General features: G+C 42.8%; 2 protein-coding genes, 1 non-coding gene and 1 pseudogene across 8 annotated transcripts; 3 read left to right on the top strand and 1 right to left on the bottom strand.

Annotated features, from left to right (window-relative positions):
* The first annotated feature begins 45,083 nt into the window (after positions 1–45,083).
* On the top strand, positions 45,084–45,695 carry LOC128575610 (histone chaperone ASF1-like; annotated as a pseudogene).
* Positions 45,696–98,435: 52,740 nt separating this feature from the next.
* Positions 98,436–254,644, top strand: USP24 (ubiquitin specific peptidase 24). Of its 4 annotated transcripts, none has more exons than XM_053575344.1 (68): positions 98,436–98,881; positions 133,790–133,952; positions 136,054–136,121; positions 139,389–139,532; positions 140,233–140,355; positions 146,562–146,597; positions 146,948–147,013; positions 154,282–154,347; positions 156,917–156,991; positions 157,644–157,802; positions 159,023–159,137; positions 159,473–159,576; positions 161,564–161,671; positions 161,859–161,954; positions 162,047–162,208; positions 162,406–162,453; positions 168,003–168,110; positions 168,748–168,897; positions 169,490–169,621; positions 170,656–170,767; positions 173,328–173,404; positions 174,390–174,530; positions 174,715–174,768; positions 176,044–176,159; positions 179,261–179,327; positions 179,836–179,946; positions 180,568–180,666; positions 180,784–180,957; positions 184,251–184,336; positions 185,060–185,153; positions 186,228–186,383; positions 189,886–189,983; positions 192,619–192,714; positions 192,830–193,058; positions 194,035–194,194; positions 194,992–195,147; positions 197,266–197,336; positions 198,006–198,166; positions 202,181–202,242; positions 205,159–205,350; positions 206,800–206,917; positions 209,282–209,426; positions 212,611–212,730; positions 213,631–213,756; positions 214,383–214,481; positions 215,630–215,712; positions 216,578–216,719; positions 216,932–217,051; positions 217,486–217,706; positions 218,042–218,166; positions 219,533–219,674; positions 220,663–220,813; positions 221,723–221,818; positions 222,783–222,886; positions 224,357–224,470; positions 228,620–228,716; positions 230,962–231,078; positions 231,477–231,569; positions 233,090–233,192; positions 234,594–234,715; positions 235,590–235,703; positions 242,973–243,038; positions 244,549–244,615; positions 245,752–245,830; positions 248,619–248,694; positions 249,046–249,132; positions 249,522–249,632; positions 252,051–254,644. In XM_053575344.1, the coding sequence occupies exons 1-68, from the start codon at positions 98,552–98,554 to the stop codon at positions 252,111–252,113; spliced, it is 7,866 nt and encodes a 2,621-aa protein (XP_053431319.1). In that variant the 5' UTR covers positions 98,436–98,551; the 3' UTR covers positions 252,114–254,644. The 4 variants fall into 4 exon arrangements, with proteins under 4 accessions (XP_053431319.1, XP_053431318.1, XP_053431322.1 ...); XM_053575343.1 differs by having other exon boundaries at positions 133,787–133,952; XM_053575347.1 differs by lacking the exon at positions 98,436–98,881 and adding an exon at positions 99,258–99,566.
* LOC128575621 (U6 spliceosomal RNA) lies at positions 111,342–111,448 on the top strand. The gene has a single exon (XR_008377048.1). It is a non-coding gene; the product is annotated as a U6 spliceosomal RNA (small nuclear RNA).
* Positions 254,645–255,173: 529 nt separating the features above from the next.
* On the bottom strand, positions 255,174–275,599 carry PCSK9 (proprotein convertase subtilisin/kexin type 9). Of its 3 annotated transcripts, XM_053575348.1 has the most exons (12): positions 275,090–275,597; positions 271,661–271,852; positions 269,217–269,340; positions 266,769–266,902; positions 266,422–266,563; positions 263,558–263,754; positions 262,634–262,817; positions 261,935–262,108; positions 261,289–261,437; positions 260,354–260,531; positions 258,602–258,783; positions 255,174–256,792 (listed from the first exon to the last, which is right to left on the bottom strand). In XM_053575348.1, exons 1-12 carry the CDS (start codon positions 275,294–275,296, stop codon positions 256,577–256,579), a joined length of 2,079 nt encoding a protein of 692 aa, XP_053431323.1. In that variant the 5' UTR covers positions 275,297–275,597; the 3' UTR covers positions 255,174–256,576. The 3 variants fall into 3 exon arrangements, with proteins under 3 accessions (XP_053431323.1, XP_053431324.1, XP_053431325.1); XM_053575349.1 differs by lacking the exon at positions 261,935–262,108 and having other exon boundaries at positions 275,090–275,599; XM_053575350.1 differs by lacking the exons at positions 266,422–266,563; positions 266,769–266,902 and having other exon boundaries at positions 275,090–275,599.
* Between the last annotated feature and the right edge of the window lie 12,759 nt (positions 275,600–288,358).

Below are 288,358 nucleotides of genomic sequence, written 5' to 3'. Positions count from 1 at the left end.
GCAGGTCTGTTTAATTCGTGTCTTTGTCTCAATCCTCAACCCGGAGCCTGGGGTATTCAATAAATATTTGTTGATTTAGTGATTCTTTAGAGGAAATTGAGTGGCTTTTAAAAGAGTAATTGGGGACATACTTTGGAAGGTGAAATATGGGATGCATTGGGCTAACCCAGAGGTCCTCAAACTTTTTAAACAGGGGGCCAGTTCACTGTCCCTCAGACAGTTGGAGGGCCGGACTATAGTTTTAAAAAAAACACTATGAACAAATTCCTGTGCACACTGCACGTATCTTATTTTGAAGTAAAAAAACAAAACGGGAACAAATACAATCACACTGCCTCCTGTGGCCCACGGGCTGTAATTTGAGGACCCCGGGCTAACCCAACAGTGGTTTCAAATCCTAACAGAGGATGGTTGAGAGTGTGATACATGGACTTCTACCTCATGGCCCCAGAATGGCTGCTGGAGCTCTAGACATTACTCTCTACAACTACATGTCCAACGTAAGAAAGCAGAGGGATGATAAAGGCAAGGGGAGAAGAGCTCTTTCATGGAGTACTTTCCTCCTTTTATTCGGCGGGGAGCATCTTTTCCCCAGCTGATTTTTCCTGATGCCTCATTGGGGCACATGGTCATCCCTGTGTGTACGAGAGGCTAGAACTGTGAGCACTTGGGAAGAAGGTGAGGAAGGAAAGGATTAGGAATAGCCCTTAGACAGCCAACTAGTAGTATCTGTTTCAGATGTTTCTCATGTATTTGTTTCCTATTGCTGCCATAAACTTAGTGTCTTAAAACAAGACAAACATATCATCTTACTACTATGGAGGTACAAAGTCCAAAATGGTTGCACTGGGCTAAAATCAAGGTGTCAGCAGGGCCTCCTTCCAGGGCGGCCTTCATTCTGTGCCATGTGGCCCCTTCCTCCGTGTTCATGGCCAGCGGGGCGGCATTTTCAGCCATGTCTGACTCTGACTCCTGCTTCCATGCTCACATCTTCTTCTCTCACCCTAACCTTCCCCCTCTCCCTTCCGGCTTTTAATGACCCTTGCGATTACCTGCAGTCAACCAGGATAATCTCCTTATCACAAGATCCTTAATATAGTCACATCTGCAAGGTTCTTCTTGCAATATAATGCAACATAGTCACAGATTCCAGGGACTTGAACATCTTTGGGGGTTCATTATTCAGCCTCTCACAGCTCACCCATTCCCTGTAAACGTCTTCCTCTTAAACAAAAACAAAATGCTGCTGAAGGAAGGCTGAAAAAGAAACAAAACTGCAGGGTCACTGAAAACTTCATACTACATCTGCCCGCTTATCCGCCAATGGTTAACATTCGCAATTGCACCACAAGAGGTCCAGGGTGGGCCTGTCCCATCTCATCAACTCTCCATCACCATCTTGAGGGAAAATACACAAGACACATTTGAAAACAAAACGAAATACCAAACCTGAGTAGGAAAACACTACTTTTTAGACTATCCAACAGTGCCCCCTAGTGTCAGGAAGCAGGAAGAGGGAAGAAGAGCTAGAGGTTCTCCATTAGACACGCAGGGCACAGGGTGCAGGTGATCTGAGGCTGGGCCCAGGCATGAGCCATTCTTTAAACTTGCAGAGCGATTCCATAGTCTGCTAAAACCACTCAGATTAGCACAGCAGTCCAAGCAGTGTGAGAGCCTTCTAGGCCCTGAGAATTCAAAAATAAATATGATAAGGCCCCTCCTCTCAAAGATCTCCCAGTCTAGATGGACTTAAAGAGCAGGAAAAGACAATGGTCATGACTGACTATGTGATAGAAGAAGGATCAATTAACTGCTCTGTACCAGATTCCTTATGTTTAAAATGTGGATAATAGTCACATTGCCTGTTTTATAAGGTTTGTCGTAAAAACAGTTAAATTATATACGTTTGATTCACATAAAACACTTAATATGGTGGGGCCAGGTGTGCTGGTTCACATCTGTAATCCTAGCACTCTAAGAGGCAGAGGAGGGTGGATCACCTGAGCTCAGGAGTTTGAGACCAGCCTGAGCAAGAGCGAGACCTGTCTTTACTAAAAACAGAAAAATTAGCCAGGTGCTGTGACAGGCACCTGTAGACCCAGCTCCTCAGGAGGCAGAGGCAGAAGGATGGCTTGAGCCCAGGAGTCTGAGGTTGCTGTGAGGTAGGCTGACACCACAACACTCGAGGTTGGGCAAAAGAGTGGGACTCTGTCTCAAAAAAAAAATTAAATTATATACATGTGGTTCACGTAAATCACTTAATTTGGTGTCTGGTACAAAATAAGCACACAGCAAGCATTAGGGGCCAGCTGGTGGTCCAGAGATGAGCAATTCATGGTCCAAATGCCCTTACTCCCCTGTCAGTCACTGCTGACCCCACTGAGCAATCAGGATGCTCTTCCCTACTGAATCTGAACAAAGCTTCTGCACTGCTCTCAATCTAGTTCTCCACTGATGGTGTTGGGGGACGGGGATCCGATTTGCCTTACAAATTCCCTCTGCATTTTTTCCTTAAGAAAATTGAAACCCAGGAAGACCAAGTTCACTGATGAACCCATGCAGAGAGGGAGGGGTTGGCAGAGGTTAAGTCTTCTGGGACAGAGGCTCTGTACATGTAGCTTCTGAGTAACCGCCAGCTTGTTGAGCTCCGTCTTGACCATGGCGTGCTGTGTCCATGGGCTCCTTCTAGAAAGGATTCCTGCATGTCTTGCCCTCCCCTTTCTCCTCTTGCTGCCAACTGGGTGTTCTGCAGCAGCAACAGAAGGCCCTCAGAGTCCCTCAGTGGGCCAGGTTCCTGGCGTGACATTGTAAGAACACATAACATTCCCACTGATGGAGCCCCGACATCTGCCAATGTACTAATCACTTGACGTACATTATCTCAGATAACTTCACATGAACCATACAAGGCAGAGATTTTTAACCAAGCATATAGATGAGAAAATAGAGACACTGAGACTTAAAGAAGTTTAATATCTTGCCCAAAGAAAAACAATCATTAAGAGACGGGGGGGGGGTGGAGACAAGATGGCTGACTGAAGCCAGCTTTCCACAGAGGCTCCCGTCCAGAAGGAGAGTTAAAGGACAGAAATTTAGCAAGTAACCTGGCGGATTAGAGCTGAGCCACGAGAGAAGGTTGAAGAACACACATCAACCCTGCTGAGGCAAGCTGTGACTCAAGGATACAAACAAAAGGTACAAAATCCATCACTAAGAGGATGGGAGTCACCTCTCCCATGAGAACGGCTCAGAGTACCCCATAAACAAATGAGCAGAGTTCAAAAGTCCTCCCTTTATATCCCACAGGAGAGACCCTCTAAAAACTGGACCTACCTCCCCTACTAGGGTGCCATGGTGCTCTCCTGCCAGGCATAAAACTGTATAAAACTGTATATATTCTCTACCTGCAATTCTGAGCTCTCAGCACTCCCATCCACTCTCACTCTGAGATCTGGAAGCCTGTCCACTGGAGTCCAGATTCTTGGGTATTTTCTTGAAAGGTGTGGACAGGGCCTGGACTGCAGCTGGTCAGTGCTGATTCTATGGCACAGGACTGAGGAGAGGACAGTCGGCTGAGAGGAAACCATCTAGGAGAAGTGGTGCCCCAAGGCACAGGGCAGCAGCCACAGCAGCAACAAAAGGGCTCACCCCGGATATTCCAGAGTCACACCCCCTGTCTCTCTGGGCAACCAGAGGAGGCTGGGCATCTTCTCAGATGGCAATCACCGGCAGAACAGATCTGGGATGGAAATGCAGGCCCGATGAGTAAAGGGTTTGCCTGAGGTGGTACCTGCCTGGGTGGATCACAGAGACTAGAAAACGCAAGCACAGAGCCAGCAGATTCCCAGGGCAGGGCTGACCCAGAAGACTGCTTTACTGAGCCTAAGACGCACCCAGCCCTCAGGGGATCATCAGCCTAGACAAAGGAGGGCAAGCAGAGGCTGGAACTGACAGGTAACTGTGCTGCGAATACAAACTACAGCTGAGATGGGAAAGTAGCACAGACAGGGCCTGAGGCACAGGTTCTGTGAATTCAAAACAGCTTCTCTTCTGCAGGGGAATTTAGCCAGGACAGAAACAAATTCCGCAAAGGTTTTCTGTTCTGTCAGTACACCAATCAGGGGCAGGGCTGGAACTGAGTGAACAGCCCCAGCCTCCATTAAGCACCTGAGATTGTCAGGCCTCACCTCCTCCTGCCAGATAGTGGCAGAGAGCAGCAGCCTGGCTGAGGAGACACAGATCTCCTTGTGATTCAGGCAGGTGCAAACCCCTGGAGTATCTGCTCATTGGAGGCAACCGGGTCACAGCCCTGCGGGGCTATCAGTGACTGGGTGTGACAAAGGTACAAGGTGGGGAAGGAGGCATTAACTTTCCCAGACTAATCTATTTGCTGGGTGGGTCCTCCTGACCTCACGGAGCACCAGAGCAAGTCATATCTGAGTTGTCAGCAGATTCCTACCATCTAATTGCCAGTGACCTTTTAAACTCTCCCACCTGAGACAGGTGCTGAGACAATGGATTTGGACCTTTTGAACTGAACCAATCACCCAAGGATTATCCAAGTGTTACCCTGGGTGTGTGGTTATAGGAAGGTTTGATTTTCCTTTTCCAATTGTTGCCTGTGGGGGGGGGGCAGGGTGACTTAATTGCTGGTATTTCTCCACAGCTGAAACTTCAACCCAAAGTAACTGTTTCACTAGGGTCAGACAGACACCAGCTAAAAACAAGACAGAGCCACTTAGCCCCACCACACCAAGCAGGTCCCCAGTTTCTCAGGCCGTAGCACTATACGGGTTCTCAGCAAACCTCCAGCTCCAAGGTACAGACACCAGTCCCAGCTTTTGGGCAAAGGGCTGGTTAATCACTACTCCTGGAGCCATGAACTCAACTTTTCTTTATCCACTCATCTACTCAAATGGTGTAAAATAATCATGGGGTGGAATCAGCGGAAAAACTCTGGTAACAAGAATAACCACAGTAGACCAACATCCCCCCACCAAGGAAAGATATGGCAGACGTAACTGAAGATCCCATTCATAAACAGATGGCCAAGATGTCGGAAATCAAATTCAGAATTTGGATTGCAAACAAGATTAATAGAATGGAGGAAAAGTTGGAATTAGAAATTCGAGGAGCAATTCAAAAGTAGTCTTAAGAATTCAACGAATGCAAAGACAAAACCACCAAAGATTTTGACACATTGAAGCAACAATTTGCAGCCCTCAAAGATCTGAACAATACAGTAGAATCCCTCAGTAATGGAGCGGAGCAAGCAGAAGAAAGGATTTCTGACATTGAAGACAAAGCTTTTGAACGCTCCCAAATGCTCAGAGAGGAAGAGAAATGGAGAGCAAAAATGGATCATTCTCTCAGAGAGCTCTGGGATAATTCGAAGAAGGCTAATATCCGCCTATTTGGAATCCCTGAAAGTGATGAAGTGGCATCACAAGGCACAGAGGCCCTTCTCCATGAAATTATGAAAGAGAATTTTCCAGACATGCCAAGAGATTCTGAAATTCAGATAGCAGACAGTTTCAGAACCCCAGCATGACTCAATCAAATAAGATATCCCCTAGGCATATCATAATTAACTTTACTAAAGTTAATATGAAGGAGAAAATTCTCAAAGCAGCCAGACGTAAGAAATCCATTACCTATAAAGAAAAGAACATTAGAATGACTGCAGATCTCTCTGCTGAAACTTTTCAAGCCAGAAGAGGGTAGTCATCGACTTTTAATCTCCTAAAGCAAAACCACTTTCAACCCCAGATCCTGTATCCAGCTAAACTGAGTTTCATTTATGATGGAGAAATTAAATACTTTAATGACATTCATATGTTGAAGAAATTTGCCATAACCAAACCAGCTCTTCAGGATATTCTCAGACCTATCCTCCATAATGACCAGCCCAATCCTCTACCACAAAAGTAAACTCACTCAGAAACTTTTGATCAAACTCCAACTTCCACAGTGGTGAAAGGATTAAAAATGTCCACTGGACTTTCGAAAAACTCGATACTCAAAATTTTACCAGACTTATCAAAATTCTCCATTAATGCGAACGGCATAAACTATCCTCTAAAGAGGCACAGGTTAGCTGACTGGATACAAAAACTCAGGCCAGATATTTGCTGCATACAAGAGTCACATCTTACCTTAAAAGATAAATATAGACTCAGGGTGAAAGGATGGTCATCCATATTTCAGGCAAATGGTAATCAGAAAAAAGCAGGTGTTGCAATTTTATTTGCAGATACAATAGGCTTTCAACCAACCAAAGTAAGGAAGGATAAGAATGATCACTTCATATTTGTTAAGGGTAATACTCAATATGATGAGATTTCGATTATTAATATTTATGCACCCAACCAGAATGCGCCTCAATTTATAAGAGAAACTCTAACAGACATGAGTAACTTGAGTTCCTCCATATAGTTGGAGATTTCAACACTCCTTTGGCAGTGTTGGATCGATCCTCCAATAAGAAGCTGAGCAAAGAAATTTTAGATTTAAACCTAACCATCCAACATTTGGATTTAGCAGACATCTACAGAACATTTAATCCCAACAAAACTGAATACAAATACTTCTCATCAGCCCACGGAACATACTCCAAAATCGATCACATCTTAGGTCACAAGTCTAACTTCAGTAAATTTAAAGGAATAGAAATTATTCCATGCATCTTCTCAGACCATCACTGAATAAAAGTTGAACTCAGTAACAACAGGAATCTGCATACTCATACAAAAACATGGAAGTTAAATAACCTTATGCTGAATGATAGCTGGGTCAGAGAAGAGATTAAGAAGGATATTGCCAAATTTTTGGAACAAAATGATAATGAAGACATGAATTATCAGAACCTCTGGGATACCACAAAGGCAGTTCTAAGAGGGAAATTTATAGCACTGCAAGCCATCCTCAAGAGAATGGAAAGAGAGGAACTTAACAACTTAATGGGACATCTCAAGCAACTGGAAAAGGAAGAACATTCCAACCCCAAACCCAGTAGAAGAAAAGAAAAAATCAAAATTAGAGCAGAATTAAATGAAATTGAAAATAAAAGAATTATACAACAGATCAATAAATCAAAAAGTTGGGTTTTTGAAAAGGTGAATAAAATAGATAAACCTTTGGCTAACCTAACCAGGAAAAAAAGAGTAAAATCTCTAATCTCATCAATCAGAAATGACAAAGATGAAATAACAACAGAGGAGGCGGAGCATGATGGCGGACAGGATGGACGTGTAGCCCACCTCTCCCAAGCCACCAGGTGAGAGGAAAGGCGGTCTGGACCTTCCCTGTGTGTGGATTATTGGAGTGGACAGACAGCTGGAGACGCCCAGCGAACTGGCGGTTTGCTATATATGAGGGGCAATTTAAAATCACGGAATCTGTTGTAGAGATTCTTCCCTGCTCAGCCGTGCTGGCCAGCAGGCCCCTCCCCTACGGAGGTCAGCAGCTTGTAAATGCTGACAAAACCTAATTGACAAATATTTATTCCTGAACTGAGGGAGGCATCCAAAAGGAGAGCCATTCAAAACCACAGGGAGCTGGGCAAACTGTTGGACAATTGAAGGGAAGGGATCCTGCCCGGGAAACAGACATTTTGAACTACCTAAAAGGGCGGGCACCTTTCCCCCAGGTGTTGGAGGGGGCTGGCGGTTCAGGCTGCGCAGCGAACTGGTGAGCGCCCATCCAAAAGGGAAACTCTGAACCATAAAACTCAGAATAAGTCCCCCAAGCGCTCCAACCACGGGAACAAGTTTGAAGCCTAGGACCTGGCTTTGGCTTCTGGAGCCGCGAAGCTACTGAAGCCACAGACTGGCTTTGGCTGCTGAAGCCTCGGGAACCAGCTACAGGAGATAGAGCCGCGAGGCCAACGACTGCGCAAACTCAGCACCCACCCCTTATGGCCAATTGCAGTTGCCAGTTTGCGGGGGAACCTGGGAACAGAGTGGAGGGACTTAGGAAGCGTGGACACCTGCACTGAGTGGGAAGGTCGGTTGCAAGTGCTGTCTGGAAAAGAACAGCCGAGGTTGCACAATTCTTAGGTGACAAACTTTTACAGAAACTTCAAAATGGCGATCGGCCATGGAAGGTGGTTACCATGATAACGGTATAAACTGTAAATCAGGTATAAGTCTCGGAACCACTCACAGCACCACCTGGTGTCCAGAAAGGATATTCCAGTATGAATATATTCCTATGAAAGTTGATCCCTACAGCAGACATATAGATATTTATAGGTATATTTCTACACACAAGAATATTATTGTAGTTGGTGCCTTTTTGTTTTGTTTTGTTTTGGTTTGGTTTGGTTTGGTTTTCGTGGGCGTTTTTTGTTGTTGTTGTTTTGTTTTTGTCTGTTTTTTCCTTACCACTTTCTTAGAGGAGATTTCAATAATTTTTTATTATTACTTTTTATATAGATATATTTTTTATTTCTATGTCTTCTAATTTTAATTTCTTCTTTCTTCTCATTTAACATTCCTTCTAACACCACTTTTCTCTCTCTTTTTTTTTCCTCTCTTTCAATTATTTTACGATTATCACTATTTTTATTGCAGTTGTTCTTATATTGCTGTTGTCGTGGCTGTTGCCTATATGTCTATGTGTCTCCGTCTGTCTCTGTATCTATGGGCCCGTGTGCCTGGTAACCTTTGTATCTGTTTATTTGTTCATGTGGTCTCAATGAGCTTGGTGTTACGACCTGCAACCCTGAGCTCCTAACACTCCCCTCCACTCTCACTCTGTGATCTGGAGACCTGCCCCCCCAGGAGTCCAGATTCTTGGGTGAACTCTCGAGAGGCGTAGACAGGACCTGGACTGCAGCTGGCCAGTGCTGACTCTGTAGCAAAGGAGCGAGAAGACGACAGTTGGCTGAGAGGGAATTACACTGGAGCGGTGGTGCCCCGAGGTGCAGAGCAACAGCCGTCTTCAGCAATAACAAGGCCCACCCCCAGATATCCCATAGCCTCTCCTCCTGTCTTCCTGGGCAACCAGATGAGGCCGAGCATCTTCTCAGATGGCAACCACCATGGAACAGACCTGGGACTGAAACATAGGCCCCGTGAGTAAACGGTTTTCCTGAGACGGTACCGACCTGGGTGGAACACGGGGACTAGAAAACACACCCGCAGAGCTGGGAAACTCCCAGGGTGGGGCTGATCCAGAGGACCACTCTACTGAGCCTAAGACGCAACTGGCCCTTAGGGGATCACCAGCCTATAGACAAAGGAGGCCAAGAGGCTACAGCCAACAACTGATTGTGCTGCGAATACAAACCCGCAGGACTAAAGATAGGGCCTGAGGCACAGGTTCTGGGAACTCAAATCAGCCACTCCTCTGCAGAGGAATCTGGCAAGGTCAGAAACAAACTCCCACGGGGTTGTTCCCTTCACCCAGTAACATAAACTAAGGGTGGGGCTGGAACTGAGTGAACACCTCCAGCCTCCATCAAGTGCCCGAGGTTGACAGGCCACACCACCCCCTGCTGGATAAAGACAGAGAATAGTGGCCTAGTAGAGCAGACACAGACTACCCTGTGACTTAGGCAGGTGCAAACCCCAGGAGTATCTGCTTACTGCAGACAACTGACTGGGTCACAGCCCTGTGGGGCTAGCAGCGACTGCGTGTGACAGAGCTGCAAGGTGGGGAAGGAGGCATCAATCTTCCCAGACTGATCTATTTACTGGTGCCTCTTCCTGACTCCACACAGTACTGGAGCAAGCCATTTTAGAGCAGTCACCAGACCCCTGTGATCTTGTTCCCAGGGACCTCTTGAACTCTCCCACCCAAGGCAGCTGCTTACTGAGACAATTGACTTGGACCTTTTGAACTGAGTCACTCACCTGGGGACTATCCAGGTGGTGCCCTGGGTGTGTGGTTGTAGGAAGGTTTGATTTTCCTTTTCCATTTGTTGCCTGTGGTGGGTGGGGTGACTTAATTGCTGGTATTTCTCCACAGCTGAGACTTCAACCCAGAGTAACTGTTTCACTAGGGTCACATAGAAACCAGCTGAAAACAAGACAGAACCACTTAGCCCCTCTACACCAAACAGAGCCCCAGTTTCTCAGGCCACAGCACTGTATGGGTCCTCAACAAAACACCAGAGGAAAATCAAAGGGAGTAAAACAACCATGGGGCGGAATCAGCGGAAAAACTCTGGTAACATGAATAACCAGAATAGATCAACCCCCCCAAGGAAAGATATGGCAAATGTAATTGAAGATCCCATTCACAAACAACTGGCTGAGATGTCAGAAATCGAATTCAGAATTTGGATGGCAAACAAGATTAATAAAATGGAATTAGGAATTCGTGGAGAAATTCAAAAGCCGTCTCAAGAATTTAACGAATTTAAAGACAAAACCACCAAAGACTTAGACACACTGAAACAAGAATTTGTAGCCCTCAAAGATATGAAAAATACAGTAGAATCCCTTAGCAACAGAATGGACCAAGCAGAAGAAAGGATCTCCGACATCGAAGATAAAGCCTTTGAACACTCCCAAACTCTCAAAAAGGAAGAGAAATGGAGAGCGAAAATGGATCACTCACTCAGAGAGCTCTGGGATAACTCAAAGAAGGCAAATATCCGACCCATAGGAATTCCTGAAACAGATGAAGTGGCCTCACTGGGCACAGAGGCCCTTCTGCATGAAATTATGAAAGAGAATTTTCCAGACATGCCTATAGAACCTGAAATTCAGATAGCAGATAGCTTCAGAACCCCAGCACGACTCAACCCCAATAAGATATCCCCCAGGCATATCATAATTAACTTCACTAAAGTTAACATGAAGGAGAAAATTCTCAAAGTGGCCAGGCGAAAGAAATCTATTACCTTCAAAGGGAAGAACATTAGAATGACTGCAGATCTCTCTGCTGAAACTTTTCAAGCCAGAAGAGGGTGGTCATCAAAGTTTAATCTCCTCAAGCAAAATAACTTTCAACCCCAGATTTTGTACCCAGCTAAACTGAGTTTCATTTATGACGGAGAAATTAAATACTTTAATGACATACATATGCTAAAGAAATTTGCCATAACCAAACCAGCTCTTCAGGATATTCTCAGACCTATCCTCCATAATAACCAACCCAATACTCTACTACAAAAGTAAACTCACTCAGAAACTTCTGATCAAACTCCAACTTCCACAATGGCAAAAGGATTAAAAATGCCCACTGGACTTTCGAAAAACTCAATACCCCAAATTTCACCAAACTTATCAATACTCTCCATTAATGTGAATGGCTTAAACTGCCCTCTAAAGAGACACAGGTTAACTCACTGGATACAAAAACTCAGGCCAGACATTTGTTACATACAAGAGTCACATCTTAACTTAAAAGACAAATACAGACTCAGGGTGAAAGGATGGTCATCCATATTTCAGGCAAATGGTAACCAGAAGAAAACAGGTGTTGCAATTTTATTTGCGGATACAATAGGCTTTAACCCAACAAAAGTAAGGAAGGACAAAAATGGTCACTTCATATTTGTTAAGGGTAAGACTCAATATGATGAGATTTCAATTATTAATATCTATGCACCCAACCAGAATGCACCTCAATTTATAAGAGAAACTCACAGACATGAGCAACTTGATTTCCTCCAACTCTATAATAGTCAGAGATTTTAACACTCCTTTGGCAGTGAAGGATCGATCCTCCAATAAGAAGCTGAGCAAAGAAATTCTAGATTTAAATCTAACCATCCAGCATTTAGATTTAGCAGACATCTACAGAACATTTCATCCCAACAAAACTGAATACACATACTTCTCATCAGCCCACAGAACTTACTCCAGAATCGATCACATCTTAGGTCACAAGTCTAACCTCAGTAAATTTAAAGGAATAGAAATTATTCCATGCATCTTCTCGGACCATCATGGAATAAAACTTGAGATGAGTAACAACAGGAATCTGCATACTCATACAAAAACATAGAAGTTAAATAACCTTATGCTGAATGATAGCTGGGTCAGAGATGAGATCAAGAAGGAAATTGCCAAATTTCTGGAACAAAATGACAATGAAGACACGAACTATCAGAACCTCTGGGACACTGCAAAGGCAGTTCTAAGAGGGAAATTTATAGCACTGCAAGCCTTCCTCAGGAGAACGGAAAGAGAGGAAGTAAGCAACCTAATGGGACATCTCAAGAGACTGGAAATGGAAGAACACTCCCCAACCCCAAATCCAGTAGAAGAAAAGAAATAACCAAAATCAGAGCAGAACTAAATGAAATTGAAAACAAAAGAATAATACAACAGATCAATAAATCAAAAAGCTGGTTTTTTGAAAAGGTCAACAAAATAGATAAACCTTTGGCCAACCTAATCAGGAAAAAAAGAGTAAAATCTCTAATCTCATCAATCAGAAATAACAAAGACGAAATAACAACAGACTCCTCAGAAATCCAAAAAATCCTTAATGAATATTACAAGAAACTTTACTCTCAGAAATACGAAAATCTGAAGGAAATTGACCTTGAAAGCATGTCACCTTCCAAGACTTAACCAAATTAAGTGGAAATGTTGAACAGGCCCATATCAAGTTCGGAAATAACATCAACCATACAAAATCTCCCCAAAAAGAAAAGCCCAGGACCAGATGGTTTTACGTCAGAATTCTACCAAACCTTTAAAGAGGAACTAGTACCTATATTACTCAACCTGTTCCAAAATGTAGAAAAATAAGGAAGACTACCCAACACGTTCTATGAAGCAAACATCACCCCAATCCCCAAACCAGGAAAAGACCCAACAAGAAAAGAAAATTATACACCAATATCACTAATGAATATAGATGCAAAAATATTCAACAAGATTCTAACAAACAGAATCCAGCAACATATCAAACAAATCATACATCTCGACCAAGTCGGTTTTATCCCAGGGTCTCAAGGCTCGTTCAATATACATAAATCTATAAATGTAATTCAGCACATAAACAAATTAAAAAACAAAGACCATATGATCATCTCAATCGATGCAGAAAAAGCTTTTGATAACATCCAACATCCCTTCATGATCAGAACACGTAAGAAAATTGGTATAGAAAGGACATTTCTTAAGCTGATAGAGACCATCAACAGCAAACCCACAGCCAATATCATATTGAATGGAGTTAAATTGGAATCATTTCCACTCAGATCAGGAACCAAACAAGGCTGCCCATTGTCTCCATTGCTCTTTAACATTGTAAAGGAAGTTTTAGGCACTGCAATTAGGGAAGAAAAGGCGATCAAATGTATCCACATAGGGTCAGAAGAGATCAAACTTTCGCTCCTCGCAGATGGTATGATTGTATATCTGGAAAATACTAGGGACTCTACTACAAAACTCTTAGAAGTGATCAAGGAATACAGCAGCGTCCTAGGTTACAAAATCAACATTCATAAATCGGTAGACTTTATATATACCAAAAATAGTCAAGTTGAAAAAACAATTAAGGACTCTATCCCATTCACAGTAGCGCCAAAGAAGATGAAATACTTGGGAGTTTATCTAACAAAGGACGTGAAAGATCTATATAAAGAGAACTATGAAACTCTAAGAAAAGAGATAGCTGAGAATGTTAACAAATGGAAAAATATACCATGCTCATGGTTGGGAAGAATCAACATTGTTAAAATGTTCATACTACCCAAAGCAATATATAATTTCAACTCAATCCCCATTAAAGCTCCACTGTCATACTTTAAAGATCTTGAAAAACAATACTTCGTTTTATATGGAATCAGAAAAAAACTTGAATAGCCAAGACATTACTTAAAAATAAAAACAAAGCAGGAGGAATTACGCTACCAGACCTCAGACTGTACTACAAATCGATAGTGATCAAAACAGCATGGTACTGGCACAAAAACAGAGAAGTAGATGTCTGGAACAGAATAGAGAACCAAGAGATGAATCCAGCTAATTACCATTATTTGATCTTTGACAAGCCAATTAAAAACATTCAGTGGGGAAAAGATTCCCTATTTAACAAATGGTGCTGGGTGAACTGGCTGGCAACCTGTAGAAGACTGAAACTGGACCCACACCTTTCACCATTAACCAAGATAGACTCTCACTGGATTAAAGATTTAAACCTAAGACATGAAACTATAAAAATACTAGAAGAGAGTGCAGGGAAAACCCTTGAAGAAATTGGGTTGGGAGAGTTTTTTATGAGAAGGACCCCCTGGGCAATTGAAGCTGCTTCAAAAATACACTATTGGGACTTGATCAAACTAAAAAGCTTCTGCACAGCCAAGAACACAGTAAGTAAAGCAAGCAAACAGCCCTCAGAATGGGAGAAGATATTTGCAGGTTATGTCTCTGACAAAGGTTTAATAACCAGAATCCACAGAAAACTCAAACGCATTAGCAAGAAAAGAACAAGGGAATCCCATCGCAGGCTGGGCAAGGGACTTGAAGAGAAACTTCTCTGAAGAAGACAGGCGCACGGCCTTCAGACATATGAAAAAATGCTCATCATCTTTAATCATCAGAGAAATGCAAATCAAAACTACTTTGAGATATCATCTAACTCCAGTGAAACTAGCCTGTATCACAAAATCCCAAGACCAGAGATGTTGGCGTGGATGTGGAGAAAAGGGAACACTTTTGCACTGCTGGTGGGAATGCAAATTAATACATTCCTTTTGGAAAGAGATACAGAGAACACTTAGAGATCTAAAAAATAGATCTGCCATTCAATCCTGTAATCCCTCTACTGGGCATATACCCAGAAGACCAAAAATCACACCATAACAAAGATATTTGTATCAGAATATTTATTGCAGCCGTATTCATAATTGCTAAGTCATGGAAAAAGCCCAAGTACCCATCGATCCACGAATGGATTAATAAATTGTGGTATATGTACACCATGGAATATTATGCAGCCTTAAAAAAAGATGGAGACTTTACCTCTTTCATGTTTACATAGATGGAGCTGGAACATATTCTTCTTAGTAAAGTGTCTCAAGAATGGAAGAAAAAGTACCCAATGTACTCACTCTTATTATGAAACTAATGTAGACTAATGTAGGACCTTCACATGAAAGCTATAACCCAGTTACAACCTAAGAATAGGGAGAAGGGGGAAAGGGAGGGGAGGGAGGGGGGAAGGAGGTAGAGGGAGGGGGATTAATGGGATTACACCTGCGGTGCATTTTACAAGGGTATATGTGAATCCTAGTAAATGTGGAATGTAAAGGTCTTAGCAAAATAACTAAGAAAATGCTACGAAAGCTATGTTAACTAGTGTGATGAAAATGTGTCAAATGATCTATGAACCAAGTGTATGGTGCCCCATGATCATACTAATGTACACAGCTATGATTTAATAAAAATAGATAAATAAATAACAGACTCCTCAGAAATTCAAAAACTCGTTAATGAATATGATGAGAAACTTTATTCTCAGAAATATGACAATATGAAGAAAAATGACCAATATTTGGAAGCATGTCACCTTCCAAGACTTAGCCAGAATCAAGTGGAAATGTTGAACAGGCCCATATCAAGTTCTGAAATAGCACCAACCATACAAAATCTCACTAAAAAGAAAAGCCCGGGACCAGATGGCTTCACGTCAGAATTCTACCAAACCTTTAAAGAGGAACTAGTACCTATATTACTCAACCTGTTCCAAAATGTAGAAAAATAAGGAAGACTACCCAACACGTTCTATGAAGCAAACATCACCCCGATCCCCAAACCAGGAAAAGACCCAACAAGAAAAGAAAATTATACACCAATAGCACTAATAAATATAGATGTAAAAATATTCAACAAGATCCTAACAAACAGAATCCAGCAACACATCAAACAAATTATACATCATGACCAAGTTGGTTTTATCCCAGGGTCTCAAGGCTGGTTCAATATACGTAAATCTATAAGTATAATTCAGCACATAAACAAATTAAAAAGCAAAGACCATATGATTCTCTCAATTGATGCAGAAAAAGCTTTTGATAATATCCAGCATCCTTTCATGATCAGAACACTTAAGAAAATTGGTATAGAAGGAACATCTCTTAAACTGATAGAGGCCATCTACAGCAAACCCACAGCCAATATCATATTGAATGGAGTTAAATTGAAATCATTTCCACTCAGATCAGGAACTAGACAAGGCTGCCCATTGTCTCCATTGCTTTTCAACATTGTAATGGAAGTTTTAGCCATCACAATTAGGGAATAAAAGGTGATCAAGGGTATCCATATAGGGTCAGAAGAGATCAAACTCTCACTCTTCATAGATGTTACGATTGTATATCTGGAAAACACTAGGGATTCTACTACAAAACTCTTAGAAGTGATCAAGGAATACAGCAGCATCTCAGGTTACAAAATCAACATTCATAAATTGGTAGCCTTTATATATACCAACAATAGTCAAGCTGAAAAAACAGTTAAGGACTCTATTCCATTTACAGTAGTGCCAAAGAAGATGAAATATTTGGGAGTTTATCTAACAAAGGACGTGAAACATCTCTATAAAGAGAACTATGAAACTTTAAGAAAAGAAATAGCTGAAAATGTTAACAAATGGAAAAACATACCATGCCCATGACTGGGAAGAATCAACATTGTTTAAATGTCCATACTACCCAAAGCAATATACAATTTTAATGCAATCCCTATTAAAGCTCCACTGTCATACTTTAAAGATCTTGAAAAAATAATACTTTGTTTTATATGGAATCAGAAAAAACCTCGAATAGCCAAGACATTACTCAGAAATAAAAACAAAGCAGGAGGAATCATGCTACCAGACCTCAGACTATACTATAAATCGATAGTGATCAAAACAGCATGGTACTGGCACAAAAACAAAGAATTAGATGTCTGGAACAGAATAGAGAACCAAGAGATGAATCCAGCTACTTACCATTATTTGATCTTTGACAATCCAATTAAAAATATTCAGTGGGGAAAAGATTCCCTATTTAACAAATGGTGCTGGGAGAACTGGCTGGCAACCTGTAGAAGACTGAAACTGGACCCACACCTTTCACCAGTAACTAAGATAGACTCTACTGGATTAAATATTTAAACTTAAGACATGAAACTATAAAAATACTAGAAGAGAGTGCAGAGAAAACCCTTGAAGAAATCGGTCTGGGCGAGTATTTTATGAGGAAAGACCCCCCAGGCAATTGAAGCAGCTTCAAAAATACACTACTGGGACCTGATCAAACTAAAAAGCTTCTGCACAACCAAGAACACAGTAAGTAAAGCAAGCAGAGAGCCCTCAGAATGGGAGAAGATATTTGCAGGTTATGTCTCCAACAAAGGTTTAATAACTAGAATCCACAAAGAACTCAAATGTATTAGCAAGAAAAGAACAAGTGATCCCATTCATGCTGGGCAAGGGACTTGAAGAGACACTTCTCTGCAGAAGACAGGTGCACGGCCTACAGACATATGAAAAAATGCTCATCATCCTTAATCACCAGAGAAATGCAAATGAAAACTACTTTGAGATATCATCTAACTCCAGTAAGATTAGCCCATATCACAAAATCCCAAGACTGGAGATGTTGGCGAGGATGTGGAGAAAAGGGAACACTTCTACACTGCTGGTGGGAATGCAAACTAATACATTCCTTTTGGAAAGATGTTTGGAGAACATTTAGAAATCTAAAAATAGACCTGCCATTCGAGCCTACAATTCCTCTACTAGGTGCATACCCAGAAGACCAAAAATCACATTATAACAAAGGTATTTGTACCAGAATGTTTATTGAAGCCCAATTCATAATTGCTAAATCATGGAAGAAGCCCAAGTGCCCATCGACCCAAAAATGGATTAATAAACTGTGGTATATGTACACCATGGAATATTATGCAGCCTTAAAGAAAGATGGAAACTTTACCTCTTTCGTGTTTACATGGATGGGGCTGGAACATATTCTTCTTAGCAAAGTATCTCAAGAATGGAAGAAAGAGTATCCAATGTACTCAGCCCTACTACCCTGTTTCCCCGAAAATAAGACAGTGTCTTATTTTAAGGTGTGCTACCAAAGATGCACTAGGTCTTATTTTCAGGGGACGTCTTATCTTTCCTGCAAGTAGGTCTTATTTTCGGAGAGTGTCTTATTTTCGGGGAAACAGGGTATGAAACTAATTTATGGCTTTCACATGAAAGCTATAACCCAGTTATAACCTAAGAAAAGGGGGAAGGGGGAAAGGGAGGGGAGGGAGAGGAGAGGTGGGCAGAGGGAAGGTGATTGGTGGGATTACACCTGCAGTGCATCTTACAAGGGTATATGTGAAACTTAGTAAGTGTAGAATATAAACGTCTTAACACAATAACTAAGAAAATGCCAGGAAGGCTATGTTACCCAGTGTGATGAAAATGTGTCAAACGGTCTATAAAACCAGTGTATGGTGCCCCATGATCGCATTAATGTACATAGCAGTGATTTAATAATAAAAAAAAAGAAAGAAAGAAAAAGAGGCAAAAGAGGATTCAAATCTAGGTCTGATATCAACAAGCTTAACCCCCAGGGCATACTGTTCAGCTTTGTATGCCCATAACTTTATGAAACAGATTTGTTAAGCTTTGCTGAGCCTCCAAAATTCCCAAGCTTCCTTCTATCATAACATTTACCAAGTTACACTGAAATGATCCGGTCTGCTTATGGGCCTCCCCCAGCAGACAGAGCTCCCTCGGCCACTACACTGGCCAAAACACACACACATACATACATACACACCTTCTCTGGTAGAATATTCTTCTCATCCTTCAGTTTTATGCTTATAAATCACTCTTCCAGGCAGCCTGCCTAAACTGATAGTATCAACCTGCGTTTCCCCTGCTTCAGCACTTGTCAGACTATCTGCAATATGCTCCATCTTACAATGTAATTAATCCAGAAGTCCACATAATGTGTGAAAATTAAGAAACACTAAAACATGCTTTGTAATAATAGTACTATTTATTGAGCTTTATTCCAGGCCCTATACTACACATAACATACATACATACGTGTGTGTGTGTATACACAAATACAATCTCATTTATCACTTTCTTTGTTCTATAGAAGATAGAGGCAGGGACAGGCAGAGAATGAGCCTTGGAGAAGTTAAAAGATTTTCTGCAACCCATGCAGACATCCAGATCTGATAATTAAGTTCATGAACTTTCCACCATGCACTCACATTGACAACACTGTACAAACAACTCAGTAAGATTTCAGAATCTTGCTTTATCAGTGTCTCACCACTGTGCTTGTGTCCACGTGTAGCAGTGTATTGCCATGAAGAAAACAGCAGTGTGCAAAAGGATTAAATGGTTTTCTGAGGGAGGAGAAAGCATTGCTGATGAAGAAAGGTCAGGGCAGCCAGTAATAAGCAGAACTGATGGAAACATCGCAAAAATTCATTGAATTATGTGTCAAAATTGTCAGCCAACTGTGAGAAGCATAGCAGACCAAGTAAACATTGAGAGAAAAACAGTTAGGAAAACGTTAACTTAAAATCTTGACATGAGGCTTGGCGCCTGTAGCTCAGCAGCTAGGTCACCAGCCACATATACTGGAGCTGGAGGGTTCGAACCCAGCCCAGGTCTGCCAAACAACAATGACAACTACAACCAAAAAACAGCCAGGCATTGTGGCAGGCACCTGTAGTCACAGCTACCTGAGAGACTGAAGAAAGAGAATTGCTTAAGCCCAAGAGTTTGAGGTTGCTGTCAACTGTGACACCATGACACTCCACGGAGGGTGACAAAGTGAGACTCTAAAAAAAAAAAAATCTTGGCATGAGAAAGATGTGTGCAAAAATGGTCCCAAAGGAGCTCACTGATGAATAAAAGCAAAGGAGAGTCAAAGTTTGCCAAGACCTTTTGAGGAGGCAAAACAATGTTTCGAGCCATATTATCACTGGTGATGAAACATGTGTACCAATACAACCCTGAAACAACGCAGCAAAGTGCACAATGGAAGTCAGCTGATTCTCCACAACCAAACATGCCATCAGTCCAAATCAAGACTCAAAATAATGTTACTAATCTTTTTGATATCAGAAGGATTATTCATTATGAATTTGTGTCAGCTGGATAAATAGTTAACCAAGTCTATTATTTGGAAGTGCTGAAAAGGCTGCATGAAAAAGTTATATGAAAATGACCTGAACTTTTTCTCCAACAGCTCATGGCTCTTGCATCACAACAATGCACCAGCTCACACACTGTCTGTGAGGCAGCATTTAGCCAGTAAACAAATAACCATACTGGAATACCCTTTCTACTTACCTGATCTGATCCCCCAGTGACTTTTTTCTTTACTTGAAGATAAAAGAAATACTGAAAGGAAGACATTTTGATATTGAAAACATCAAGAGTAATATGATGATGACTCTGATAGCCCTTCAAGCAAGGGTGAACAAAGTGATGGCATTGATGCATAGCTTCCCAAGGGGAATATTCAAAGGTGACTGTAGCGATATTCAGGAATGAGGTATGTAGCACTTTTTCTAAGGTAAGTTCATAAACTTAATTGTCAGACCTCAAATATACGTGTGTGTGTGTATATGTATACTAGAATTTGAACCCATATCTGTGAGTCTGCAGCACCCAAACTGTGGCCCGCCATGCTATACTGCCTCAATACTGCACGGGTTACGCTGACACATTTGTACAAGAACCATGGGCCCTATGAGAACAATTCAACCCTGGAAAGTAGCATCACTTTCCTCCTCTTCATACTATGACTTCAACTACAGGGATACCTTGGAGATACTGAAGATAGTTCCAGACCATTGCAATTATATGAATATCACAACAAAATGAGTCATAGGAATTTTTTGTATATAAAAGTTATGTTGGGGTGGCGCCTGTGGCTCAGTGAGTAGGGTCCCGGCCCTATATACCAAGGGCGGCGGGTTCAAACCCAGCCCCGGCCAAACTGCAACCAAAAAATAGCCGGGCATTGTGGCGGGCGCCTGTAGTCCCAGCTACTCGGGAGGTTGAGTCAAGAGAATCGCTTAAGCCCAAGGATTTGGAGGTTGCTGTGAGCTGTGTGAGGCCACAGCACTCTACCGAGGGCCATAAAGTGAGACTCTGTCTCTACAAAAAAAAAAAAGTTATGTTTATACTACACTGTAATCTATTAAATAGGCAATAGTATTCCACCAAAAAAAAAGTACATACCTTAATTAACTACTTTATTGCTAAAAAATACTATGATCATCTGAGTCTTCAGCAAGTTGTAATCTTTTTGCTGGTGGAGTCTTGCTTGGGTTGTGATGGCTGTTCTGCTGACTGATCAGGATGGTGCATGCTGAGGACTGGAGTAGCTGTGGAAATTTCTTTTTCTTTTTTTTCTTTTTCTCTTTTTTTTTTTCTCTCTTTATTTCTGAGACAAAAATCTCACTTTTTCACCCAATCATGAAGATGCAGTGGCATCATCATAGCTCACTATAGGTTCAAACTCCTAGGCTCAAGAGATCCTCCTGCCTCCTGCCTCCTGAGTAGCTGGGACTGTAGGCACTTACCCCCAACTGACTGTGGCAATTTCTAAAAAAAAAGACAACAATGAGTTTGTGGCATCAATTGATGCTCTCTTTCCCAAAAGATTTCTCTGTATTTGTGGTACTATTAGAGTCAAGGACCAAGCACAGTGGCTCACACCCATAATCCCAGCACTTTGGAAGGCTGAAACAAGAGGATCACTTGAGGCCAGGAGTTTGAGGTCAAACTGGGTAATACATCAAGACCTAACACTACAAAATAAAAAAATCTAAAAATAGAATCGATTCTCTCAACCTTGTTATGGCTTTATCAGCTAAGTTAAAGTAATACTTTAAATCCTTTCTTATCATTTCAATAATTTTCACAGCATCATCACCAGAAATAGATGCATCTTAAGAAACCAATTTCTTTGTTCTTCCATAAAAAGCAGCTCTTCATTCATCCAAGTTTTATCATGAGATTGCAGCAATTCAGTCCCATCTTCAGTCTCCACTTCTAATTCTAATTATCATGCTGTCTCCATAATATCTGTAGCTCCTTTCTCCACTAAATTCTTGAACCTCTCAAAGTCATCCATGACTTCCAAACTTCTGGTAAGCTTGATATTTTAACTTTCTCTCATGAATCATGGATGTTCTTAATGGCATCTGGAACAGTGAATCCTTTCCAGAAGGTTTTTAATTTACTTTGTCCAGATCCATCAAAGGAATAACCACCTAGCACCTCTTTAGCTGCATGAAATGGATTTCTTAAATAGTAAGACTTGAAAGTTGACATTATTCCTTGACCCATGGGCTGCAGAATGGATGTTATGTTGGCAGACATGACAGCATCAATCAGTTCTGGGATAATCTTGTGTTTTGTTCATGAGCAGTAATTTTTTTTTTTTTTTAGTAGGGTAGAGTCTCATGGCATCCTAGCTCACAGCAACCTCAAACTCTTGGGCTCAAGCAATACTCTTGCCTCAGCCTCCCAAGTACCCTATTTTCCCGAAAATAAGACATCCCCCGAAAATAAGACCTACTTACAGGAAAGATAAGACGTCCCCTGAAAATAAGACCTAGCACATCTTTGGGAGCACACCTTAAAATAAGACCTGTCTTATTTTCAGGAAAAAGGGTAGCTGGAACTACAGGAACCCAGAGATGGGGTCTCATTCTTGCTTAGGCTGGTCTCAAACTCCTGAGCTCCAGCAATCCACCTGCCTTGGCCTCCCAGAGTGCTAGGATTACAGGCATGAGTCACTTTGCCCAGCCAGCAGTAATATTTTAAAATAAATCTTTGTTTCTGAGCAGTAGGTCTCAAAGATGGGTTTAAAATACCCAGTGAACCATGCTGTACAAAGATGTGCTGGCATCCAGGCTTTGTTTTCTATTAGCTGAGTATAGGCAGAGCAGATTCAACATAAGGGCCCTAGGATTTTAAGAACGATAAATGAGTGTTGGCTTCAACTTAAAGTCACTAGTTGTGTTAGCCCCTAACAAGAGAGTCAGCCTGTACTTAGAAACTTTGAAGTCAGGTGCTGACTTCCCCTCTCCAGCTATGAAAGTCCTAGATGGCATCGTCCTCCTAGCCTGGGAAGAAGCCTAGAAGGCTATTTCGTCTACATGGAAAATCTGTTGTTTGGTGTAGCCACCGTCACCTTGGCCGAAGCATCTACTGCGGCGTCTACATGAGTACTTGCCGCTTCACCTTGACCTTCTGTGTTATGGAGAAGACAGCTTCTTTCCTTAAGCCTCATGAACCAACCTCTACTAGCTCTTCTGCAGCTTCCTCACCCCTCTCAGCCTTCACAGGACTGAAGGGAGTTAGGGCCTTGCTTGGAATTAGGCTTTGTAGCTGACTTGATCTTCTTTTTAGACCATTTGAACTTTGTCCATATCAGCAGTAAGGCTTCACTTTCTCATCACTCACATTTACTAGAGTAGCATTTTTCATTTCTTTTAAGAAGTTCTCCTTTGCATTCACAGCTTGGCTAACCAGTTAACCCTAGACCAGTTTTCAACATTTTTTTATCTCAACGGCAGACTTAAACCTGTAGTTAAACTTCCATGACACACTTAAATTATATTGATTAAAAAAAAAAAAAGAGTAAAGAAAAGAATATGCGCCTGGGTGCCCACAGCATAGTGGTTACGGCGCCAGCCACATACACTGAAGGTGGTGTGTTCGAACCCAGCCCGGGCCAGCTAAACAGCAATGACAACTGCAACAAAAAAATAGCCGGGTGTTGTTGTGGGAGGCTGTAGTCCCAGCTACTTGAGAGGCAAGAGAATCTCTTAAGCCCAAGAGTTGGAGGTTGCTGTGAACTGTGACACTACGGCACTCTACTGAGGGCGACATAGTGAGACTGTGTCTCAAAAAACAAAAAAGAAAGAAAAGAATATATGTACTGTGCTTTGAACTTCTTTCGAAAATAATTTAATTAATGATCTTTGAAAACTTTTGCAGCTCACCTAAGAGACCTTCTCATGGCACACCAGTGTGCCATGGCACAACGGTTAAAAATCACCGCCCTAGAGGCCTAACTTTCCACATATGTTAGCTTCCAACATGCCTTTCTCTCTCTTTTTTTTTTTTTCTTTTCTTGTGAGACAGAGTCTCAAGCTGTCACCCTGGGTAGAGTGCCGTGTTATCACAGCTCACAGCAACGTCAAACTCTTGGGCTTAAGCGACACTCTTGCCTCAGCCTCCTGACTAGCTGGGACTACAGGCACTCACCACAATGCCCAGCTATTTTTTTGTTGCTGTTATCATTGTTGCTTGGTAGATCCAGGCCGGCTCGAACCCACCACCCTAGGGATGTATGTGGCTGGCGCCCTTGCCGACTGATTCTTCCTTTTACTTAAACACTTAGAAGCCCTGTAATTAATCAGCCTAATTTCAATATTGTTGTGTCTTGGGGGATAAGGAGGCCTGAGAAGAGGGAAAGAAATGGGGAATAGTCAATCGAGTAGTCAGAACACACACACTTATCAATAAAGTTCACCATCTTATGTGGGCGTGGTTCGTGGCACCCCCAAAACAATTACAATAGTAACGTCAAAGATTGCTGCTCCCAGATCATCATAATAGACTAAAGTTGGAAATTTTGCAAGAATTACCAAAAGGTGGCACAGAAACACAAGATGACCTCATGGTGTTGGAAAAATAGAACCAATAGGTGGGTTACCACAAACCTTCAATTTGTAAAAAAATAATAATAAAAAATAAAAAAGCAATATTTGCAAATCACAGTAAAGTGAAACAAAATAAGAGTTTGTATACCTGTATTAGAAACGTGACCAGATTGTAAATAGTCTATTGAACTCAGTCATCAGAAGGTGCCAGGAAATAGCAAAGTAGTCCCAGAAATTGATGAGAAAGGGACCATATGTTGGCCATGATGAAAGGAAAGGAACTTAGCGGCTTGTTCCTATTTCCAAAGCCTGAGAAGGAGCTGTTGCAGCAAATAAAGATCCATCCCCTCCGACTACATCACATTCACCTCTCATCAGAACCTGAGCTTTATGAGAAAAGAGGCGATTTCCTTCCCTGCTATGTCCTCAGAACCCAGAACAGTGCCAGGCACAAAGTGGCTGCCCAGGAAAAAACACTATTGAATGAGAGAATGGACTCAAATGCTCACCCATAGGTTGGTAGCACAGGTGATGACAGGGATTGTGGGTAACCCAAAATCACATTTAAAACTTGTCCACAAAGAGCTGGCTCATGCCTGTTATCCTAGCACTCTAGGAAGCCGAGGCAGGTGGATTGCTTGAACTCAGGAGTTTGAGACCAGCTTGGGGAATAAGGAGGCCCAAGGAGAGGGAAAGAAACGGGGGGATTTCTTTCCCATCTCTACTAAAAATAGAAAAACTAGCCAGGGGTTGTGGCAGGTGCCTATAGTGCCAGCTAGTTGGGAGACTGAGGCCAGAGGATCACTTGAGCCCAAGAATTTGAGGTGCTGTGAACTGTAATGACACCATGGCTTTCTACCCAGGGTGACAGAGTGAGACTCTGTCTCAAAAAAAAAAAAAAAAAAAAAGTTGTCCACATAGAGCACAAAAATTTGTTTTGTATAAATTTAAATGTTCAGAATTAAACCTAATTATTTATATGTATCCTTTTTCTTGTATCTTTCCTAATAAAAATTATATAACACAAAGTATACCGATAATATTCAATGCCCTTCTTCTTACGTCATCACTAGCAATAATAATATGTATAAAGTACCCTAATAATCAATGCACATTATATTACATTATATCGCTGTTACCATCTTTTTTGTGAGTGGGCCAGTAAAAGTCTGTTGAATGAAAGGGACCCAGGAGAAGGTATGGAGTGTGAACTAAAAAGAGGCTCAAAAATGCAGCAAGAGCCAGGAATGGATTGACAAGCTGTGGTATATGTATACCATGGAATACTATTCAGCTATTAAAAAAAATGGAGACTTTACATCCTTCGTATTAACCTGGATGGAAGTGGAAGACACTGTTCTTAGTAAAGCATCACAAGAATGGAGAAGCATGAATCCTATGTACTCAATTCTGATATGAGGACAATTAATGAAAATTAAGGTTATTGGGGGGGGAAGCAGAAAGAGGGACGGAGGGCGGGGGGTGGGGCCTTGGTGTGTGCCATACTTTATGGGGGCAAGACATGATTGCAAGAGGGACTTTACCTAACAATTGCAATCAGTGTAACCTGGCTTATTGTACCCTCAATGAATCCCCAACAATAAAAAAAAAAAAAAAAAAAAAATGCAGCAAGAGGAGGCTGAAGGGAAGGCAGGGAATCTGAAGACCCGGCAGGTGAGAAGAGGTTCCAGAGGCAGCACCTGGGAGTGGGGAGAGGGACGTCCTCAGCAGCTCCCCCAGCCCCCGGATTCTTCACTTTCTCCTAAATGCTCCTCCTTATTTTTAATCAAGGTTATTCTCCAAAGCACTTAATCCACTTTATTCCCTCATCATGGAAAACTCATTCTAAACAAATTATCCAACTCTTAAAATAAGAACGCGCAGGAGGAAGTCTTCACTAAAGGCTGTTATGTAAGGGAGGCAAATATCCCTGGGAGTGGCTAATGGCCCCTTTCCTACCTTGCCCTAATTGCCCCCTTGAAGCCCTGCTCAGCCCTGACTGAAGAGACAAGAATGTCCACCCCTCTCGGCTGCGGTCTCGTCCACAAGAGGGCAGCCGTGCAGCGGTCAGGACCCACATTTTACCCCTGCCTCAGCGCTGGGATCAGAACTAGGGGCCCAGAGTCAGAGAGGAAAGGGCCATGAGACACACACACACACACACACACACACTCTCTCTCTCTCTCTCTCTCTACACATGGACACTAAGCCCCAAGGAGAAGGACTCACCCACAGTCTCACAGAGACAAGCTACAGAACCAGACCTCCCTCCTTCCATCAGTGTCTCCCTGAGGAGTTCCTGGTAATGGACTTGCTAGGGCCACCTCTACCCAGGGAGTCAAAATCTCCAGGTGGGGCTCCGGACTCGGTGGTTCCGAAAGCTTCCCAGGGGTAAGAAGCCCTGCCATACCCTCTGCTGCTCCTCAGCACAAGGGGGGCAAGAGGAAGGGGTCTTATTTAATAGGGTTACAACACTCCATGGAAATAAGGTGATAAAATAGGCACTACTTTGACAGAGGACATGTATGGAACAGCGTGTGAGTCAGAGTCCTACCAACAGATGTCCTACTCAGATCGGATAACTTGGGAAGACTCAGCTATGGAATTCCAGCTGTGTGGTCAGGATGTAGAGGAACCACAAGGATCAGAACCTGCAGAGACGGTGACCCCCAGGCCAAAGCTCAAGGAGGGAGTGGTTATGGGAACCTAGAGGCAAGGCAGTTGGGTGGGAGGGTTACCCAGCAAGAGCTATGATTGTCAGTCAAGGGAGGCAGCCAAGGGAATACACACCCAAACTCACAGTCCTCCACACTTGGCATTCTGCCAGCGCTGCTGAGCCGGCCAAACTCAACTGGAAGCCATAGGGCAAAGCAGCTATTGAGGGCGGCCCTAGTGCTCAGCCTCCTAGGGCACAGGATGGGGGGCAAAGGACAGAGAGTGGACCCGGAGGTGCAAGCAACCACTTTCAAGCAATTGTCCCTTCCACAAAAGTTGAATGGGCAATACCATAAACCAGGAGTGTCCAACCATGGCCCACAGGCCACATGCAGCCCGGGATGGCTATGAAAACAGCCCAACTAACAATTATAAACTTACTTAAAACATGACAAGTTTTTTTGTGATTGTTTTGGAACTCAATCACACAGTTCTTGAGTATGAACTTTGTAGACCATGACATTGATCACAATGTCACTTAAAATAAACACACACACACTTTTGCTATTGGTATGCATGTGTGACTTCAGTTTTATGGCAGTGAGTGTCAAATTTGAAAACAAATTTCAAGATTTCCAAAAAAATAATTGATATGTTGGTGCATTTGTGATTCCATCTTCAGTCTACGTAATAGTTACCTGCCAGTTTTCAATTGGAAGGTAGAGGGCTGCAGTGTGACATTCGACTCTGAGAAAACTGTGCTCATGTCTCTTTACTGGACTTTTATAGGTCTTATCTTCCCAGGGACAAATATCCCTCACTTCCCAATCATTCCTTATTCACGTCAACACATCTTGGCAGCACCCACATTTATGAGCAACTATTTTCAATAACAAAGCACATTAAGAATAAAATTAGAACCAAAATATCTGATGAGCACCTGGGGAACTCATTGAGCATTGCAGCTATTTCCACCAAACCATATACCGATGTATTAGTTTCTCAAATACAATGTCAAATATCCCCCTAGTTTTATGTTGCCCACTTGTCTTCTATTTTTATAATTTAAAAAATCCAAAAACCCCAGAGAGGTTTTATTATTTAGTTAGATATGTACATTTTCTATATTAGTGATCACAAACCTGGGACCTGCTTGATGATTTTAAAATGGGCTGTTGCAGAATTAGGATTATTATGTGAAGATTTTTTTGCTTATCTGAAATGGAGGATATTATAAAAAATATGCACAGACTTTTTTTTTTTGCTCATCAGCTTTTTGTGTATTTAATGTGTGGTCAAGACAACTCTTTTTCTTTTTCTTTCAATGTGTCCAGAGAAGCCAAAAGGTTGGACACCCCTGCAGTGTAAACAGACATCACTACATGTAAAACAACTTCCCTTTAAGCCTCCATGGAAGAGGAACAGCCAGTTTTGCTGGTTTGAACACAAATTCCAAAAAAAAAAACATAGTAGAGGTTTAGTTAGAAAAAGAGTAATTCCTAAGCAATGCTACTTCTTGAGTTTGTTTTAACAGTGAACAACTTTCTCTAGAATTGGACACTGGAAAAAAATTTATTAAGTAACAATACAATAGTGTGGTGCCCGTGGCTCAGTGTGTAGGGTGCTGGCCCCATATACCGAGGGTGGCAGGTTCAACCCGCCCTGGCCAAGCTGCAACAGCAACAAAAAAGTAACAATACAATAAATAGGTTTGGTAACTTCTTGGTTGGAATTATAGAATCTTCTCTCTGAGGCTTAGAAAAAAGAAATATGTTTCTCCCAGCTATTCGGGAGGCTGAGGCAAGAGAATTGCTTAAGCCCAAGAGTTTGAAATTGCTGTGAGTTATGATGTCACAGCACTCAATCAAGGACAACACAGTAAGACTTTGTCTCAAAAAAATAAAATAAAATAAAATAAATATGTTCCTTATATTTATCATACATTGCCTGTTTTTTCAAAGACGTTTCATATATATTTCATATACATTATCTTGCCCCTAAGTCCCTTGTTTGGGGGCATTGATGTGACCCTGCAGGTAGAGTCAGGAGGTTACAGTTAAGAACGCAGAAAAACCGAGTCCCAGCCCTACCTTGACCTTACTGGATGACCTCGGCCCAGGCATTTCCCTTCTCTGAGCTGCTGCTTTCTCGATCATAACATGAGAGAGCTGGACTAGACTTGTAGGTTTCAAATATTTTTAGCAGAACTTTTACCAACAAAGTCTCACATGTCAACCAACACTAGAGCAGACTTCTAGCTCTGTGCTTATTGAAGCAGGCCTGCGGGTACCCTGTAGCTGAAACACCTGAGGAAGTTCTAGAGGATGTTTCAAATTCCTTCCACGACTATGTTCTATGAAATATTAGTTCCATGACATAGTATAAGCCTTTGGGAGAGGGCAATGCTGGTTTCAAGGCCATCAACAAAGATTTTCTCTACTGCAGATATTCGGGGGACTTTAATACACTAACATGTTTTGCTAATCTCCAAGATGGTGAATTAATATGTAGTTGAGGAGACAAGTTTCTTTGCAATTTTTTTTACCGCACTCCACAACCAGAAATATAACTTATATCATGCATGACCCAATGTGCATGTGTGCACACACAAAGTGTCACAAAACATAATTTATCATCACAGCACTCCGATACTGTCTAGTCTATTTTGTTTCATTTTTTAAATGTTGAAGTTGTGTGTGTGCGCGTGTGTAGGTGCCACTGAGTCATGATGCAAAGTTTATTTCTCACTCCAGGCTGCAGTCAGGAAGGTGTGAAAGCTGCTATCTCGGCGCCTCTCAGCTCGGAGACTCCACCCTGCAGGCTGTGGGCTGCTCCTGGGTCTCTGAGCCACAAATTAACTGATGCCTTCTAGGGCTTCCCACATGGGAGCCTCCGTGCCTGTCCTCACAGCTGAGATGGGGCAAAGAATGTGGGCAGACTGGAGTGGAGAAAGCTGGCGCTGCCCTGGTCTGGGAGGTACAGCCAGGGACAAAGAGAGAGTTTGTCTCAAGGGCTGCCAATCCCGCCTCATTCACAGGCACTAAATTCATTCAGCTTGGCAGCCCCCCAGGCGGCCCCCCTCACCCCAGGGGCCTGCCAGCCCCTTCCACAAGGGGTTAGTGTCAGATCTGGGCAGCTCTCCCTGCTCGATGTGATGGGCATTCAGGTCGCCTGTGAGAATCGGAAACGGAGTCGCTCTTGTCAGTTGAAAAACAACATCCTTCCCCCACACCCCACGTGCTCCCTGCTCCCACCGCCCTCCCCCAGGAGGACCCGGGAGACAAACATGTCTTGAGGTGTGCGTCCGTCAGCCATGGGCAGGGGCTAGCTGGCCTGGCTGCTGTGTGCAGGTCCCTGGTGACTGTCCTGCTCCACCCTCCTTTCCTCACCTCTCTCCTCACTTCACATGGGGACATCTGCAGGGATCCCCTCAGTAGAGTCAATCTCGGGAGGGGGCAGGGGAAGGCAAGCCAACTGCTCTGTGCCTGGTGCCACCCTGAGCACCTTACACAGAGTCTGGGGCATTCTCCTTTTTGTGCAGATAAGGGGAATGACACTTAGAGAGGTAGTCACTCAAGTCTATCTGGTTCCAAGTTCAAGAACTTCTAAGCTATGGGAAAGAAGGAGGTAGAGGGGATGGTAGCTCAGACTTGGGTAAGTCTGGGGCAGCCTCGGGCTTAGGGAAAATGACCCATGTCCCTCAGAATGGGCAGCTGATACAGCACAGCCAGAGTCGTGAGTTGGAGACACGCCCGTGTACAGTGTGTAAGACACACATCTCACCATCACACAGACCCAGGTGCTGTTGTTTTAATTAACAGGTTTTAAATTTTTCTAGAGGGGTTTTAGGTTTACAGCAGAAGTAAGCAGAAAGTACAGAGTCCCCAGTACCCCGGCCTCTGCCCCCCCACACAGCCTACCCCACCTCAACCTCTCCCACATAGACACATCATGATAACCCGTCGTGTGTTGTTTAAATTAGGTCCACCCTTTGTAGTGCGCATTTGCCAGGTCTGTACAAATATATGTGTCCACCTTTATAGTATCGTACGGAATTGTTTCCCTAAAACTCGCCTGTGCTCCCGCGTGCACCCACCTTCCCCTCAACCCCTAGAAACCACTGATGTTTTTACTATCTCCAAATTCTTCTTTTCCAGAATGTCATATAGTTGAAATCATTCAGTAACGCAGATTGCTCAGAGCCAGTGTTTTAACCTTCATAAAAAGAAGTTCACTTCTGGGAAGATGAAGTAGACATACTTTTATTTATTCCTCCCACCAAGTACAACTAAAAACCCTGACATTATGTGTGTGTGTAAAACAAACATAAGAAGACTCTGAAAGGAGGACAGAAGAAGACAGACCAGCCAGGGACCTCGGGACCCAGGGAATAACACGGCTGTGTTTTCTTGTTGCCTCATGTATCCCAGACTTGGAGCTGAAGAAGCTTTGACCTGAAAACATCCAAGGATGCAGACCAAAAAAAATCCCCAACCAAAAGCCTGCCCTCTCTATCCAAAGGACCAGGAAAGGGACAGCCTAGAAAGACAGAAAACGTTTAAATGAAAGCCACTCTACTATTGCCAAACACCACAGAAAAATACTGTGATCCTACCGCCACAAAGGCAGAATGGGAGCCTAGATTTCCGCCTTTGCTGACCTGTAATGAGGCACCCCAAGCCCCCACTGGGGTGGTCTGGAAGACAAGACCAAGTAAGGCACTGGGACTTCCATCCCTTCCAGAAGGTACAAGCACTCCTGACACCAGGGTATCAGCAGAGATCACAAGGAGCCTGGAGTTCAAATGCCACCCAGAGGGAAGAAGGCACCCCTTCCTTCCTCCATCAGTGGAGGCCTAGCAGAGTCCCCACCTCCCAGTGGTAACACATCTCCTCCCTGTGTCACATGGGAGCACTGACCAGCCAGGGAAGTCTCCACAGAGGCCTCGTGGGCAGCCAGAACTCAGCCCAGCTCAGCCCACAATAACACAAAGCCTCCCACCTAGCGCTGACAGAGGCTGAGTGGGCGACCTTGACCTCTGCCACCCTCCTGGCAGTAACCAGGCAGCACTCCTCATTTCTCAGCCAGACCAGTATCAAAGGAAGCCAGACAAAACACAAAGTTTAAATAAGATCCAGAATCCATAGTACCCAAAACGTCAGGTTTCAATTGAAAACCACTCATCTTACCAAAAATGAAAAGATCTCAAATGGAATGAAAAAAGGCACTCAGGAAATGCCAACATCAAGATGTCAGAGATGTTAGGATTATCTGCCAACGATTTAAAGGCACCGTCCTAAAAATGCTTCAACAAGCAATCGAAGCAAATGAAAACAGAAAATCTCAACAAAAAAATTGAAAGACTCCCAGAGAAAGAAAAGTATAAAGAAGAGCCATAAGGAAATTTTAGAGCTAGGAAAAAAAAAAAAAGAAAAAGAAAAAGCACAGAAAGCACAGCAGTCGTGAACCCTCGTGTAAATGTTGGACTTTGAGTAATAATGATCCTTCGCTGTAGCTTCCCTGGGGCAGATGTAGCGGTGTGGGTGCAGGTTGGCGGCAGTGGGGGAGGCCCTGAGTGTGTGGGGGTGGGGAGTGTACAGTAACTCTCAGTTCTGCTGTGAATCGACAGCTGTTCTAAAACAGAGTTTATTTTTAAAAAATATATAGGAACCAAAATCATAACTATCAACCAATGGATGTAACAGTATAATGATGGGCACGGCAGAAAGAATCAGTAAAGTATAAACTGAGACACAGAACACTAGAAATTATACAGTCTGGACAATAGAGAAAAGAATAGACCAAAAAACAGGAAGGACAGCCACAGGACTGTCTTAGTCCATTAAGGCGACTGTACCAAAATACCCCATACTGTGTGGCTTATAACAACAAAACTTTACTTCTCACGGTTCTAGAGGCTACAAAGTGCAAGCTCAAGGTACCAACATACTCAGCACTGGTGAGAGCCCACTTTCTGGTTCACAGAACAGCCCCTTCTCACTGGGTCCTCTCAGGGTAGCAGAGACAAGTAGCCTTCTGGGATCCCTTTCTCATTCCAGTCAGGATGGCTCTGTTCTCATGATCTAATCACCTCCCAAAGGCCCACCTCCTAATACCATCACCTTGGGGTTTAATATTTCAACCGATGAATTTTGAATAGACAGAAACATTCAGTTCATAGCAAGGACATTTGGGACTATGATAAAAGATCTGATATTCATGTCACCAGAGTTCGATAAGAAAGTGAAAGGGGACAGGAATGAAGAGAAATAATGAATGAAAACTTGCCAAATTTGGCAAAAGAAAAAAAAATAAACCTATAGATTCAAAGACCTGATTAATTCCAAACAGAATAAACCTAAATAAATTCATACCAATTTACATCATACTCAAACTTCCAAAAACTAAGGGTAAAAATGTTTTGAAACCATCAAGAAAGTAATGACAACTTCCTATAGAGGAAGAACAATTCAATGACAGTAAATTTCTTATCAGCTACTTTGGAGGCCAGAAGAAAGTAGCATCACATTTTCCAAGTGCTGAAACTCAGAGCCTTGTATCTGCAAAAATATCCTTCATTCAAATGGAAGAAAAAAAAAAAACTTAAGAATTTGTTTTCACACTTAATAAAAAAAAAAAAAGCCAGGAAGGCTATGTTAACCAGTATGATGAAAATATGTCAAATGGTCTATAAAACCAGTGTATGGTGCCCCATGATTGCATTAATGTACACAGCTATGATTTAATAATAAATAAATTAATTTAAAAAAAAGAATTTGTCTTCACCAGACATCTCCTAAAAGAATAGCTTATGAAGTCCTCTAAACAGAAAAGAAAAGGTGAAAGAGTAAATCTGGAAATGTGAGAAAGGAAGAAAGAATACAATAAATAAAAATATGGGTAAATACAATATACTTTTCTTCTCTTGCGTTTTCTGGTTTTAGGGGTTTTTTTGGCCGGGGCTGGGTTTGAACCCACCACCTTTGGCATATGGGGCCAGTGCCCTACTCCTTTGAGTCACAGGCGCCACTTCCTCTTTTGAGTTTCCTAAAGTATGTTTGATGGTTGAGGCAAAAATTATTTCATTGATGTAGTTTTCAAAGTATAATAAAGAAAACACTTAACACTTAAGACTCCATGATGTGGTTAAAGGGATATAAAGATAGGTAAGATAAAAATCCTTCACTCACATTGGTAAAATGTTTACACCAGTAGACTGTGATAAGTTATGTACGTATAATACAATACCTAGAACAACCATTGAAAAGACATACAAAAAGGTATAATCAGACTGAGCGTGGTGGCTCACACCTGCAATCCCAGCACTCCAGATGGCCAAGGCAGCAACAGCGAGACCCTGTCTCTAAAAACTAGCTGGGCATTGTGGCAGGTTCCTGTAGTCCCAGCTACTCAGGAGGCTGAAACAAGAGGATCACTGAAGCCCTAGAGTTTGAGATTGCCGTGAGCTGTGATGCCACTGACCTCTACCCAGGGCAACAAAGTGAGACTCTGTCTCAAAAATAAAAAATAAAAAACCAAAAAGATATATCCAAAAGCATTATAAATAAATCAAAATGAAGTCTAAAAATAAGTTCAAGTAATCCAGAGCAAGAAAATTAAAATAAAACAGACACACCAAAAAAAAACCAAACAAAACACATACAAAAAAACCAAAAAATAAAATGGTAGACTTACCCCCTCAGTAATTACATTAAATGCAAATGGTCTGAGCACCCAATTGAAGGACAGAGATTGACAGAGTGGATTAAAAAACATGAGCCAGGGCAGCGCCTGTGGCTTAGTCGGTAGGGCGCCGGCCCCATATACCGAGGGTGGCGGGTTCAAGCCCGGCCCCGGCTGAACTGCAAACCAAAAAATGGCTGGGCGTTGTGGCGGGCGCCTGTAGTCCCAGCTACTCGGGAGGCTGAGGCAGGAGAATCGCTTGAGCCCAGGAGTTGGAGGTTGCTGTGAGCTGTGTGAGGCCACAGCACTCTACCGAGGGTGATAAAGTGAGACTCTGTCTCTACAAAAAAAAAAAAAAAAACATGAGCCAACTCCATGCTGTCAACAAAAAACTCACATGGAATATAACGCTATAGACAGATTAAAAGTAAAATAATGGGAAGAAATGTGTCGTGCAAACATTAATCAAAGGACGGTAGATACGGCTCTATTTATATCAGGTAGCATAAACTTTAGAGCAAAGAAAACTACCAGAGGCAGAAAGGGACGGTCTAGAACATGTAAAGAGTCTGTCCACTGTGAAGACATAGCAATCCTAATTGTGTATTACCAAACAATAGAGTTGCAAAATACATTAAGCAAAAATCGGTAGAACTGCAAAAAGGAATAGACAAATCCCCAATTTTAGCTGGAGACTCTAACACCGTTCTCAACAACTGATAGAACACCTAGACAGGCGCCTGTGGCTCAGTGAGTAGGGCGCCGGCCCCATATGCCGAGGGTGGCCGGTTCAAACCCAGCCCCGGCCAAACTGCAACAAAAAATAGCCGGGCGTCGTGGCGGGCACCTGTAGTCCCAGCTGCTCGGGAGGCTGAGGCAAGAGAATCGCGTAAGCCCAAGAGTTAGAGGTTGCTGTGAGCCGTGTGACGCCATAGCACTCTACCTGAGGGCGCTACAGTGAGACTCTGTCTCTACCAAAAAAAAAAAAAAAGAAAGTCATGGAGGATATAAAACTCAACAAAACTAAGTAGCAACAGAATAGTTGCTACAACATAGAGAGACACTCCCCGACAACAGCTGCCAAATACACACTCCTGTCAAGAGTCCACGGAACCTAATACCAAGATAGACCAGATCCTAGCCCATATATTAAAGAAAAAAAAACTCACCAAATTTAAAAGAATTGAAAATCATACAGATTATGTTCTCCAACCATATGGAATCAAGCTAGAAATCAATAACAGGAAAGATAAGAGAAAAATTCCATATAATTAGAAAATAAAATAATCTATAGGTCAAAAAAGACATGTCAAAGAAAATTTTTAAAGTATTAAACTGTAAGAAAGTGAAAATATACAGAAATGTATGGAACATGTCTATAGCAGTACTGACAGAAAATTTGTAGCACTAAATTCATACTTAGAAAAGAGAATAAGTTTCAAATCAATAATCTAATCTCCTACCTCAAGAATCTAGAAAAAGAAGAGCAAACTAAACCCAAAGCAATTGAAGGAAGAATATAAATAAAAGCAGAAATCAGTGAAAGTGAAACATAAAAACAACAGAGAAAGCCATTCAAACAAAGGACGGGTTTTTGACAGTTTGCAGGGAGGATTATTTTCTTTTGTTTCATTTTAGACTAGAGCCTTGCCCTGTCACCCCAGCTGAGTACAGTGGTGGGGTCCTAATTCACTGCAAACTTAAACTTCCAGGCTCAAATGATCCCCCTGCCTCAGTCTCTTGAGTATCTGCGACTCCAGAAGCTAGCCACCACACCCCACAAATTGTTTCTGTTTTTAGTAGAGAGGTGGTCTCTCTCTTGCTCAAGCTGGTCTCCAACTCCTGACCTCAAGCAATCCTCCTACCTTGGCCTCCTAATGTGCTGGGATTACAGGCATGAGCTACCCTACCATGGCCATACACATTCTTTGAAAAGAGTCTCTTTTCATAAATTACCAATATTGAGACTGAAATAGGAGATGTCACTACAAATTCTGTGGCTATCAAGCAATTATAGAGAATACTATAAACTACATACATAAAGTTGACAACTGTGATTGAACCATCTATACCTCGAAAAGTACAAACTACCTCATCTTACCCAGTAGGAAATAATCATTTGACTAGCCCTATAATTTAATTCATTTTATTATTTTTATATAATTTAATTAATCTTTTTTTTGTTTATTTATTTGCTTTCATTGTTGCCCAGGCTGGAGTCCAGCAGCATCACCATAGCTCACTGCAGCCTCGAACTCCTGGCTCAAGTGATCCTCCTGCCTCAGCCTTCCAAATAGCAGGGACTATAGGTGTGTGCCACGGAACCCAGCTAATTTTCCTTATTTTTTGTATACACAGGGACTCACTATGTTGCCCAGGGTTTTCTTGAACTTCTGAGCTCAAGAAATCCTCCTACCTTGGCCTTCCAAAGTGTTGGAATTACAGGAGTGAGCCACCATGCCCAGCTAATTCATCATTTTAAAATTCTTCAGAAAGAAATTTCCAGCCTCTTATGGTTTCATCGGATAATTCCACTAGATGTTTAAAGAAGGATTAACACTAGTTCTACACAATCTATTTCAGAAAAATAGAAGAGAAGGGAATACTTCAGAGTTCATTTTATAAAATTAATATTACCCTGATAGCAAAACCAAAGATAACACAAAGAAATGAAATCCACAGACCGATATCCTTCATTAATGAAACTTAACAAAATATTAGCAAATAGAATTCAACAACACTTAAAAAATAATATATACCATGACCAAGTGAGATTTATTCCAGGGAGACAAGACTGGTTCAATCGTCAAATAATAGGTTAAAGAAGAAAAATCACATGATTATATCAATCTATGAAAAAAAATGTTTTGACATGAATCTTTTGATATGCACTCATAAAAAATAAACTCTCAGAAAAATAGGAATAGAGAGAAAACTCTCAATTTGAAAAAAAGGGAGGGGGGATCTACAAAAAGCCTCCAGTTCACATTATACTTAATGGTGAAATACTGAACGCATTCTCCCTAAGGTCAGAATCCAGGCAAGGATGGCATCCTCTCGTATACTTTTACCACTTTTATTGGACATAGTGCTGGAAGTTATAGCAAGTGTCGTAAGTCAAGAAAACAAAATAATAGGCATACAGATAGAAAAGGAAGAAGGAAAACCATACCTATTTGCAGATGACATATTCATCTATGTAGACAATCCCAAGGAAATCTACCAAAAAAAAAAAAAGTAAAAAACTTCTAGAATGAATAAGTGAGCTAAGAAAAATCATATGATATAAACATATGGCAATCAATCATTTGTATAAACTATAAATTAAAAACAAAATACCATTTACAATCACTCAAGAAAATGAACTGTTTGGGTGAAAAATCTAGCAAAATATGAATGAAACTTGTATGCTAAAAACCACAAAATGCCAATAAAAGAAACCAAAAAAGCTCACTTTCAAGCAAGTGTGGCATATATGGTGTTCATGGGCTGAAAGACTCAATGGAATAGTGTCAATTCTCCCCAAGTTGATCTAAAGGGTTAATGTGATTCTTATCTAAATTTTGGGAAATGTTTCTGTGAATACAAAGAAGCTTATTCTAAAATGTATATGCAAAAGCAAAAGAACTACAAGAGTTAAAAAAAATTGAAAAGGAAGAATTAAAAGGGAAGAATCAAACTCTCTGCTACATCAATTGAGACTGTGGTACCGGCTCGGCATCTATCCTCAGTGGCTGGAGCACCAGCCACTTACACCAAGGCTGGCAGGTTGGAACCCAACCTGGGCCTGACAAACAATAATGACAGCTACAACAACAACAACAACAAAAAATAGCCAGGTGTTGTGGTGGGCACCTGTAGTTCCAGCTACTCAGGAGGCTGAGGCAAGAAAATCACTTAAGCTCAAGAGTTTGAGGCTATTGTGAGCTATGACGCTACAGCACTCGACCAAGGATGACATAGTGAGACTCTGTCTCAAAAAAAAAAAGACTGTGGTATCAGCAGAAGGACAGACACATAGATCAATGGAACAAAATAGAGAACTTGGAAATACGCATGTACAAATATCCCCAAATGCAAAAACCATCCACTGGACGGGAAAAAATAGCCTTTTCAACAAATGGTGGTGAGATAATTGAGGGGGGAATGGACTGGAGTAAACCCAAGTCTCACATCTTCTATAAAAGTCAACTTGAAATGGATTATGAACTGTAATGTAAAACTATAACACTTTCAGGGAGGAAAAAAGAGAAAATCTTTAAAAACTATAAAAGAAAAAATGAACTTCACCAATATAAAAAAATGTTTGCTCTGTGAACAGCCCTGTTAAGAGGAGAAAAGACCAGCTACAAACTGGGAAAAAATATTTATGTACCACATTTGGAACAAAAGGTGAAATACATAACCATCACCAGAAATTTAACAGTCAAAAAACCCCAGACAACCCAAGTACAAACTGGGAAAAAGACAGGGAGAGACATTTTAACGAAGCGGGTATACAGATGTCAAGCAAGCACGTAAGATGGTGAACGTTGTCAGCCATGAGGGAGGTGCAAATTACAACCACAATGAGGTATCACGGCACATCGATCCCCGTGTCTAAATTAAAACCAGTGACAACACTGAATGCCACTGAGGGGTCAAAGAAACGGAATCACTCACACACTGCTGATCAGAATGAAAAACAGTCCATCCACTCTGGAAAACAGATCGGCACATTCTTTAAAAATTAAACAGACAGCTACCATACAAACCAGCAAAGTAGAATTCCTGGGCATTGATTTCAGAGAGATAGAAATTTAACTTCATGTAAAAACCTGTACACAAATACACACACAGTAGCTATATTTGTCATAGTCAAAAACCAGAAACAACCCATCTGTCCATCAGCACAAAAAACAAAAACCAATAATGCCACTGTAATCATTATCATTCTTGTGACATGCCTTTGTGTTCACATGTGAGAGTTTGGAAAACACTGCTGAATGCCTACCTTTCATCATCCATTTCTCATCTTTTATTTAAATAAACGAGACGGGCATGATCTCTGCAAGACAGCTCACAGTTGGGGGGAAGAGATACAGACAGGAAGCAAGTATATCCACCGATTGTTTCATTAATGGGTTATCGTTTTCAACCCCTGTCAATTACTGCTAACCTAACCCGAAAAGTTGCCAAACACAGCCGCTGACTTCATACGTTTTCACAGAGGAGCCTAGAACTGTTTTATATTTTCATGTCAAACTCATCACAAAACTTTCCAAAGGACTGGGTGAAACCCCTAGGAATCCTAATTAAATCTGGCTGACTTAATTAGAAATACAAACGCTGCTGAGGCTCTCTAATCAATGGAGCAAGAAACAGTTTGCCCGGTCTAATTACTTTGCAAAAAGGTTCATTTTCTCCCTTTTCTTGGACCCACATAGTAATGAGCCCATAGAGTAAGTAAAGGTGTTAAAGACACACATAGCAGAGTCTGATAACCCCAGCTTCCTCCCTTCTTCACAATATAACCTTTACTTCACTCCCTTAAGCTTTGGTTTTCTCTCCTAGTAAAAAAAAAAAATAAAGACTTCATGAAAATACCCTTTTCATAAGCAACTGAATACAATAAAATAATGCATGTTAATCTCAATCCCATTATACGGTGATAGTGAAGCATTTGTATTATTTTCTTAAGATGGATTCCTGGGATGGAGTAAAAGTATAAATCAGGGAGTTTAAAGATTTTTTAGTCTTGTGAACATACTATACAATTATTTTCTAAGACGATTTAGACCATCCCGTATTCCCCAAAACTGCGTAGAAAGCACCCATCTCTCCTCACTTTTGCCAATTTGAGTGTTCTCATTTTAAAGCATTTATAATTTGATAGCTAAAAATAAATATATTCCTTCCTTTATGTTTCTTTGATTATGAGCAAGCTTGAAGGACTTTTTTTTTTTTTTGAGACAGAGTCTCAAGCTGTCGCCCTGGGTAGAGTGATATGGCATCACAGCTCACAGCAACCTCCAACTCTTGGGCTTAAGCAATTCTCTTGCCTCAGCCTCCCAAGTAGCTGGGACTACAGGCGCCTGCCACAACGCCTGGTTATTTTTTGGTTGCAGTTTTCATTGTTATTTTAGCTGGCCCAGGCCGGGTTCGAACCCACTAGCCTTGGTGTATGTGGCCGGCGCCCTACCCACTGAGCTACAGGCACCCCCTTAAAGGACTTTTTTAAAAGTCTGTTAGCTATTCGTATTTTCTCCTTGGTGGATTATTGGTTAATGTCTTTTTCCTACATAAATATCAGGATCTTCATTTTTATCAATTTGTAGGAATTTTATATACATATTAAGGATATTAATTCTTTGTCAGCAGTGTGAAATTTCAAAAATATGTGTAGAAGGGGTAAGAACAGTTCTACTGTTTGTCACTGGGGTAATGAGTGATGTTTATGGGCTGATCATTTATGAACTTCAAATAGCTTTTAAGTCTGCGTGAATCGCAGGACCACCATTTCCTTTAGTTATTTTCTTGTTTTGTTTTTTTCCATCTGCCTATATGTCATTTCCCAGCCACTAACAGAACTAAAGATAAAACTTCCGTTTGTTATTTGTAGGGTGGCAGTAGTGGATGCCGTTGGTGGCACTTTTTCCCAACCAGCAGATGTAAGCATTGCTGATAAAACTCTGTGGCCCTCTTTGGCACAGAATTTCCCTGGGCCAAATAAGAGTACCCTCACCAGAAAGGTTCCACTCCTTCCTCCCCTCCACTTCACCTGTCCGCAGCCCTCTTCCATGACTGGTTGACATCTGGGTATGAATGGCTCACCCCCTGGCTCGGCGCCTGAAGCTCAAGCAGCTACGACATCAGCCACATACACCAGAGCTGGTGGGTTTGATCCAGCCTAGGCCTACCAAACAACAATGGCGGCTGCAACCAAAAAAAATAGCTGGGCGTTGTGGCAGGCGCCTGTAGTCCCAGCTACTTGGGAGGCGGAGGCAGGAGAATCGCTTGAGCCCAGGAGTTGGAGGTTGCTGTGAGGTGTGATGCCATGGCACTCTACCCAGAGCGACAGCTTGAGGCTCTGTCTCAAAAAAAAAAAATGGTCGCCCCCTTACCCTGGGTGAGACTAACTCTGCATGTCTGCACTCCAGAGTTTCACGGGAGCAGACCACCCTCTTACTTTGCATTTCTCCTCTGCCTGTGCCTCTTTCCTTTTACCCCTTCTGGGAGACTTCTCCCGATGAGTATCTTGGACAGCAATTCGTATCTCAGTCTCTGCTTCTAGGGAACCCAACCTAAGGCCGTGGCATTTCCAAGAATTAACATTTCTTTTTTTTCTTTTGGCTGGGGCTGGGTTTGAACCCATCACCTGTGGTATATGGGGCCAGCGCCTTACTCCTTGAGCCACAGGTGCTGCCCCAAGAATTAACATTTCTGTTTACAGCCTTCTTCGTACAACTATTCTGAGTCACACTGCTACCTGGCCACACTCAGCATGTAACCACTTGCTTTTCTTGGTCAAGTGAACTAAGTGATGAATTATTTCAGCAGCCTGTCCAAGGTCACCGGTGTGTTGGTTAATATTTACTGAGACCCCTGAGGCAAAGCAACCTGAATGTCAACTTTTGGCCAATGGTAGTTGAAACTATCGCTTGGCATCTGGCCCTGATAACTGAAATCTCAGATCTTGTTTCCCAGGGTTGGCTTCTTCTGAGCAGAAAATGACTCACCGTGGCTCAGAAGCTACAGAATAGAAGGTTCCGAAAGGGCCCAGAGGCCCGAGAGGGTTGGATATGCTGATTTGCACAATCCTTTATGGTTACATCTGGAGAACACCATAGAGATTACATGGTCTTACAGATGGGGAGACTGAGGCCTGGAGAGGTAAAACTACTGATTCAAATCCAAGCAGCACAGTAGTACAGCCCCTGCAGGCTATTCTGGCACAGGGGAAAATATGGGTCTACCCGTAATTTCCTTTGCCTTTAATTCCCCCATTATCTGGCAATCCAGCAACCCCCTCTCTGTCCCCACCTTCCTGCCCAAGCTCAGCACAGTGGTTGGGTGGCCTGAGAGATACTCTCCTTCCCCTCCTCTCCAACCCTGCATTCCTGCTTCACCAGCCTCAGCTGGTCTTTCTCCCTGCACCCAGTTCACCAAGTGCTGCTGGAGAAAAGGGCACAGGGCAGACGGGTTCATGGCCACCGCAGCCCCCACCCCAGACCCAGGCTCTGATAGCCGTTTGCTCACTCCTGGCTGGCTCTGCTCCCATCCCCATCATTGCCCACCCCAGAACACACACCCTCTGAACAACTTCCTTAAAGAAACAGAAACAACATATGTAGCCCCTAACTTTTCCTCCTGCTGCAAGAGAATTTATATCTGTACCCAGATGCTGCATCTTTCCTCTGGCCTTCGAATTGTCACCCCATAAACGTCTGCTCCCTAGAACCCAGCTCCTTCAAATATAACCTCTGCTCTCCAGCGTTTAACCCTATTGTCTCCTCTCTACCTTAAATGAGCCTGTGAACTTGCTCAAGTTCCTAAAACCAAACCGAACAAATCTCCCTGACCCTGCCTGGCCCCCCAACCAACATCCCCTGTGTCTCTTTCCCTTCTTGAGAAGGTGTCAGCCTGCCCCACTTCCTCCCCCTTCTCTGCCCTCTTTCTTCAACTCTTGCAGTCTGGCCTCTGCCTTCACCTCTCCCTGCAACAGCCCCGGCCACAGCTGTCGAAGCTCCCCAAGTGTCCACTCCCATGGCTGTTTTTCAGTGCTCAGCTACACTCCCTATTGCACTTAGCTCTGCAACACTCCTGACTCTAGGGTGACCAACCCCAACCCCTCCAGTTTGCTGGGGGCTGGCAGGGTTCGTGGGTCAGGGAACTTTCAGCACTCAAACTGGGACAGTCCTGGTCAATCAGGATGATTGCTCACCCTTAACTGGCTTCGTGAAATTCTACCTCCAATCTCTCCTGGCTCATCTTCTGTCTCCGAAAGCATTCCTTCTCAGTTTCTAGCATATATTCATTTTTATTTTTATTAATCATTATTATTATATCCCAGCAGGCATTTCTTCAAAAGTTGATGCTCAGAACAATGTTCTTTCCTTGGGGGTTATCCCTGGGCAATGTCACCTGTTCTCAACCCTTGTAAACTGATAACTTTCAGTTCTATACATTCCTCCTAAATCTTTTATAAACTCTCCAAAAGCCTATATTGCATGTCCATATGAAAAATGAAACGCAGCCAGTTCTCCACAGACGCCATCATCCATCTGCCTTTCTTGGTTACTGGTGTAAATGGCAGAAGCAGTTGCGGTGAGGCTGACAAATGTCACGACATCCCAGATGTGATGGCTCTTGCCCATCCAGCATCCATCACCCTTGTCTGCTAATAAGCGCACTTGATGTCCTTCGGGGGACACATCCGTCTCTAACATTCAGTTCACTGTGCTTTGTGTGGGCAAATCCAACCAAGGTCAACTAGACTCTTAGGTGAAGGATTAAGAAGGCATGACACAGGGGTGCAGGCCATCCTGACACTGACCGTTACTTCCTACACCTGAATTCCGGAGCGCCCCATTTCAGTATCCTCTGAGGCCTGACTAATGAGCTTTTCCTTAGATTCTGAGAGCTCGGCCATTTGTTTCCGCGAACTTTACTTTTTGTTGAGATTAGCCAGAATCGTTTCTCTCTCACTGATAACCGAAGAACAGGAGCAGAGTCTGCTGAGACATCCTCCTCCTGTCCCTCACTCCGTGTGTCACAACCGCCCCACTGAAGAGTCTGCAGAATTTCTGCCACGCTTCCTCTTAAATCCAACCCCTTATGCCTCTCTGTTCTACCACTTAATTCCAGCATCCTCCTCTCCCGCCTGAACTATAGCAATGAGTCCCCTTTTCAAAGCACTTAACAATTATTCTTTCCAAATACTTCAAAATAGATTTCGTGGGAAATAGGAAAGCTGCAAACCACTGTGCACTGCTCTGGGGTAAATAAAAAGAGGGAGGGAAGGTTTCTCACGTCGCGGCAGCAGGGCGTCGGCCAACTGCGAGGGCGGGGTCCGCGCTGGAGTTCAAGGTGCTGCAACAAGCCTCACTTCCCATTTTTTTTTTGTATTTTGTTTTTGTTTTTTTTTTTCAAAATATGGCAAAGGTTCAGATGCATGATGTAGGGGTGCTGGATAACCCTTCCCCTTTCGACAACCATTCCAGTTCGAGATCACCTTCAAATGCATTGAGGGCCTGTCTGAAGACTTGAAGTAGAAGATTATCTTACGTGGGCTCTGCAGAAAGTGGAGAATATGCTCAAGGGTTAGATTCCATGTTAAGGGCCCGTACCTGCAGGAAGGCACGTGTTTGCATTTCAGGCTGATGCACCTGACCCAGGACTCCTTACAGAAGCAGGTACCGCAAGTATAAGAGTTGTACTAATTTCCTGCACCTATCAGGGTCAAGAATTTAATAGAGTTGGCTATTACATAAATAATGAGCACACTGAGACAGAATTAAGAGAAAATCTACCAGTAAAGCCAGACTTTTTTAAGCTTCAAAGGAACACTTTTTTCCATCTAACCCCAGGGTCATAAGATTCCACATTAACTGGGAAGATAACACAGGAAAACTGGAAGACGCAGAGAGCAGTGGTCCAACCCTAGTCACTTCTTTCAATAGCTGCGTTACCTTCAGCGCCAAAGGGATGGCCACACCAGAAAACTCACTGAATGTCTCGCTAGGATCCCACATGGACTGCGTGTGACCACCTGCCATCCCTCTAGTTAAAATTAAGTTATTAAAAACCCACAGAAGCATTACCCTCAAATTCTGTAAGTACAGTCAAGACACAATGTGAAGAATTTGTTTAACAACATACTATAGAAAGATTGTAAGAAAATCAGTATTTGAACAAATTGTGGAATATAAGTGGAATTATTTTTAAGTAAATATATATATATATAGAGAGAGAGAGAGAGAGAGACTTTGTGAACTCCTTTTTATTGACAAGGAAATGGAAGCTCAGATGTGTTGAGCTGCCCAAGGAAACGATGGGCAAGCCAGAACTCGCTTTCTCACCACCACGTCACAGAGGCTCCCCAGGTGGTTTCCAGGGCGCTCCTTCCTCCCCACACTGGCCTCCAGGGTGGTTTATTTAAAAGTAAGTCTGTAAATGTCTTAGCACAATAACTAAGAAAATGCCAGGAAGGCTATGTTAACCAGTGTGATGAAAATGTGTCAGTCTATGAAACTAGTGTATGGTGCCCCATGATCACATTAATGTACACAGCTATGATTTAATAAAAAAAAATAAATAAAAAATAAAAGTAAGTCTGACTAATCGCACCCTTGCTTAAAAGCCCTCCTGGGGCACTGCTGGCCCGAGGATATCAGCCAAGGTTCCGGGTGTGGCCCTTCCTCCCCAGCCCAGGGGCTCCCTCCCTGCCTTGGGCTTGCTCTTCTGGTCACGCTGACCTGCTCGTCATTCCCGGTACACAGGAGGCTCCTTCCCGCCTCACCATCTTTGCCCATACAGGTTCCTTTCTCTGGAAGATCTTCCCCTCCCCGCCCACCCACTTCCCTCAAGACATAGGTCAGCTGTTCTTTCCAGGAAGGTTTGTCTGACAACATAACCCCTCTGCTACCAAGCTAAGTGGAGCTCCTCCTTGCCTATCCACCCTTCTGTGTAGACCAGCACTCAGCCACCTACATTATAGTGAAACTGTTACATCTGTCTCCAAGACTAAGCTTGAAGCTCCCAGCAGCCCAGGGCTGTGGCTTATCCCTGTTTAAACAGCATTCCAGCACCTGATGACTCCCTTGCCCTTCCTGTTTAGGAGATTTCTGGGACCCCCTCTGCCTAGCTGCTGCATTGTCCCCAATGCTGTGAAAATGTTGTGGTGATACAAGTAAAATCTGTACCCCAACCCCTCCCAAAGTGCTGCCTCTGTCGCAGAAACCAAGCCCAGCAACCAGAAAGTGACTGCTGAAGAGCTCAAGCCCTTCATTTGCATCTCCTGACATTGTGAAGGGGATTCATGCAATAACAATGTGTCTTTTTTTTCTTTTTTTGAGAGAGAGTCTCACTCTGTGACCCTGAGGAGAGTGCCCTGGAGTCATTGTAGCTCACAGCAACCTCAAACTCTTGGGGCTCAAGTGATCTCTTGCCTCAGGCTCCTGAGTAACTGGGACTACAGGCACCTGCCATGACACCCGGCTAGTTTTTCTTTTCTGTTTTTTTTTGTAGAGACAGAGTCTCACTTTACTGCCTCGGTAGAGTGCCGTGGCGTCACGCGGCTCACAGCAACCTCCAGCTCTTGGGCTTATGTGATTCTCTTGCCTCAGCCTCCCGAGCAGCTGGGACTACAGGCGCCCACCACAACGCCCGGCTATTTTTTTGTTGTTGCAGTTTGGCCGAGGCTGGGTTTGAACCCACCACCCTCCGTATATGGGGCCGGCGCCCTATTCACTGAGCCACAGGTGCCACCCCCGACTAGTTTTTCTTTTAGCAGGAACAAGTCTTCTCTTGCTCAGTGGGTCTCAAACTCCCGAGCTCATGCGATCCACCCACCTCAGCCTCCCAGAGTGCTAGGTACAAGTGTCAGCCCCCCCCACCCCACCCCCACCAGCCAACAATATGTCTTTTAAAGTTTCCCTTCTTCTGAGGCCAGGCACGGTAGCTCACACCTGTAATCCCAGCCCTCTGAAAGACTGAAGCCAGTGAATTGCTTGAGCTCAGGAGTTCAAGACCAGCCTGAGCAAGAGCACCAGAATGTTATTGCAGCCCAATTCATAATTGCCAAGTCGTGGAAGCAGCCCAAATGCCCATCAACCCATGAATGGATTAACAAATTGTGGTATATGTACACCATGGAATACTATTCAGCCATAAGAAATATGGAGACTTTACATCTTTTATGTTTACCTGGATGGATTTGGAACATATTCTTCTTAGTAAAGTATCTCAAGAATGGAAAAAAAGAGTACCCAATGTACTCAATACTACTATGAAACCAATGCATAACCACCTACATACTCATATGAATGATAAAACACAAATATAGTCCAGCATAAAAGAGGGGAGAGGAGGGGGGAGGCTGGGTAGAGGGAGGGTATTTGGTGGGATCTCACCTAATGTGCACAATACAAGGGTACATTTCAAAACAACTAAGAGTAAATTATAAATGTCTTGCCACAAAAAATAATTAAGTAAGGTGATAGTTGCGTTAATCAGTTGGATTTAAGCATTCTACATTGTATATCAAATCATTGCACTGTACGCCATAAACGTATACAGTTATGATTTAATAAAAAAATAAATTAAAAAAAAGCCAGCCCAGGCATTGTGGCGGGCGCCTGTAGTCCCAGCCACTTGGAGGCTGAGGCAAGAGGATCACTTGAGCCCAAGAGTTTAATGTTGCTGTGAGCTGTGATGCCACAGCACTCTACCCAGGGCGACAGAGTGAGACTCTGTTTCAAAAAAAATGTTTCCCTTCTTCTCTCTTCCACTTCCCTGAGATGCCACAGCTGCTTCAGGACCAGTGTCACCCATACGCCCCCCTCTTCTCTGCTCTCAGTCTCTGACATCACAGAGAGAGAATAAAACAAAACTGGCACAGCTAGAGCTTCTTCAGGGGACGGAGAAAGAGGAGCATGGCATTCTTTGTCTTGGGAACAGGGGACACGCCGAGCACACCACTCTTCTTGACGGGTACATCCTAATTTATCTATTTGCCCCCACTTAGGGTGTTTGTCCCAAAGAACATCTTTGACCAGAGATATTTGCCCCAGCTCCTCCACTGACTAAATTTTTGACTTGTGATTTTTACCACCTCTGCGCCTCAGTTTCCTCAACTGTAAAATGGAGATAATAATTCCCTCCCCATAGCATTGCTCTGGGGATCAAAGGAAACCAAGTATACAGAACGTCCACAGCTGACCACCTGCTCCCTGACCTCCTCCTTAAGCTGACCTAATTTTCATAGGCTGGACACACGCCACATGGATATGTCAGTACAGAAGGCCTAGTTCCTGATGTTGACCGCCTGCTATGTTGACCAGTTTATTACAGTCCCTTGGGTGGTCAATTTACAGAGGTTCTACTATACTAAAAACAGTACTAGGCTCATAGTAAGCCCTCGGTAACCTTGGCTTTTTTTATTTTTTAGGTGGTGGTTTTGTTTGGAAGTTTATTATTATCAAGCCTTTATCACCTGTCGTGACTTCTCATCTGACCTTGAGGCTGTAATGTTGACCTGGAGACCCCACAGGCATCTCAAACACATTTTATTTAAGACTCTGTTATTGCCAAGCACCACCTCCCCTCCCACTCTGTCACTCTCCTAGCCTCTTTTTCCTGTGTTCTTTATCTCAATGAACAGCCCTGATAACCCTTTACTGCTCGGGTCACAGCCTAGGGGAAGACCAGCAGACTGTCGGGTTTCACAGAATGCAGGACTTTCAGTTGTACAACTGGTAAGTTCAACCTCCTGAACACATCCCTCCAGTCCGTCCCCACCCACAAGCTTCATTCCAGAGGCTCTGGTGTCCTGCCTGTGGTTTCCCTGTATCAACTTTGCCCCCCCTCCTGTCACTTCCCCAGGTACAGCGTGACCTTCCCAAGGACACACATCTAACAGCATGAATCTGCTAAGATTCTTCAACAGCTACCCGCCCTTCCTTAGCCCTAGATCTCTGCCTCCTTACCCCCGTTTTCTCATTCGTCAAAACTCAAAATGTTTATTTATAAACATTTTTATATTGTGGATAATTTTATATTATTTTTAAATACTTTTTTTTGCATAAAACATAGTCATACCACTATTGTTTGGGCCTTCAATGCTCCTGTTACGTGAATGAAAAAGCATTTTGAATAGATTTCCTCCGAGGATGGGTAAACTATCTCAGTTGGCAAAGTACAGTAGAACCTCTGTAAGTTGACTTCCTAAGGGACTGTAACCAGCTGGTCAACATACAGCGGTGGTTAACATAAGGAACTAGACCAGTTATACATACATGCATATCCAGTCTATGAAAATTAGGTCAGCTTAAGGCAGTGTAGATGTAGAGCAAGTGGTCAGGTGTGGAGGTTCTCCTTACCGCACCATGCTAAGTGCTTGGGTTGGGTTATCTCCCCCAGGTGAGACAGGGGAGGAATTTGCATGGGAGCCAGAGGAAGGAAAGGGGAAGGGGCCAGAGAATGGAGGAAATGGAACTAGGGAAGGCAGAAAGCTTGGATGCAGCCCCCAGCCTGCAGAATCTGCCCCTGCCCTTCTCAGCACATAACCAAGCTCATGGAAGAACCAATACATGTGGACTGTTTGTGGAACCTGGTGGAAAGGCTGAGCTTTGTCTCTGAATTGACTCAAGGCAGGCAACACAAAGCAGAGAGGTGGAGGAAGAGGTCAGAGCCAAGGGGCCGAGCCTGGTGGCTCACGCCCGTAATCTCAGCACTCTGGTAGGTTTAGGTGCGTGGACTACCTGAGCTTGCAGGTTCGAGATCAGCCTGAGCTAGATCAAGACCCATCTCTAAAAATAGCTGAGTGTTGTAGTGGGCACCTGTAGTCCCAGCTACTTGGGAGGCTGAGGCAAGAGAACCACTTGAGCCTAAGAGTTGGAGGTTTCTGTGAGCTATGATGCCACAACGCTCTACTGAGGGTGACAAAGTGAAACTGTCTCAAAAAAAAAACAGATAAGAGCCAGAGAGAAAGTGCCTTGGAGGACTCTTGACATCACAGGCCGTGGTGTTTGGGTTCAGTTCAAGGTGGATCTGACTTCCCAGGGATGGAGAGCCCCAGCTGGCATCTAGGCTGCGCCACTGCTCTCTAAGACACATTTGCACCCCTGCAAGTCCTGGTTTGGGCTTGTGTGTCGCAGGCCTAACCACAGCACCAAGAGTCAAGGAGGACAACGATCTGTCTTCCAGAAGGGTCAGACCTCTACTAAACTTCACCCTCTCTCTCTGATCCTGACAAAAGCTTCAGCTTTCACCTCTGTTCTCAGCCCAGGCCTCTCATTCTCGTACCAAAACTTACCTGTCTTGTGTATTCATCCTCCGATTGTATTACCAAGGGTCCCTGGAACTTCTCTCTCTCCTTCCTCCCATATGTCTAAAAGATTTTATTGATCAAAATGCATTTACTCACCATCATTTTTCCATATTTTGGCAATCAAAAGCTTGTATGATTGTCAATCAGCATTTCTGTCATGCTTGAGATAAAATTCGTGTCGAACTAATGTAACTTCAGATCAAAGCAAAGCTGCTTTATGATTTAATCACAGCTAATGTTTATGGAAAACTTACCCTGTGCCAGGTAGTCCCCCCTTGAGGTAGGCATTGGTTACAACGTTAACCGCTTTTACAAACAAGGGAACAAAAGAGGTTAGCTTGGCCGGGATCCGTGGCAAATAGGTAACAATGCTAGGATAAAAAACCTCAGGACATCTGATAACAAAGCACAAGTTCTTCTTTTATTAAATCACAAAGGTGAACATTAACGTATTAATGGGGTACAGTGTGCTGGTTTGATATACAATGTAGAATGCTTCCTTTCATTATATCCAACTATTGCCAAGGTAATTAAACACGTGGTTAAAGCACACAATTTCCAGCATGTTTTATGAAATATAGCAAAAATTTGGAGCCCTCTACCATTATCTTACATCCTTACATCCTTAAGAATCTAATTTCCAGGCCGGGCGTGGTGGCTCACGCCTGTAGTCCCAGCGCTGTGGGAGGCTGAGGCGGGTGGATTGTCTGAGCTCAGAGGGTCAAGACCAGTATGAGCAGCAGTGAGCCAGAGTAAGACCCCGTCTCTACTAACAACATCAAAAACAGCCAGCACCACCAGAGGAAGAAGAAAATCAACAAAAAAGGAGCACTTCACACAAAGAAGAATGAACAAGCAAGCTGAAATTTAAAAAAAAAAAAAAATCTAATTTCCAGGTAAGTAAACACTACCTAATAAAAAAAACCCTTTTTAAGATAGTAATTATTTTTTGTTCCATTATTTCAAGATGCTTAAACCTAGAGTTTAAGACTTGGTTCAAGATGCTTCTTTCCTTTTTCTTCTTTTTTTTTATTTTTTCATTTTTCATTTTTATTTTTTTAGGTTGAATACAATATTTAAACCACTGTGCCCAAAAATATAACAGCAAGGAAGCTTCATACTCTCCTCATTTGTGTATCTCTCTAAATACTTCTGATCCTTATTAGTATACAGACATCAGTTTCACCTCTCAGAAGTGGTACATACTCTTTGTGGCACTATTTTGAATTTCACTCTTTTTGCTGAATCTAGTTTCAGATGTTCTGTACGATGTAATTCACATGTTTGTCTGGTGAAGCCACTTCGTGTAAGTGGGGATCCTTACCTCTCCACCTTCCAATTTGGGGTCGTACAGCTGAATGATGGGAAGAATGTAGCTGAGAACGTAGTTATGAATACTTTGGGGGTTTTGTTTTAATGAATGACTTTTTCTTTTTAAATTATTTACTGAGGATATTTTCCCAATGTAAGACTTCCAGACCGAAGCCTAGTGGGGAAAGCTCAGATACTGGAGTGAGGCCTGAATTTAAATCCTCTCTCTGCCACTTACTCTTCAGAGGCTTTGGGTATGTCACTAAATCTCTTGGTAAACCTCATAAATTAAATGATAATAATACCATTCCTACTGGGAAGTTATAAGGATTACTAATAAAATAAAAGACAGCGAATCATAATAGACCCTAACTAAATGGAGACAGCTGTTGTTAGTATTACTAATCTAAGGCTTTTTAAAAATTATTTGTAAGTTACCACCTTACTTTCCAGAAAGCTTATGAAATATACAGATGCTCCTCGGTTTTCAATTGGGTTCTGTCCCAACAAACCCATTGTAAACCGAAAATATCTTAGGTCGAACTGTAAGGGACACACCTAACCTACCAAACGTCATAGCTTCACCTGGTCTATACCTAAGCGAGCTCAGAACACTTCCGTTAGTCTATATTTGGCCAAGATCATCTAAGACAAAGCCTATTTTATCATAAAGTGTTGATTACTGTACACAAATAGGTGTTTGGGGCCAGGGTTGGTGACTCACGCCTGTAATCCCAGCACTCTGGGAGGCCAAGGCAGGGAGATCACCTGAGCTCATGAGTTCAAGACTAGCCTGAGCTAGAGTGAGACCTCGGTCGCCGGTGCCTGTAATCCCAGAAGAGAATCATTTGAGCCCAGGAGTCTGACGTTACTGTGAGCTATGACCCCATGGCACTCTCCCGGGGCCGACAAAGTGAGACTCTGTCTCAAAAAACAAAGAAAAGAAACTACAAATAGGTGTTTGTAGACTAAATGGGATGTGAAAACACCATATCCAAATCGCTGGCCACACAGTACTCAGCAGAGCATTTGCTGTTTCCTCTTAAGATTGCACCTGGTTCTGGGAGCTGCGGTGCCCAGCTGGGGTCCAGCTTCACCAGACAGTATTGCACGGAGACAGCGAGCCGGGGGAAAAGACTAACAGTCACAAAAGTACAGTTTCTATGGAATGGGTATCACTTTCACACCATAGTAAAGTCAAAAGATCCTAAGCTGAACCACCATAAAGTCAGACTGTATATATAGCTTAACTATGAAGATCTAATCATTTAGATTGAGCATAGTTGAATGTGTTTTCTCTCTGTGCTATATCTTTTTAACAGGGCGGCCCAGAGACAGCATACCCTAAGGGCAAATGTTAATGGTAGAATGATCAGCTATAATAAAATCTAGGAGGGGGGCTAGTAGGAGTATTTGAGGCATCCCTTCACACTGGTACTCTATTAACCCTGTGAACCCCACTGACCCATACCAATTTAACCCCACCCCCCAACTCCCTAACAACTTTCACATTATTTTGCTTAATCACAGTTATGTACTGCTATCTAAGAATATCTCTTTTCAACAATACATAATGTCAGCAACTAATAGGTAAATGAGTCAGTTTACTAGGCTCTTGGGATGAAGCCACCATTAATGAAACCAGATTTCGGGTTTCTAAGGATAAAGGAAAAGATGGTCAAACCTGTTTTCCAGGTTCTTGGGTCCTCTATCTACATGCCAGGCGCACTGCAAGAAGCTCTACTGTGTTTTCTGACTTAATCTTCATATCCATCTGAGTTATGAATTGCAGCAACATTTTACAGATGAGAAAACTGAGCCCTGGTGACATTGCTTACATTGTATTGGGCTGTGCAGGTAGAAGAGGCTGAGTCCATTTTTGAGTTGAAGTCTATGTGATCCCAAAATTCATGTTCTCTCTCTTACACCAAGCCACTTCCCAGAGAACTGGAATAAGCACCTAAAAAGTGATCGTGGACACATAGACCCCTGGGAATATCAAAGGTCATGCTTGGATCTCTCTAGAAGCTACTGTTTTGATAAACCCCTGCACTGGATCTGCCACTGAAGCCATAATGTAATTTGATATTCTCATCCGCAAGGCAAAAAGTTCAGCAGAGGCTCCCCTATCTTCAGCTATAAGCCTACCTCTGCCACTTACTAACCTTGGGCAAGTGTCTTAGCCTCTCAAGCCTCAACTTTCTAATCTATAAAGTGGGAATAATAATAGGACCTAAATCAAAGGCTACAATTAAGAAACTTAAAGCTTGGCGCCTGTAGTTCAAGCGGCTAAGGTGCCAGCCACATACACTTGAGCTGGTAGGTTCAAATCCAGCCCGGGCCCGCCAATCAACAATGACGGCTGCAACCAAAAAATAGCCAGGCATTGTGGCAGGTGCCTATGGTCCCAGCTATTTGGGAGGTGGAGGCAGGAGAATCGCTTGAGCCCAGGAGTTCGAGGTTGCTGTGAGCTGTGATGCCACAGCACTCTACCCAGGACAACAGCTTGAGGCTCTGCATCAAAAAAAAAAAAAGAAAGAAAGAAACTTAAATTAGGTAATATATGCACAAATTATTAGTACAGTAGCCGGGACCTTCTGGATGTTTAGTAGTTGTTACTCATAATTATAAAACTAATATAATATTAATAAGTGAAGTAAATGAAATAAGTTAATTATAAAACTAATGTAATATTAATAAGTGAAGAAACTTAGTTGTCCTTGCCTTGATCGCTCTCCTCTCCTGCACCACTCCCCCATTTTACCTCCCATAACATAAAAGCTGTTGGGAGATATTTCTGCCTGGGATTAAGTGGGAAGAAAATAAAATTAAATAACCAAGACTATAAAATTTCCTCTTTGCCGAGGTGGCTTTAAGCCAGGCCTGCTGGCAGTCAGAATGTGTGAGCCAAGGAGAGATGAAGGGTGCAAGTTCCTTCAGAGAACACCACTGTCGGGGGCAAGCTCTGGTGTAGACTCGGGGCTCCCCTCCTCTGCAACAGGGCAAGCTGGGTGGGACAAGAGGCCTTTGTTGCCCCAGAATCCCCTGCAGAGATCAGGCCCAGATTCCCAAATGTCAACCAGCCTGCCCTTCCCACCAGGAGAATTAGTGGGGAGCCAGGGCCACCAGGGTGGTCCCTTTTCACAAAGCTGGGAAGGCCTAGCCAAAAACAACATATCCAATCCCAAACTAGGCAGAGGTGCCTGGAGGTAATGTAACCAGGGCAGATCATAGAACAGTCACTGTAGGAGCCAAGGTCTAGGGGTAAAGGGAAAGTGAGAAGGTCCTGAGGAGGTAAGGTGGCTCAAAGAGCAGACAAGAAGCCACTGGGCGCTGGACAGCAGTGAGCCAGGAGCATTGGGACCAGGTGAGGTCAGCAGATAGGAGACTTTACTCAGGATGTCCTAGCCATGTTAAGGATTTTAGTTTTTATCTTAAAGGAAGTGACACATTTTAAGCAGAGGAAAGATATAATTAGATTTGTAATTTTAACTAATTCACCCAACAACTATTCTCGAGCACCTGCAACAGGTTATACAAGGTAGAAGAGTCCTATGAAAAACATGCAACTTACTGAGCATTCGGTTAGCAAGGAGACAAGATCAGTAACCAAGTGATTATAATACCACGTGGAAAGATGCACGTTTCATCAGAAAGAAACGCTTTGTAAATGGACTATATGGGATTTAAAGGCAGAAGAGGGAGTTCTAAGTGAAAGCTCTGGAAAACCTCATAAAGAAGGTGGAGATTTGTAGAGGCATGTACACAAGTAGCTAATAAATGACTCAGTGTAGACATCACATGATAGAATCAGGTGTACCTGCCCAAATAAACTTGCCCTGCCCAGGCAGGGTCAGGTTCATGACCCGCCCAGGAAGGGTCAGACTCACGTTCCTCCCAAGAAATAGGAATGCCACCAATAGCTGCCCTCCCTGACCCTTTAAATCCCCATCCTCTGTAACCCACGTGTGGAATTCCTTTCTTGATTTCACCCCACCTGCATCCAGGTGGAAATAAAGACCACATGATTTCCACAGAACAGAGATTCCGTTCTCCTTTGTTTCACACCTTGGAATAATCTTTCTTCCTTGTTTAGAACCTTTCACAGGGATTATAGACACTAGCTTCTGACAGCCTGAGCCCTAAGAGTTGTGAGACTGTGGGTACATTGCTTAACCCTTCTGTTTATTAGTATTATTTTTATTTGAGCCAGAACTTAAAGGAGAAATAGGATTTGGACATACAGAGATGGAAAAGGGGGCATTAAAGATGCGCAACTTTAAGGGCAAGCATCACTAACGACACAGGAACAGTGAAGCGGTTTCATTTGGCTGGAGACAAAGTGTAGTAAGCAGAATAGTGAAGCAGAGTATTAACCCATCTTGAATTTTTACCAGGTGCCAGAACTCTGCATACACTAATCCATTTAACCTTCGCAACAACTCTGCAAGGGAGGGATCCTTCATTTTATACACAAAGCATCTGATCCTCTGAGACGTCCGGTAGCATGATCAGGTTTGTAAGTGGGAGGTAGAGGATTTGAGCCCAAATCATTTGACTCCAAAGCTCACACTTTTCCCTGTGACCATATTTATGCCTCCCGCCCCCACCCCCACCAAAGAATAGGACAACAGCTTCTCCTGAGCTAAAGCCCCATGCTCCCAAAGCCCTGAAGACATTCAAGAGCCTGATCCCCGCCTGGGAAGACAATTCTGAAAAAAGCATGCCACAACGCTTTGAGCAGATACTGTCAGAACAAGTGCAATGCTTTCCAAAGGTAACTCTTTGAGGAGTTCAACATTCATTTGGACGTGTAAGCTCTCTGGAGCTTTTTAAAGCCTCAGTCACATTACTTTATATTCACACCTCTATGTTACCTTGGAGTAGTAACAAATTAAACCGGAATCAGCTATTCACACTGAATGATTTTATAAAGCAAGCTTCGCTCCCACAGCTTGGCTACTTTAAATGCCAAAAAAGGAAGCAGATATGGTGGGAACTGCTTTGAAAGACGGCACATAAATCACTGAGAGATCCTGGACCCTGTACTTCCAGAATCCCTTTTTCATCAATTCTCCTAGCTTTCAGTCACGTAAAAAAAGAAGAGAGTAGTCTGGGTGCGGAGGCTCACGTCTATAATCCTAGCATTCTGGGAGGCCGAGGCAAGTGGATCACCTGAGCTTAGGAGTTCAAGACCAATCTGAGCTAGAGTGAGACCCCTGTCTCTAAAAATAGCTGTGTGTCGTGGCGGGCACCGTATAGTCCCAGCTACTCAGGAGGCTGAGGCAAGAGAATTGCTTGAGCCCAGGAGTTTGAGGTTGCTGTAAGCTGTGACGCCATAGCACTCTACGGGGGTGACAAAGTGACACTCTTTCTCAGGAAAAAAAAAAGAAAGAAAGAAAGGAAGAGAGAGAGAGAGAGAGAGGAAGGAAGGAAGGAAGGAAGGAAGGAAGGAAGGAAGGAAGGAAGGAAGGAAGGAAGGAAAGAAAGAAAAGAGTATATGGAGTATGGACAGGAATAAAAAAACATTACTTTAGTTCAAAAAGAACCATTAATGGGACATGTCTTTTCCATTGCAGAATCAGTTGATCATGCCAGGAAAACAAACAAACCATCATGTCTTTGTGAAGGGGAATTGACATTTGAAAGAGACAAATTGACATTTGGCAAGTTTAAAAATAGATACTCCAACAGAAAGAGCATCTGCTCAGTGAAAATATGAATCAACATGCAGGCCTGCTGCGGGCTGAGGGCTCCGGCCAGGTTTTGGGGCTCTCCACAATGCCCTATTTTTAGGGCTTTGGAGCCAGGAAAAACAGGCTGGCTTCAGTGGGTCAATTAAGCACACACAGCCTGCAAAGGCACGCAGAGTGCGCCTCCAAAGTGCCCAGAAACAAGGACTTATGATATAGACCACAATTTTCAGTGGCAAAGTGACAATGTTGTAGTTTTTACAGCCTGCTGAGGTTGAAGGAAAGGATATGGATGTGACAACTGTGCCCATTCTCACCGTTACGGCAGAGACAGGAATTGTCAGTACTGGAGGGGCCTTAGAGATGGCCTAGTACTGTACCCTGGATCTGCGTATCTGACTGAACCCTCTGATTCCCAAGCTGGACAGCTCTCTGACTCAGGTGTGTAGCTGGGTGGCAGAGCCTCTTTTTCTAGACAGCTCTGCTTTCCTGGTTCCCCCAGCAGCTCAGGCTCTGATATACGACCTAACACAAACGTCAGATGCACCTTCTCAGGTTTTTGAGTCAAGAGATAGTGATGCAAAGGAGAGAGAGTGGCAGATTCTTTCCAAAGACAGTCACAAAGGCAGCAAGACCCCGTTCCCAAGAGCAACAAGGTTGATGGTGCCAGCCAAAGTGTTTGGTGCCGGTTCCTGGCACAGGTGCAGGCTGCGACCTGTGCCAGGAACCAGCACCAAACACGGGCGTGCCGCAGCGGAGGGCCGGCGGGGCCCTGGCCAGTCTCACGCTGGCCCCAGTTTGCCCGTGCTGTCCTCCTTCCTGTTTCTAGTTCTAGTTCCACTGGCTTCCTGGTAATCCCGGAGCTGGCCAATAGCCTTTCCTTCAGTCCATTTTCTGCTCCAGGTGCCCGGAGGCGACATTTGTTCTTTGAACTGAGTGCCCTGGCTCCTAGAATAATCCAACCTTGTTATTTTACAGATGAATTTAGGAATGATAGAGAAAAAACACACAAGTAGTCAGCATCAAATCCAGACCTAAAAAACCAGATCTCTGGACTCACAGTGTGCTTGGCCCGTGGGGGGCAGCCCATAGCATGGTGCTCTGTCCCTGACACGCCCTTTCGGTCCCCTCCCATCTAGGCGACACCAGTGTCATGATCCACCCACCTGACTATCTATGTCTTTCCTGCGTCATTCCAAAGATCATAACTTACATACCCTCGGTCACTTTCCCTTTGGGCCCTTCCAGTTTACAGAGTATCTTTAGACTTCCTTCCTTCCAAAAACTGTTGAATACCTACTATGTGCCTGGCACTGCACTAAGAGCTGGGGGTAGTGAAGAAAACAAGTGACTCGAAATCCTAGGAGCCACAGATCCTGAAGCAGGAAGACCAGCTGTCAGAAAGCCAGTGGCTGTGGCTGAGCAACAGGAAGAAGGAAAAGAACTGGGGCTAAAGTGGGAGACCAGGGCCTAGATCACTCAGGGCTTAGATCACTCAGGGCCCAGATCACTCAGGGCCTAGATCACTCAGGGCCCAGATCACTCAGGGCCCAGATCACTCAGGGCTTAGATCACTCAGGGCCCAGATCACTCAGGGCCCAGATCACTCAGGGCCTAGATCACTCAGGTCCCAGGTTACTCAGGGCCTAGATCTTTCAGGGCCCAGATCACTTAGGGCCTAGATCACTCAGAGCCTAGATCATTTGGGGCCTAATGCCTCATGAAAGATTTTGCTTTTGACTCTCAGGGCAGCAGGAAGCCACTGTGTGATTTAAGCAGAAAGATGACATGATTCTGATGAATTTTGCATTGATCATTGTGAGTATTCTATGGAAGATTAATTGGAGAAGAGGCAAGTGGGAACATGCTAATTTAGCAGGTCATTGCCACAGATCCTGGGGGAGGTGATGGCAGCTTAGACTTAGAAGACAGAGGTGAAGGAGAAGTTCAGACTGGAGAGACGTTTGGGTAAAACAAACAGGACTTGGTGTTTGGAAAGATTGGAGAGAAGGTGTTAAGAATGAAGCGATTCTTCTGGATATGATGGGGTTATTTACTGTAAAAAACCCAGTTTTGAGATGGGATGTCATGAATTTGGTTTTGAATAAGTTAAGTTTGGGATGCCTTTGAGACATTTCAATGGAAATTTGCAACATACATGAATCTTCCCTGGTGGTAGATTAATACACAAGATGTAAAGTCTCCAGCTTTTTATGGTTGAATAGTATTCCGTGGTATACATATACCATACCACAGCTTGTTAATCCATTCCTGAGTTAATGGGCATTTAGGTTGTTTTCACAGCAGCTAGTGTTTTGAGAAGGAGCTTGTGTCCATGGCATCGAACGCTGCTAAAAGCTGAGCAAGCTGAGGATGGAAACGTTGTCAACTGTTCTGGCAACACGGGGCCATTGTTAACCTCAGTGAGGATCACTTTGATTGCATGAGGGTGATGTAAGCCAGGATGAAGTGGGCTGGGAGTTAAGGAAAGAGTGAGAGATGAAAAAATGATCACCCAGCCAGGCGCAGTGGCTCACGCCTGTAATTCTAGCACTCTGGGAGGCCGAGGCGAGGGGATTGCCTGAGCTCGTGGGTTTGAGACCAGCTTGAGCAAGAGCGAGACCCCATCTCTAAAAATAGCCAGGCGAGTGCCTGTAGCCCCAACTACTTGGAAGGCTGAGGCAAGAGAATGGCTTGAGCCCAGGAGTTTGAGGTTGCTGTGAGCTGTGATGCCACAGGTACTCTGCCCAGGATGACATAGTGAGACTCTGTCTCAAAAAAAAAAGAAAAAGAAAGAAAGAAAAAATGACCACCTAGGAGGAAGACAATCCTTTTGAGAAGTTTTGCTATGCAGGGAAAGGGGAGGTACGAGGAATGAGGGAAGTGGTGTACAGAGAGAATTCTTCAGGCTGTCCGACGCTTGAGAATCCTTAAATGCTGAAAAGAAGCATACATAGGAATAAAAAGGTTGGATATTTTCTTTTTTTAAATTTCAGATTAATATGAGGGGACAAGTGATTCCGTTACAAAGCTTGCGTTTGTTAGGTCAGGTCCCTGCTGCAGCTGCATGCCACATACCTTACTCAGTACCCATTAGGTAGCAGCACTCATCCCCTCCCTCCTCCTACCCTCCCCTTTACTCCTCCCTCTCCCCAAATGGAATGAAATTGAGTTTTTCTCTTGTGTGTTAGATCTACTGGCTTCTGGCTTCATATCAGTATTGAGTGCATTAGATTCTTGCTTTTCCATCTTTGCGATACTTTACTAAAGAGAATATTCTCCAACTCTATCCAGGTTAATACAAAAAATGTAAAGTTGCCATCTTTTTGTGGCTGGATGGTATTCCATGGTATACGTATACCACAGTTGATTAATCCATGCATGGATTAATGGGCGCGTGGTTGCTTCCACATCTTGACAATTGTAAATTGAGCTGCCATGAATAATCTAGTGCACATGTCCTCATGATAAAATGATTTTTTTTCTTCCAGAGATTGAATATTTTCTATAAAATTGATCTGAAAATTATTAACAAGTAGAGTTTAACACCACCCACCTCCCAGAAAATATTGTTTTTATGTTTTATCTGACCTAATCCAAGTAATAGGTGATGTGGGACTTTCTGGCGTCACCACACAGCCCCAGGCAGAGTAAGCGGCTCTGTCCTCTGGGCACCAACAGCTGGTTAGGATCTGCTGCAATAGCTCAGGGTAACTGATCATCTGTCTTCCCCACTCAATGCACATATATGTCCTTCAAGGGTAAGGACCATATTTTACTCATCTTTATGTCCATTGAGCCAAGTGCAGAGCCTACAGAGCTATGACACTGCCCAAGTCAGGCTGGGCGTGGAGCCAGATGGTGTCTCTGCCTGACACAATGCATTCAATAAATACTTATCGAATTAATAGACAAGCGAACAGTGACACAAACAAGTTAGAAACAGGGCCTCTGAAAAAGAACACTGGGGTCTGGAAGGTACTATTCACCTTCCCCAAATATCCGCTCCTGTACCTTCACCCATAAAGCCAGCCCCGGTGCAAATAATACCACCTTGAGCAGCATGACTTCGGGTCCATACGCCGTGAGAGTTGCCCCCATGCTCTGTCAGGAGCGTCCAGGTAGCTCTGCCCCCAAGGCTCGTCCTTGGGGTAGGAGGCCTGGCCAGCTAAATCAGCTCTTCTTTGACCAAGGCAATTTCTCTGCGAACCCAGACCTCTTAAATCAACCTTGGCCTGAATTCCTTACAAAATGGACAAACATTCTGCCAGGAACAGGCTCACAAAATTATCCCCGACCTAGGGCAGCTGCCTCAAATCCCAGCTGCCTGCTGCCTCTGGAGACCAGTCTAAGACTGCATGATGGGCTCTCCCCCTTTCCTCTGGGTGTCATCCAAGTCTGGGTGATTTCATTGCTTCATTATGAGAAAAAAGCAACCACCATAAGTAGCTCATCCACATTTTTTTTGTTTTTCGAGACAGTCTCAAGCTGTTGCCCTGGGTAGAGTGCCATGGCATCATCATAGCTCACAGCAACCTCTAACTCTTGGGCTCAAGCGATCCTCTTGCCTCAGTTTTTTCTATTTTTAGAAGAGACAGGGTCTCACTTTTGCTCAGTCTGGTCTTGAACTCATGAGATTCAGCAATCCCCCCACCTCGGCCTCCCAGGATGCTAGGATTACAGGCGTGAGCCACCGTGCCTGGTCCCACCTGCTCTCCTGAATGGTCCTATCCAGAGGGAACCTGCTGAGTCACATTAGTCTTTCACTGATATTAATTGGCAATAGTCACTCTTTTTACCACGCCTCAGCTGTGCCGTCCTCCGTCCGTGCCCTGCAACGTGTCCCAAGGAGTGAAGGGCTCTGGACCACACCTCTCAGGTTCCCTTGCCCTCTGGTTTCCACTTGGGTTTGGCTAATCAGAGGCACTGGCAGAAGATTGAGAGCCAAAGAAACATGAGGTCTGTATCCTTCCCCCCGTCCTCCCTGCTTCTGCACAGGGGTTCTGGCGATGCATCTCCTCAGATACCCCTCTAGGATGCTCCTGGTAGCCCCTCCTTCATGACTCCAGATCCCGCAAGGCCTCCTTAGTCCAACAGGCTTCAGACTTCTCACCGCGGCTCTGGTTGTTCCTTCAACCTGCCCTTACCTCTGTAAACAGTCCTCTGTTCCCTTCTGTTCTACATTCCACCCGAATGTGTCTTCTGCTTCCTGCCAGGAAGCAGACACACCCACCTTTTCCCCTTTTTATTAGGGGAATGAGGGATGAACAGTTGAAAAGTTAGGCCAAGGTGCAGTGGCTCACGTCTGTAATCTTAGCACTCTGGGAGATGGAGGCAGGTGCATTACTTAAGCTCAGGAGTCTGAGACCAGCCTGAGAAAGAGTGCGACCCTGTCTGTACTAAAAATAGGAAAAATAGCCAGACATGTTGGTACATGCCTGTAGTCCTAGCTACTTGAGAGGCTGAAGCAAGAGGATTGCTTGAGCCCATGAGTTTTGAGGTTGCTGTGAGGTATGATGGTGCCATGGCACTCTAGCTTGGGCAACAACAGAGTGAAACTGTCTCAAAAAAATAAATAAATAAATAAATAAGGTCAGCACCCGTAGCTCAGTGGTTAGGGCGCTGGTCACATACACGGAAGTTGGAGGGTTCAACCCATCGCAGGCCTGCTAAACACCAATGACAACTATAACAAAAAAATAGCTGGGTGTTGTGATGGGCCCCTGTAGTCTCAGCTACTTGAGAAGCTGAGGCAAGAGAATCACTTAAGCCTAAGAGTTTGAGGTTGCTGTGAGCTGTGTTGCCACAGCACTCTACCAAGGGAGACATAGTGAGACTCTAAAAAAAAAAAAAAAATAGTTGAAAAGTTAAATGTGAATATGAGTCAAACAATAAATATTATGTATTTGTATATACAGGATGGCCATAAATTTCGCATGCAATTTAAACACACAAATTTTATGCCCTCCCCCATATACATATACCTGGAGAAATAATGGGGAAACCATTAAAAGAAGGCTGGATCTGTATGTTGAACATGTATGATCATTGGTGGTGGTAGCCCAGAGTAGAAACATTTCATCTCTCTCTCTGCTGGGTAAAGTGATGTGGTGTCATGCCAGCTCACAGCAACCTCAACTCTTGAGCTTAAACAATCCTCTTGCCTCAGCTACTGAGTAGCTGGAACTACAAGCACCCACCACAAAGCCCAGCTATAGTTTTTCTATTTTTAGTACAGACGACATCTTGCTTTTGCTCACGCTGGTCTCAAACTCCTGAGCTCAGGCAACCTACCAGCCTCAGCCTCCCAGAGTGCTAGGATTACAGGCATGAGCCACCGTGCCAGGCCAACACTTCATCTTTCTTGAAGCTTTTCTTTTTCAAAGTGGCTGGAATTAGGCTGTTGTTTATTCCTCAAACTTGTGTGGGTACTATAACCCATATGCTGCCTAACTCACATTCTTGCATTTTCTTCTGATCCTGCAGTTACCTTATTTTGTCTCTTATTAATGGCTATAGGGAGACTGCTCCAGACTATCTATTTAGCTCCCCTAAACTTTCATTTTCCATTAAAAGAAATGCTGTACTGGTGGTTTGTAACTAATGAGTATCTTTTCTTTTTTATTCCATTTCTGATTAATATGGCACCTTATAGTAGCTGACAAGCAGACGTGTTTGGTGTGCTTTTACTATTTTTGAGATAAGAGAGTTGTGGTAAAGACATGGACTCTGTTAAGGCTGATGGATTGCTTAATACTGCTCCTGTGCTGAGTACTGAAGAGACCTTAGTCATAGGGCAAGCAACTGCTGACACTTTCCCCCCAGTAATGAAAATAGCACGCAGGGGAATGAGCAGATGGGTGTATGAAAAGGCATATGATCATCCCCAACTTCACCTTGAGCAGTTTCTGTGTCCTGGCCTGGCATCTGCGATTCTCATCAGGCTGCCTCCTATCTGTGCCTAACTTTCCTTGGCACATTCTTCATTGTAGTCCTGAATCTATAAGCCCTGTCCTACTTCTGTGCCTTATTCTAGAACCCCTATGAGAACTCAGGAATGCATCACAGCTTTTTTTCCTTCCCTATTTCATTCACAGAATATTTAACGTGCACCTATACTCTTGGCATTGGAAAAGGAGGGGTTGATCCAATTAGAGCTGCCAGGAACCCAACAGGGAAGGCTGCCTGACTCACCAGGAGCATCATCGAAGCGACACTTCCAAATTGGCCCCCATCCACAATAAAGGTGATGTTTCCGCTTCTATCTTTACCCTTTTGTTGTATTTATCGAGATTGTTTAGAATCTAGGGGAAGCAGAGGAGTGTTATTCGTCTGTACTTGTGTGTTTGCGTGTGGGATGTCCCTTGCAATCCAGTGCCAAGCACTATCTAAACCACTGGAGATGATGCTATGAATAAAAGATCACCGTCCCAGTTCTTACAAAGTTTACATTTTAACAGAAGAAGACAACTTATAAACAGATATGAGATAAATTCAGAAAATGAATGGCAGGTGCTAGGAAGAAAATGCACTGTGGAAGGGCCTGGCAGTGGTTCTCAACCTTCCTAATTGCCGCATTGTTACAAATGGAAGAAAGGGGTTGCGACCCACAGTTTGAGAACCACTAGAGAATAACAGAGTGGAGGGGAATGCTTTAAACAGAGGCCAGGGGACCTTATCTGAGGAGGGGACGGTGAGGTAAGCCTGAAAGACAACAGGATATGGGGTTGAGGTACCGCAGAACCTCTTCAGGAAGGAACTCGAGGGGGAAACATCTCTGAGGTGGACCAGAACAGAGCACAAAGAGCTCCATGAGTGGAAGGGGAGACTAATGCGCTCTTGCTTAATTAATAAGCTGCAGAGCAAGATGAGGTCAGAGAGTGCTAGGCCGGGAGCAGCTGGGGTAAGATAAGGAACTTACGTTTTCCCCTAGTTGCATTGGGAATCCTTGAAAGGATTAAAATAAGAGAACCGACACAACTTCATTCACTTTTTATTAACGGTATGTTTACAGATTGATGGGAAATTGCAAAAAAAAAAAATATATATATATATATATGTATATATATATAGACTGGTCTCATATAAATCCTTCATCCTCCCCCCCGCCCCCCATGTCAGCATCTTATGTAACTATAGTACAATATCAATACTGCAAAACTGACATGGCTACAATCCACAGAGCTTACTCAGACTTCACTAGTAATACGCACTAGTACTGTACTTGTGTGTGAGCCTGTATGTGTGAGAATAGTTCTTGGCAATTTCAGAACACTTACAGTTTTCCATGACCACCACCACAATCCAGATGCAGAAGTTTTCGGTCTCCACGGGGCTTCCCGGTGTTACCCCTTTGTAGCCACACCCACTCCCCCTTTCCCCCCCTGGAAAGCACTAATCTGTTTTCCATCTCTACAGTTATAACATTTCACGAATATTTTATAAATGGAATCATACAGTATATAACTTTTTGAAATTGGCTTTTTTCACTGACCAGAGAATTTCTTGAGTTTATCCAACTTGTTGCTTTTATCAATAGTTCACTTTTTGATTGCTGAGTAATATTCCATGGTATGAATGTACCATAGTTGAAGTATGAAGGACTTCTGGGTTGCTTCCAGTTTGGGGCTATTATGAACATACATATGTGGGTTTTTACACGAACTTGTTTTCATTTCTCTGGAATAAACGTCCAGGAATGCATTTGCTGCATTGTATGTTAAGGACATTTTTAGTTTTAGTAGAAACTGCTGAACTATTTTCATTTTTCTCTTACTTTTTATTTATTTTTCATTATAATTTCTCTTGGGTTGTTTATGTGATGAACTATCTTCCAGAGTGGCTGTGCCATTTTATATTCCCATTGTGACTGGATTATTAGTTTTTATTTTATTTTATTTTATTTTCTGGTTTTTGGCCAGGGCTGGGTTTGAACCCGCCACCTCTGGCATGTGGGACCGGCGCCCTACTCCTTGAGCCACAGGCACCGCCCGTGACTGGATTATTAGTGATCCAGTTTTTCTAAATCCTCGCCAGCATTTTGGGTTATCACTCTTATATTTAGAGCTTTGATTTCTTTTTTTTTTTGTAGAGACAGAGTCTCACTGTACCGCCCTGGGGTAGAGTGCCGTGGTGTCACACGGCTCACAGCAACCTCTAACTCTTGGGCTTAAGGGATTCTCTTACCTCAGCCTCCCGAGCAGCTGGGACTACAGGTGCCCGCCACAACGCCCGGCTATTTTTCTGTTGCAGTTTGGCCGGGGCTGGGTTTGAACCCGCCACCCTGGTATATGGGGCCGGTGCCCTGCTCACTGAGCCACAGGCGCTGCCCAAGAGCTTTGATTTCTTTCACCTGCATTCTGTAATGTTTAGCAAATGAATTCTGTACGTGTTTGTTAAATTTATACTTAACATATTTCATTTCCTTGGAGTCACTGTAAACGGTATTGCGTTTTCACTTTCGGTTTCTACATATCGTATCCCTTGTTAGTTCAGAGACGTTTTGGTGTGTTCATCTTATAATCTGTAGCTTGAGAGTCCTTGAGATTGTCAACATAAACAATAATATCTGCAAATCAGGGCAAATTATTTTCTAATCTGTATTTTTTTTCCCCAATCTGTGTGTTTTTTATTTTATTATTCTGGCTAGAGGTTTTGGTATTGCGTTAAATAAGAGTGGTCAAAGTGGGTATCCTCGCTTTTTTCTTAGTTTTGAAGGAAAGGCATCTCCTCTTTCACCATTAAGCATATTTTAGTTGATTAGTTTCCCTCTATTTCTATTTTTCTGAGAGCTTTTGTGAATGGATATTGAATTTTGTCAAATATCTTTTCCCACATCAATGAATATGATCCTGTGAATTTTCTGCTTTAGTTAATATAGTGAATAACATTATTTGATTTTCAAATATTAAACCAGCCCTGTATCCCTGGAATAGACCTCATTTGGTCATGGCATACAATTTTTTAGACATTGCCAAATTCAAGTTGCTAATTTTTGAAACTAAGTTCATGAGAGATATTAGTTGATTTAAATTTTAAAAGTTCACTCTGTGGCTGGGCGAGGTGGCTCATGCTTGTAATCCTAGCACTCTGGGAGGCCTAGGTCAGTGGATCCCTTGAGCTCAGGAGTTCAAGACTAGCTTGAGCAAGAGCGAGACCCCACCTTTACTAAAAATAGAAAAACTAGCCAGACATTATGACAGGTGCCTCTGGTCCCTGCTACTCAAGAGGTTGAGGCAAGTGGATCACTTGAGCCCAAGAGTTTGAAGTTGCTATGACCTATGATACCACAGCACTCTATCCTGGATGACAGAGTGAGACTCCATCTCAAAATTCATTTATTTATTTTATTTTATTTATTTACTTTTTTTGGTGATGTTAGGAATGTCCTGGAAATGTTCACTTGGAGCAGTAAGCTGTCCAGTGGAATATTCACCAGCCGTGCTGGCTACTGAGTGCTTGAAATGTGGCTCATGCGATTGAGGAAATGAATTTTTATTTTATTTAAATTTAAATAATTAGATGTGGCTGAGGCTACAATATTGGGCAATGCAAGTCAAGAACTTGCATCTTGAATTTGATTTGATTGCTTAATACTACAAGTCTGTGATTCATGTAGCTGCTTTAGAGTATCACTACAATCAGACAAGCAATTAGAAGACTTGAGGTTTGCAATAGAGATTTAGGATAAACTGTGAGCAAGTCTCTTTGAATGATTAATTATCAATGACTATATTCATTTAGCTATAAAGTTAGCTCTATTAGTAAGTTCTAGTATGTACATCACTTTGAGAAAATCATAAATACTAATTCTTAGTTTTCTCAACTGTATATGGGTGTTGAGAAATAGAAAGTGTGGATGAAAATTTTAAAGAGTTAACTCATGTACAGTCTCACAGCAAAAAGGCAAAGACTATGTGTCCAGTATACACTAGCTGCCTTTAATCAAAACAGACATTATAGAAAAATAAACATAGCATCTCTTCTGAACATAGAAGTATTTGTTAAAGACAATTTGATTTGAATACTACCAGAAACTCTATGCCCAGAAATTTGACAATGTGAAGGAAATGGATCAATATTTGGAATCACACCCTCTCCCTAGACTTAGCCAGGAAGAAATAGAGTTTCTGAACAGACTAATTTCATGCACTGAGATTAAAGAAACAATAAAAAAGCTTCCAACAAAAAAATGCCCTGGTTCAGATGGCTTCACACCAGAATTCTATCAAACTTTCAAGAAAGAGCTTATTCTCGTACTGCAGAAATTATTCCAAAAAATTGAGGAGGAAGGAATCTTCCCCAACACGTTCTACGAGGCAAACATCACCCTGATACCAAAACCAGGAAAAGACCCAACTAAAAAGGAGAATTTCAGACCAATTTCATTAATGAATATAGATGTAAAAATTCTCAACAAAATCCTAGTCAATAGATTACAGCTTATCAAAAAAGTCATACATCATGATCAAGTAGGTTTCATCTCAGGGATTCAAGGCTGGTTTAACATACACAAGTCCATAAATGTTATCCACCATATTAACAGAAGCAAAAATAAAGACCATATGATTCTGTCAATAGACGCATAAAAAGCATTCAATAAAATCCAGCATCCTTTTCTAATTAGAACACTGAAGAGTATAGGCAAAGGTGGCAGATTTCTGAAACTGATTGAAGCTATCTATGACAAACCCACAGCTAATATTTTATTGAATGCAGTAAAACTGAAAGCTTTTCCTCTTAGAAATGGAACCAGACAAGATTGTCCTCTGTCACCATTACTATTCAACATAGTGCTGGAAGTTCTAGCCAATACAATTAGGCAAGACAAGGAAATAAAGGGAATCCAAATGGGAGCAGAGGAGGTCAAACTCTCCCTCTTTGCTGATGACATGATCTTATACTTAGAGAACCCCAAAGACTCAACCACAAGACTCCTGGAAGTCATCAAAAAATACAGTAATGTTTCAGGAAATAAAATCAATGTCCACAAGTCAGTAGCCTTTATATATGCCAATAACAGTCAAGATGAGAGGCTAATTAAGGATACAACATCCTTCACCATAGCTTCAAAGAAAATGAAATACCTAAGAATATACCTAACGAAGGAGGTGAAGGACCTCTATAAAGAAAATTATGAAATCCTCAGAAAGGAAATAGCAGAGGATATTAACAAATGGAAGAACATACCATGCTCATGGCTGGGAAGAATCAACATTGTTAAAATGTCTATAATTCCCAAAGCAATCTACCTTTTCAATGCCATTCCTATTAAAATGCCAACATCGTACTTTCAAGATTTGGAAAAAATGATTCTGCGTTTTGTATGGAACCAGGAAAAACCCATATAGCTAAGGCAGTTCTTAGTAATAAAAATAAAGCTGGGGGCATCAGCATGCCAGATTTTAGGCTGTACTGCAAAGCCATAGTGGTCAAGACAGCATGGTACTGGCACAAAAATAGAGACATAGACACTTGGAATTGAATAGAAAACCAAGAAATGAAACTAACATCTTACAACCACCTAATCTTTGATAAACCAAACAAGAACTTATCTTGGGGGGAAGACTCCCTATTCAATAAATGGTGCTGGGAGAACTGGATATCCACATGCAAAAGACTAAAACTGGACCCACACCTTTCTCCACTCACAAAAATTGATTCAAGGTGGATAAGGAACTTAAATTTAAGGCATGAAACAATAAAAATTCTCAAAGAAAGCCTAGGAAAAACACTGGAAGACATTGGCCTGGGTAAAGACTTCATGAAGAAGACTGCCATGGCAACTGCAACAACAAAAATAAACAAATGGAACTTAATTAAACTGAAAAGCTTCTGTACAGCTAAGAAGACAACAACCAAAGCAAATAGACAACCTACACAATAGGAAAGGATATTTGCGTATTTTCAATCAGACAAAAGCTTGATAACTAGGATCTATAGAGAACTCAAATTAATCCACATGAAAAAAGCCAACAATCCCATATATCAATGGGCAAGAGACATGAATAGAACCCTCTCTAAAGACAGATGAATGGCTAACAAACATGAAAAAATGTTCATAATCCCTATCTATTAGAGAAATGCAAATCGAAACCAACCTGAGATACCATCTAACCCCAGTGAGAATGGCCCACATCACAAAATCTCAAAACTGCAGATGCTGGCATGGATGTAGAGAGAAGGGAACACTTTTACACTGCTGGTGGGACTGCAAACTAGTACAACCTTTCTGGAAGGAAGTATGGAGAAACCTCAAAGCACTCAAGCTAGACCTCCCATTTGATCCTGCAATCCTATTACTGGGCATCTACCCAGAAGGAAAAAAATCCTTTTATCATAAGGACACTTGTACTAGACTGTTTATTGCAGCTCAATTTATAATCGCCAAAATGTGGAAACAACCTAAATGCCCACTGACCCAGAAATGAATTAACAAGCTGTGGTATATGTATACCATGGAATACTATTCAGCCATTCAAAAAAAAATGGAGACTTTACATCCTTTGTATTAACCTGGATAGAATTGGAAGACATTATTCTTAGTAAAGCATCACAAGAATGGAGAAGCATGAATCCTACGTAATCAATTTTGGTATGAGGACACATGGCATGGGTAGGGGTAGGGGAAGAGGACAGCAGAGAGAGAAAGAAGGAGGGAGGGGTGGGGAAAGGAAGAGCAGAGAGAGGGAAGGAGGGAGGTGGGTGGGGCCTTGGTGTGTGCCACACCTTTTGGTGGCAAGACAGAAATATAAAAGGGACTTTACCTAACAAATGCAATCAGCGAACCTGGTTTCTTGTACCCTCAATGAATCCCCAACAATAAAAAAAAAAAAAAAGACAATTTGATTATTCTTTGGGTTGGACAATATATAGACCTGAGACTTTCCTTGAACTAGAACTAATTAAAGACATACCACTTCCTCAAATGAACCAAACTTCACCATCCTCAATCAACGCCCTATTTTTCCATTTCAAACCATTCTTTCCTTAACAATTTTTGAAAATCAGACAAGTACAAAAAATAGCTAGACTTTCATTCTCCCCTTGTCTTTAACATAAACAGTAAACGGGCGTATTCATCGTCTTATCCCTCCTGCAAACAGCAACTCTACAGAGTAAAAAAAATTTGTTCCCATAAATAGATATTTGGTATCATTTGAAATATTAGAAACCTATCCCAGTAATCTTTCATCCCATTTTAGTTTTAGATTTTCGTTTTATAAAAACTTGATTTTGGGTGGCGCCTGTGGCTCAAAGGAGTAGGGCGCCAGCCCCATACGTCGGAGGTGGCGGGTTCAAACCCAGCCCTGGCCAAAAAAAAAAAACCCTTCATTTTTAGGGCTGGGCATGGTGGCTCACCCCTGTAATCCTAGCACTGTGGGAGGCCAAGGCGGATGGATTGCTTGAGCTCATGAGTTCAAGACCAGGCTGAGCAAGAGCAAGACCCCATCTCTAAAAAATAGCCAGGCATTATGGTGGGCACCTATAGTCCCAGCTACTCAAGAGGCTGAGGCAAGTGAATCTCTTGAGCCCAGGAGTTTGAGGTTGCTGTGAACTAAGATGCCACAGACTCTACCCAGGGTGACAAAGTGAACTCTGTCTCACAAAAAATAAATAAATAAAAATAAAAACTTGATTTTTCTCTTTTCCCAAATATATTTTAAGATATCTATGAAACATTCATTCCTTGGTCTTTGAATGAATATAATTTACCTTTGGTTTGCTCCTTTCTTTTTTTTTTTTTTGGCCGGGGCTGGGTATGAACCCGCCACCTCCGGCATGTGGGACTGGTGCCCTACTCCTTGAGCCACAGGGGCCACCCCGTTTGCTCTTTTCTTATTTGGCGTCTAGGTGCAGGACAGATACAGAAAAATACGGGTTGCATGGCTGGGCGTGGTGGCTCACATACCTGAATCTTAGCACTCTAGGAGGCCGAGGCAGGTGGATTGCTCGAGTTCAGGAATTCAAGACCAGCCTGAGCCAAGAGTGAGACCCCTCCGTCTCTACTAAAAATAGAAAAGCTAGCTGGACATCTTAGAGGGAACCCATAGTCCCAGGTAGGCGGGAGGCTGTGGCAAAAGGATTGCTCATACCCAAGAGTTTGAAGTTACCGTGAGCTATGATGACTCCAGGGCACTATACCCAGGATGACAGAGTAAGACCCTGTGTCAAAAAAGGAAAAGAAAAGAAAATATTGGTTGCATTGGTAATTCTTTTTTTTTTTTTTTTGGAGACAGTGTCTTACGTCACCCTGGGTAGAGGGCCATGGCATCAAAGCTCACAGCAACCTCTTAACTCCTGGGCTTAAGTGATTCTCTTGTCTCAGCCTCCCGAGTAGCTGGGACTACAGGTGCCCCCACAACTCCTGGCTATCTTTTGGTTGTAGTTGTCACTGTTTGGCAGGCTCGGGTCAGATTCGAACCCGCCATCTCTGGTGTATGTGGCTGGCGCCTTAGCCGCTTGAGCCACAGGCGCTGAGCTTGCATTGGTAATTCTTATTTGTTCGTTTTGCTTACTCTTTGTGATCTAAGAAGAAAAAAAGAATTAACATCTTACCTTTCTTTGTTTGCCATAATGTATTTATAACACATAAGATAGAATGTTTATTACATAAAAAGATATTTGGAAATAACCAATTTTGTTTAGTTTGCTTTTGTTATTTCGTGTGATTTATTTCTGCATGTAAAATATTATTGAATAAATAAAGAGAGAGAAAACCCTGTTAACTATGTCACACAGTATACCCCTAACATTGACCTTAACTGTCCTGAAGCAAAAAAGTATAGGGGAGAATTTGAGGAGTCACTAACTCTCCCATATTCGTTTAATAAAATGAAGGCATATAAAGAAGATGCATGTGTACCCTATCACTGTCCTATTTTGTTGTTTATCCACCCTCCCTGATGCAAGTCTTATATCATACAACCTAAATAACTCACACTACAGTTTAGATCTACTGTGTTTAATGCAGTGAATCAATGTGAATAACAAAAAGCTTTCTACAAATTTTCGCTGAAAAAAGAGCCCCCCCCTTTTTGTTTTGGTCATCCTGTCTCACCTAGTCCTAAAACAATTATTATCATGCTTTAGGTATTTTCCCACCGTGATTAGCTTCCATTGTATCATTTCTGCCTTTAGGATTATTTGTTGATCATTTTTGTATTTCTACACATTTCTCTAGTATGTCTGAATTAAGTCTCTTAAAATGCAGCAAGATAGGCACTGCATTTAAATTTATTAATAATACTACTGCTTTTATTTGTTGTTTAATTGGAATAGCTGAGAAATATGTTTTGCTGAGAAAATGATTTTTGAATGATATTGAGTTATTCTTTGTCATTCTGTCTATAGCTACATATCAAATGCCAAATAGGGAGTGAGGGAAATGAGAAAACAAAGAGCAGGGGAACAAAACTATATTTTTCCTTCTTATTTTGATAGCCATCAAAAAGATACTCTAGGCTTGGCGCCTGTGGCTCAAGCGGCTAAGGCGCCAGCCACATACACCTGAGCTGGCGGGTTCAAATCCAGCCTGGGCCCGCCAAACAACAATGACAGCTGCAACCAAAAAATAGCCAGGCATGTGGCGGGTGCCTGTAGTCTCAGCTACTTGGGAGGTGGAGGCAGGAGAATCGCTTGAGCCCAGGAGTTGGTGGTTGCTGTGAGCTGTGATGCCACAGCACTCTACCCAGGGCAACAGCTTGAGGCTCTGTCTCAAAAAAAAAAAAAAAAAAGAAGATATTCTAAGCCCTGTTCATTTTATGCATGTGAGTGAGTGAGTTTCTAATCAGCTTACAGTGTGTTATGTTCTAATAAACTAAACATTTGGGGGTGGGGGCAGGGAAGAGGGCACAGACTCAGACCCTGCCTCACCCAGCTTTGCACGCCATCCTGCAGCTTTTGCTTCCACACTGTCTGGGTTACAACCTCAAAACTGTCTGTTGGATCTCAGAGTGGATATTGTTCTTTTCACTCATCTTTGAGTTCCCTTCTCAATCTTGATCTGCATTTGCCTCTCAAATGCATCTGCCCCCTTTGAGTCCAGGTAGCTCCACACGGTTCAACTGAATATGACCTTGGTGACCTCCACCCAGCAGCTCTGCTAGGTTTGCTCTGACTCCAGCAGAAGAGAATAAACTTTCTACTCCAGCGGCTGAAGTCCTGTGTTGAATGTGCCCTGTACCTAATTTCTGCCTTGCCCTTCCTTCAAGGTCCTACGCAGGGTCTAGCACCTCCTTAAAGCTTTTCCAACCATTCCAGTCATTGGTGAGAGACTTCTCTCACCTCCCACAGCTCTGTTGTCCCCAGGACTCATTTTCACTTATTTATGCATTCCACAGTCAGTTGAGTGCCTACTATCTATCAGGGACACTGCTGTAAACAAAAGGAATCCACCAGCAACCCCTAACAGAGGCCACAGCTTTAAACAAAGTCACATAGGTGTATGTTGTATGTCTGTGTGTGTGTGTGTGTATGCAGAGGGTGCCAAAAAACGTATGAACATTTTAAGGAAGGCAAAAACTGCACTAAAATTGTAATACTCGATATATACCAAGACCTTTTGTTACCTTGTATATCATATCTTGTCTCTCTTATAACTGCCAGAAGTCAAATGCAACCTGAGTATTACAATTTTAATACAGTTTTTTTTTTCCTTTCTTAAACTGTGTAGACATTTCTTTGGCACCCTCTGTATTACACATCCAGTCCCTAGGTGACAAATGAGATAGTTTCTGTAAGTTTGCTCTTAAGGAAAATTTGCATCTAAGTTGAACAGGTACATTTACCTGTTACCTACAACAGCCTCCGTCTGTAAGGGCAAGTTGTACATCAGTCAGATGTTGCAACTCAGGAATTTACTCTAATAGGGCCAGTTCATAAGTGCAAATCATATGTAAGACAGAAGTTTGTAACTCGGGGACTGCCTGTAGTGCTGTGAGGAGAAAATACAGAGAATCTAGGACAGACTGCTCTCATTTTTTTTCTGTGAATATTCCACTTTAATCATAAGCTCCTTAAAAAGAGATGCCATATTTTACAATACCTGGTTAAACTCAGAATCTAACCCATCCTAGATACATAGGGGGTGTTTACTGAAGATGACAGTGGCAGTGAGGGAGAACTGCACTGTTTGGGGGGAACGGCAGGCACCAGAAACGGAAGGAATTGCACTTTTCTTTGCATCCTTGCAAGAAGAAAGCAACCTATAAAATGCATTCTTGTTGTTTTAATTTAAAACGCAACAAACCATTTGTGTGTGTGTTATCTCTGGCAAGGGGTAAAAATTATTTTGAAACCCCTTCCTGCTTGTTCTGAGTGTACATGCAAGTCCATTCCCTCTCCAAGTTACTGCTCGTTAGGACCACGCACAGTGGTGTGCTGGCGAATGTGTACTAACTGGTTCTCTCAAAGGAACAGATTTATAGTATTTGCCGATTTCTGTAGTGTAAATATTCCCACTGCCAATTTAAAGCTATGCACAGTAACACATTTTTAAAATGCCACACAGATACAGTAGACATAAATAACCTCAACAGCATAGTCAGCAGTAAAACGTAGCAAAATATCAGCTAGTCGTGAGTTTTGAGTATTTAAAAATCTTTTTGGATATACTTTAGTTATAAGTTAATATAACTCAACTTTTAATAATGGCTCTATTTATCAGCTGCCATACAAAATCCCTAAAAACTTCACAACTGGCTCCCACGAGCTGGCTCTCCACTGACTACGCAGTTTAGTAGACCCGTGTATGTCCCAACTACACTAAATTAAGTCTTTAGTTAGACAAAGAGGGGAAGCAAAGCTGAATCTTGCTTACTGAACTCCAATTCCCTTCCCAAGCTCTGCAGAACAGCCGAGTGTCACACGGAAAGCTTTGGTGTAGCAATACAAAAAAATTAGCTTACCCAAGACCCATTCCTGACCACTTCCTCCCCCGCCTGCCTCTACTATAAAAGCTAGAAAACTTAAACATTCTTTTTCTCAACTTCCCATGGGGCTGAGTGACCAACAATCATAAGAAGTGATGGGCGGTAGAAAGTGGCCAGCAAACACTTTCTATTTTCATGATAAAAGTTCCTGGGAGTGTCTCTCCCCCTTTCTCCCTGTTTCCAATGTGAGTATGATGTCTGGAGCTGTGGCAGCCATTTAAAACAATGAGGCAATATCCATGGGAACTGGCCAAGAGAACTGAACCACTATTGGCCGTAGGTTTAGTAGGCTCCCAGACAAAAATGAAACCAGCAGATCCAACACCAGGCTTAGTGTTATGTGAGAGAAAAAGCTCTAATTTTTTTTTTTTCTTTTTGGGACAGAGTCTATGTTGCCCTTGGTAGAGTGCCATAATGTCATAGCTCACAGCAACCTCAAACTCTTGGGCTTAAGCGAGTCTCTTGCCTCAGCCTCCCAAGCAGCTGGGACTACAGGCACCCAACACAATGCCCAGCTATTTTTTGGTTGTAGTTGTCATTGTTGTTTGGCCAGCCCAGGCTGGATTTGAACCCGTCAGCTCTGGTGTATGTGGCTGGCGCCTTAACCTCTTAAGCTACAGGCACCAAGCCAAAAACTCTAATTTCTTTTCTTTTTTTTTTTTTTTGTGGTTTTTGGCCAGGGCTGGGTTTGAACCCACCACCTCCGGCATATGGGACCGGCACCTTACTCCTTGAGCCACAGGCGCCGCCCTCAAGCTCTAATTTCTTTGTGATCTTATGTTTTCTTCTTATTTACAGCCAAAACCACTCCTCGCCCATATACATAGAAATTTCATCTGTTCTGGCTGCCATTCCCTGGAAAGGGAATAAGAGAAAAGGCAAGTGAGATGCCAAGCATGGTGCTGGGTGGTTTTCACACTTCATTCTCTGAGTTTCACAACAATACCATGAGAGATATCTATAAAAATGTATCGCTTACCACGCTTTAGGGTTTAAGGAAAATGTGAAAGCACTGCAATTGTGTGGACCTTGTAAAATTAATTTCAGAGTAAACCTGCAAAGGTGTGAACACTTATCCTTCACTAAGTTAAAACTCATGCCTGGAATCCCCGCACTCTGGGAGGCTGAGGCGGCGTATTGCTTGAGTTCAGGAGTTCAAGGCCAGCCTGAGCAAGAGTGAGACCCCGTCTCTAAAAACTAGCTGTGCATTGTGGCAGGTGCCTGTAGTCCCAGATACTTGGGAGGCTGAGGCAAGAGAATCACTTGAGCCCAAGAGTTGGAGGTTGCTGTGAGCTACGATGCGATGGCACTCAAACCCAGGGCAACTGAGTGAGACTCTGTCTCCAAAAAACAAACAAAAAAGATCCATCACACAAGGGCCGGGTGAGGTGGCTCATGCCTGTAATCCTAGCACTCTGAAAAGCCAAGACAGGTGGATGGCTTGAGTTCAAGACCAGCCTGAGCAAGAACAAGACTCCATCTCTACTAAAAATAGAAAAATTAGCCAGGCATTGTGGGCACCTGTAGTCCAGCTATTCGGGAGGCTGAGGCAAAAGGATTGCTTGAACCCAAGAGTTTGAGGTTGCTGTGAGCTATCACGTCACAGCATTCTACTGAGGGTTAACACAGTGAGACTCTGTCTCAAAAAACAAACAAACAAAAGTCCATCACATGATTTGGATAAATTAGACGACAAACTTCATACTGACAGACAGAACAACCATACCTACCTCTGTCAAGTAACCAAGGACATTTGGTTTAATTAACTAACACCCTGGGAACATGTTTCCTTATGTCAAAGTTTGCCCAGACTCTAAAGAGATTAAGGAAAAGGTTTCTCTCCCTCGGGCTGGGTGGTGGCATCCACCAAGGAGGAGGAGGAGTGGCACTTTCTGTGGTGTGGGCTCTCTTAGGCAGGTCAGAGACCTGCGTTTCCTAGGGGTCCACAACTCCCTCCCTCAGTGAGAGTCAGGAGGGAAATGGAAGGGAGAAATGCACTTCCAGGGCTCAATCAGCCAGTCAACCAGGAGTTGGAATCCAGGAGGCCTTCGTTATATAAGGAAGGTGGAGGCTTCCCCGGCATGAGTCAGGAGGACTGGGAAACTCCAGACGGTGACAAGGAAGAAAAGGAGGGGGCGGGGTGACAGAAGCCACATCACAGAAACTATATAAACAGCAAAGAATGTACTCTGTCTCCAGTAGTGGGACTCCCACCATTTAGTCATTCTGAGGAGGGAGACGTTTACTGATGGCCTACAACAAGCGAGTCCTGGAGCCGCTGAATGATGTAGCAGACATAGCTCCTGCTCTTATGAAATCCGCAATCTGGCAGAGAAAATAGACAGTTAAAACAAGTTGCAACAAAGTGAGATGAGTATTACAAAAGGAAATGATACTGTTTATATTCATCCTCTTTTCTACTTATGGTGTTATGTGGTGAGATGGAAGGAAGCAAAAGCTCAGGACAAGAACAGCTGGTGGCCCCTGTTTAGTTCAGGTACAAATATTTTTAAGTTGTGAATCTTTAGGTAAATCTCTTTACTCTCTCCATGTTTTTCTTGGTTGTAGTTGTCACTGTTTGGCAGGCCCAGGCTGGATTCACATGCTGGCACTCTAGCCAGTGAGCTATAGGCACCAAGCCCTCCACGTTTTTCTTTAAAATAAGGCCAGGGGGCCAGGGTGGTGGCTCAAGCCTATAATCCTAGTACTCTGGGAGGCAGAGGCAGGTGGATTGCCTGCGCTCATGAGTTTGAGATCAGCCTGAGCCAAAGGGAGACCTGTCTCTAAAAAAAACAGCTAGGTGCTGTGGCGGGCACCTGTAGTCCCAGCTACTTGGGAGGCTGAGGCAAGAGAATCGCGTAAGCCCAAGAGTCTGAGATTGCTGTGAGCCGTGATGCCACCGCACTCTACTAAGGGTGACAAAGTGAGACTGTCTCAAAAAATAAAAATAAAAAATAAGAATAAATAAAAATAAAATAAGGTCAGAACAGATTATTACTATTTTATTGTTTATACTAAAAATAATAATGGTAACTTTTAAGAATAGCTCTCACCATGCTGTTTTTATGATTACCCCCATTTTAAAGTCCCATTGTGTCCCAAAATGTGTGTCCCAAGGAACACACAGTTTCCTGAGTCTTTCTTCTCTCTACATGATTTGAGCTTGCTAGGCCCTTCCTTACTAGTATCAAGGGATCCACAATTGAGGCTGATCAGTGCTGCTGCTATAGCAACATTCTACAGGAAGGCTAGATCTTTTGAACTGGTTCTTTTAGGTAAGTACATTTTCAGTTCATCAAATCTTAACTGAAAGTCTTAATTAAGCACATTGGAGAACCAAGAATAAGCTTCATGAACACCTTTCAATGCATGACCCAAAATGCATGCAAAATTGTTTGTATGTGTGCATGTGTGTGTGTTAATGAAAAGGAGTTCATAGGGTTCATTAAAAGGTGCCCACACCCCAAAAGAGTAGGGTGTGATCTCTCCATCCTCTGAATGCCCATGGTAGCTTGTAGCTTTCATCTCATTTTTTACTAAAAGGGTTACTTTTATCTTTCAGTAAAACCTTTTCTCTCCTAGCAGACTATTAGTTCCTTAAGGGTGAAGATTGTAGCTTATTGAAACAACAAACTACAGAGAGAAAAAATAAATACATGGACTTTGTTTTTTTGTTTGTTTTTTGTAGCGACAGAGTCTCACTGTACCGCACTGTACCGCCCTCGGGTAGAGTACCATGGCATCAAATGGCTCACAGCAACCTCTACTCTTGGGCTTACGCGATTCTCTTGCCTCAGCCTCCCGAGCAGCTGGGACTACAGGCGCCTGCCACAACGCCCGGCTATTTTTTTTGTTGTTGCAGTTTGGCCAGGGCTGGGTTTGAACCCGCCACCCTCGGCATATGGGGCCAGCGCCCTACTCACTGAGCCACAGGCGCCGCCCAATACATGGACTTTGGAGTCATATCTGCCTTCAAATCTCACTAGCTATGGAGCTGAGGCAAGTTACTTAACATGCATACTGACTATTATTTTGTCTGAGTCCCTTTCTGGTTTTCTGAAAACACATCTCCCTTTTCCACAGGAAAGGACATGAGATTCAGTCTAAATCAATCATGGTACCCATTTTCCTAGCCAGAGAGATGGACAACATAGAGGGGGGACCTTGTGGGCCAGAGTTGTGCTCCAAGATTAGTGGGGCTGGAGGGAGTGATCCTTTCCTCTTTGGAGGCAAAGTGGTGAAGGAGTAAACCTTAGACATACACAGCCATGTCCTCATTCTTTTTTTTCTTTCTTTTTCTTTTATTTTTGAGACAGAGTCTTACTATGTCACCCTGGGTAGAGTGTCGTGGCATCACAGCTCACGGCAACCTCAAACTCTTGGGCGTAAGCGATTCCCTTGCCTCAGCCTCCCAAGTAGCTGGGACTACAGGTGCTTGCCACGAGGCCTGGCTATTTTTTGGTTGTAGTTGTCATTGTTGTTTAGCTGGTCCGGGCGGGGTTTGAACCTGCCACCCTTGGTGTATGTGGCTAGCACCCTAACGATTGTGCTACAGGCGCCGGGCCCATGTCCTCATTCTTGTAAAGACATCTGTCTATAAAAGGGATGAATAGATTTGATAAACATGGAAGCAGAGATAGTATAAAGAATGCTACTGGTTTCAATGTCCCGAGCTTTTCAGTTACATAAACAAACAAACATCCCTTTTGGTTTAAGCAAATTTGAGTTCAATTTCTGTCACACACAACCAGAGTCCTGAGATCATCTATAAAGTAGGAATAAGGATACCAACTCCTAAGATTCTATGAAGATAAAATAACAAGTAGCAAAGGACCTAGCCGTCCACCCTGCTTGAGATGGCCCCGTTTCAACAGACACCAAAGAACACTACTGTGTCACTGTCACCAAAGAACACTAATGACACAGGCTGTTGTTAGGTTCTCTCTGAGATGAAAAACTGATTAAATATGTTGAGGAAAGCTTGGTTAGCTGGGTGCGGTGGCTCACACCTGTAATCCTAGCACTCCAGGAGGCTGAGGTAGGTGGATTGCTTGAGCTCAGGAGTTTGAGACAAGCCTGAGCTGAAGCGAGACCCCATCTCTAAAAAAAAAAAAATAGCGAGGCATTGTGGCAGGTATCTGCCGTCCCAGATACTTTGGGAGGCTGAGGCAAGACAATCGCTTGAGCCCAGGAGTCTGAGATTGCTACAAGCTATGACGCCATGGCAGTCTACCAGGGGTGACAAAGTGAGACTCTGTCTCAAAAAAAAAAAAAAAAGCTTGGTTAAAAAAGTTCTTTCCCAGGCGGTGCCTGTGGCTCAGTGAGTAGGGCGCCGGTCCCATATGCCAAGGGTGGTGGGTTCGGACCCAGCCCCGGCCAAACTGCAACAGAAAATTTGCCAGGCGTTGTGGCGGGCGCCTGTAGTCCCAGCTGCTCGGGAGGCTGAGGCAAGAGAATCGCGTAAGCCCAGGAGTTAGAGGTTGCTGTGAGCCATGTGACGCCACGGCACTCTACCCGAGGGCGGTACAGTGAGACGCTGTCTCTACAAAAAACAAACAAACAAACAAAAAAAAGTTCTTTCCCAAGGGACCTTCCAGAGTCTTTAGTATTCAGCTTTGCATCATGAATTCCCAACTAGGCAAAGCAATATGACTACAAAACTCTATGTCAAGGAACATCTATGAACATTTTGGGAACTGCCCTGTACGTGGCTAACTTAGTGCCTGTGGCTGTGGCAAACACCACTGCAGTAAAAGATGGCCTGTCTTCATCCAGCTCCTTTTCTACTTGAGCAAAAGTCTGATAGGTTTTTAGCCCAGTTCTGATAATTTACAGCTGTGAGACTTGAAAAGTCATTTTCATTGCCCAAACCTCGGTCTCTTTATTTTTAAGGTATTAGACTCCATGATCTTTAAGAACTGGTCTAACTGTGCAGTTCTTTGCCTGTGGAATTATGGAAGGTTCTGGAAGGACTGCATGTAGTGTAGATACTCTGGGTCCATCAGGGCCAAGAAAGGCCCAGGTGCTAAGAGAGAAAAAATGACCAGGAATTGGAAATGGCAGTGAAGGTTCATAGTAGTCACCAGAACCAGCTCGGTGCTTTGAGTTTTTACTCCAATATCCTAGTATAAGTAATCTGTGAATTAACTCAACTTTCTTAACTTGAGGTTTCTAACGATACCAAATCCTGTGGATTTGTACATTTTAGGTTTGGGTAGAACAAAATTAAAACCTTATAAAATAAAAGGTTAATGTAACTGCATGTTTGTTCTCAAAGGCCAAGAAAACCTAACAAAAAGAGGTGGTGAGAAGTGAAGACCATAGATTCAGACTTCTGGACTCCTGAGCACAATGTTTGTTTTTTATTTATTTATTATTTTTTTTTTGCAGTTTTTGGCCTGGGCCGGTTTTGAACCCACCACCTCCAGTACATGGGGCCGGCACCCTACTCCTTGAGCCACAGGTGCTGCCCTTCCTTATTTTCTTAGAATTTAACCAAGACAGCTGTTAACTGAACCCTCTTCTGAAGGAGTTCATGCTGCCTTCAACTAACTAACAGAAAGAACACCTTCTCGGGGAAGCTTAGTAAGTGTAAATGAAATAAGGAAGAAGAAAATCCTTTGAAAACTGCCAAATGCTTCACAAATACGTTATACTTGTTATTTATTCATCCATTTAATGTATAATTTTGGCTTTCCTACAGTCATGGCTTTAGGCAAGCAATTCATCAGCTCCACCCTTCATATAAAACGAGTGCAGTAATGGATGGGAGAGATTAACTAGAAAATGATGGTGGATGCTTTTGAAAATTGAGGGTCACTGCAACACTTACTAATTAAGAGTAACCATACAATTGTAAAGTTATAAATAGCTCTGCATTTGAGCTCCAGCAGAATCCAGTGTGCCCTGTTACTTTTTCACTTGTTGCCATTTTGATTTAGTCCATTAGCTCCACTAACCTATAATTAGCACAACACCCTGGAAAATTAATCCAGCCTGGTGACTCAACATCAGGGAAATGAAACAGACTTCTAAGAAGCCTGAAAGCTAAGGTCTCCCTGGTTTTGGCCAAGAGGAGGGTCTAGTCAGTCAGCGGCGGAGGCGGGGAGGGGGCAAAGAGAGTGGGGCTCCTCAAACTGAGTTGCTAGCCAAGAGAAGGAGATCTGACAGGCCTCAGGTTGCCCCCTCCCTTTCTTAGAGATGTCCTCTGTGACTCATTAACAGGCCTAAGGCAATGCAAGACGTACCTGCAGGTCATGATAAATACAACAAACCACTGGGCAGCAGTCTGGAGACAAACAGACCCTTTATCTTAACTCCACATTCCTTTTCACTGACTCCTGGTCTATCAGACAAAGCCTAATAACGCTTTCAGCCAACTGTCAGCTAAAGAATCTTTAAATCCACCTATAACCTATAAGCCCCCCACCCCCGCTTTGAGATTTCCCATCCTTTGGGGCTAAACCAATGTATACCTTCTACGTACTGGTTTATGACTTTACCTGTAATTCCTGTCTCCCCTGAAATTAATAAAATCCAACCGTAACCTGACCACAGCGAGTCCTCTTGCTCAAGATTTCTTGGGCATGGCTCCTGGTCATTGTCCTCAAATTTAGCTGAGAATATACCTCTTTACTTTGCAGAGTATGGTTTCTTTTCCCTAGACACCCAGAATGAGCTTTTCTCTCTTCAGCTGCATACAGTCTTAAGCACAGGTTTGAGAAGGCTGAGCTTTAACTTCAGGCTTTCCTTTAGGTGAGAAACTAGGTCAGAGCAATACATGGGTCCTTTCATCTTTCTCTCTTTTGTTCCATCTTTTCTCTCTGCAAATTAAATAGCCCCTGTGTCCTTTCCTTGTAAGTACTTACTGGCTTTAATTGTTTTGTTTCCAATCGCATTTGATATAATTGTGGAAGTTTTCAGGCAAATTTCTCCTAGTTAAATCTCAACACATCTACCGCCAAAGTCATTACCTTTTTCTTCTGGTCAAACTCTAATTTTGGAAAATACCAATTTTAATCTCTCAGTCAACCAGCCTAAAAAATCTAGAAGTCTCTTTTTTCCCTTGATCAAAATTTAACTGTCAAATCCTGAGGAATTCGCCTTACTTCTGCGAGTTTTTGTCCATGCTTATTTGCTCTCTTCTATCCAACTCACCACTGCTTGTTTAATCTTCTTAAAGCACAGCTTCAATCGAGGCATTCCCTGACTCACTTAATGGTAGCCTACTGCCAAATGAATCAAGGGGTGGTCCTCAATTGGGCAATCAAACCTTCATCTTACCTGCACGCCTCCTCTCTGCTTGACAATCTGATATCATTCATTCCTCAATGCTGTGGACTGCTACATTCACAGTTTATCTTACCACAAGTAAAAGGCCTTCCACCCTGGAGGCAGTGGAACCAATTTGCAGTGCTCAGTAAATAGGTCTGGCTGTTAGTTGTGGGAGCTGAGGACAACTCTTCATAGCTCCTAGAAAAACAACCAATAGCTAATGTTATATTAACTGTTATATTAATTAACATCATATTAACTGAAGGACAACACCACATTAACTTTTTTTATTTTTGAGACGTATTATGTCACCCTCAGTAGAGAGCCGTGGCGTCACAGCTCACAGCAACCTCAAACTCTTGTGCTTACGCGATTCTCTTGTCTCAGCCTCCCAAGTAGCTGGGACTACAGGTGCTCGCCAAAATGCCCGGCTAATTTTGTTGTTGTTGTTGCAGTTGTCATTGTTGTTTAGCAGGCCCAATTTGGGTTCGAACCGCCTGCCTCGGTGCATGTGGCCAGCGCCCTAACCACTGAGCTACGGGCGCTGAGCCCACATTAACTTTTAAATGACTCTCCTTTTGGCCATATACTGTTTTTACTGACCAACAGGTAAAGTTAAGAATTATCTTTCCCGGGTAGTGCCGGTGGCTCAGTGAGTGGGGCACCGGCCCCATATACTGAGGGTGGTGAGTTCGAACTCAGCCCTGGCCAAACTGCAACAAAAAAATAGCCGGTGTTGTGGCGGGCACCTATAGCCCCAGCTCCTTGGGAGACCAAGGCAAGAATCACCTAAGCCCAAGAGCTGGAGGTTGCTGTGAGCTGTGATGCCACAGCACTCTACTGAGGGCAACAAAGTGAGACTCTGTCTCTAAAAAAAAAGGAACTATCTTTCCCCTTCCTTCTTCCAGCATTCTCCATTGTGCATACTAATTTTTTTCTTTTTTGGTAGAACATACTTAAGACTTAGGTTCTTCTAAAAGCAATTTCTCTATTTCCCCAAAATTATCACCATGCTTTAAAACAGAATATTAGCAAACTGAATCCAGTACCATGTACATAAAGAATTATGAGGTCTGAAATTAAGTTCGTGAACTCATCCTAGAAAAAGTGCTACATATCTTGTTGTTAAACATCACCATGGTCACCTTTGAGGTACTCCCTTGGGAAGGTATCCACCAATGCCAGTGCCTAGTCTACCCTTCAAAGCAATTTTGGAACTCTTTTTTCTGGAATGGCCATCAGTGTTCTTGTGGTAGGAGGCCTGACAATTAAGTTCATGAACTCGTTCTAGAAAAAGTCCTTTAAAGGCTGGACTAGGTGCTGGCATCAGTACACAGCTTCCCAAGGGGAGTGCTTTGAAGGCAACTCTAGTGATATTCAGCAATGAAGTATGTAGCACTTTTTATAGGTTGAGTTTGCAAACTTAATTGCCTGACCTTGTATATACCATGACCAAGTGGGATGTACCCCACAAATGCATGTTGGGTTTAACATCTGAAGAGCTAGTCATAGAATAGATCATCATATCAGTGGAATTTTAAAAGCCATAGTATTATCTCAATAGATGAAAAGGAAAGCACTTGATGAAATCCAACACCCTTCATAATAAAAACAGCAAATAAATCAATGAAAGAGAACTTCCTCAACTTGATAAAGGGCATCTGTAAAAAACACACAATTAAGATCAACAGCACAACAAGGATGGCTGCTCTTACTATGTGTATCCAACACTATCCTGGAGGTTCTAGATGGGGCAATTAGGCAAGAAAAATAAATAAAAGCCATCGATATTGGAAAGAAGGAAGTAAAACTATCTCTACTCATAGATATAATCATCTCATATGTGCAAAATCCCACGGAATCCACTATAAAACTATTAAAACTAATAAGCAAATTCATCAGAGTTTCAGGTTACAAAATAAATATGTAAAATTCAATTGCATTTTCATACACTTGGAATAAACAATCCAAAAATGAAATTAAGAAAACAATTCCATTTGTAATAGCATCAAAAAGTACAATGTTTAGGAAGAAATTTAGTATTCTGAAAACCGCAAAATATTGCCAAAGGAAATTAAAGATCTAAATAAGTGGAAAGATATTCTGTGTTCATCTCTGGAAAAACTTAATATTATTAAGTGGCAATACTCTCCAAATTTATCTACAGAATCTATGAGAATTGCGGGCTGATTCTAAAATTCATATATAATTACAAAAGATCCAAAATGGCAAAAACAATTTGAAAAAGAAAAACTAAGTCAGAGGACTCACACTTGATTCTTTTTTTTGGTTGTTTGTTTGCATTTTTTGGCTGGGGCTGGGTTTAAACCCACCACCTCCAGCATATGGGGCCAGCGCCCTACCCCTTTGAGCCACAGGTGCCGCCCTCACACTTGATTCCTAAACTTACTACAAAAGAAACAGTAATTGAGACAATGTGGTATAGGCATAAAAACAGATGTATACAACAACAGAATCGTATTGAGATTCAGAAATAAACAGATGTATACAACAACAGAATCGTATTGAGATTCAGAAATAAACAGATGTATACAACAACAGAATCGTATTGAGACTCAGAAATAAACAGAATCGTATTGAGATTCAGAAATATGTTTATGGTCAATTGATACTTGACAAGGGTGAAGGACATTCAATGGGGGAAAGACTAGTCTTCTCAATAAATGGAGCTGGGAAAACTGGAGGGTCATATGCAAAAGAATGAAATTGGACTCTAACACCACATACAAAAATTAACACAAAATGGATGAAACACCTAAAACCTAAAACTATGAAACACTTAGAACTCATGCAAAAAGCTTCATGACATTGAATTTGACATTATGTTTCTTGGATGTAACACCAAAACCAATGGCAATAATAGAAAAAAATACATTGAACTGCATCAAATTCAAAACTTTTGTGCTTCAAATGACCCTACTAATAAAGTGAAAAAGACACCTTGCAGAGTGGGAAAAATTTGCAAATTATACACCTGATATAGGACTTGGATCTATTAAGAGAATATAAAAGACAAATAACTCAATTTAAAAACAGGCAAAGGACTTGAATAAACATTTATCCAAAGAAGATATATGAATAGCAAATAAGCACATGAATTGATGATCTATATCATTTGTTTTCGGGGAAATGCAAATCAAATCAACAATGAGATACCACTTTATACCCACTAGGATGGCTATAATGAAAAGAAATTCAAATAATGATAAATATTATCAATGATATGGAATAATCAGAACCCTGATACACTGCTGGTAAGAATATGAAATGTTTAGGCTACTTTGGAAAACAATTTAGCAGTTCCTCAAAAAGTTAAACATAGAGTTAAGATTTGACCCAGCTAGGAAGGCGCCTGTGGCTCAAGGAGTAAGGGCACTGGCCCCATATACCGGGGGTGGCAGGTTCAAGTCCGGCCCCCGCCAAAACTGCAAAAAAAAAAAAAAAGGATTTGACCCAGCAATTCAACTCCAAGGTATATACCCCCCCAAATGAAAACATATGTTCATTCAAAAACTTTAATGTTCACAGAAGCATTATTCATAATACCCAAAAGGTGGGAATAAGTCAAATGTCCATCATGAATGGATAAATAAAATATCCACATAATAAGAGTATTATTCAGCCACAAAATGAAGGACTAATACATTCTACAATAAGGATAACACTTGAAAAGTTAGGCTAAGTAAAAACAAGCCAGACTCAAAAGACCAGGTATTATAAGATTCCATTTATATAAAGTTTCTAGAATAGGCAAATCTAAAGAGACAAAGTAATTTAGTGGTTCCTTAGCACACTGAGGAGTTAGGGAGGGGAACAGAGAGATTGGAGGGTGCTATAGCTAAAGACTACAAAGTTTCTTTTTCTTTCTTTCTTTTTTTTTTTTTTTTTTTTGAGATAGAATCTCAAACTATTCCCCTGGTTAGAGAGCTCTTACATCACAGCTCACAACAACATCCAACTCTTGGGCTCAAGCTATCCTCTTGCCTCAGTTTTTCTATTTTTAGTAGAGACTGGGGGGGGGGAATAGAGGGGAGAGGGCAGGTCTCACTTTTACTCAGGCTGGTCTTGAACTGGTGAACTCAAGCTATCCACCGGCCTCAGCCTCCCAAAGTGCTAGAATTATAGGCGTGAGCCACCATGCCCCGGCTTACAAGGTTTCTTTTTACATGATTAAAATGTCTCGAAATTGACTAAGGCAACAGTGCATGTATCTGTGAATATATTAAAAATCATGCAATTGTACGCTTCAAATGGGCGACTTGCAAGGAATGTGAATTACATATCAATAAAGCTGTTACAAATAAATACACAAATAATTAAATAAGCAAATGGGTACAGTGGCTCACACCTATAATCCCACACTTTGGGAGGCCAAGGTGGGACGATTGCCTGAGGCCAGTAGTTTGAGACCAACCTGGGGAACACAGAGAAACCTCCACTCTATTAAAACAATTTAAAAATTAGCTGAGTGTGGTGGCATACATCTGTAGTCCCAACTACTTAGGAGGCTAAGACAGGATCCCTGGAGCCCCGGAGTTTGAGACTGTAGTGAGCTATGATAGTGCTCCCGTACTCCAGCCAGGGGGACAGAATGAGACCCTGCCTCCTAAAAATCAACGCCCAATTAGAATGTTCAAGGTATGAACATTGCTGCCAACTTTCTGGTTACTATTTTATTTTTTTAAATGTATATAATGGATATGGATTTGCATCTGTCAAAATGTGGTTCATAAAATATCCTTTTATTTAGTTTTTTCTGGAACATATTAAAACTCACCTGAACCCCTATTTGCCAAACTATTGAGACACTGAATTAGTCACAATTCGGGCTCCCACTCTTACCTCCAGAGGGGGCTTATTCAGGTTGCAGGGTTCTTCTGCAGTTGACAACATTAGGAAGGCCCCCCTGTATTGGTCTATGCTGGTTGACACTGAAAGAATCGCATTCTAAGCCTGATTTGGCTAAGATCCCTTGTAGGAAGATGGTTTTGCTGCTTCCCTTCCCGGAGATTGGGGAGTTTTGTGAAAACTAGAAGTTCTGGGACCCAGGCAGTCATTTCTTTTTGAGCTCCTTCTACTTCCTCGGGCACCATAAGGCAGTGAGGAAAGGCTCTTTTCCTCACAGAATCCCCAAATACCAACCCCTTCCTAAACTTGGAAAATCTCTGTCAGGGTCTGCTGTTTTTAACCCCCACCTTGAAGTACTTTTCTTCATCTTCTCTCCTTCTATGGGATTTCTGCTTCCAGAAATGACAGATCAGCTCGTCTAAGACCACCCCTCCTACGGAGAACAACTAGACAAGTGTGGCAGGGTATAGGAAATAATCTGTTTGAAGGCATCAGAAAGCTTCCAAGATGATGAGAACTTGAAGGATGAAATCCTAAAGAGAAAGGAAGAACAAAGAGATGAGCCCACCATTTGGCACTGCTTTTCCTTTGATGTATTTGGTGATTCTTAATCAGTAACCAAGAGGCTTAGAAGCTGAGAAGAGCTTACAGGACTGCGATGACAAAAATTGGAGATCAAATGTCACTTAGAAGGAGGCACTCCTGGCTTGATGCAATGGCTCACACCTGTAATCCCAGCACTCCAGGGGTCCAGGCAGGTGGATCGCCTAAGCTCAAGAGTTTGAGACCAGCCTGAGTACAAGTGAGGCCCTACCTCTACTAAAAATAGAAACACCAGCCGGGCACTGTGGCATATGCCTATAGTCTCAGCTACTTGGGAGGCTGAGGCAAGAGGATGGCTTGAACCCAAGAGTCTGAGGTTGCTGTGAGCTACAATGATGCCAGAGGATTCTACAAGGTGACAGAGTAAGACTCAGTCTCAAAAAAAAAAAAAAAAAAAAAAGAGGGCGGCGCCTGTGGCTCAGCCAGTAAGGCGCCAGCCCCATATACCGAGGGTGGCGGGTTCAAACACGGCCCCGGCCAAACTGCAACCAAAAAATAGCCGGGTGTTGTGGCGGGCGCCTGTAGTCTCAGCTATTCGGGAGGCTGAGGCAAGAGAATCACTTAAGCCCAGGAGTTGGAGGTTGCTGTGAGCTGTGTGAGGCCACGGCACTCTACTGAGGGCCATAAAGTGAGACTGTCTCTACAAAAAAAAAAAAAAAAAAAAAAAAAAGAGGAGGAGGTCCTCTGGCGAACACCCTAGGATTTCATATCCCACATTGGTGCCCTCTATACCCCACCCCCACCCCACACACTTTCCAATATTTATGCCTTTAGGTGTTTCTCTTCACATTGGCTCTGTGCTTGGTCATCAACAGTACATCAGTAAAGGTGGCATGAAGATTTAATATGTGTTTGCTCACTTGGACTTATAGTTTTGGAATTCTGCCTCTTAGGCCCGAGCCTCCACACTTAATTCAAGTTTATTTCAGTGGGGAGATAGTCCATATGCAGGGCTCTAGAAGATATAGAGAGACCATGTGAAATCCCAAAATGCCCGGCTCGGTGGTGGTAGCACAGCGCTTACAGCACCAGCCACATACACTGAGGGTATGAAATACCCAGGGCCCAGGGCCAGCTAAACTGCAACAAAAAAATAGCTGGCCATTGTGGCAGGCGCCTATAGTCCCAGCTACTTGGGAGGCTGAGGCAAGAAAATCATGTAAGCCCAAGAGTTGGAGGTTGCTGTGAGCTGTGATGCCACAGCACTCTACTGTGGGCGACAGAGTAAGACTGTCTCAAAAAAATAAAAAAAATGTAGCTTTATGAGTGATGCAGCCAACAGAGTAGAAGAACTGCCCAGCCAACCAAGAAGATTACAAGAAATAATAAAGCAGTGTTATTTTAAGCCACAAGTGTTGAAATGGTATGAGACATAGCAATAAACAACTAAAACAGTTGGGAACTCTAAAGAACTTTAGGAGTAAGAATGGTCCAAAAACTGACAAGCACTCACAAAGACTGAGGTCTAGCTTAAAGAGAAAAAGAAGAAGAAGAAGAAGAAAAACAACTAAAGCACACACATACACATCACAAAAAAACCTAATCTGTCGGATTAAGTTGCTCATCTTCCCTACTCCCAGCTGCCTGCCAGAAGCTTAAGTAAATCCTCTCCTAAGTAAGATTACCTCTAGAACCTCAGATCACCTCTATAGTTTTTAAAACAATTCGTAATTTTTAAAAGAGATGCTTATAAAAATATAAGAAATGACTGATAATTAAGAGAAAAATCAGACAATAGAAGCAGACCCACAGGAGATGCAGCATGGATGTTATCAGACACAGACTATAAAAGAGCTGCGATTGATATGCTCAAGAAATTAAGTGGCAAGATGGAGAGTTCTAGCACAGATGTGAAAGCCATATGAAAGAATTCAAGTGAAATTATAGAACTTAAATATGTAATAACTATAAAGTTCAAAACTCAATAAATATATTTAACAGCAGATAAGATGTAGCTGAGGAATTTGTGAATTAGAAGTAGATGAAAATATCCCAACAAGCACAGAGAGACAAAAAAATAGAAAATAAAGAAACAAACATGGAAACAGATGTGATTCAGTGAAAAGGGCTCCTTTTTTTATTTAACTGATGTCCCAGAGGAGAAGTAGGAGACAGTGAAATGGAAGCAATATATGAAGAAATAATGGCTAAGAATTTTCCAAGCTAATGAAAGACCTCAAACCACATATTCAAGAATCTCTACAAGCACCATTGAAAATAAGTACAGAGAGCTGTGTGCAATGGCTCATGACTATAATCCCAGCAACTCCTGAGGCCTAGGTGGGAGGATCCCTTGAGGCTGGGAGTTTGAGGCAAAACTGGGCAAGACAGCAAGACCCCCATCTCTAAAAACTATTTTTTTAAAAAAACTAGCCAGGCATAGTGGCATATGCTTGTATCCCCAGCTTCTCAGGAACATCTGAGGCAGGAACATCACTTGAACCCAACAGTTTGAAGCTATAGTGAGCTATGACCACATGACTGTATTCCAGTCTGAATGACAGAGCAAGATCCTGCCTCTAAAAAACAAAAACAAAACAAAAATACAGAGAAAACCACATCTAGACACATTATAGTAAAGCCTCAAACCAAGCACAAAAAGACAAAGGATGTAGGCTGGATAAGAAAACAAAACTCAACTCTCTATTTCTTTTTTTTTATTGTAGAGACAGTCTCACTTTATCACCCTCAGTAGTGTGCCGTGGCGTCACACAGCTCACAGCAATCTCCAATTCCTGGTGGTTCGGTGGTTCTCTTGCCTCAGCCTCCTGAGTAGCTGGGACCACAGGCGCCCGCCACAATGCCCGGCTGTTTTTTTGTTGCAGTTTGGCCGGGGCCGGGTTTGAACCTGCCACCCTTAGGTATATGGGGCCAGCGCCCTGCCCACTGAGCCACAGGTACCACCCTTAACTCTCTATTTCAAAGTGGTAATACCGAGGGAGGCAAATTGGCCTTGCCTCCTGAGTTCTCCATCTTTATTCTTCCTCCCTTCTAAGCTATTCTCCACACTGAAGTTAGATTGATCTTCCTCAGAATACGTTTCAAACTCTGTATCATAGTTTAAGTACCCCTCTTGGATCTGGTCTGTTTACCTTTCTAGCTTCCTTTCTCACTACTACAAGCTGAGTATCCCTTATCTGAAATGCTTGTGACTAGCAGTGTTTTAGATTTCATATTTTTTCAGATTGTGGAATACATGCATATACGTAATGAGATATGCTGTGCATGGGATGCAAGTCTAAACTTACAATTCATTTATCTTCCTTACATACATAGCCTGAAGGTAATTTTTACAATAGTCTTAGTCATTTATGCGTGAAAAAAGTTTGTACCTTGAACCATCAGAAGGCAAAACTTGTCACTATCTCAGCCACCAATGTAGACAATCTGTGGTTTGGCATCCCCATCATTCCTGACTTTGAATTTATATACCACTGAGAAATAAAAGTAAAATCCTACACCCTTCAACCGATTGAATGGGTCTTCTCTTGGCCAAGGGGACCCCAGAGAAACCTCACAACTGAGTTCCCAGCCCTAGAGGGACTGGAGGTCAGAGGTGTCTTATTAGATCCCCTTCCTCCTTAACCTGCATTAGGCTTTATTCCCTAAGCATGAAACAGAGCCAGGCTTTGGAAAAGATTTGCTCCACCCCTGGTTGCAATTAACTGCCAAATGTTGCTCCTCTCCCTTTTTGTGGTTTCAACACTCCAACTGGCCATCATTCCCTCCGGATGAAGGCCCTCCCCACCGTGGAGTGGTTCTTACCAGCCTACAGAGGATGCACAAGGGTTCTCCAGTCCTCTGCTTCACCTCTCGCGTCAGAGGACCAAAAGCTCCCCTGTCAGATTATGCTAATACTGCCATTTTATTTGACATGCAACCTATGAAGGGGCCAAAAGCTCAATTGTGCCTGTGCATGTTTCTCCTTTCATAAATATTCATGACTACTCCTATAACTTGTTAAATATGTATAAGTATCTCTCTCTCAAAGAGCTTTCGGCTTCTGCCCAAGGCTATGCTTCCCAACCTGTCAGAATGGCCACCCTTTATGAGAAATAAAGCTCTCCCTTCCAAATTTATGAACCTCATCATTTCTTCAGTTAACACTACCAATAAGCTATCATTTTCTTACACTTATTCATACATAAATACTTAACGGTAAAAAATATGACATAACCATTAATATAGTGAAAATGCGTGCAGGGTAACCAGGCCGCAGAGCATCACCAGAATACCCGCAGCAGCTGCAGAGCATCACAGTAGCAGGCTTTCAGTCTCCACCTACGTTCTGGCTGTGACCCATCACATGAAGATAGGTGTAGACTTTTCCTCTAGTGGCATCATGTGGGCACTCACATTTTCAGATTTTGGAGTATTTCAGACTTCCGGATCAGGCATGCTCAACCTGTACCCTCTAGAACTCTACCTGCCCAATATACTCCACTGGCTTTTCATTCCTCTAAATTGCGTTACTCTCACCCACTACACCTGGGCCTTTGCACATGCTGTTCCTCCCCTTCCTTGGAGCGTTTTCTTCTCTTCTGGTATTTCCTTTCCTGGCTTTCCTTCTTTATGACTGATTTTACTTTAAATGTCACTTTTTTTCTGGAAAACTGTTTAGATTTCCTAGACTTGATAATTTACCTTCACAAAGGACAAGAAATCTGCCCCTTATATCCTGAAATTCCCTAATCAAAGTACCTATCACACTTTATGATTATTGCTTGTTTCACTTTCTAGTCAGCAAGTCCCAAAAGGGTAGAAATGGTGCATGTCTTGCTCACAGTTGTCTCCCTGGTCCTGAGTTTGGCTCAAAAATCGCAAGAAATATTTTTTTTAATTACTTGTTAACAGAAAATCCTCATGTCCTGTCTTCAAGATAGTCCATCATACCTCACTTCTAGACTTAGGTATTTTCCTTTTTTTAGAACCTTTCTAGAGAAGGATATATGTAAACTAAATGTAATTTGAATTTTTTTTTTCTTGAGACAGAGTCTCACGTTGTCCAAATTTTTCTCTACCTGCTACTCTCTTGCCCCTTGTAATTAATTTCTTAAAGGCCTCACAGCTCACAGCAACCTCAAACTCTTGGGCTTAAGCGCTGGGACTACAGGCACCCACCACAGCGCCCAGCTATTTTTAGAGATGAGGTCTCACTATTGCTCAAGGTGGTCTCGAACTCGTGAGCTCAGTAGATCCGCCCACCTCGGCCTCCCAGAGTGCTAGGATTACAGGTGTGAGCCACCATCCCCAGCCTCGTAATTAGAATTTTTAAAAATTCTCTTAACATTTTTTGGATTTTACTGCAATAAAAATAAAAATGTAAATGAAAATATGAATATTCATACTACAAGCCCCAACCCTGCTATCCCAATTCCACAGGGTTTAAAGCGTTCATTTAATTTCTTACATGCAGAAAAAAAAAAAAGTATGATTATACTACTTGCATCCTCAAATGACACTCGGGCTTTGCAGTCACCCCAGGATCCAGTTGAAAAATGGACTTCCTTGTTTTTTTGTGGCCTTCTGTGGCTCCCTTCCAGTTTTTATCACAGACTTTGTTTTTCTGTTTCTTTTTCTGCTTCCTCTTCTCAGCTAAGCACAGCTTCCTCTGTCATGTTCTACAAACCTGCCACTGTTGATGAGTCTATGTGCCTTCTCAATCAGTTGGCTGTCTCATGACCTCTTAGGTTCTATTTCAAATTTTAGTGGCAAATTTTTCTCTACCTGCTACTCCCTCGCCCTTTGTAATTAATTTCTTAATTTAGTTACTGAGTTAACTGTTCAAACACAGGGCAGAATTGAATGCCCTCACTTTGCCATCATCAAATTTGGTTGGTTTTGTTCACTGCTGTATCAGTGTCAAGAACGGTACCTAGCACCTGGTAAATATGACGTATTCGTTGAATAAATACTGTACCACGTACTCTATGACATGCTGCTTACCTCAGTTTATATTACTTTGTTGTTCATATGGTGCAAGTAAATATTTACAACTTCCTTGAGTATCCAGAAGTTAGTAACACTTCATAAAAATTTTTTTCAATACATACCTTGTGATCCAATCCAATTGAAGTCATTCTTCCTCAGCAGGTTTGGGATTTTTTTTTTTTTTTTTGTCAATTGGTTAATGTTGCTCAGAAATGTAAAAAGAATAATCCCTCGGGAGGCTGAGGCAGGAGGATCGCCTAAGCCCAGGAGTTGGAGGTTGCTGTGAGCCGTGTGATGTCACGGCACTCTACCGAGGGCAATAAAGTGAAACTCTGTCTCTACAAAAAAAAAAAATAATAATAATAATCCCTTTAGTTATTTTAATTCACAAATTAAGTAACTGATTTCCTTTGGATATGACCCCTAGTCTTTAGCCACAATCTAGCCTTTAATTGGAAGAACAAATTCAGTACCTTCACTTAAATGTAAACAAATGTGACAAATTCATCCTGCAAATCAAATTGCCGGTGTTTATAAATTATGTGGCAAGTTATTAGGTGGGAAGTGTTCATGGTCTGAGGGTTAAGATGCCACAAAATGTAAGGGTCCAGCCACAAGTTTAAAATTTGGGGTGCATGGAGATCTTTGTGAGTGCTGGGTTGGCAGAGGTGTGTGATGGGCTTAGAAACGTTAATTGGTGGAGGTCAAGTTCAGGAAGAAATCAGGACGAAGACATTAGGAGCTGAACTAAGCTAGCCTAAGACAGCAAGTAAATAGTGAGAGAAGGAAAGGAGTTAGAATCTCGGAGATGGTGGGGTAAAGAAGCCACAAGCCTGAATTGAGGAGGACGACAGCAAGGGCAGCCCTTAGATGGTGGAGTCCCGGGACCTCAGGATACGGGCCCCTGAGGGCCGACGCTAACGGTGGCAAGAGACAGCAAAGAAAGTAGGCCTTCAGGGGGCAAGAGGGACGCTGGAGGTAGAAAGGAACCGGGAAGGCTCCCCAGAGGAAGGACAAAGAGCCAAAGCTAGGTGAGAAATGTGGGTAACAGCCTCTAGGAGGTTTGAATGAGTCTGTGGCTGAAGCAGGTAACACAGGTCTGCGTTTTCGGGAGGTTTTCACGCACTAGGATTTAGCTTTGGGGTGGAAAAGGTATTTCATATTCCCGTAAGAGGATTTCAAGAGTTGGGTCAGGTTTGGTGGGGCAGGGGGTCGATCAACGTGGTAGGGAAAACTCAAGGCTGGGAATTCATTTCAGCCGGGGCCGGAGGGCGCGGCTGGATTTCAGCTCCGGGGTCCGCGTGGGCGGCGCTGCGGGTGAATCTGCGTCGGACCCGGCTGAGTCTCCTTCGTTCGGGACCGCGGCGGGGTCGTCCCACCTCGGACGCGGGAGGCGGCGGCGGCGGCGGGGACCCCGCGCTGCTCCGGGGCGCGGGCGCGGCGAGCGGCCCCTCCCGCCCCGGGGGAACCTGTTGCCGGAGAAATGGGCGGGCGGCGGCGGTGGCGCCGGCGGAGGACCCTCCCTCGCCTCGGCCGGGCCGCGCGGCAGCCCTCTCACCCGAGACACGCGCCGCGCCGCCGCCCCTCCTTCCGCTCCTTTCCTTAAAGCAAACGGAGAAAAAACCCGCCGCCGCCAGCGCGCACGGCGGCGAGCCGGTCGCCGCTTCCGGGAGCGGAGGCGCGGCCCCGCGGCCCGGGGAGGAGGCGGCGGCGGCGGAGGAGGCCAACATGGCGGCGCGCAGGGCAGGGCCGGGCCGCCGCCGCGCCTGAGCGCCCCACCGCGCCAGCTCGGCTCGCGGCGCCCACGCCCGCACCCGGCCGGGCCCGGAGCGCGCGGGGCGGCAGCGCAGGGGCCCGCCTGGGCGCGGGGGCGGCGCGGAGGCAGCGGCGCGCGGCCCGCCAGGCCCGGGGCCCGCAGCTCGGCCGCTCGCCGGTCGGCGCCGCCGGGAGGCCCGAGCCATGGAATCGGAGGAGGAGCAGCACATGACCACTCTGCTGTGCATGGGCTTCTCGGACCCCGCCACCATCCGCAAGGCCCTGCGCCTGGCCAAGAACGACATCAACGAGGCCGTGGCGCTGCTCACCAACGAGCGGCCGGGCCTCGACTACGGCGGCTACGAGCCCATGGACAGCGGCGGCGGCCCCAGCCCCGGGCCCGGCGGGGGCCCGCGGGGCGACGTTGGGGGTGACGGCGGCGGCGGCGGCGGCGGCCCCTCCCGCGGCGGGAGCACCGGAGGCGGGGGTGGCTTCGACCCCCCGCCCGCTTACCACGAGGTGGTGGACGCGGAGGTGAGGAGGGGACCGCTGACCCCCGCGGGAGGGGCCGCTGGGGACACACCCCACTGGGCTTGCCTTGGAGAGAGCGTGTTCGGGGACGGGGGCGTGGAGAGAGGGAATGGAGCACCTCGGGGACGTAGGTTAAGTGGGGAAAGGAACCCTCAGGGGAAGAGTCCGAATGCAAGTTGGGGGTGCAGAGCAGGGTGTCGGGTCAGGGCGAGGAGGGGTCCTTTAGGCATCTGGTGAAGCCCGCCGACTCAGCTGTCCAGGACCTGGGAGTGAGAGGAGGGTCCAATGCCAGCAGCGGAGACGGGGACCACAGACACGTTAGCCTGGAGCTGGTGGGAGAGGACACGTGTATGGGATCAGAAATGGGCTACTAGTGAACTAGGGTATGTCAGAGATCTCTCTGCACCAGGTTGCAGTAGAGGATTGAAGTGGGATGGGCCAGCTAGAGTAGTGGTCTGTACTAGGGTCCGAGGGCTGTTCGGAATGGGATTTGGGTTTTAGCCAAGGTTCAGAAAGTGAGGGCATTGCGTAGGGTGTAAAATGAAGAGACTGGGCAGGGACCAGGAATTGAACTAAAGGGAAGATGATTGGAGAACTCAGCTGCAATAAGGTCTGGGGTGGGAGGACTGGACTTTTTAGTAACTGTCGGGTATTAAAGCAGTGGAGACTGGACAGAGAGAAGGCTGAGGTAAGAAGCCTGGGCAGGGGTGAGGACGGGGGAGGGGGGGGATATTAGTCATAGATAGGTCAGAAATGAGGGAAAACTAGAGGCGGAAAGAGATAGAGGTCATTCTGAGAGTGCTATGCAGAGGGGTAGGGAAAAGGGTGGGAAAATAACATGGGAGTAGAGGGCAAGTTTGTTGAGGCTGATGGCTTTGATGGGAGATCTGAAGACTAGTGGACAAAGGTAGGCCTGTTTAGTTTGGGATGTGAGCAAGGAACAAGGGGGAAGAAAACTGACCATTCCTACAATGACAAAAAAAATATGAACCAGGAGTAACAGTGCTAGTGAACAATTATTTTGCAGAGAAATGGCGGGAATTTTGGTCACATTCATTGGATAGTATATTTCAGGGGTCAGTAGAGAAGCTTGGCCTGAACCCAGAAGAGCATGCAACTCAGATAAGTGAGATTGTTGTTTTTAGATCCATATATGAATTTGAATAATTCTTAGGAAAGTTGAGCCTTCTGAAAGTTTTCTGAGTAATTTATATCCTTTTAATTGTCTGCTTTTGCAGCAGTTGCTTGGGCTAAAAAGTAGCTTGAGAAAGAATGTGGCACTTTATAAAAAACAGGTTTCTGCTTGCTAGATTGCCCTGTTACCAGTAACTCAGCTGTCAAAATTGACTAGTGTTATGGAAGTAAAGATTGTTATTGTTCCTAGTTTGGGAATTTAATTAAATAACTGTTCATAAGTCACTTTAAGAAATGAGCTTCTCCTGGCCAGTTCCCATCACTCCTCCCCTTGTTCCTTCCAGTTTTGTCCCAGTTTTGAAATCAAGAAGAAAGCCATTGCTTTTTTTGATGGTGTTTGTATAATTCTGCAAAGCTCAGCATATCCTCATGTGAGAAATTGTTTCCTTTTTTTCTTTCATCACACCTTTTAATTTTCTGTGATTGAAAGATCAATTTAAATTATAATGTTTGGTGCAATAACCGTAGCTTACTGCCTGTACATTTAAGCACAAAGAATTAGGAGGGGCTTCTCACATGAATGCCAGGCCCAGGAATTTGATTTCAGCTAAAATCTAGAGCACGTACATCTTTTTGAAGCCCAATGTCAAGTCTTTATTTCCCTTTGACCTGTGAATTTGGCCTACGGGAGGTTGTGCAGTTTACTTTCCAGAGTTCATGAGGGCAGGTGACTGATGCTACTGTACTTGTGAAACACTGGCAGAAGTTGGCAGGCTGCCACTGACCTGACACACAGGAGCCAGGGGAGAACATTTACTCCAAAGTTCGCCTCTCTGGTTTAAAAATCTTCATGTCTGCTGCTGTGTGGCTTGTCGGTCATGGCTGATACAGACAGTGAGAAATAGGCTTCTGATCTTGGGAAACAGGGACAGATTCTAATTATTATTGAGCATCTACAGTGTGTCAGGCCCTGTATTAGGTTCTTTATACCATTATTTAATCCTGGGTGATAAGACTAATATCTCCCTTTTAGGGATATGATTACGTAGTAAGCGGCAGAGCCCGAATTTGAACCTGAGTCTCTCTGACTTCAAAACCAGTGTGCTTTTCGTTCTGCTCACATGGTTTTAGGATTAAATTCATTTGGTAGTAGTATGGATAAAAAGGAAAAGTAAAGAGGGAAAGAGAAATTTTTAAGCTACTGTGCAACTTCAGGAATGATATAGTGAGTATCAAATTAAGGCATTAGGAATAGAATAACGGGTAGGATAAAAGGAAGATTATACATTATTTTCAAGCAGAAGGCTTTAGAAATTAATAATTAGTTCAGTTCCCTTGTTTTACCAATCAGCCTTTCAGGCCCCAAAGCGGAAGTTGCTTGTCTCCTCGAGTCAGTTAATAGGATAGGTGGGGCTAGAACTCAAGCCCTCTGGCTTCAAGTCTGCTCCCTCTCTCCCTAGTAGCTGCCTCTTTTTCAAAGGAATAAGGAACAGGACAGGGTTATGGGGTAAAGGGAAGAGTAAAAAATAGGGTGAAGATTGTCAGCTCTTGTATAATTTATTCTTTTATTTCTCAAAATTGAATCCCTTATTTTAATTATATAAATTTCCATTTGCTACATAGGAAATTTCAGTTTTAGTTTGCATTTTCTTAAAAATGTTTAGGAAAGCAGATTAAAATATAATTGATTTAGAAAACACAGATGATTAAGTTTATTTTATATTTCTGTTTAGGAGACAGAAATGGTTCTCTCTTAATGCCTCCAGGTCCCAGACCAGTGAGGAGAGTGGTAAACAGAAAATGCAGTTTGCATTCTAGTGGGTCCTTGTCCAAGCCTCTGAGTTTACAAGAAGTAAACTTGGTCTCAGGTCATGTAGCTAGTTAGGTAAATCAGTTTGATAATTTGGGGCCCTGCTATAATTAGGATTTGATTTAAGAATTAAAATTTGGAAAGTACAAACAGTTAACTTCTGGTTCAGTAGAAGCAAGGGAGAATGCAGATAAAAAAGACCCAGATACCTAGCAAACACATACAACTGCATAGAAAGCCACCTTTTTAATATTCTCCAGTTTTCTCCTTTCAAATAGTTATGTTTGGTTCTCACTAGTATCGTTGGATGTAGACATGGTTCTTGGTACCTGAGTTTGCATTGCTCCAAAACCATTCTACGGCACACGGCCTAGTCTATTATTAAAGCTCGTGAGATCTCACAGCTGCTCTGAATAACTCACCCTGATGTTTAACACCACCCCCTCTCCAGCCATGTTTTTTACACGGCTGATGTAAACCCCACTGACAGCTACCAAGTGCTCCTCCCCTGTTCTCTTCTCTGCAGTGTGGGGAGAGTTGGTCCTTTGGTTGGTAGAACCGGGTACTGTGTGCATCTTACAAAATTTAACGTCTATAAAAAGTACCTTATTCCTTATTAAATGTCTTTATTTTGTTTTCAGAAAATGCTAAAATGGAATTTTTTGCAAGATTTACCTATTTGGTTCTGCTGATTAACATTCCCAGACATGCTATTTAATACTATGATCTAACGAATACTGTGAACTCTTGTTTGTTCCTGTTTTAAAGTGGACGTATCTTTCTGGAGGAATTTTGTCAGAAGTATTTGCACAGTTTTATTGCTTTTTGTTTTTTAAGTTAAGAGCCCCAAAGTTAGTCCTGCTAGATATAAGTCACATAAAAATAAAAATCACATTAATTTGTAGTTTCTTAACTTACCCATTTCTGTCTCTGTTTTCCCCCCTTGGTAGTAAGTGGTAGTTATAAAAGAATTAAAATTATAGTACCATCAATGTTTACATTAAAATTCATGTTTGTTTTTTCCTAAAAGACAACAATCTCAGTACATTGAGTGTGGAGTAAATATCAAATGATTAAATCTTAGTTAACTATTAGTGATTTGAATACATGACCAATGCTTTGTGATTTACCATGATTTAGTAAGTTAAAAAAATTCGGGCGGCACCTGTGGCTCAAAGGAGTAGGGCACCAGCCCATACACTGGAGGTGGTGGGTTCAAACCCTGCCCTGGCCAAAAACTGCAAAAAGAAAAAAAGAAAAAAATACATTTGAAGATTTTAGAGTGAAAAATAAAAGTACCCACGTCAGTTGAAAGTAAATGAAATAAAAATAGGGACTCATAAAGATGAATCACTGTAGCTTAATTTTTGAAGTAAGAATTTATGATGTATATGTATCTTTGGGAATTAGGGCTATTAGTTCACCTAATAGTTGGATTGTCACCTTACAATTACCTGAGCATTCATTTTTACAATGAATATAATTTAGCATTGAGGAAGTGCCTTTTGTATGTCTGTAGGTGTGTGGTTCTAGTGAAATCATAGTAGGTTTGACAGCTTTATACAGTATAATATTGTTAGCTTAAACTTTGAAACCAATTTCAATGTTAGAAAAGTAAATGTAATGTTTTAACAGAAAGATACATCAATATACTTACATATTTTTATGTTCACTGCCCCAGATATTACATAACATTGATTTGAATCTGAATGTGATAATTTTTCACTTCTAATAAAGTATTAAGAAAGATTTAGTGGAATGTTTCAAATCTGGAGTTCAATTTTCCAGGATATTTTTCATATTGGGAACCTCAGAGAGAAATAAGTGAGCACATAAATATATACAACTGAACCGAACCATTTCAAAACACCCCATAAATTTTAATACATTAAAGCTCATGCATATCATTAGTTTGTGTTTAAACTTAAAAGCCCACACAGTTCAAATAGGTTTTAACATTAGGTTTCCAATCAAATTAGTATGGTACTGTGGTAGTCCTAACACGAGATGGTGAACTCTTAGAGGCAAGCCCACTTGACCATGGTGAGAAGTGACAGACAGTAGCAGCTCAGTGGTAAGGGAGGGATGGAACAAGCTGAAAGGCGGGTTCGGGCACAGCAGGCCAGCCAGTTTGTACAGGGTGACTGGAAGCAGCTGTGCTCCCTAACCTTGAGAGGGGTAACTACAATGGTGCCATAGTCAAGGAAGGGTTCTAGAATGCCTTGTTTAAGAAGGCCTGGGAATGTGTAATATGCTCAGACTTTGGGTAAGGTTTTCCCCAAAAAGCTGTCAAGGAGGAAAAGAAGTTAGATGCACAAAAGTCAGCTTCAAGTACTTAGTAAATTCAGGTGTGAGGATACTAAGTTGCAGAGTTACTGCTAAGAAAGTTGTACTTCATTTTCAAGAGTAAATGTTTTTTCTTACTTTCCTTTTAGAGAGTTTTAGTTTCTTTTTTAAGCTTGTATTTCTCATTCTCATTTATTATCGTCGGAATTTTTATTTTTTTTAGTATTGTCACATTTTTTAGTCACAATTGATTTGTAACAATTTTTTGTTAAGCTCATCTTGGTAGGCAGAGGTGACATTGTTTATTGTTGATACCCTCTGTTGAGTTTTTGGCAAAGTGTTTTATAACCATTTTTTTTTTTTTTTTTATTTTGGCTGGGGCTAGGTTTGAACCCACCACCTCTGGCATATGGGACCGGCGCCCTACTCCTTGAGCCACAGGCGCCATCCAACCATTTTGTTTTTATGTTATGTTTATGGGTTTGCTTGTCTGTCCAACAGTGATAAACCTGGCTCCAGCCATTGGTGGCTTAGATTTTTTATTTCTTTGTGTGTGTGTCTGTCGTATAACAGAGATGATTACCTTAAGTTAAAGGAATATGTAGCCATAGATTTGATTTGTTCTCGTTCTGCAGAAAAAAACTAACATGATTAAATTGAAATTTTATTCTGATCATCTTTCCAAAATTAAAATGCTTCAGCTGTGATACATCAGTCTATGAAATCATTTTCTAGGTCTGAGTTGAAGATCTGATTGTCCTCTTTGAGTAAGTAATGTTTTAGGTACCCACGCAGGGGTCCTCCAACTTTTTAAACGGGGCCAGTTCACTCCCTCAGACCGGACTATAGAGGGCCGGACTATAGTTAAAAAAAAAAAAAACTATGAACAAATTCCTATGCACGCTGCACGTATCTTATTATGAAAAAAACAAAATGGGAACAAATGCAATCACGCCGCCACATGTGGCCCGCGGGCCGCAGCTTGAGGACCCCTGCTGCTTCCACTTCTAAAGATAAGCGTAGTTATTCCAGCACACAGTTTGCTTTCAAGGTAGTAGTTAATTTGTATTGTGAAATTCATTTGGCATTACTTATTATGCTTTCACTGAAGTTTATATTAGGAATATTTTATAAAACAATAATTGAATGAACAACATAATATAATCATCCCTCCAGTACCCACCGTGGGGGTAGATTCTAGGACACCCTTCTGTGCTCAAGTCCTTGGTGCAGTTTTTGCGTGTCACCTAGGCACATACTTGAGGATACTTTCAATCAGTGGTTCTCCACCTTCCTAATGCCATGACCCCTTAATACAGTTCCTCATGTTGTGGTAACCCCCAACCATAAAATTATTTTCGTTGCTACTTCATAACTGTAATTTTGCTACTGTTATGAATCGTAATGTAAATATCTGATATGCAGGATGTATTTTCATTGTTATAAAGGGGTCATGACCCACAGGTTGAGAACCTCTGCTTTAAATCATCTCTAGGTTACTCGTAGTACCCAATACAGTGCAAATGCTATGTAAATAATTGTTATACTGCATTGTTTTGTATTTATTTTTTATCATAATATTGTTATCTTTAATATTTTCAAATATTTTTGATCATGGTTGGTTGAATCTGCAGATGCAGAACCGTGGATATGAGGAGTCAACTGTAGTTCTTTATTGGTGGGTTCCCAGATGGTGTCTGACACTAAAGTCCTCAGATAGAGTTTTTGGCCAGACATTGTTTTGCCAGGAGTTCTAGAACCCAGCTATTTATAAACAGCTCAACATTCCTTTTTTTTTTTTTTCTTTCTTTCCATTTCTTACACCTATCTTGATAATTTTGGTTGAAAATTGAATTGCTTTTTGGCACCTATAGTTGGAAATCCACAGTGAAGCATTTGGGTAGCAATTTAAAATTTACTTCAGATCCTAGTAAATGTGTTTGTACTGTGAACGGCAACACCATCTATCGATTGTCGTAGTTACACTGCGCTCCTCGCTCTTTTTTCTTATTGAACAGCCTGATAATTCTAACCTTAAATGTCTTTCCTGCTCCGTCTCTCTGTTTCCATTGTTACTGCTCTGTTCCGAAAAAGACAGCTTCTCTGTGCCACTCACCTTAACATCTAAAATGCAGATTTTATTTATTTGTTTATTTTTATTTATTTATTTTTGAGACAGAGTCTCACTTTGTCCCCCTGGGTAGAGTGCTGTGGCATCACAGCTCACAGCACCATCAAACTCCTGGGCTCAAGTGATCCTCTTGCCTCCACCTCCCAAGTAGCTGGGACCACAGGCGCCCGCCACAACGCCCAGCTATCTTTTAGAGATGAGGCCTCCCTCTTGCTCAGATTGGTCTTAAACTTAAGCAGTCCACCCACCTCTGCCTCCCAGAGTGGTAGGATTACAGGCGTGAGCCACCTTACACAGCCCTAAAATGCAGATTTTAATCATGGAATAATCTTGGTCAATCTTGGTATTTGGGTGGTTCCTCATCTCCTTTTCTTTCGGGGTCTCCAGACCTACCTATCTGGTCTCATCTCCTACCTTCCTGTTCTGAGTTCTCCCAGGCAGATGAGGTTCCCTCTACTTCCCTGCCATCAGCCCTGCTCCCCCGGAGTCTTACTTGCCTGGCTAACTATATGTCATTCTGCACGGTCAGCTCAAATGCCACTGCTCCTTCAGGTGTACATGTCTCCCGCCACTGCGTTCTGCCGCGTGTACTAAGTAAACCGACGATGGCATTTCAGTTAAAAAAGGATGTGCTGGGCGGCACCTGTGGCTCAAAGGAGTAGGGTGCTGGCCCCATGTGCCGGAGGTGGTGGGTTCAAACCCAGCCCTGGCCAAAAACTGCAAAAACAAACAGAAAAAAAAAAAAAGGATGTGCTTACGTGTTTGTTTTCATCTGCCCATTAAGCTTAAGGAGCCAGAACTATTTCTTTTTATTTCTGTGTCCCCAGTATTCCTAGCTCACAAAAATATTTGATTGGATAGACATGACAAAATGGATGGATGGAAAGAAAATTATAAATGAAATGACAAAAAAAAAATCAAATAGTGTTTCAAAGAGTATTAAACCAAGGATTTGGGAAACTACATTTCTGTTCAGTTTGCCTTTCTGAGCCTTTATTCTCTCCTCTGAAATGGGTATCTTAAACTAGACCTGTGGTTAATTTTTTCATTCATTGACTCCTTTGAGAAGTTACAAGCTGGGCAGTGCCTGTGGCTCAGTGAGTAAGATGCCGGCCCCTTGTGCCGAGGGTGGCGGGTTCAAACCCAGCCCCGGCCAAACTTCAACAACAAAAAAAAGAAGTTACAAGCTGTGGGGCCTTCATGTCTACACGTAAATATGCACACTTAATTTTTAAAATAAGGTGCTGCTGAAATATTAATACTGTTATTGTGGGGTGATAGGGTTATATTCTCCCTATTTTTCAGAGTTAAAAAATTTTCTTTGATGAGCTTTTAAAAAATATAAACTGGGCGGCACCTATGGCTCAGTGAATAGGGCGCTGGCCCCATATACCAAGGGTGGTGGGTTCGAACCCCGGCCAAACTGCAACAACAAAATAGCTGGACGTTGTGGTGGGCTCCTGTAGTCCCAGCTACTTGGGAGGATGAGGCAATAGAAATGCCTAAGCCCACTTACTGAGGATGAGAAAGTGAGACTCTGTCTCAAAAAAAAAAAAGTCTGTAAGCTTTATTCAAATAAATAAAGACAAATCAAACAGTGATATCTGTTAAGATGAATTAGTTTAAAAGACTAAAGTATTTTGTAATTCTTAGAAAATTTTGCATAGACTCCCAAATTATTTGAAAGCTTTATTACTAAGGAAAATTAAATATGAAAAAGATTTAATTTGCTTTATTATCTGATTGAAATATGGGAAAAAGTATATTGTTTCCTAATACATCGTTGGGAGCAATGTTTTTTTTTTTTTTTTTGTAGAGACAGAGTCTCACTTTATCACCCTTGGTAGAGTGCCATGGCGTCACACAGCTCACAGCAACCTCCCACTCCTAGGCTTAGGCGATTCTCTCGCCTCAGCCTCCCAAGTAGCTGGGATTACAGGCGCCCGCCACAGCGCCCGGCTAGGGAGCAATGTTTTTCTTAAAACCTGGTCCTCATATCTGATTATCTGGCTCCTACACAGTTCCTGGTTATTTCTACCTATTAAAAAAACTATGGCTCAGAAAATGTGTTTCAGCAGGAATTTTCAAATTTGAGCCCTGGTTTAAGCTTTAGTGGAGATTCTATTTGGTTGCCTTTCCTGCTCTTTTCTTCTTTTCTGCGTGTCCCCGTCCAGTCTCAGTATTTCACAGCATTTTACTGATTTAGGCGACCTTGTTATGTGTGATTCCACTGTGTCTTAGATTACCTGCAGCTTTTGAAGACTGTCAAAGGTTTGTAACTGTATTTTGAAAACACCTGTCATTAGCCCACCTTTTCTTTTCTTTCTTTCTTTTTTTTTTTTTTTTTGTGCCAAAGGGAGGGAGTATAAATGCACACACTTGGCTGACACACCTTCCCTTGTGAACTCTGTCCCTGTGGCCTGGGGCTGTGTCTCTCGCCCTTGCTGGGCTGTTGCAGCCTCCAGACACAGCTTTGTCTATCGTTGTCAAGCGTTCTACTCACTGGACTCTTGTCATTTCTGTACGTTAATGTACTCTCATGCCTGCCTGCACATTTTTAAGAGGGTGGGACGGTGACTTCTGTTGTTTTTATTAAACAAAAACTCCGGATTTAAGTTAAAAAATAGTTTGGATCATATTCCCACGGTAAAAGCAGGCGTTTATATGGAAGATGTCACAGCATCAAAACAGCTAATAGTCCATTCACTTAACAGAACAGCCGCTCATTAAAGCTTTTACTGAGAATTTTAGTCTCTGAGATGGATGTTGGGAGTAAATACAATGGTGAGCAAATCAGACATGGTTCTTTTTCTGTTCAGATTCAAGGCAGTAGACTTTTTTATGCCCTGATTCTAATAAAGTATAATATTTTATTTTAGAAACTAGAGTTCTTTAGAGTTGTGGGTTAAATATGAAAGAGCTTAGATCTATTAGAAGCATGTGGATAGTGCTTGGGAATGTTTTGTGATGTAATTTGATCTATAGTGGTGTCTATTGCCAGGAAACTGAGTGATCTTTTTTTTTTAAAGCAATATTTCTTTAGTGTCTTGGAATGTACAAAATTTATGTTTGTTTATGTGTGAGATGTTTAATATTAGTAGGTTGATATTTCTTTCAACCAGGATCTTTTTTAAAAGTGGTGTTAATTATTTTAATGAAATGTCATTACCTTTTGTCCTGAACTCATGAATGTATAAGCTTTTCCCAGAAAAGAGAAATTGCTCTAGAACTGGTCTTATGGCTAAAAAACTCTTCTGATTATTGATAATACAAAAAAATTATTTTAAAGCCAGAAGAATGTTGATAATGTTGGAAAGACTTAATAGTGGAAATAGTAATTCTGTAAATGAAAACCTGTCTGGGATTAGTAAAATTAAGAGATCCTTAGTTTATTAGTATTTTGTTTTTGTGGCCAATTTTATACTGGAGTAGACTGTGCTAAAATAATACTTTGAGAACGTTAGTAATTTTCCTCTTGTGAGATGCACTTCTTACGATATCTGCTTCATTTTGAAGTACCGTGGTGAGTTATAGTAATAACAAATCAGCCCGTATTTCCTGACAGCAGTTAAAGTGATACACACACACACACATACACACACACACACACACACACGCACGCGCGCGCACACACATATACGCACACACATTTATTTTTGAGTAAACATCAGGTATCTGTAGAGCAGCCAGACTCTCAGTGAGAAATTAAGCCAGCCAAATATCTATAATTTGTACCACAAAAACAATTGGTCAATGATGTATGTGCAGATAGAATGACTTCTGTAGAGAATAACAAGCGAGTCCTATCTGCTTTTCATTACTACGAATTTTTATGTTGAAGTATAGAGCGTGACTATGGTGAAGGAATTTTAAGCATTTCTGAAGTGTCAAAGGTTAGAAACGATGTAGTTACCTTGGATTTCACCCAGTTCCCAGTGATTCTGGTATCCGAAGACTACTTAGCAAGATATGCTTCATGAAACAACAAAGTTACACACACAGAGATGAGAATATTTCCTGCCTTTCCCTCTCCTTATTCTAGTAAATAAAACTAAAGGATTAAAATTGAAAATTTATTTCAGAGCTGGAGAAAAAGCATGTGCACAGGCAAGAGGTCATAAAAGGAACTGGCATTATTTTAAGAGTTCATCGGTGTGCGCTGTGTTTTATTTATGTATTCATTTAAATTCATAATCAAAGGCAAGTGTAATGTTTCCAGCATGTTAACACCTTTCTAATGTATCATTCATGGAGCTCAGGTAGTAAATCCTTTCAGTTCTGCCACAAGGACATGACTCTTGACTCTACCAACGCCAGGAAGGGAATCCAGCCGTCTGCCCCCCAAGATGTCTTTCGTTTACCAAACTGTCTTTCTGGCACGAGGAAGCCTTTGTAGGTCATCTTTAATATGCCCTTCCTTGTAAACTTTCTGTATTTTAATCATCACCATTTCCCTCGCTAGACATACACGAGTGTTCCTCCTCGTCATGTGGGGGATACATTCCTATAGTTTATCTTGCTCTCTCATTCAGCATTTTTTAACTTCAGCAGTTGTTTATGAGTTTATAAAGGTGGTGGGAGTTGAGAAGGGGAAGACTAACAGTTGCCTTGGCTGTCGCCTGATCCCTGCCAGAGTCTATTCACACTTGCACGTGGTATTGGGTACTTAAAAATAAGCTTTACAAGTCAGTATGTAACTCCTTGAAACAGTTTACCACCTAATTGAATAATTATCTGTTTCCAATGTGTGTCCCTTATTTCCTTAAAATAAACTTTTCGTTCTCTGTGTATCACAGATATCAACTGGTATGTATTATATGCACTTGTCCCTTTGAAATTAACCCTTTTGAAGGATGCATTAGCAGGGTGTTAACATGCTAAAAATGTAACGTTTGCCTTGACTATGTATTTTAATGAAATAAAAACAGCGTGTGTTGATGAACTTTTTTACTTTTTAAAAAAATCAACCTTAAGGGCAGCACCTGTGGCTCAAAGGAGTAGGGCGCTGGCCCCATATGCCAGAGGTGGCGGGTTCAAACCCAGCCCTGGCCAAAAACAAAAACAAACAAACAAACAAACAAAAAAACAAAACTACATTTCTTGTGCTCGCTTCAGCAGCACATATACTAAAATTGGAACGATACAGAGAAGATTGGCATGGCCCCTGCGCAAGGATGACACGCAAATTCGTGAAGTATTCCATATTTAAAAAAAAAAAATCAGCCTTAAAATAATGCCGGTTCCTCTTACGGGTTCACATGCTTTTTCTTCTACCTGGCTTGCCTTCCTGGCTCCCTCCATCTTGGACCTAGGAGTTAATCCATAGCATTATCTGTGTGGCTTCCACTTGATCCTTGGTTTGATCCTTTCTCTACAAACCAGATTTAACATGGGTTTGCAGAGGGAGGGTGGGAACGTCCTCCTTATTATCTAAGTCTGGCAGGTCCCAGGAGGCTGACATGCTCCTGCTGCAAGTGCGGTTTATCACTTCGGCTGATGTTTTTCTGTCAGGACGTAATACCTGCCGTAGTATTTGCCGTTCATTCTCCTCCTCCTAGTTAAACGTCCCTTCTTGGGTGAATAGAAACCCTTACAGACTTCCGTTACAGCGTTTATCCCACTGTACTCATGTTGTTCTTTATTTGTCATCCCTACTGACCTTTGAGGACAGCGGCTGGTCTTCTGTATTTCCCATGGTGAAGTCCAGGGTGACACCTGACAGAGGAGGTGCTAAGTGAAATGAAAGAATCTTATCTGGAAAATATTTAGTTTGCATTACTATTTTTGGGACATCTTCTTTCCACTCACAAGTATCAAATGGTCTCTTACAGCTAATCTTGCCTGAAATAGCCTACTCTGTAGCTTGAAGAGTAGGCTTGAAGACTACATTTTTTGGTAGTATTTTAGCAGATTCGGTCATGATGTTTTATTTGTGGAAAGGAAAATTTTTTGAACTGTTTGCCAGTGTCTTTAAAATGGGCACAAGTTTTGAACATAACATTAAATTTGAAGTTTGATGTTCAGTAGCACTCCCTTTGCACTGTTCTTTCTTTAGCTCATATAAAAAAAAAATTGCACACAGGAAAGAACACAATGGATGCTAAAAGATTTGTTAGCCTTTACTAGGACTGTTTGCGAGTCTGTTTTTATATAGTTTTGCTACATGGCTTAGTTGAGGTCTACTTCAGTAGGGAGATGATTGGCAGACATCCTCATTTCTAGAGAGGAAAGAGAAAACAAATGTGCTTCACTGTAATTAAAGCAGGAGACTGATTTTTAGTGTTGTTTTTGTGTTAGATTGTCACATTTGTTTCATTTTTCTCTACAATATGATTAATGGTGTTACTATTAATCCAAGTGAGTTTACTTTTGAAGTAAATCTATTGAAACACTGTTCGTTTTTTCTCCTTTCTCGTCCCTTGTTTTGGTTTTTGTTGTTGTGACAGAGCCCCACCCTGTGCCCTGAGCAGAGTGCAGTGGCATCATAGCTCACAGCAACCTCAGACTCTGGACTGTGGGCATCCCACTGCCTCAGCCTCCCAAAGCCACTAGGATTACAGGCGCTCACTGTGGCACTCAGCTGGGTTTTTCATTTTTTTAATGAGTTGCGGGGGGCGGGGAGGGTCTCTTGCTCAGACAAGTCTCGAACTCCTGAACTCAAGCAATCCTCCCTCCTCAGCCTCCCACAGTGCTGGGATTATAGGCGTGAGCCACCCCTCCTGGAATTTCTCATCCCAATTTTTAAAAAAAAGTGTGTGGAAGGAGAATAGGAGGGGTAAAGAAAAAGTAGTATGGTAACAATTTGCTCAACACTGAACAATCTATTGAACAGTCTTTGGCTCACCCTGGCCTCAGCTAAGATATGGCCCCTGCTTTTAAAGCTCATTGCCTATTACAGTGGTGCTTAAGGGTGGGTAGGGATGGCTAGCATCAGATCAGAGTCCCTTGGGTTACTTTTTCAGAATGGTTTGTTGTTGTAAGGACCTCTAACTATCCTAGGGGATTCTGACTCAGTGGGCATTACTGGGAAAAATATTTAATAAAATGTTGGAAAATGGTCAACTACAAGTCCAAAGTGGGTAAAATTTGATTTGTATACTAGATGTATTTTTCCCAAGTTTGTTTGTTCGTTTGTTTCTTTCTTTCTTTCTGTCTGTCTGTCTGTCTGTCTATCTGTCTTTCTTTCTTTCTTTCTGTCTGTCTGTCTGTCTGTCTGTCTGTCTCTCTCTCTCTCTCTCTTTCTTTCTTTCTTTCAGATGGAGTCTCACTTTGTTGCTCTGGGTAGAGTTCTGTGGCATCACAGCTCACAGCAACCTCAAACTCTTGGGCTTAAGCAATTCTCTTGCCTCAGCCTCCCAAGTAGCTGGGACTACAGGTGCCTGCCACAACACCCGGCTATTTCTTTCCTTTCTTTTTTTTTGGTTGTAGTTGCCATTGTTGTTTAGCAAGCCTGGGCTAGGTTCTAACCCACCCGCCCCAGTGTATATGGCCAGCACCCTAACCATTGAGCATGGGCACTGAGCCCCAAGTTTTTATCTTGAACAGTTCCTAGTCTATAGAAGTTGAAAGAATACAGTGATTCAGCATTTGCAAATATTTTGTCACATTTGCTTTCTCTTCTCTGTCTCTAAAGAGACAGACACAAACTTTTTTGCCCCAAACCTTTGAAAATGTATTGTGAATATCATGTCACCAAACTCCTAAATACCTCAAAGTGTATCTCCTAAAGACAAAGACAGTCTCCTACAGAACTGTAATACTTTACCTTACAAAGGGAACTTAACATTAAATAGTAATATTATATATAATTTAGTCTATATTCAGATTTCCCCACATATATTAATATTCTCTGTAGGTTTTTTTTTTTTTTCTTTGAGACAGAGTCTCTGTTGCCCTGGGTAAAGTGCCATGGCATCATAGCTAACAGCAACCTCAAACACTTGGGCTTGAACAATCATCTTGCCTCATCGTCCCCAGTAGTTGGGACTGCAGGCATGCATCACTATGCCTGGCTAGTTTTTCTATTTTTAGTAGAAACGGGGTTTCACTTAGGCTGGTCTGGAACTCCTGAACTCAAGCAATCCACCCACCTCAGCCTCCCAAAGTGCTAAGATTATAGGTATGAGCCACCATACCTGGCCCTCTGTAGGCTTTTTAAAAATACCACAGTATTGGATCAAAGTTTATGTATTACATTTGATTATCATATCCCTTTAATCTGGATTCTAGAATTGTTTTTCCATCTTTTTAGTCTTTCTATACTGATGCTTTCAAAAAATGTAATCCAATTCTCTCTCTCTCTTTTTTTTTTTTTATTGTTGGGGATTCATTGAGGGTACAATAAGCCAGGTTACACTGATTGCATTTGTTAGGTAAAGTCCCTCTTGCAATCGTGTCTTGCCCCCCAAAAGTGTGGCACACACCAAGGCCCCACTCCTCCCCCCCGTCCTTCCCTCTCTCTGCTCTTCCTTTCTGCACCCCTCCCTCCTTTCTCTCTCTGCTCTCCCCTTCCCCCACCTCCACCGTGACCTTAATTGTCATTAATTGTCCTCATACCAAAATTGAGTACATAGGATTCATGGTTCTCCGTTGTTGTGATGCTTTACTAAGAATAATGTGTTCCATCTCAATCCAGGTTAATACAAAGGCTGTAAAGTCTCCATTTTTTTTTAATGGCTGAATAGTATTCCATTGTGTACATATACCACAGCTTCTTAATCTATTCCTGGGTTGGTGGGCATTTTAGGCTGTTTCCACATTTTGGCGATTGTAAATTGAGCTGCAATAAACAATCTAGTGCAAGTGTCCTTATGATAAGAGGATTTTTTACCTTCTGGGTAGATGCCCAGTAATGGGATCGCAGGATCAAATGGGAGGTCTAGCTTGAGTGCTCTGAGGTTTCTCCATACTTCCTTCCAGAAAGGTTGTACTAGTTTGCAGTCCCACCAGCAGTGTAAAAGTGTTCCCTTCTCTCCACATCCACGCCAGCATCTGCAGTTTTGAGATTTTGTGATGTTGTCCATTCTCGCTGGGGTTAGATGGTATCTCAGGGTGGTTTTGATTTGCATTTCTCTAATAGATAGGGATGATGAGCATCATTTCATATGTTTGTTAGCCATTCGTCTGTCTTCTTTAGAGAAGGTTCTATTCATGTCTCTTGCCCATTGATATATGGGATTGTTGGTTTTTTTCATGTGGATTAAGTTTTCTATAGATCGTAGTTATCAAGCTTTTGTCTGATTCAAAATATGCAAATATTCTTCCCCATTGTGTAGGTTATCTATTTGCTTTGGTTGTTGTCTCCTAAGCTGTACAGAAGCTTTTCCAATTCTCTTATTTTATTTTAAAGGCTTTTACGATTGAATTACTTTAAATGCCCACAGAGGTAATAACAAGAGCTGGACAAAAATAATTTATTTTATCAGATAATTTGTTCTCTACTTTGTTCTTGGTTAGTAAGATTGCATTTGTCAATATCTTTACTTTGATCTTTGATAGAATTTTAGCTTTTTTATTTATTTATTTTTTTGTAGAGGCAGAGTTTCACTTTATCGCCCATGGCAGAGTGCCGTGGTATCACACAGCTCACAGCAACCTCCAACTCACGGGCTTAGGCGATTCCCTTGCCTCAGCCTCCCGAGTAGCTGGGACTACAGGCAGAATTTTACCATTTTTAGAGGTAGGAGGGATCTTGGATCTTTAGGGAAACATTTTCATTTTATAGATGAAACTGAGGTATGGAGATGTTAAGTCCTATCTAAGACAGGGGTTCTTAACCAGGGGTGATTTTGCCCTTTGACTCTTGGGACATTTGGCAAAGTTGGGAGATCTTTTTGGTTGTCACAGCTAGACGGGTACTGCAGGCACCTAGTAGGTAGAGGGTGGATGTTTAGGATGCTGCTGAACATCTTAACAATATACAGGGCTGTCCTCATCATTAAGCCTAATGAATTATTTTATGACTAATAGATTAAAACAAATTAGAACATACTGCTTGAGAGATCAGAGAGTATCCTCCTAAAATAAAAATACAAAAGTGCTTTCAGGGGAGTTTTATTCCTGTAAGTAAAAATTTGTGCAGAATAACCATTTACAAGCACTTTAGATAACCATAATAGCACTTTACTTTTTTTTTATATGACATTTGAGTTTACAAAGCATTTTTACATACATTATCTGATTTAGTACTCACAAAAACCCTTTGTTGTTAAGAAGCAAAGCCAATAATAGCATTCTCCTTTCACAAGTGAGGAAATGAAGGTTCACAGAAAATAACAACCTATCTGATTGTGGTCAGGTAGATACTTGTCAGAATTACCTGGAGATAGATTTCAGTTGAAACTGTCTTCCAAAAGAAACAGGCAATCTCAAAATGTCCTAGCCTGGCCACGAGATATATTTAGAAAGGGGTTCTGGCATATTGCTGGGAACGTTGGATAGGGGATCTAGGCCTGAGATAAAACTTCAGACACTGGAAGTGACATGGAGAATTAGAGACACTGGAAATGGCATGGAGAATTAGAGACACTGGAAGTGACATGGAGAATTAGAGACACTGGAAATGGCATGGAGAATTAGAGACACTGGAAATGGCATGGAGAATTAGAGACACTGGAAGTGGCATGGAGAATTAGAGACACTGGAAATGGCATGGAGAATTAGAGACACTGGAAATGGCATGGAGAATTAGAGACACTGGAAATGGCATGGAGAATTAGAGACACTGGAAGTGGCATGGAGAATTAGAGACACTGGAAATGGCATGGAGAATTAGAGACACTGGAAGTGGCATGGAGAATTAGAGACACTGGAAATGGCATGGAGAATTAGAGACACTGGAAGTGACATGGAGAATTAGAGACACTGGAAATGGCATGGAGAATTAGAGACACTGGAAGTGACATGGAGAATTAGAGACACTGGAAGTGACATGGAGAATTAGAGACACTGGAAGTGACATGGAGAATTAGAGACACTGGAAGTGACATGGAGAATTAGAGACACTGGAAGTGACATGGAGAATTAGAGACACTGGAAATGGCATGGAGAATTAGAGACACTGGAAATGGCATGGAGAATTAGAGACACTGGAAATGGCATGGAGAATTAGAGACACTGGAAGTGGCATGGAGAATTAGAGACACTGGAAATGGCATGGAGAATTAGAGACACTGGAAATGGCATGGAGAATTAGAGACACTGGAAATGACATGGAGAATTAGAGACACTGGAAGTGGCATGGAGAATTAGAGACACTGGAAATGGCATGGAGAATTAGAGACACTGGAAATGACATGGAGAATTAGAGACACTGGAAGTGACATGGAGAATTAGAGACACTGGAAATGGCATGGAGAATTAGAGACACTGGAAATGGCATGGAGAATTAGAGACACTGGAAGTGACATGGAGAATTAGAGACACTGGAAATGGCATGGAGAATTAGAGACACTGGAAATGGCATGGAGAATTAGAGACACTGGAAGTGGCATGGAGAATTAGAGACACTGGAAGTGGCATGGAGAATTAGAGACACTGGAAATGGCATGGAGAATTAGAGACACTGGAAATGGCATGGAGAATTAGAGACACTGGAAATGGCATGGAGAATTAGAGACACTGGAAGTGACATGGAGAATTAGAGACACTGGAAATGGCATGGAGAATTAGAGACACTGGAAGTGGCATGGAGAATTAGAGACACTGGAAATGGCATGGAGAATTAGAGACACTGGAAGTGACATGGAGAATTAGAGACACTGGAAATGACATGGAGAATTAGAGACACTGGAAGTGGCATGGAGAATTAGAGACACTGGAAATGGCATGGAGAATTAGAGACACTGGAAATGACATGGAGAATTAGAGACACTGGAAGTGACATGGAGAATTAGAGACACTGGAAATGGCATGGAGAATTAGAGACACTGGAAATGGCATGGAGAATTAGAGACACTGGAAGTGACATGGAGAATTAGAGACACTGGAAGTGACATGGAGAATTAGAGACACTGGAAATGGCATGGAGAATTAGAGACACTGGAAATGGCATGGAGAATTAGAGACACTGGAAGTGACATGGAGAATTAGAGACACTGGAAGTGACATGGAGAATTAGAGACACTGGAAGTGACATGGAGAATTAGAGACACTGGAAATGGCATGGAGAATTAGAGACACTGGAAATGGCATGGAGAATTAGAGACACTGGAAGTGACATGGAGAATTAGAGACACTGGAAGTGGCATGGAGAATTAGAGACACTGGAAATGGCATGGAGAATTAGAGACACTGGAAGTGACATGGAGAATTAGAGACACTGGAAGTGGCATGGAGAATTAGAGACACTGGAAATGGCATGGAGAATTAGAGACACTGGAAGTGACATGGAGAATTAGAGACACTGGAAGTGGCATGGAGAATTAGAGACACTGGAAATGACATGGAGAATTAGAGACACTGGAAGTGACATGGAGAATTAGAGACACTGGAAGTGGCATGGAGAATTAGAGACACTGGAAATGGCATGGAGAATTAGAGACACTGGAAATGGCATGGAGAATTAGAGACACTGGAAGTGACATGGAGAATTAGAGACACTGGAAGTGACATGGAGAATTAGAGACACTGGAAGTGACATGGAGAATTAGAGACACTGGAAGTGGCATGGAGAATTAGAGACACTGGAAATGGCATGGAGAATTAGAGACACTGGAAGTGACATGGAGAATTAGAGACACTGGAAGTGGCATGGAGAATTAGAGACACTGGAAATGGCATGGAGAATTAGAGACACTGGAAGTGACATGGAGAATTAGAGACACTGGAAGTGGCATGGAGAATTAGAGACACTGGAAATGGCATGGAGAATTAGAGACACTGGAAGTGACATGGAGAATTAGAGACACTGGAAGTGGCATGGAGAATTAGAGACACTGGAAATGGCATGGAGAATTAGAGACACTGGAAGTGACATGGAGAATTAGAGACACTGGAAGTGGCATGGAGAATTAGAGACACTGGAAATGACATGGAGAATTAGAGACACTGGAAGTGACATGGAGAATTAGAGACACTGGAAGTGGCATGGAGAATTAGAGACACTGGAAATGGCATGGAGAATTAGAGACACTGGAAATGGCATGGAGAATTAGAGACACTGGAAGTGACATGGAGAATTAGAGACACTGGAAGTGACATGGAGAATTAGAGACACTGGAAGTGACATGGAGAATTAGAGACACTGGAAGTGGCATGGAGAATTAGAGACACTGGAAGTGGCATGGAGAATTAGAGACACTGGAAATGGCATGGAGAATTAGAGACACTGGAAATGGCATGGAGAATTAGAGACACTGGAAATGGCATGGAGAATTAGAGACACTGGAAATGGCATGGAGAATTAGAGACACTGGAAATGGCATGGAGAATTAGAGACACTGGAAGTGACATGGAGAATTAGAGACACTGGAGATGGCATGGAGAATTAGAGACACTGGAAGTGACATGGAGAATTAGAGACACTGGAAATGGCATGGAGAATTAGAGACACTGGAAATGGCATGGAGAATTAGAGACACTGGAAGTGACATGGAGAATTAGAGACACTGGAAATGGCATGGAGAATTAGAGACACTGGAAATGGCATGGAGAATTAGAGACACTGGAAGTGACATGGAGAATTAGAGACACTGGAAATGGCATGGAGAATTAGAGACACTGGAAATGGCATGGAGAATTAGAGACACTGGAAATGGCATGGAGAATTAGAGACACTGGAAGTGACATGGAGAATTAGAGACACTGGAAGTGGCATGGAGAATTAGAGACACTGGAAATGGCATGGAGAATTAGAGACACTGGAAGTGACATGGAGAATTAGAGACACTGGAAGTGGCATGGAGAATTAGAGACACTGGAAATGGCATGGAGAATTAGAGACACTGGAAGTGACATGGAGAATTAGAGACACTGGAAGTGGCATGGAGAATTAGAGACACTGGAAATGGCATGGAGAATTAGAGACACTGGAAGTGACATGGAGAATTAGAGACACTGGAAGTGGCATGGAGAATTAGAGACACTGGAAATGGCATGGAGAATTAGAGACACTGGAAGTGACATGGAGAATTAGAGACACTGGAAGTGGCATGGAGAATTAGAGACACTGGAAGTGACATGGAGAATTAGAGACACTGGAAGTGACATGGAGAATTAGAGACACTGGAAGTGGCATGGAGAATTAGAGACACTGGAAATGGCATGGAGAATTAGAGACACTGGAAGTGGCATGGAGAATTAGAGACACTGGAAGTGACATGGAGAATTAGAGACACTGGAAGTGGCATGGAGAATTAGAGACACTGGAAGTGACATGGAGAATTAGAGACACTGGAAGTGGCATGGAGAATTAGAGACACTGGAAGTGGCATGGAGAATTAGAGACACTGGAAATGGCATGGAGAATTAGAGACACTGGAAGTGACATGGAGAATTAGAGACACTGGAAGTGACATGGAGAATTAGAGACACTGGAAATGGCATGGAGAATTAGAGACACTGGAAGTGGCATGGAGAATTAGAGACACTGGAAGTGACATGGAGAATTAGAGACACTGGAAGTGACATGGAGAATTAGAGACACTGGAAATGGCATGGAGAATTAGAGACACTGGAAATGGCATGGAGAATTAGAGACACTGGAAGTGGCATGGAGAATTAGAGACACTGGAAATGGCATGGAGAATTAGAGACACTGGAAATGGCATGGAGAATTAGAGACACTGGAAGTGACATGGAGAATTAGAGACACTGGAAGTGACATGGAGAATTAGAGACACTGGAAATGGCATGGAGAATTAGAGACACTGGAAGTGGCATGGAGAATTAGAGACACTGGAAATGGCATGGAGAATTAGAGACACTGGAAATGACATGGAGAATTAGAGACACTGGAAGTGGCATGGAGAATTAGAGACACTGGAAGTGACATGGAGAATTAGAGACACTGGAAGTGACATGGAGAATTAGAGACACTGGAAGTGACATGGAGAATTAGAGACACTGGAAGTGACATGGAGAATTAGAGACACTGGAAATGGCATGGAGAATTAGAGACACTGGAAATGACATGGAGAATTAGAGACACTGGAAGTGACATGGAGAATTAGAGACACTGGAAGTGGCATGGAGAATTAGAGACACTGGAAGTGACATGGAGAATTAGAGACACTGGAAGTGGCATGGAGAATTAGAGAGAGCCCCTCCTACTGAGTAAAACAGTCTCACTGGGGAGCTAAACCTGAAAACAGATTTCAGCTCCATATTTGATGTTATGGAGGTAGACGAAAGTGCCTTAAATACAGCAAACTCTTTGGTACCTGTCTGCATATACAATTTGTGCTTAGGATCCCTTCCTCTTCTTTTTCATAAGATTTGTTAGGCACTTAGCATTCACTCATTCATTCACCAACTTATTTATTGGGCACCTACTTTGTCTTAGGGACTGTTAGAGATAATGGAACAAATAAAAATTCTGCCCTGATGGAGCTTATATCCTAGTGAGGTGGGAGAGACAACAAACAAGATAAATAAGTAAAATCTAGAATGTGAGATAATTATAAATACTATGGAAAAAAAGCAAGAAAGGGGAGAGATGCTAGACTCTGAGAAGGGTGTGACGAGGGCTGCTTTTTAAGTAGATTATTTGGAGAAGGCTTCACTGAGAAGTCATATTTGAGCAAAGACCTGAGAAAGGTAAGGAAGCAAACTGTAGTCATCTGAGGGAAGAGCATTCTAGGTTAGAGGTCAGCAAACTTTTCTATAAAAAGTACTAGAGAGTAAATATGTTAGGCTTAGAGGGCCACTTAGTGGCTGTTGCAGCTACTCAACTCAGCTATTGCAGTAGGAAAGCAGCCGCAGACTAGGTAAACAGATGTGCAGTAAAACCTTATTTACAAAAACAGGCAGGGGGTGGTACTTCGCCAGCTCCTGCTTCAAGTGGAAGGAACACCTAATGTAAAAACCCAAAGGAGGAACAGGGAGGGCAGAACTCAGGGACGGAAGAGTTGGAAAGAGGTCAGCTCCTTATTGTGGGCAACTGTAATGATAACTTCTTGTCAGAATGAGGAGTAAGGCACGGAGGGACTTGAACAGGGAGACAAGGTGATCTGGTAGGAAAGATGAAAGATCAGGAGTTGTTTTTGAACATTTAATTTAATGCCTATGAGGTACCCTAGTGAAGTTGCCAAGAAGGGATTTGGATATAAGAGTGTCTAGAGGAAAGGTCGATACTAGAGCTAAATTGTTTGCGTCTTCAGTTTAGAAATGGTCTTTAAACCGTCCATGCTCAGACAGGAACATCACTCCAACAGGAGGCAAAAACTGGTTCTTGGGAGAGGTGAAAAAAAAACCTAGATGTTACAATGGATTGCTCCAAAAGTCAGTCCTACTCAATACAATCTTACTCCTTAGTACTTAATTTCATGGGGGATGGAGCAATTAAAAAAAAGTCTAAAATGTTGCCTTGGAGGGGTGATAATAAAATCTGCGTTGAGAAACACTACCTTTGATTTGACTTGGTGATGGGAGCAAGGCAGTGAGGATAGGTGAAGTAGAGGACTGGGGACTGAGCTCAGAGGCCCGCGCAGTGTTGGGTGCCGGGGAGAAGAGGAGCTTCAGGAGGGGCTAGGGAGGTGAGAGCGCTGCCCTGGAAACCAAGTGAAGGTGTTTCCCGGAGGAGGGAGTGATCAGCTATGTTAAACTTGCTGATGGGTCAAGTAAAGTGAGGAACTAGAGTTAACCATGTATATGAGGTTGCGGTCTAGAAGTTAGATACTTACTTAGGACTCAAATATTACTTAATGTAATAGGATACTTTTGATGCAGAGTGGGTTCCCCTTTTCTTAATGGTGGTAAAAAATACAACATATAATACACTATCTTAATTTTTTTAAAGTGTATAGTTCAGTAGCATTAAGTATATTGTTGTGAAACAGATCTCCACAAATTTTTCATCTTGCAAACCTGAAACTCCATAACCATTAATCAACAGTTCTCCCTTTTCCTCTGCCCCTCAACCCTTGGTAACAACCATTCCACTCTGTGTTTCTGTGAATTTGACTACTCTCGATGCCTCCTATGAGTGGACTCATACAGCATTTTTCTTTTTGTGACTGGCTTATTTCACTTAGCTTAGTGTCCTCAGCTTGCTCAGGGTTTGTTCGTGTTATAGTATGTGGCAGGATTTCCTTTCTTTTGAAGGCTGAATAGGTCCCCTTTTTACCTACTTTCATAATACTTCATAAGAACAACATGCTCCTTACAAGATATTGTGATTTCTTATTTAATTATATTTTTCCCCTGACAGACTGGGTATTTTCAAGCTTCAAAAGCAAAATGTGTTTATCTTTTTTTTTTGAAACACAGTCTCTATTGCTCAGACCAGAGTACCATGGTATTGTCATAGCTCACGGCAACCTCCAACTCCTGGGCTCAAGTAATCTCCTGCCTCAGTCTCCTGAGTAGCTGGGACTACAGGTGCCCGCCACAACACCCAGCTAATTTTTCTATTTTTAGTAGAGATGGGGTCACATTCTTGCTCAGGCTGCTCTCAGACTCCTGAGCTCCAGCAATCCACCTGTCTTGGCCTTCCAGAGAGCTGTGATTACGTGAGTGAGCCATTGTGCCCAACCAGAATATGTTTATCTTATTAATCAATGTATTCACAGCCTTTGCAAGATCCTGTCTCAACCAAAAAATAAAAATGTTGACCAGGTGTAATAAGAGGCTGAGTCAGGAGAACAACTTGAGTCCAGGAGTTTGAGGTTTCAGCAAGCTGTGATGATGCCACTGCACACTAGCCCAGGCCAAAAAAAAGAAGACAAAGTACTTTGCTTGAAGATTTTGTTGAAGAGATGATATTTGAACTGGTTTTGAAGAAGAAATGGAAATTTATTTAGGCTGAAACAAGGAATTCTAGGGCATACCAAGTGGAGGAGACAGCGTAGAGCTGTGCATAATTTCATGAGAGACCTGTGCACAGGGCCTGGGAAGCTCAGTGCACCTGGAGCAGAGGAGTTTGGAAAGTGGCAGGTGAGGTTGTTTGTAGGTTGTGGTCAGAAGGCAGAGAGCCTCGCCTGCCAGTGCAGAAGGCCTGCTAGGCAGCTGGGAGCTGATGGCGGCTCCTGAGTTAGTGAGCAGTAGGGTCAGGTTCCTTTTTTTGGGTTTAAGTTAGAGTTGGGTTTTGTTCTGTTTTGTTTTTTAGAAAGCTCATTCCCATTTTGGCCCTTAGGGGTGTGGTGACAACAAATGGTAGAAGGGTCATCAGCTAAAGCAGTGCTCGGCTAAGAGAGGCTGGTCCGGAGAAATTTCTGAGGTAGAATCGTTGTGGTGATCAATTGGTGGAAAACATGACAAATTTTCAGAGAATTTTAGAGAAGTGACACATTGGAGTGTTTTTAGGGTACTCACGTTAAAGAGTCCTTAACAAAGAGAGAGAATCACTGGAGCTTGGAGAGGGACTGGGCGGCTGTGTGTCGGGCTGTTGTATTGCCTGGGCTGTTTGTCACGCTACTGTTTGCCCTCCGCCCTCTGTGTGGACGACCTCTCACCTGTGCAGGGACCTTGCAAACCAAGCACCATCCTCTATTTTTCACTGAAGAAAACTAAGGTACTTAGCTTATTCAGGATGACACAGGTAGCAAGTAGTGGTGACAAAATCTACATTAAGATCTGTTGGGCAGGAATACTTAATAAAGAAAACTTCAACAGTTAACAATGAAAGCTAAGTGCTTGTGCTAGAGAACCCCTTGTCTAGGACTGTAGATTAAGTTTTAATGGATTAAAACATACTGGTGCTTTGGAAGTAAAGAAATTTTCATTGATAATACCCTCCTATCATTCCAGATCTTGGTTTGGGGTGCATTATGTAAGTTCTATTTGATTTTTTTGATACAAACATCTTTGCCTCCAGACTGCAGTGATGCTTTTTGAGGCCATGCCATTCTGTCAGCTTTAGGAGAAATAGGAATAGATCCACATGTAATTAATCTAGTCTAGAGCCTGAGATTTGGAGAATCCTCAACTTAAATTTTTATCCCATTGTGAACACATGAGAGTTTGTTGGTGTTAGGAAAAGGATCATTTAAAAAATGTGACCTTGGGTGTGTAACTTCATCTTATTTTGAACCTTTTGTTTGCTCGTCTAAAAACTAAGGATGATAATTCTTACCTCCTGGGGTTTGGGAAGAATTACAGGATAATATATTTACACATTCCATAGTAATTGGAACAGTTTTTGACACATACCCAGGTGCTCGCTCAGTAGGTCTATTAGTTCTCCTTCTGCCATTCATTCATTTTGCTCTCATCTAAATTTATCTAAATCCCTTTTACTGTATCTCCCCTCCTTCCTGCTGTCTGTTAGAATTGAAAGTCCAATGTATTTAATTTCTTGAGATGTCCTAAGGAAACAGGGACTGGAATTGGCTTTTGTGATTCTGGGATCAATGATCTGTAAGTTCCTTACCTTAAATCTATGTGAAAAGAATACACCCTATGCATAAGTCCTTTGAAGTATAAGACAACTCCCTCTCATGAAAACCTTGTTTTTTGTACTTTCTGAATACAGTTACCCTTTAATATCCACGAGGAACTGTTTTCAGGATCCCCCTTAGATACCAGAATCTGTGGATGCCCGCGTCCCTCACATGGAAATGGTGTGGTATGCCGTGTCTAACGTGTATCCCCCTGTCTACTTTCAGTCATCTCCAGATTTCTGATAATACTTGATGCAATGTAAATAATTGTTATACTGCATTGTTTAGGGAGTAACAACAACAAAAAAATGTGTTCCATGGATGTGGAGGGTTGACTTTATATGAATAACCAGCAAGGTTAAGGTTAATGCTGGAGACCACCACAACAAGAAAGTTAGCCTTCGTAAATAGTTAGGAAATCATTCACTACTCATAACATGGAATGAAAGTGCATAGCAGCACAATTCGCAATTGCGAAGATGTGGAAATAACCCAGCCCATCAGTACATGAGTGGATTAATAAAATATGAGATATGTGTGCCATGGAGTAGTACTCAGCCGTAAAAAAAAATGGTAAGGTTGGCCATGGTGCTGTATATCCTAGCACTGTAGGAGGTTGAGGTGGAAGGATTGATTGAGCTCAGGAGTTAAAGACCAGCCTAAGCAAGAGCAAGACCCCATCTCTACTAAAAATAGAAAAACTAACCAGGCATTGTGGTGGGTGCCTGTAGTCCCAGCTACTCAGGAGGCTGAGGAAGGAGGATCTATTGAGCCTGAGGTTGTTGTGAGGTATGATGATGCCACAGCACTCTACCCCGGGCAACTGAGACTCTACCCTGAGTCTGAAAAAACAAACAAACAAAACGGATGATCTAGTATCTTTTTTAACAACCTGGGTGGAATTGGAGACCATTATTCTGAGTGAATAGGAGAATGGAAAAACAAACACCACACGTACGTGATACTAAATTGGAACTAGTCTGTTGACACCTATGTGCCCATATGGAAGTAAAACTCAATGGGAATCAAGTAGATGGGAGAGAGGAGGAGGAGTTGGGTTAATTCACACACATTCTGGGTGAAAGGCATACTTGTAACTTTGACTTAAAATGTACAAAAGCAAATTATATAATCAAAATGTGTATAGCCCTGTACTATTTTAAAATTAAAAACAAAAAAATGCATTCCAGGAAAACAGTTTGCAGATAGACTTGAGACACTTATGTATTAGTAATTTGCCTATACTTACTTGCCTATCTCTTCTTTTTCCAGGAAATAGTATTTTAGGATTTATTTTCTATAGTCTGAAATAACAGAAGGAATATTAGATCTGCATGTAACTGTCTATGAAATGCTTTGAAAAGTATTTAATAAGACTGACAATTTCAAGATTTAATGAAAGTTATTATAAATTAGTGACTTCAAATCAGATGCTGATGTTTGTGTGTTTTTCCTTAACATGCATAGACAGCACTGCTCATTGTCATTTATTTTCATTAATAAGCAAATCTGTTTTGAATCCTTGTGGAGTCTGTCTTTATTTTTCTATACATTGAGCAGAAATGTGGAAGTCCTTTTGAGCACATGTTGGCTAATAAGATTGTTCAGTAATCAGATTTAGTCTTAAACTTCCAGCAACATTGGCCATCTCTGACCTGTTAAGTTGAATAATTTTCTTTATCTGTATTTGTTGAGTCAATGGGGAGACAGGTGCTTAATCTCTGTTAGCAGGTAGTAGGCACTACCCAGTAGGTTTTGCTTCTTTCAACAAGGAAGTCTTACATTTTAATGGTGTATACTTGTTGAGTTCAAGAGCAGTTCATTTATTTTCGAGTCTTTTTTTTTTTTTTTTTTTTTTTTTTTTTGTAGAAACAGAGTTTCACTTTATGGCCCTCGGTAGAGTGCCGTGGCGTCACACAGCTCACAGCAACCTCCAACTCCTGGGCTTAGGCGATTCTCCTGCCTCAGCCTCCCGAGTAGCTGGGACCACAGGCGCCCGCCACAACGCCCGGCTATTTTTTTGTTGCAGTTTGGCCGGGGCGGGGTATGAACCCGCCACCCTCGGTATATGGGGCTGGCGCCCTGCTCACTGAGCCTCAGGCGTCGCCCTATTTTCGTGTTTTAAAAACTTAATGAAGGTGGTTTTCTAAATAAATATTAAACTGTTACTACAAGGCTTGCATGATGATATTTTAAAGCTCATCTGCAGGGCCTGTGGTCCCAGCTACTTGGGAGGCTGAGACAGGAGAATTGCTTGAGCCCAAGAGTTTGAGGTTGCTGTAAGCTGTGACACCACAGCATTCTACCAAGGGCGACATAGTGAGACTCTGTCTCCAAAAAAAAAAAAGCTCATCTGCAGGGGTTAGGTAAATATTTTTGTGTACTTAGTCTCTGGTTAAGATATTACCTGTTCATTTGCATTTTTTAAAGGGGCCATATGTCATTGCTGGTAATGACATATGTATGAACATGTCTAATTACAATTTAAAATATAAAAGTTATCATGCAGGAAAATATTTTTGTCAAAGTAATCTATATGTTAAATCTAAATATCTTTGCTAAACTAGGGCTAGATTCAAACTGTATGGCAACAGCATTTATCAATTCCATTAAAAACTTTAGTTCTAACAATTATAAGTATTACACTGATCTTCTAAGTAAGTTAACAATAAGCCTTAGTCTGAACTTTTTGCAAATAGATGAAGTTATAATCACCATTAGTTGAATTCCTACCATACTTAATGACTTTATCAACTATTATGCGAATGGTAGAGACCCTGTTTGTATTTTCATTTGTATTTATGGGCATAAAAAAGATTATAAGGCTGGGTGCGGTGGCTCATGTCTGTAATCCTAGCACTCTGGAAGGCCGAGGTGGGTGGATTGCTTGAGCTCACAAGTTCTAGACCAGCTTAAGCAAGAGTGAGACCCTGTCTCCAAAAAAAAATAAATAAATAAAGATAGCCAGGCAACTTATAGTCCCAGCTACTTGGGAGACTGAGGCAAGAGAATTGCTTGAGCCCAAGAGTTTGAGGTTGCTGTGAGCTGTGACACCAGTGCTCTCTACAAGGGGCAAGAAAGTGAGACTCTCACAAAAAAAGATTATATATAAAATAACCTAGATTGATGAGGATGTATTCAGCAATAATTGTCTTCATTTTAATTCTTGATTGGTCAATTCAGAAATCATAATTTAATACTTTAGTTCATTTTTTCTTGGATGACTGAGTATATGCAAGATTTAGTATTATTAGAAATTTTTCAGGTTAAAAGTGTCATTCAGGAATTGTTGGGGAAAAAAAGAATTGTTGGCAAACTAATTTCTCTTCTTCCTCAGAGACAGAATTATCCATCTCTAACAAATGTTGGGTTTGCATGAATATAAATATTTTATAAAAATTAATTATTTTTTAATTTTAAATGAAATTGATGGACTAATAAAAAGCAGTCAAGACATTGCCTGAAGTAGTCTAAAACCTAAAAATGTTGAGGTTTTATTACTTAATACATCCAAAAAGTAAATTAGTACTGGTTCTGAAATAATACGGTCCATACCCTCCTACCTTAAACTCCGCGGCAGGCACAGTAACCCTCACTGCGTCACACGGGGACACCGCAGGCGGCTTGGTGCCCCTTCCCCCTTTGTTTGCTGCCACACACACCTTGTCTAGAGCGTAGCACACTTTTGATAAATGTTTCTAATCAATTTAGAATTAGTGATCATTAATAGTTACTTTCGTATCATTTGGATGTGGCATCTAATGAGAAAATACTATGCATTCCAGAGTTCTTATTTTGAAAGTCCAATCTATTATGTCTGTTGGGAGCTATTTTGCAGTAGGTCGGTACTGAGCTGCTGTGGGTGTGTTCTCTTGCTCAATATGTAATTTTTGCCAAGGACAGGCGCTATTCAACATGATGACTCAAAAATACTAAACCAGCCTGAATACGGGTCCCCGTCACTGTCTTCCCCCTGCGGCTCTTCATCTCTCTGTGCTGCTGCTTGGTGTCAAGGCCTCCTCCTGTGTACAGCACATCTGCTTCCTCCTTTTTTAAGACCAAGAATGTTAACTGCTTAGGAGACAACATGGTATTTTTCACCTGTCAAGTCTTAAATATATTGTTTTAAAAGTTGCTGTTTTAAAACTGTTTAACAGCCATATGTATTATATTTTGTAGATCCTTAGGTACAGCTCTGTTTTAAAATTCTTAGATACATATATGTATATGTATGTTCAAATTTAGTGACTGTAATTGAACTTATTTTTGTTAATTCTAATAGCAGTTTTATTGAAATGTAATTCACATATTGTAAAGTTCACCCTTTATTATTATTATTAATTTTTATTTTTTTTGAGGCAGTCTTACTCTGTTGCCCGGGCCTGAGTGCCGTGGCCTGGGAGCTCACTGCAACCTTCAAACTCTTGGGCTCAGGCAGTCTTCTTGCTTCAGTTTTTCTATTTTTAGTAGAAACGAGAGCTCATTCTTGTTCAGGTTGGGCTCAAAACTCCTAACCTCACGTGATCCATCTGCCTCAGCCTCCCAGTAAAGTTTATCCTTTCAAAGAGTGCATTTACAGAATTTTGCAGCCCTTGTTACCATCTATAGATTATAGATTTTCTTTCTTCATAGTGACCTTTGATACACAAAAGTTTTAAATTTTGATGCAGTTAAATTTATGTACTTTTTCTTTTGTTGCTTGTGCTTTTCTAAGAACTAATTATCTAATACAAGGTTATGAAGATTTATTCCTGTGTTACATTTTGAGTTAACTTTTGTTGATGGTGTGAGGTCGGGGTCTAGTTTTATTCATTGGCTTCAATATATTCAGTTGTCTCAGCACCTTTTGTTGAAAAGACTGTCCTTCCTCTGTTGAATTGCTTTTATGTGCTTTTGTCAAAGATTGTTTTGTCACCCTTGTTGAAAAAAAATCAATCGACCATAAGTATAAGGTTTTACTGATGGATTCTCAGTTGCAGTCCGTTGATACTCACCTGTATATTTATCTTCATGCTAGTGCCATAGTTCCTTGATTACTGTAGAATTGTAGTTTAAGAAATGTTAATTCTTTCACACTTTTTTTTTAATACTATTTTGTTTATTCTGGGTTCTTTGCATTTTTGTTTGAATTTCAGGATCAGATTGCCAGTTTTTTGCAAAGAAGCTGCAATTTTGATGCTGATTATGTTGAATCTGTAGACCAATTTAGGGACTTGCTGTCTGAACGTTAAGTCCCAGTCCATGAATGTAGGATGTCTTTCTGTTTATTTAGTTCTTCTTCTAATTTCTTTTAGTGATATTTCATAGTTTTCAGTGTAAAAGTCTCATACTTCCTAAGTATTTTGTTCTTTTTGATGTTATTATAAACAGAATTATTTTCTTTCTTTTTTTTTTTTTTTTCTGTAGAGACAGAGTCTCACTTTATGGCCCATGGTAGAGTGCCGTGGCATCACACAGCTCACAGCAACCTCCAACTCCTGGGCTGAAGCGATTCTCTTGCCTCAGCCTCCCGAGTAGCTGGGACTACAGGCGCCCGCCACAACGCCCGGCTATTTTTTGGTTGCAGTTCAGCCAAGGCCGGGTTTGAACCCGCCACCCTTGGCATATGGGGCCGGCGCCTTACCGACTGAGCCACAGGCGCCGCCCCCAGAATTATTTTCTTAATTTTATTTTAGGATTGTTCATTTTTAGTGTATAGAAATACAGTTAAATTTTGTATATTACCATTGTATTCTGCAACCTTGCCAAACTCATTTATCAGTTGAAGTAGTTACTCTGGTGTGAATTCTTTAGGATTTTGTATATGTGGGATTAGGTCATCAGTCAATAAAAATAGTTGCTTTATCCTTTGTTATCCGAATGCCTTTCTTTTCTTATTTTGCCTAATTCCCTTGACTAGACATTCAGTACAAGCTGGGTGGAAGCTTTGAGAACAGATGTCCTTATCTCAGAGGAAAGCATCCAGTCTTTCACTGTACCTGTGATATTAGCTGTAGGCCTTTTTATAGATGCCTTTCATCAGGTTGAGGAAGTTCCCTTTCATTTCTAGTTTGCTGAGTACTTTCTTTTTTTTTTTAAATCGTGTGGAATTCCCTCATAGCATGGTGTTTTGGTTCCAGGAGTGACTGTCCCGAGAGGGTGAGCCGGGAGGAAGCTGTGTCCCCTCCCATCACCTGGACTTGGACACAATGTATTGTCTCTTCTGCTATTGTCTGTTCATCGGGGCAGGCACACAGGGGATCCCACCCTGGTTCAGAGACAGGGAATAAATGCTGCCTTTCGATGGAGAGTGGCAAGGTTCTGGAAAGCATGTAGGATCAGAAATATTGTCATGACAGGGAGCATTGTGCCTGTCAAGAATTCAATCCCAGAAACCACCTGGATGCAGAAAGCTGGAGAGGAACATTAGGGGATAGGCCTTTCAGAGCCTTATAGACCACGCAGAGGTGATGTGGGTTATCTTAAGAATGAAGGCAAGCCATGAAAGTGTTTTAGGCTTAACCTCAGATTTATGCTTTGAAAAAATCAGAATGGAGAGCAAATGTGTGTGAGGTAGAGAGAACAGTTTGGAAACTGGCAAAATAATCTAAGCCCGCGGTTCTCAACCTGTGGTTCACGACCCACAGAAACTGTATTAAAGGGCTCCAGCATGAAGAAGGTTAAGAACCACTGATCTAAGCATAAACCATGGCAGCATGGGCTAAGAGATAGATGTGGAGATGGACGGAAATAGAGGGATTTGAGAGAAATTTAGGAGGCGTGATTACCAGGTGTTGGGGTGGAGTGGAAGAATAATAGGTTAAGAACCATTCCCTGGGCTGGGAACAAGGGTGTGGTGGCTCCCACCTGTAATCCTAGCACTCTGGGAGGCTAGCAGGTGGATCGTTTGACCTCAGGATTTCAAGACCAGCCTGAGCGAGAGTGAGACCTTGTCTTTACTAAAAATAGAAAAACTAGACAGGTATGGTGGTAGGTACCTGAGGTACCTGTAGTCTGAGTTACTTGGGGAGCTGAGGCAAGAGGGTCACTTACGCCCAAGAGTTTGAGGTTGTCATGGCAGTGTGACAGAGAGACTCTGTCTCAAATAAAAAGAAGGATTCCCCGGTTTCTGGCTGTGCTACCAGATGAATGTGGTGCCTTCTATGGGATGGAGAACGAGAGAAGTAGACCAGAATTGAGGGGGAAGGGTCGTGAATTTGGTTTGGGGCACACATTTAATTAGAGAAGATGTCAAGCAGGCAGTTGGATTTATGTGTCTGAAGCTCAGAGGAAAGGTCTAAGCTGGAGGTGGACATTTCTGAGTATTCTGCAGATAGGAGGTAATTGAGAGGTTGAGTGTGGACGAGGTCATCTAGGGAGGTAGATTGGAATGAAGAGAGAAGAGGTTTGAGGAACCCAAATATTTGATGACCAGGAAGGGGAGTGTGTACCAGACACACCAGGAGCAGCCAGACCCATGGGAAGAGAACAGGGAGTATGCTGTCCTGGGCAGAGCAGATGATCCTGAGAAGCAAGATAAAGGCAGACACGTGCGATTGGATTTAATGATACCGAGTTCAATGGTGAACTTAACCATAACAGTTAGGGGGAATAAAGACTCTGGGATCCAGATTGGGGTGGTGTCAGGATTGAGTCCCTTGGTACAGAGGCAGAGATGGAAAATATAGGTACCTCTTTGAAGAAATTTATCCTCTCAGTGAGAAAAAAGGTGGGGATAGGATGGCTGTTGATGAAGGTAGGTTAATATTTTACCATGAGAAATGGAGTTCATTTTTGAAGAAAGAGACGAGGCCACCTTCTGAGAGAGTTGAGATGCCAGAATGATAATAGTTGGGAATATTTGAGATATTCTTGGTAAAAGATGTGACTGTGAGAAAGAAAAGTGGGATCCGTACTGGTGGTGGTAAGAGCCACCCTTGGTTCAGCATTTATGCTGTGTTAAATTATAAATTCTTAGAGTAGTCACTAATTAGTTTATTTGCTTTTAATCTTAATTCCCTTTTTGTCAGAAGAATGATGAAAATGGAAACTGTTCTGGGGAAGGAATTGAATTCCCTACAACAAACTTATACGAACTGGAAAGCCGTGTTTTAACTGATCATTGGTCCATCCCTTACAAGCGGGAAGAATCACTAGGCAAATGCCTCTTGGCCTCCACCTACCTGGCAAGACTCGGTAAGTCTTCAGACACAGAATGTGAGGGAGTTTTTTTCAGAGGAGGCCTGAGTTTCGTCTTAGCTCTTACTATTGCCTGGCTGTGTGAGATTAGTTATTCTCTTAGTCTTTGTTTATCCCCTGTGGAATAAAAGCTTTGAACTTAGTGAACTATTTTCTTCTAGCTACAAGAAAGTGTTAAGATTATTTAAAATACAATAGAAAGCTTTATGGAAATTGAAATTAACTTTCCACAGAAGCTTGGAGTACTTTAAATTAAGACTTTATTCAGCAGCTTTTTTATATCAAAGAAAAGAAAGTAGTATTTACTTAACAAACTTTTTTTTTTGAGACACAGTATCAGTATGTTGCCCTCAGTAGAGTGCCGTACCATTACAGCTCACAGCAACCTCAAACTCTTGGGCTTAAGGGATTCTTTTGCCTCACCCTCCCAAGAAGCTGGGACTACAGGCTCTTGCCACAACGCCCAGCTATTTTTTTTAGTTATAGTTGTCGTTGTTTAGCTGGCCCGGGTCAGGTTCGAGCCTACCACCCTCGGTGCATGGTGGCCGGAGCTGTAACCACTGTGCTACAGGCACTGAGCCTACTTAACAAACTTTTTGTGCTTATTAAGCAGCTGGCACTGTCTTTAGTGCTTTACAAATATTAAGCTAATAGAGTGATAAAATATCACTAGGTTGGAAGAACGGGTGTGAATATTAGGAAACATCTATACTATAAATCTATAAAAGAGAAAACTTATTTTTCATATTGAACTCAGGTATAAAATAAAATGAATAAGGCCACTGCTTGTGGACTTTTTTTCCTGCTTGTGGGCAGTGCCTGTGGCTCAGTGAGTAGGGCGCCAGCACCATATACCCAGGGTGGCGGGTTCAATCCCGGTCCCGGCTGAACTGAAACAAAAAAGTAGCCAGGCCTTGTGGCGGGCGCCTTTAGTCCTAGCTACTTGGGAGGCTGAGGCAAGAGAATTGCCTAAGCCAAGAGCTAGAGGTTGCTGTAAGCTGTGATGCCATGGCACTCTACTGAGGGTGATAAAGAGAGACTCTGCCTCTCCAAAAAAAAAAAAAAAAAGAGTGCACATGGCTTACTACCATGATTAAATATGAGACATATCAAAAGGAAATGTTTTGATGAGGACTAGATTTCATCCTGACAGGCTTTTATGATCCATTTATGACTGGCTTCTCAATAGCAGCATTGATCGAACTCCTGTAAGGAAGGATCTGTGTACTCTGCTAGACAACCGATCTGAAAAAAAGGAAATGGGTACAGAAGTGTTCCCAATGATGGCAGAATCCATTATTGAGTTTAAGAAGGAAATGCATTTCTTTCAAAGGGTGATTTTATAGTAGATTCATTCATTCATTCACTTAGCAAGTCTGTTTGTTTGTTTGTTTGTTTGTTTGTTTGTTTTCTGAGACAGAGTCGCACTTTGTTGCCCCGGTAGAGTCCTATGGTGTCAAACTCCTGGGCATAAGCAATCCTTCTTCCTCAGCCTTCCTAGTGGCTGGGACTATAAGCGCCTACCACAACACCAGGCTAGTTTTAGAGATAGGGTCTCACTCTTGCTCAGGCTGATCTTGAACTCCTGAGCTTAAGCAATCCACCTGCCTTGGTCTCCCAGAGAGCTAGGATAATAGGTTTGAGCTACTTAGCAAGTATTTATCTACTGTGTGAATTGTGCCAGACACAGTTCTGTGTATTTTATTACACAGAATTCATCAGTTAATCTTAGGGGAGAAGAGTGATATTGGCATTTATTGAAATAGTTGTGTTTATTTTATAGAATTGTTTAGGAAACCAGTAATGGCTACTAAGAAGCTGCTGTTGGTGTTTTATTAGCTATTTAATCAGATCATTGAAGTTACTCTGACATGCAAATATAAGTTCAGCCATTTCAGCTCTAATTATTATTTATTTAGTCTAATACTATGTTCTCAGCCTTTTCCTTCATCAAAATGTATATATTTTACTTTTAATGATCCCTAAGAATTGAGGTTTTTATAAGAGATAGTTCCATATGTATGAATTTAGAATGGTATCCATGATTTCTATAAACTGCCTAAGATCTAAAGTATATTCTTTCATTTATTTTACTAAGGTCTTTCTGAGTCTGATGAGAATTGTAAAAGGTTTATGGATAGGTGTATGCCTGAAGCATTTAAAAAGGTAAGAAATATGTGCTTATTTGATTTTTGTGGGGAGGGGGCTGTAAAATAGACAAGCTTTTTGTTTTAGTTTTAGTTTTTTATGTGTTCAGTTTATGAATCTTGTTCAGCTGAGGAATCCTCTGACACGAAAAAAAGTAGCTCTGAATTTGGAGCTTATGAATGATTTACTCTTCTTTTGCATGCACTTTTGGTCAAATATAACTTTCACCTCTTACTATCGAATTGCTAAATAGGGTAAGGCTTAATTATACCAGAAAATTGTACATACTAGTAAAGTAAAAATTGTGGCACTGAGAAAGGTAGTATAGTATTTATAAAAATATGAGCAACTTTATACTGAGACAGAAGCAGGCATTTACATGACTGAAAGTTTGACTACTTTAGGTATTTCTTTTGGGCAAAATGGCATGCACATGACAGCATCTCTATCAGAGCCAGGATGATCTGCTCCCATTCTGGTCACATGTCTTAGGAAGCAATTTTTGTTGACAATGGGAATTAGAGATCACGGAAATTGTGCTTCTGAGAGCAGACTGATTCAGCACGATTCCCTTTTCAGCACTTGAGTCTTGAATCCTCCTAAGACAGGGACTGTGTTTTTCCTAGACATGTATACTGTCCTCCCAGCATGTAAGTGCCTAGCTCATAGAAAAAGCACAATAAATATTGAATGAGTAAGTGAGTCTCCTGCTGTCTTAACTTCTGGATTTTGACACCCCTTTTTGTCCTACTATGCAAGTAAGTCATGAGAACTACAAATGGGCAAAGACTGTATTTATCTTAAAACCCAGTGAAACAAACCTGTTTATTTGCAGACAGTTATTCCCAGCTGCATTTTGGTAGACAGACTCTCCCTTGACTCAACGCTTAAAAACTATCAAAATTAATTTTAGAGATAAAAGTAGCTTCATCTTTGAAAAAGGAAAGAAATCTTTTAAATTGTCCTTCGGACAGAGATTATATGAAATCAAGATTTATCATCAATTTAGATTAATCTATCAACCAATTAATTCTTTTAAGAATTATAGTAGCTTTTTAAAAATAGCAGATTTTTTTTTTTATAATGTAACATACTATGACATATAATATTTGCCCACATTTACAGAGAAGGAAAATACAAGTTTATTCAGAGTCATGGAAAAGGATTTATTAGTCTAAGGAAAGGACCTTCAGGTTAAGGATCTCCAGACCCAGAAAGCCCAGTATCAAGTAAGTTCCCCAGCAAGTTGGGTAGTTGGAGTATAATACTCTAACTCTGTGCAGAGATGCTTTAGAGAACTGTTTTGGTAGCAGTGTAATAAATGGCCACATGGTCGGTAGGTTATTTTTCTATAAAACTCCAAGTTCAAAGGTACCCTGTGTTATGTTATTCAGTTTTTTTAATGTAAAAATGTTAACTTCTCTTACAGTTTAGAGCTATTAAAAGATTCTCTTCCCCATCAATTGGGCTTACTTTCTTTTATTAAATCAGAAGAGCCACGGAATTCAGTGCGCCTGCCTCCGTGCTTGGCTGCCAGAACTCAGTAGGATTTGATGTAATTGGTACTACTTTCTTCACTGTTCCCTGGGACAGGACCGGCCCTCTCCCTTCCCCAGGCTTTTCTCACAAACTGCCTTCTAACATTTTTTTAGCAGTAACGGTATAAACAACAAGTGATTGCACAAAAGGAGCCTTGTCATCATTTCTGTGTTCTTCAACATTTACCTCAGCCTTGCATCCTTTATTACTACATTCGGGCAGGGAAGGTAATTTAGGTTTGTCCATAGGTCACAGTTCTGTTTACATCTTGTGTGCATTTTCTCAAGGGAAAGCCTATTTTTCCCTATCTCAGAATTCTACAAGGTGGACAGAGTTACATTTTCAAAGTGAAAAATGAACAAATGAGAATGGTACAAGAGGGAGTGGTGCTTAATCCACGTATATTTTTATTTTGCGACCACATGAAGCTTCTTAAATGCTAATCTTTGCTTTGTTATCTAATTTTTATGTATAAGAGGAATATATAGTCAGGCAAAATATTGTTGCAAAAAATGGTAACAAACTATTTTCTATAAAATCAATCTTAGGATTTTTGCTTATTTGAGCAAATAGTGCTGCTAATTGCTACTTAGGAAATCTGGAACTGAGGCTTTTCTCTGCAGCCACTGCAGTCTGGGCTCTTTCAGGCTACTCATTTTAAGGGGTTCTTAGTGTGGTTGAGGAAATTTTTATTGTACAGTATTTTCTTTTTGAGGAGAAATCTTACAAAAACATGAAACCACTGTGTACATTTAAGTGAGATTTTTGATTTCTCATTGCCTGTTCCGGCGGTTCCTAACCGAGATTTCCTTAAGGGCTGTAAGACTGAGGATTGGAGGAATCCAGGTTCTCTACTTGTTGATGAGTCTAAGAAGCTATCTAATGTTAAGATGAACCACTACTTTATATTCGGTGTTTATATTTAAGAAAAACTGCTGCTGCGTAAACAGTGTTATGATGTCTTTTCACTTAGACCTACTTTAGATTTGGTTAACCATTAACAAATTAAGTACATACTAAAAAGAAAGTATAAGCAAAATGAATTGGTAAGATGTTTTTAAAATTTTTTCACATTCAGAGTCCTTCTGTCATCTGATCAACAGATGGAAAGATATCATTTTATTTCTGAGATGTTAAAAAAATGTGAGAAGAATATGTATATTAAAATTCATGAGATATAGCATCCATTTCTTGGGTTCCTGAAATATTAGTTACTAAGGACAGGCAACCATCAAGATGTATTTAGAATACCTTACCATTTATAAAATGCTTTCACAATTGTTGTATCTTTTGATCCTCGTAACATCTGTGTGAAGTGGGTAGGAATTATACCTCTTTAGAGGTGAGAGAGCTGCGCCTTTGAGAACTCAGGTGAATTCGTCCAAGGTCACACAGCTAGAAAACAGCAGTACCTGGACCTGATCTTAAGATTTTTATCCTCTACACCACTCGACCTCCCCTAGTAATAATGGAAAGTAGAGGCACAAATACTAATTTTTTTTTTTTTAACAAGCTGCTTTAGTGCAAGAGAATTAAAATTCAAAAGCAAAAACTGTTTGTCAACTTTGAAATAAATGAACAAGTAGGTGGACTGTAGCTATGGGTCTTTTAAAAGCAAGTCATCTGCAAAAAAAAAAAAAAGTATTTTGGTCATAATCTCTTGATTTTTTGAGATTGACTTATTAAACTATAGATTAATTTTCTTTTTTCAAGTTAGACTCTAGACTGCCCTTTATGTTTTTGTAGCTCCTGACATCAAGTGCTGTTCACAAGTGGGGCACTGAAATTCATGAAGGAATCTACAACATGTTGATGCTATTAATAGAACTGGTCGCAGAGAGAATAAAACAAGATCCGATCCCTGTCGGTCTCCTGGGCGTGCTTACAATGGTATTTACATTTCTAAAATGAAGTGCTCTTTGTGTCTTGATTTTGTTTAAAATAAATACTTGTTATTCTCTGACTTGTGGTTAATAATGAGTGATAGTGATGTTATCATTAAAGATACTAACTTAGCTGTTAGGGTCCTTGGTTTTTATTTTCAAAAAGCAGAGCAACTGTCTTTTGTTTTAGTTTGAAAGAAGTATGTTTTTAATGTTAACATATTTTTCAGCTTGTAAAATGATTAAATTCTCCTATCTCTCCCCAAGTTTTGTGTCTGAAATACTTTGACACGGGGCGTGTTCATGTGGTTAGATTGCTGGCCTTTCCCCTGGCAGGGAACAGTAGCCACGTGAAGGAGGGAGCCTCCCGTTTTCTGCTCCTACCTTCTGTCTTCTCTGTCTCTGTGGCCCAGCTCCACCTGTGGCAGCCTGGGCACATCTGCGGCATTGGTATCACTTAGGCTTGAGTCCGGCCCGGCGTCCTGTTTGCTCCTCCTCTTCCCTCACAGCGACCACTGAACAGGACAGGCGAGCACCACACTAGCCTTTGGTCCTCTGCACTACCTGAGGCGTAGGCTTTGTTGGCATTCTTGAAAGATTCCATTTAATGAAGAAGTCCAAGGCTATATTTTTATCTTATTTTCTAATGCTAATACGTGTTGCTATAGAAATAGGCAATAATGTTTCTCTGTTCTCTTTGAATCTAGGCTTTCAATCCTGATAATGAATACCATTTTAAAAACAGAATGAAAGTGTCTCAGAGGAATTGGGCAGAAGTATTTGGAGAGGGGAATATGTTTGCTATTTCACCTGTATCTACTTTCCAAAAGGTAAATATAGTATAACTCTGTTTCATCTTTTTATAGAGAAATATATTGAAAAAGAAGATTTTCTGTGCTATAAAAATGACAATTTACTTGGAAGGAGTAAAACAATGTGTGAAAAATGGTAAATGTCCCATATGGCGCATAAAATTGCCTAAAGGTTTTTTTCAGATAATGCATTTTTTTCCCATGGCTGTTAACTAATATCATGAAGAATTTTATTGATTTGAAATGATACCTAGTGAAATGAGAAATGACTTCAGTGCCCTGAAGTCATTTGGATTATCACAACCACAGTTTGATTGGTGTCCACCCCCCTTTTTTTTTTTTAAAGACAGAGTCTCCCTATATTGCCCTGGGTAGAGTGCTGTTGCATTCCAGCTCACAGCAACCTCCAACTCTTGGGCTTAAGCAATTGTCTTGCCTCAGCCTCCCAAGTAGCTGGGACTATAGGTGCACGCCACAACATCCTGCTGCTTTTTGGTTGTAGTTGTCTTTGTTGTTTGGCAGACGGGACTGGGTTCAAACCTTCCAGCTCTGGTGTATATGGCTGGCACCCTTAGTCACTGAACTGCAGGGGCTGAGCCTGGTGTCCCAAGTTTTCAGAGATATTTGAGAGACTAGAGCAGTGGTTCTCAACCTTCCTAATACCACGGCCCTTTAAATCAGTTCCTGTGGGTGGCAACCCACAGGTTGAAAACCACTGGATTAGAACATTTGAAATGATTTAAAATGACTAATTGAGGCTCAGCACCCATAGTATAGTGGTTATGGCACCAGCCATGTAACACTGATGCTGGCGGGTTTGAACCCAGCCTGAACCAGCTAAACAACAAGGATAACTTGGTGGTGCCTGTGGCTCAAGGAGTAGGGTGCTGGCCCCATATACCGGGAGTGGCGGGTTCAAGCCCAACCCTGGCCAAAACTGCCAAAAAAAAAGACAACTGCAATAAAAAAAATAGCCGGGAGTTGTGGCAGGCACCTGTAGTCACAGCTACTTGGAAGGCTGAGACCAGAGAATCACTTAAGCCCAAGAGTTTGAGCTTGCTGTTGAGCTGTGACGCTACGGCACTCTACTGAGGGCGACAAAGTGAGACCCTGTCTCAAAAATAAATAAATAAATAAATAAAATAATTGTGCTGGCCAAGCCTGGTGGCTCATGCCTGTAATCCTAGCACTCTGGGAGGCCTCATCAAGTGGATTGCTTGAGCTTGTGAGTTCAAGACCAGCCTGAACCAGAGTAAGATCCCATCTCTAAAAATAGCCGGGCATTGTGGCAGGTGCCTGTAGTCCCAGCTACTTGGGAGGGTGAGACCAGAAAATCACTTGATCCCAAGCGTTTGAGGTTGCTGTGAGCTGTGATGCTATGGCGCTCTACCAAGGGCAGCAAAGTGAAACTCTGTCTCAAAAAATAAATAAATAAAATAAAAATGTACATGCATTTTGCTTTGAAAAAAAAATGACTAATTGTATCAAGAAAAAATAATCTAGTAATTAGTCTCATATATATAATTTTCTTTTGGACACTGTAAGCATTAAAATTTTTGCCTTCTGTGATCCAGAACCAATATCTTTATTTTATATTCCAACTTCTACAGTGTGTTGAAAACATTTTGCCCACAAGGAGTACATAATCTAAACAATCCCTTTAGTTCAAAGACTGGCTTGGTGGGATTACACCTGTGGTGCATCTTACAAGGGTACATGCGAAACTTAGTAAATGTAGAATACAGTTGTCTTAACACAATAACTAAGAAAATGCCAGGAAGGCTATGTTAACCAGTGTGATGAAAATGTGTCAAACTGTTTATAAAACCAGTGTATGATGCCTCATGATCACACTGATATACACAGCTATGATTTAATATTAATAAAAAAAATGAAAAAAACAAACAAAGACTGGCTTTTGAGAAACCGTTGAAAGAAATCAAATTTAGGAGAAACTTACTCATTGTTTCTGCAGAAGCGGCGATCTAGGTCAGCAGTCATTTATGTAACATTTACTCTGTGTCTGGCATTATTCTAGGTTTTGGAGATACACATAAACTGTCCTTATCTTTAATACAAAGAGTCATAAGATGTGATTCTTAGCTTATAGTAAGGTAGAGGAAATATATAAACAAAAAATATTATAGCACGATAAACAGAAGGTGCAGTTGTAATATGCACTCTGCATACTATCCAGGGGAGGAGGGATAGTGCCACCTCGATGGGTCAGGCAGTGCTCCAGCAAGGAGGTAAGAGTGGAATGGAAATGCCAGTGAACATGAACTTTGGAATTTGATCCCCACAGTAGCTCTTCTACTTGGGCACTATTTTTACTCCCATTTCATAGATGAGAAACTGAGACAGATGGAGTTTAAGTACTTGCCAAGATCATGTCCCTAGTTACAGGAAGAAGCCGTGCAGTCCAGCTGTGGAGTCTGCATTCTTTTTTTTTTTTTTTTTTTGCAGTTTTTGGCCGGGGCTAGGTTTGAACCCGCCACCTCCGGTATATGGGGCCAGTGCCCTACTCCTTTGAGCCACAGGTGCTGCTCGAGTCTGCATTCTTTAACCATAGGCAGTACTACTTTCCCAAATTAAATTGTTCCTTACGGTTTTATGAGAGGATTAAATGACGAATATACATGAAAACACCAAATATGTATGTATATATGGTGGTTCCCTATAGTAAACACGCAGCAGATGGTCATTCTTCTCCCTTCAGGTTGTATGTGCAGCAGCCAAGCCCCAGAAGGGTTGGTCTTTGCATTTGCTCTCATTACTACAGAGGGATTATCTCTCTCACAAAGCTCCAGATCCCCTTTCCTCTTGCCTTCTTGAGCGTATTATTCCTTAGGTTGTATATTCTTTTTTTTTGGTGTCTCTTAGTCCTTTCTCCATACTGGATCGTTACCCTTGTATACAATGTGCTCTGGTATTTCACATCTTAAAATAGTCTTCCTTTAATATCACACCCTTCTCCAGCTTCAGAATTATCCTCTGGTCCTCTTGACAACCATAGCTTTTGAAAGGTTCTGTGTCTTTCCTCCCAGTTATTCTTGTATTGGTTACTCTAATATTTTATTAACTAAACACAACCTAACTTCCGTCTGTATCCATCCTCCTGCGCAGTATGTGAAGACCGAATGTCTCCCTGGTCCCTCCCTCCCCGTGGGTGTACATCTCTGCGCTTTATTGTGCATTGTCTTATTACTTCATGAAATGGGCAGTGCGATGTAAACTGCACTTTACTAAGGCTCGTTGGTGGATAAGTGTTTGTCTTTGACGGCCTGAACTTAATTTCATTTCCTATTCCTTGAATACATATTTTCACTGGGTTTGAAATTCTAGATTGGTAACTGTTTTCCATCAGAATATTAAAGGTATCATTTCACTGTTTTCTGGTGTGGGGTATTGCTTGTGAGAACTTGACCGTTGGTCTGGACTGCTGTTCCTTCATTGGATGTCTGTCTTTCCTCCATTGCTGTATTTTGAGATCTCTTTTTTTTCTTTGTAGTATTTGTCGGTTTGACTCTCATGCAATTTACCAAGGTATTCTTTTTAGTTACTTATTTTTTATTTTGTTCATTGATTTATTTTGAGACAAGAGTCTGACTCTGTGCTCTGGGTAGAGTGCTGTGGTGTCATAGCTCACAGCAGCCTCAGGCGAGTCTCGTGCCTCAGCCTCCCAAGAAGCTGGAACTACAGGTGCCTGCCACAATGCCCAGCTAGTTTTTCTATTTTTAGTAGAGACAAGGTCTCACCCTTGCTCAGATCTTAAAATCCTGAGCTCAAGCAATCCATCTGGCTCAGCCTCCCAGAGTGCTGGGATTATAGGCGTGAGCCACTGCACCCAGCCCTTTTTATTTATTTTGCTTCAGATTCTTTGGGCTTCTTCCGAATGTAAGAATTAATGTCATGCATCAATTCTGGAAATTTCTCAATCATTGTCTTTCTGAATAGTGTCTCTTCCCCTTAATGTCTTTTTTTGGAACTTTGAATACGTGTGGAACTGCCTCATTCTATCTTCTATGTCCCTTAATCCTTTTCATTTTTTTTTCGTATTTTCCATCTTGTCTCCTTGTGCTGCGTTGTGATAACTTTTTCTAGATCTAACGTGTAGTTCACTGGCATTTTTCTATTTGCATCTAATCTGCTGTTTAACTTACTCATTTGAGTCTTTAATTTTGTTACTGAATTTTTCATTTATATAAATTGCTTCTCTTTTGACTCTTTTAAGTCATTTTTAAATTGTTTCATGTTCTATTTTCTCTCCAGTTTGTTTAATGGTAATTTGTTTTCTGTGTCTCGTATCTACATCTGATTCTGCTGGCTTTTACTCTCACTTGTTTTGTGTATATATGAATGTGTATAGAAATATATTTATACTTACTTGTTATTCTTAGAATTTAATCTAGGGAAATTTTTTGAAATTTGAAAGCTTTTTCTTTTACAAAGGATTTACTTTTATTTCTTGTAGGTGCCTGGAAGCATTAAAATCTGGGACTAGTGTAGGATAAATTCTTAGCTTAAAGCTTTTCAAACCACTAAGTCAGTGTAAATTTGAGCAGTAAAGCCATATGAAAGCAATTCTGTGGTTACAGATTCTTGGTGAATTTCTTTCTCCCCTCCATCCCAGCACCAAAATCTGTATTGGAAGACTTCCTTATTTTCCCTTTCTGCAGATAAATTTATTTCAGCTCTCCTTACGCTGAGGATTTAGCCTCAGTAAACTCTTTTTTGAGTTTCCCTGTCCCGCCTTGGGTTTATTTCCTTTTTCTTCTGCAAATGGAAGTTTAAGGTTACCAGGGTTCCTCAGATGCTGGTGGAGTGAAAGCTGGCTTCAGAATCCGTCTGCCTCACAGGATTCCTGCTTTCTTTCTTTTCTAAACTTCTCAGTGCTTCGTCGCCAACTTAGCTATAGGTTATAAAAGATTTTTTTAATGTTTTTATCCAGTAATTTTAGTTATTTTCGTCTGGAGAGCTGTTCAGGGTAACTAGACTGCAGTTCCCATTAACTCTTCAGAGTATTTCATTCTGCCTTCTTTTTCCACCATTCCACTCTCGTTAGGACACCGATACCCTCACGTTTCCAGATTGGAAGGAAATTCTCCTGACCCCAGTGCCAGCACTGGTCACAGTTGCTCCCTCTTTGGAACCGTCCCCTCACTGGCTGTCAGGACACTGTGCCTTGCATTTCTGCTGTGATTTGTCTGTTGACTGCTTCACCTCTACCCAGTTTGACCCAGGGCTTCTGTCTCTTTATTCGCTACACTTACTCTAAGAAATATGTTCCATTCTCATGGTTTTGATGCCATCCATCTTTATACTAATGGTCCTCCAACTTAAGTCTCTGTGGCACAAACCTCTTCGTTTGACCACACCAAACGAGTTCTCAGGCTCCTTTTGGTTGCCACACAGAGTTCTCAAACTTAGTGTGTCTAAAATGGAGCTTCATTTTGCCTCCATTTCTTCATTCTCCTTTCTCATCCCTTAGTTCTTAAAACATTTTAAGAACTACATCTCAGAGAGGTCTTTCATGACCACTGCCCTGAGTAGAGAAGGCTTCTTCTGTTTTTCTTTTGAGGGTCTTGTGATTTTCCTTCTGTGGGACTTAGCACAATGTGAATTATGTTATGCATGTGCTGACTTACTTGGGTTCTGTTGACCCTGCTACAGTAGGAGCTCTGTGAAAGCAGGTTCCACATCTCTTCTTAATTGCTATTCTGTATCCAACCTCTGGAAGAGTGTACAGCCTCTAGAACAGCGAGTACTCAGAAAAGGAAAGAAAGGAAGGGAAGAGAAAGAGCTTAGGGCATTCATTAATGATAAAGCTGAGACTAAAATTTTAATCTCTTGATTCTTGATTTACTGCTTTTTAGGTTAATAATTAATTTTTAATTTCTAAAGTGGAACTTAGGAAATTTAACTTACTTTATCCTGTACCTTAGAGAGCTTAAACTACTGATCTTAGCTACCCCAAAATGCATAAATGTTCCACATTTTGGCAATGCCATCAGAATACAGACTTATACACTCCCCAAATAGTATAAATACAGTAATAGCAAAGATTCACCTTAGGAAACATTTATAAAACAACCTTTTAAAATAGCTTTTACATTCTGACACTTTTTTTTCTCTAGCTTTTCATTTCAGGTCAGAAAAATGGAAGGGTTAGCAGGGAAGTTTCATATTGGCATCTCAATTTTGTTTTTGTTTTTTTCTCACAGGAACCTCATGGATGGGTTGTGGATTTAGTGAATAAGGTATATAACTTTGATTGGTATTGTCATGTCATATACAGTGTGTTTCCCATTTCCTAATGAGATTTCCCAGAGTTTGTTATCTTCAGCAAATGACAGCTATAGATAGTAATCAAATTTTTTTTAAGCAGATAGGTTTCATAGTTGCTTCCCTTTTGTGTATGTACAGCGTATGCAGATTCATGTCAGTGTTTGGACTTTGCACATCTCCTGCTGTATACCAAATGAGCGTTAGAGTGATCTTTGTGTATTCTCCTGAGATCAGTATTCTAGAGCACAGTGGGAGAGTAGGATGTTAGCCTCAGTTCCTTCCTTAAATTTTTAAAATTAATTTGTGCCCTTTTTCTTCTCAGTTTGGAGAATTAGGTGGATTTGCAGCAATCCAAGCCAAGCTCCATTCAGAAGACATAGAACTTGGGGTAAGTTCAACCACTGTGTGTTCCCACGTGGAGCTTCACATTGTTGGGGTTGGCATACGACCAGGGGACACAGTTTGGACCCATGAAGTTAAATGTTAAATTAAAAATTAGTCTTTAGAGGAGCCGATTTCATGGTTCTGATAACCAGAGAAATATTTGCTCCTAATCCTAACCAAATTTCCATGTAGAATGTTTGTGTGGTTTTGCTTGTTTATTTTTAAGAGATGGGGTCTTATTCTCCTGCTCAGGCTGGAATGCAGTGGCACAATCATAGCTCACCGTAACTTCCAACTCCCAGGCTCAAGTGATCCTCCTGTATCAGCCTCCCAAGGAGCTGGGACAACAGATGAACACCACCAGGACTGGCTAACTTTTAAATTTTTTGTGTAGGCAGAGTCTCACCATGTTGCCCAGGCTGGTCTTAAGCTCATGGCCTCAAGGGATTCTCCCAACTAGGCCTCTCAGAGTGCCAGGATTATATGTATGAGCCATCCGGCCCGGCTGGTGTTATACCTCACTGTTTTTCCTTTGCCCTTGGTATATTTCTGTTAATTTGTAATGGTTAAATGAAATTACCTTAAAGACAGTTGCTGTATGTAGCAAGTATATATTCCATAACAATTTTATGACTCAGTTAAATGATTATATAAATTAGAATTTAATTTATAGTGTCAGGTACAAATAAAAATTAGCAAGGTTGTTTAGTAGGCTTTTTGGTATTAGAGAAACTTGTAAGTACAGAGGGCTGTAACTTGGGAACCTAGAATCATCCTTCTACTTCATTTTTTATATCAACTTTATTTTCATGTCAACTTAATTTTCTCAAAACATTTTACCTGTGGTGAGGAGAATACCTAATCTTTACTTTTTCACACACTGCTGATCTGTTTGTAGCTGGGAGTACTTTGTTTTTTTCTCTCGTTAATCAATAAGTTAATCAATAAGTTGAAAACTATTTATTATGTTCTTAATGTACAATTGTATTATTTAGGATGTATTGAGATGATAAAGGCCATAGAGAGATGCAAAGGCTGAGACTCTTTTAGCACAGTATGAAACACTGTGTTAGCTACTGTACTCTGATCTCTGCAGAACATTATGCGATAAAATAATATAACTAAGTGCTGTAAATTGTGCTTAAGGTATGTTCTTACTGTGGGACCATGGCTTACCGACTCCCTTGGTCCCTCTGGATGAAGGAAATGCCGGTGGTAAGGAGAGAGACTGATGGTGTGGTGATAGACCAACCCTTTCTTGCCACCCAGTGTTTATCCTAAAGATCAGATGTCTGCAGATGATTGCTGACACTGATCCAGAAGCCTCTCTTCCTTCCCTGAAAGTTAATTAGGTTGTTGGCCTATCCTTTTGATCCCCATTGAATAGATTGAGTATGTTGGAAATGACTTTATTGACATGAAATATGATATGTAGCAATTTTAAAAGCAAAAGAAAATAGTCCTCTCTAAAGTTTTATTCAGCTTACTTGTTTCTCAAGAACCAGTTGTTGCGGGTGGTATCTGAAATAAACTTTATTTTTAAAAAATGTTGAAACACTAATTTCCTATAGAGTCACATCATTAAAAAGACAGAAACAGAACAAAACAACAAATTAGACCAGCCTGAAATTTGTACTCTACTTGGATGAAAATTGGCCTCGGATAGATAGACTCATAGGAATCTGGGCTTACCCCTCACTACCAACTGTCCTGAGGTTAAAGATTCCTTAAAGATTTTCCCCTTAGGTCAGACCATTTTTCAGAACAACTGGTGTTGTTTGCTATAGTTGATATAGAATTATATTGGTTAGGTTGTATTGAGGAGATAGTAAAACCACAGCATCAGAGAAATCTAAAGATGGAGATTGTTTTAGTCAACAAAGTATAATTAAAATTCCTGTTAAGTGCCTGATTTCTGACTAGTTAGAAGGTGGCTTCCTCCCAAAATAAATTTAGGCCATGTTTTTTTTTTTTTTTTGTGCAGTTTTTGGCTGGGACTGGGTTTGAACCTGCCACCTCCAGCATATGGGACCAGCGCTCCACCCCTCTGAGCCACAGGCGCCGCCCATAGGCCATGTTTTAATTAATTAAGACTAAGTACAAATCACATATTTTTGAATTTGAAAAATACGGGGAAGAAAATACCACTCACAATCTGACCAGTTAAAACTACCTATTCAATAGTAAGAAATGAAAGTTGCCTATCCTTCCACCCTGTCTGATACATGTGCCTACCTCCGAGGTAATGGCACCTTTAAAAACACTGATAGTGGCACTGCGCCTGTGGCTCATTGGGCTGGGCGCCGGCCCCATATACCAAGGGTGGCTGGTTCAAAACCTGGCCTGGGCCAAACTGCAACAAAAATAGCAGGGCATTGTGGCGGGCGCCTGTCGTATCAGCTACTCGGGAGGCTGAGGCAAGGGAATCGGCTAAGCCCAGGAGTTGGAGGTTGCTGTGAGCTGTGTGAGGCCACTCTACCAAGGGTGAATAAAGTGGGACTCTGTCTCTACAAAAAGAAAAAGAAAAAAACAGTGATAGTGCTTATCTGGAAAAAAGTGTTAAATGAAAATATACTACTAGGTATACATTTATTACAATTTAGTTTCATTTATTTATTTTTGAGACAGAGTCTCAAGCTGTCGCCCTGGTTAGAGTGCTGTGGCATCACTGCTCACAGCCACCTCAAACTCTTGGGCTTAAGAGATTCTGTTGCCTCAGCCTCCCAAATAGCTGGGACTACAGGTGTCTGCCACAAAGCCTAGCTTTTTTTTTTTTTTTTTTTGCAGTTGTCATTGTTTCGGCTGGCCCTGGCTGGGTTCAAACCTGCCAGCCTGGGTATGTGGCCGATGCCCTACTCACTGAACTACGGGCGCCGTCCAATTTAGTTTGAAAGAGAAAGAACATGTATAGATTTATATAAATTAGGAAAAAGTGAGAAAGGCTAGGCATTAAATTGGTAAGCATTACCTAAGTCTCATATTGGGTGCATAGATATTTATAATGTTATATAAATAATATGCTGAATTGACCTCTTTACTGTTACACAGTGACCCTCCTTGCCTTTTTTTTAGTCTTCGATTGTAGTCTGTGTTATCTGATATAAGTATAGCTACACCTGTTTTTTTTTGTTTTTTTTTTTTTTTTGTGCAGTTTTTGGCCAGGGCTGGGTTTGAACCCACCACCTCCAACATATGGGGCTGGCATCCTACTCCTTTGAGCCACAGATGCCACCCTCCTGTTATTTATTTATTTATTTAGTCTCCATTTGCATGGAATATCTTTTTCCATCCCTTCATTTTTAGTCTGTGTCTTTATGGGTGAACTGGGTTTTTTGAAGGTATCTTGTTTCTGTATCAGCTACCCTCTGCCTTTTTTTTGTTGAGACAGAGTCTTAACTGTGTTGCCCTTGGTAGAGTGCTGTGGCATCACAGCTCACAGCAACCTCCAACTTGAGCTTAAGCGATTCTCTTGCCTCAGCCTCCCAAGTAGCTGGGACTACAGGTGCTGGCCACAACGCCTGGTGGTGGTGGTGTTGTTGTGGTGGTGTTTATAGTTGTCTTTGTTGTTTAGCTGGCCCAGGGCTGGGTTCAAACCCGCCAGCCTGGGTGTATATGGCCAGCACCCTACCCACTAAGCTATGGGCACTGCCCACACCCTCTGCCTTTTAATTGGAAAATTGAGACCATTTATGTTGAGTGTTGTTATTGATATGTAAGGACTTACTGCTGGAATTTTGTTTATTTTCTGGTTGTTTTGAGATTTCTCTTTTCCTTCCTTTCTTTCTGTCTTCATTTGTGGTTAAGTGATTATGTCTAGTAGTATGTTTTAATATGTTGCTTTTTATTTTTAGTGAATATTATAGGTTTTTGGCTGCCATTACTATAATGCTTACAGAAAACATCTTACGGATTAGAAGTTATTTTAAAGAGATGACAACTTATCTTAGATCACAAAAAGGCAACAATAAAGACAAACACAAAAGACTTACATGTTAGCTCCATCCCCCCATGTTTTGACTTTAGGTTGTCTCAGTTTGCATACTTTTTTATATTACTGTTTCCTATCAGATTGCTGTAGCTACTATTGTTTTTGGTAGATATATCTTTTGGGCTTCATACTAGAGTAGATTATGCACCCCAATGCAGTAATAAAGCATTTGTTGTTGAACTTAATGTTACCAGTGGGTTTTATACCTTGAAAAGTTCTCTTTTACATATCGTGTCATTTTTCTTTTAAATTGAAGAATCTCCTTTACATTTCTTGCAAGATGGGTCTGGTGGTAGTGATGAATTCTCTCAGCTTTTGTTTGTCTCGAAAGGATTTTCTTTCTCCTTTGTGTCTGCACAACAGTTTTCCTGAATACAATATTCCTGGGGGGCAGTTTTCCTTTTCTTTGAGCACTTGGGAAGTATCTGTTTGCTCCCTCCTGGCCTGTGTGGTTTCTGTTGAGGAGTCTGTTGCCCGACAAATTGGAGCTCCTTTACGTTATTTGCTTTTTATCTCTTACTGCTTTCACAATCTTCTTTTTGCCCTTGAACTTTGAGAGTTTGATCATTATAGCCTTTGGGTTAATATTATTTGGGTTGAATCTATTTGGGGTTTTAAGCACTTCCTGTACCTGGATATTTATATCTTTCTCAGGTTTGGAAAGTTTTCCATTATTCTTTGAATAAGCTTTTTATCCCTTGCTCTTGTTCAGTTCCCTTCTGAGCGTCAATAATTCTTAGATTTGATCTTTCAAATTAATTTCTATACGTTGTAAGCAGTCTTTGTTCTTTTTTGTTCTTTTTTTCTCCTTTGATCGTATTTCCATACAGCCAGTCACTGAGTTCACTGCTTGACGCATTCTTCTGTTGAGATCCTCTGAAGAGTGCTTCACTTTAGCAAATGTATTTCCCAGCTCCAACATTTATGATTGATTTTTTAAAAATTTTTTCAATGTATGTTACCTTTCTCTGATCAATTTATGAATTGCTTTTCTGTGTCATCTTGATGATCACTTGAATTCTTGGTCAGAGAGCTCAGATATAGCCATCTTGTTAGAGTCAGTCACTGGATTCTTGCTTTGTCCTGTGGGAGAGGCCAGGGCTCCCTGTCCTATCTGCTGCCTGACCATCTGTGTTTCTCCACTGAAGGCTTAGTTATTTATTCCCATTTTCTCTGTCTGACCTGTTCTGCTGTTTATTGAATATACTTGCTGGGCAAGTCTCCGCTGCTAGGATGCTGCCGCTTTCCCAGCTCTAGGTGGTGCCTTGAACTTAGGTTGCCTCATCTCTAATAAGGGGTCAGAGTGCCGCCTTTCTCATGAGGGCGAGGTCCACAGGAGCCACTCTGCAGTTCAGGGAAGTACCTGACGAGGTGCTCCTGCCCCGGGAGCTTGGGGTATGTATGTCCTGCAGCCGAGGCTGAAGATAGTAGTCCCACCTACCCCCACCTTAGTCTTTGCCTGCCTTAAGGGCCATTTCTCACTTTGGACCTTCAGGTTATCTGCCAGGGAATCCAAGCAGTGGGGAAGCAGGCTGACCACTCTAATTTCACTTTTTCTAGTGTAAAAATTTAGCTTTGGGGCAATTTTCCACACCCTTGGTGACAGCAGAATTGATGGAAGGGGTCTTATGGATGTGCAAGTTCCAGTCTCTTACCATCTACTCTGAGTTTTCCTGTGTTTCTGTGTGGCCCCGGGAACTGTCTCATCCTCGTACTTGAGCGCTGGGTGGTTGCTGGTGTGGGTTTTGGTGTTGCGTGTTTGTGTCTGGTTTTCTGATGGGGGGAGTGACACCAGCTTGGTTCTACACAACTATTTTTGAGCCAGAAGTTACAGAACAGTCTTTCATTTTTATTGAGAGTTTCTTTCGCTGTACAGAAGTTTCAAAATTTTATATAATTAAATTTTTTCCTTAATGGCTTAAAAATTTTTAACTTGATTAGGGAATGTTCCCTTACCTCACGGTTATAAAAATACATTTTTTCTTTTTATAAATTTGTACTTTCAGTTTTTAAACTTAGCTCTTGAATTCATTTAGATTATTTTAATATGTTGTGTAAGATAAGGATTTGGTTTCATTTTCTTCTAAATAGGTAAGCGATTATTGTAAGATCCTCTACTGAATAATTCCTCTTTTTCCTATTTGCATTTATTGGCTTAATCAGACATTAAAATCCTATGTATGAATTTGTTTCTGAAGTTCTGTTCTAGTCATTCATTCTTTGGTTCATTTGTATATTGTTGCTGTACTGTTTTAATTATTATTATTATTATTTTTTTTTTTTTTTGAGACAAGAGTCTCACTATGTTGCCCTCTATAGAGTACTGTGACGTCACAGCTCACAGTAACCTCAAACTCTTGGGCTTATGCTATTCTGTTGCTTCAGCCTCCAGAGTAGCTGGGACTACAGGTGCCCGCCACAACACCCGGCTATTTTTTGTTGCAGTTGCCATTGTTGTTTTAGCTGGCCCAGGCCAGCTTCAAACCCTCCACCCTGGGTGTGTGGCCAGCGTCCTACCCACTGAGCTACAGGCGCCACTTGTACTGTTTTAATTATTGGTAGTGCTGGTTCTATCAAGTATCATTGTTCTCTAAAACTTTTTTGGATTGCTTTATGGTTTTACCCTTCTGGATATAGTCAGGTTCCCCTGCAGAAAATACCACTGATGTCATGTTTGGAATTGCATTAAATTTATAGGTCAGAGTGTAGACAATTGACATTTTTACAGTACTGGTTTTTTCTTTCGTTTTTTTTTTTTGTTTGTTTGTTTGTTTTTGGCCGGGGCTGGGTTTGAACCTGCCACCTCCGGCATATGGGACCGGCACCCTACTCCTTGAGCCACAGGTGCCGCCAGTACTGGTCTTTTCATTCAGGAGGATGGTATCTTCCTATTTGTTGGGCCTTCTTTTATATATTTTAGCAAAGTTTTATAATTTTCTGAAAATAAGCTTTCTGTGTTTTTTGCTTAAATGCATATTTTACTCCCTCCCCAATTGTTCTCTATTTCTACAAATAGGAATGTTAGAATCATTTTATCTAGTTCTCTAAAGAAGTTTTATTGACATATTCTGATTTAAATTAATGTTAAATTTTTGTAATAGTTTAAATGGGTTGACATCATCATATCAATCTTCATAAGAGTTTAGTTGGTCTAGTCTTTCATTCATGACTTGATCAAATCACTGTTTAAATGTTTCTCTGATATATGAAAAGGGATTTGCTTAATTTTTATGGGTAAAAAAATTCTTTCAGTTTTACTTCTAGCCTTCACTGTCTTTTTCCAGGCCGTCTCAGCGTTGGTGCAACCCTTAGGCGTGTGTGCAGAGTACCTGAATTCCTCAGTGGTGCAGGTAGGTAGAACTGCTTCACACTCCAGCAGAAGTGGTCTGGAACATGCAGACAGCCATGTTTTTCCTTTTATCAGGCTGTTCAGAATTGTGCCTAATCCAGAGTCATTTCTTTTTTTATATTAACTGTCTTTTTAATAAAAATTATTATTAGAAGATAAATGTTTAGTAATTTGAAGTATAGGAGAACTCTAACATTTTAGAAGGTTATTTTTAGAAGGTTATGTACCTTTTCAAAGGATCAAGTACAGTTTTAATTAATTTACTTTTCTTTTCCTTGTCTATAAAGTAGACAGCAAATAATCTCTATTTACTTCATAGGATTGCATAAGAGTTCAAGTCTTGAGCAGTTGGCTGGCCTGACCTACTAGTACGCTCACTCACTTTGGAGTAACAGCTTAATAGCACGTCTGGTCTCATGTCCTCCCTCTGCAGAATTTTAGGGCAGCAGGTCATAGAATAGTCAAAGGCATGTGTCTTCCTCAGGCTCACAGCTTCTTATGCTGTCTTGTTTCCATTTTAATTAGTAAGTTTTACTGAACAAAAATGTCATTTTTTTTCCATAAATAAGTCTGTGAGACCTGTAACTTTCATCAAGCTTTTTAAAAATCTCCATAAATGCTTTGAAAGCAGCGTCCTTCTGCGACACTGTTTTTATATGTACTGTTCCTTCTTTCCATGGTCAGATTTACTTAGGGCCATTTTAATAAGGGAGACAGTATTTATTTTTGTAGGTTCTGGAAGTGTCTTATTTTTAGTTTTTAAATGCTTTCTTTCAGTGTCAAGGTAATACTACCAGAAAATAGGATGGCTTTTTGTGTATTTCTTCATTCTGTATATTAAACTTTCAGGAACAACTAGTGTTCTTTTAGTTTAATAAGCATATAAATAAAACTGTTAATTTTGTGGCTGAAATACCTCAGATTCAAAGAAGCTAAATGATTTAACTTTGATATTTATTAATAGTTTAATAACTGCCATTTTAATAATCAGGGTCAGGGATTTTATTTATTTATTTATTTATTTAGGGTAATGCCATATCTGAACTATTTTCCACCCTCAAGGTTAAAGGCTCAGGGATTTTATTATTTTATTTTTTTGTATGAGATAGAGTTTCACTATGTCGTCCTTGGTAGCGTGCTGTGGGATCACAGCTCATAGCAACCTCAAACTCTTGGGCTTAAGCAATTCTCTTGCCTGAGCCTCCCAAGTAGCTGGGACTACAGGCACCCACCACAGCGCCCGGCTATTTTTTTGGTTGCAGTTGGTATTGTTGTTCAGCAGGCCCGGGCTGGGCTCACACCCTCCAGCCTTGGTGCATGTGGTCCGTGCCCTACTCACCAAGCTACAGGCGCCAAAGGTTAAGGGATTTTAAATGCACACTCTTTACACATGCATTGCTCAGGGGAAGAAATGCAGCGTAAATATTCTAGCTGCTACTTAATAATAAGGCCTTTAGAAATTTCAGATTTTCTATAAATAAGCAGAGTATACTCTAAAGTGACTAATAAGTTTATGAATTTCCAACCAAACCATATATAACTTTATTTTAATTATATCAAACTACAGGTGTACTCATGGTGGTGTGCACCTGTAGTCCCAGCTGCTTGGAGGCTGAGGCAGGAGGATCGCTTGAACCTAGGAGTTTGAGGTTGCTGTGAGCTAGGCTGAGGCCAAGGCAATCTAGCCTGGGAAACAGACTGTGTCTCAAAAAAAAAATTATATCAAACTATCTGAACTTAAATGCATTTAGCAATAAATTCATAGCATGATTCATGTTACCTGACATAATAATTGTTTTCACCACTGGCTACTTGTGAGTTTGGAAGGCTTATTTAACTTCTGTCCTCAGTTTCCTAATCTGTAGAAAGATCATAATAATGATACCTAGCTCATAGAGTTGTAATAAAGATTAAATAGGGCCTGGCACATGCTTATGAGAATACTGTCATTTGCCTTTTAATGTAACAGCCCTCAGTCCTTCCTGTGCAAATGTTGTATGTGTAAGTGAAGAAATTCTATTGGGATAATTTCCTGATGTCATTTTAACTCTTTCCTAATGTATTCTGGGCTTTGACTGTCAAATACTGTTTTCTTTTTTTCTTATCAGCAAAGTTCTAAAAATTATCCCACTTAGATGGAAACAGTTACTTTGATAATAGCTAATGTTTTACCATTTCTCATACTTTTTATAGTTAATTATCTGATTTTGTTACCATTCTGGAATAGTATATTGTATGAGTCTTATCTTTAGGCCTCAATGATATCAGCATAGTCTACTTTATTACAAAAATGCTACTCCTGCTTAATGTTTTAAAAGTTAGTCTTTCTTGAGTTCTCAGAAACTACCCTTACAAGATGATAATGACAGTGATTCCAGCCGTATTTTATTGAAGTAGCCGAAACCCAGAGTCAGTTAAGGTTTACTGGGCAACATTAGCTAGTTAGTGTTGGCTCTGATGATAGTTTCATTGTACCCTCTTCTTTATGATTGTAAATGAAGACATATCTCTTCTCTACTTTGGGGATAGATTTGGGAGTTCTTATTAAATGTATCATTTTATTTCTGCAGCCCATGCTAGACCCAGTCATTCTTACTACCATCCAGGATGTGCGGAGTGTGGAAGAGAAGGACCTCAAAGACAAGGTAATTATGCTCTCCAGCCAGGCAGGCCCTAGCGCCAATTAGTCCATGGAAGCAGAGCCTGGACTTGGCAAGGTTAATATACCATTGCTATTTGGATTCTGATCACGTATAGTTCACATCAAATTAACTTAACATTTCCTAATCAAAAAGTGCTATTTCTGAACCTCCAGTGGTTGGTGCTAACTCAGGCAGTTCACTGAATATAGTGTTTTCAGTAAGTTGAATATAGTGTTCTCAGTAAGTGATACCATTCAGAATTTTACTAACATGATTCTGATGGCATCACAATTTGTATGGAACAGAAGAAGCTTTAATATAATACAGTATTAAAACTTACCCACAGTTATTAAAAGCAATTTTAACATTTAAACATTTAACATGATTTGTTTTTTTCTGCCTTGAATTTCTCACAGGGTCAGCCCCTTTCCTTTGCTACTCACCCATGTGCTTTTATTAAAAAGTGAAATGTATTAATTAATGGGTGTGTAGACTGTCAGACACCACAGACCACTGTTGCCTGTATTCCTGTGTGTGCTGTAAGAATGGGATAAAAATATTTTTACAGTTCTTTTCTTTTCCTTCTTTCTTTCTTTTCTTTTCTTTCTTTTTTTTTTTTTTTTTTGTTGTTGTTGTTGTTTCTATTAAATAAAAGAGGTTGGTTAGCATCCCTGAGCTCTTGTCGGCCATCAAGTTACTCTGCATGCGCTTCCAACCGGATCTGGTGACAGTTGTGGATGACCTTCGACTAGACATTCTCCTGCGCATGCTGAAGTCACCGCATTTTAGTGCTAAAATGAATTCCCTCAAAGAAGTAAGTTTTGCATTTGTTTCTATAAGACTTAAGCACAGACACTAAGTTCTACCAAAACTAACATAAAAATGTTGAGAAATAAGAATTTCTTATCATAGAAAAAGAGATAAACATATAAAAGTGTGTCTGTGTTTACAATTGTTTATTAGTAAAACCACCTTCATATATGTGTTACTTTCAAAATTTATTCTCTGAAATATTTGAAATATTTAGTGTTTTTATGAAATATCCTGGAATGTAATCCCTTAGAACATTGAGATTTGCTTTTTACTCTAAGGGTACAGTTTCTTTTATTTTATTGCAGATATGGGTTTACTTAAACCAAATAAATCTAACTGGGGTTGGGACTAAAACAAAATGACTACAGTTGTGTTGGTGTAAGCAAAGTGAGGGAAGCAAATTGTAGCCTCTAAAGTTGTTAGCATATGCAGAGACAGCACAGTTAGTTAGTGACAAATGGAGCCAGCGCACTTATAACCATTCCAGTTATTTTTTCTTCAGTTTGATAATAGGATTCTTGAATACAAGTGAAATAAACTTATCTTAAACCATTTTAGCCCAAAGGAGTAATTTATTGGAAGTATGCTGGGCTGTTACCCATGAATGAAGGATTGACTAGCTACACTAAGAAAGGACAGTGATAGCTGTAGGCAGCAGGAACAGTTAGGATTTGAGACCTGATCACTGCCAGGGCTCTGTCCAAGTCTTGTCTCTGCTTTTCTGAGAATGTTGGCCTTCCTGTCTCTACCTGCAATATGGCCTATTTCCTAGGGGAGAGCTCATGGCCATGCAGAGTACCCAAGTTTCCCGTCCCACAGTAGCCATCACCAGAGAAGGACTGATTCTTTCTTTCTGTATAATATAAAGTGTCTTTTTGACACTTTCTTTCTCTGTACTTTCCAGGCATAAAATTTAGAGGAAGTGTCCTGATTGAGGTTTGGGTTAGCCATTCATCCCTGAAACCATGCACAATACTGTGATTGTATAAAGGGAATTACTGAACTCTTGGGCAGTGGTCACCAGTGGTCCAGGGGGTGGGAGCTGTAGGAATGGCTCAGCGTCCTTTTTAAAAAGACATCTCAAGTAGAGTTTGTTAGCTTCTGTAACTGGCCTCTGATATATTCTGGCTAATTATTAGACAGCTCACTACAAAAATTATAGATTATTTTTGAAGATTCTGATGTATATAAGATATAGTCCTGATAATCTTGTCTTTGCAGGTAACCAAACTAATAGAAGATAGCACTTTATCCAAATCTGTGAAGAATGCTATCGACACAGACAGATTATTAGACTGGCTAGTTGAAAACTCAGTTCTGTCAATTGCACTGGAAGGTAAGTTGCTTTCACAAAATTAAAAATTACCCGATGCATAATTTAAATCGGTTTTTTTTTTTTTTTTTTTTTTTTTGTGGTTTTTTTTTTTTTGGCCGGGGCTGGGTTTGAACCCGCCACCTCCGGCATATGGGACCGGCGCCCTACTCACTGAGCCACAGGCGCCGCCTAAATTGGTTTTTTTTTTATTAGAAAGGGTTCAGGATTGTAACTTTGACTGTATCAGCCTTTAAATAATGTTATAGCAAGTTACTATTGTTTTGAATTAATAGAATTATATTTAGAGAGCTGGTGCTCACTGGATCTGGCTTCCTCTCTGATGTTTCTTCTATTAGGTAACATAGACCAAGCACAATACTGTGATCGTATAAAGGGAATTATTGAACTCTTGGGCAGTAAATTGTCTTTAGATGAGCTCACTAAAATTTGGAAGATACAGGTAAGTTGATCAGAATTATTTTTGCCTTTTCCTAACATTTTTAGACTGTAGAGAGGGAGGAAGGTGTTGAATGGGATCTTTCTGTATGCTTTCCAGGTATACCTAGAAAGACAGCTGTATCTAATCCATTTTACAGTTTTGGGTTTTTATTAAGGTTGCACATGTAAAAAGGATTCTACTACCCATAGGAAGTTTCAAAGTACTGAACTAGTGTAGTCTTTTTTTTTTTTTTTTTGATTTACAAATGGAAAGCTTTCTCTGGAGGTTACATAGCAGTTAGTGGCAGAGCTAGGGGTAGGTGTATGTTTTTTGTTTATCAGTCCAGTGTTCTTTTCATTATGTTGCTTGTTAATTTTCATTAACAGTTTTTTCTCCATTTAATAATATTAAACAAAGGCAATAGGTGAGTTTGTAGATCTTGTCTTTGCAGGTCTCTCAGCAGGGCGACAGGTGATCATCCTCTTCCTTCTCTTTGTGCCTGTGCTCTGGTCTTGGTGCGTTCTGCTGGTTTTCCTCCGCTTTTCTCGCACTCCTTCTTGACTCTACTAACTTACTGTCTTCACCTTTGCCTTTAAATAATTCGTTTTTTTTCAAGCCTCAGTCCTTAGTGCCTTTTTCTACTATATGAACTTTTTTTTAGCCATTTTTATCCGCTCCTTTGGCTCCGACTACATTGTGTACAGCTGACTGTAGTAGGTCTCTAATTCAGTCCTCTTCTCGGAGCTCCAGTGCAGTATACCTAAACCTGTAACTATTACACCTTGACGTCTGTAGCTCACTGGTATCTCAAATTCATTATGTCCAAAACTAGTCATTCTCCGGTCTATTTTGTTTGTGGTATTATCCTTTGCCTAGTTGCTAAACCAACGAAGAAGTTGGAGCTCGCCCTGACTGTGTGCTTGGTCACTGTGGTCAGGATCCAGTCAGGAAACAGAAACTACGCTTAGTGGCTCCAGGGGGTGAGGAAGAGCGAAAGGAAGAAGGCTGAGTCCAAGGAAAGGATGCTTTGGGAGGTGCTTTTACTTCACATGCTGGTGCTGTCACCACTGAGGCTTCTGGAATAATCCCTTGTGCTGCTTCTGCTCTCTGAACCCAAACCAGAAACACTCCTTCCTTCCGTCTCTTGTTCCTATCATTGGCAGAGCTTTGCAGGAAGATAGCTGGCAGAGAAGTTAGGGGAAGGTAATCTGCAGGCTCTCAGCCCAGCATTACGGAATAGACTTTAGAAAGTTCAGTGCAGGAGAAAAATAGTCCCAGTCTCGTAGATTTTTTTTCACATGCCTTGGCCTTGGTAGAATGTCCTCATTTCATTTTGCTTTGTGAGTAAGTCTTGAATTCATATAAGGTTGAAGATTTGAGACTAGGATGTGTGTGCCTGTTATTATAATCAGTGAACAAAGTACATAGTAGATACTGAGAAAATTCTTAAAGCATTTAATCTAGAAACGTCCCTCACCCAGTCTCCCACATGGTGAACAATAGGGAACAATGGTGACATGGGTGAGGTTATTGAGTTTCAACTGAATTGCCTGTGGGGTAAACAAATGTTAGTTGAAGTCACACAGTATCTAAGAGCAACATAAAAAATGAGGGAGATAATTAGGTCAGCAGAGACCCTCAGGATTATTTATAAAATGCCAAAGTGAGTGTACTTGTCTCATAATTTAATCAGTTTGAATTTTTTAGCTAGTTGAAAATATTTTGTTCTGTTGAAGTGAATTCTGAGAGTTTGATTCTCTTATTTTTTAAGGTTGTCCTTTAAAGCATTAGTGCTGCTGGGAATTTAAAAGAGGCCAGTGATAACCATTAATACTGGTTCCTTCATGCAATCTTGTCAGTATTACCATGGAAGTGAATGCTGATTAGACTAGAATCAGTTTATATACCCCGTTATATCTCTGCTTTTGCCTCTATCAATTGCCAGGGAGAAACTTTAGGTTTTACCAAGTTTTAAGACTCAACTTTTTTCCAATGTTGCCTTTTGTAGTCTGGACAATCATCTACAGTGATTGAGAACATTCACACAATTATTGCTGCAGCAGCTGTGAAATTTAATTCAGATCAGCTCAATCATTTGTTTGTTCTCATTCAGAAGGTATGTGTTAAGTCAAAGTTTCTTTTAAGTTTTTCTATAATAAGCTCTTTGAGGCCTTCCTCAAATAGCAATGTTTAAATGTACTGTTCTTACTTTATTACATTTTTTTAGCTTAAATATAAGTTGCTGCACATTTAGCCAATTTGATTGTGAAGCAGTTCTTGTGTCGTGTCTCCTCCCTCTACAGAGCTGGGAGACTGAGAACGACAGAGTAAGGCAGAAGCTGTTGAGCCTGATTGGACGAATAGGACGGGAAGCTCGTTTTGAGACCACTTCTGGAAAGGCAGGAGAATCAGCTGGGTTTTTCTAGCTACAAATGTTCAAAGCAGTTTTGTCTGCATACTGGCTGGCTCATCATATGTGCTGTTGTTGTAGGTGTTAGACGTACTCTGGGAACTGGCTCATCTTCCAACGCTGCCCAGCAGCCTCGTCCAGCAAGCCTTGGAGGAGCACCTGACAATTCTTAGTGACGCCTACGCAGTGAAAGAGGCCATCAAGAGGAGCTACATCATCAAGTGCATTGAAGACATTAAAAGGGTCGGCTTGTCTTTGGTCTCATCTTACTGTCAGAGCAACAGTGCTGCCTGCAGAATTAGAGCCAAGTCGTTTGCCTCTGTTATGTAAATTAAGCTAAATGTCCTATCTGGAAGTTCTTACCTTAGAGTCCAAGATTGGGAAGTTATAGGTATTGCTTTTACCAAATCACTCATCTTTCTCTTCAAATCAATTTTCAGCCTGGGGAATGGTCAAGTTTGGAAAAAAACAAAAAGGATGGATTCAAGGTAAGAATTTGCAGATGGAACCAACTAAAAAATATACTAACTTAATGATTTCCTTTAATACATTGCATCACAATGTAAAAATAATAGGTTTTAGTGTTTCTTAGGGTAATGTTCATGTTCATATTTGATGTTTAAATATTTATATTCTATGCTTTATTATTTAAAGGTTGGGTAGTTACTGACTCTTATGGGGAAAATTCAGGGTCACACTGAAAAAGTAGTTTTATTACACAATTTTTATGAAATTGTAAGATTTTCAACTAAGTTTTTTAAATTAAATCTAAAATACGCACAATTTTAAAAAGTACGGTAGAGTCTAAATAAATATTGTGCCTTTTTTTTTCCCATGAGGGAGAAAAGGAGGAACTTTCATAGCATAAAAAAAGGATTGGGGCAAGAGGGTTTCATTCAGTGCTAGCACATAATAGTTTTTCAGGTTCTTCGTTCAGATATGCTCCTAAAGTAATTGCTGAGGCAGGCTTTGAGAGAGCACCTGTTGCTGGGGCTGGGTTTATTAATAAGAAGGCAGGCTTTAGTAGCGACTGCAAGAGGGACCTGGCCTGTAGAAGCCCTACCCTTCAGGGCTCCTCCTGCCTTTAGCCCTACCCTTCAGGACTCTTGCAGTGAATTTACGGTCTGTCCTTAGAGTGGTGGTTAGCAGATTAAGCAGTAATGGTTGTAGCTCTCCTGTCACTCTACTACTTACACCTCAAGTCTCTCTTCTGAGAGGGATGGTCCCGGTGGCCAGCTCAGGGGAGATCCTTCTGTTCTTGCAGTAGCCTTGATCAGACCAGTGCTGTCTTCTCACTAGGGACTTAGGTTGCCCCAACACAAATTAAAGTCTTACAGTGGGAGGAATTTTCTTTTCATGGGTTTCATTTTAGTATTAACATGAAAAAAGGTTTTGGTAAAATAGCTAGTGTCTTAGTAATTTCACTGATAAGACATAAGCTTTGCTTTTGCTTTTGTTAAGGATCTTTAAAGTAAAATACTGCTGACTCATTTTCATTGGTCTATTCAGAGACTCTTAGCTCTTACTAAGAGGCTTTGGTGACTTAAGTTATATTTGGTCATAAAGTTTAGGTGAGGGCATTGAAGAATTTTATTTCATATTTCTGATGCTGAAATTTGATAGTGAATTTTCTACATACAGTCTAGCTTCAGAGATTTTAAAAGGCATTCACAAACTGAATTTGGTAATGCTCAGGTTATGAGGATTTATTTCTTTAATTCAACAAAATTTTTGTATTTTTCCAGTTTTCTCACATCTGCAATTCAGATAATTTAACAATCTGTCTTTATTGGAATACATCCAGAGTTACTGAAGAAGTTTACATCCTTCAACAGTATTAGTAAGAGGAAAAGGGTAGCTACAGAAAAATGTATTTTTCTTCTAAGCCACAGACACATTTCTTTGTAGCGAAGAAAGTCAAAGCTGGAGAGACTTTCACCTCTCTGCAGGGACATGGCTTTTGAAACCAGACTCTCCTTTCTGATGGTCAGCCCCTCCTGGTCACTGCCAGCGTCACTCCGCTCTTGCAGTCAGCTGTGCTACTTCCTCATTGGCTCTCCTTGCAGCCACTTCATTCACATGGGTGGTTTTGTAACACAAATTTGTAACAGGACATTTTTTGGAGTTACTTTGTGAGACTTGAAAGGAATATACTTCCTTTTTTTATTTCCCCACCACTCCCAGTAAAGAAATTCTGGGGCGGCGCCTGTGGCTCAGTGAGCAGAGCGCTGGCCCCCATATAATGAGGGTGGCGGGTTCAAACCCAGCCCCGGCCAAACTGCAACAAAAAAATAGCCGGGTGTTGTGGCGGGCGCCTGTAGTCCCAGCTGCTTGGGAGGCTGAAGCAAGAGAATCGCCTAAGCCCAGGAGTTGGAGGTTGCTGTGAGCTGTGTGACGCCACGGCACTCTACCGAGGGTGATAAAATGAAACTGTGTCTCTACAAAAAAAAAAAAAGAAATTCTGATACACCATTATTTCACTTCAAACAGGAGTGGCTTGCATTTTTATATGGCACCTCCCAGTTCACTGAGTGCTTTCACAGAAACTCTCTTAAAAGTGCACTTTGCTGAAGGGGGGCTGTGGGAAGAGTGAAGCATCCTGGATATGGCTCCGGCAGGGGGGTGAATTATTTACTGCCACTAAAGGTGTTTTTCTATGCTATGCCCTTTCCTGCCAGGCAGCAAGGTGGGCTGACTGGGGATTATGTCTCCCTGCCAGGCTCCACAGAAACTAAGCAAAGGGTAAGACCAGCTCACCTGCCTCTTACCCCCTCCCGCCCTCAGCTACCTCTTTTTCCCAACTGATTTCCCTTCCCTCTGCTTTTGACACTCTTAAAATTCCCAGGTTCCACTGTCGTGTTCAGAAATTCTGGCCTTTGTTTCTTAACTTGATTTCTGTAGATTCTGCTGGGGTGCCCAGCTCTCATGATCCTCTTCCCTTTGCTTCCCTTATCCCTTCCACTGTCCCCCACCCAGACCCTCCCTCTTATTTCACTTTTTTCCTTCAATTAAAAAGTTTAAATGTACTCGTCCCCCAAATAGTACTTGCCTATTACTAAGCCAAAAAAACCCCTCAGTTTTACTCAATTAGTAATACCTGCGCATTCCCCGAGTCATTCTCTTCAGGCTCCTGGCACAGTGCCTGGCAGACTTCTGGTAATATTGCTCCCCTTCCCTCTCACTGGCTCCCCGGCCTGTGTGGAACTTTTGCAGAAGCCTCACTTCCCCGTAGTGACTAGTTGACACGCCTCTACTTGCCAAAACGTGTAACAAAGTAAAGGCAGCAAGAAGTCCTCCATAGTGAAATGGTTAGTGCAAAAGGAAATACTTAAAAAGTTTTTCCTCCCATACAAAATTTGTGCTTTAATTCTAGATAAATGGCTAGGTCCGGAGAAGCAAGGCAGAGAAAGAAGTGGGAATATTCAGCTTGGAGAAGGGGGATCTCAAAAAAAGAATACAGAAGCTTTCTTCAGATACTTAAGGGACTGTTACAAAGAAGTTTGGTGCAACTTGTGTATCTCCTGAGAAGCTAAGCAAAGGCATGTTTCCGTGTCACTGCACTTAGTGTGAGAACAGCCAGAAACAGAACACACTGCCTTCTGAGTGGTGAATTCTCATCACCGGAAGGACTGAGAGACCAGTCGTGTAATAAAAAAATGAATAAAAAGAATTGAGGCATAAATTTGCAGCCTAAACCAGTTGACCTGTATGGCTTCGTCTGACTTTTTAAAGAGTGTAATTTGGTTATCCCATTAACTCATACTTAGGAAACCTCAACTCCATGACATTGTCAGATACCTTCATCTTGATGGTTTACCAGTCTTTTACCCCTTTTGTAATTGGAAAGAATCATGTAAAATTTTCTTTTAACTTGCAACATAAAGTCATAGACAATATAGAATAAATAACATCTTTCTTGTTGGCTAAACTTTAGAAAGGCTATAATTATAAATCTCAAATTTCAATTGTATATGATTTTTCTTTTCATTTTATTGTATAATAAGTTACCTCTAAATGGCAATTTTCAATGTTAAATTAAAATATTCAAACCATAATTGACTTAATTGATTATAATGATACTTTTTTAATGTACCTGCTCATTGCTGAAGGGTTCCTATTTGTATTCTAATTTTTGCAATCCTTTTGGAAAGTATCAGTTTAGATGTCAACCTTACAGTTTTGGGTATTTCATTTTGCATTCATTATAGTGTAGCAGAAATACTTCACCTAATCTCACAAGTAGTTGCCCTTAAATATATACCTTATTTCTGTGATTCTAAGATGCTTTGCAGATTTAATAAGTTTGTAGAGAAGAAACAAAGAAATAGTATGTTTTGCTTTTACCAACTATTGGTTTAGATCCATAGTCAGAGGTTGAGCCCAAGCCTCCTTTTGACCGGCTGCACACAGCTTCACCAGGGCACCCTGCTTGCATTATCTCTACAAGTGCTGTGGACATCTCTGAAATTTTTAAGATTGGCTATGTCGTTTTGAGGCATGTTGAAGAATATGGAGTTTTGTGTGCTTGTCCTGTTTTGTAAAACCAAGTTGCTTTTTTCCTTAATTGAGTTGTGTATACTACAAGTTAGACAGCTTCTTTTGAATTAAGGTATAACTCAGGACAGAGAGGCATTTAGTGCAGAGAGATAACAGCCCTTCACAGGGGATGAGTCTGTCACACCAACTTCTCCTGGCTTTGAAAAATACTTTATTCTGAGACCACTGACAGTTTTCTTGGCTTTTAATGGCACTGATGGACTGACAGGCTAGTGAGTGCTGCGTCATAGTGTAATCTTTTTGGTAACATTTAAGTAAGGTATTAGTGATCCAAATTTAAATTAATAAGTTGTTCTTATTTGCTATATGTACCATGTAACAACTAAAGTGACAGGTAGATGAACACTTCCCTTTCGTATATAGCTAAGTTAGTACCTACTCTGGTAGGGACAGCTGTGTCAAAACTGACTCCTGTGGCTCATGGCTGGTGAGTTTCTTTTGACATAATCGTAAGAAACATCAATTTTACAAATGTTAAAATTTATAAAACCTGTGTCTTAGAATCCAGGAAATATGGTATTTGTTGATTCATTGACTACTAAGGAAAAGAAAACAATATTGGTTTTGGCAGTAGTTTGCTGACATTTGCATATCTAGACATCAAAAGTATTTTTCCTTTCCACGGGTCTTCATTTGACAGTGAAACTCAATGCAACAAGAAGGCTTTGCCTTCACAATAAGTACTTACAAGCTTTTGGTGAAGGATTTAATAATCGGTCAATTGATTAGTAATTTTTAATCTGACATTCTTGCCAAATTTTATCTTTACATTTCATAGTTAGAAAGATGCTATTTATTAAAAAGCAGTTATTTTTTTCAAAGGGTATTGCATGAACATCAGACTGTTTAGATCCATACTATGAAGATCTGGATTGTCATGTCAGTTTTAGAAATAATATATTTGTTTTGAAAAATGTAGAGTATAAGCGTAAAGTGTCTGTAATAACAAAACCAGAATTACCTCTTATGAAATTGTTTTAACTAGAAAATACCAAGAGAGAATGAGTATTTTCTTTAAAATTTAGATCAGTGATGTGATTATATCATTGGTATCTAAATCACTTAATTCTAGAAAGCATCTTCTATTCCATTTTACTTACTAGCCAGTTCAGTATCATTTAAGTTAAGCTTTGCCATCAATTTATTTTTTATGCCAACATGTCTTAGTAGCCTGTGCTACTTAATCTCTCCTCTGAAATTGCTAATTCCCTGTTGTGTGTTTTTTGCTGATAAATCCTTACACGTTTACTGTCACTTCACATCCACTCTGTAGTTCTTGGCCTTAGGAAATTGCATGCAGAGTAAGAAGCTGAAGACTGAATTATGAGTGCATGGGATAAGTTCTAGAAGGGCGCTATGAGGAGAAAAATAGTAGGATGTGTAACAATAACACCTAACCGACTTGGACATTTTTATAGCTAGTAAACGAATCTGCCATTTATTTTTAAATCTAATTAATGTGACTTCTTTTTAACTCTAGTCATCTCAGCTTAATAATCCCCAGTTTGTTTGGGTGGTGCCAGCTTTGCGTCAGCTCCATGAGATCACTCGCTCTTTCATCAAACAAACCTATCAGAAGCAAGACAAGGTAAGAACGATGATTATTATGTGATTACTAAAATAGGCTTTTATAATATCAAAATATAGCTAAATTTATTTATTGAGTTTGTAATCACTATTTTGCATCTTTATGACTGTTAAAGTAATTCATTTATATAATTTAGTAATCTTGAGTTTACACATTAAAACATCATTCTGCTTTTATTTTTGTGGAACCAGAATTTGTTGAAACAGGCCAATTCTTAAAAGTTAGCATGGCATTCCCAAAGTTGGCTTGAAAAAAATTGAGTAGCATATTTTGCTTTGCAAAAACTGAAGTTGCTTAGGGAGCTAGCCTTCCTCAGTGTAATAGATTTCGGAAGAAAGATCTGGAAAAGTATACAAGAAGTGAAACAGTTCTTTTTAAAAGACTTTCTTCTTTTTTTTTGTAGAAATGGAACCTTTTTTAGATGCACAAAATTAGTAGAGAAGTTAATTAAATCTTTTCTAGTAAATGTACATACCAGATTGATATTATTTACTTTTATATAGAAAATAACGAATGAGGAAATCCTTAGGTTTGCTCTCTCTCACCTAGAACTACCTCCTAAAATAGCAGCTTATGTTAAACCGGCAAAATAACTGCAAATTCTCATACCACTTTTCTTTTTGTTATTTTCCCCAAGAGCATTATTCAAGACCTGAAGAAAAATTTTGAAATAGTGAAATTGGTAACAGGAAGTTTGATAGCTTGTCATCGACTTGCAGCAGCTGTGGCTGGGCCTGGAGGCTTAACTGGCTTGACCTTGGTAGACGGGCGATACACTTACGGGGAGGTATCAGGCTCTGTGCTCTTGCTTTTTGGTGTGCGGCAGCCAGTTGCCCATTTATACTTGAACTATAAAAAGAGGGTTTGTTGGGAGTTACGGTGTACAGATAGTGGGAAGTATCTTTATAATGATGGAATAATTTTATTATCTTGACTATACTAATTTTAAAATTAAGAAAAATTATTTATGGATTAATCTTTCATATGATAAAAAAACATCAATTCTGGTCCTTGATCTGACATTATAATAATTGTTGATTGTGTGGATTGTGGATTTTTAAAGATCATTTAATTAGTAATATTGTTTTTAAAAAAACTTAGAAAAAAAAGTCATTCCCCAGTGGTGAGTTTGTGGTGTTTTACTTTGAAGTTGCTGAAATTATATTTTATTGACATCTAAAGTTAACTGAATTTGTAATAGAGTTGGAGTAGCTTCTATTCTATTGTACTGTCAACTTGTAAACAGATTTCTCACATCCAGTTTAGCCTAACTTTTATGAAAAAGCATTAAATAAAACTTAAAATTTTTCATTTTGTTTTAATGTTGCTTTAGTTATGAATGCCTGGAGTTATCTAATTAGCAATATTTCTTTTTGCAGTATTTAGAGGCACATTTAAAATTTCTGGCATTTTTCTTGCAAGAAGCTACTCTGTATCTGGGTTGGAATCGTGCCAAGGAAATATGGGAATGTCTTGTGACTGGCCAGGACGTTTGTGAATTAGATAGAGAGGTAAGCAGATGGCAGTACGGACAAAGTAAGGCAGAAATATTTAAGTATTTCACCTTTTAAGAAAAAAAATGTGTCTCACATCTTCACTTCTTAATGCTTTTCAGTTTACATAAGAATGGTAAGTGCTGAAAAAAATTTTTTTGTTTTTTTTTTTAAGAGAGAGAGTTTTATTTTGTCGCCCTTGTTGGTAGAGTGCCATGGCACCACAGCTCACAGCAACCTCTAACTCCTGGGCTTAAGCGAGTCTCTTGCCTCAGCCTCCCGAGTATCTGGGACTACAGGCGTCCGCCATAACGCCCGGCTATTTTTTTATTGCAGTTTGGCTGGGGCTGGGTTCAAACCTGCCACCCTCAGTATATGGGGCCAGTGCCCTACTCACTAACCCACAGGCGCCGCCCCAAGAAATGTTTTATACAATACGTAATCATGGTAAAAATGTGTGAGTTCTTTGATAATTTTGATATTGTTTTGGATAAAATACCAAATTCAACTGAGTACAGATTAAAAATTCTAAGTATATTTTAGTTTTTTTCCCTTACATTATATTAATTTGAAGTTAACAACAAAGAAATTTACAGTTCCTATAATGTTTTTTCCCAGAAACACCAAAGAGTTAGTGTCTGGAAAGATTTTTTAAATTAAACCAGGAATAAAACACCTACTTCGACATTTTTTAACAGTGCAACTCATTTTTGTCAACTCATTTTGCAGAATAATATTAACTACTTCGTAGGATTGTTGAAAGCACGAAGCGTATGACAGTGCCTGGCACATGGCAAGACTTAATAAATATCGATGTTAAAAGCCCAAGTATAAAATCCAGTGAAAAGTAGGAGTTTATATTTTCATTATCTAGGGGAAAGATTGCTGAATGCTTCATTGAAAAGTTCTAAGCATTTCGTTTTTGAGTGGTATTTTGGCAACATGAATTTTTAAACTATTAAAATAATTTATATCTACTTTCTCAATTTGAAATACGTAGTTGCCTGAATTGGATCTTAGTTACAGGGTAAGCATTTGTCTTTAATCTACAGATGTGTTTTGAATGGTTTACAAAAGGGCAGCATGATCTTGAGAGTGATGTTCAGCAGCAGCTCTTCAAGGAGAAAATCCTTAAATTGGAATCATATGAAATCACTATGAATGGTGAGAAAAAACTTAAATCTTTTCTTTCTTAGTACGTTTAAACAAGGAATTTTGCTCCTGCTTCTCAGAAGCAACTAAACAGTTTGGAATAGTCTTCTAGAATTTTTCTTATGCACACAAAGACATATTTACATATATACAAATTCCTGTTTATATAAATGATATCTTATAATTAATTTTTAAATTGCACAGCCCAATAGATCAAATTGCCAAAATGTCTTTTTGAAATTTCTTAGCACAAAAGGATTCATAAAGGAAAAAAAAAAAACGATTGAAGCATAGAAATCCTCTAAGTTTTTTTTTTTTTAGACAGAGTTTTGCTGTCACCTGGCCTAGCATGCCATCAGCCTAGCTTACAGCAACCTCAAACTCCTGGACTCAAGCAATCCTCCTGCCTCAGCCTCCCAAGTAGCTGGTACTGTAGGTGTCCACCACAACACCCAGCTAATCTATTTTTAGTAGAAACAGGGTCTTGCTCTTGCTCATTCTGGCCTTGAACTCTTGAGCTCAAGCAATATCCCACCTTGGCCTCCCAGAGTGCTAGATGTAGTACACCATATAATTCAAGGGAAGGAGAAGTGAGAATTAAGCTCGGGAACACTCTGTGACTATAAGAAACACCTATAAAAGCTCAGTAATATAACACCTCGGTGATAAGGGCATGGGGAAGGGATTCGGCTCTCAACACGAGAACACACGACACGACACGACACGAGAACATTAGTGCTTGGCCGGCTCTACATCTGTGGTGTAAATAGCCACAGAGTCACGTCTATAAGTAGCCACAGGAGAGGTCAGTCAGGATTCTCTTTCTTTCACAGACTTGCTCACTTTGACTCTCTCTCCTCCTGCTCAGAGGGTGTCTGCCTGGCTGGCACCTTCTACAAAGACTGCTAAGACTGCTTCTCTCTCTCTCTCCCTCTCTCCTGCTAAGACGAATAGCCCTCAGGCACCTAAGGGGAGTTAATTCCCGAGCAAGGTAGCTCAGTGGTCTGCATCCAGACAGTTTAATAGGCCAGAGCCGGAGACCTGGCCAGTCTTGGGCCCCAACAAAGGTGGGATAGTGAACATGCACTGGCAGCTAGGATTACAGGTGTCAGCCACCGAGCCCTGCTTTTAATTCAGTTATTTTATTGAGATATTCACATATCATAAAATTCACTTTTTTGAAGTACGTAATCAGTGACTTTTAGTATATTCACAAAGTTGTGTAATCTTTACTGCTTTCTAACTCAGAACATTTTTATCAGCCCAATAAGAAACCCTGTACCCATTAATTGTCACTTTCCATTCTTCCCTTCCCTAGGCTTTGAATCTATTTTCTGTCTTTATGGATTAGCCTACTCTGGACATTTGATATAAGTGGAATCAAACAGCATGTCATCTTTCGTATTTGGCTTCTTTTATTATGCTACGGCATGTTTTCGGGGGTCACCCAGGTTATAGCAGGTGTCAAGCTTCATTCCATCTTACGGCTGTATGACATTCTTCTGTGTGGATTACCGTATTTTGTTTATCCATTTGTCAGCTGATGAACATTTGGGTGGTTACCACTTTTGGGCTATTAAAAGTAATGTCACTGTAAACATTTGTATATAAGCTTTTGTGTGATTATAAGCTTTCATTTCTCTTGGATGTATATCTACAAGTCAGATTGCTCTAACATACAATTTGAGGAATTGTTTGGCACAGTGGCTGTACACTTTGTAATCCCAGCAGCAATTTATAAGGGTTCCAGTTTTTCCACATCCTCACCAATACTTATTATTATGTGCTTTTTTTTTTTTTCTTCCAGACATTATAGTGGGTATGAAGTGGTATGTTCTGGTTTTGATTTGCATTTCTCTGATGACTAATGATTTTGAACACCTCTTCCTTAATATGTACTTATAGGCTATTTGTATATATTCTTTAGAGAAATATCTATTCAGATCACTTGCAAAATTGGGTTATTTGTCTTTTTACTGTTGAGTTGTAGTTCTTTATGTATTCTGGATACTAGCTCCTTATCAGATGCATGACTTGTATTTTCTGCCTGTCTGTGGGTTGTATTTTCTTTTTCTTTCTTTCTTTCCTTTTTTTTTTGAGACAGAGTCTTACTATTGGTACAGGGCATGGCGTCACAGCTCACAGCAACCTCAAACTCTTGGGCTTAAGTGATTCTCTTGCCTCAGCCTCCCAAGTAGCTGGAACGACAGGCGCCCTCCACAACGCCCGGCTATTTTTCTGTTGCAGTTGTCCTTGTCGCTTAGCAGGCCCGGGCTGGGTTCAAACCCACTAGCATATGAGGCCAGCGCCGTAACCACTGTGCTATAGGCGCCGAGCCATGTGGGTTGTATTTTTCACTTTCTTGGTAGTGTCCTTTGAAGCACAAATGTTTTTAATTTTGAATAAGTCCAGTTTACCTATTTTTTCTTTTATTGCTTGTGCCTCCAGGACCTCATCTAAGAAACCATTGCCAAGAATCTTACGGTTTTAGCTCTTGATATACTTTGTATCTTTTCATTGATTATCTGTGTTATTAGAATATTTGAATTTATTTGACATTCTCTAATTTCAGGTTTTAACTTATTTAAGACTTTTTTTGAAAATGTGAATCTCTGTGATCATCGATTAAAAAGACAAGGAGCTCAGTTGGTAAGTACATTATTTTCAAATGTAGAGGATTTGAATAATCTAATACAACTTGATATTCACAAAAAAGGAAGTATTAAGATTGAGGCAAAACATGCATTTTTTTTAAAGAACGGGATCTGCTTGACTCCCAGCTTTTGCACTCATGACAGAGCTGTCCTCAGAGTGTAATGAAGGCTCCCTCAGCACACTGCCACACCTCACCAGCTGCTGAGGGAACACAGCTCACTCTCAGACCACTCTCTGCTTCTTGCTAGTCCAGCGATAGCCAGGGGCCTCCTGTGGCAGCGTGGGGACAGTTCATCTAAGCTTTGAACCTCTCAGATCTACCACTTCACATGTACCTAAAAAAAATAAACACAGTATTCAATCTTGGGATAACAATGGCAGTGATTTGAAGAGAAAAATTAGGAATAGATCATGAAACAGGAAAATGAGAATCTATAAAAATGTATACATCTTGTGTTTATATTTGCACGTGCCCCCTTAGAAAGAAAAGGCAAAAGCTAGCTCTTTTCCTAGTCCCTTTCATTCAGGACCTGGCTTCCTGGAGGGGTAGGAATTTTTATAAGATGTAGTAAGTGCTAGATCCTGCTGTTTCTCACTGAGCTTTGTGAAACCAGATTGAGACCCAAGGATTAGTAATCACTTCTCACTTGAGTCCATCTGCTTGTATTTTGGTGCCCATCTTACTCCTGTCTGGGTCTGTGTCCAGCTTGGGCTTTGGGTTGTATGGAGGAAAATCTCCACAACTGTTCTGGTTCCCATGGAGGTTACCCAGTGCTTCTGTGGTGGTTGATTGTTGTTTTAAAATTCCCTATCAGTGCAATAATGTTCTTATATGTAGCTGAGTTTTCGCAGCTTTAAGTCATATTAAACTGAAGAAGTATGGGCTCAAGATTACAGAGGGTAATTGATTACAATTTCGTGATCCTGTGTGATATATAATTTAATTTTTATAAAATTTAATTTTTTTTCTTTTGAACAGTATGTAGAAAAGCTGGAATTGATAGGCATGGATTTCATCTGGAAAATAGCCATGGAATCACCTGATGAAGAAATTGCTAATGAAGCTATTCAGTTAATCATAAACTATAGTTACATTAATCTAAATCCTAGGTTAAAGAAGGTGAGCATCTCAGGAAAAAAATTTCTCATATACAGAAAAGGAGAAAATTATGTATTTTTCAGTGATAAGCTATGATCCGTGGCATGCTCCCAAATTGTCATCTTTATTTTGGTGTTTTTTCCTGAAGAGTGATCGTAGCTGAATGTCAAAGACGTATTTAATTTCTATATGCCTTTACTTTCAGGATTCAGTATCTCTACATAAGAAATTCATTGCCGATTGCTATACAAGATTAGAAGTGAGTAGCAGATTTTATTTAACCTGTCTTTGAAATAAATGCTTCAGTTTTTTCCTCTTACACTTTTATAGTTTTACATAATATATTATGTTGATGCTGTGACTGGATCTTACTGAAGAATTTATCAACAGTGCCATGTTGTGTCATAGGAAGCAGACATTTGCCATGATGTCCTCAGTACAGAAATATGCTTTATACGAAATTTTTCTTTCTCCCTCCTTCCATCCCTGTCTTCTCCTCTCCCCTCCCCTCCCCCTCCTCTCTTCTTTCTCCTTTCCTTTCTTCTCTTCTCTACTCTTTCTTTTTCTTTCTTTCTTCCCTTTCTTTCCTTCCTTTCCTTTCTCTCCTTTGTGTTTCAAACAGGATCTTTCTCATCACCCTAGCTAAAGTGCCATGGCATCATCATAGCTCACAGCAATCTCAGACTCCTAGGCTTAAGTGATCCTCCTGCCTCAAGTTCCCAAGTATTTGGGGCTACAGGCATGTGCTGCGGTACCTGGCTGACTTTTCTGTTTCTAGTAGAGATGGGTCTTGCTCTTGCTAAGGTTGGTCTTGAACTCCAGAGGCTCATTCCTGTAATCCTAACACTCTGGGAGATTAAAGTAGGACGATTGCTTGAGGCCAGGAGTTTGAGACCAGCCTGAGCAAGAGCAAGATCCTGTCTCTATAAAAAAAAAAAAAAAAAAGAAAAATCAGCTGGATGTGATAGTACATGCCTGTAGTCCCAGCTACTCGAGAGGATGAGGTGGGATCACTTGAGCCCAGGGGTCTGAGGTTGCAGTGAGCTAGGCTGAACGCCACAGCACTCTTGCCTGGGCAATAGAGTGAGACCTTGTCTCAAAAGGAAAAAAAAGTATTCTTAAAATACAAAATGCCCCTGCCCCCATATGTGAACAGATTAAGATTTCTGGTGATAAATATGCACTAGAATCTGTATAGTATTTCCCTAATTGTGACTTCCATCCAAATATGTCATCATAAAAAACATTCAAGTATCCCTATGTTGGGTTCCATGTAAGTATTAACATGCCTAGAGCAGTAGTTCTCGGCCAGGCTTACTGTGTCTCCCAGGGGTCATTTGGTAATGCCTGAGAGCTGCTTGGTTGTTTCAGCTAGAGGAATCCTTCTGGCACTTAGTGGATAGACGCCAGGAACCCTCCCAAGCATCCTGCAGTATCTCTTGCAGCACTCTACCACATAGTCATCCAGCTCAGAATGTCAGCAGAGTCCAGCTTGAGAAACCCTAATATACAGTAATTATTTCATATTTTTTAGGCAGCCAGTTCAGCACTTGGTGGCCCTACTCTAACACATGCAGTGACTAGAGCCACAAAAATGCTCACAGCAACTGCTATGCCGACCGTAGCAACATCAGTTCAGTCACCATATAGGTAAGTGATTGTGGACGTGGGAAATACACAACATGCAAATATAGATCAGTTTAAAAAAAATAATTGGTATCTTTTTTCCCTGTATGGGTCCCTTAATTATTGATTTCCTCATTTACAATCATAATTTTTGCAAGCAGTAATATCCTAGGAATTATATGTTCTCCATCATGCACTCCCAAATCTGTGCTTTTGAAAATCTGTGTTTAGGCCATCACCAAAACCACCCAAGTGTGGCTCTGTCCCTACCCCTCTACCCAGTGACAGGTGTTCTTGTTGCTTTCATTTGACTCATTTCACTTTTATTCTGCATAGCATGAGTAACCAACTCTTCAGGATGAGATAAACATGTTCTTTGTACGTGGAGTAATTTTTTTCAAGTCTGAAATATTTACTAACTTATTAGATACAGCTTTTTCCTTTGAATAGTGAAATCCAATATGCATTATAATATAATCATAGTCTGCTAAACTATTAATTAGTGAGAATTTTATCCCCAAATATTTGTGTTAAAACTTTGAACTGACATTATCACTCAAAGTGCTGTTTTGAGTTTTCAGATTTTATCAGTGAAATCTGAATTTAGTATTTCCTGTAGTTCTTTCATATAGTGAGGAGAAACAATGCATATTTTAGAACATTAGATTGAAGTAATTAAACTACAGTTGTGCTCATACAGATTTGAGCCTTTATTTACCAGTTAGCAGCCCCAAATCAAAAAACCTTGGCAGGTGCTCAGGGAAGGGCTTACTCTCTGTACCTTGCTCTGCTGCCCTCTCATGGTGGGTACTCACAGGGTCTGTGTCTACTCGAATTACAGAATATATTTACTTATTTTTATTCACAATTGGGGATATTCCTTTGCTTTGCAAAGCCTTCCTTTAAAGGAGGAATAAAGGCAAAGGGTCCTTACCCACATTATATTTTTACCTTCTTTTTAAAAGTGAGTACTATGTCCCTATACATACTATTAATATGAAGGAAGCCAGGAAAACTCAGCCCTTATCAGACTTCATTTTTAAATGGCAGAAGTAATTACAGATTGAAGTCACGGCAGTAACACTAACTTGACTTCACATGCCCACATTCTTGGTACTGTCTCAAATAGACTTCCACTACGAATGTGAAGACGGTTGCTAGTTACATGTTTGTAAGGTATGATCTGTCTCTGTGACTCAGTTCCTCAGTGATCCGTTTATCTGGTGAATCAGAATAGAAGTGTGTTTATGAGCTGCTGGATTGAGGCTGTCAAATTGCTGCAACCCGAAATGAGTGTAGTTTTTGTTTTAGTTTTTTTCTCTCAACTAAGTGCTTTTGATTCTGGATCATTTCATATTTGGGTGACTCCAGAGAAAAAACATATAATAATTTAAAAATATTTTTATTAAAAACTCAAAATAGTGTTAATAAGAATGTATAATTCAAAGTTAAATTTAAACAAGAATTTAGGGCGGCACCTGTGGCTCAAAGGGGTAGGGCGCTGGCCCCATATGCCGGAGGTGGTGGGTTCAAACTCAGCCCCGGCCCAAAAAAAAAAAAGAATTTATAGTTTCTATATCTCATTTCACTAGTTTTTAAAGAACTTTTCAATATTCATAATTGTTTTAACTCATGGGGAAAGCTGTCTTTTCCCATCTATCCAGTTGTTTTAATTTATTATTGAGGCATAATTAAAACAGTTCACTCAACAATTCACTCACTTACTACAGCACTTAGGTATTTCCTAAAGTTATTTCATCTGAATTTCAAGTTCTAGTTCTTATCCATAAACCAGGAGAGTTTAGAACTCTGATAAGTACATTTAACATAACTGTTAAAATGTGTTTAACTAGTTGTTATTAAAGTGAAATTTTCAGTACTGTTAATCAGCATTCCAGGCCAATTGTTATAAAATTGTAGTTCCTCTTTTCAGGTTTAGTAATATACCTATTTGAAATATCTAAACTGTCTGTGTTTGAGTGGGGTTCCTGAATTTCTATTTCATAATGTTAATACATGTAGTATGGCTCTATGATCATATAAGCTGCTGAATTTTACAGTCCTGTTGTTACAGATGATAAAATTCCATAGATCTTTTACCAAAACAGACTTGTCACTTACGAACAGCAGTTTGTATTTGTAGTATACTTACTGGTTTGCATTGGTCTTATAATTTTTAGGCAGTTCAGAACTTTGTCAGATTTCATGTGTTTACAGAATTTTGTGGTATATTTTAGTTATAAGATTATGAGAGTCATATTCACTGAGTGTTCCTCATTGGTGGATTGCTGGACAGATACGCCTGGAGACCGAGGTCTTCTATTTACAGAGTGACTGTCTAGAAAAAGCAGAAGAAGAAAGAAGAAAAGGGAAGGAGCATGTGGTGGGCAGGCTTCTCCTCCTTCCTCCATTAGTGTACCACCCGTGAGCTGGCGAACCACCCCCTCATTAAGCGAAAGGGAAATTTAATCTTAGCAAGTTTCAGCACTTAGGTATTTCCAGCAAGTCTTTGACCAGCGAGTGCTATGATTGTGGTTTTGGTGAAACAAAGTAAAATTGAGCTCAAATCAACAATTCATTTCAAGTACATTAAAAAGAACTTTTTTTTTTATTTTTTTTATTTTTTTTTTTAATTTTTTTATTAAATCATAAGTGTATACAATGATATGATTATGGGGCATCATACACTCACTTCATAAACCATTTGACACATTTTTATCCCAGTGGTTAACATAGCCTTTCCGGCGTTATCTCAGTTACTGTGCCAAAACATTTATATTCTACATTTACCAAGTTTCGCAAATACCCCTGTAATATGCACCACAGGTGTGATCCCACCGATTCCCCTCCCTCTACCCACCCCCCCCTTTCCCACTTCCCCCTATTGTTAAGTTGTAGCTGGGTTATAGCTTTCATGTGAGAGTCCCAAATTAGTTTCATAGTAGGGCTGTGTACATTGGATATTTTTTCTTCCATTCTTGGGATACTTTACTAAGAAGAATATGTTCCAGCTCCATCCATGTAAACATGAAAGAGGTAAAGTCTCCATCTTTCTTTAAGGCTGCATAGTATTCCATGGTATACATATACCACAATTTATAGAACTTTTTTTTTTAAATCCATAGATCCACTAAACTTGTAATAATTGAGAGATTGCTACTTCTGGCAGAACGCTATGTGATCACTATAGAGGTAAGCCTTCCTTTTTTCTTTTTTTTGCAGTTTTTGGCCAGGGCTGAGTTTGAACCCACCACCTCCGGCATATGGGGCTGGTGCTCTGCTCCTTTGAGCCACAGGTGCCACCCAGCCTTTCTTCCTTTTTTTTTTTTGGTAGAGACAGAGTCTCACTTTATGGCCCTCGGTAGAGTGCCGTGGCGTCACACAGCTCTCACAGCAACCTCTTAACTCTTGGGCTTACGCGATTCTCTTGCCTCAGCCTCCCGAGCAGCTGGGATTACAGGCGCCTGCCACAACACCCGGCTATTTTTTGGTTGCAGTTTGGCCGGGGCTGGGTTTGAACCCACCACCCTCGGCATATGGGGCTGGCGCCCTACTGAGCCACAGGTGCCACCCGCCTTTCTTCCTTTTAAAGCAGCTTCATTCATCATATGACGGGACAAAAATGTGTTGTGTTATTTCTGACATATTCAATAGTGGCACGGCGCCTCTGACTTGTGTCATTCATTCTATCTTTTTCAAGGATTTTTACTCTGTTCCACGAACTATTCTACCTCATGGTGCCTCATTTCATGGACATCTTTTAACTCTTAATGTTACCTATGAGTCTACCAAAGATACCTTCACTGTTGAGGTAGGTTTACATTAAGCTCTGTTGCCAATTCCATGTTGGTATCTTGTTATTTTCATAAGAATAGTCCTGATTAAGACAGTTGCATGAATGATGATTCTAAAAGCTGTTCGGTAAACAAATTTAGAATAATGATCTGAAATGAAAGGAAGCTATGGACTGTAAGCAGGCATAGTCCATATAATGTCAGGTGGTGATACGTGTTATAAAGAATAGATGAGAACACAGGGTGAGCTAATAGAACACAGGGTGATGGGTATGTGTGAAGTATTTTAGGGAAAGATGAACAGGAAGAGTCTCTCTGAGGTGGTGACATTTGAGCACAAACCTGAGTAAAGTGACAGTAAATAATGTTTACAGGCAAATTCCAGGCAAAGGGAGCAGCAGGTAGAGAGACCATCAAACTGGCTGGTGTGGGCAGAATGCAGTGGGGAGGGGAGTGGAAGGCAGGCTAGGAATGTCGTCTCACACGTGCTGGGGAGGGAGACAGAAAACAGCCTCCCAAGGGCAGGACTCTAGTCTTCGGGCTCTCTGCCGTGTCCGCTGCTGCCCAGGTCGTGGTCGCTGCTCACTGTCAGTAGGTGAATGGATTCTCTCATAGCAGTGTAAAATTCTGTTTTACAGGCTCACAGTAATGAGACCATAGGGAGCGTCCGGTGGAAGATAGCCAAGCAGTTGTGCTCTCCTGTGGATAGTATACAGATATTTACAAATGATAGCCTGGTAGGTTTGAATGAGCAGTTTTTATGAATAATAAATAGATCTGATTTGACTCTTATCCTGATACGAGTAATTTCTTCTTCCTTTCCCTCTCAGTAATTAAGAAATCACTTTTTGCAGCTGACAGTGAATAAAGATCAAAAGCTACTCCACCAACTGGGCTTCTCTGATGAGCAAGTCCTCACAGTAAAGACCTCGGGCAGTGGGACCCCGTCTGGGAGCTCGGCAGATTCCTCAACCAGCTCCGGCAGCAGCAGCAGCGGAGTTTTTAGTTCTTCACATGCCATGGAGCAGGTACTGGGTGACACATCTCAGTCTAAAAACAACCATTTCACAATGTTATCCTTCTGCCTTCAGCCCATGTACATTTGGATTATGTCCTTTATTCCTCACACAACTACCGAGTCTTCAGAACGATATAACAGAAGCGCTGGGAAAAGAAGATGTATAATTTATCGTCTTCTAAATCTTGGAACCTTCTGTGTCCCTGAGTCATTCTCATACACCTCTCTTCATTGATTCACTGATTTTTTTTTTTCTCTCTCTGCTGGGTCCTTCCCTTTAGCAATCAAGCATGTTTGTTCTTTCTGCCGTCAGGAACTCAGCTCTTCATTCCAGTCCCACCTTTCATTACAGCCCTATTTTCTCCTTCCCAAATCAGCAGAAGTCCTTGAAAGAGTTACCTAAGCTGTTTGTAGCTTCTCTTTTGCTGTCTTCTCCTGATCCCTCCCTGGAAAAGTTGGGCTCTGTTCAAGTTCGTCTGCCACCTCCTCCCAGTCCTCATCTTCTAGACGCATCAGTGGAGGTGGTACATGCGACCTCTCACCTCTGACATGCTTTCCTCACTTGGCTGCTAGGACTCTCTTGGCTTTCCCAGCCTCTATGCCTGCTCCTTTTTATTCCTGTCCCTGATCTCTCACGGAGCCGTTCCCTGGTCAGTTCTTAGACATCTCCTCGGTCCATCCATGCCCTTAGGAATCCCGTCCAGTCTCAAAGCTTTGTGTATTATATGTGCATTGATAACTCCCCACCTTTTATCTTTAGCCTGAAGTTCAGATAAATGCATCCATCTGCTTACTCAGTATCTCCTCTTAAATGTCCTGATTTATCCAAAACTGAGCTCCTGCTTTCCAAACACCTCGCCCCCACCCTGGACCTCTTCTTCCACTGTCTTACTGTGTCTCAAATGATGACATTACTAGTCTTCTTGTTGCTTATGCCAAAATCCTTGGGTCCCCTCTTTCAAACCTGTGTCTGTCAGCAAATCCTTGATACTACATTTAAAATTAATCCAGAATCCATCTGCTTTTCTCTACCTCTACACCTTGCACCCTGGTCTAGGGTGACTGTCCTCTCTCACCTTAGTATTGCCCAAGCTGGGCTCATGGCTTCTGCTCTTAACATCATTCTAGACCAGGCGTCCTCAAACTTTTTAAACAGGGGGCCAATTCACTGTTCCTCAGACTGTTGGAGGGCCAGACTATAGTTTAAAAAAAAAAAACAAACCATGAACAAATTCCTATGCACACTGCACATATCTTATTTTGAAGTAAAAAACAAAACGGGAACAAATACAATTCACACCGCTTCATGTCGCCCGCGGGCCGCAGTTTGATGACGCCTGTTCTAGACTCTTCTCTATGGGTATCCAGCAGCCCATGTCTTACTAAACAAAGTGGGAATTCTTTGTGGCTCCTATGGCACTCAGCATAAGAGTCAGAGTCTTTACTGGGTCCCTCAGGGCCTATCTGATGTTCCCTATGGAACCTGTCCAAGGTTATCTCCTGTGACCTTCCCTCCCCCGACTCTACTCATCCTGGCTTCCAGGCTAGTCTTCAGACACAGCAGGGCCTGTGCACAGGCTCTTCCCTGTGCCTGGACTATGCTTCTCCAGCTTCCAGCTGGCCCACTCTTACTTTCCTCAACTTTCACTCACATGCTACCTGTCAGTGAGCCTTGTTCAGCCATCTGTCTACATTTTCCGCCCTTTCTTACTCCTATACTACATCTCATTTCCCTCCCTACTTTATTTTTGTTTTGTTTTGTTTGAAATAGAGTCTTGCTCTGCCCGAGCTAGACTGCTATGGTGTCGTAGCTCACAGCAACCTCAAACACCTGGGTTCAAATGACCCTCCTGCCTCAGCCTCCCAAGTAGCGGGGACTACAGGTGCCCACCACCACACCTGACTAAATTTTCTGTTTTTAGTAGAGATGGGGTCTCATTCTTGCTCAGGCTGGTCTGGAACTCCAGAATTCAGACCATCCTCCCACCTCAGCTTCCCAGAGTGCTGGGATTACAGGGGTGAGCCGCCACACCTGGCCATCTACTTTATTTTTTAAACATGTTATGTATTTTATTCATCTTGTTTGTCTGTTTCCCCCAACATAATGTAAGTCCCCTGGGAGCATATTTGTGTCTGTCTTTTTCACCGCCTCATTCCCAAACCTAAAATAGGGCCTCAAATGTGGTAGGTGCTTAGTATTTGAATGACTTCAGGAATCGGTCAGATTATTTTGTACCTTTTCTCTGTCAAGACTGAGCTTGACTCCAGGGGTACAAAGCTGAATAGGACTGTTTTGCTTTTTAGGCTTTTATAGTCTAGAAGCAAGCTAATGTAAAGTAAAGATATTAAAAGATGAATCATCAATTTTTTTGATGATTATTATATATGCTCCTTAAGTTTAATTCCAAATGTAAGGTCTTTGTGTGACAGTCTTTTTTACTTACAGAGCATAACCTTGCTATAGATACCAAAGAACTCCTCAGTTTTTTTTTTTTTTGGTTTACTTGTTTGGGACTTTTCTTTTTAACTCCTCAGTTTCATTGTTGGTTGAGTATGTATCCCTTAGTATCCCTTAGGACTCTTGGAATATTTGCATATTATAATGAGGTGTCATGGGGGTGGGACCCAGGTCTAAACACTTATGACAGTTAATAACAACAAAAACAATGAACAATGTATTTAGTACCTTTAGGTTTAACATATTTAAACTATCTTATATTTATTCTGAGTTTATTAAAACTCTTCCCATGTACAAATGCATTGTATTATGGTGTCTGGTTTCTTATTTCTTATGTATATAATCAGAAGTACTTTAATCACGTCTGAATCTCTTCTATGTAGTAATATTCATTTTATCTTTTCTATCTTTAGGAAAAAACAGGGTAGCTTCTTCTCAACTTAAATTACATACATCTCTGTGTTGTGTGTGAATGTGTATATATAAAATGCTAATTTACTTTTGCTTTCAAATCACTTGTTCGCTCCGGATGGGTGGTGCCCACTCTGTATGAGGTTCCTCACGCACGCCTGTGCTTTCCCTCTGCTACTGCCTGCCTCTTGGCGCTTTGCCTTCCACCGGCAGGTGGCCGGGAGCCGGAGAGCAGGCCGTGCCCCCTGGAAGGCATGAGCCCTCACCCAGTGCGCGCCCTCGCGGCTCCCTCAGTGCAGATGGACGCTGCGCCCCCTTGGGCTTTGTAGTGGCCAGCCTTTCAGAACTCATCTTTTTACTGGTTGTAAGTCTGATGAGAAAAGGGGAAGGTTCTTTTTGTAAATGTGAATCTGTGTTTTGCTTTTCTCCCTCAGGAGAAGTCCCTCCCTGGTGTTGTGATGGCTCTCGTGTGTAACGTGTTTGACATGCTTTACCAGCTGGCCAATCTGGAGGAGCCCAGGTAAATAGAAAGATTTGTGAGGCTTGAAAGAAAATGGCTAAGGTTAGAGAACCAAGTAATGCTTTCCTTGAAACAGTGGTTCTCAACGTCCTGTGTATCAGATATTTACATTACGATTCATAACAGTAGCAAAATTACAGTTATGAAGTAGCAACAAAAGTAATTTTATGGTTGGGGGTCATGTTAAAGGAAACTGTATTAAAGGGTCGCGGCATTAGGAAGGTTGAGAACCAGTGCCTTGAAATGTATTTTACTTTCGGGCGGCGCCTCTGGCTCAGCTAGTAGGGCGCCGGCCCCATATGCTGAGGGTGGTGGGTTCAAACCCAGCCCCGGCCAAACTGCAACAAAAAATAGCCGGGCGTTGTGGCGGGCGCCTGTAGTCCCAGCTGCTCGGGAGGCTGAGGCAAGAGAATCACATAAGCCCAAGAGCTGGAGGTTGCTGTGAGCTGTGTGACGCCACTGCACTCTACCGAGGGCGGTAAAGGGAGACTCTGTCTCTACAAAAAAAAAAAAAAAAAAAGAAATGTATTTTACTTTCCATCCCATACCAAATTACTTTGTTACTGAACTGTGGCTTATATGAAAAAAATTTATATTTGAGGGCGGCACTCATGGCTCAAAGAAGTAGGGCGCTGGCCCCATATGCCGAAGGTGGTGGGTTCAAACCCAGCCCCAGCCAAAAACTACCAAAAAAAAAAAAAAATTATATTTAAAAATTTTCAGGATAACTCTACGTGTACGAAAGCTTCTGCTCTTGATACCCACGGATCCAGCCATCCAGGAAGCCCTTGATCAACTTGATTCTTTAGGAAGAAAGGTATGAGTATCTTTGATATTATTTAACTAGCATGGGAATTTTATGTCATAATTCAGTGAAAGTACAACCTGAAATCACATTAATGTACTATGATACCATCTGTCCGTAGCATATTTCTTCCTTTGGAAAATACCTTTGCCATACCTAAGTACAGATCACAGCCTCATGTTGACTTTTAAAATATCTGTATAGAGTCGATAATGACATCAGATGCTAGAACTGGACAAGCCTTTAAATGTGCTTCTGCCACTCCCCTCCACCCCACCTCTCCCTGCATTACACGTTAGGAGACCTAGGCCTAAAGAGATGAAGTTACTTGTTGAGGATCAGACTTTAGTTCTCATTCACTTGATGTTTTTCTTCAGTCGTGATTCCTCTTTGTATCTGATTGTTACAAATGCTGAGTTGCTTATATAAATGGGTTATTGTTTAATTTTTTCATAGTTGATTTTTGAAGTTCATTTCGTTTAATTTTTAGAATGTATTCATAAGAGATTTATATATATGTAGAAATTGTGTTTTATCTAGATATTGTATAATATCTACAATAGTTTAGTGCATTCTCAGAACAAATTCATTTAGAAAAAGTTGTTAGAACTAAGTTTTGTGTTTTATATCTTAGTGGTTGAAATTTAGATCAGCTCAGTCATATCATTTATGGTTTATTAATTTGAGGGAGAAAAGAAATAATGGAATTATAAAATACATCTATCACTAGTATTAGATTTAAAAAATTTCTCAAGATTACCACTTTAACAGTCTTATAATTTCCTTATCAATATTTAGGAGTACAGATTTTAAACACAGAAATAAATTAAAATGACCTAGCTAGGTTTAGGTTGTATTCTCAAAAGCATTCATGTAGTATTTGAATATCGTTTAATACTTAGAATTTGTATGATGAAGTTGATGTTTTGTTAAACTACAGAATGATGTGGTTTTATTAACTTAATTTTTAGAAAATTTAGTTTTTAATATTAAAGAGGCAAAGTATTAGAATATGTGCTGAGGTCTGTTTCTCTAAAACTTGTGCTTTGAAGATGTGTATTTATTTTTTCATTCTTTCAAACTTAGAAAACATTGCTGTGTGAGTCAGGCTCTCAGTCTTCAAAGTCTCCGTCTCTGTCTTCAAAGCAGCAACACCAGCCAAGCGCCAGTTCAATTCTGGAAAGTCTGTTTCGATCTTTTGCCCCAGGAATGTCCACTTTCAGAGTGCTCTACAACTTGGAAGTAAGAAGGCTAATTTCTTTGCATTTCATTTTGACAGATCTATTTGAGTTTATAGATTCATGCTTTTAGAAGTCAGAAACAAATAAGATTCTGTTATTATGGAAAGATCTGTTAGAAAGCAGGTTTTTAAAAAGTAGAGCATAATTTGAAGCTATTTTTTACCTTTGAAAATGCTTGATTATTTTCATTTTATATCTGTGTATGTTGTTCCACTTGCAAAATAACATCTAAATAAGTAATTAGGGAACACGGTGTAGTAAACACATATCCTTACCATCTTTAGAAGTTTTGCATGCCTATGTACTATGAATTACTAATTGTCAGCTTCTTGACTGAATGCACCTTGATTTTGGGCGGCGCCTGTGGCTCAGTGAGTAGGGCGCCGGCCCCATATGCCGAGGGTGGCGGGTTCAAACCCAGCCCCAGCCAAACTGCACCAAAAAAGTAGCCGGGCGTTGTGGTGGGCGCCTGTGGTCCCAGCTGCTCGGGAGGCTGAGGCAGGAGAATCGCGTAAGCCCAGGAGTTGGAGGTTGCTGTGAGCCGTGTGACGCCACGGCACTCTACCCGAGGGCGGTACAGTGAGACTCTGTCTCTACAAAAAAAAAAAAAAAAAGCTACTATAATTTATTGTTGTTCATGAGGCTTTGTGAGGAGTTTATCAGGAATCGTGTTAGTAGTATTTCAAGGTTAAAAAAGTGTTGGAAGAACTAGAGCAAAGGATTATTTTTATTACTGTCTTTATCCTTTCAGCCTGCTGTAATACATTAACAGAGAAAACATTTATTTCTCAGAGTTCTGGAGGCTGGGGAGTCCCAGATCAAGGCTCCAGCAGATTCAGTGTCTGGTGTTGGCTGGCTTCCTGTCTTCTCACTGTGTCCTCACTTTCAAAATAATGAATTTAGGGGGACACAAACATTTTGTCCATTTTAACTACCTCCTCAAAAGTAGCTATTTTTTTTTTTTTGCAGTTTTCAGCCGGGGCTGGGTTTGAACCCACCACCTCCAGCATATGGGGTCAGCACCCTACTCCTTTGAGCCATAGGCGCTGCCCTCCTCAAAAGTAGCTTTAAGCTAATACATTGAATTCAGTAAACATTTACTAACTGTAAGTCATTGTGGCAGTTAAGGGGTCAGATCTGAAAAGACAAGATATTTACTCCAAGATTTTATGAATAAGACTTAATGAGATGCTGAATATACTCGGTCCAGAAAGCAAAGCTTTAACAAAGCACCGTAAGAAAGTTACGAAGGGGAAACAGTTTGCTCTTGGAAATTGGTGGGTCAGACCCTTGTGCCACTTTAATCCAGTAAACCTTCAGGTAAGGAAAGGCTCAAGAATGTAAAGCCCTAAGTGATTAGCTCTGTCCTAGGAAAGTACGTCCAGGCACTTATTTATTAAAGAATCCATATTACCGCCTAAGTACCTTAGGTATTATAGCATGCGTCTTGAGTTCACAAAGGTCATAATTGTTGAGAGAGTACTTGCAAATTTTCCCAAGTTTTATTTCACCTGACAATCTGATTTGGAGTATATAATTACACTCATTCATTTTCCTAGTCCACTTGTTAAAGTGTATGTTCAAGATGTGGTAACATTTCATATTTGCTTTAAAGCAATCATTCTTGTGAAAAGATGTGTTGAGTTCAAAAGGAAAATATATTTAGCCAATATTTTTAAAATAAAACATGTTCTTATTTAATATGGACATTTAAAAATATGTGTAATACTCCAAAACAGAAAATTGCCTAGAAATTTTTGGCCAACTTAAGCTTATGTAAAGCTTAATCACAAATTTGCTGCCAGGTTTGTTACTTGCTTTTGAATGATTATCTCAAAGAGTTAAGGTATAATTTTTAATATGCTCATGTGAGAGCGCCTAGAAAAACAGAATGGTCCAACAGTTTGTCTAGCTTATCATCAACTACCTAAATTACATCACCTTAAAGCAGAAGCACTGTAAGTAGTAAAATAGCTCCAGTATAATTTTTAGGACTCCTCAGTAACCGTGAATTCCTTTGATAGGTTGTGTTTTACTTTAGATACACACAAAATATTTGGAAGACCTAACCTTCCCTAAAGAACTTATTTTTTTGCTGTCACCTGAGAGGTTAATTTCTTTGTATTTTTCTCCCTAAGTTAACATTTGTGCACTAAGAAACTTCAAAGTAGGTATTCCAGATACCCATTTTTTGGAAGAAACCTGTCGTCTTCACTAAATTGTCGATCAAGAATGGGAGTATGTGCCTGGAGATGACAAGCTACATACTCCCAGAAGGCTTAGCGCCCCCCTTCTCAGGTTGGGGCGCTATAATGCTATAATGCTCAGTATCCAAGGCTGGTGAGCCTGTGTCCCTGGTAGCAACCTTGGAAGCAAGTGGCCCTGTCAAAAATCTCACATTAAATATCTAAACTTACAAAAACCCATAGGTTCATAGAAGCAGATTTCTAGAACAGAGGAGGATATCGAACTACATCTAGTTTAAAACTGGGGCAATAATATGTTTAAGTTTTTTGAGTCATAACATGTAACTAAGCAGTTGTTTACTGAACACTTGTTTTGTGCTGGTACTTGCACTAAGTCCTTTAACTTCATAATTATCTTACTTAATCCAGTAAACCTTCAGGTAAAGGTAAGACAACCCTCATTTAGCTGATGAGAAAACCGAAGCAAAGAGAAAATTAGGGCTGGGCACGGTGGCTTATGCCTGTAATCCCGGCACTTTGAGAGGCCAAGGGGAAGGGATTGCTTGAGGCCAGGAGTTTGAGACCAACCTGAGCAACTTAGCAAGACCCTGTGGCTATAAAAAAAGGTGGTGGGACAACATGCCTAAGGACTTTTAGCTATTAGGTGGCAAAAGTAGAATGTGGACTGGATCTGTAGGCTTACACTATAGCTTGTGTGAAATTCTGCCCAACCAGTGTACTCAGTTAACCTCTTGTTTAGGTAGGTATCGCAGAGTCGTAGAAGGGGCCTGGGTGTTCAGATGAGACACTTCTGGGTTTGCATTCTAACCATGCGGGCGATCACTTCATCTCAGTCCCCTCGCCTATGAAGCAAAGTAACATGCCATACCTTGTAGATGCTCAGTAAATGGGGGTGAGAGTCATTATCAGGGAACTCTTCTGACATCTTTACTTACAACAATTTTATACAACTTTGGTTTATATACTTTCTAAAGAACATAGCTAGTATATCACATAAAGTTAGCTGTTCTTATCTAAGCCTGAGGGCCTGAGACTTTCACATTTGCCAGTTGCATGAAAAGGAGTTTTCTTGAGAACAGCAAGATTTTTCTTCCTCAGTAAACAGAATATGGAAAATGGAATTATTTTAATTGTGAAACAACAGTCTCTGTGTACATGTATGTGGGGAGAAACAGTAGTAAACATTTAAGGAGAATATAACTTGCATGTCTGATTTATCTGAATGTTTTAACTTAATAAAGAAGTAATTTCTGCTGAAAACGTTGGGACAGTTAGTTGTGCTTATCTGTTTCCTAGGTCCTAAGCTCCAAACTCATGCCAACCGCTGATGATGACATGGCAAGAAGCTGTGCCAAATCCTTCTGTGAGAACTTCCTCAGAGCAGGAGGTTTGAGGTTAGAGTTTTAATATAATGTTACGTGAGTTGAAAAAAATGAAGGTGGTTATTTTACTTATTTTCTCCTTCAAAGCCTTGTTTGTTCCTACAAGGTATTATGTGAAGCATTATGAGAGTTATAATAAGAAAGAATGATGTGCTAGGCCTTTAGAATATTTTAATTCATTTTATAACTTTTGATTATTTAAAAAACTCACAGAAGCACATCTCTTTTCCCCCTGGTAATGAGGAAAATTCTGAAAAAGAGTAGAGGCAAGAAGGCTGTATCTGTTTCTTTACAGGTGCATTTGATCCCTGTGAATCCGTATTGTGTGAGGCCTTAGTGCTGGGGATGCACAGTTCAATGAGATGTTATCCCCGCCCTTGACAGGCTCATGGTTTAACCAAGAATCACAAACAGCGAGATAACCATATTATAAATATTAAAACAGAGGCATATAAAAGTGTTTAGGGTAAAGAGGGACAAGAAAGTAGTAGTTAAATTGGTTAAATTTGCTTAGGGTCATAGGTTAGGAAGTTTTTCACAGAAAATGACCTTTGAGTGGGAATTGAGAAATGGCAAGAAGCCCCCAGGGGTGTAAGGAGGAAGGGAAGGCGCGTGAGTGACAGCAGGGCTGCGGCGTCTGTCTGGGGAGGAAAAGAGAGAAACGGGTGAAGAAGGGTCGCATTGAGGAATTTGAACACTATCCTGTGGTGCATGGAAAAACCGGCATTTCTAAGCCGGGAATTACCCAGAGCAGTCACATTGGCAGCAGCAGAGATGAACGTAAGTGGGAGAGATCAGAGGAAGGGAGAAGTGCTAAGAGCTGCAGCAGTGGTCCAGAGAAGGGGCAGCAGCATGGTAGTTACAGAGTAAAGGATGCGGGTTTTGTGACTCCTGAGGTAGAGGTTAGGGACATTTATAAAATGGCCCTGTGATTTCTAGCTTGGGAGAGAGGCTGAATTATGAGTGGTCAGTTTGGGAAATAACACAGGGAGGGAGGAGGTAGAGGAAGGTGAGGGAAGTGAATCTGGCTGCATATGAGGCCCTGGGGGGTCATGGGAAGTGGGGGGTTGGATACAGTGCTCAGGAGCAAAGTGGGGAATGGCACCGAGATTTGGCAGCGTGTAAGTAAAACTGTTAGGGTGTCATCCCACTGAGTGCCGAGTGTCAGGTGGGAAGGTTTTACAGAATCCGTGTGTAGAAATCTCTGCTTTCAGAAGAGAGAGGAAAAAAAAGGAGGGCTAGGACATGGAAGGAAAGAAGAACTAAAGGGCAATTTGGCCTTTGTGTTTCAATTTGAGGGTGGTTCTCTTTATAGGCTGGCTGAACAGGGCCAATGAGGGAAAAAAGAATAAAAGTTAAAGCAGGGGAAGGGGGGATAATTGATGAAACTAAGTTGCACCACAGATGAAAGGAGCGGTGCTCAAGAAGGAGGGGAGATGCTGCTTCCCCTGGTTGAGGAAGGCGGAGGGACCCACTCGAGGCTGGAAGGAGTTCCTGGGGAGGGCTGACAGGGAAGAGAAGAGAGACGGGTTGAGAAGCCGGGAATGGGGCCACAGAGGACTCCCAGCTGGGTGTCGACAGTCTGGCACACGGGGAGTTTTATTCTTTGCTCAACACTGTAGAGGTGTTTCTCTAAAACCTCCTTTCAGGTCACTCAGCCATTTATAGGGTTCTGATAATAAAGGCGTTTTACTTTTGGCTTATTTGTTCATGTCAGTTAATTGACATGCCAGACGTTAACGTAGCACTGGGAACAGCAGTGAGTAAATCAGACCAAAGTCCTTGTCCCCACAAAACATACAGTCCAGAGAGGAGACAAACGATGAGGCAGTAAACGTGTGTGTCAGATGGTGCTGGGGGCTGGGGGCAAAGGAACAGGGGAAAGATTGTGAGATGAAGAGGGCTGTGGTTTTCGGTATAGTGATCTAGAACTTGCTAGATCCATCAAGCTTCCCTGATGGGATATTTGACAAAGACTGAGGGAGAGGAGGGAGTGAGAAGTGGGGGAAGCTTTCCAGAGGAGCGGCCAGCACATCCCCCGGGGGCACCTCTGTGGCGCCTTGGAAACCCCTGGAGGCCAGTGTTGGGGCAGAGGGAGTGAAGCAGAGTCCTGGGACCTGAGATCGTGCAGGTAGCAGAGGTGGGGTTGGGTCGGATCTTAGGGCTTCTGTGAAGAAGCTTGTGCAGAGGAGCACCAGGATCTGACCTGTGTTTTTAAAGGATCACTCTGGTTGATCTTTTTGAGAACAAATTTGGAGGTGGAAGGTCAAAAGTAGAAGCAAGGAGAACAGTTAGGAAGCTTGCAGTTAATACAGGGTGTCATGGGTGTGAGAGCAGGTTTAATTAACTATGTCAATTCGGGGTGTATTTTTGAATTGATAGTACTACTAGTACCAAGATTACAGCTGCTCAGTGGACTGTCTTGGGTACCTTTTTGCCTAAGCCAGTAGTCTTAATTCGAACGGATCAGATATCATAGGAAGTCATTGTGATAAAAATACGTGGGATCTATATACAGGTAAGACTCTTGTAGAAATTATATGTAATTGATAACATTTATGATTCTTTATATTACTGTACTTATAGAAAATTTCCTCTGAAAGAAATAGAAGTCATTAATGTCCGGCCTTTTTTCTTTTCTTTGAAGTTTGGTTGTAAATGTCATGCAGAGGGATTCCATCCCATCAGAAGTTGACTACGAAACAAGGCAGGGTGTTTATTCTATTTGCCTACAACTTGCAAGGTATGTAAATTGATTAGTCTTGTAAGGTAATACTTGATTTTGTTTTTCTTCTCAAATCATCTTATCATAAATAGTATGGAATGATCTTGAATAAGTGTAGTTTTTCTTTCTTAAGATTTTTACTTGTTGGACAAACAATGCCCACGTTATTAGAGGAAGACCTCACCAAAGATGGAATTGAAGCACTTTCTTCTCGCCCGTTCCGAAATGTTAGCCGGCAAACAAGCAGACAGATGTCCTTGTGTGGTACCCCAGAAAAGTCATCCTACCGACAGTTGTCAGTGTCTGACAGGTCTTCCATTAGGGTTGAGGAAATCATCCCTGCTGCTCGAGTTGCAATACAAGTACGTGATTGGCGTGTTCAACAATATTAAGTGCCTCTTATTTACGTACCCCTCTTGGGTAGTATCTATGTGGGTATAAAAATGACTAAGACACGAATAATGCCTTCAAGAAATTTATTGTAACTAAGAAAGAAACCATTACCACAGAAAATGATCATTTTAAGTAGAAAGTATCAGATGCTGTAAAACTACAAAGGCAAAACCTTTTATGGGCTTTGAAGTGAGTAGAGTAAAGATTTGGCTCATGCCTGTAATCCTAGCACTCTGGGAGGCTGCTGGGATCCCTTGAGCTCAGGAGTTTCAGACCAGCCTAAAAAAGAGTGAGACCTCATCTCTACTAAAAATAGAAAAACTAGCTGGATGTTGTAGCAGGTGTCTGTAGTCCCAGCTACTCAGGAGGCTGAGGCAAAAGAATCACTTGAGCCCAAGAGTTTAAGGTCACTGTGAACTCTGATGCCATGCCCCTCTACCCAGGGTGACAGAGTGAGACTCTGTCTCAAAGAAAAAAAAACCAACTTCCTTCACCTGCGGCTGTTGTAGATGATTTTATGTTGATGGTGGCATTTGAGCTAGACCCTAAAGAATAGATCGGGATTAGATGGATTAGATATTTAGATAAGTACTTGGAGAGCAAGCAAAAGGGAGAGCAGCATATGCAAAGTCAGAGAAAAAAACAGAGCTTCCCTGGGAGGTCACACAGGTTGTTCACGTGGACCAAAGAAAGGGGGAAAGTGAAAACAAATTAATAATGGGTAGTCTGAAGCCACAGCGTGGAGATCAGAATCTGTGTATCACAGATAACTGAGAGATACTGAGAGGCTTTGAACAGTATGGTGGCATGAAAAAGGCTATCCTTCTGAATGATCTTGGAGGGAAAAGAAGCTCACAAATTGGGACCAGAAAGAAGCTTACAGAGGTCAGGGGGGTGGCTGTAAGTGCCGTCTTTTCTCATCACCATCTTCCCATGCTTCCTTAGACCATGGAAGTGAGTGATTTCACTTCTACCGTGGCTTGTTTCATGAGACTGTCGTGGGCTGCGGCTGCAGGACGACTTGACCTCGTTGGGAGTAGCCAGCCAATTAAAGAAAGTAATTCCCTGTTTCCTGCTGGAATTCGAAACAGGCTCAGCAGTTCAGGTACTGATTAAACAGGGACAGTAATTAGAACATTGGGCAAAAAATAACTGTGAGCATTATGTATGTGTGGGTTATCAGAGTCACAAAGAGGAGACTCATCAAGCTGTACACTTACTATTTGCGCACATTGCCCTGTGTGTGTGTCACACTTGATTTTAAGAACTAAAGCATTTACACACACGGAGTGAACAGGGAACCTCATCAAGTAGCTTTCTGTGTAAAAGTGTCATGAAGCCAGTACTTTGGCTGTAACCCAAATCCATCTGGAATACTGACGTGGAAAACGGTTCTTCTCTTGATTTGGCAGATTATTTTCAATTGGACCTTTTTAACATACCTGTATCTCTCAGCTTTGTTTGGTTTTCCTGCTCAGTGTGTTTCTAAATACCTCAAAAATAAAGTTTTTAAAATTATAACATAAAATACATACAGTAAAAGTATGAGATTTTAAAGGTTTTTGTATGACGTAACCCACCTGGATCAAGTTACAAGATGGGAATATTTCTAATATTTCAGGAAGGCTCCAAGATGCCCCTAAAGTTGCACTGCTACTTCCGTCACTTGAAATTAGACTTAAGTACTTGCCTTGTGAACATATTTTGAGTGCCTACAACTGCGTTCTAAGAAAAAAACAGTGTGTTTCAAATACAGCAATTAAATCTCTGTTTCTTAGACTAAAGTGTTTTCTTGAAGTACGTAATGTTACACAAGGATTCTGGACCATACATTAAAAGGATATTCAAACATTGCACCGTTGCTGTGGAATCTGCAGTAAAGTTCTGCTTGTCTGTTTTCAGGGAGCAACTGCAGCTCTGGGAGTGAAGGCGAGCCAGTGGCCCTGCACGCGGGAATCTGTGTCCGACAACAGTCCGTATCCACCAAAGACTCCCTGATTGCAGGAGAGGCTTTGTCTCTCCTTGTTACATGCCTACAGCTTCGGAGCCAGCAGCTGGGTATGCAGGAGGCTTGTGACTAATCTCTTTAGGGAAAGGCCAGGTTTCTGTTAGGAGTTATTACTTCTAGATAAGGTCCAGTCAATAGAAATGAAGAAGGGGGGAGTTGGGAGGTAGAGCTGGTAAGAATGACGTGCATGTTCATTCTTAGAGAGCCTGCGTTGAGCACCTTCTCTGGACCGGGTTCCTCACTGCTTGTTGCCAGGGCATATGTTACACTCCAGGAGCGTATGTTATGCTACAGGCTAGTTGAGGAAGTAACCTCCATTTACTAGTTCCTAAGTTATAGAATTCGAATTAACCACCAATATCTGAAAATGACTCCGGCATTCAAAATTGTGAGAGACTCGGTTGAGCACAGTGATTCTTGCTGCAATCCTGGCACTTCGGCAGGGTCAGGCAGGTGGATCAGTTGAGCTCCAGGGATGTGAGACCTCATGTCTACAAAAACTTAAAAAAAAAAAAAAGCCAGGCACAGTGGTATGTACCTGTAGTCCCAGCTACCTGGGAGGCTGAGGCAGGAGGATGGCTTGAGCCCCCGAGTTTGACATGGCTGTGAACCATGATAATGCTACTGCACTGCAGCCTGGGCAATGAGCAAGACCCTGTCGCAAAAAGAAAAAAACAGAATTGTGAAATTAAGATTTGCTCTTTTATATTTATTGCTGGCTTTAGTGGCCTTGGGTTCATAGCCTTAAATTCAGTCTCTATACTGATAGCACCTAAATTTGAGTCTGTAGCCTGGACAACCCTCCTGACATCTCCACTTGGGTATCAGATAGACATCCAAGCTTCCCTTGCCCAGAACTGACCTGAATCTTAGGCCCCTATCACCTAAGGGTTTTCTCAACCTAATTCAAGGCAGTTTCATTCTTCCAGTTGCTCTGGCCAGAAACCTTGGATTCATCCTTGGGTCTTTTTTTCACACCTATTTCTAATCTGGCGGCACATCCTTCTTCAACTTCTGTCCACTTTGCGCCTGTTAGTGCCCACTTCTCTGTTAGCACCCCTGATTAGCCGTCGTTTCCTACCTGGCAGTAGCAGCAGGGCGCCCTGACCCGTCCCTGCTTCCACCGTGCTTGCAGTGTATTCTCTGCTCATTCACCAGAGCGACTTTCTAAATTGTAAGTCAGATGGTGTCACTTTTCTTTCAGAACCTTCCAGTAGTTTCTCAGTTCACCAAGAGACAAAAGCCCCATCTTTATTAAGGATTTCAAGCCTGGCGCAGTCCACCCCCGGGACACTTCTGTGCCTTCCCCTTCCCCTGCTGTCCTTCTCTGTCACTGTGCCTCAGCCGCCCGGCTCCCTCGCAGATCCCCCAATGTCCAGGACACGTTCCTACACATCCCTACCCTAAAGCCCTTGCACTGGCTATTCCTTTTTCTGGTATCTTCTTTGCCTATCTGTCCACATGGATCTCTCTTACTCATCTTCTACCAGGCTTTACTTGAATGTCATCTTCTTGGTGAGATGTGCCCTGATCACCTTTTAAAAAAGATTACAGTCCCCCCTTGCCCCAGTTCTATCCAAAACCTTTACCTTATTTTTTCTATTAATATGTATCACTCTATAAGATACAATATAATCTACTTATTTATAATTTTGATTGTCATTATCCCCTTCCCAACTAGATTGGAAGTTCCATGAGGACAGAGACTTTTGCCTCCCCAAGGGGATGTTCAGAGATGGCATCTTAGCAGTCCCCATGTGAGAAGCGCCCCAGCACACAGGAGCCCTGCTCTTAGCTGCTGAGTTAGTTTGATATGACTAGAATTATTTCTTTAGAGCTATTTTCAAATCAAGATGGAAAAATTATAACTTCCCTCCAAGTTTATATCTATTATCATTTGTAGGGTACTTTTTATATAAGCAGCATGTGCAAGGCATTGTGCTAAAATATGAGGCACAGAAATGGCTGTGACGTGGTTCCTTTTCATGAGCACTTTAAGATTTCATGGGGTAAATAATTGAACAGACATAGAAATGGTTCTAAAAGGTTCTGAATTTTGATTCTATGTATAAGGGATGAATTTCTGTGTAAGCTGAGCTTAAGAAATTAATCAGAATTTTGAAAATGCATTACCTAACTTAGTTCCCTTCAATTCTCGTTATTCTTAGCATCTTTCTATAATTTGCCCTGTGTTGCTGATTTTATCATTGATATTCTGCTGGGATCACCAAGTGCTGAGGTAAGGATTTCTTATATTTCTTACAAAACTCCTTTGGTCCTGTTGCTGCATTCTCTCAGATCTCTGTGACATTGTGGGGAGGACAGGAGTGGCACAGTCTTCTCAGGGAGGCCCACAGAGGGGTCGCAAACCACGGAAGGAAAAGTGACGACCCCGTGGACTATACTGCTCTCCCTTCCACTCCCTCCTCCATATCCAGCAGAAGGTGTGAGATTTGTGCTACAATTAATTCATGTTTGTATATAACAAACAAAATGTTCCAGCCCACGTTCAGCTGGTGTTAAGCATCAAATTTTAGTTAGAATCAGGAAAGACCAACTTCACGCCATGAACTTCCATTAGATTTTATAATTCTGACTTTAAATGACCGTGAGGATTAACTTTTTAATCACTTTCTTATTTTCATTTACACTAAGTTATAAACCTATCGATGAGAGTAGAATGGTAGAATAATTTGGGAAATGAGTTCCCAGGCCACACTTGTTTTTAATGAGCCCTAGTTTTTTTCAGTGGAAACTGTACCATTCCAAATTGAAATACTCATACCTTATAGGATCCTTCAGTAACTCGAGCAAGTAGATAATGTGGCCTTCGGAAGAATATCACTTATTAAGCAATCTCTAAATGTCGGTTGATAAATGTCCTTTGCCACTAACCATGTAATTTCAGATTCGCCGGGTTGCCTGTGATCAGCTGTACACTCTCAGTCAGACAGACACGTCAGCACATCCAGAAGTGCAGAAGCCAAACCAGTTTCTTCTCGGTGTCATTCTCACGGCTCAGCTGCCTCTCTGGTCCCCAACAAGTATCATGAGAGGAGTCAACCAGAGGTATGTGATAAAAATGAGGATGCTCGTATTGTACAGCAAGAAAGGGTAAATGATACTGCTCCCCTAAAGTCCATGGTACATTATTGAGATGATAAAAGAATTTCTCCTTTCTTCTTCTACTGTTTGGGCCCTGGAAGAGGGCATTTGTGTTTTTTACCCCATTCAGGGCAGGAGAGTTAGAAGAAACACTGCCAGGCTTTCTTCTGCCATTATCCCCTCGTCCCCTCCACCCCGTCTGGGCCACCTACCCCCCGGCAGAAAGAGCAGCTCACCTGGTTGATGAGAGCCCAGAATTGTCTGAGCTGGTCGCACTGGTCCCATCCTCTTGCGCATCACTTTCTCAGCTCAGTTGTTTCATAGCTCCGTGTCTGGAGGTCACTGGACATCCTCCTGGATTGCTTTCTTGTTCCGGCTCTTAGGGTAGAAGCTTTTAGTCTTTCACTGAGGATGTTAGCTGTGGGCTTTTCCTATTAATATATGGCCTTTGTTATGTTGACATAGTTTCCTCTGTTCCTAGTTTGTCCAGTGTTTGTATAGTGAGAGGGTGTTAATTCCATCAAATGCTTTTTCTGGGTTTTTCCCTTCTTTCTGTTAATGTGGTATTACATTGATTTTCAGATGCTGGGGTACGCTGGCATTCCAGGAGTCAGTCTCATTCATTCATGGTGCATAACCCTTTAACTGTACTGCCCACTTTGGCTGTGCTAGTAGTTTGTTGAGGGTTTTTACATCAGTTGTTTATATGTAATTTTCTTGCCATGTCTTTGGCTTTGGCATTAGGGTAAGGCTGCCCTCACAGAATGAGTTGGGAAGTGTTACCTCCTCTTTGAAGAGCTTGACAAGGCTCAGTGTTAATTCTTTTATAAATGTTTGGTAGAATTTACCAGTGAACCCATCTGGTCCAGGGTTTTTTTTTGTTGTTGGGAAGTTTTTGATTACTGATTTGCTCTTCTTGCTATTACAGGTTCATTCTTTTGTATTTCTTCTTGGTTTTATCTTGGCAGGTTTTGTTTTTGTAGGAATTTGTCCACATATGTATCGATTATTCCATCTGTTGGCATATAGTTGCTGATGGTACTCTCTTATATCCTTTTTAGTTCTATAAAACTGGTAGTAATGTCCCCACTTTCACTTCTGAATTAGGAATGAAGTAAGCTTAGTGTTATCTCTTTTTTTCTTAGTCTAGCTAAACGTTTGTCAATTTCATTGATCTTTTCAAAGAGCCAAACTTTGGTTTCATTGGTGTTTTTTGTATTGTAATCTCTATTTTACTTATTTCCATTCTAATTTTCATTACTTCCTTCCTTCTGCTAGCTTTGAGTTCAGTTTGTTCTTCTTTTACTGGTTCCTTAAGGTGTAATGGTAGGTTGTTGATTAGATATCTTTCTTTCTTTTGTCCTTTTCTGATTTTAGTAGAGACAGGGTCTCACTCTTGCTCAGGCTAGTCTAGAACTCCTGACCTGAAGCAATCTTCCTGCCTCAGTCTCCCAGAGTGCTAGGATTAGAGGGGTAAACTACCACACTTGGCTTCTTTCTTATTTTTTTTTTTTTTCTTTTTTTTTTGGAGAGACAGAGTTTAACTAATTATTGCCCTCGGTAGAGGGCCATGGCATCACACAGCTCACAGCAACCTCCAACTCCTGGGCTTAGGCGGTTCTCCTGCCTCAGCCTCCCGAGTAGCTGGGACTACAGGCGCCCGGCTATTTTTTTGTTGTTGTTGCAGTTTGGCCGGGGCTGGGTTTGAACCCGCCACCCTCAGTATAAGGGGCCAGCGCCCTGTTCACTGAGCCACAGGCGCCGCCCCTTATTTTTTAATATAAGCATTTCTAGCCATAAATTTCCCTTGGATATCACTGCTTTCGATGTATCCTGTAACTTTTAGTATGTTGTGTTTTTGTTTTCAAAATTGTCTCAGATTCCTTTGTAATTTCTTCTTTCATCCATCCTTGACTTTTTTTTTTTTTTTTTTGCAGTCTTTGGCCAGGGCTGGGCTTGAACCCGCCACCTCCTGCATATGGGGCCGGCGCCCCACCCCTTTGAGCCACAGGCTTTTTAAAAGATCTTTTTTTCTATTTTTTTTTTTTTTTGTAGAGACAGAGTCTCACTTTATGGCCCTCGGTAGAGTGCCGTGGCCTCACACCGCTCACAGCAACCTCCAACTCCTGGGCTTAAGTGATTCTCTTGCCTCAGCCTCCCAAGTAGCTGGGACTACAGGCGCCCACCACAACGCCCCCGGCTATTTTTTGGTTGCAGTTTGGCCGGGGCGGGGTTTGAACCCGCCACCCTCGGTATATGGGGCAGCGCCTTACCGACTGAGCCACAGGCGCCGCCCAAAAGATCTTTTTTTCTATATGTAAGATGTGTAATCTATAGAATTCTCCATGAGTTATAATTTTATCTGTTTATAAGTCTTCCTTACAGGATTAAATGTATGTATCAACATTTGTTATATTCTCATGCACTTATTCATATATGGAGATTCCTGGCCCACATATTTAAGCCTCTATATAAATGTTATTTTGAAGCATTTAACCAGTTTTACTATTCCAAGTATCTAAATAAGGAAGAAGTAAAATTTTGATTTCTGAGATAAGATTATTGTGGATAACTTACAAATGTTACACATTTAGCCACACTTAAAAGTTATTTTGCAGTTTACCATCCAGATTTAACCTGAATTAGGCATTAGTTGTCTACCCTCTTATGTTTTTTTTTGCTTTATAATTCCAACTTTCCCTAGTTAAAATTTTCCTGAACAAATGATCCTTTTATTTGAAAGACCAATGAGTCTTCAGTTGAAATGTTTAACCCATTTTTTAAGAAGTTAAAACTGGGTCATTTCTCTCATTCATGAGGAAGAGACCCACACCTTTCTTAGGTGTGTTTTATCTGCTAGTAAAAACTTTTTGCCTGCCATACAAACAGAAGGTAAAACTGTTAGGTTTGTCATTGTAAGAGTCAGTTTAATATAACTAAATGTTAAAAGTTTGATTTAATACTAAGTTTCTCTAAACTTTGGGAAAGAGATGAGATTTTTACAATGTACTCTCAAAGAATCTCTTAAAAATACTTGTATATTGAATGTAGATAACATTTAATTTCCTATAGGATTAAATCTTTATGTGTTCGCATAATTTTGAAAATTATATCTGACAGCTTTTCTTAAAGCCCAAGTTTGGTACATAATTGCCTTAATAGTAATGATAACAATAACACCAGTTACTTCTTTACATGTATTTATATTTTAATCCTCAGGATGGTTTAATAAGTTTGGCAATTTTATTATTTTTATAGCCATAATTCTTGCTTCTCATCATTGTCCATGCCTGAGCCTTTTATATGCATGCATTTTTATTTCTAATGCTATAACAAGGATTTTTTTTGAGAACTGCAAAGTGAAATAAGTTGTCCGTGGGAATCCCAGCTGTATGCAATGGTTCCAAGAAACAGAATCAGCCGATTTCTGTCTGATTCTAACACCTGTGCTGTTAACGACTGTAATTGCAGAGAAAGCTTCATTGATCATCCTACGTAAAATAGGACGATCATTTCTGTCACTTCTGTCTCTTCTTTTCTTCACTCTACATTATTTTTCTTCTTAGTGCTTTTCACCACTTGACATGTGTGTATATTTTTTATCTGCTGTCTCCTTTGTTCTTTTGTTCACTGTTCCCCTCAAATAGGTTCAGGCATTTAGTAGGTTCTTAGTAGGTTTGGTTGGTGTTTAAATGAATGAATGTGATAAGTGTACTGTGTCTACAATCAGTGCATACTGTTTTAAAATGTTATAGATTTAATAAGTTGCCCTCCCTTTACACTATTATACTTGCACTGTGTCTGCATTAGTAGAATTGTTAATGTACAGAATTTGAATTAATAGAAAAGTATTTATTTTATGGTTAGGAAAACTGTCTTGCTAAATTTTTTATGACCTTGCTCTTACAAGAAAAATGTTTTCTATTTTCATATCAGCCTTTTTTAAAAAAATAACTGAAACTTCTCTTTTTTTTTTAGACTATTATCTCAGTGTATGGAGTATTTTGATTTGAGGTGCCAATTATTAGATGATCTGACAAGTAAGTTAATGTTTAACTTTGATTTGTGGGACGAAGGGGTAAGAGGGGAGTAGAAGAGAAAAAAGCCAAATGGACATTTCTGAATCTAAGATTGACATATCTTAGATATAAATGAAATTGTAATTATTGTTTGAAGTTGAATTTTATTTTTGTAAAAATAGCATGTGAACCCAGGTACCAGTGAGTTCTTCTTTTATCATATACCCAGTTGTTAATGTGTTGAGAAGATTTGTTGATTTTAAAAGTTGTCAAAGACTTGTATTTTAATTATGATAATACAAAAGTATTGTAAAGGGTCTTTCTCTAATGTCGTCTATTCGGACAATTTTTAAAGTTTTCTATGTAATCTCTCTAATGTAATCTATTCTGACAATTCTTGAAGGAAAGAGGGACTCTCTGGAGGCCTGCTGACAATAATAGAAGTCAGGTAATTACCTAGTGTTAGGTGATTGTTAAAAGCTCTCTTGTTAGCATGTTGAGATTTTTTTTTTTTTTTTTTTTTTTTTTTTTTGTAGAGACCGAGTCTCACTGTACCGCCCTCGGTAGAGTGCCATGGCGTCACACGGCTCACAGCAACCTCTAACTCTTGGGCTTACGCAATTCTCTTGCCTCAGCCTCCCGAGCAGCTGGGACTACAGGCGCCCGCCACAACGCCCAGCTATTTTTTTTTTTGTTGTTGTTGTTGCAGTTTGGCCGGGGCTGGGTTTGAACCCGCCACCCTCGGCACATGGGGCCAGTGCCCTACTCACTGAGCCACAGGTGCCGCCGCATGTTGAGATTTTAACCACCTGTACTTACCTTAAATAATGCAAATGTTGGAATTCTCTGTATCTTTTAGTTGTTCAGATCAACAGGTTCTTGGTTTATTATCCCAGTCTTTACACAAAGAATTTGCTTTGGCTTACAGCAAATTACTAAAATAAAAATCAGTATCAACAAAAATATTAATTGGAAAAAATGTCAAAGCCAGAAGGAAAAAGCAGACCTTGCATATATGCAGGCTATGAAGCCTCACGTAGTCAGAATTTGGTTTTGAGGTTCCTGGAGGTCAGAGGTGAAAAAGGACCAACTTATGACTAGTTGCTTCTGGTACCCTATAAGAACCAGCAGAATGGTTCCTCAAAAGAAGCAAATCTTTTTCGTTCTACTTAAGTCTAAAGGAAACTTAATGCAGAAGCCTTCCTTCACGTGGTGGACATGCACACAGGGAGATGTGTAGGGTCTAGAGCAGCAGAGGGGCTCACGTGCTCACCTAGCCTGACGTGGGTTTCCTGCCAGGCCTCCAGGGAGAGCCAGCAGCCGTCAGGCCAGGCCCTCTGCCGTCTGGGAACTGGAATCAGGAGTTGGCCGCACACACGCAACTTTTCAAATGAATGAACAAATTAATGTGTGTTGTTGAGTGGTAAATGAGGGGTCCAGGGTCTCTTACTATGTTCTTGGGGGGCTGAGGAGAATTAATTCTCAGGAAATGTCTTGAAACCATGATTGCCAATTTTAGAGTATTTTCCATAAGCTGGTGCCTGTATTAACACTTTACACACAGCTCCCTGCAGAACTGGTGTCGGCCCCAGGGGCACGAACAAGGAAGCAAGATCACACCACGAGTAAGTGGTGGAGACAGGGTTCATTTCTGTCCAGTCTAGCTCTGACCAACCATGAAGTATCCTTTACCGTGCAGGGACGCTGCTGGCGCCCCACGTGGAGCAGTGGAAGAAGAGCATGACAACTCTTGCTCTCCTCCCCGGTCACAGCTTCGGGGTGGAATTGTGCTTTAAAGCCTTGTTTGGGAAAGTAAGATGCTTAGTACAAAAGAACAGAGTGGTTCTCAGGAGTTGGGCTCCTTGCTTAGAAACCCAGTCTGTGGCTGCTACACTTCTGACCACTTTCTCCTTTCAGAGCTCAGCCCTGCCCTGGTTTAGTTCACTCTGCAGGAGTGATGGTCTCTTCCTGTGTCCTCCTGCCCTCCTGCATCCTCCTGCCCTCCTGCGTCCTCCTGCCCTCCTGCGCCCTCCTGCCCTCCTGCGTCCTCCTGCCCTCCTGAGTCCCCCTGCCCTCCTGCGTCCCCCTGCCCTCCTGAGTCCCCCTGCCCTCCTGCGTCCCCCTGCCCTCCTGCGTCCTCCTGCCCTCCTGCGTCCTCCTGCCCTCCTGAGTCCCCCTGCCCTCCTGCGTCCCCCTGCCCTCCTGAGTCCCCCTGCCCTCCTGAGTCCCCCTGCCCTCCTGAGTCCCCCTGCCCTCCTGCGTCCCCCTGCCCTCCTGAGTCCCCCTGCCCTCCTGCGTCCCCCTGCCCTCCTGAGTCCCCCTGCCCTCCTGAGTCCCCCTGCCCTCCTGAGTCCCCCTGCCCTCCTGCGTCCTCCTGCCCTCCTGCGTCCCCCTGCCCTCCTGCGTCCCCCTGCCCTCCTGCGTCTCCCTGCCCTCCTGAGTCCCCCTGCCCTCCTGAGTCCCCCTGCCCTCCTGCGTCCCCCTGCCCTCCTGCGTCCCCCTGCCCTCCTGCGTCCCCCTGCCCTCCTGCGTCCCCCTGCCCTCCTGCGTCCCCCTGCCCTCCTGAGTCCCCCTGCCCTCCTGAGTCCTCCTGCCCTCCTGCCCTCCTGAGTCCTTCTACTCTGGGAGCATTTGTTCCCTGGGACAGCTGCTAACACCCATCAAACCAGGAGCTTCTTCAGAGCAGGGATTTGTCCCCTTGGTCCTACATCCCCGGCATATAGCACAGTGGCCTGCAGAGGAGGCAGCCAATAAGTGTGCAGTTTACAAAGGAGGACCGTAAACTCGGCCCCCTGTACCACAGCTGTAGCCTGCTGTTATTCATGAGTGTTTTTGAACTGTGTGAAGGGAAGGATTGGAACTTGGCTTTGCTTTAATTCAGGACTTTGACTCCATGAAGGGAAATCCTTTCTTTGTAATGGATTTTTCTTTCCTTAGCTTCAGAAATGGAGCAGTTGAGAATCAGCCCTGCTACCATGCTTGAAGATGAGATTACTTGGTTAGATAACTTTGAACCTAATCGCACAGCTGAATGTGAGACCAGTGAAGCGGACAACATCTTACTGGCAGGACATTTACGGCTCATTAAGACCCTCCTTTCACTCTGTGGGGCAGAAAAGGAAATGCTGGGTAATTATTGCTTCATCTTGTCATGCGGCAGAGTGCCTCAGTTACTGCTGTAACTATTGTGTGTAATTGGGGAAATAAGACCGGTGCCAAGTGGGCAGTGGAAAATTGACCTTTCAGGTAGTAAGAAATTGTCTAGAATTTCAGTGGCTAAGGTGTATCTTACCTGTGTCTGTAGTGTTCAAAATGGTTGGACCACATAACTTCTTAATATCCCATAAAAATTATAATTTGAGGTAGGTTTTTCTTTTTTGCTGTTAATCTGATATAATCTGTTGTATATCTTCTATAAAAGGTGATTCTCATCTCAGGAGGCTGCCCCTAACCACTGCTCTCTGGTGGTAGGATACATACAAGATTACCTTGGGGTAATTAACTTGTCACTTTTTTTTTTTGGAGAGACAGAGCCTCACTCTATTGTCCTGGGTAGAATGCTGTGGCATCATCATAGCTTATGGCAAGTTCTAACTCTTGGGCTCAAATGATGCCCTTGCCTCACCCTCCCAAGTAGCTAGAACTACGGACACCTACCACAATTCCTGGCTAGTCTTTTTTTCTATTTTTAGTAGAGACAGGGTCTGGCTCTTACTGAGGCTGGTCTCAAACTCTTGAGCTCAAGCAGTCCACCCATCTCAGTCTTCCAGAGTGCTAGGATTACAGGTGTGAGCCACCATGCCCAGCCTAACTGTCTCTTTTATAACATAAACTAAGCTCTACAAAATTTTCTTGGCTACTAGGGATACATAGAAAAGAGTGATTCTTAAAAAGGGAGAAAAAGACATCATTTTTACTTAAGGCAAGATTGTAAAGGTTTCAAAAACCCTTGTGTGGACTCCCCTATGCTCAGAATAAGAACTAATCATTCTCAAACCATTCTGCCTTGTGGTCTTGGCATTTCTCTAAAGTGAAATTTTTTTTTTTTTTTTTTTTTTTTTTTTTTTGAGACAGAGTTTCACTTTTTCGGCCTGAGTAAAGAGTGCCATGGCGTGATAGCTCATAGCAACCTCAAACTCCTGGGCTTGAGCGATTCTCTTGCCTCAGCCTCCCAAGTAGCTGGGACTGTAGGTGCCTGCCACAACACCCAACTATTTTTTAGAGACGGGGTCTCGCTATTGCTCAGGCTGGTCTTAAACTCATGAGCTAAAGCAATCTGCCCGCCTCAGCGTTACAGAGTGCTGGGATTACAGGTAGGGGTGTCGCGCCCAGCTACAGTGAGATTTTGGTGCCTTTCTCTACGGTGCAGGCTCATAAAGGGAGGCACTTGTTTCACTTGTGTTTATTCCCCTCCCCGGACCCTCCCACTCATCCCCACCCTCCACCCCACAGAGCCTTACCATGTAAGCACTCAAAAAATAAGGATTAAACTGAATGCCCGGATAGGGAAGTGCATGACAGGATCTTTGAATTAAAATATGTGTTCATCTTCAATGTAAATATTATGCTCTATTCCAGGTTCATCACTCATTAAACCATTGTTAGATGACTTCCTTTTCCGAGCTTCTAGAATTATTTTAAATAGTCATTCTCCAGCTGGCAGTGCCGCCATCAGTCAACAGGACTTTCATCCAAAGTATGGAAAATGCACCTTGTGTTCAGTTTTGGTAAAAATTCTAATTCGAAACTTTAGACTAAAAAGATTTTTCTTGGAGTTTATCTTCCATCTTTGAGACTTTGTGCCCTGCCTAGTATTATCCACTATATACAGAAGCACGTGTAAAGCAGCTTAACATAAAGCCTGCCTGACACATTGTAAGCATGGAGCAAGTGTGCTGGTCCCATTATCATCAAAATGGAGGAGGAATCAACAATGTGGCTAACTTGGTCGGTCACAACTTCCAAGAGAAGCAAAGGTGTAAGAATTATGTACAGGGCGGTGCCTGTGGCTCAAGGGGTAGGGTGCTGGTCCCATATGCCGGAGGTGGTGGGTTCAAACCCAGCCCCGGCCAAAAAAAAAAAAAAAGAATTATGTACAAAGTAAAAGTCATAGGCTCGCAGTGAAATCTTGAGGGTTTCTTAACAGAAAAAGATAGGTGCCTTAGTGTATGAACCTTGTCCTTTGCTGAGTGTTGACTGTGTCTTGAGATTTATGATAGTAGTAATTGTGGAATCAAATTTTATGTCAAGTTTTTATGGGTACAAATTAGAAAAATCTCTTTTTAACTTGACCGTACTTGAGTGGGATTTATCCTCTTAGAGCTGGAGGAGGCAGTGACCAGCCATCTCATTTGCTCTGAATCTAGTTTACTTTGTTCTTTTCTCATGAAAACCAGAGTTAATTGAGTGATTCTGAAGGAACTAAGGATTTGGCATTTACAGTAAAAAAAAGGCCTATATAATTTCATTGGTTATTGAAATGGCTAAGGCATAATAAGCAATGCTTTGTGGAATCCTAAGAGGTATCTTATCATATATAAATATTTCTCTACCTAGAGATTCCTTATTAGCAAAATCTGTTCTAGATTATTAAAAAAAAATAATAATCTTCATCCTCCTCAGGGATTACCCCACTCTCACCCTGCCCCAGTCTTGTTTTAGAAGATTTGGTGCTAGGTCCATGGGAATTTCTTTTAAAATGACAGAAATATGTGAATATTTTGATTTTCAGTAAACAATAAAAAATCTTTAGCAGTTTATTTTTGTTAAAAGTGATACCTCCATAAATAAGGAGTGTCTTTTTAAAATCATATATGATGCCTTGAATAGAAAACATTTCTTTTGTTACTAAATGGTGTTAGTATACTGGGGAGTGACAAATGACAATGACTCTCAGCCTTTTCCCACCATAACCTTAAGAAAGATTTACAATACCCAGAAACTCATTTCAGAAGTAATGCTATTCTCATATCATAATAACAAAACGACTTCTTAATGTCTAGCCTGTGTGTATTGTACCTCCCTGTTCATTTCTTACCTGTCCTTTGCATCCCATAAGTCCAGACAAGAAGCAAAGGCTGCTGCCAGCTCCTTGGTGCATGGTGCAGTGCTAACCCAAGGGCCCTGCAGCCCCCTCTTGAATGCCTCCTCTACTCCCTAAGGCTTTGTTCACAGGTTGGATGTCCTCTCTTCTCTGTGTCCTTCCTAACCTGTGATCCCCTCAGTAATGCAAGGTTGGTGTAGGTGTCAGTGAGAAATTACCATCCATCCCCAGAGTGATTTCTACAAAAAGGCAGGCACAGCACAGGCAGGCTTTGGTTTCCTGCAGAATGCTTGCTAGTGATCTTTTAAGAGCTACTTTCTATGCATCATCATCCCGATTCTGCTCTCACCAGGGAGTTGGATGTAAGTCTTATAAACTTTGATGCACTTTAGTTGTTTTTTTTTTTTTAGAATGATCTCTTAATCATGTAACTTTAATATGACTGTTGTCTGCATTATTCCAACCACAAAGAGAGTCAGTATTATATTGTTACTGCTTTCAGTTAATTGATTTAGCAAACTAGATTTCTACCTCCATTTTTTTCCAGCTAAGTGAAAAGCTGATTAGTGTCTTGAAGAATTTTTGGTCTTCAGGCACATAAAGTGATGTACATAGTGTCCTTTTCTGCCAATTAGATATTCAAATTTTAGGATGATGGCTGTAAAATCTTTCTCCCTAGCTATTTTCTTTGGAAGATAATTTCCCATGTTATGTTTATTACAAAGTTCTTTAACTCGTTTCCTCTACTCTTGCTAATCCCATTCCTTAGATGAGAGTCATAAGTGAAAGAATTTTGCTACTTTATCATCAGGTCAAGTAGGTATTTAGCTCTAAGCCACATTCATCCCTCCTGTATTCATAACCTCTAGGTCACTAGATTTCTCTGAGTTTAGACCTGACTTAAATTATGTTTGAGGAATTGCAGCTATTATACTTTCATTTCAAATGTTAGTCAAATGTAATGAGCAGTTTAAGTAGATCATTGATTGATGGAATGGATTGTGTCTTTGTTTTTAGGTGTAGTACAGCAAATAGCCGATTGGCAGCCTATGAAGTTCTTGTAATGTTGGCTGATAGTTCACCTTCAAATCTTCAAATTATTATAAAAGAGTTACTTTCTATGCATCACCAGCCTGATCCTGCTCTCACCAAGGAATTTGATGTAAGTTTTGTAAACCTTGATGCACTTAAGTTTTTTTTTAGAATGAACTCTTAAACATACAACTTTAAGACTGTGTTTGCATTATTCCGACCACAAAGAGAGTCAGTATTACATAATTCTTTTGCGTACTGTGTTCACATACACAAATCGATTATAAATCATAATATCCTCTAATTTGATTTGCATTTCTCTGCGGTATATCACAAAATGGTACCCTTTTCATTAAAGAAGAGAGTCATTTTCAAGTTGGTTGATACTTATTCCAAACTATGTCTTGAGTGACTTTATTCTTGGTATCGTGTTAGGCACTAAAGATACAAAGTCAAGTAAACATTGGCTCTGCCACAGCACAGTCTGTGTTTAGTTAAATTCATCCAAGATGTATTGAGTATGTAGTGTGCTAAGATGTGTGTTAGGCTTTTGGAGCTCAAAAATGAAAACATGATCTCGGCCCTCAAGGAGGTCAGTGTATAGTGGAAGAGGCGAACCCACAAGCAGATAACTTCAATGTAATGCAATCCAACGTAAAACAGAGGTATGTCCTGGTTGTTCCACACAAAGGCATGTCTCTGCCATGCTGGTAGTGTCTTAGAAGGCGTCCTAGAGAAGATGAAATTTAAAACAGAGCCTACAGATGAGTGAGCCAATTGAAGCAAGGTAGGAAATTCATTCCATTCCAGCAGTGAGGAGAATAGAAGAAGTGCTGTGGAAGCAGGAGACAACTTAGTGGATGTTCAGCTCTACAAGAGGGAAATAGGTCGCAAGTGCACTAGAACACCAGCCTGAAGCAGAAGAACACTTTTAAAGCTGCTTTTGTGATATGCCCTAACATCATAGATAGTCAGACTTACCCTTTGGATGATGTCTTGAGTATTATGGGACATACAAGGCAGGAAATGGAGTGAGGATGGCTATCCTAGATAGAGGAAATAGCACTTGCAAATAATTAGCAATGTGAGAGCAAGTAAATTGGAAACTTTTGACTTAATAAGCAGGTAGTTTATAATGCTTTAGTTTGCAATACTTATTTTATGCTGCGTTTTAGTTTTATATGCATTTATTTAATAATCAGATCTCAATGAATATTTTGTTTTTTCAGAAGTCAAGGATATTTCTTAGTCATGAAAATATTTGTATTAGATAAATACTAATATTTTTAGCACTATTATGAACCAGTGTTTTTAATCTTGCACCATTCTTTTTTTTTTTTTTCTTTTTTTTTTGTTATTGTTTGGAATTCATTGAGGGTATAAAGAATTAGGCTACACTGATCGCATTTGTAGGTAAAGTCCCTCTTATAGTTATGTCCCAACCCCAAAATGTGTGCCATACACTGTAAACCCTCAGCCCCTCCCTCCTCCCCTCTCCCTCCTTCCCCTACCCCCCATCTTGTAGTGGATCGTCTTCTGCCTTCATATTAGAATTGATGCTTCTCCATTCTTGTGATGCTTTACTAAGAAGAATGTGTTTCACCTGAATCCAGGTTAATACAAAAGATGGAAAGTCTCCATCTTTTTAATGGCTGAATAGTAGCCCATGGCATACATATACCACAGCTTGTTAATCCATTCCTGTGTCGGTGGGCATTGAAGTTGTTTCCACAATTTGGCAATTATAAATTGAGCTGTGATAGAAACATCCTTATGATAAAATGATCTTTTTTCTTCTGGGTAGATGCCTAGCAATGGGATTGCAGGATCATATGGTAGGTCTAATTTGAGTTCTTTGAGTGTTCTCCATACTTCCTTCCAAAAGGTTATATTAGTTTGCAGTCCCACCAGCAGTGTGAAAGTGTGCCCTTCTCTCCACATCCATGCCAGCATCTGTAGCTTTGAGACTTTGTAATGTGGGGGGCCATTCCTCACTGGAGTTAGGTGATATCTCAGGGTGGTTTTTTGTTTTTTGTTTTTTTTTTAGAGATGGAGTCTCACTTTGTCACCCTTGGTAAAGTGTTGTGGCATCACAGCTCACAGCAACCTCCAGCACTTGGGCTTAGGCGATTCTCTTGCCTCTGCCGCCCAAGTAGCTGGGACCACAGGCGCCTGCCACAACGCCCAGTTATTTTTTGTTACATTTTGGCTGGGGCCGGGTTCAAACCCACCACCCTAGGTATATGGGGCCTGCGCCCTACTCATTGAGCCGCAGGCGCTGCCCCTCAGGGTGGTTTTGATTTGCATTTCTCTGATAATTAGAACACCATTCTTTTTTAAAACATCTATTCTTTGGACTACAAATACATTTTAGTAGAAATTTGATCTTAGAAATCATCCTGCTCTACGTTTATGTCTTTTGTTCATGAAAAGTATGTATTATTTAATAATTCCTCAAGGTGTGAAAGACCTACAGGTTTTTTTTTTCCAGCTAGTTTGTTATTTAATGGACAGAAACACTTCATATGTGCAGATAATGTGATTCTCATCATAGTATAAGAACCACAATTCTGTTGTACAACTATTTCAAAGTGTTTGATTACGATACCCTTTTCCACTTGGAGAAGTGCCATGTCGAACTTTATCCAACATACCTCTTCAGAATTGCCTTCTCCAAAAATAGCACTGTAATGGTGTCTTTGTGTCAGAACATCTATAAGTGAAATTGCAGGGTATTCACCTGTTTATTTAATTGTATGCTCACTAGAAGAAGTTTAATAGAAGGTTACCTTCTCTAAAAGGGAGAGAATAAATATGAGTCTTCCTTGACCATGCAGACCAGTCACGCTTCTTCACTGGACTTCACAGAACTCTGTTCCATTTTTTCAGAGTACTCCCTCACTTTATAAATATATGTTAGTATATGTGTTTGATTAATAACCTCCTAAACTGTGTGCTCCTCGACATCAGGGACTATGTGCATTTCTGTTCTTTCTCATATCCTTGCCACAGTGCATGGCACATAGTAGGCCCTCAATAATTACTTGTTGAATAATGACAAATACATACCTGTTGTGTGCCAGATACTTTATGAATGAATAGAAACGTTGAGATAGTAGTGTGTTTATAATTGTGTTAGCATCACAGAAGTTCCTGGTAAACATGGGTTTGGTTAGTATGTCTTTCATAGCACACTGGACAGGCAGATCTGTGCGTGTACGTCTTTTCCCTCTTAGACATGCCAGCCAGCAATAGTGGAAATGTGCCTGTGGCAGAGATACTTAGTAATCCTCCTCCTATCCCTCTCTTTCCAGTACCTCCCCCCAGTGGACAGCAGGTCCAGTTCAGGGTTTGTGGGGCTGAGGAATGGTGGTGCCACATGCTACATGAACGCCGTCTTCCAGCAGCTGTACATGCAGCCCGGGCTCCCTGAGGTGATTTCCTTCCTCTGTCCTGTTTGGTGTGAAAGAGATACGCGGTACCTGGAAATTATTACATACTTTTTTTTTTGCTTTTAGTGTTTGCTAAAACTAGACCTACAACATAACTAGGGATTCTTTAGTAGCTTCTGAAACTTCATAGACATGTTATTCATAGTCACATACGTTTTATAAATCTACTATTGGGGCTCGGCACCAGTGGCTCAAGCGGGTAAGGCACCAGCCACATTCACCTGAGCTGGTAGGTTCGAATCTAGCCCGGGCCCGCCAAACAACAATGATGGCTGCAACCAAAAAATAGCTGGGTGTTGCGGCAGGCGCCTGTAGTCCCAGCTACTTGGGAGGCAGAGGCAAAAGAATAACTTGAGCCCAGGAGTTGGAGGTTGCTGTGAGCTGTGATGCCACAGCAGTCTACCCAGGGCGACAACTTGAGGCTCTGTCTCAAAAAAGAAATAAATAAAATAAAAATCTACTGTTGGAATGAGCTGCCTCTAAAACAGATGGACTTGACCTGTGTGATTCCTGAACTCCAATGTTATTCTCAAATAAAATTACTAACATTTTTAGTGTTATAGAAATAGGTAGGTGCTATATCAACGTACAGTGATATAGTAGTGACTGATGACAATAGTTTTGAGAGTATTCCATGTGTTGCGCTTATCTTTTGTAGAGATCCAGGTGTTACTGGACCAGTTTTGGATACTCAGGCTCACAGACACGATCTCCCAGTTACACCAGCTAGCAAACACTGAAGCTGACCATCTGCGTAGTTGTGGACATATCCAGACATACATGCGTTCTGAGAAAAGCAGCATGACATTCCCGTGGACATGTGTCAGGGTTTCCTGGGAAGCAGTTAAGTGTTTCTAACTTCTGCATTTCTGTTCTTTGTAGGCATTGCTTTCGGTAGATGACGACACGGATAACCCAGACGATAGCGTGTTTTACCAAGTGCAGTCTCTCTTCGGGCATTTGATGGAGAGCAAGCTGCAGTATTATGTGCCTGAGAACTTTTGGAAGGTATCTCATCGAGGAATTCTCCACATTTAAAGATACAAGATACACAGTTTGGCTACTGTTTTTTGTGGTGATAAAGTTTCTTGGGTTTATTAACTCGGGACTGTTAGAGGATTAGGCATGCTGTTCTTCTTGAAGTTGTTCTTGGTCGTATGACTTTAAATCTTCAGAATAGCTATTCAGTTCCTGGAGATTTTCTAATCTTAATTGTTTTCAATATTTTTCATAATTCTTATTTTAGCTCTTTGAAATATTTGTTCACATCATTCCTCTGAACCTGTGCCAAGTTCACCAATCCCTTTAAATAAGAGCATTATTGGTAAACATTACTTTCTTGTGTTTCACATATTGGAGGAATACCTTATGTTTTTCCCCCAAAGGTTGGTTAGTTTCTAAGGAAAAACTCTCTTTTCCATGGCCTTAGCTCTCACCTTGTGCTCACCTCTGGGTTCAGAGACTTGTGCTCACAGGGGCCAAGGGAGTGCGTGGAGGACAGCAGGAAAGGTAACATGCTTGCTAATAGTAAACTTGGTTTTTAGAAGCACTTAAGTACTCCTCACATTCCCTTTCTACTACATTAAGTAATCGTTACTTTTCCTTTAAAAACATGTTTGATTTTTGTTATGTAGATTTTCAAGATGTGGAACAAAGAGCTTTATGTGAGAGAACAGCAGGACGCATATGAATTCTTCACTAGCCTCATTGATCAGATGGATGAATATCTCAAGGTAGTGAGAGTTTTACTTTCCTTCTGATTCTCTCAGACTTTAATAACAGTATCTTAGGATTTGGGGTTACTGTGAAAGTGACAAATCAGAAATTGATTATCTTCAATAACACAACTGTAATTCATTTCTTCTGGATTTTAACATGGATCACTACAATTGTATTTCTTTTCAAATTCATCTAGCATTTGATCAAGTATGTAATTCTTCATCTGCTCTACATAATAATAACAATAATCCTTTGTACCCGCATATTTTACTGCATATCCATTGAAGGGCTGCTTCACTGCAGCAAGAGGGCTTCCGTCACCAGTGAGCAAGCGGATGGCCCTGTGCAGAACAGCCTTGGAACTCAGGGAGTCCTCTGGTAAAGGGGACAAAGGGACCAGATTAAAAAGTTATTAGTGGGCTCGGCGCCAGTAGCACAGTGGTTGCCATGTCAGCCACATACATCAAGGCTGGTAGGTTCGAACCCAGCGCAGGCCAACTAAACAACAAAGAATAGCTGGGTGTTGTCGCAGCCACCTGTAGTCCCAGCTACTTGGGAGGCTGAGGCAAGAGAATCACTGAAGCCCAAGAGTTTGAGGTTGCTGTGAGCTGTGACACCACAGCACTCTACTGAGGGTGACATAGTGAAACTCTGTCTTAAACGAAAAAAAAAGTTATTAGTGGTACTGTTTAATTCCAAAGCCTCTACCTCTGGTAAAACATGCAGCCGACTCCCTCAGTGGTATTGCCGGAATTTCAGGATTGCTTGTCACCATGTCAGCATTGGCCTCTCATCCAGAGGCATAATGTTTTCTGTTCTTAAAATAAGTTATGGATTTATAGCGTCTGTCTGCAACAAAAAAGAATGTAGAGAGTTGCTACTAGCATGGTGATTGTGGCACAGGGACTCGGAGCCGTCACGGAGAACTCTCTCATCTTCAGCTCTGCCTCTTTCTTCCTGCTCTTTGGATTATTTGATCACTGGCTCTGTGCCTGTTAATGGGCCACTAACCCCCATTTGTCAGTGGTAAAACTGCCAAAAGACTAATTTTATTTTTGTGGGTAAACTGAAGTCTGTGCTTCAGTGTAGGCCTAAATAAATTTCAATGTACCTCTTAAGTTCTAGGGGCATCTACTAAAATTTCAACTTTTCCTTCTAACAGAAAATGGGAAGAGACCAAATTTTTAAGAATACTTTTCAGGGCATTTATTCTGATCAGAAGATCTGTAAAGACTGTCCTCACAGGTTAGTGCAGACATCACTGACATAAAAAAATAGTAATCATTTTTGAATGATTTTTCTACTATATTGTGAATTTGACATTTGTTTGTTTGTTTTTTGACATTTGTTGAGAGTGTTAGAAATCTGTCTTTCAGGCTCAGCGCGTGTAGCTCAGCGGCTAGGGCGCCAGCCACACACACCAGAGCTGGCGGGTTTGAATCCAGCCCAGGCCTGCCAAACAACAATGACAACTGCAAGCAAAAAAAAAAAAAATGGCCAGGTGTTGTGGCGAGTGCCTGTAGTCCTAGCTACTTGGGAGGCTGAGGCAAGAGAATCACTTAAACGCAAGAGTTTGAGGTTGCTGTGAGCTGTGACACTACAGCACTCTACCCAGGGCGAGATAGTGAGACTCTGTCTCAAAAAAAAAAAAAGACTCTTGTCTTTCAATGGATCTATAAATATTTAATGAATGAAATTTCTCTGGTTTCCATTCCCAAAATTCTATTGTGGTCTTAAGAAAATATTTGTTGACGTTTATAATTTTAATCAATTCTATGGGGGCAAGACATGATTGCAAGAGGGACTTTACCTAACAATTGCAATCAGTGTAACCTGGCTTATTGTACCCTCAATGAATCCCCAACAATAAAAAAAGAAAAAAACAAGAAAAGATGAAGAGATTAAAAAATAAATAAATAATAATTTTAATCAATTCTAAATTGTCACAGTTTAGTGTTTTTACTTGGAGTGTACTTTTAAAAGGTTGAAGGAAGGCAGGTATTAATTTCATAATTAAAATGTGGGTCTGTGTTCAAGCTCAGGGAATATCGTAATTTCAGGAGTTTTTAATTCTTCATTGATCCCGGGTTTTCTGTTGTTTCCTGATCAGATATGAACGTGAGGAAGCTTTCATGGCTCTCAATCTAGGAGTTACTTCTTGTCAGAGTTTGGAAATTTCTCTGGACCAGTTTGTTAGAGGAGAAGTTCTAGAGGGAAGCAATGCATACTACTGTGAAAAGTGTAAAGAAAAGGTATCATGTTTGGCCTTTTTCAAAAACGAGATTAATTTGTTACTCATGTAGTGCGCCTCTGTTTTGTGTAAAGTCAGTAATGAGCTCCTGCCGGTACTTGCAGTAGATGGTGTAATTACTTGTTTTCGCGTGGGTAGGAAAGGCTTTTGCATTAATTACTTTGCTGGTTTGTTTCCTTCATAGAGATAATTGATTTTTTTGCTTTTCTTTAGAGAATAACAGTGAAAAGAACCTGTATTAAGTCTTTACCTAGTGTCCTGGTAATTCACCTAATGAGATTTGGATTTGACTGGGAGAGTGGACGCTCCATTAAATATGATGAACAAATAAGGGTAATGTTTCTTCTTCTTAAAATTGTTCACAGGCATTACTTCACACACTTCTTTTCTTTTTCCTGCTTCTGTTTTCAAATTCATCTACCACGTGAAAGGGTGCGGGCTTAGCGTTCTGAAGGGTGCACAGCCCCACCTTCAGTAGCTGCTGGTAGAATAGGCAGGTCTGTGAACCGCTGTCCTCATTTCCAGAAGTCCCTTATCCTAGTTATCTGTGGGAGAGAAAATGCTTCCCTTAAGGCTCAAATCAGAGGCTATTTATGCTCTCCCAGACTCGGCCTTTGCAAGATTCCATATGTGAATTAGAGATAGTAGTTATTACTAGCTTAAGTTAGGATAACACATCCTCTTACTTGTCTCTGACTTAATTAGGCACTGCTGCGTGTATCAATAGTCCACATTAATGTGGTCTTCTTGCTTTTAATTTTACACAGTTTCCTTGGATGCTGAACATGGAGCCTTATACAATGTCAGGAATGGCTCGCCTGGATTCATCTTCTGAAGTTGGTGAAAATGGGCGAAGTATGGATCAGGGAGGTGGAGGATCCCCACGAAAAAAAGTTGCCCTCACAGAAAATTATGAACTTGTTGGTGTTATTGTACACAGTGGGCAGGCACACGCAGGCCACTACTATTCCTTCATTAAGGACAGGCGGTAAGGGTTGCTCAAGGCCGTGCTCACACCCTGTGCCCTGCCATGGCCTGAGCTCTGCTCTCCTACCCTCCTTTATCATCCATACTTACCTTGATGATGCAAAGAAACTGTCGTTCTTGGATCTTCACTCTGAATTTTTAAAGCTTAGTATAACTTTTTTTTCTTCAATTTATTTGAAAAGCGGTTTTAGAAATCCTAATAACTGTTACTACATTTTTCTTAAAGATTTTCAAATGGTACTTACCTGCTGTATTTGTAGACAATACTTAGAGACAAATGCTGGGCATGAGGGTGTTTATTTTTTAACCTTATAATGTTTGATCTCTGGGATCTAGGGGGTGCGGAAAAGGAAAATGGTATAAATTTAATGACACGATTATAGAAGAATTTGACTTAAACGATGAGACCCTGGAGTATGAATGCTTTGGAGGAGAATATAGACCAAAAGTTTATGATCAAAGTAAGTATTTACAAATGGATATTTTTATTGTTTTTAAATTTATAGTTTTCTATAAAACTGGAAGATGTTTTCTTTACATAAAAATACAGTATATTTTATTCTCGTAATACTGCTGCTTTTTAGAACCATGAACTCTTTGATAGCCAGAGTGAAGATGTTCAAGATGCTTCTAAAAACATCTTTAAATAATTTTTTGCATCAGGAATAATAGACATGGGAGACTCCAAAAGGTGGGAGGGTAGAGTGATAAAAAATTACCAGTTGGGTACAATGTATACTATTCAGGTGGTGAGTATATTGAAAGCCCAGATGTGACCACTGTACAATATACCCAAATAACCAAAATTGCATTTATATCCCCTAAATCTATGAAAATTAAAATTAAAAAATTGGTTTTTTTTTTTGGTCAGGGCTGGATTTGAACCTACCACCTCCGGCATATGGGGCGAGAGCCCTACTCCTTTGAGCCACAGGCACCGCCCCAAAATTCTTTTTCTTATAATATCCTTGGGGGTTGACAGAGGAGTAGTAGGTGAAAAGATGAAATGAATATCAAGGAGGAACTAATGAATAAAGAAATTTATCCGTGAAAATAGTTTCAGAAGAAGTGGTTGTCCAATAAAATTTATAAATTTCCTTTCTGCTTATATAAAGGGGTGATTAACTAGAGAAGACGTTTCTAGCACGTGTGCTTTTAAAGCCATACTTGTGCAGCAGTACGATCCTTTGCCCCACAGCCTGCACCCAGGGGGGAAATCATAAGGAATAGTATATTACAATACCCAATTAGAATTTGCCATTTGAGAAAAACCATTTTGCAGAGACTTCGCATTTCTAAAAGGTGATTTTGAGATCGTCTAGGGGCCTTTCTAAATTTCTATCTGCACTGGATTAACTGTGTTAGATTTTGAACTATGCCTTTATCGTTTCTCATAGTGCTGAATAACCTCCGTGTTGAATGTAACATCATTGCTAGAATTTACCTAGATTTGGCTGATCTTTGCAGAGATGCTTAAGTGTGGCCAATTAAGATCCCATCCTGTGTCCTGGAGCACCTTAATGTTGCTTTGCTTTTGTGCCCTTTTACTTGATCTTAGACTTCTCTAGGATATTTACCATCTTTGCCTTATTCTCTGCCCATATCACCTGCCAAGTGAGGGATCTGTTTAGTCAAAGAACTGAAGTGTCCATCCTGCCTTTTTTTCTAACTAGTACTCTGGAAAGACCCACATTTTGCTTACATTTTTCATTGAGCAAATTCAATGGTAGCTCCTTGCTGGATTCACGGGCCCTTTGTTTTCAGTTGTTAAGACAAGAAGATCTTTTTTATTTACAAAGCCTTCTTTCTCAACGTCTTGTTACAAAGCAAACCCATACACTGATGTTCGCCGAAGATACTGGAATGCTTATATGCTCTTCTACCAAAGGGTGTCTGACCAGAACTCCCCAGTATTACCGAAGAAAAGTCGAGTCAGTGTCGTACGGCAGGAAGCCGAGGATCTCTCCCTGTAAGTGTTTCTTACATATAACACGTCGTGTGCTTTCAGTAGGTGATATTGTGATCGATGAGAATACACTGTTTAGGATTTAAAGATAATTAACTAAGCCAGACTGAAATTCTAAAAAGAGCTCCAAAAGGAGAAATGTGTACATGCCTTTTCTTATTTCTCTTTGGCCATCATTTCCTTTGCAAGAAGTTATTTTGTATTTAGAAACATGCATGCGAGCTATTTCGCTAAGAGTTTTCAATTTAGAATTGAGATCTTTTTTTTTAACATTGGCAGCATTCATTGAATACACTCTATGCCAACACTCAGAATGTTGTATTTTTAAAGGTCATGTTATAAGTGAATTCACCTTTTAATATATTAGATCAGGAAAGTATACAATTTCTTTTTTTCACTTAAGAAATGTGATAAAATGCAAGAGGGACTTTGCCTAACAATCGTAATCAGTGTAACCTGGCTTATTGTACCCTCAATGAATCTCCAACAATAAAAAAAAAAAAAAGAAATGTGATAAAATATGGTTTATTAAATTTGAAAACTTGGTTCTGTACTTTAAGGCTTTGAGTGTGTGTATCCAAGATCAGTTGATTTCACTCCTTTTTTGATGGCTGTAATGGCTGGAAAAAATACTTGACAGTACTAAGTAAGAAGAAATCATTTTGTGCTTATTGAATTATGGTACTCAGCTTTAAATCCCACATGCCGATTAAGTAAAAATTTGTGTTAAAATGTGTCCTATAAGTTTTCATCTTTCATAATGTCAGTTCTCTAAATTAATTATAAAATGTTATATTTTTAAATTTTTTAATTGATACCTTGTAATTATACATATTTATGGGGTCCAATTTGATGTTTCAATACATATATACATTGAATAATGATCAAAACATTTATTTTCGAGTCTAATGCCCTGTTTATGTGAGTTCAGCAAGTTTTAGTAACTACTGAATCAACAGTTAGCTAAGTGTTCTGATTCTGTCTCTTACAGGTCAGCTCCATCTTCACCAGAAATCTCACCTCAGTCATCTCCTCGGCCTCATAGGCCTAACAATGACCGGCTCTCTATTCTAACCAAGCTGGTTAAGAAAGGTGAGAAGAAAGGACTGTTTGTGGAGAAAATGCCTGCTCGAATATACCAGGTAAGAACCATGTAAAAAATTCTAACGTAGATGTCAAAATTTATCTCGTAGGTCCAGAAGAACTCCTGCTTGGCCTCCTGGATTAGCTGTACCTCTGGTGCCTTTTTTATGCCAGACCTCAGAGGTGGCCATATAGCTAGTGCCAGAGTGCCACAGGGTGAACGCAGGCACACAGTCAGGGTCGGCCAGCACCGTCACTGACCTGCTGTGTGGTTATGTGACATCACAAATGGGGCAATAGGCAGTAAAGAAACTTACTTTATCTGGAGAGAAAAACAATTTAAGCCTCCTAAACTTTTAAGATTAATATGACAATGGCCATTATTTTTTGCATACCTACTTTGTGCTATGTGCTTTAAACAAGACTAGTTCTTAAAGGACTGTTGTAGAGTAGCAAGTTCTGTTCCCATTTTTCAGTTGGAAAAACTGAGGTCCATGCAAGAGAAATGACCTGTGTCACAGAGCAAGGATTTAAATCCAGAAGTGTCTGACTACCCAGTCCCAACTTCATACACTACATAATCCAAAGCTAAGTAGCTAGAGGCAGAGAATTTAAGAAAAATACAGTCTTTAAGGAAAGGAGAATTCAGCCATCTGATGATACAAGGGAAACGCGGAGTTGGTTGTATTTGGGAAAGTTTGTGTGTCCCTTCCTACCCAAAATACATCAGGTTAGAATTCACTTGTCCTTCAAGTGAATGGTGGTTTTTCTGAATTTCCAAAATGGTTTGGTTTAATTGTTTATCTTTTTTATAGCATCTTAACGTCTGAAAGGAAGGTTTTCTCCTTTTCCAAAGTTTAAAAGAAGGGAATTATAAGCCCTTTTTACCTAATATCACTGGAAATGTCCTCTATATTTTGGCTATTTTACCCTGTTTCTTAAAAATAATTAGCAGTTATCTTTTGTAGATGGTGAGAGACGAGAACCTCAAGTTCATGAAGAACAGAGATGTGTACAGTAGCGATTACTTCAGCTTTGTTTTGTCTTTAGCATCGTTGAATGCCGTAAGTAGCTAGTGGGACTGTAAGTAAAGAAATAAGAAAGGATTATAGTTAAGTATCTTTTAGCTAAAATATTCGGTGAGTTATCCTCACTCCCAGTTGTTAGCATTCAAATTAAATGCAATATATATATATGTGTGTGTATATATATATGTATATATACATATATATATATATATCCCTTACTGGGGGGTGATCCTAACCTGCAGGTAGCATTCAGGATGTGTAGTGTGGGTTGTGAGTGGGTGTGGGTGTCTACATATGGGCCTTACGTGCTCTCGTATGAGGTTGAGTAGCTGTGAGGTCGTGGCAATGAGATGATCATTTTTCTTCATTTGTTATCATGTATTACTGGACTCAAGGTTGACTTCCAAGTACTTCTTTTACTTGAGTGCCATGATTATAATTTGCCTATGAGGAAAAAATACTCTTAGTCTCTTGATTACTTAACATCCTGTGGTCTAAAGGCTCTCTATTTTGAGAAGATTTCATAATAGAAATGAAGAGGGTGTCTTTTTCTTTTCTTTTTTGTGAGATAGAGTCTTTCTGTGCCACCTTCTGTAGAGTACCAAGGCATCGCAGCTTACAGCAACCTCAAACTCTTTTGGGCTTAAGCAATGCTCCTGCCTCAGCCTCCCAAGTAGCTGAGACTATAGGCCTGCCACAACACCAGGCTATTTTTTGGCTGTAGTTGTCATTGCTGTTTGGCAGGCCTGGGCTAGGTTCGAACCTGCCACCTCCATAATATATTGCTGGCGCCCTAGACACTGACCTACAGGCACTGAGCCAAGGATGTCTTTTCTTAACCTTTTAGAAAAAATGGAAATAAAACAGTTTTCATGATGAACTGGCGAAGATCTTTCTTCTTAGTATTTATCATATGTGTCATTATTATGAGTTCATAGCAATGTGTAATAATCTATGAAACTTCTATGAAAAAGATTATCTTTTTTTCTTTCTGTCTCAGACTAAGTTAAAGCATCCATATTATCCCTGCATGGCAAAGGTGAGCTTACAGCTTGCTATTCAATTCCTTTTTCAAACTTATCTACGGACAAAGAAAAAACTCAGGTGAGAAGTAGTATATTTTGATAGTCTTTTGTGGCAAAGGGTACGGACTAATTCAATTAAAGTTGAATTTATAATTCCAAAATATTATGAAAGAAGATGACCAAATATGATCTCTATTTTAAAGAAACTTCTCACCTAATAGGAAGGATAGAGAAATACCAGTGATGAGGCGTAAATTCTGCATGTCTTTGGAAACTGAGCAAAATTGTATCCAGATACGGAAATTAATAGGGTAGGGTTTAAAGATATTGATGTACTCAGAGGATTTTGAAAGGCAAAAATAGTGAAACACAGAGAAATAATTGTGAGCAGAAGGGGAAAACCTGAGTAACAGATAAGACTTGCTTAAGGAGCCATGAACGACTAGTTATGTTTCACTAGTACATGTAAGGGCTTCATGGGAGCTGAGACTGAATGCTGGATTTGGAGCTCACTGAGTACCAGTGCAGGGAGTTTGGGGTTTTTCATGGGAGATCAGTGAAGGTGAACAGGCAAGTGTGTTCAGAGTGATGCCTTAGAAATTCTAGACACTAACTAACTCTTACTCATATTGGCCTTTATCTTCAGCACCTGGAAAGGTGCCTGGCACATTATAGGTTCTGAGTAAGTAGATGTTCAATGATAAATGAGTAATAATGGAGATCAGTTGAGCAGTGAGACACCTGAGGGAGGTGAGATCCAAGTGAGGAGATTAGTTAGAGTTGGAAGACTGTTGAACAGTTTGGGGACAGCTTTTGCAGTTAAGATACTCTCAAAAAGAGAACAAATGTCAACTTCATTTTTATTTGTAATAGTCAAAGATACATTATTATTTGTCTAAAGAAGAAATAATGTGTTTCTTTACTATCTGGTAAAGGAAATTTAGTTGGTAACTTAGCTCATGCTGTGTATTCATGTATTCAGTGCACACTGTTTCCATTGGACTTTGGGAGACTTAGGGACGTGGTTGGAGGTTATGGGTAGCAATCACTACACCTTTTTTCTGCCTGACTATTTTTATTCAGTAAAGTAGGATATTAATGATTATTGCAGCAAAGCATAAAAATATCAGTGTAAGCTATTCTGAAAGTGGGCAGTTTGTGAAGCACCTTTTCTGAGGCCCTTTCAGGCCTTTTCTCCTACAGAGGTTGGCTGATGCAAATGCAGAAGATAAAGTGAAGTCTGTGACTTGAGCTTCTTCACAGGTTTTTGTTGGGAGAGGGGAGCATGATTTATACCACAAGGAGCAAAAGAATGCAAAGCCTTGGCTCTGGGGGGCATTGAGCCCTGGTGTGGACCGTGGTTGAGTCTTTCTTACCTCTCCATCCCACCCACTCTGGATGATGGATGGGAGATGGGAGGGAGTGGCACTCTGTGGGGTTATCTGCTTTTTCGATAGGGCTGACACTGAAAAATTAATCTTTTTGTCTAATTATTTCTTTAGAAACTTTAAGATATCTTAGACTTTTTGCTGTCTGCTTTTTTTTATAGGGCTGACACTGAAGAATGGGTTGCTACTATTGAAGCATTACTTTCAAAAAGTTTTGATGCTTGTCAGTGGCTGGTTGAATATTTTATTAGTTCCGAAGGACGAGAATTGATAAAGTAAGTGTCAAGGTCTTTTTTTAAGTAAGAGAAATTTGTATCTCTTCCAGGGATTTAGAGCTTGAAACTATTTTTCTGATGAGAGTTGATTGTAAGCTCTCTTCCCTAAAGTCATGAAGAAATCATTCAGTTCACTCCAAAACCATCTCTTTTGGATTAGACTCAGGCACATACGTGTTCAGTGGTTGCAAAAAGAGCGTGTGGAGCAGATTGCCCATCACACATGTACAAGCAGGTCCTGGCCCCTAGCTGTGGCCCCAGGCGGTCAGGAGAGCAAGTCCTTTCCCTCAGGGACTCATGTCTTTTGGCAAGAGGTTACTACACATTGTCTGTGTTTGGATTCTACCTAAAAAGTTATTAGCCATGATTAGTATACTTACCTGTGTACATATAATAAAAAAAATAATTTGCCTTTTTTGGTAAAAATTCAGAATATCCCATCACAGTGAATGTTTTCACCTCCCTTCTAGTCATCCTCATCAAGTCCGCTTGTCTTATTCTTGGGGAGTTGAGCATCTTTCTGGAGACCCCGGGAGCACTGCCCTGACTTTTCACTGCCTTGTCTCCCTTCTCCCCACTGCGCCCTTCCTTCACTCTGCGTCGGCCATGCTTCTCCTCCCCCTTCAGACTCCCCATCTCAGCTTACCCCACTTCTGGTGAGTGACCTGGCCTCAGGCTTTCCTGGTAGGACAGATTAACAAACAGGCACCCCTGGCTCCCATCCCAAGGTCCACACACCTACTAGAGTCTTTTCCCGTCTTGTCCTCCCCTCCTGATGTTTGGAGGATGTGTCCTCTTCTCTGTATAAACGTGCAGACTCCTCCCAGAGTTGGCCCTTTAATTATCTCACTCTTTTCCTGCATCATTACCTTGCGCAATTTTCTATCAGGTTACTTCTGTCAACATACAGATATGCTGATACCTCTCAAAAAACACAGGGATTCAGAAGCACAAGTCCCTCCCACCAGGCATTGGCAGGCTGGTGGCGAGTCAGCCCCATCCCTCCTCCCCTCACCTCTGGTGTGAGCTCCAGATGTTTACTTGCCTAACTCCATGTCTCCGCTCTTTCCTCCAACCTCTCCGTGAAGCAAAATAGATCACATTACTTTTCTGATGACACTTTCTTTAGTGGATTCCTGTTGTGTTCATGATAAAATATGAAGTCTCTGCCATAATCCTACTTCAGCAGTTCTCAACCAGTGGGTCTCAACCCCTTTGTAACAATGAAAACACATCAGCCATTAGGAAGGTTGAGAACCACTGCCTTACTTGATCTGGCCTTTGTCTCCAGGCTTGTGCTGCCTTGCTTCCTCTGGCTTGGCAGGCTTTTGCCGCCCTGGCTTGCTAGTTCCTGAATGTGCCGAGCTTATTGCCTGCCTGACAATCCGGCCACATGTTACTCCTTCCATCTGGAACACTGTGCCCTCCTCTGTTTGCACAGTGAGCACCGCCACCTTCAGATGTCAGCTTACACACCACTTCCTCTCAGGCCGTCCCTGCTCACCCAGCCCAGGAGGTCTGCCTGTCCGTTCCTCCACTGAACTCCAGTCTCTTGCGGGCAGAAGCCTAGTCTGCTTGGCTCCCCCCGTCCACAAAGAGTCTGGCAGATAGGAAGCACCCAAACAGTCACTGACGCGTGTGTGCACATATCCATGAAGGGGGAACTAATAAATGTTTCTTTGAAATGTCGTATGCCTCTCCCTTTAGAGTTTGTTTAGAGATGACCTTTCACCCATTTTTCCAGTCCAGTTCCAAAATATTTCCCCACTAGCACTGAGTATTTTTAAGCCATTGGAGTGTCATAGAATTATCATATCATTCATATGGAAGAAAATAGCATACGTTTTGTTCATTCCCTTACATCCAAGGAGGCTCACTTTTTTTTTGCAGTTTTTGGCCGGGGCTGGGGTTGAACCCACCACCTCTGGCATATGGAGCCGGTGCCCTACTCCTTTGAGCCACAGGAGCTGCCCAAGGCTCACTTGTACTTTTTAATATCCCCAGAAAACTCTGTAACTTCCCTTGGGAGTATGTTTGGATTTCTTAGTATTCCCAGTGGTCAAGAATCCCAGTGACTTGCTTCATCCTGATAAAGCTGATCATAGTCTTTTTCTTCCTTTATAAAGACCAATTACTGATCACTATCAATGCTGTGATTTCACATGTTTGAAAAATTAATGTTTTTGTCTTAATTATTTCTTTAGAAACTTTAAGATATCTTAGACTGTTACTGTTACAACTGGTTCATGCTGCATTAATATTTTAGTAGCTGTGAATGTGAACGGGGTATTGTCTTTTAGATGAGCCCCTCAGTATAGTCCTTTTTCAAAGGTAATTTTTTTTTTTTTTGAGACAGAGTCTCACTTCATTGCCCTCTATAGAGTACTGTGGCATCACAGCTCACAGCAACCTTCAACTCCTGGACTTAGGCAATTCTCTTGCCTCAGCCTCCTGAGTAGCTGGGATTACAGGCACCCGCCACAATGCCCGGTTACTTTTTGGTTGCAGTTTGGCCGGGGCCAGGTTCAAACCCGCCACCCTCAGTATATGGGGCCGCACCCTACTCACTGAGCCACAGGCGCCTCCATAAAGGCAATTTTTTAAATGCAATTATAATTTCAAAAAATTAAATTCCTAATAAATATTGCTTACAAATTGATCCAAAGAATTCAGACTGCTGAAACAAAGGATACTTTATATCTTTTAAGAACTTTTCATTGTGGCAGTAGACAGAATGAACCCTCTCCTCTACTCATTCCCTGGCTCAGGTTGTCAATATTTTTCCAGTGTTGTCTTGACCTGTCTCTCACACACACTCATGTGCATGCTTTTCTTTCCCTCGGTAGTTAGTATTTTAAGGCAAATTTCAGATATCAAGCAATTTTACTATAAATGTTTTAGCATGTTATGTCTAACAGATTAAAGTTTAAAAAAGGCTGGGTGGGGCAGCACCTGTGGCTCAATGAGTAGGATGCTGGCCCCATATACTGAGTGTGGCAGGTTCGAACCTGGCCTCCAGCCAAACTGCAATAAAAAAGGCCGGGTGCAGTGGCTCACACCTGTAATCCCAGCACCCTGGAAGGCCAAGGCAAATGAATTGCTTGAGCTCACAAGTTCCAGACCAGCCTGACCAAGAGTAAGACCCCATCTCTACTAAAAATAGAAAAACTAGCTGGACATTGCAGTGGGTGCATGTAGTCCCAGCTACTCAGGAAGCTGAAGCAAGATAATCCCTTGACCCCAGGGGTTTGAGGTTGCTATTAGCTATGGTGCCACTGCACTCTAGCCTGGGCAACAGATTGAGACTCTGTCTCAAAAAATAGTAATATAAAAATAAAGTTTTAAAAATATGCACTTTATCATTATCACATCAAACAAAAATAATAATTTCTTTATATCATCTTATACCTAGTCTACATTCAGATTTCCTCCTGATATCTCAGAAATGTCATTTTATCATTAAATTTGTACAGATCAGGATCTAGTGACATCCGCATGTTGCCTTGGTTTGTATGTCTCTTAAGACTCTTCTGGTCCTCAATATTCAGTCGTTCCTTTGACAGCTTTTTTTGACAGCCTTTTTTGAGCCATTCGTTTGGGAAGAGACTGGCCGTTTGCCTGGTAGTATTCCCCATATCCTGGATCGGGGCATCCTCTTGGTGCCTCCTGAGGGGAAATGTGCGGTGCTCCCCTATAAGTCTGCTTCCCAGAGGAGCTGTACCTGCTCGGATCCAGCCTCTAGCGTGAGATACTTTGGGAGCGCTGGTTACCTTTTTAAGCTTTCTTTCCACTGTCACTTAGAGCAGTGGCTCTCAACCGGTAGGCTGTGACCCCTTTTTAACAATGGAAATACACTGCAGCATTAGGAAGGTTGAGACCACTAACTTAGAGTCTTAGTGCACTTGGAACAAAGCCTTTTATGTCTGGTTCAAGTTAGGCAGCTACCACATAGCACTCCCAGGTACCTGGAGGTCCAGGACCGCAGTGCCTCAAAGTGCTCCTCAGCCACACAAGAGTACACGTGCTCTCAGGGACACATACTAGCATCTCTGAGTAATTTTGTTTCTTGGATATTAGATGAGACCCATATTGGGAAGCTAGGGGTTCCAAAAGTCTGCCTTGCTTTTTCACACCGCATTTCCCTTGTAGGATCTTCTTGTTGGAGTGCAGCGTGAGAGAAGTGCGAGTTGCTGTGGCCACCATTCTGGAGAAAACCCTGGACAGTGCCTTGTTCTATCAGGATAAGGTCAGTCTGATTTTTAAAATTTTATATCTATATTCTGTTTTTACCAAATGTTTTAAATTGCCGGTAATAAGAAAGCCCAGAATCGGAGTGTGGTTATTTTGCCACGTGAAATGCACCTTCTGTGAACTGACTTTCTGGTACAGGCCGAGGCGGAAGGCATCTGTCTCTTCCTCCTCCTAAGCTCCCAAACCAGGATAGGGTCCAGGAGTTTAGGTCTGCTTTGGTCTGCTTCAGGATTTTCTCTCTAGAACGCTCCACGTCCAGCGTCCTTTCTCAAGAATTTGGATTAGATCTGTCTATACTGAGACCAACACGAGTCTAGAGACTCTAGTCCAGACCAGCAGACATCTTGAGCCACCCTGGCTTTGTCTCTTTGCTCATGATCTAAAACTGCAGTTAGCAACTACACCAAAGAGTGCCCTCCACCCAGGGACACCACTGCCCTCTTTCCAGGGACACTGGCCAAAAAAGGAATGATCCCTTCATGGGTCTCCATTATTTCTTGGTTTCTCTGAATTTCTTCTTAACTTCATTTTCTGCAACATATTTTCTGGTTTACAACTCCACCTATATACATGGTAAACCAAACCTTGGTGTTTATTACTACCCTCAATCCCCAAAGATTTTGAGTCTTAGGGAAATAAGTGGCATATATTGTAAATCTGATTATCCAATCTGTCAGTAAGTCCTATTAGAAAATATAGTAATTTCTTCCCAAGTTTGCTGTTTCATACAGCTGACACTACATGGAAAACTTTGAAAAATGTTTTTTTCAGAATGAATTGGTGCCTTATAAACATTGGCTGAAGGCATTGTATCTCAATGAACTAAATGCACATTTTGGGAATTGCTTCAAATTCAGATGTTGGCTTTGCTGTACAACCTTGAACAGGTCCTTCAAGGAGGATATGGATCCAGCTATAGTACCTGACACCCAAGCACTTTGTTCCTTAAACTAAGTGGCCCGATGTGCCCTTGGGGAAGACCTAGAAAAAGACTCACTTTCAGTTACAGGAATTATTAGGAAGTTGAGGTTTACCCTAAGACAGTGGTTTTCAATCAGTTTAAATAGCATGACCATTTTTTAAGCAAAACTATACTAGATTCAGAATCTATACAATAGGTCTCTGCCAAGGACAGTGTAAATAACACTGCTCCACTCCTGTAGAAATTTTCTAATGTGCTTCAAGAATCCATAAGGACCATCTCACTCTTCTCCTCCTTCCCATGTACCAACTCAAACAATGGATAAAGGCAGGATGAGTGCAGTCCCCGTACAGGTGGGGTCAGGCACGTCACCCCTCCAGCCTCTGAGGCAGGACAGCAGGTGGCAGAGAGGGGAGGAGTGGAGGATGTGAGCGTGGAAGCGTTTGCCTCGGCATCTGCCTGGTATCCAGCTGATGTGTTCTCGTGTCTATTTTTCCTCCATAATGGAAATGGTGCCCCTTGCCGCTCCCCTGTATTGTAAAGTACTTTCAAAATGAAGCGCTATGTAAGTGCTGAGTTTTACTGTATTTATTATAATGGGTGTGACAGGATGGATGGGAATATTTCAAAAGTCTATGAATACTAGCATCAGAGGAAATGAACTAATAAGAATAGTGAGCCTGGTCTTAGTTCTCAAATTACATGAATTTCTAGGGACTTGTCCAAAAACAGTTGGGGTGGGAGGGAAAGAAGAAGCAATGTCATAACCAAAACGGTTTCTAAACAAATAAAATGTTTTTCAAAGCTTTCCATGAGGCATCAGCGGGCTTTCAAGTAAGTCACAGTTGAGTGGGTTTCACCGTTGTCCTTCTGTCAGGCTGTTGCTCTCCATTTGCTCATCGGCTTGGTTTCTAGCCCCTGCGCCTGTGTCTGTGTTTTTATTCTTTGCATCTGTGATTATGTGAAGAAGCCGCATAGTGGAGGGCGGGATTCAAAAACGTGTCTCCTCTGACACGCCGCCTTTTTCCTTATAAGACAGAAGTGGGCCCTGCAGGAAACATGACTGTTAGTAGCATCATGCCTTTGACTCTAAAATCTAGGAGACTAGAGACTTACCCTTGAGTTATTTTCTCCCCGGAAGGTAAAACTGAGAGTTCTGTTTTTGCTCTCCAAAGCATAAATCCATCTGAATCTTGAGACTGAATCACATCAATCAGACTTTCCTTTGTTCTTATGGTGGTTTACTTCAAATTAATCCTGTTACAAATGTCTATCTTGTATTCGTTTTCTTATGTAATTTTATCTTTTCTCTAACCAGTTAAAAAGCCTTCATCAGTTACTGGAGGTACTACTTGCTCTGTTGGATAAAGATGTCCCAGAAAATTGTAAAAACTGTGCTCAGTACTTTTTCCTGTTCAACACTTTTGTACAAAAGGTAAGTGATCTTTTTTCCTAATATCTTTTCCTAATACAGCATGTGTATTATTGTCCAAAGAAATTCTGTGCACGAGAAACTTGTAGATGATATGATATGGTCTTCTGAGTTTAAACTTGTGAATTGTATTACTTGTAAGAATTCTGATGCAGGTAGGTCCAGTTCTCCTTGATAGCAGGAGCGGGCTTCATGAAAAGCAGTCTGTTGTTCAGCAGCCATTGTGAAGCAATGTGAGGGTCAGGAGCTTTTTAGTTAGATGGTAACAAGTGCTTTCTCTATGTGCATTATAGCATTTAAAAATACAGTGACTCCTTAAAACTTGGTGTTTAGCTGTATTTGTAAAACACATTTTTACCTGAGCAGGAGTATAATTTGTCATTCTCGATATCTTATGACAGCAAGGTATCAGGGCTGGGGACCTTCTTCTGAGGCACTCTGCTCTGCGGCACATGATCAGCTTTCTCCTGGGGGCCGGTCGGCAGAACAACCAGGTAAGGTGTCACTCTGATGTTCCTGGTTGAGTGCTTGTGGGTTTTGTAGCCACTCCTGTCTCTTTGTAGGTGATAAATATTTTTAATTTCTTAGGAGTCCAGGTACTAGTGCTACATAGACTTTAAAATTCTTTGGAATTCAGTTATTTTTATAACTTCTACATAGAATTTAGTGTTGTGACCCATGGAAATGACTAAATGTGAAGTGTGAGTGTCACAGGAGGGAAGATGGATTCTGAGGGGTCATTAAACAAGCATTCAGGAAGGAATAGGCGATGTTGGGGCCTCTGCTTCCTCTCGGTGGCTGTGAACAAGGCTAGTTTGGTGTTGGTTGGTTGTTTTAAGTCAGGTGCTGATAAAACAGCCAGAAGTAGAATGTGAAGCTGTCCCGTTACAAACTGAGGGATGCTGCACGCGTCATTCTCGTATTCAAATGAAAAGGAAGTTACTTTGTAGTCATAGGGTCTCATATATCCAAAAGCAGCTCTCCTGTTGGAAGTTCCGATGTTGATGCTTCTCTCCCATTTGTTAAATTTCTTTTGTTTGACAAGTTTCAAATCCATAAAATGTTAACATGGAGCAATGATAAATACTCCATGGAGTAAATGGAGTGCTTGTTAGTGCCAGATAGAACTGGTCCCATCATGGCGGTATAGCTTTGATAGTTCACAATTCAGTAAAAATTAGGCAGTTCTATCCTAAAATTCAGTAAAAATTAGGCAGTTCTATTCTCTCAGGCAAGAATTAAAACACAGAGATGTTATGTAACTTGCTGAAGGTCACAAAGCTAATATCTGGGTAGAGCTGGGATTCAGACCCAGCTGTGCTGATTCCACAGCCAGAACCACCCCCACCCCCCGTGTGCGGGACGTTGCTCAGGCTGTTTTCCTCTCTTCCTGCCGCTTAGGCCTCTCAGCATCCTCTTCGGCATAAAAATCAAGTACTGGTGCCATAACATGCTCTGTGTGTTGACAGTATGTCAAGATTTACAATAGCCCTTGGCCTTTACAAGCCCTTTCCTATCTAGGACTCCACTGACACTGCGACTCAAATTTACTCTAACTGCACGTACAGTCAATACTATATTGCATTTATAGACCATGTTTTTACTTTTGAAAACATTTTCAGTTTTAAGATTTTATTCCTCAAAATCCTAAAGTAGACAGAATAATGTTATCTCGGCCAGGCAGTGTTCTGGTAGACAGCCTGCCCTCACTTGGCAGAAGCAGGGCCGTTCCTCCACACCTCCAGCCTCAGGGATTCTCCTGGCACACAGAGGACCGGGAGGATACCCAGTACCTGAGGTGAAAACATGGATAATGGATCGGTTTTAAAATATGAGCTACTGTGTCTGGGGGAAGCCCTTTGAGCTAGCTTAAATCCTGTGACCTTTTTGTACTTTGACCTCTTCTGCTAGCAAGCATTGAAAAATAATTGAGCCCCAGAGTATCATGAACCAGCAGATCTTCTCCCGTTTTGTGTTACGGTACTAATGTCCACTTTATCTTCTCCGATGGCAGATACGTCGATGGAGTTCAGCACAAGCACGAGAGTTTGGGAATCTCCACAATACAGTGGCATTACTTGTTTTGCATTCAGATGTCTCTTCCCAAAGGAACGTTGGTAAGCTTTAGCACACCTGAAATGCAAGAGAAACACGAAGAGCTTGATTTTGCCAAGCATAGATAGTAATAAGGTTAGCAATTAAATGGGTATTACTTGTTTCTCATTTGACTACTTTATAATTGAGAGCACTTAAAATTTCTGTTTAGTTCATGTTAAACTTCACCTGTTTATTAGGTTGTCATAAGAAAGAGTAAGTCGATCATTTCTTTGAGGAGATGGCAGGATATATGAGTTTTGTTTTGTTTTTATTTAACACTAGCATTAAAGACTAATTCAGAGTTCATTCATCATTAAAATTCGAACAACTAATATAGTGGGAAATATAGCCAAGGTGTGGGTTGGAGTCTGTCTGCATAAACTTAAGCAAGCCACTGACCTTTCTTCAATATAAAATAAAATATTAAAAACATAATTTCCCAGGTATAAAAAGATTTAGTGAGATAAAATGTTAAAGTACTCTGTAAAGCCAAAGGGGATCCAGACTAAATATATTTGAACAAAAGGTATAGTTGGTGGTATTTCCTGTACCACCTACTATAGCACAGTCATCGTTTAACACGATAAAGGCGCACGCTGTCCTCTGGATTATCCAGTACCCTAACCTATGTGTGCTGTCCTATGCTGCTCCTAAGGCCTAGTCATGACAGTAACAACAATTCACAACGTAGCTGAAATGCACGCAGCGTTTTCTGTTTGTTGTGTTTAATCCCCACAACAAACCTGTGAGGTGTGTCACGCCCGTAGGAGAGGAAGCTAAATACAGAGGTGCAGGCCCCGCCCAGGTCTCCCAGCTAGTGGCAGAGCAGCCAGGAGGGGGACGTGAGCTCTGACCCTGGGGCTGCCGGGAGGAACCGAGGCGAGCGCCACAGACCATTGCTCTGAGAGAAAAATGTACTGTTGGAGGAACACAAGGATGTGGTTGTACGTAGGGTTTGCTTACTAAACTCTGCTTCATTCATCTAAAAAGACAAAGCTACCTAATTTCATGTGTAGACTATTTTATAAAAGAAAATTAGAATGTGCCTCCTTGTTTTTCTAGCACGTGAGGAACCCCTTCTGTAGGGGTGGATTCTGCTTAGCACAGTCATGGTGGGCATGATTTGAGGACAGCTGTTGGAAGAACAGAAGTTGTTTTACCCACTGTGTCTTCTGTAGACTGTTTACCTTTTACCCCTTTGAAAGATTATCTTGGGTGGAATTCCTAGGCGTCTCCAGCTGGGTGTACCCTGAAGGAAACAGCAGACTTACCATGACCGCCTTCCCTTCTAGACCTTGTCTTGTCAGTGCTCAGCAATTGAATGTCAATCTTGAGAGGGTCTCTTACGAATGTCTGTTCTGTGGAATAACACCAAGTGAGACAGGTTTTCTTTTGTGCTTTGCTTCTTTAATCTCCTAAAGCTCCTGGCATATTTAAACAACGACCACCTGTTAGCATTGCTCCCTCAAGCCCTCTGCTGCCCCTGCATGAGGAAGTGGAAGCCTTATTGTTTTTGTCAGAGGGGAAACCTTACCTGTTAGAGGTATGTACTTGGTATTCTAAAGCCATTTTCTTTTTATTTTAGTTATTTCTCCTATGGGAGGAAAAACGCCTTTCGTTATTACATTTTACATATTGCTCTCATGAATAGAAATGTTCTTAAGATGAGAAATGATTCAAATTGATTTTTCTTCCTTTGTATATGTTTCAAAAAGAAATAATTAGTGGAAGAGAATATTAGTAGTCCTCTTATTGCCGAGAACTGGACCGCCAGCTACCCGTCCGGACTCCGGCGGAGGTAGATGGCATTTTTTACCAGTCACGATCCCTCAGTTTGGTAGAGAGGGTTTTGTCCACTATCTCTTTTATGTATCTCTGGTTCTGGAATGTTTGAAGGCAAGCTGCTCCCGGCTCTTCCCCAAGGCTTGTATTGTGTGACTCAGTCCCAGTCCGAGCTTCCTTTTCATCCAGAGCCTCCCCTCCCATGGACTAAATCTTCCAGCCCTTCTTCCACATGTGACCGTATGAACATAGACATTCTAGTTTTTTAATTATATCAACGGTGCTTTGCTGTGTATCTTTTACTCTGTTTTTTTTTTTTTTTTTTAGCTTAACATTATTTTTAAATCTAGCAGTGATTATTTTAATTTGGGGAAAGAGCATTTGCCTTTGAAAATCCAATGAAAGCCACTCTTTACCTAACAAAAGTGCACATTTGCACAAAAATGTATAAAATTTCCCACCGGCTCAGACAGCTAGCCAGCTTGAAACGCATCCATAGACCTCCTGTGAAACCTCGTTTCGATTCGGTGTTGATGGCCTTAAGTCTGAGTAGATTTGGGTTACAGTCAGGAGCAGCAGATCCCTTGTCAGCTGTGCCATGAGAAGCACTGAGCCCTGTCACGCCCTCTCACCAGGTAATGTTTGCTCTGCGAGAGCTGACCGGCTCCCTCCTGGCGCTCATGGAGATGGTGGTGTACTGCTGCTTCTGCAATGAGCACTTTTCCTTCACGATGCTGCATTTTATTAAGGTAGGACTGAAACCAAGCCACAGCCAGAGGGCTTTTGGTTTAGGCTGTAGGAGACCATACCTTTGCTCCTGGGCACTAGGCTTCTTGTAGTAGCCTAAATTGTTCTCCTAATTATACAAGTAGTGTAGGCTTGTCTTTATTAGTTTTTAATTACATAAATAGTAATACATTGCTACATTATCTTTGTGTAAAATTTAAGCATACAAATGAGGCTCAAGTCTACTTTGACCACCACAGTCCTCCTGTCCCTTCTTCCCCACTTTACCCTAAACATTCCATGTTTCCTTCTAGACCTCTGTGTGAATTTACACTGTATGTATCAGTGTCTACCCACGGAATTTCTGCATCCCTTCCTTCCTGTACCAGGATTTATAGTAGTGATGTTGACAGGTAGCAGGTGGTTAGTGGACTGTGTCCTGTTACAGTGTACTTGGCCCTTAGCCTGTTTTATGCAGACCTCCATCAGAGGTGATTAAGTTCCCCTCTTGGCTATTTACTAATTACATGACCTGGGACAATTTGCTCCTGTGCACAGTGGAAGGAATATGACTAGTTTCAGAGGTTGTGAGGAGTTATTGAGCACCTGGCACCCAGGAATAGGTTTTGTTTTTTGTTTTTTGTTTTTGTAAGACAATCTCACTATGTCGCCCTCGGTAAAGTGCTGTGGCATCACAGCTTACAGCAACTGCAAACTCTTGGGCTTAAGCAATTCTCTTGTCTCAGCCTCCCAAGTAGCTGGGACTACAGGCACCCGCCATAACACCTGGCCATTTTGTTGTTGTTGTTGTTGTTGCCGTTATCGTTGTTTAGCAAGCCCAGGCCCCGTTTGAACCCGCCAGCCCCAATGTATGTGGCTGGCACCCTAACCACTGAGCTTCGGGCACCAAGCCCAGGAAATAGGCATCTTTTTCTACCTTACACGGTATGGATTGATTAAGATACCCCAAGGAGTGTAAGTTCTATGAATGCAGCTTTCTTTTTTTCTTTTTTGTTACCTTGGGTAAAGTGCTGTGGCATAGGTCAGCAACCTCAAACTCTTGGGCTCAAGTGATCCTCTTGCCTCAGCCTCCTGATTAGCTGGGACTATAGGCACCTGCCACAACACCTAGCTATTTTTTGAGATGGGGTTTCATTCTGGCTCAGGCTGGTTTCAAACTCCTGAGTTCAAGCCATTCACCTGCCTCAGCCTCCCAGAGTGCTGGGATTATAGGCATGAGCCACCGGACCCAGCCATAACTGTAGCTGTCTTTACTTAATGTATCTTGACAGATGTTTCTGTTTAAAAAGTTGACTTTGGGTGGTGCCCATGTTGCTCAGTGGGTAGGGTGCCGGCCCCATTTACTGAAGATGGTGAGTTCAAACCCGGCCCTGGCCAAACTACAACTAAAAAAATAGCCAGGCGTTGTGGTGGGCACCTGTAGTCCCAGCTACTCGGGAGGCTGAGGTAAAAGAATCACCTAAGGCCAGGAGCTCGAGGTTGCTGTGAGCTGTGATGCCACAGCACTCTACTAAGGGCAATAAAGTGAGACTCTGTCTCTAAAAAAAATAATAAATAAATTTTTTTTTTAAATAAAATTTTTTTATTGTTAAATCATAGCTGTGTACATTAGTGCAATCAAGGGGTACAATATGCTGGTTTCATATACAATCTGAAATATTCTCATCAAACTGTTCAACGTAGCCTTCATGGCATTTTCTTAGTTACTGTATGTAGACATTTGTATTCTACCTTTAGTAGGTTTCGCCTGTACCCATTCTAAGATGCACCATAGGTGTGGCCCCACCCATTTCTCTCCCTCCACCCTAACCTCCCCCCTTCCTTCCCCTTCCTTGGCCCTTTCCCCATATTCTTGTGCTATAGTTGGGTTATAGCCTTCATGTGAAAGCTATAAATTAGCTTCATAGTAGGGCTGAGTACATTGGATACTTTTTCTTCCATTCTTGAGATACTTTGCTAAGAAGAATATGTTCCAGCTCCATCCATGTAAGCATGAAAGAGGTAAAGTCTCCATCTTCCTTTAAGGCTGCATAATATTCCATGGTATACATGTACCACAATTTGCTAGTCCATTTTTGAGTCAATGGGCACTCAAGCTTCTTCCATGACTTAGCAATTATGAATTGGGCTGCAATAAACATTCTGGTACAGATGTCTTTGTTATATTGTGATTTTTGGTCTTCTGGGTATATACCTAGTAAAGGAATTATAGGATCGAATGGCAGGTCTATTTTTAGGTCTTTAAGTATTCTCCAAACATCCTTCCACAAGGAATGTATTAGTGTGCATTCCACCAGCAGTGTAGAAGAGTGCCCTTTTCTCCATATCCACGCCAACATCTCAGGTTTTGGGATTTTGTTATGTGGGCTACTCTTACTGGGATTAGGTGATATCTCAAGGTAGTTTTGATTGGCATTTCTCTGATGATTAAGGATGATGAGCTTTTTTTCATGTGTCTGTAGATCGTGCGTCTGTCTTCTTAAGAGAAGTTTCTCTTCAAGTTCCTTGCCCACCTGAGATGGGATCACTTGTTCTTTTCTTGCTAATACATTTGAGTTCTCTGTGAATTCTGGTTATTAGACCTTTATCGGAGGTATAACCTGCAAATATTTTCTCCCATTCTGAGGGCTGTCTGCTTGCTTTACTTACTGTGTTCTTGGCTGTACAGAAGCTTTTTAGTTTGATCAGGTCTAGTAATATATTTTTGATACTACTTCAATTGCCTGGGAGTCCTCTTCATAAAATATTCACCCAGGCCGATTCCTGTTGCGTGACTCGAGACGCGAACCAGCAGCAGCTTTGCTGTTGGTGTAAACTCGCTCCTGTAATTATTAAGTCAAGAAACAGACTATACACTGTGGGATGGCATATAGCAAGGTTCTTTATTCCAAGTTTAAGTTTTATAGTCTTCCAGTCACGTACACACCTAATCCATTATCTATTAGCTGAATTTTAACTTGAAAGGAAATATTTATCATATCAATGTAACCACTTGTGTAGTAAATCTCTTCCTCTAAACAGTGACTAGTTTTCCAAGCAGGGCACAAAGATGAAAACAGCTATAGGGGAACAGAGTTAATAGAAGAATATCTTCAATCATTCACTCATTTTACTCAGTATGAAGTAACGACTGTGACCTTCCTTCAGGGCAGAGCACCTATAGACCTCTGACAATATGTCGTTAACATATGTCAACCCTCTGGCCCGTATCTCTGAGGAAGGGCGGCATGCCCTTGGATCTCAGGCTTCATGGGGTGTACTGCTTCAGAGAAAAGGCCTAAGGAATTTTACAATTCCAAAAAAGCCTAACTCTGTGAGTTACCCAGGGGGGTCCAAGCCTCTTAAGCCTCTGGAAGAAAAGCATGTCATTTTAAACTCACACTGAATTTACTTTGTGTGCTTGATGTAGGATAGGTTTATTTCTAAATATTATCCTACAATTCCTTCAAGAGTTTTCCCTGCACTTTCTTCAAGTATTTTTATAGTTTCATGTCTTAAGTTTAAATCTTTTATCCAGTGAGAGTCTATCTTAGTGGTGAGAGGTGTGGGTCCAGTTTCAGTCTTTTACAGATCGCCAGCCAGTTCACCCAGCACCATTTGTTAAATAGGGAATCTTTCCCCCACTGAATGTTTTTAATTAGCTTGTCAAAGATCAAATAATGGTAAGTAGCTGGATTCATCTCTTGGTTCTCTATTCTGTTCCAGACATCTACTTCTCTGTTTTTGTGCCAGTACCATGCTGTTTTGATCACTATCGCTTTATAGTACAGTTCTCAGGTCTGGTAGCGTGATTCCTCCAGCTTTGTTTTTATTTCTGAGTAATGTTTTGGCTATTCGAGGTTTTTTTCTGATTCCATATAAAACGAAGTATTTTTTCAAGATCTTTAAAATATGACAATGGAGCGTTAATAGGAATTGCATTAAAATTATATATTGCTTTGGGTAATATAGACATTTTAACAATGTTGATTCTTCCCAGCCATGAGCATGGTATGTTTTTCCATTTGTTAACATCTTCAGCTATTTCTTTTCTTAAAGTTTCCTAGTTCTCTTTATAGAGATGTTTCATGTCCTTTGTTAGATAAACTCCCAAATATTTCATCTTCTTTGGCACTACTGTGAAAGGAAGTGAGTCCTTGACTGTTTTTTCAGCTTGGCTATTGTTGGTATATATAAAGGCTACAGATTTATGGGTGTTGATTTTGTAGCCTGAGACATTGCTGTATTCCTTGATCACTTCTAAAAGTTTTGTAGTAGAATCCCTAGTGTTTTCCAGATACACGATCATGTCATCTGCAAAGAGTGAAAGTTTGATCTCTTCTGACCCTTTGTGGATACCCTTGATCGCCTTTTCTTCCCTAATTGCAATGGCTAAAACTTTCATTAAAATGTTAAAGAGCAATGGAGACAATGGGCAACCTTGCCTGGTTCCTGATCTAAGTGGAAATGATTTCAATTTAACTTCATTCAATGCGATATTGGCTGTGGATTTACTGTAGATGGCCTCTATCAGTTTAAGAAATGTCCCTTCTATACCAATTTTCTTAAGTGTTCTGATCATGAAGGATAGTGGATATTATCAAAAGCTTTTTCTGTATCAATTGAGAGAATCATATGGTCTTTATTTTTGAGTTTGTTTATGTGCTGAATTACATTTATAGATATACATATATTGAACCAGCCTTGAGACCCTGGGATAAATTCACTTGGTCATGGTGTATAATTTTTTTGATGTGTTGTTGGATTCTGTTTGTTAGGATCTTATTGAGTATTTTAGCATCAATATTCATTAGTGATATTGGTCTATAATTTTCTTTTCTTGTTGGGTCTTTCCCTGGTTTAGGGATCAAGGTGATGTTTGCTTTGTAGAATGTGTTGGGGGTAGTATTCCTTCTTTTTCTGTATTTTGGAAGAGGTTTAGTAATATAGGTACTAGTTCTTCTTTAAAGGTTTGGTAGAATTCTGACATAAAGCCATCTGGTCCTGGGCTTTTCTTTTTAGGGAGATTTTGTATAGTTGATGCTATTTCAGAACTTGATATAGGCCTGTTCAACATTTCCACTTTGTTCTGGCCAAGTCTTGGTAGGTGGCATACTTACAAGTATTGGTCGATTTCTTTCAGATTTTCATATTTCTGAGAGTAAAGTTTCTTGTAATATTTGTTAAGGATTTTTTGAATTTCTGAGGGGTCTGTTGTTATCGTTACCATTTCTGATTGATGAAATTAGAGATTTTATTCTTTTTTCCTGGTTAGGTTGGCCAAAGGTTTATCTATTTTATTGATCTTTTCAAAAAACCAACTTTTGGGTTTATTGATCTGTTGTATAATTCTTTTGTTTTCAATTTCATTTAATTCTCCTCTGATTTTGGTTATTTCTTTTCTTCTACTGGTTTTGGGGTTGGAATGTTCTTCCTTCTCCAGTTGCTTGAGATGTCCCATTAAGTTATTAACTTGCTCTCTTTCCGTGTTCTTGAGGAAGGCTCGCGGTGCTATAGATTTCCCTCTTAGGACTGCCTTTGCAGTATCCCAGAAGTTCTGATAATTCGTGTCTTCATTGTTGTTTTGTTCCAAAAATTTGGCGATTTCCTTCTTAATCTCGTCTATGACCCATCTATCCTTCAGCATAAGGTTGTTTAACTTCCATGTTTTTGTATGGGTATTCAGGTTCCTGTTGTTATTGAGTTCAACTTTTATTCCATGATAAAAGAAGATGCAAGGAATAATTTCTATATTTTTAAATTTGCTGAGGTAAGATTTGTGGCCTAGGATGTGGTCGATTTTGGAGTATGTTCCGTGGGCTGATGAGAAGAATGTATATTCAGTTTTGTTGGGATGAAATGTTCTGTAGATGTCTGTTCAGTCCAGATGTTGAATGGTTAAGTTTAAATCTAAAATTTCTTTGCTTAGCTTCTTTTTGGAGGATCTATCCAGCACTGCTGAAGGTGTATTAAAATCTCCAACTACTATGGAACTGGAGGAAATCAAGTTGCTCATGTCTGTTAGAGTTTCTCTTATAAATTGATGTGCGTTCTGGTTGGGTGCATAAATATTAATAATTGAGATCTCATCATATTGAGTATTACCTTTAACAAATATGAAGCGTCCATCCTTATCCTTCCTTATTTTGGTTGGTTTAAAGCAACTAGGATTGCAACGCCTGCATTTTTCTGCTTTCCATTTGCCTGGAGTACAGATGACCATCCCTTCACCTTGAGTCTATATTTGATGAGTCTGTATTTGATCTATAAGATGAGATTATTGTATGCAGCAGATAATCTGGCTTGAGTTTTTGTATCCAGTCAGCCAACCTGTGCCTTTTTAGAGGACAATTTAAACCATTCACATTAATTGAGAATGTTGATAAGCCTTTCGAGAGTCCAGTGGACTTTTTTAATCCTTTTGCGACTGTGGACTAGCAAATTGTGGTACATGTATACCATGGAATATTATGCAGCCTTAAAGAAAGATGGAGACTTTACCTCTTTCATGTTTACATGGATGGAGCTGGAACATATTCTTCTTAGCAAAGTATCTCAAGAATGGAAGAAAAAGTATCCAAGGTACTCATCCCTACTATGAAGCTAATTTATAGCTTTCACATGAAGGCTATAACCCAAGTATAGCACAAGAATATGGGGAAAGGGCCAAGGGAGGGGAAGGGAGTGGGAAGGTTAGGGCGGAGGGAGGGTAATGGATGGGGCTACACCTACGGTGCATCTTAGAATGGGTACAGGCGAAACCTACTAAAGACAGAATACAAATGTCTACATACAGTAACTAAGAAAATGCCAGTTTTCTGAACAGTTTGATGAGAATATTTCAGATTGTGTATGAAACCAGCATATTGTACCCCTTGATTGCACTAATGTACACAGCTATGATTTAACAATAAAAAAAGCTGACTTTTATATATATATATATATAGCATACTCACCTTAGAGCATTCTCATTTGCATTCTTATAGCTTATACCATCATATTCTAGAAAATACATAGGATATGTACATATATAAATTTGGACCTATTTAGTGACTTAGAATTCTTCCTTTCCATCTTCTCTCCTTCCTCATTTAATTGTAAAGTATCACAGAGTGACAGCTGGAAGGACCTTAAATGTTGCTTAATTTAGTTTCTACAACTAAAGGCCCAGAGAGGGGAATTGACTTGTGCACTAGCCACGTAGCAGTAGAACCAGTGCCAGGTCTCAGCATGCTGTCTACCACTCCAGTGTGTATTCACTGAAATGTTTATGCTTTGAAAAAATATTTCAGAACCAACTAGAAACAGCTCCACCCCATGAGTTAAAGAATACATTCCAACTACTTCATGAGATACTGGTAAGTTGTAAATGTTCTGATTTGCTTGTATTCAGGTATCATTAGCTTATGCTTATAAATTAAAAATTGTATGTCCTTTTATTTTTTTTTTCCATCCATTCGGTCTGCATTTATGGAGTCCTCTTTTCAGTCATGTGTGTCATGATGTAGAGGTGAGCAGCAGGAACTCACAGGGTAGTGAGGGTGCTGGACAGGTACAAAGGCAGTTACCATGCAGAAGGCAACAGTGGGCGAGGGCAGCCCTCCCTCCGGCCTTACCATGGGTAAGCACCATGCTGAGCACAGATGTCACCATGTTTAAACCTCATGATTACCCTCAGAGACAAACTGCTAGCTGAATGGTTGATCACATCTTAGATAACATTGATTGTATTTATACTAATAAAAATATGTTTAAGAGTCAAGAAACTGAAATGTCATCAATTGTAGGATGCTTTCCAACTTCAAAAATTTGAAAAACTGGAAAATATCAGTTATTGTCAGCAAAATACAATCTTACTGGAAACCAGGATTTAGAGAGGCGTAGTATTTTGCCCGAGGCCACTGGCAGCAGGTGGAAGGTCTAGTCAGTCAGGATCTGACACAGGAGACTGGCCCCCAGAGCCTGTGCTCGCCACCAGACCCCAGGGGAGCTCAGTGAATCTTAAGTAAATGCTGTGGCTAGAAGGAAGAGGGGGACCTGAGCAGAGCTTGGGAAAGAAATCCCAAGCCAGACGTGGAAAGCTGCAGGCACATGTGCTGGGTGGGGGGGGGAACGTTTTACTGTGGCCAGTGGGTGCTCACTGGTGTGTGGTTATGAGCTAAGGAGAAAGACCACACTAGGCTAGTCTCTCACCTTAAAGAGAGAGAGGGACTGTGTTCCCTTTCATTCCCTAATCCTTAATGTAGGTCTTGCCATTCACTAAAGGGTTTGAGGAAGAAAACACATGTACATCATGGATTCCATTTGTTTTCTGTTTTTCTGACCCTTTGCCTCCTTTTGGTCCTAGTACCTTTAACAGACTTGGGAAGATAATTGCTCCTCCGGGTTAGGACTGTGTGTGGGTCATTTATTACCAACAAACCCATACAGTTTACTAGACTGCGCATAGTTCAATGCTTAGAACTAGAAATACACCAAGCGAGGCCTAGATTCAGCCCTGTGTAGCATGGCAAAATCATTCGGCCACTTTTTAGAGCCTGTACTTTGACACATGTTTAGTAAACAAGTTAGAGCATAAATCTCTTTCTCTTTGTATCATTAAATATATGTCCTTACAACCCATAGAGAACTGTAGATATAATTGGTCAGAACATACAGGTAGGAAATAAATGGATCTTTAAATATTACTTAATGGTTTTCATCTTAGTTTAAATATAAGGTATGTTTGAGATATATGGTGATGACAGAATTTTTTTTGTGCTGTTTTGTTATGCTAGAAACTAAATCTCTTGAACAAAAATACAAAGAAGTGGCTGTAACATAAGCTCCTCCTTCCGTTCACCACCATTTGTTTCCTTCCTGTCACAGGTCATTGAAGATCCCATACAAGTAGAGCGAATCAAATTTGTGTTTGAGACGGAAAATGGATTACTAGGCAAGTAGGCCCAGCCTGCAAACCAGTGTCTGCAGTCAGTGTGCCGCTGACCCTGTTCCAGCCAGTTCTACCTCCTGTCGCTCGTGCTGAGATCAGCAAGGGATGCGTGCGCTGTCCAGTCAGGGCCTCTGGGTTCCCTCAGTCTAGTCGGGAGAATTGAAACCCAAGGGCCTTACTGCCCTGAACACTCTGATACCTTTAGTCCATAAACTGCAGCTTAAGATCTTTTTACCAGCTCAGATAAAAGCCAGGGGTGTTTTGACTGGTTTTTTTTCAACAAGCAAAAGGCTGTTGGAAGAAATCTTTGATTCCACTTCTACAACCATTAGGAAAGAAAAAACAAGAACCTCAGAGTCATTTTAGATCTTGCTGTATACTGACAGCAGATTCAGGGCCTTTTTATTGTAAAAAGGAGATTTCAGCTAAAATTTTAGCCACCCTTCGGACAGTGTACTGTAGTCAGAGCAGCACCCAGAAATCTCTGAAGCTTAAAAATTATAAACGCAAGAGCACAACCAAGTATGATTTACTTTTTTTTTTTGGAGAGTGTCACTCTGGCACCCTGTCTAGAGTGCTGTGGCGTCATAGCCCACAGCAACCTCAAGTTCTTGGACTCAATCCTCTTTCCTCAGTTTTTCTCTTTTTAGTAGAATGGGTCTCACTGTTTCTCAGACTGGTCTCAAACTTCTCAAGCAGTCCACCTGCCTCAGCCTCCCAGAGTGCTGGGATTACAGGCGTGAGCCACTGTGCCAGGCAAGAACAGGAAAGCATTTGTTGAACTGAATGAGTATAAAGTTCCATTTATCAAATTAAAAGTGTTTATAACTGCTCTTTTCTCAGTAGCGTGGAGTGTAGAAAAGTCTCTAGGTAAATAGTCAGCCAATACAAGTTTTAATTCTTTCCAGTTCTTCTAAAAGTTAAACTTTCATCATGTGTGGTTTCATATTTAAAGTAGTATTTCTACCCCTTAGAATTTGGGGGATTCTATTGAGTCAGGTACCACCATGCTTTTTAGTTATTTCTTACATGTTTATCACAATTGTTTGTCAGTTTTGAGAATAAGATAGCTTGTTACCACTTGGACCCACATTCAGTTTAGTCCTTCATTATTAAAATGTCCTGTTCTCTTTTTTCAGCTTTGATGCACCACAGCAATCATGTGGACAGCAGCCGCTGCTACCAGTGTGTCAAGTTTCTTGTAACTCTTGCTCAAAAGTAAGTATTGACTTAAAATGCAGGGAAGACGTGGTGTTTTCATTACAAGTCAGATATGACCAGGAAAAAATAATCTTCCATGTTCTGGTACCTAGAGAATCTGACAAAGGAAGGGAATTCTTGCTTAGAAGGTATAGAAACCCATTTAAATAAGCTCAAAAAGGAAATATGAATAGAGAGTATAAAAAGAATAGTAGATCTTATGGAATCCAAGAACAAAAAGCTAAACCACCAGGCCTGATTATATCAGAATGTAAGGAATCAAGGCAGATCCAGAAACCTTCAAAGCAAGAATTCATACACCCCTCATTCAAGGTCATGTTTGCTGATATATCTGTTGATTCGTCTAGGCTCTCTATCAGAGGTTTTCAACCTTTTTTATCTCACGGCATACTTGAACCTATAGTTAAACTTCCACAGTATGCTTAAATCATGTTGATCCAGAAAAAAGAGTGAAAAAAGAATATGCTTATTGTGCTTTGAACTGCTTTTGGAAATAATTTAATTAATGGTCTTTAAAAAATTTTGGCGGCACACCTAAGATCCTCTCATGGCCCACCGTTTGAAAAGCATTGTCCTAGATCCCCAATTTCAAAATAGCCTCTCAAGAAACAAAATCACGTCCCTCTTAGCTATTAAGCACTGTGAACCCAGGCAGTGTGCCAGGTATTATTATATTTACTCTCTTCAACACCTTCATGAGAGGAGGTACGGTTACTGGTGATACTGTCCTGGGTGGTTTAAGTGACATGGCTACAGATACAGAGCTAAAGACTTGAGCACAAGTTGATTGACTTCAAAACGAAAGTTCTCTTAGAATTGTGGCAGAATATATGTAACATAAAACTTACTACTTTAACCATTTCTAAGTGTACAGTTCAGTGACATTAAGCCCATTCACATTGTTGGGTAGCCGTCATCGCCATCTCTCCCAGAACTTCTTCATCTTCCAAAACTGAAACTCCATAACCATTAAATACTAACTCCCCGTTTCTCCTTCCCCTCAGTCCCTGGCAACCACCATTCTGATGTCTGTCTCCATGAATTTGATTCCTCTGGTTCCCTCGTACACGTAGAGTCATATAGCATTTGTCTTCCTGGGCCTGGCCTTGTGTCTTCAAGGGTCATCCATTTTGTAGCATGTGTCAGAGCTTCTTTTGTTTTGTGTTTTTTTGTTTTTCGAGACAGTGTCTCAGTATGTCGCCCTTGCTAGAGGGCCATGGTGTCACAGCTCACAGCAACCTCAAACTCTTGGGCTTAGGTGATTCTCTTGCCTCAGCCTCCCAAGTAGCTGGGACTACAGGCGCCCGCCACAACGCCCGGCTGTTTTTTATTATTGTTGTAGTTGTTGCAGTTTCATTGTTGTTTTGCAAGCCCAGGCCAGGTTCAAACCTGCCAGCCCCAGTGTTTGTGGCCTGCACCCTACCCACTGAGCTATGGTCACTGCCCAGAGTTTCTTTTTAAGGCTAAATAACATACATAGTATTGTTGCATGTGTATGCCACATTTTGTCTGTTGATGGACATTTAGAAAGAAAAAGTTGTTTTGTTTTGTTTTTGAAACAGAGTCCTACTATGTCGCCCTCACTAGAGTGCTGTGGTGTCACAGCTCACAGCAACCTCAGACTCTTGGGCTCAGCCCAAGATTCTCTTGCCTCAGCCTCCCGAGTAGCTGGGACTATAGGCGCCTGCCACAACATCCACCTGTTTTTAGAGATGGGGTCTTGTTCTTGCTCATGCTGGTCTCGAACCTGTGAGCTCAGGCATCCACCTGCCTCAGCCTCCCACCTGGCCAAGAAAAAGTTCTTAGTGTGAGGAGACCCTGTAGTGGTTTGCTCCCTTATGCAGTGCATGGGCAACAGAAGATCAGTGACCCGCCTGATGCCCACGGTTGCCGAGCTGACTACACTGCCACCACTGAGTCTGACGCCAGGCCTTCTTTACGGCCTAGTTTATTTTGCTCCAGATTTTTGCCAGTTCTTAGGCACAGGATTATTTTCCCAGGACTTGTGCCAGAATAAGAATGAGAAATCTGTTTAGGCTTAATCTGCGTTTGATATTCTTAAACAGATAAAAATTAGAGCCCCATCAAAATAATTCACATACAAGCATTTTCCAGATAACAAAGCGTTGTGGACACTGACGGATATCGTCCTACTGTGAATGTGGGTTCAGCAGTGAGACTTGATGTTGGCAGCCTGTCACTGTTAGTACGTGCCGGAGAGTGGCATTTCCAAGTGGTACTGGGCGTGTAGTGCGAGCAACTACTCTGTCATTTTGCATGTCGTCCTCCACACATCCACCGACAGACACGGGAGTGATGGTATCACCGCCACTGCTGTGTTTGGACATGAAGGTGGCTTCCTTACTAGGCAGATAAAAATGAAAAGAGTGGGGAGGCTGCTGAGACCATGCTTTAAAATTGCTCTTCTCATAATCTCATCATTTCTTACTATAGTCACCAATCTTAAAGACTGATTTGATTTATCAAGAGGTCATTATTAAAAGTACAGCTCGTTATGGGGTTTTTGTTTTATTTTTTAATTTGTAACTTTGTATAGAACTGAGTGGATGAGAGTTACAGAGATAAGACTTCGCACTACTCGCTGACCTTTTACTCCTGCCTTTTGAAGTTTAAACATAGGAATGTATTACTCATCCAAAGGAAATAAAGGGTAAAAACAATTGAATTTTAAAGTAATGTGTTTCAAACTAAAAAGGTACTACAGATTAAACAAGTATATTTGCAAAGAAAGCAATTGACTAATAAAAACGTCCTCAATCTCCAGGTGCCCTGCTGCTAAAGAATATTTCAAGGAGAATTCCCATCACTGGAGCTGGGCTGTACAGTGGCTACAGAAGAAGGTAATTACATTTTGAATTTTTCTAGCTATGCCGTAAGAATCAGTAACAGCCCATCTTATCAGGAAGGATCTCTTAAACCTAATTTGGAGACGGGCCTGGAAGTATTTTCAGACTTCAGATATTTCTTTGGCACAGCTGATACCTGCTAGCACACATTAAATTTGTGCTTTAATATGTGTGTCTCAACTTTCAACAGAGGTAGGGATGATTATATTAGAAGCAGCATTTGAGCAAGGTCTTAAAAGTGGGATTGAAATCTTCCATGAGTCTCCTAATTGTAATAGGTGGAAACTTTGGGCTCACAAGGGCTGATTTGTGGTCTCTTATGGCAGTTTTGACCTTTCATTTCAGATGTCAGAACATTATTGGACACCACAGAGTAATGTCTCTAATGAAACATCAACTGGAAAAACCTTTCAGCGAACCATTTCAGCTCAGGTGAGGGTTATCTTTTGTTTCTGTAGGTTGGAAACCCCTGCCAGGATTCTCAGTGTTTCTCAGCAGCTGTAGCCTCGGGGAAGAGAGAGGGATGGATTGAAAATGAGGATAAGTAGAGAAAACGATTGCGCTTCTATGAAAAGATAACAGATTCTTGCACGCTACGCACATCTGTGCAGATACCTTTGTATACAAGAAAAGGGTGCAGGCTGGTCAGGCCGATCGCAGTAGCAGTGGAGTTTGAAAGGGGTACTCTGGTGGCTGTGATACAGGCCCACTTTCAGGCTCCTGGTGCCACCAGAGGTCACACCAGGTGGGGGTCTTCCCTGGTGGGTGGTGCTGCTGCTAAAGCCCTTAACTTTTCCTTCTTCTGTTGAAATCTCCTACAGGACACATTAGCATATGCTACCGCTTTGCTGAATGAAAAAGAGCAATCAGGGAGCAGTAACGGGTCGGAGAGCAGCCCTGCCAATGAGAACGGAGACAGGCATTTACAGCAGGTATCATTGTAGGGCTTGTCCTCGTGTGAAACTCCAAAAAGATTTTCCATAATGAAGGGAAAAAGATGCCTGCCCTGCGGTATGAGTCCCAAAGGCACCAGCTCCGCCCTCTAGTGATCTCTGTTCCGGAGGGTTGGGGAGAGTTGGGGCTGCCATGTGAAGTTGGCAGAAGGCTTGGAGGTGCCTGAGGCTACTGCTCACTCAGTGTGGAGACCAGTCCTGATGAAGCCAGGCCCCAGTGTTCCAGCTTGTTCCCTTCATTCTGCTGGATCACTGGGAAAAAACCCTCTTTTGCTTTCTCCAGCCTTCCTGGAAACACGGACCCTTGAAAGGAAAGGCCTCGTGCTATTCATGCTATTGGCCTGGAGTCAAAGGATAACTTTAAACTTATTAAAACACATGTATATCTTTTCAATACTGATCCAGTGTGGTAGAACAAGAAAAGAAATATTTATTAAACACCTACCATGTGCAAAATACTGAGCCAGCTGTCAGCGCAATTACATTTATTGTGTTTTCTCTGCCGGTTTGTGCCCTCTTCAGCTGTGCTCTCCCCTGTGGGCCCATCCCAGTGCCTGGCACAGATGAGACCCTGATTAAATGAGTAGTGCTGGTATGTCTTTTTTTTTTTTTTTTTTTAAGTGTTATCTTTGAATCCTCATAACAACTACCCTGTTTCCCCAAAAATAAGACATTCTCCGAAAATAAGACCTACTTACAGGAAAGATAAGGCATCCCCTGAAAATAAGACCTAGCGCATCTTTGGGAGCACACCTTAAAATAAGACACTGTCTTATTTTCGGGAAAACAGGGTATGTCAGGCAGCTATTACCCTGGGTTTTACAGGAAGAGTAACTGAGGTTCAGCACAGTGACGTGACTTGACCCAGGGTCATGCTTGCAGTTGACCTCATCACCTACTTTATTTGCAGAGAAAATAAAAGCTGTCAGAAGGGAGCTCCTACAGCCAATGGTCCTACATTTACAGCCCCCACACCATGCTGTCCTGGTCTCCTCTCCCATGGTGGTGGAGGAAGTTTGCCTCCTCTCCTTTCTGAACAAGACGTGTGTGTGTGTGTGTGTGTGTGTGGTGTGTCTGTGTGTTTTGATGGTGGTGGTGTCATTGGCATCTTGAACTCCCCCATCCCTGCCTCTTTTCCTCTTCTTCATAACCAGACTTCTCCAAAGAATCGTCTAAATGTAACTGTCTCCCTTTTCTTATCTCTCACTCCCTCCTCAGCAGTTGGGGTGGCAGGTGGTCCCAGAGCTCTTACTAGCAGCTGCCTCATGGCACCCGATGCCCGGCTTCCTCCTGCTGAAGCGCTCTCCTCCAGCCCATCTGGCAGACCTCACCCTGTCGGTTCCCTTCACGCCCTCAGCTATTCTTTCTCTGTCTCCTTCCTAGGTGAACCTCCTCCAGGCCACCAGGAAATGTCGCTCAGCTCTCAGTCCTGTGTCCCTCTGCTCTTGCTCAGCACTTTCTTGTCCACACCCAGAGCTTTAGTTCCTTGCAGTTCCAGACATGAACATCCAGGTGTCTTGTCCTTGACGTCTCCACTTGACTTATCTCAAAGACCCCTCAATCTCACTGTGCCCCTCTCTTTTCTGTTCCCCCGAAGCCACTCCTCCGTCGTCATCATCATCATCGTCGTTCCTTATCTCACACACCTGTGTATCAGGTTGTGAACCAGATGACCAGTGTCATCCAGATATGCTGTGATCAGTGGGCCTTTTAAATGGTTTGATCCATCTCCTCCGTGGCTTTCCTGTGCTGCTGGAAGAAAGGCTGAAACCCCCAAGCAGGCCTGCCTGATTGGGCCTCTGTGTGCCCCTCCCACATTGTCTGGGTTTTAGTTCATCAAATGTACTTTGCTACTTTGCCTCAAGCCCCCCATCACCCCACCTGACTCCCACTGGTTCACTTGTCACTTCTGCAGTATCACCACTCTTCCCTCACCGCACCTCTAGTTAGGTCAGTCGCAAGCTCCTGGTAGGGATTCAAAATTGTCTGTTAAGTGCATAAGCCAAAGGCTTCATCGTTGGTGGCAGAGGCAGTGCTGAGACCCAGGAGGACCCAGCCCTCTTCGGCAGATGCAGTCCAGGGAGGAAGCACAGCTGCCAGCCCCTCTGCCTCACCATGCTGCCCCTACAGTGGAGCTCTGACGTGGTGCAGAGTAGCATGGGGACTTTCGGCAAGTCGCTGGGTTGTTTCAGAGACTAAATGTAGATCATAGACATGAGCGTCCTACATAATTTTGAATTGTCGGATAAAAGGGTAAGAGTTCTCAGTACCCTTTAATAGGCATTAAGTTGCTGGATGAAGAGGTACTTAAATTACAAACACAAATCAATTTGGCCTAGAAAACTATTTTTCTCTAACTTTAACCATATGAACTTGAACTTCTTGTCTTTTTCACAGGGTTCAGAGTCTCCCATGATGATTGGTGATTTAAGAAGTGACCTTGATGATGTTGATCCTTAGAGAAACACACCCAGTCCCTGACAAGGCGTCAGGCCACAATACTGGATGCTCAGCACCTTTGGAAACCAGAATCTCATCCTTGGACCCTTTGGAAGAGCCTGGAGATTAGACTGGAAGAGCTGCCATGACTCGGGAGGACCGTGTGTTTTTCAGGAAACATGTTCTGTGGGCTCTGGCAGGCTGGGAACTTCCCGGGAGTACAGTCCCTATGTGGAGTCACATTTTTGCAAAGATTTTAGGAAGTAAAGCCGGTGGCAGACTTTTTTGTTACATGAACATGCAAGAGTGAGCGTAAAGCTGTTGCTTTCTCTATGATGCTACAAAAAAATTTAAAAAAATTCCTTTGGTTTTTATATTTTAAGGAAAAAAAGTAAGCTGCCTTTAGATATGTGGGGGCAAATTTTTAATCTTGCAATAGCATTGAGTAGGAATATCCAATTTAAAATGATGTAAAGATATGTGATAAAATTCCTTTTTGTTGTAAAATAGTAGTTGATTTAGTTTACACAGACCTTTGTATTTAATATGTCTCCCTATTTGTTTAGAACAGATGGGTCTGCACAAGAGCCCTGGGCATAGGCTTGGATCTTGATGAGATATTACCGGGATCAAAAATTGGGAAATTACTAAGCTCTTAAAAGTATTTTTCTGATATAGTTGAGATTGAAAAGAGGGGGGGAAAAAAAAAGGAAAGAAATTTTAAGATGCTGTGTTCTCCAAAAGTACAGGGTACCTTCTTTGACATCAATCACTAAAGAAGTTATAAGTTCTCAAAACAAATTTTAAAGACAGCACTTAGAGATATAATTTTATTGAGTTTGGCTTCATAGAATTATCTATTTAATGAATGCTTGGAGACATATTGAATAAATTGTCTTAAATCATGTGATCTGCAATCATTTGCTTTTGCTTAAAACACAATTATTGAATCCCCTTGGTATTGGTTGTATGTATTTGAGTTGGGAAGACACTGCTTGTGAGTTTTATAGCAATTTCAATGCAGAGAAGGAATTTGAAACTGTTTTTTTCTCTTCAACATGACTAACACTGAAAGGACAGGCAAGGGTTAAGATTTAATTTCCCAAAAATAACTAAGAAAGCAGTTGACCAACCATCCATCTGGTTGTGTTTGCCAAGTTCATCACCAACATATTTCATATATATTTTGTACATTTTGTGTTTGAATTGCTCGCACATTTTCAGCCCTGTTTTGCCTTCAGTTACAGGTTCTGCCTTATTATCATCTCACCCTGCACAGAACTAGGGAGCCTTAGGAAGTGCCAGGTTGCCACTGTCACACTTGCCAAGTCCAAGAGGCGCGGTAGCCCCAAAGTGCCTTCCTGGCTGCTTTGGCATTTCGTGTGGGTACGTGGCCAGGCACACAGCCCTCATTGCTGTCCCCCTTCAGCTGCCCAGTTTCTCACACTCCAGCAGCAGGAGTTTCTGTGCGGTCAGGCTCGTGATGAGAACACAGAAAGGCCAGCACTTAAGAGCAAAACTCTGCCCTTGGAGAGACGGACAGCAGCAAGTGGCAGAAGTGGTTCCAGTGTTCTTGGAGTTTGGGATGTGATGCTGTAATGTTGATTTTGTGTACGCAAGTACTCCGTAACCTCTCCGTTCCCATCCTTTCCCAGAGATGGTGTGGGACATGACCTTGAAACGCTGGCGATGATCCATGCTGGAAGTCATCGCTGGCAACTGCACTCTCAGGAGCCCAAATTCAGGAGTGAAATTGCCACTTCTAGTCCCCTTATTTCCTATGGAAACAATGCCTTCCACACCGCCAGCACCTGCTGTCCTCACTCAAGTTGCATCAGGACCGCCTGTCACCAGTGTGTACCCCAGGCTTTGGCTCATTTGCTTCTGTAGTTGTACAGTGCACATCATTTTCACTTTGCTGGTAACCACTTGATTTCCAACAGCTGCAGTCAACAAACCTGCTGATGACTTTTTTTAGTGTAGTACAACAAGTAACAATTATGACAGGCTTATCTTGGAGGAGTTGTCATTTTTACTGCCAATTTTTTGGATGAAGATGTTTTTATAAATCTTTCAAAATGGTCTGCGAACAGAGCAGGAATTGCACAATTAACTCAACGCTGTGTGTTGAAGCTCCCTTAGTGAAGGCCAATCTTAGGATGGCCAGTTCTGCCCATTAAAGGCATCCTGGGAAAGAAAACAAACAAACATCCCCGCGGGCACTTTGCCATGACTTCTGGAGTACCCTACCCCCCACCCCACCCCCCGGTCGCTGACAATGAGACACGTTTTAGGACCTAGAGCGCAGCGTCCTCAGACTTAACCCTGTCTCCCCTTACTCTCCCTGCTAACATTGAGGTGTGTGCAGTTACCTTCTGAGCTTGGAACAAGCAGACTGGAATTTTCCTCTGCTACCTCTTGTGTACAGAATCTTGTTTATAAATTTCAAAAGGCAGTAGGGAAGCTAGAGAAGACTCTTAATGCTAAATTCAGTTCATGCGTGGCAGAGTTCTTAGCTTCTAAAAGTATAAAATAAATTTTTCAAAAATGGAGTTGCACAGACGTTTTTTTCTCCATCAGTACAGCCATGTCGGGGAGGGGGCACCACAGCCTGTGGCCTGGTACTGTGACTCCTGTGACTGCCATTTGCTCGTCTCACTCTAACCACTCTCAGATGCATCTGCAGAGTTCAGGCCAGTTGTTGAATTTGGGCTGATGACCTGCATGTCCTTCCCCCAAAGGCCCCTCCAGCAGAAGTCCCACTGGTCCAGCTGGGCCTCTTGCTAGACCCCACACACAGGTCTAGAGCCTGAGACCTGTGTGTCGCTCACATGGCTCACATGTTCCCTAGTCCAGAGGTTCCTCCTCTTGCAGGCCATGCCCCCTCCTCCCCAACTCACTAAGTCACGGAGCGGTCAGGTGTGGGGACCTCAACCACTGACGCTCAATCCTGTGCCGTCTTGTGCCACCGAGCAGATACACAGATCTGGCGTTCCTGCCATTTCCATCTGTCAACTCTTTGACACTGTGATGCTAAATTGGCAGCAAATGTGGTTTGGGAGGCAGTCAAATCCAAGCAAGTCAGGAAAAAGGCTTTATTTTAAAAAGTCACCATATTAATAATCCTACAAAACCCAGAATAAATATCTTCAAGTTACAAAAGTGAAACAGGTCTAGAAAAGCTTCTTACTATAAAAAGGCAACAGAGAACAGACCGAAAAGGTAGAGGCATGCTTGTTTCCTTGTGTGGGGTGGGGGGTCGTGCTCAGGGAGGGACAGCTGCCCCCCCCACCATCCCTCGGAGGCATCTCCAAGCCACAGTGAACCAGGCCAGGCCTGCAAGGCAAGGCAACCCAGGAGGAAGAAGATCAGGCCTTAGCACTCTGATTCCTCCGTCTGTGTTCCCTTGCCTCACTGTCACTCATAAGAATGGGGCACCCAGCCTGGTAAGGTAAAAACAGGCTTGGCTTCAGAGCCAGCAAGCTGCATCTCCGTCCTGCCACCACCTCATTGCCCACTATGTGATCATGGTGGGCACTTCCCCTCTCTGGTTCCCACTTTCTTCCTCAGCAAAGTGGGTGTGCCACCTTCTGGTATGCAGGGTGGTGGGGATGGCTGGGTTAGATGGTGCATGCACCACGGAGCCCTGCAGTTAGCTCTGGGTGGTGGCGCCCTGCAGGCGCTAGCAAAGCCTGGCATAGAGCAGTCAGGGCAGCTGGAGAAACTAAGGCACCACCCCATGCCCACCCAGGACACGGCCTCCAGCCTCTGGCCAGATCTCGTCCCCCATGGCACCCTGACAGCCGTGGAAAACTGATCCTCCATCAAGCAGGGAGCCCAAAGGGGCTTCCCCCAAGTAAGCAGGTCAAGGGCCATAGCACCATCCCCACACACATCCCCTGACTGACACTGGGCCACGCCAGCCCCCACGTGCCTCCCTGTCTACTTGTGGGGAGAAGACTCCCCCACTGGAGACCGAGGACTCAATGCCCAGCACCTGGCAAGAGCCCACGGGGCAGGCACGCTGGGTGCAGCTGAAGGAGGAGCTGAGCATCGTTTAACCCATTGGGCAGGCACGCTGGGTGCAGCTGAAGGAGGAGCTGGGCATCGTTTAACCCGTTGGGCAGGCACGCTGGGTGCAGCTGGAGGAGGAGCTGGGCATCGTTTAACCCGTTGGGCAGGTACGCTGGGTGCAGCTGAAGGAGGAGCTGGGCATCATTTAACCCGTTGGGCAGTAGAAGACCAGACTCAGGCCCCAGGGTGAGGGATGGGTTCCAGGGGACACACAAAGTTCTCCCAGGCAAGGAGCCCACCCCACCCAAGGGCCAGCAACAGCAGCTCCAGGAAGGTGGACGTATCGGGCCCCAGGGCCCAGGCCATGGAGGACTGAGGAAGGGGCAAGTAGAAACATTTCAAAGCTCAGTCCCAGCCCTGGATGCACGGTCCTAGCCCTTGATCCTCCTCAGGTGCCAAAGTTGGGGCTGTCACTGGAACTCCTGGGGTGCCTGCTCCAGGGGCCGGGGCCGGCAGCAGATGGCAACAGCTACTATGGTCCCCTCACTGGTCCTGTCCACTTGGGCCATGTCCCGGCTCTTCACCACGCATGTGTTTTCCACAGCATAGGCCCCTAGGACCTGGGTAGCCCCCGGGAGGGCACTGCAGCTGGTCAGTGTCCAGCCCTCCTCACAGCCCACAGTGACCTGCCAGAGCCCGGGAGAAGAAGAAAGCACATATTTAGTATACATGGCCAGGCCTCCAACCCTGTGACCCCCTCGCTCCCAGCAAGCTTCTGAGGGTGCCACTGCCCGCACCTCGCCCTGGCAGTCCTGGAGTGCTGCTGACTAAACCCATGAGCTCCCGCTTCACTCCCAGCCTTCAGGCACATACCCTCAGATGCGTGTTTAACATGCCACCACCAGGCTCCTCATCATCCCCAGAGCTCTGCCACCACATCCTTCCCTATCCCATCTAATGGCAACTCTGCAACAGCCTTGCAGCCATTCTCTTGCCTCCCCAGCACCCACTGCAGGCCTGCAGGCTGCTCCTTCAGACCCTAGTATTCACCACATCTCCCCCTGGGCCTGAGCACCCCAGGCCTGGACCCTCGCAGCAGCCGTTCCTCCATCTCCCCACTTCTGCCAGAGGCCCCTGCAGCCTATTCTCAGCTCAGATCATGGCCCCCAGCTCACTCTTGACTGTGGCCCTCAGGCCCCACCTGACCTGTCCATGTTCTGTTTTCTCTCTGCATCACCACCTCCCCTGCCCCTGCTAACTCCACTCCCACCTCACTGGCCTCCTGGCCACTCCCAGCACCCCCAGCACCCTCTACCACAGGACCTTTGCTGTGGCTGTTCCCCCGACTTGGAGCAAGTTCCCTGCACTGTCCTCACGGCCTTCTCCGTTTGCTGCACCTTCTCAGTGAGGCCTCTCCTGACCACCCACCCCCATTCCCTTCCCGGCTCTGATTTTCTCCATAGCAGCTTGTCAGTACTTTAAAATTTACGTATTTTGTTTCCTGTCCTTCTCTCCTACTAAAGTGGACGCTCCAGGAAGGCAGCACGGGACATCTGTGACAGCACCTGGGCCATGGCAGCCCTTAGCGCACACTGGGTGAGTGGACCTGAGACTGCCCTTGCCCTTGAGAAATGCACCGTCCGGACCACAGTCACCACAGCCTGGCACCTTTAAAACAGCAGACTCCCGAGGGTGTCCTTTTCAGAAAGGCTCGTGGCTTTTTTGAGACAGTGTCTCACTTTATCACCCTCGGTAGAGTGCTATGACATCACAGCTCACAGCAACCTCCAATTCCTGGGGTTAAGCGATTCTCTTGCCTCAGCCTCCTGAGTAGCTGGGACTACAGGCGCCCGCCACAACGCCCGGCTATGTTTTTTGTTGCTGTTTGGCTGGAGCTGGGTTTGAACCCACCACCCTCGGTATATGGGGCCTGGGCCCTACCCACTGAGCTACAGGCGCCGCCCCTCTCTGTGGCTTTTTAAAAGGAGAGTTACAGAGCAACGGGTAGGACAATGCACCCAGGCTTCTGCAAAGCCCAGCGCTCGCATCCGGCCCCAGCACGGCCTCGTCCTGCCCGTGTCAGGGCTCTTCCCGCCTTGCGCACTAGGCTCAGGTGCCCCCTCCTCTGAGTCAGCCCTGTCCTCAGAGTGCAGGGGCGCTCCTTGCCCCAAGCAGAGTCCCAGCAGATTTGTTAAATGGACCCATCAGTAAGCGCATGTGTGTTCCCTTTCTTTCTGCCATATCTACGCATCTCTTCGCTAAGGGGAGTGCGCTGCCCAGACAGCAAACCTTCCTCAACCAGAAAAAAGCAAACACAAGCCCAGGCACACACAACACCCACACACCTGCTGCCCACAGAATCTGTCCCACAGACTGCCACCCTGATGTGTGACAGAAGGGCAGCAGCACAAACACTGACAGAAAAGCTGTGCAGGACAGACACGTGCCACCCTGTGGGCACCAGGCACCCACCGCCCCACCATGTGCTTCTCCACCTGTTCCACAGGGCCTGGGACCCCGTGCTCCTTCACTTTGCACCCCAGACCCGGAGCGTGGCAGCAGGAAGCGTGGACGCTGGCCTCCTTGTGGCCCACGCACTGGTTGAGCTGGCCTCGTGGCCTCAGCACAGGCCGGTTATAAGTTCCAAGGTCCTCCGCCTCCCAGTGGGAGCTGCAGCCTGGGCAGAGGAGAGCCATCTCAGACAGTGAAATGCTGGGGGACCCTCTGTCCCCAGCCCCACTGGGCCCTATCTCTTTAGGGGCTAAGGCACAAACAACTCAAGGTAGAAAAGAGACGCTGGCCTGTGCAGCAGGACTCCAGGGTTCCCAGCCCAACACTATCACTGACATGTTGTGTGACGTTTGGAGAGCCATTCAACCTCTCTGAGCCTTAGTTTGGGAAAATATCATCTCCCTTCTACCCAGAAATGAAGCAATTAGAGAGGGGCGTCAAGGCATTGGGCGCCCAACCTCCCCCAGTCCCTCCTCCCCTTCTAGCCACCAGACAGTTCAGAGGGTCTCTCTGGGGCACTTGGGGACCCTGTCCATGGGCTTGGCTATAAAACCTCAGCTAGCAGTTACTCAGCCTCAGCCAGCATCAGTTTCCCTATTTGTAAAATGAAAAGAGGAAGAGGTAGAAGGACACACATGTGAAGCCCCACCATGTGCCGGCTGCACGGCAAGGCTTCTATCCACCTTAGCCTGCTCTGTGACCCAGCTGTGAGGCCGTGGGGAAGCCACTCGGCCCATCAGCCCTGTAGTTCCCTTAGCTGCAAAGCAGTGCCCCTGGGGATGTGAGTGCCCCAGAGAGTGAGACCCTGTGACTTCTAACTGCCACCTGCCCTCAAGCCTTTCTGCAGGGTGCTCCCAAAGCAGAATGACTGGAACAAAGCAGACCTCCTGTGTGGAGCAGGTACCCAGGACCTGACTGCACAGGGCACCAGCCACCTGACGGCCAATCCATCCTGCATGCCAGCCTGCTCTTCTGAGCCAAGTCCTCGCTCCTCACGCTCCTTTCCTAACCTCAGTGGCTCCTGGGGCACACTCGATCAAGCATCAACTCCTGAGATGGTTACTCCAGGCTGGATCCCAAACATCTCGCCCTCCACCCAAGCAGGATGGCTCAGTCCCCTCCCCCACCTGAGGGGCACCATCCCTTAATGCCCAGGTGGTCTCCATCTGAGACTCCCTGCCACTGCCTGGGTGTGTTTTTGACACAGGGTAGCTGATCAGTATTTACCTTTTCCAAAGAATAGATTTTAAAGTAACGGGTGTTACAATACTAACACGAGACAGAATTTGTATCGTCCAGGCACTAAACTTAAGTGCTTAGCACCCATCATCCCCGTGTACTGATAAGGAAACAGAGACGTTTCTTTGAGGTGCAGAGATGTTAAGTAACTTGCCAGGGTCATATGGCGGATGTCAGACCCAAGTCTGCTCCACTTTCAGACCCAACCTAGGAGTCCCTACAGGAACTTCCCCTCCTACACTGCCCTGCTCCAGTTGGGCCCATGCTCCCCACAAGCCAACCTTCATCCTTCTCATGGAGGAGGGATCCTCGACTAAGAAAGGAAAAGCCTCCTGCCCAGGGTCACAGGGAATGAAGTGGCAGAGACAGGGAGGGTGAGCGATGGTAAGTCAGGCTCCAGAGTCTGACCCGTCGCGTTCTGAGGGCCCAGTCTGGTAGATGCCCAGCATGGGTAATGGAAATCCTCTTCACCCCCAGGGCAGGTCCCAGCCTCCTACCTGTGAGGATGTGGCCCCGCAGGTGGCAGTGGATGCGGGTCTCCGTGCCCACTCTGGCTGGTGGAGCTGTGTGGATGCTGCAGTTGGCCTGGGGTAGCAGGCAGCACCTGGCAATGGCATAGACACCCTCACCCCTGAACGCGTTGTGGGCCAGGCAGACACGCCTGCCTCCTCGGGCCTGAGAGCCAAAGACAGAAGCAGGAAGTTGCTTTAGAATAGGTTAGGAAACCCAGGAGAGGGGCTGGATGGGAGCACTCAGGGACCTGGTCCCAGCCCCCTGGACCCTCCTCAATGGAGCCAGGCCCAGCTTCCAACCCTCTGGAGACAAGGAGCTCACCCCTCCCCAGGGAACACTGTTCTGCCAATGGGCAGCTCTGTATGTGCAAAAGTTCTCACAGACACTGAGAGTGGCTTTGGAGTGGGTGGCTTCAGAGCGGAGACCCAGGGAAAGCCAGCAGGCCAGAGCAAGGACCCACATGGCTCAGCCTCTCCAATGAGTACCGAGGCACCATCTCCTGGGCTGGAAATGCCTCCCCCAACCCCAGCTAGGCTATGCCCTTCTGCCAAAACGCTACCCTGCAGCATTAACATCAATCCCCAATTCTTCTGCTTTGAGATTTCTCAACTCCCAGGACCATGAAACATCTGAGTGAAATGGGCCTTAGAGATGGCTGAGTCAGTCCAGAAGCAGAAAGTCCCGGGTGTGAATCGACCTAGTGTGGCCCCGCAGTCCCCGGGAAGCCCTTCTCCATGTGGCTCTGCAGCAGCACCCAACCTCATGCCAGGAGCTGTGCTCCAACTCCTGCTCTAGCTGACCCTTTAAGGGGACTAGAGTCCAGAGGACCGAGGACTTTGCTGGGGATCAGCGTGGGCTCAGAAGCAAGACAGACTCCTGCATTGTGCACAGACACACACACGGCAGAGGGTGCAGTCACCTCGATGCGCTCGCCCCGCCGCTTCCCGCTCCTGGAGAGGCTGGAGCAGCTCAGCAGCTCCTCCTCGGGGGCGCAGTGGGCCACAGCGGTGGCCATCCGTGTAGGCCCTGAGGACGCTGACCACACACTCCTGCAGAACAGCTGCCCACCTGCAACAAGGCCCTCAGCTGAGGAGCAGAGCCAGGGCAGAGGGGGATCCTCCGCCAGGCACTCTAGAAAAATCTTTAGTTCGTGGTAGGGAGCTTAAAGAGCATACTCAACTCTTTTAACAAAACTATGTAATAAAAGTATTGCAAAGCCCTCTAAGAGCCCCATTCCCGTTTAATCCTATTTAAAGTGCCAAGATACTCCTTGCACAGATGAGGGGGAGGGGAGAGACAGCTAGCAGGGGTCCTCAAACTGCGCCCGCAGGCCACATGAGGCAGTGTGATTATATTTGTTCCCGTTTTGTTTTTTTACTTCAAAATAAGATGTGTGCAGTGTGCATAGGAATTTGTTCATAGTTTTTATTTTTTTAACTATAGTCCAGCCCTTCAACGGTCTGAGGGACAGTGAATTGGCCCCCTGTTTAAAAAGTTTGAGGATGCCTGAGCTACAGTCACAGACGCCTCCCCAGCCGCAGCCTGGACCCCACCCTCCTACTCACCTGCTCTGTGGGCACTGGGGGGCAGGGCAGCCACCAGGTTGGGGGTGAGCACCCTCTGGTCCTCAGGGAACCAGGCCTCATTGATGACATCTTTGGCAGAGAAATGGAGCAGCCTCTGCCTTAGTTCGGCCAGGGTGAGCTCGGGCTTGGCCGCCAGCATCATCGCTGCAATGCCTGGGGGGAGGGGGGGAGAGGTGGGGCAGCCTGGCCCTCCTCTTCGACCGGGGGTCCTGCTAGATCACATGCATGCAGACACACATGCACGTGTGCAGGGATACCAAGCTTCTCCCAAAGGTAAGCCACATACGATCCCTGGCTAAGTGAAAGCAAATAGTAAGACATCCTGCTGTCACACCCGCTGGGCCTTGGGAATCGCTGTTTTGTTTGCCAAGTGAACTCCTACTCATCCTCCAAGCCCAGATCAAATGCCCCTCCCCTGAGAAGCCTTCGCTGACCCTCAGGCTGGGTAGGTGTCTCCTCTGGGTTCCTGTTAACACAGCCCTGACTATCTGTGCTCCCTCGGTGCGTGCACCTGCCTCCCCCTCAGACTGGTGTCCTGGAAGCCTCCATCACGTCCGCCTTGTCTCTGGTCCCCACGCCCAGAACAGAGCCTGGTACGGGGAGGGGGTCCTGGCACAGACCCCGCCTGCCAAAGGGGCTGTTAGCAATGTGTGCCTGAGGCAGTGAGTAGTGACGCACCAGCCACGTGGGCAGCAGCCTGTGACGTCCCACTCCGTGACACGAAGCAGGTGCTACAGTCACTTGAGGCACCAATGATGTCCTCTCCTGGGGCAAAGAGGTCTACACAGCGGCCAAAGTTGGTCCCCAAGGCCCCCAGAGTCATCGGCTGGTCCTGGGCATTGGTGGCCCCAACGGTGATGACCTGGAAAAGTGAGGTGAGGAGCAGAGAACGGAGCCCAGGAGAGGGGTTGCAGGGACGGACTGAGGCTTGTGAGACTTTGCCAGCTGGACTAGCCAACTCCTACACCTTGTTTGGGTCTCCTCCAAATGTCCCCTCCTGAGGGAAGCCTGACTCTGCACCCCTGGCCCCACCTCAGTGCTCCCCTCTGCCATGTGCCAGGCACTGTCCCCAGAACTCCTGTGGAGTTTGCATTCCAGGGTGACGGGGTGCAGATATGAGGAAACAAACAGGAAACTACTCGGGGTGCCAGGTGGTCACAAGCACTGGGGGGCAAAACAGAGAGGACAGGTGGAGAGGCTTGCTGGGCCCTGTTTCCCTTCGACAGCTGCAAACCCAGTCAGGGAAGCCTCTGACGGCCACGGAGGGCCTGGTCCTCACGGTCAGGTCCACACAGACACCTGACAGACCAGCAGTGGGACAGGATCCCTTCCCTTCAGGACCCCCAGCACCCAAACAGCCTAACACACAGTAGGTGCCCTGTGGAATAGTGGTCAGATGAAGGACGTCACAGCCCTGCTAGACCATCAGCTCCTCCAGGGCAGAGCCCACCCTGTGTTCCCACAGCCCCTTCCCTCCCCAGGTCTCTGACAAACCCCACGCACCCCCACCCCCTGCACAGCCTCCAGGAACCACTGCGCAAAGCCACAGGGGGCCCACCTGCCCCTTCCCGCTGTCTGGGGAGCACTGACACCAGCACCTACCTCAGGTGCTGAGGCTGGGGAGTAGAGGCAGGCATCATCCCGGAAGTTGCCGGCGGCTGCCACCAACACCACCCCAGTCCTCACCAGGCGCTGGCAGGCGGCGTTGAGGACCCTGCTGTACCCACCCGCCAAGGGCAATAGCACCACCAGCTGTGGCACAGGCTGGACCAGCTGGCTTTTCCGAATGGACTCCAGGCCTGAAAGGACAAGGCCAAGCTCAGCCCCTAGGGAGACAGGCTCCCTTCCTCCAGGCCCTCCCTCAGAGGCATGGTGTGCCAGTTAAGTTTATGTGTCAGGTTGGTGCCCAAATGTTTGGTCAAACACCAGTCAAAATGCTTCTGGGGGAAAAAAAGAAAGGAAAACAAAAGTGCTGCTGGGAGACTATTTCTGAGCTGTGACAAACATTGAAATCAGACCAAGGAACACAGATCACCCCCCAGCCCAGCATGCGGGTAGGGAGAAAAGGCTGGGACTGAGGTTCCCCCACCTCCCCGGAGAAAGAGGAACTCTGCCCTCAGCCTGCCTGGCCTGCTCTGCCGATTTCAGACTCGCCACCTGCCACGTGGCCCAAGTCCTTAATACCCTTACAGTATCTCCCCTTGGCTCTGGGTCTCTGGAGAACCCTATCACAGACCAGGAGCACATTAGCAATGGCACCTGCAGTAAAACTAGCCACACATGGGCATTTCTATCTGCCAGGCTCTCTACCCAAGTGTCTGAATATATGAACTTACAGGATTCTCAGAATAACCTTATTATCATCCTTTTCCAGGAAACAGAGGCACCAAGAGCATAAGTCAAGTCCTCAGAGGAATGAGAAAGGTTCCTGGCCCACCTCTGGCCTTACAGTCCCCTCTGCCGATCTCTGAGGCCTGGCTCAGGGGCCCCTTGGTCACGACTCCGAGTTCTGGACCTACACAAATCCCTGACTACCCACCAACCAGCCATGTGAGTCCACTCTAGGTAACACAGGGACAGTTGTTCTTGGGTTGTCTTGAGGATTAAGACTCCGTGCCCTGGGAGCCCCAGTAGCCCCTCACCCTGGCGGGTGCGGCTCCCTCCATCTCAGCTGCTCTCCAGTCCCCTGTCTCAGAGCTGAGCATGCAGACTGTCTGCCCTGTGCCAATGTCACCAGCGACAGCTCCAATCCCTCACCAGCCTGGAAGCTCTGGCCCTGACATGCTAGGGGATCTGGGGCTTCTTCTCTGTCAAATGGGGGTGTAGCCCAGCCAACCTGTCAGAACTTCTGGATCTGGGCCTCCGAGGTGCCCCCCAGGGGCCATGGCAGAGGTAGGAGTTGAAATCCCACAGCCGTGCTCCTTCTAGGAGACAGCTGGGGGTGCCTTTCACATCAGGGAGAGAGCAGAAAGGAACTGGGCATGGAGGTGAAGAAAAACAGCCAACGTGCTCAATTCTAATGTGAAGTCAGTAGATGAGCTAATACAAGGTGGGGGGGTAGGGGAATGAGGGAGCAGGGAGGAGGATGGGGGGTCACGGTGTATGGCACACCTCTTGTGGGCAAGACACAATTACAAGAGGGACTTTATCTAACAAATGCAGTCAGTGTAACCTCATTCTTTGTACCCTCAATGAATCCCAAACAATAAAAAAACGACAGCAACCATTCTAGCAGCCAGGTATTAAAGTGCACCTGCTATGTGCACATCTCTGGGCTCAGACCTGACACGCACCTACCTACCTGCTTACAGAGGGGGAAATGGCAGTGGAAGGAAAGGAATACTGTTTGCTGAGCCCCCTCTGTACCAGGTGATATGACAGGGGCTTTCTATACCTGAGTGGGATCCCAAAGAAGGGGCTTCCCATGAAGCCTTCCTGAGACTGGAATACTTCAGGGAAAGAGCAGCCTCCCCTCCATACCCTGACCTTTGAGAACTGTACTTCCTGAGCATGGGTCAGTCAATAAAGGGGTGGAATGGCCCCAGGGGTCACCTGACGGGGCAGGAGATTATTGATTCTTGCCTTTAAAACTGAACAACAAAACCCAGGCTCTACAGGAAAGCCTCAAGTCAGAGCCCAGGGAGCACCAGGCAGGGCCCTGAGCCTTGTCAGCTTTGCAAACATGCCCAAGGGGGTGTGGTGCTTCTGCATAGCTCTGGGGCCAATGTTTGACCTAAGAGCCTGGGGCTTGCAATGGAAATCAAGTCACCAGCACCTTCCTCAGTGTGGTAACTGGCTTTTGCTGTGGAACTGTGGGCAAGTCGCCTCCCCTCTTTGGGGGTAATACAATGCCAGCCTCAGACCATGGCGTGTAAAGCCCTCTGCTCAATGTGTGGGTTCAGGAAGGTATCAGTATGCAAGAGCTGCCTCCCTCTTCTCTGTCCACAGGCCACCTGAGAGGCCTAGCTCTCAGCAGGACCTCACAGGCGGTCCCACAGGTGGGCTGGATGAAGAAACCTGCAAAAGTGGGAAAAGTCCTCGGCCAGTTCCTCCACCAAGTCTGCCTGCCCAGAGTGACCTGCAAGGCCTATCAGCCATGCAAGCAAGTGAAGTCCCTTGTCTCAGAGGTATGCAAAATGATGGGAAATTTTGCTTAGATCATCCTAAACATCCATCCAAATCCAAGTTAGCATGACAGAGGCATAAACATGTGAGCTAACAAATTTGAAAAGGGGAGCGGTGTGGAATTACAGAAAGACCACTGACCCAGGTCAAGGCTGGCTGCTCCATCTGCACTTGTGACCTCTGGGGCCCTGCCAGCTCTGATACTCTGGGGCCCTCTGGCTCCGGAACAGAGGCTGTCTCAGCCTGCCCAGTTAGGAGATATCCATTCTCCCTGGGCTTCAGCCACCTCCCACACCAGGTCCAGAGGGAGAGACACCAGTGCCACTGGAGCCATCACTCACCTATGAGGGTGTTGCTGACCGTGCCCTTCCCTTGGCAGTTGAGCACACGAAGGCTGTGCAGGCTGGTGCCCTTGGCCACGCCAGCATCCCGGCCGCTGACCACCCCTGCCAGGTGGGTGCCGTGGCTTTCACACTTGCTCGCCTGCTCAACCAACACAACGACTATGTGGGAAAGCCCACCCATCCCATAATATAGCCATAGGTGTCTGGCTGAATGGACACCCCCAGCCCAAAACTGATGGCAGAGACAGCACAGGGACAGCTGGGAGGCCAGACCGGCAGGCAGTCTCCAACCACCTCCTGGATATGGGGGAGGGCAGGGGGCCTTCCTCTGAGGTCAGGCTCACCTGTCTGTGGAAGCGGGTCCCATCCTCCTCGGGGACGCTCCCAAAGTCAGTGACTGTGACCCTGCCTTCAATTTCCCGGTGGCCACTCTGGATGCTGGTGTCTAAGAGATACACCTCCACCAGGCCGCCTCCGTCTTTCCAAGGTGACATTTACAGGAGCGGAGAGAGTAACCATGAGGTGAACTTTAGAGTCAACACATAGTAATTGGGTGCCACATCCCTGTGCTGTTGTAAGCACCTTGGATATATTAACTCATTTAATCTTCAGAAAATCCTCACGAGCTGCATACTACTATATATCACTATTTTATAGATGAGGAAAATGAGGCATACAGAGGACAGGCAGTGTCCAAAGCCACACGGCTGGCCGATGAGAGAGCCAGAAAGTGAACCAAGGTGTCTGGCTCCATATCAATATAAAATAACATGAACGTTCAAAAACAACAACTTGTATGTTATAAAATAAACCAAGCCCTTGTTTATAACTTTTCACAGCTCGCCAGACCTGAGTGGGAAACAGAATAGGATTTAAAGAATAAAAGGAGAAAAACAGAGATGTCTGGCCATCTGAGTTGGCCAGCTCATTCCACAGAGAGGACGCTGAGGCTCAGAGAGGGCATGTGAGTCTGGACCCCCCAGCTGAAGTCCAAGCGTTCCCCATTCCAGCAGGTGCCAAGAAGGCTCACGGGGGCTGTTTCCACCTGACACAAGTTGCAGCCTCAGAGAAGAGAGCAATGTTGGAAATTCCCTGAGAGCCTACCCAAATTGGATCAGTTTGGATTCTCCAAGAAACAGGTGCCAGGATAGGATAAGAGCTGCAAGAGGCTCCCTGGGGGAGACACCTATGGTGGGCAACGGCAGAGGGAGAAGGAGAAAGCAGGGAGGAACTGCGGATGCAGTGCTGGACTGGCCTCTCCAGGAAGAGGGGAAGAGGTGGGAAGGAAGGAGCCCAGATCTTCTCAGCCAGGCCAAGGGAAGACCCCAGTTGCCTGTTAGCAGCATCTGATGTCCTGGCTGTACTCTGCCACGTCTGGGAGCAGCCCAGGGGAAGCAGGGCCTCAGACGAGCTCTGTAGTGCACCAAAGGGCTGCCCTGAACCTGCGGCAGACCCTCTGTAAGTGCAGTTCAAATGCCACCTCCACAGCTGAGCAGTGATCCTCTGACAATCCTGCAGAGTGGAGATTCTCATCTCAAGACGGAGGAGGAAGTGCAGGCTTAGAGTGTGTGTTCATTTCCTGTGGCAGCCGCAACAAATCGCTCTCCCTCTTGGTTTGGGTCTCTCTGACCCCCAGCCCAGGGTTCCTCCCTTTTCTCACATTTACCAGCCCTGGGGTCTCTAAGGCACCAATGCAGAACGCTGGGGCTGTAGGACTCCCTGTGCAGAGCCCCAGCCTGGAGAAGGGAGGGCAGACTCTTAGGTCAGCACACCCTGCCTGACTAGGGCTCCCACCTCTGCGGCTGCCGCTCTTGTCAAAGCTGCTTGGCACCCTGGCTGCAAGCTCTGATCTGTCACCGTGACAGCAACTCGGAAGCCACCCAAAGCCATCCAAAAGCCTTTGCATGTCTTTCACCTCACTGGAGTCTCACAACAACCTGTGAGGACAGGGACTGGGTTATTGTGCCTTGTTACAGATGGGAAAGGTGAGGCCCAGAGAGGAGATGGCTTTCCAAGACTCCACAAGAACATGTCAGGGGTGGAGGCTGAGCTTTCCCCAGGCTCTGAGTCCTGGCACTGCCTGTCTAACCTCTCCATTGAGCATGAGACCTCAGTCCGTGGGTGCCTCAACCTCAGCCTCCAACAACCAGAACCCCATCTTCTCCTCACCGCAGGTGCACTTACAGTCCTTCCCAACTCAATAAATGCCGCGCGTGAGGCTCTCCTAGGACCCAGGTCATTCTCCTCTGCCTCTCCTCCTCCCACCCTCCTAGCCACAGCCAGGCCACATCAGGCAGAGGAAAGGCCTGGAGGGGACACACAGCCGTCTGCCTGCAGGGGTCCCCAGGAAGCCAAGGGTGCTAGAACAGGTAGAGCAGGCTGAGACAGGCAGCTAGAGACATAGGCGGGGTGACGTGACTGTCCTGCTAAGGGACCTGGTCCTGTCTGCAGGGGCCCTCAGGTAGAGTCACAGTCAGACAGACCCTCTGCCAAGGTGAGACCTGCTGGCCACTCCAAACAGAGAGAAGAGGCGAATGGGAACTTTTATAAGATGGAAAGGAGGAAAGACACCCCCCTCCCCCACCGCCATGTTCTCCGTGGAGCAACAGGAAGGCAGGGAGCAGGGGCTATAGGCTGTAGACAGGACCGAGAAGCGGTGGTCAGTAGAGCCGTCAGTGGAGTACGCTGAGCCCTAAGCCCCAGCAAGGTGAGCAGCACGGTAGGAGACAGGCCGGAGTCGCACGAGGGAATTCAGCTACAACAGTGAAAGGCAGGCAGAGCTGAGGTCTTACTGAGGGGTTGGTGTTCATCCGCCTGGTACCGTGCCGGGATAATCCGTTCCAGGTTCCAAGGGACACTCTGGGCAAAGACAAAGGAGTCTTCCTCGATGTACTCAACCTGGGGCAACCTCAGCGCCTGCAGAAGCCGGAAAAGCCAAGGGACTCTGCTCAAGCCACTTGGCCAGCAGCAAACACAGCCACAGCCCAGGCACCACCTGCTCTAAGCCGTGCCCCCAGCCCAGCCCAGTATCCCCACACCTCAGCCCAGCAGGCTCCCTCCTGGCACCCTGGATGACAAACTAAGAGTCAATGTTTCCCCTTGCAGGATGGGGCTGGGGAACCCAGCACTCCCCTGCCTCTGCAGCTGTGCCCAGCATCACCCAGCACAGAGGAGTCTCTTCAAGAAGGATTCTGAATCTGACATCTCTGTGGAGTCACGCAGTGCTGAAGGTCTGGCAGGCCAGACAAGGAGTGAAACTCAGGCCCCAGACTCCAGGCTCAACATGACAGCCCCAGCAATTCCATGTGTCCCCAGAGCCAGCCCCTTCTTCTCTGCCCCAGTTTGTGCCAGAAGGCCGACCCTGCAGACGGCAGCACCAGGCCCCTTGCAGCAGCTGCCAGTTGGGCTTAGCCCACGGGAGGCACCTGCAGTAGTTTGGGGATGAGAGGGTGTCTGCTCCGCTCCCTGCTTCAGTTCAGGGTCTGGCAGTGGCTGCACTCGTGGGTGACAGCTCATGGGCAGCCCCTCCTCCACACTGCCAGCTCCCACTGGGCAGAGAAAAGCTACTCCCTCTGCTCCCTTTTCCACCCTGGGGGTGATAATCTCTCTGGTCTCTGCCTGCCTCAGGGACCCCAGTGATTCCCTGACCTGCCTGCACCTCGGTATGTGTTTCTAGCATCTGCTAAAGCACTTCATGATCTCACTTGGTCCTTAACTGACTGTTCCAATTATTATGCCTGGCTTAGAGAGGGTATTGAGGCTCAGAGAGATGAAGGAATTTGCCCAAGGCCAGACAAATCAACCCAGGCTGGTGGCACGCCAAAGCCCAGCAGCTCTCGGTGGCAGGTGTCTGCAGCCTTCTATTCCTCCTTCTGCTCAGCCTCCCCTCTGCTGGGAAGCCACGCTAGCTGCTTGCCCTCCTGCTAGCTTCCCCATGCTCCCCCGTGCTGAGCAGGTGGTCCCACAGTTCATTGTCCTGGCAAGCCATGGTCAGCCTCCTGAGCTGTAAGCTTGAGAGAACAGCCCGGGGCTGCCTCTGCAGCTCACAGTGGGCCCTGGTTAAGTGTGTGTTGAGCAGACTGATGGAAGCATTTACTTATTGGTCTCCCCTATAAGATTAAGGGTTCCCAAGGGCAGGACTTAGCATTTACCTATCATTCTTCCCTACCAGACTAAGGGTTCCCAAGGGCAATACTTTGTCTTTGCCCCTCCTGAACTTGGCACATAGTAGTTGCTCAGCCACAGGATGCTGAACTGATTAACCCGTGGGGCAGAAGTGTGGCAGAACTAGGGTACCTGGATCCTAACTCTGACAGTGCTAGTTCCATGCTGTACAACCTCAGGCAAGACTCTGTCCCGCTCTGGGCCTCAGTGTCTGCAGAAAGCTGAGAAGCATGTAGAGGATCAGAGTGAAAATGAGAACCACGTGTTCCCATCAAATTAGGGGACAGGGAAGGGGGTGCTGGGAGGTGAGGGAAGAGACAAAAATAAGAAGGACTTTTTAGCTGGACAGAGTGGCAGGTGCCTATAGCCCCAGCTACTCAGGAGGCTGAGACAAGAGAATCGCTTGAGCCCAAGAATTTGAGGTTACTGTGAGCACCACAGCACTCTACCAAGGGCAACACAGTGAGACTCTGTCTCAAAAAAAGAAAAAAAAAAGAAAGACTCTTAAGATTTGAATTTGAAGCACAAGGGCCAGGGTAATTTCTCAACTACACAGTCCCCTTCCTGTTCTTCCCCTAAAGATGTGACATCCAGGAAGAAGAAGAGCTAGCATACCCTAAAGGAGGGGCTATAGCATCAGCTTCAAAGGAAGTTTGCACACTCGAGTCATGCTTTTACAAAATGACTCAGGCTCCACTGAATGTCCCAGGGCCTTGTTCCTACTGGTACCCCCAGGCAGCAGATGCACAGATACAAGAATGGCTAGCAGGCAGACCACTGGGTGTGATGAAGGCTCTGCCCCTAGCTGTCTGTCTGTGTGGTCCCTTCTGAACATCAGCCTCCTCATCTTTCAAATGAAAGTGGATGTGCCATTAAGGCATAGCCAGGTTTAAAGGGTATTCTGTTCTACACATAAAGCCAGGAGTCACTGTCCTTGGTGCCTACGAAGTACTCAGTAAATGTTTGCTGTCTCCCTCTAATTTTTAGCAGTGGGCACACTAAAGACAGTCCCCAAGATATATGTGGTAGCCCAGCCCTATCAGGAAGTGCCATGCCCAGGGAGGATGCTCACCAGGTCCAGCAGGTCGCTGCTCATCTTCACCAGGAAGCCAGGAAAGAGGTCATGGAAGATGTGCAGGACCTTGGTGAGGTAGCCCCTGCGGGCAGCCTGGGCCTGCAGGCAGCGGGCAGTGTGCTCCGGCTGTGAGCGGTGGGTCTCCTCCTTCAGCACCACCACGTAGGTGCCTGGCAACCTCCAGGTGTCCTGGCTCCAAACAAGGAGAGGCATGATGACATGGAAACAGCCCACCAAGTCCAAGGTGCCCTTATGTCCAGCCCACCAAGTCCAAGGTGCCCTTATGTCACCTCTATTTACAAATTAGAATTACAACAAAAGAGATGTGATGGAGCATAGTAGACGGTAAGGAAAAGTCACCAAAGGAGGACCAAAAAGCAAAAAAAAAAAAAACCCCACATATGTCAACCGTAAGTATTAACATCGTTTATATAACACTTTCAAATTTGGTAGCCAGGCCAACATGGAAACTATGGGCTCTACTCCACAACAGGCTCTGCTCTGAACTTGTACCTAGCTCTCCATGGGCCCAACTGGAGACCCTGCTCAAAGCCACCCCCTACCTCCACCCCCATCAGAATAAATCTCTCCCTCCCCATTCTAGGACCTCCAAGATCCCCTCCAGAGGCTATCCACAGGGGGACACTCATGGGCTTTGGAGCAAAACAATGTAGACCTGAATCTCAACTCTAACATCTACTGGCTATACAGCCATGAGGAAGTTGCTCAACCTCTGTGAGCCTCAGATGTCTCCTCTGTATTTGTAGGGACAAAGGCCTGCTAGGAAGGCCAAGAGAGATGGTTGTGTAAAGCTCCCTGTTGGGTGCTGTGCAAATGCAGGGGAAGGGATGACTGAATGAGCAACAGCAACACTCTTCAAACAAGGAGAAGAGTCAAGGCCATTGTCTTAGTCCTTTTGTGCTGCTATAAACAAAACCCAAGGCTCAGTAGTTTCTAAAGAGGTTTACTTAGCTCACAGCTCTGCAGGCTGTACAAGAAGTATGGCACCCGCATTTGCTTCTGATGAGGGTCTCAAGTTGCCTGGCAGAAGGTGAAGGGAGCCAGTGTGTGCAGAGATCTCATAGTGGGAGAGGAAGCAAGAGAGGGCCAAGGGGGCAGGCTCCTTTTAACAACCAGCTTTCATAGGAAATAATACAGAACTCACTTACTCATTCCCAGGAAGACAGCACCAAGCCATCCATGAGGGACCTACTCCTATGACCTGAAAACCTCCCATTAAGCCCCACCTTCAATATTAGGAATAAAATTCCAACAGGAGATTTAGAAGCCTGTTCACTAATAAATAAAATCCAAACTTGGCTCCCTCCTCAAACAACCTCTGCAGCCTCATATTCCATATCTCTGTATGTGCAACTCCAGACAGGTTAAAATAGAGTCGACATCCTTTATCCAAAGTCCTTGGGCCAATCAGTAATGGGTATTCAGGGAGTCTGCTGAGAAGTCTGGAGCTGAATATTGTAGTCTATGCCCCAAAACATACAAATATGCCTATTTGCACAAGTGGAATAAGTAAAAACTACACAAATAACCTTAGGTCTGGTCATGTACTACCATCAAATAATTTACAAAACAGCCTTTTGGTTTTCAGAATAAGAAGATGGATAAGTGTTCCTTATTCCCCACTTGTGTAACCTAGAATAAAATCCTCCAACCACCTTTATTTAATGAACTCCTATTTATACTTCAAAGGCTCATCTAAAATGCCTACTGTTAAATGAAAATCTAATGAATTGGGCAGGTATTCTCTGCACAGTGGAATGAGAGTTTTGAAAGCCTACACTTTCCTCTCTCTAAGCCTCAGTTTCTGATGACTAAAATAAAAGGACTGGTCTAAAATCCTTTTCTGCTTACAAAAAATGTTTTATTCTAAATTAGATTCCCACAAAAATATCCATTGAATGAGCAAATAAATATCAGAACCCTCAAGCCCTTGGTTCAGGTGGGTGTCCAGAACAGTTGTGTTGGGACAGTGGTGACTTGAAATGCTCTTTTTTTGGGGGGGGGAGGGGCTTGGTGCCTGTAGCACAGTGGTCACAACTCCAGCCACATGCACTGAGGCTGGAGGTTCAAGCCTGGCCTGGACCAGCTAACAACAATGACAACTGCAGTAAAAAATAGCCGGGTATTGTGGCGGGCACCTGTAGTCCCAGCCACTTGGGAGGCTGAGGGAAGAGAATGGCTTAAGTCCAAGGTTGCTGTGAGCTGTGACGCTGTAGCACTCTACCCAGGGTGACATAGTAAGACTCTGTCTTAAAAAAAAAAAGAAAGAAAGAAAAGAGGAAATGCTCTTTTTTTATCCTCAACATCCCTCTAGGAGGTGAAAGGCTAGGTGAGCAAGGAGGGAGGAGGGTGCTCTGAGATGAGCAAGGGCCTGAATTCCTGCCGCCCCAGCACACTCTGGCAGAGGCATGAGGGGCAGCTGTTAGTGGTAGAAACTTCCCCTCTGCCCCCAGAGCTGCAGGTTGGAGCAAAGGGGGTGTCACCAGCAGGTCACTCTGCAGCCAGTGTGGTCCACAAAAGTCCTTTCTTTTCATTCCCAATTTGCTGCCACTCACACAACCCATAGGAGGGATTTTCACCTCCCTTGTAAAGATAAGGAAATAGGGGGTAAGAGTAACTGACTTAGCACCACACAGCTAGTGAGACCAAAGCCAGAATTCAACCCGGTGTGACTCCAAGCTGGGGCCAGAGAATCTCAGCCAAGCCCTGGAAAGGTTGTGATTGGAGAAAAGTGGAGGGTCTGGCCCTGGGCAGGAGGTCCCCACACCCTGAGGGCCAGGTGCCGCTGGCCCCAGCCTTGGCCGACCCAAACCATCAGGTGGGTTGTGACACGGGGCTGTCTTGGGTTCCCGGCTACTAGGAAAGTTAGACTCCGGCCAAACCACCAACAGCCTTCCCTGCCCGAGCCCCAAAGAGCACCGACAGGCCTCGAGAATAACTCCGTCCCTTCCCACTTAGTTTATTCTTTTCTTAAGCTGAAAAAGACGCAACGTTACAAGTATTTGTTCTGTGATGGAAACTGCCTCCCGCCGCCTTGTGCCCCTCCACTGCCCGCATTTCCTGACCCAAGTCCGCCGCCGCAAACCTTTCTCTGTGCTCCTGGGTCTAAGCGCGCCCCAGGCCTGAGCGCCCTCACCCCCCAGTGCCCCGGGGGCGCGGTGACCCCCGCCGCGCTCTGTTGGCTGTCCCTGGTGCCTCCGGGGCTCCCCACCCGGCCAACTTCCCCACTGCGTTATCCAGCCGCGCATCCCATTGCCCCCGTCATCTGCCTACAGCCCCCCACCCAGATCGCGCCAGCCCAGGGTCAGGTGAGCAGAGGGAAACCTTCTCCTTTACAAGGAGGAAACTGAGGCCGGTTCCCAGAGGGTTTGCTCCCGCCCCCCACCCGCACCCGCACGCCCGCACCTTGGCGCAGCGGTGGAAGGTGGCGGTGGCCGCGTGCGGGGCCGCATCCACCGGTGCGTCCTCCTCGGAACGGAACGCTAGCACCAGCTCCTCGTAGTCGCCGTCCTCGTCCTCCTGCGCGCGGACTCCGGCGGGACCCCGGAGCAGTAGAAGCAGGAGGAGCGGCTGCAGCAACCACCACGGCCGCCTGGGGCTGCCGGTGCCCATTGGGACGAGAGGAGAGGTTGGCGACCTGGCAGGGAGACCTGGGGGCCGCGCGCTGTCCACGCCGGCGACCCCTGTGCCCCGCGGAGGGGAGGAGGGTGCGTGCGAGGGAGCCCGGGCGGGCGGGCACCAGGCGCGCGGAGGGGTGCGGGGGTCCGGGACCGGGACTGTCGGCCTGGCTCACTCCTCCGGGACCCGACCCAGCCAAGCTGAGCCGCGCGGCGCTCGCCCGCAGCCCTGCGCGCTTCGACGCCGCGGCGGGAACTGCCTAGGGTTGTGGGTGCTGGACTCCCGGGGCGCGAAGATCACGCCACCGGAGCCCCATCGGACGATCCTATCTGATTAAACATTAACGGAGAATCAGGTTTCCGACCCCCGCTCCCCAAACAGCGTCAGATAACGCTCAGAGGGAGGAAAAACCAATTCCAAATCCTCATTGGGCTGGAGAGCAGCCGGCCCTCCGGAGGCACCTCCTCCCGGCCTGAGCCCTGCGTGCGAGGCCTGGCTGAGTTCGCTCTGGCTCCCACACAGAATTTCTGGGGTCTGCCTTGCCACCTGCCAGCCACCCACTAGCCTTCTGCTCCAACGATGTGAAATCACCTCCTCCGGGTCCGCCTCCTGGCTGCGACCCGTGAACCCTAATCAATCTGACTGTAGGCTCCTCGCTGCCCACCGAAGTCTTTCCATTGGCCTTAATTTGGCATCTAATCCCAGCCAGGACCCCTCTCCCGCCTCTGCCCCATGCACCCTGCACCCCGACCTTACCGCCAACTAGCTGTTCCTTGAAGATACTGTCTGCTTTTAATTTGCAGCTTACACGTACTTCAAGGGATTTATTCTACAAAGATTCAGGTTTTAAATCTGCAAAGATGTCATATAAACACATTCCACTCTAGGTGGGTGCAAGCCCAAAGTTCCAAATTATTCAGTTTACAAAGATTCCTTTGACACACCGTGTCAAGAACTCAATTGGACCAGCGTCCCGCAGACACCCCCTGTAAGCCCGTGGGAGGATGGGAGAGGCAGGTGCAGCTCCTGGCCTCGGATGCTTGTGTGTCTTCCTGGAAGGGCTATGCTGGGAAGAAAGGAGGAGGCTTTGCCAGCCCGCCTTGCTGGGGTGACTCACTGACTGGCTGTGCATCTAGTTCCTGGAATCCAAAGTCGGGGTCCTTTCTACCTGTGTGCAAAGAGCTGAGTGACAAAGGCTGCCACTTGTGGGTTGACAGTGACCTTCGTGAGGTGAGGTCAGAGCTACCCCTTTGTTCTTTGGTTTCCCCATTAAATAACCTGCCATCTTGGCAAAAAGTAGGAGCTCATTAATTGCTGACAGAGGTAACTCCCACAGCCAGAGGAGGTGGGAGCAAACTTTCCCCCATGCTCCGCTTTGGAGTTTTAGGCTTCTCACCTACCAAGGATTTTGACATGGTCCCTGGGGGTGAGGGACCTGGATGTCCCCTGGCAGAGAAAGGGGACTGCTGCCCAGGATGCAGTGAGTGTTTTTGGAGGGAGCTGAGGGGGAAAGGCTGCCCACAGGCACACTGGGGCCATCTTGTCTCACCCCACGTCCTCCACCGCACTCCTTGGGGGTCAGCCCCAGCTGGGGCCCCACCTCTTGGCAGGGCTTTCATCCCTCACTCATTACCCCCCACACATAAGTTGCCAGAAGCAGCTTTATCACCCCTTTTCTCTTCTCAGATCAGAACCCTATGCCCTGTCCAGCTGATAACCAGCCTGCCTGCCCCTCAGGGGTACAGGCAGTCAGGGCAGGTCTGAAGTCCCTGAGGGCCTCCTCTCCACCCTAAGTGCTTTCAGGGTCAACACCCATCCTTTCCCCTCCTCCCTTCCTCCTTTAGGATAAGCCCTAAACCCAATGACTGGTGTCCTAAGAGAAAAGAGCAGGAGGTTTAAGACACAGAGAGAACCAGAGAAGAAGGCCGGGGAAGGAGTGAGCTTGCTCCAAGCAACACTTGGGATCAATAGAAGCTGGAAAAGGCAGCAAGTTTTCTTCCCTAGAGCCAGGCCCTGCTGACCCTGGATTTCAGACTTTTGGCCTCCAGAACTGCAAGATAATAAATTTTTGTTGTTTAAGCCTCCAGCTTCGTAGTAATTTGTTATAGAAGCCCTGGGAAACGGATACACCTGCTTACTGACAATCTTCTCAGAGATATCCTATTTTTATAAAAATATTTTTTTTTTTGATGGGACACTGCCTTTTATTTTATTTTATTTTATTTTGCAGTTTTTGGCCAGGGCTGGGTTTGAACCTGCCACCTCCGGCATATGGGGCCAGCGCCCTACTCCTCTGAGCCACAGGCGCTGCCCTTTTATAAAAATATTTTAAAATGAGCTTTTAAAAATGTATTTTATGATTTATTTTTAACTTTTTATTTATAATGCTGGGATGGGGAGGGGACATCTTAATCTTTTTAAAGGATTCTAACATCTTCACTCAGCCGTAACCTTGGGATAAAGACTATGGGGGCACCTCTACATCTGCCCCCTGTTTCTCTCGTTGCCGATTGTTCCATTCTGCGCATGTTCCACGATGTCTTTTACCAATTTCTTACCGATTAGGCATGTAGGTTGTTTTCTGTCCTTTGCTATTGCAGTCAAATCTGCAGTGACTATCCTCACCCATGCCTCTTTACATACCTGACCATATCTGCTTCATAAATTCCTACAAATAGAATTTGGAGATAAAAGGAATACGAACCCTTTATACTTAAAGTCATTCCACCAGCAGTGCTTAAGGAATCCGCTAGAACAGGCTAGGTTCCACTTCCAACACACACACCTCACAAAATTGCAGGGGTTTAAAATAGTTTTATTTTCCTCCCACACCACATGTCCATCGAGGGCTTTGGGTCACAACTTCACTGTCCTCGCCCCAGAACCAGATTGATGAAGCAACCATCATTCAGGACGTCAAAGGCAGGAAGGAACGCAAAAGAGATGAATTACAGATGCCTCCCACCCGGAAGTGGCCCACCCTATTCCACTCATGTTTCCTTCTTCCAAATAGGCTGCACGATCACGCTAGGTTCAACGGTGGGGACCTGTGATCACACTAAGTGCTCAGAAGGAGGAAAACTGGAATGTTAGTGAATTCCACTAGTGACAGGCACTCCGGGCTACACCCAGGCCAACACAGAGGGTTATCAGACATTCTGATAATTTATTCTGTTAAAAAAATGATCTACGTTTGTTTTTCGATGGTCCCCTCCTGTCCTTTGCTTGTTTCTTGTTGGGGATTTTTTATTTTTCTTGTTGGGGATTCATTGACGGTACAATAAGCCAGTTACACTGATTGCAATTGTTCAATTTGGTTGTGGGCCTTTTGTTTAATGATTTGTAATTGCTTTACATATACAGTGGCAAAATTAGACTGCTCTTTCTTATGTATGTTGTAAATCTATTCTCCAATTTGTTGCTTGATTTTTTACTGTATGGTATTTTTTCCCCTAGAAAATTTTTTTTTATGGAGTCAAGTTTATGATTCTTTTGATTGATGATTTCTGGATTTTGTGCTATTGCCTCCAAAGGCCTCCTCTAACCAAGATCATATAAAAATTCTCCTTTTTAAAAGCATGTTTTAAACATCTTGATATATGACACACTCCCTAGGTGTAGGACTCAGCTACAAATCTGACTTTAACCTTTCGTGTGTAAATTATATTACCTAATGGTTTATACGCTCATGTTAATCTGAAATAAAAGAGAAAAGAAAAAATGTAGGGCGGTGCCTGTGGCTCAGTTGGTGGGGCTCCGGCCCCATATACCGAGGGTGGCAGGTTGAGACCCAGCCCAGGCCAAACTGCAACCAAAAAATAGCTGGGCATTGTGGTGGGCGCCTGTAGTCCCAGCTACTCGGGAGGCTGAGGCAAGAGAATCGCTTAAGCCCAAGAGGTGGAGGTTGCTGTGAGCTAAGTGAGGCCATGGCACTCTACCGAGGGCCATAAAGTGAGACTCTGTCTCTACAAAAAAAAAAAAGAAAAAAAATATATATTTTTTATTGTTGGGGATTCATTGAGGGTACAAGAAACCAGGTTACACTGATTACATTTGTTAGGTAAAGTCCCTCTTACAATCGTGTCTTGCCCCCAAAAGGTGTGGAACACACCAAGGCCCCACCCCCTCCCTCCTTCCCTCTCTCTGCTCTTCCCTTCCCCCATCCCCACCGTGTCATTAATGGTCATTAATTGTCTTCATATCAACATTGAGTACATAGGATTCATGCTTCTCCATTCTTTTTTTTTTTTTTTTATTGTTGGGGATTCATTGAGGGTACAATAAGCCAGGTTACACTGATTGCATTTGTTAGGTAAAGTCCCTCTTGCAATCATGTCTTGCCCCAGAAGGTGTGGCACACACCAAGGCCCCACCCCTCTCCCTCCTTCCCTCTCTCTGCTTTTCCTTCCCCCCCCATGACCTTAATTGTCATTAATTGTCCTCATATCAAAATTGAGTACATAGGATTCATGCTTCTCTGTTCTCGTGATGCTTTACTAAGAATAATGTCTTCCACTTCCATCCAGGTTAATACAAAGGCTGTAAAGTCTCCATTTTTTTAATGGCTGAATAGTATTCCATGGTGTACATATACTACAGCTTGTTAATCCATTCCTGGGTTGGTGGGCATTTAGGCTGTTTCCACGTTTTAGTGATTGTAAATTGAGCTGCGATAAACAGTCTAGTGTAAGTGTCCTTATGATAAAAGATTTTTTTCCTTCTGGGTAGATGCCCAGTAATGGGATTGCGGGATCAATTGGGAGGTCTAGCTTGAGTTCTTTGAGGGTTCTCCATACTTCCTTCCAAAAAGGTTGTATTAGTTTGCAGTCCCACCAACAGTGTAAAAGTGTTCCCTTCTCTCCATGCCAGCATCTGCAGTTTTGAGATTTTGTGATGTGGGCCATTCTCGCTGGGGTTAGATGGTATCTCAGGGTGGTTTTGATTTGCATTTCTCTAACAATTAGGGATGATGAGCATTTTTTCATATATTTGCTAGCCATTCGTCTGTCTTCTTTAGAGAAGGTTCTATTCATGTCTCTTGCCCATTGATATATGGGATTGTTGGCTTTTTTCATGTGGATTAATTTGAGTTCCCTATAGATCCTAGTTATCAAGCTTTTGTCTGATTGAAAATATGCAAATATCCTTTCCCATTGTGTAGGTTGTCTCTTTGCTTTGGTTATTGTCTCCTTAGCTGTACAGAAGCTTTTCAGTTTCATGAAGTCCCATTTGTTTATTTTTGTTGTTGTTGCAATTGCCATGGCAGTCTTCTTCATGAAGTCTTTCCCCAGGCCAATATCTTCCAGTGTTTTTCCTATGCTTTCTTTGAGGATTTTTATTGTTTCATGCCTTAAATTTAAGTCCTTTATCCATCTTGAATCAATTTTTGTGAGTGGGGAAAGGTGTGGGTCCAGTTTCAGTCTTTTACATGTGGATATCCAGTTCTCCCAACACCATTTATTGAATAGGGAGTCTTTCCTCCAAGGTATGTTCTTGTTTGGTTGATCAAAGGTTAGGTGGTTGTAAGATGTTAGTTTCATTTCCTGGTTTTCTCTTCAATTCCAAATGTCTATGTTTTTATTTTTGTGCCCATACCATGCTGTTTTGACCACTATCGCTTTGTAGTACAGCCTAAAATCTGGTATGCTGATTCCCCCAGCTTTGTTTTTATTACTAAGAACTGCCTTAGCTATACAGGGCTTTTTTCTGTTTCCATACAAAATGCAGAATCATTTCTTCCAAGTCTTGAAAATACGACGTTTGAAAAATAATCATTTTTTAAATATCTTGACTTCAGCTGGAATTTGTTTTTGTTCAAAAATTGAGGTTATGAGTGGCGCCTGTGGCTCAAAGGAGTAGGCCCCGGCCCCATATACCAGAGGTGGCTGGTTCAAACCTGGCCCCAGCCAAAAACTGCAAAATAAATTGAGGTTATGGCTCAGCGCCTGTAGCACAGTGGTTACAGTGCCAGCCACGTACACCAAGGGTGGTGGGTTCAAACCTGGCCCATGCCAGCTAAACAACTACAAGAAAAAAATAACTGAGCATTGTGGCAGGTGCCTGTAGTCCCAGCTACTTGGGAGGCTGAGGCAAGAGAATCACTTAAGCCCAAGAGTTTGAGGTTGCTGTGAGCTGAGATGCCACAGCACTGTACCAAGGACCACATAGTGAGACTCTGTCTCAAAAAAATATATATATATATTTTGAGGTTATTTTTTTCCAGATGACTAGCCTATTCCTCCAATCCCATTTATTTCAACAACTCATCTTTCTCCACTGATTATAAATGATATCTTAGTAACTAAATTCCCTGTGGCTTTGGATCTATTTTTATTTTGCTCCTTTAGTATCTTTACTGAATACTACCTGAAAATGTATGTGTGCACATGTATTGACCTAGCAATTGTAATCCTTAGGAATCTATCCCAAGGAAACAAATCAGGCAAGTGGAAAAAGAGGTATTAATGGTACAGAAATGATTATTGTGCAAAAGTAAAAATCACGGAAGTGTGTGGTGGCCCCAGCATAATCTAGCAAGGACCTTAGTGATGTTCATGAACCTTTTTTTTGAGACATATTCTCACTTGGTGGTCCTTGGTAGTGTGCTATGGCATCATAGTTCACGGCAACCTCAAACTCTGGGGCTCAAGTGATCCTCTTGCCTCAGTCCCCCCAGTAGCTGGGACTATAGGCATCCACCATAACGCCAGGATATTTTTAGAGACAGGTTCTCACTCTTGCTCAGACTGGTCTCAAACTCCTGAGCTCAAGTGCTCCACCTAGCTCGTCCTCCCAGAGTGCGAGGATTCCAGGCAGGAGCCACCGTGCCCAGGCATTCATTGACTTTCAAAGCCTGAGCTGGCCAGTGGCCCAAGGGACACCGAGAGGACAAGGACAGGTGTGTACTCACTCTTAGGAAATTCTGCTGTTATGATGGAAGTGCTTAGCCCTTAAAATACACCCTCTGAAGCAGTAAGGACTGTCGGAGCCTGGGACTGGCCAGGTCTCCGTCCCCGGCTATCTATTGTCCAGATGAGGACCGCTGTGCTACCTTGCTCGGGACCAACTCCCCTTAGGTGCCTGAGGGCTATTCGTCTTAGCAGAAGGGAGAGAGAGAGAGAAACAGTCTTAGTAGGAGAGTAACTCTTAGCAGTCTTCCAAGAAGGGCGCCAGGCAGACACCCTGTGAGCAGGAGCAGGCAAAAGAGTCAGAGTGAGTGAGTCTGTGAAAGAAAGAAGGAAGAACCGAATCCCAATTAACTCTCCTGCAGCTGCTTATACACGTGATCCGGTGGCTGTTTGCACTACAGGTGTAGAGATGGCCAAGCACTGATGTTCTCGGCTCGTGTGTTCTCATGTTAGGGAGAGCCGAATCCCTTCCCCACGCCCTTATCAACCGAGGTGTTAGATTACCGAGATGTTACAGGTGTTCCTTATAATGACAGAGTATCCTGAGCTTAACTCTCGCTTCTCCTTCCCGTGAGCTATATCGTCAGCTACAAAGGACTGTCTAGGAAGCCAGGTGGCTGTGTGGGGAATTTGCCTCTGATCCTGCTGCCAGGAGCTGAGGACTCCGCCGGCATGTGGTGGGATTCTGGACTCTGATTACAGCCTGCTGGTTCCTTACCGTCCTCCCCTTCCAGCACTACTGTCTTCCGTCACAAAACCCCTCCTCTGCTCTGCCAGGATGTCAGGTACTTCTATTTGCTGTCACGGAATTCTTCCAGCGAGAGCCATCCAGATAGCCAGACTGGGACAAATTTTGGAGGGACAGATTTTAGTCTATTCATATGGCAGAATACCCTACAGCTGTTGGAAAGAAGGAAATGGATGTTTATACACTGATATATACATACACTGATATATAAAGACGGCCAACACAAGTAATTTTTATTTTTTATTTTTTATTTGTTGTAGTTTTTGGCCGGGGCAGGGTTTGAACCTACCACCTCCGCTATCTGGGGCCAGTGCCCCACTCCTTTGAGCCACAGGTACCACCCAACACAAGTAATTTTTAAATAGCATGTTATGATCCCACCTCAATAAAGTGGCCACATATGTATATATATAGTTCACTTCTGCATAGACAAGACAAAAATCTAAGGGTCAGACCCAGACCAAATACAGGACAGTTTTTGCCCTCTGAGCTGCAGTTCCATTGCATATGGCGCCTCCTCTCCTGTAGCCACTTAGAACTCCTCTCCTTTGTCCACGAAGCACCGCACTGTCCTGTCTCAGTTGCCCCAGCCCCATGGGATGCCCTGAACTGGGACCACCATCCCTGTTTAACAAGCGAGGAAATTGGAGGCCAGAGAGGGGGAGCACCTTGTGGACATCGTGTAGCTATGAGTCAGAGTGGACCCAGACTCCCTTTCCAGCTGTTTCCGGAATTGTGGGCAAATCCTGCTACACTCATGGCCCACTGCCACCCCTGGGCTCAGCTGCTAGCCCTGTGACTCGCGGTCTGCTGTTGTCTTCTCTGCTTCCTCCCTGGCCCACTGCCCTTGATTTTTTGCATGCAGCCCCAGCTGCCCCTCTCAGGGGCCTGGGAGGTTGGGGGCTGAGTCCATGGCAGGCTGCCTCTGAGGAGGCCAGGGCTCTCGCTCCAGCTCTGCTCTGAGGGGGTGGTGACTGACCCGGGAGGTGTAACTCGGAGAGGCGGGTGGGCTGCAGCTCTCTGCTTTGTGTGTTTCCTCCACAGCACAATAAAGGCTGCTTCGGAAAGTGACAAATGTAAGTGGTGACTGAAAATCCATCAGGGAATGTATCTGCGTCCCATGTGGGGCCATGACCTCTGTATAAGCAGGGATCCTGTCGCCAGGTGTCCCAGCACCAGGCCAGAGCTGACGTGTGTATTTAATGACTTAATTACTAAGCATCTAGGTCCTGGGTGTCGCAGGGAACAAGGCAGGCAGCATCCCTGCCCCTGTGCAGCCTCTCTCTGAGAGGGCAGAACCATGTGGTGTGCAGGAGGGTGATGAGGGCTATGGGGAAATGAAAATGGCAGGCAGGCCAGCTGCACCTTCCAAAGGGGGCACCAGAGGAAACAGCAGAGCAGCCGGGCAAGGAACCTGCCAAGGCTGGAGGAGCCCCGGGAAGGGCCGGCAGGGGGCAGTGCAGGGCAGACCCGGGAGGAGCTTATCCACCAAACTCCCCAAACTCCTGCTTTTCTCTGCGGAGCTAAGGGCAGGCTGTGAGCAAATATAATCTGATCTGCATTTTGAAGGGGCTGCTGGGGCTGCATGTAAAATATCGAGGGCAGTGGGCCAGGGAGGAAGCAGAGAAGACAACAGCAGACTGCGAGTCATAGGGCTAGCAGCTCAGACCAGGGGTGGCAGGGGGGCGGTGAGAGTAGTTGGATTTGCCCACAGTTGAGGCGTGCGATGTGACAGCATCTAGGCCTGCTCGACTGGAAGGATAGTGTTGTCATTTACGGAGGAAGGGAAGTCCAGGGAGAAGAGGCTTAGCAGGGAGCCGAGGGGCTCTGGTTGCTCCTGTTTGAATCATTCACCAGATGTCCAAGATGCCACACCAAGCTCAGGGGAGACACTGGACGGGGAGTTGCCAGCACATTAATGATATTCAAAGACTAGAAGTTACCCCGGGAGTGTGTCCAAGAGGAGAAAGTGACCAAATGGGTCAAATGTAGCCCATATGTTGAATGAGGACTGAAAGTTGGTCAGACACTGGATGGGGTCTGGTGCTCAGATTCAGCTATGTGGGAATGGCCGCATGACCCCGTTCGGAGAGGAAACAGGAAAAGGGTCCAAAGACAAACAGCCAGTACAGACGCCTCTTTCAAGGAATTTCCCTATAGAAGGAACAGGAAAATGGGCTGTGGCAGAAGGGCTGATGGGAGTAGTACAGCAGCGGGGAGAGCTGGCAGTGCTGGGGAGGTGGTGGAATTTCCTAGGTGGGTGAGCAGGGAAGCTCCCAGCTCGTGACTGGAGCCTTCATCCTTCGGATGGGGGCTCAGACAGGAAGGCAGAGAAGGGGGCCGGCAGTGGGGAGGTACAGAGCGGGAGCTAGCGGACATTCTCTCTTCATTGCGCTTATTTTCTCATGGAGATAGGAAGCAAGTCAAAAGCTGTAAGGAAGGACGGGGGGAACGTCTGAGAGGTTTGAGCAGAAGGAAGGAGACATGATAGGGTTGTATGGAAGGGAGGTAGCATCATACAGGTTCAGGGGTGTGGGCTCAGGGACAAGTCACTCATCTGTAAAATGACCATAATTGTAGAAGCACAGAGTTGTAAGTTAAATGAGTTGCTACTCATAACATGCTATAATGCCACCTGCAAAGTGTGACTACTAGATAAGCTTTTTTTGAGATAAAAAATGTAACAGGTACAATGAACACTATTTAGGTGATGGGCACACTAAGAGCCCTGACTCTAGCATTATAAAAACTTTCTATGTAACAGAAACATTTGTACCCCCTGGATATTTTGAAATTTAAAACTAAAAAATAAGTAGGGTGGCGCCTGTGGTTCAGTGAGTGGGGCACCGGCCCCATATGCCGAGGGTGGCGGGTTCAAACCCAGCCCCGGCCAAACTGCAACAGAAAAATAGCTGGGCGTTGTGGCGGGCGCCTGTAGTCCCAGCTGCTTGGGAGGCTGAGGCAGGAGAATGGCGTAAGCCCAGGAGTTACAGGTTGCTGTGAGCCGTGTGACGTAATGGCACTCTACCTGAGGGCGGTACAGTGAGACTCTGGCTCTACAAAAAAATAAAAAATAAAATAAGGTAAGTAAGCCGGGAAGAATGATGGACTCAGGAAAACAATGGTTTGCAGGGCAGTGTCCAGGCTCCCGGGAGTTGGCTCTTGCTGATTAAGTGGGACCAGAGAGCGTGTGTGTTTCTCTCTGACTGGGTTGGGACACCCGGGTGCAGCCACAAAGGTGAGTGGACAGCTGGGTTTGAGCAGAGAGGGGTTTTGCCCTTTGAGTGTAACACTACGTACTGGGGCAGGGGACCTCTGTGTACACAGAGGACAGAAGGCCACACCCTGGTGTCTAAGCTGGTGTCAGTGGAGAATGTTGGAGTTGGGAGGCAACTGGGAGGATGGGAAATTGTAGTCAGAAAAAGGCTGTTTAACATGGAAGTTCTGGCGGAGCTGCAGTCACTATAGCACCAGGAGCAAGAGAATACCAGTGGGTGTGCGTGGCCGCAGGAGGGCAGGGGGACTGAGAGGCTGGAGCATGTTGGAGTCACCCCATCAGGAGAACGTGACCAAGTGCCAGCAGCTAAGTCTTCAGTGTATGAAGGATGTGGCTTTGGGTGCAACCTGATGACAAGGCTTCAACGCTGAGAACAGTCATGCGCCAATGCCTCATTAGAAGATACCCTCATCGTGTGACATCAGAGTGGGGTACAGCCACTCCACACCCAGGCTGCGTGGTGCAGCCTGTCACTCCTGGGCTGCACCCCCGGACAGCAGGTCTCTGCACCGCACACCACAGCCGGCTATCACAAAGTGGTGAGTATTTGTGTATCTCAACATATCTAAGCATAGAAAAGGTACAGTAAAACATGGTGTAAAGCAGTGGTTCTCCACCTTCCTGATGCCGCGGCCCTTTAATACAGTTCCTCATGTCGTGGTGACCCCCAACCATAACATTATTTTCGTTGCTACTTCATAACTGTAATTTTGCTACTGTTACAAATTGTAATGTAAATAGCTGATAGGCAGGATGTATTTAGGTGACCCCTGTAAAAGGGTCGTTCACCCCCCATAGGGGTCGTGACCCACAGGTTGAAAACCTCTGGTGTAAAAGATTAAAACACAGGGCACCTGTACAGGGCAATTACTGCAGGTGGAGTCTGTGGGACTGGAAGTTGCATGGTGAGTGGACAGGCCCTTTGTGAAGGCCCAGGGCATTACTGTGGGCCTCAGAAACTACGCTTAGACTACACTAAACTTATTTTAAACAAGTAAATGTGCTGTCACAGCGTCACTGGGCTGAGGTCATAGGGATTTTTCAGCTCCCCCGTAGTCTCAGGGGACATCATGGGAATATGTGGTCTGTCACTGACAGAGATGTTGTTATGAACAGCATGGCTGTGTTTGTGCAGGACAGAAGGACCGTGATCTGGGAGAGCAAGGCACACTTTGAGGTAAGGAACTCCCACCTACCTCACGCTCCTGGTAAGGGGCAGCAGTAGCAAAATCCAGGAGGCCAGTCCTTTGAGGACAGGGGATTTTAGTCAGAGCCAGAGAGGGAAGGAAACATGGCCAGAGTCTGCTGAGGAGCAAGGGTTTGCTGGTGATGGACCAGGATTTTGTAGACACAGTGAAGGAAAGATCCAGGGAGACAGAGACTGGCCAGGAGAGCCAGGAGAGCCAGGAGGCTTCTGGCCACGCGGGAGCAGTGCCTGTACCCATCTAGGCCAGCAGAGGGCACCAGGTGCCCGTCATGAGAACACAGAAGGATGCTGCCCAGTCCCCGGGAGAGACCAGTGATCGCTGGCACTTGCTCTAGACCCTGAGCTGAGTCAGCCCTGGTCCTGCCTCAAAAGCCCACAGGGAGGGGCGGCGCCTGTGGCTCAAAGAAGTAGGCTCCATATGATGGGGGTGGCGGGTTCAAACCCATCCCGGGCCAAAAACTGAAAAAAAAAAAACAAAAAAACCTATAGGGAGGCAGGTAAAATCACAGGCATCTATGACAAAAGGCAAGGACAGGCAAGCCACACAGGAAGGGACAGGCAGCTAGGTGCCGCAGGAGCCTAGTCAGATGGCACTGGATCCAGGAAGGCTTCCTGGAGGAGGCAGTCTGGATTTGTGGTCCAGTTGTAACAGTAGCAAATCCAGGGTGCAGCACATGGCTCAGCTGGAACTATTGGGACTTGGGCTGGTTTATAATGCCTCTTGAGGCCAAGGCAACGTATAGGCCTTTCTTGAAGGTAGAGGGTCCTGGGAGATTCTGAACCAAAGAGGGTAGTGACCAGAGGGCAGCTTAAGCGACACTTTCACACACTTCCCTCAGGCCCACCACGATCCACCAGCCTCCACCTGCTCCTCCCATCCCCTCTCTTCCCAGAAAGCCCCTGCCTGCCGCTTACT

The sequence above is a fragment of the Nycticebus coucang genome, chromosome 22 (assembly GCF_027406575.1).
Source record: "Nycticebus coucang isolate mNycCou1 chromosome 22, mNycCou1.pri, whole genome shotgun sequence".
NCBI classification, from domain to species: Eukaryota; Metazoa; Chordata; class Mammalia; order Primates; family Lorisidae; genus Nycticebus; species Nycticebus coucang.
Note: the sequence above shows the minus strand (reverse complement) of the source record. Positions and strands in the feature narration are given on the sequence as shown.

Excerpts from the sequence above, each read along its gene's own strand:
- USP24 (XM_053575343.1), top strand. The coding sequence starts at position 98,552 with ATGGAATCGGAGGAGGAGCAGCACATGACCACTCTGCTGTGCATGGGC. Across the intron at positions 133,953-136,053 it reads CACCTACCTGGCAAGACTCG|GTCTTTCTGAGTCTGATGAG; the intron begins GTAAGTCTTCAG and ends TATTTTACTAAG. Across the intron at positions 216,720-216,931 it reads GTGAAAAGTGTAAAGAAAAG|AGAATAACAGTGAAAAGAAC; the intron begins GTATCATGTTTG and ends GCTTTTCTTTAG.
- PCSK9 (XM_053575348.1), bottom strand. The coding sequence starts at position 275,296 with ATGGGCACCGGCAGCCCCAGGCGGCCGTGGTGGTTGCTGCAGCCGCTC. Across the intron at positions 263,755-266,421 it reads GGTCAGCAACACCCTCATAG|GCCTGGAGTCCATTCGGAAA; the intron begins GTGAGTGATGGC and ends TTGTCCTTTCAG. Across the intron at positions 260,532-261,288 it reads GGCGGGGCGAGCGCATCGAG|GCCCGAGGAGGCAGGCGTGT; the intron begins GTGACTGCACCC and ends TTTGGCTCTCAG.